At 40.9% G+C, this 243793-nt stretch overlaps 7 protein-coding genes and 1 long non-coding RNA gene across 11 annotated transcripts; 4 read left to right on the top strand and 4 right to left on the bottom strand.

The window, feature by feature from the left end:
• Nucleotides 1-22314: 22314 nt before the first annotated feature.
• On the top strand, nucleotides 22315-23151 carry LOC147339340 (E3 SUMO-protein ligase ZBED1-like). Its single transcript, XM_086261494.1, has one exon. It carries the CDS (start codon nucleotides 22315-22317, stop codon nucleotides 23149-23151), a length of 837 nt encoding a protein of 278 aa, XP_086117620.1.
• Nucleotides 23152-24965: 1814 nt separating this feature from the next.
• chrna7a (cholinergic receptor, nicotinic, alpha 7a (neuronal)) lies at nucleotides 24966-52578 on the bottom strand. Of its 2 annotated transcripts, none has more exons than XM_086292929.1 (10): nucleotides 52371-52578; nucleotides 49725-49864; nucleotides 49255-49299; nucleotides 44849-44958; nucleotides 41652-41731; nucleotides 33409-33576; nucleotides 33105-33299; nucleotides 28050-28136; nucleotides 27543-27652; nucleotides 24966-26104 (listed from the first exon to the last, which is right to left on the bottom strand). In XM_086292929.1, exons 1-10 carry the CDS (start codon nucleotides 52576-52578, stop codon nucleotides 25562-25564), a joined length of 1686 nt encoding a protein of 561 aa, XP_086149055.1. In that variant the 3' UTR covers nucleotides 24966-25561. The 2 variants fall into 2 exon arrangements, with proteins under 2 accessions (XP_086149055.1, XP_086149064.1); XM_086292938.1 differs by lacking the exon at nucleotides 52371-52578 and adding an exon at nucleotides 50405-50493.
• Nucleotides 52579-53427: 849 nt separating this feature from the next.
• Nucleotides 53428-55340, bottom strand: LOC147339338 (uncharacterized). 2 transcript variants are annotated; one of them, XR_015129126.1, is made up of 3 exons: nucleotides 55142-55340; nucleotides 53956-54076; nucleotides 53428-53823 (listed from the first exon to the last, which is right to left on the bottom strand). It is a non-coding gene; the product is annotated as an uncharacterized LOC147339338 (long non-coding RNA). The 2 variants fall into 2 exon arrangements; XR_015129128.1 differs by lacking the exon at nucleotides 55142-55340 and adding an exon at nucleotides 54219-54361.
• cln6a (CLN6 transmembrane ER protein a) lies at nucleotides 54919-66463 on the top strand. Its single transcript, XM_086292891.1, has 7 exons — nucleotides 54919-55149; nucleotides 57028-57148; nucleotides 57281-57379; nucleotides 58392-58580; nucleotides 62726-62781; nucleotides 64841-64963; nucleotides 65705-66463. Exons 1-7 carry the CDS (start codon nucleotides 55103-55105, stop codon nucleotides 65973-65975), a joined length of 906 nt encoding a protein of 301 aa, XP_086149017.1. The 5' UTR covers nucleotides 54919-55102; the 3' UTR covers nucleotides 65976-66463.
• A 1272-nt stretch (nucleotides 66464-67735) lies between these two features.
• On the top strand, nucleotides 67736-73489 carry calml4a (calmodulin-like 4a). The gene is made up of 5 exons (XM_086292903.1): nucleotides 67736-68755; nucleotides 68861-68891; nucleotides 69106-69246; nucleotides 69629-69817; nucleotides 71834-73489. The coding sequence occupies exons 1-5, from the start codon at nucleotides 68753-68755 to the stop codon at nucleotides 71929-71931; spliced, it is 462 nt and encodes a 153-aa protein (XP_086149029.1). The 5' UTR covers nucleotides 67736-68752; the 3' UTR covers nucleotides 71932-73489.
• On the bottom strand, nucleotides 72153-164138 carry adamts7 (a disintegrin-like and metallopeptidase (reprolysin type) with thrombospondin type 1 motif, 7). 2 transcript variants are annotated; one of them, XM_086292880.1, is made up of 24 exons: nucleotides 164079-164138; nucleotides 159905-160272; nucleotides 153057-153240; nucleotides 149953-150152; nucleotides 142730-142813; nucleotides 140266-140390; nucleotides 137345-137494; nucleotides 133905-134048; nucleotides 123850-123994; nucleotides 119722-119814; nucleotides 119046-119191; nucleotides 116660-116829; nucleotides 116428-116561; nucleotides 112496-112616; nucleotides 111887-112131; nucleotides 111413-111554; nucleotides 105960-106086; nucleotides 103881-104094; nucleotides 101159-102928; nucleotides 100718-100870; nucleotides 97933-98106; nucleotides 96839-96985; nucleotides 96056-96218; nucleotides 72153-78152 (listed from the first exon to the last, which is right to left on the bottom strand). In XM_086292880.1, the coding sequence occupies exons 2-24, from the start codon at nucleotides 160040-160042 to the stop codon at nucleotides 78010-78012; spliced, it is 5112 nt and encodes a 1703-aa protein (XP_086149006.1). In that variant the 5' UTR covers nucleotides 160043-160272; nucleotides 164079-164138; the 3' UTR covers nucleotides 72153-78009. The 2 variants fall into 2 exon arrangements, with proteins under 2 accessions (XP_086149006.1, XP_086148996.1); XM_086292870.1 differs by having other exon boundaries at nucleotides 163699-164109.
• Nucleotides 164139-165270: 1132 nt separating this feature from the next.
• Nucleotides 165271-166975, top strand: LOC147339334 (relaxin-3 receptor 1-like). Its single transcript, XM_086299344.1, has one exon. The coding sequence runs from the start codon at nucleotides 165304-165306 to the stop codon at nucleotides 166432-166434; it is 1131 nt and encodes a 376-aa protein (XP_086155470.1). The 5' UTR covers nucleotides 165271-165303; the 3' UTR covers nucleotides 166435-166975.
• A 15455-nt stretch (nucleotides 166976-182430) lies between these two features.
• On the bottom strand, nucleotides 182431-235003 carry itga11a (integrin, alpha 11a). The gene is made up of 30 exons (XM_086292856.1): nucleotides 234869-235003; nucleotides 228325-228439; nucleotides 214328-214440; nucleotides 213768-213859; nucleotides 213403-213517; nucleotides 213184-213311; nucleotides 212842-212990; nucleotides 212609-212753; nucleotides 211969-212134; nucleotides 211371-211441; nucleotides 208058-208202; nucleotides 207048-207196; nucleotides 205683-205826; nucleotides 199301-199504; nucleotides 198227-198357; nucleotides 197898-198064; nucleotides 195975-196114; nucleotides 195624-195734; nucleotides 195190-195275; nucleotides 194862-195072; nucleotides 194603-194701; nucleotides 190681-190757; nucleotides 190425-190508; nucleotides 190099-190189; nucleotides 189900-190013; nucleotides 188704-188787; nucleotides 188492-188602; nucleotides 188265-188360; nucleotides 187485-187598; nucleotides 182431-183744 (listed from the first exon to the last, which is right to left on the bottom strand). The coding sequence occupies exons 1-30, from the start codon at nucleotides 234915-234917 to the stop codon at nucleotides 183667-183669; spliced, it is 3579 nt and encodes a 1192-aa protein (XP_086148982.1). The 5' UTR covers nucleotides 234918-235003; the 3' UTR covers nucleotides 182431-183666.
• Nucleotides 235004-243793: the final 8790 nt, after the last annotated feature.

Genomic DNA, 243793 nt, shown 5'->3' with positions numbered 1-243793 from the left:
TTTCATTTTAAAATGCAGTGCAAAAAACTTCCTTTCACACTCCCTTGCTACCTACCAGAGTCCTCAAAGAGACAAAAGACTCTTCCTGTGGAGTTGTCTGCTTCCTCCAACTTCCCTACTAGACCCCCACCATTTGTCTTACTGTGTGAGTGTGAGACATGTTAAAATCCAGTGGCACCAAGGTATCATACAATAAAATAATGTGATTAATACATAAGTAAAAGAAATTCCTATACATGCCCCTTCCTGATTTCTTATGTTTTAACATGTTTGTTACACTTACATGTCTCCAATTTCAAATGTTAACACAGATGTTCAGAGTAAATACAGATTGTAGTTTTTTAAATGATGATTTCGTTTAGTTTGGGGAAACAGCTCTCCAACTTTACCTCATGTAGAAAAAGTCATTTCCTTCTAAACCTAATAAGTGGTTTTGTCATCTAGCAAGAACTGCAATCAAGCATTTGCAATAACTAATAAAAAAGCACTTGGGACAATTGTGTTGGTGACAGCTTTTGTTATAATATCAATAATATTTCTATGAATATGGGATACTGTTACATGTTTGCATAGACTTTTGTGAAATATGGAGACACTCCTGGCATTATATGAGCAAAGTGAGACTCATTTTTTAGGGTTGGTGGAGATGTGTGAAGATCCAAACAATCCCTGTCAGTGATGGAGAAGGTTTGATGAAAATATTTGGTAAAAAGTTCACCAGCATGAAGGAAATGAAGTTTCAAACTTCCCTTAGGAGGAGCCCAGCACGCCTGCTTAAAGAAAAGTAAGTGTGGCGATGTGGATGCTTGCAGCGACTGCTGTATAGAGGCCATCCTGCTACACATGAAACACATCAGAGTCATAATTGTTATTTTAGTCACGTGTTTGTTTATTATCCTTATTGTTTTATCTGGGACCGTTTGCAGACATCTCAGAGAGAGGAGACACCAGCATCTGAACAGAGACTCAAACCAGCAACCTGCAGCTCCCTGCTTGGCTGCTCCAGTTTTCTCCTCACTCATGTTGCCCACCAGTGATTTCTAGCTGCCCACCCACACAGCAGGCTAGAATATGCGCTGAGCCTCAGCACCCAATACTTGGACATGTTTTCTTTATTAAATAATGAACCAGACCCCAAAAGGTAAACAGCTGTTATTGCTAGGCAACGGGAGCAGCATTTGGTGATGCAGCACCTGACATTCCTGACCATGTGGGCGGAGCATGCATGGAATGGAATGTTTAGTAGAACTGTGCAACACAAGCACTTAGTTACAGCATTGTTCATTGTATCCAGACACAGCTAGAGACACATCTACAGCAGCATCTCTGTGCAGGACAAACGACAGTTGACGAAGAAAACATCAAAAACTTCACTTCACTCCTCTACAAAACGTTGGTTCCTTTGTTTAAAAGGCCAAAATGAATCAAGGGAGAACGAGAAGAGGATCGGCGAGTGCTTCACCTCACAATTCAGTACAGCTGATTAACCTGCAAGAAGAATTTGAAATGATACAGGCTGAAAATGTCAAATTAAAAGAAGAGGCAGAAAAATCAAGAGGAGAAGCTAAAAATTCAAAGTTTGAAACTGAGGTAGTATTGCAGGAATTACTGCATGTGGGTCTCAAAGTTAAAGGAGAGAAAATGGGAAAACAACAGGCAGAAAATGAGAATGAAAACATGAAGAAAGAACTGTTGGAAGCTCAAAAAGCATTGGAGGAAGAGAAAACCACAGCACAAGAAGCCAAAAATAAATATCTAACTGCAATGAAGGAGGCAGGAAATGTGATACAGGAATTACAGGAGGTGCAGGAAGCTTTTGAAGAGGGAAAAAGGAAAATGCAGTTGGCAACACAAGAAGCTGCAAATGTAATGGCTGAAGCTGAAAAACTAAGAAAGGAATTACTGCATGTAAAGCAACAACTTCAAGAGGAGAAAAAACGTAAACATGAGGCAGAAAATGAGATTGAAAATATGAAGAAAGAATTGTTGGAAGCTCAAAAAGTGTTGGAGAAAGAGAAAATTAAAATACAGGAAGCAAAGAAAGAAATGGAAGATACAAAGAGTTACACTCAAAACATGAAGAAGGAACTGATGAAAGTGCAAGAAGAACTTGCAGAAGAGAAAATTGAGGTGAAGGCATTCATGAAAGAAATGACTGGCTCTGTGGTGACCAAGAAAGACTGCAAAGACGCACTTAAAGAAATACAAAAGCACAAAAAGGAAGCTAAAGAGCTCCTCAAACACAAAGTGAAACTGGCCAAACAGCAGCTGAAAGAAAAATTTAAAGATGCCGAGGAGCAGCTCAACAAAACCTTAAAAGAACTGAAGGCAAAAGAAAAGCAAGCCGAGGACAGGAGGGGATTCTGGAGCAGACTGCTGAGAAAGAACTGACCCAGCAGCATCGCGTTTGAGGACATCAATAGTTTCTTCCTCCTCTCTCCACCTTTCTTTCACCCCATCCTTCTTCTTGGGACGTTTGTTTGTCTTTTAAAAACTAATCTAAATACATGTACTGAAATACACAAATAAAATTGCCATAACTTGACCTCATGTTGCCTGCTTCTTTTCTTGTGTCTGTGGATGTAAAACAGTAACACACTTTCTGCTCTGTGTGTCTTTAATTGTAAATAAATGCAATATGTTTTCATTTTAAAATGCAGTGCAAAAAACTTCCTTTCACACTCCCTTGCTACCTACCAGAGTCCTCAAAGAGACAAAAGACTCTTCCTGTGGAGTTGTCTGCTTCCTCCAACTTCCCTACTAGACCCCCACCATTTGTCTTACTGTGTGAGTGTGAGACATGTTAAAATCCAGTGGCACCAAGGTATCATACAATAAAATAATGTGATTAATACATAAGTAAAAGAAATTCCTATACATGCCCCTTCCTGATTTCTTATGTTTTAACATGTTTGTTACACTTACATGTCTCCAATTTCAAATGTTAACACAGATGTTCAGAGTAAATACAGATTGTAGTTTTTTAAATGATGATTTCGTTTAGTTTGGGGAAACAGCTCTCCAACTTTACCTCATGTAGAAAAAGTCATTTCCTTCTAAACCTAATAAGTGGTTTTGTCATCTAGCAAGAACTGCAATCAAGCATTTGCAATAACTAATAAAAAAACACTTGGGACAATTGTGTTGGTGACAGCTTTTGTTATAATATCAATAATATTTCTATGAATATGGGATACTGTTACATGTTTGCATAGACTTTTGTGAAATATGGAGACACTCCTGGCATTATATGAGCAAAGTGAGACTCATTTTTTAGGGTTGGTGGAGATGTGTGAAGATCCAAACAATCCCTGTCAGTGATGGAGAAGGTTTGATGAAAATATTTGGTAAAAAGTTCACCAGCATGAAGGAAATGAAGTTTCAAACTTCCCTTAGGAGGAGCCCAGCACGCCTGCTTAAAGAAAAGTAAGTGTGGCGATGTGGATGCTTGCAGCGACTGCTGTATAGAGGCCATCCTGCTACACATGAAACACATCAGAGTCATAATTGTTATTTTAGTCACGTGTTTGTTTATTATCCTTATTGTTTTATCTGGGACCGTTTGCAGACATCTCAGAGAGAGGAGACACCAGCATCTGAACAGAGACTCAAACCAGCAACCTGCAGCTCCCTGCTTGGCTGCTCCAGTTTTCTCCTCACTCATGTTGCCCACCAGTGATTTCTAGCTGCCCACCCACACAGCAGGCTAGAATATGCGCTGAGCCTCAGCACCCAATACTTGGACATGTTTTCTTTATTAAATAATGAACCAGACCCCAAAAGGTAAACAGCTGTTATTGCTAGGCAACGGGAGCAGCATTTGGTGATGCAACACCTGACATTCCTGACCATGTGGGCGGAGCATGCATGGAATGGAATGTTTAGTAGAACTGTGCAACACAAGCACTTAGTTCCAGCATTGTTCATTGTATCCAGACACAGCTAGAGACACATCTACAGCAGCATCTCTGTGCAGGACAAACGACAGTTGACGAAGAAAACATCAAAAACTTCACTTCACTCCTCTACAAAACGTTGGTTCCTTTGTTTAAAAGGCCAAAATGAATCAAGGGAGAACGAGAAGAGGATCGGCGAGTGCTTCACCTCACAATTCAGTACAGCTGATTAACCTGCAAGAAGAATTTGAAATGATACAGGCTGAAAATGTCAAATTAAAAGAAGAGGCAGAAAAATCAAGAGGAGAAGCTAAAAATTCAAAGTTTGAAACTGAGGTAGTATTGCAGGAATTACTGCATGTGGGTCTCAAAGTTAAAGGAGAGAAAATGGGAAAACAACAGGCAGAAAATGAGAATGAAAACATGAAGAAAGAACTGTTGGAAGCTCAAAAAGCATTGGAGGAAGAGAAAAGCACAGCACAAGAAGCCAAAAATAAATATCTAACTGCAATGAAGGAGGCAGGAAATGTGATTCAGGAATTACAGGAGGTGCAGGAAGCTTTTGAAGAGGGAAAAAGGAAAATGCAGTTGGCAACACAAGAAGCTGCAAATGTAATGGCTGAAGCTGAAAAACTAAGAAAGGAATTACTGCATGTAAAGCAACAACTTCAAGAGGAGAAAAAACGTAAACATGAGGCAGAAAATGAGATTGAAAATATGAAGAAAGAATTGTTGGAAGCTCAAAAAGTGTTGGAGGAAGAGAAAATTAAAATACAGGAAGCAAAGAAAGAAATGGAAGATACAAAGAGTTACACTCAAAACATGAAGAAGGAACTGATGAAAGTGCAAGAAGAACTTGCAGAAGAGAAAATTGAGGTGAAGGCATTCATGAAAGAAATGACTGGCTCTGTGGTGACCAAGAAAGACTGCAAAGACGCACTTAAAGAAATACAAAAGCACAAAAAGGAAGCTAAAGAGCTCCTCAAACACAAAGTGAAACTCGCCAAACAGCAGCTGAAAGAAAAATTTAAAGATGCCGAGGAGCAGCTCAACAAAACCTTAAAAGAACTGAAGGCAAAAGAAAAGCAAGCCGAGGACAGGAGGGGATTCTGGAGCAGACTGCTGAGAAAGAACTGATCCAGCAGCATCGAGTTTGAGGAGATCAATAGTTTCTTCCTCCTCTCTCCACCTTTCTTTCACCCCATCCTTCTTCTTGGGACGTTTGTTTGTCTTTTAAAAACTAATCTAAATACATGTACTGAAATACACAAATAAAATTGCCATAACTTGACCTCATGTTGCCTGCTTCTTTTCTTGTGTCTGTGGATGTAAAACAGTAACACACTTTCTGCTCTGTGTCTTTAATTGTAAATAAATGCAATATGTTTTCATTTTAAAATGCAGTGCAAAAAACTTCCTTTCACACTCCCTTGCTACCTACCAGAGTCCTCAAAGAGACAAAAGACTCTTCCTGTGGAGTTGTCTGCTTCCTCCAACTTCCCTACTACACCCCCACCATTTGTCTTACTGTGTGAGTGTGAGACATGTTAAAATCCAGTGGCACCAAGGTATCATACAATAAAATAATGTGATTAATACATAAGTAAAAGAAATTCCTATACATGCCCCTTCCTGATTTCTTATGTTTTAACATGTTTGTTACACTTACATGTCTCCAATTTCAAATGTTAACACAGATGTTCAGAGTAAATACAGATTGTAGTTTTTTAAATGATGATTTCGTTTAGTTTGGGGAAACAGCTCTCCAACTTTACCTCATGTAGAAAAAGTCATTTCCTTCTAAACCTAATAAGTGGTTTTGTCATCTAGCAAGAACTGCAATCAAGCATTTGCAATAACTAATAAAAAAGCACTTGGGACAATTGTGTTGGTGACAGCTTTTGTTATAATATCAATAATATTTCTATGAATATGGGATACTGTTACATGTTTGCATAGACTTTTGTGAAATATGGAGACACTCCTGGCATTATATGAGCAAAGTGAGACTCATTTTTTAGGGTTGGTGGAGATGTGTGAAGATCCAAACAATCCCTGTCAGTGATGGAGAAGGTTTGATGAAAATATTTGGTAAAAAGTTCACCAGCATGAAGGAAATGAAGTTTCAAACTTCCCTTAGGAGGAGCCCAGCACGCCTGCTTAAAGAAAAGTAAGTGTGGCGATGTGGATGCTTGCAGCGACTGCTGTATAGAGGCCATCCTGCTACACATGAAACACATCAGAGTCATAATTGTTATTTTAGTCACGTGTTTGTTTATTATCCTTATTGTTTTATCTGGGACCGTTTGCAGACATCTCAGAGAGAGGAGACATCAGCATCTGAACAGAGACTCAAACCAGCAACCTGCAGCTCCCTGCTTGGCTGCTCCAGTTTTCTCCTCACTCATGTTGCCCACCAGTGATTTCTAGCTGCCCACCCACACAGCAGGCTAGAATATGCGCTGAGCCTCAGCACCCAATACTTGGACATGTTTTCTTTATTAAATAATGAACCAGACCCCAAAAGGTAAACAGCTGTTATTGCTAGGCAACGGGAGCAGCATTTGGTGATGCAGCACCTGACATTCCTGACCATGTGGGCGGAGCATGCATGGAATGGAATGTTTAGTAGAACTGTGCAACACAAGCACTTAGTTACAGCATTGTTCATTGTATCCAGACACAGCTAGAGACACATCTACAGCAGCATCTCTGTGCAGGACAAACGACAGTTGACAAAGAAAACATCAAAAACTTCACTTCACTCCTCTACAAAACGTTGGTTCCTTTGTTTAAAAGGCCAAAATGAATCAAGGGAGAACGAGAAGAGGATCGGCGAGTGCTTCACCTCACAATTCAGTACAGCTGATTAACCTGCAAGAAGAATTTGAAATGATACAGGCTGAAAATGTCAAATTAAAAGAAGAGGCAGAAAAATCAAGAGGAGAAGCTAAAAATTCAAAGTTTGAAACTGAGGTAGTATTGCAGGAATTACTGCATGTGGGTCTCAAACTTAAAGGAGAGAAAATGGGAAAACAACAGGCAGAAAATGAGAATGAAAACATGAAGAAAGAACTGTTGGAAGCTCAAAAAGCATTGGAGGAAGAGAAAACCACAGCACAAGAAGCCAAAAATAAATATCTAACTGCAATGAAGGAGGCAGGAAATGTGATTCAGGAATTACAGGAGGTGCAGGAAGCTTTTGAAGAGGGAAAAAGGAAAATGCAGTTGACAACACAAGAAGCTGCAAATGTAATGGCTGAAGCTGAAAAACTAAGAAAGGAATTACTGCATGTAAAGCAACAACTTCAAGAGGAGAAAAAACGTAAACATGAGGCAGAAAATGAGATTGAAAATATGAAGAAAGAATTGTTGGAAGCTCAAAAAGTGTTGGAGAAAGAGAAAATTAAAATACAGGAAGCAAAGAAAGAAATGGAAGATACAAAGAGTTACACTCAAAACATGAAGAAGGAACTGATGAAAGTGCAAGAAGAACTTGCAGAAGAGAAAATTGAGGTGAAGGCATTCATGAAAGAAATGACCGGCTCTGTGGTGACCAAGAAAGACTGCAAAGACGCACTTAAAGAAATACAAAAGCACAAAAAGGAAGCTAAAGAGCTCCTCAAACACAAAGTGAAACTGGCCAAACAGCAGCTGAAAGAAAAATTTAAAGATGCCGAGGAGCAGCTCAACAAAACCTTAAAAGAACTGAAGGCAAAAGAAAAGCAAGCCGAGGACAGGAGGGGATTCTGGAGCAGACTGCTGAGAAAGAACTGATCCAGCAGCATCAAGTTTGAGGAGATCAATAGTTTCTTCCTCCTCTCTCCACCTTTCTTTCACCCCATCCTTCTTCTTGGGACGTTTGTTTGTCTTTTAAAAACTAATCTAAATACATGTACTGAAATACACAAATAAAATTGCCATAACTTGACCTCATGTTGCCTGCTTCTTTTCTTGTGTGTCTGTGGATGTAAAACAGTAACACACCTCCTGCTCTGTGTCTTTAATTGTAAATAAATGCAATATGTTTTCATTTTAAAAAGCAGTGCAAAAAACTTCTGCTCTAAATCTTTTTTTTAGCAAAAAGCTTTTTTTTGCCTGTTGTGGAAGTTTTCCATTCAAATAAAGCTGCAGACGAGCGGTGAGCGATAGCTAACATTCTTTAATCAAACACACAAAGAACAGACAACCAAGCTTGATGAAGTCCCTGCATGACTGCGGGACAGATGGTCAGCAGAGTCTCACTGAGCCTAGCATGGCTCTCAGTTAAATACCTTCTCCAGGAACAAAAGGCAGTACACAGCTGTTTCACACATTAAGGTTCACACTCCCTTGCTACCTACCAGAGTCCTCAAAGAGACAAAAGACTCGTCCTGTGGAGTTGTCTGCTTCCCCCAACTTCCTTACTAGACCCCCACCATTTGTCTTACTGTATGAGTGTGAGACATGTTAAAATCCAGTGGCATCAAGGTATCATACAATAAAATAATGTGATTAATACATAAGTAAAAGAAATTCCTATACAATCCCAGTCTTTGATTCTTAAATCAAAGAATCACATTAATACCAGAATTTCTTTCCTGACATTCTGTTTATCACATCAACATTATTGTACACTTAAAGGAGTTTCACACTGTGTATCCTCACTTCACTGTTCTCTCACCACCCTTTGTTCATCTTTAATCTTCCCCACAATTTAAGCTCTCACGTGCAAATGGCAACAAGAATGATACAGAGCACAGGCCTTCTCCAGAGTGTCAAAGTACTTTGCATGGCAAAGTGAAACAGCATTAGGTGGACATTCCCTTTCACGGTCATGGCTCCTGGTGTCTGTGCCATTTACAGAGTCATAATTCCAACGCTGATCTCCCTCTGTGCTGTCACCTTTGGAGCTTGGCACGCTCTCTTCATTCCTCAGTTTCTGTTCTAATGCCGCGGACGATTTAAGGCAGAGCATGTCGTACACCTTAGTTGTCTTCCTCAACGCCGAATCTCTATCACTTTATTTTAAGGTTTTGCTGTTCACAATCTCCTGAAAGCCCAGTGGTGCAGTCCACTGTCGTTTGTCAGTTGTCCTGGAGATGGTCCCTGCTTCTCACTGGTCCTCTTGAAGCCTTCTCTCCTGGTCATGGTCTGCATCTGCGCCTCAGTCAATCCTTCCATATCCCTCATGTCACGGTCTCTGCAATTTAAAAATGAAAGCTTCCCCGGACCAGTCCAGTCAGTCCCCATTTGTTATTTGCTGACAGTAGAACCTCTCGTGACGCAATAAGTTTCCACTGCCAGCAATGACGCCATTTCAAAAAAGAAAAATTTTTTAGACTGGATTACCTCGCTGAATCCTTTTTGACCGGGACTTGTTTTCTGATTGTCCCAAATAAGTGGCTTTCTCCTGAGCCCATTTTAATTTTGGAGAAGCTCACTTGCGATTGTTCAACATGTTGTGTAGCGCTTTCGATTCCGATCTTGCAGGCCTGCTTGAAAAAGAGAAAATTGCCAAACACAAAATCAAAGTGCATTGTTAAAATCAAAAAATATGAAGGCCTAGTTTTAGGGCTTGTCTAAGCGTACTCTCTTAGAATGATAGATCAAAACTAGCAGGTTCAAAGTGGTACCAAAAGAAAATGCATCAGCCAAGTAAATCCCCAAAACTTTCATCCACCAGTCACACACCTCGCACAACAGCAATATTCTATTAGATGATGAGTTTCTTCCCATGTACCCAGATGTGTGTCATGATAAGACCTCCCCCACACATCAGAAACAAGAAACTCAATAATCTATTAGTCTCCACTCATCTGACCCCCCTGCAGCATTCTGTTCACCCCTGCTATGATTCAATCATCCTTCCCCAAAAATAATACTAGTTCACTAGTCTATGTATCACTTCTTAACCTACTAAGTGAACCGGACAAGATGATGGTAACAGAAACGCATGCTTAAAATACTGTTTGATCTTCATGAGCTTCATTGTATGTGTGTTTGTGTTAGTAGGATTAATGCATTTTTCTGTTTGTGTAATTTTTGTGTACCTCTCCTCTTTGCAGTGGTCCAGACACTTTTCAATTCTCCACGTAAGGCAGTCGTTTTTTCTTCCCAGTTTCCTAAACCCAAATTTCATTTCCCACACTAAACCAGCCTTCCTCCATGTCCTCCCCGGCTCCTTCCACTGTGGTCTCATCTCATCTCCCCCCCTTGTCCAGTGAGAGTCAGTTGTCCTGTGTTTTCCACTGTCTCATCTTTCCATTTTCTCCAAAAGTGGGAAATGTCCAACTCAGGCAGTCTTTTCAAAGGTCCATTTACACACAGTGAAGTTGCAGCTCGTTGGAAATGCACATCTCCATCTATCCAGTCATGATGATGCCATTTTTCTCCTTGCTGTCGCTGTCTTGCACAGCTGCTGCTGCTGGACCTTTTCTTCACTGCTCAGGATACTGCTGTGAGCTCTTGAGATCCATCTCGTTGTTCTGGAACTGCATTTCTTGAGAGGGAGAGATTCTTGGAGCTTGTGTTCTCAGGGTGACAAACACATGGAAGTTAAGCTGTAAAATAATTCAGCCAAAACCTGGCTTGAGTGTTTCTAATGGTGTTAACCTATAATTTTCTTTTTTTTTTTTTTTTTTTTGGCCTGTCCCGTTTGGCTCTTTTGCCATCAGAATTGTTGTCTAAAGGCAAAGAAAGATGCCCAACGGATTTACTTTACCAAACTGACCATCCCAGCCTTGCCGTAATGGTCCATTTGATTCACCTTTTATTGTTTATTTTATTTTCACTTGCTGAATACGGGACAGACTTGACTGGGGGAAAGAAGGGGAGAAAGAAAGAGGGAAAGAGAAACAGCTGAGAAGAGGGACGGGGGAGAAGGGCAAAAGACAAAAACCAACAGAACGGGCAGAGAAAAAAAAATACATATATCAATCACCTGGGTCACCTGCTGAGAAAGAAAAAAGAAAGCAAGCAGAAGAGAACAAGAGTAATAGAATAAACAGCATCACAATGATATATGGGAATATGACAGTAAATACTAAATGTTAAACATTATTGTGCAGCACATAAGATCAACAGAACACAGTGTGCTTTGAGGTAGGAGCCAAAAAGGGTGTAGTTTGTGGGTGTGATCACCCGTGTGTACACCTGTGAGCATGGACGCGCTTGTTTTTTGTTTTTTAAAAGGTTCCTTCATGTAATAATCTGCTAGAGGGTGTGGGGGGGCCACAGCCCCGTCCTCCAGGGCATGAAGCAGGTATGGAGGAGATCAAAACTCCAGACATCCAGAGGCCCCCAGAACACAAGAGACCAAGGAAGACCAACAGAGGGGCAGCTGCGCCACTGTCCCGGAAAGAGCTGAGGAGAGTCCCAGATGAGGGCTCACTCAGCAGCCGCGGAGCAGAAGCCAGGGGGAGTTGCAGTGACGCGCCCGTGAGCTCCGCCGGCAGCCAGCTGCGCCTGAGTGACCGAGCCCCAGGCCGAGAGGCCGGGGGCACCCCACCTCCGAAGTGGCCCGAGCGAGCCCCAGGCTCCAGGCCCCGATAAGCGGCCGCCAAGGAGTGAGCCGGTGTGTACCTGGACGCCCATCCCCGGACACAAAGAACCACCAACGCACCGATGTCTGAGGGGGTCCACCACTGGCAGGGGAAGTGGTGGTAGGGGGAGATAGGCCTCCAAACCTTGGAGGGCCTGAGATGTCCCCAGAGAGGTGGCGCCTGACACCCAACCTGACATATAGACACAGACATACAGGCACACACAGATACAAACATCCATTCCCACCCTCATGCTCTCATATGCACTTACTCCACACTCAACCAACGTGGAGACAGACATAAAGAGACGCTGTACACACGATCACACTCCCCAAGCGTACTCTACAAACCGGGTCTAGGTGCCCCCGCCCCTGGAGGGGGGAACTGCACCCAGACCCAGGTGGTGTTTCCCTTTTCCCTGCGGTGGGGGGAGGCAGACCGCCCCGACTCCGCAGCAGCAGGAAGGCTCCACACTCCAGACCGCAGTCGGACGGCCAACTCCTCCTCCTAGTCCTAGCCCCCCTGCTCCAGCAGGTCGCAGAGAATGGGGGTGAGAGAAGACTCCAAACCTCCCTCCACCCGTGTTCTAAGGTGCATTTAAAACCCAGGAGGGCATGGAGCTACCTGCCAGAGAGCAGCAGGTAAGCGCATGGTCCCTCCTGCTAGCCCTCAATGTCTACGTGTATTTAAAATTGAGAGGTGGGCAACGATGCCAGGGGTGGGGTGTACACCCTGATGGTACTTTGGACTCCGTGTATCGTGCCCACCCCCAAGATCCTATATGTATGTGTAATGAGAGTGTGAGTAATGTGAATGTCTAAGTTGTGGGATAAAATTGAGGCAGAGGCAGCCAGAAGGGGACAGAGGGGGGGGGGGGGGTAGCCTCCTCTGCACCCTGGTGACATACCCCCACTCCAAGGCCCTGCATGTGTGGGTGGTTGTGGTGGAGCGGGAAGAGGGAGGCAGCTGGAGATGGGGAGGGAAGGAAGGGAGGGGCAAGTGACCCCTCCCTGGGGCCAGCTCCCCCGCTGACCCCAGTAGGCACCCCCATACTCCGCGACCCGCCAGGGAAAGGGGGCCCAGGCCCATCCAGACCGGGGCCCAGTGCAGCAGCGCCGCCCGGCCCCACAGAGCCCGGGACAGTCCACCCAACCCCACCACAGAGAAAACTGCACCCACCCCACCATCCACTCATCTTCCAGACTACATAAGACAATAAACACCCAGGCTGAGATCTTCCTCCACCTCTCCTGTATCTCCCCCTCCTGCAGAGGGAGCTCCTGAGGAGAGGAAAGCTCCTGCAAGATGTGACAATCTCCCCCACCAGTTGAAGAGCCCTATGATAAGAACCTATAATTTTCTTCCGACTGCTGCACGTGGAAAATTGATCCAGGTCTGCTCTTCACCTGCAAGTGACACACTGAGACATTTTGATCATTCTTCTCATTGCTTAAACAACACATCTCCCCTCTCATGTTCTGAACTCCCCTTTCTTAAAAACCCAGAGAGATTGTAGTTGCCCTACGTTGAAAAACACAAAACCCTCTTCCTATTTTATTGCTTATTTTTATCAACAATTCTGCTAATTTTGTGTGTGTGTGTCCACCCTAGGGGAGCTGGTGTACCACCTTCACCCGCTAGTTGGAAACAACTTTTACACACATTTCTACACTCCTCTCTTTTTTTCTTTTCTTGTTTTTGTTCCCAATTTTCAAGATTTTTAGCCCCATTTTCACTGTTTTTACACACACATCAACTTTTCCCACACAACCATTCTCTTTCATCTCACAACATACTTGCACTCACATTTCTTACTATACAGTCAAATATTGAGTTTTATCTCTGGCCGCTGGGTGAAACGTCCGCCGCTACTGGATCTAGATCCCATATTTACATTCAGAGCGTCCCCTGCAATGGCCTTCTTCCCTTCTCGGCAGAAAAGTGCTAAAATACCGTCACTCCGCACACTGTATTGTGCAGACGTGATTATCAACAGTGGACTCGAACCACCGTTCCCTGTGATGGACTGGTGTTTTTGCAATTACTTTCTGGCAGACAGATTGCTTTTCTTTGCACAACACCGGAACCGAACACAAGCCTGGGGGCTCAAACCCCAGGACTTTCCTCCCGGAGACTCAAACTCCGGAGCAGCAAGCACTTCTCGGCTCGGCCAGACAAAAAACTCCTCATGACTGTATACAAAGTTAGCTACAACTCACCCATCTGCAGGAGTCCCCTCAAAGTTGATGATCTCGGTGGTAACTGAAACACACGGTTCCGTGACTCTTCCATTTCCTTTGCTTCAACAGCTGGTAGGACAAAGGTACCTTTTCCCTCAGGGGTGATCAGCCCGTCCACGAAACCGTTGTTCAGTGACCACATGGACTATCATGTCGACAACGCCATTTTGTTGTGGAAGTTTTCCATTTAAATAAAGCCTGCAGACGAGCGGTGAGCGGTAGCTAACATTCTTTAATCAAACACACATAGAACAGACAACCAAGCTTGATGAAGTCCCTGCATGACCGCGGGACAGATGGTCAGCAGAGTCTCCCTGAGCCTAGCATGGCTCTCAGTTAAATACCTTCTCCAGGAACAAAAGGCAGTACACAGCTGTTTCACACCTTAACACTAGAATTACTGAGCCTTTTTTTCCCTGGTGCGAGTCCCTACTACTAGATTTACTAGCCCTGCGCAAATTTGTGTAAATTCCACTGGCACTGCGTTGTCTTTACAGTCCCTGGCACAACAGCTGCAGCAGCTTCAGCAGCCTGCGTCTGTGCTAATATTTTCTTGTCAGAATCAGAATCAGAATCAGAATGGGGTTTATTGCCAAATGTTGAGCAGGTTTACAACATTAGGAAATTGCTGCGGTGCTTCAGTGCAAACATGCTGTCATAAATAGCACTTAAATAGACATGGAAAAAAATAAAAGTAGGGATAAGAATTAAAAGTGCTACGTGGAAAGATATGTGCATGAGATATACATGAGATATATACATGAGAATAAGAATTAAGAGTGCTACGTTGAAAGATATATACATGAGTGCAGGTGGTGATCAGTGCCAAACATAGAATGATGCAGTGACACAGCGTAGGGTCATGTGTTAGTGGAGGGAACAGTCATACGGTTATTGTTCATGTGTCCAACAGCAGAGGGGAAGAAACTGTTCTTATGGCGAGAGGTTCTGGTGCGAATGGACCGGAGCCTCCTGCCTGAGGGGAGCAGGTCAAACAGACTGTGTCCAGGGTGAGAAGGGTCAGCTGAGATCCGAGCTGCACGCCGCAATGTCCTGGAGGTGTACAGGTCCTGCAAAGATGGGAGTCTGCAGCCAATCACCTTCTCAGCAGAGCGCACAACACGCTGCAGTCTCTGTTTGTCCCTGATAGTGGCTCCAGCGTACCACACGGTGATGGAGGAGGTGAGGATGGACTCGATGATTGCAGTGTAGAACTGCATCATCGTCCGTGTTGGCAGGTTGAATTTCTTCAGCTGCCTCAGGAAGTACATCCTCTGCTGGGCTTTCTTGATGACGGAGGTGATGGTGGGCTCCCACTTCAGGTCCTGGGTGATGGTGGTACCCAGGAAGCGGAATGAGTCCACAGAGGTGATGGGGGTGTCAGTCAGGATGATGGGGGGGGGAGTGGGGCTGTGTGCTTCCTGAAGTCCACAATAATCTCCACTGTCTTCTGGGCATTCAGCACCAGGTTGTTGTGGCTGCACCAGGACACCAGACGTTCAACCTCCCTCCTGTAGGCAGACTCGTCCCCGTCCGAGATGAGTCCAATAACGGTGGTGTCATCTGCAAACTTGATTAGCTTGACAGACTGGTGGGTGGAGGTGCAGCAGTTGGTGTACAGGGAGAAGAGCAGAGGAGAAAGAACACAGCCCTGAGGGGAGCCGGTGCTGATGGTCCGGGAGTCCGAGACATTCTTTCCCAGCCTCACATGCTGCTTCCTGTCCGTCAGGAAGTCAGTGATCCACCGGCAGATGGGATCAGGCACATTCATCTGGGAAAGCTTGTCTCGGAGATGGTCTGGAAGGATGGTGTTGAAGGCAGAGCTGAAGTCCACAAACAGGATCCTGGCGTAGGTTCCTGGGGAGTCCAGATGCTGCAGGATGAAGTGTAGGGCCATGTTGATGGCGTCGTCTACAGACCTGTTGGCTCTATATGCAAACTGCAGGGGGTCCAGGAGGGGGGCCGTGAGGGTCCTGAGATGGGAGAGAACTAGGCGCTCAAAAGACTTCATGACCACAGATGTCAGAGCCACGGGTCTGTAGTCATTTAGTCCAGTGATCCTAGGTTTCTTGGGGACAGGGATTATGGTGGAGGACTTGAAGCAGGCAGGCACATGACATGCCTACAGTGAGGAGTTGAAAATGCCAGAAAACACTGGGGCCAGCTCGTTTGCACAGTGTCTAAGGGTGGCAGGAGACACATCGTCTGGGCCGGGAGCTTTCCGAGCATTCAGGTTCTTAAACTGCTTCCTCACATCTGCTTCATGAATATGAAGAGTTGTGGTGGGAGGAGGTGGTGTGAAATCCTCTTTTGTGTGGGGTGAGGAGGGGGGTGTTGTAGGTGAACGGTTTGAAGGTGGTGATGGCTCTATGTAGGGGGGAGAGGTGGGGGAATTAGTGTCCAAAGTGTCTCTATTGTTGGGGCCGTTGGAGGTGTGAAGGCTGCCTGATGGCTCGTCAAAACGGCAGTAGAAGTCGTTAAGGGTGTTGGCTAAGAGCAAGTCATCAGTGGAGTGGGGGGTTTTAGGCTTGTAGTTTGTGATATTCCTAAAACCTTTCCACACAGAGGCCGAGTCATTCTCTGAGATCTGCTGCTGCATCTTCTCAGAGTGCTGATGTTTAGCAATGTCCACTTCTTTAGTGAACCTGTACTTGGCCTCTCTGTAGCAGTCCCTGTCTCCGCTTCTGAACGCCTTTCTCTTTTCCAGCCACAGCTTTTTGAGTTTAGGAGTAAACCAGGGTTTGTCATTGTTATAACTCACCCTGGTGCGTGATGGCACAATGCTGTCCTCACAGAAGTGGATATAGGAGGTGACAGTGTCCGTAAACTCGTCCAAGCTGTTAGAAGCAGCCTTCAATGTGTCCCAGTCTGTGGTCTCCAAACACGTGCGAAGCTCCTCCACAGCCTCGTTGCTCCACAGTTTTTTAGTCCTCACGACAGGTTTGGAGAGCTTCAGCCTCTGTCTGTACGCGGGGCTACATGAATCGGCAACGAAGTTCCTGAGCTAGAAGACTCAGAAACAATCTTCTTTTGCCTGTCCACCCTGTACATGCCTTGTACAAAATGTAGGCATTCACCGCCATTGATACATTGATGCCCACGCTGATAGAGGAGGATCAAACAGGCTTCATTGCTAACAGACAAACACACGGTAATATCAGAAGGGCCATTCATATTATTGACCAGATACTTAAAGGGAAAACTGGAACAGTTCTCATTGGGCTTGATGCGGAAAAGGCATACGATACGGTCAGGTGGGAATTTCTGTTTCATGTGTTGAAGAGATTTGGGCTATGTGACAGGTTTATTCAATGTATAAGAATGATTTATATGTCTCCAACAGCGAGGATCAAAGTTAATGGAAGCCTCTCAAATCGGATAACACTACAACGTGGCTGTAGGCAGGGCTGCCCGTTGAGCCCGCTGCTCTTTAACCTTTTCATTGAACCGTTGGCTCAATGCATCAGGGAAGAGACTTGATTGACGGGGGTTACAACGGGGAATGTGGAAAATAAAATTTGCTTGTATGCAGACGACGTGCTGGTAGCGCTAGGAAACCCGGAAGAGGGAATTCCTCTGCTTATGGAAATACTGGAAGAATATGGCAGACTGTCTGGTTATAGACTAAACATTCAAAAAACTCAAATCTTGACGTTCTTTTTTTAACCCCTCAAGACAATTGGTAGCAAGATATAGATTCGGATGGCATCAATCTCAAATGGAGTATTTGGGGATCCTGCTGACAAAAGACCTTGCATTGTTATATGAAGTTAATTATAATCGGGTGAACAAGAAGATATATGAAGATCTGGAGAGGTGGGGTCTGCTGCTCCTCGATCTGGGCAGCAGAGTTAGAGCAATAAAGATAAATATCCTCCCAAAGCTGCTATATTTGTTTGCAGCGCTTCCAGTGGAGGTTCCAGCAAAACAATTTAGGGAGTGGGATATGCATTGCTCAAGATTCATATGGGGAAATAAAAGGCCAAGAGTGAAATATGCAACAATGCAGCAGGCTGGTGAGCGGGGGGGGGGGGGCATGGCTCTACCGTGCTTTGAGGATTACTATCTGGCAGCCCAGATCAGACCTCTAGTGTGCTGGTGTAACTCTAAGTTTGAGGCAAAATGGAAGGACATTGAGCTTTCTTTGATGGATTTCCCAACACAGTCTGTTCTGGGGTCTCTTGAGAGTTTACCACAGGCATATCAGATGCAAAATTTATGTGTACCGTATTTTCACGACCATAAGGCGCACTTAAAAGTCTTAGATTTTCTTCAAAAAGTGCGGCGCGCCCTATAGCGCGGTGCGCCCTATGTGTTGTAAGGAGGACGTAGTAGAGAACACCATGAGAACGTTAAAGGGTGAAGTGTGGGCGTTGATCGTATATACCGGGACAATCGCACATACCTGTATAAAAGAACAGGTATGTGCATTATGCAGGACATCGTTGTTTTAACAACCCTGAAAATGGCAAAGAGACACGCTTACGAAGCACAGTTTAAACTGAAGGCCATCAGCTACGCGGAGGAACATGGAAATCGAGCAGCGGCGAGAGAATTTAAGATTAACGAATCGATGGTTCGCAAATGGAGGAAGCTGGAAAACAAGCTCCGGCAGGTCAAGAAAACGCAGCTGAGTTTCCGCGGACATAAGGCGAGGTGGCTCGAGTTGGAGGAAAGACTCGAGCGGTGGATCATCGAGCAAAGAGCGAGCGGGAGAAGCGTTTCGACGGTCACCATTCGGCTAAAAGCAGTTTCACTAGCTGAAGAGATGAACATTGAACATTTCCAAGGAGGTCCGTCTTGGTGCTTTCGTTTTATGAAACGGTGCCATTTTTCCATCCGGACCAGGACTACGGTAGCGCAGCAACTTCCAGCGGATTATAAGGAAAAGCTGGCCATCTTCCGCTCCTACTGCAGCAAACACATCGGCGACAAAAACATCCAGCCCAGCCACATCACAAACATGGACGAGGTCCCGCTCACTTTTGACATCCCGGTGAGTCACACTGTGGAGAAGAAGGGGACCAGCACGGTAGCGATACGCACAACGGGGCACGAAAAGTCTTCTTTTACTGTTGTGCTTGGCTGCCATGCTAATGGACAGAAACTGCCGCCTATGGTGATTTTTAAGCGAAAGACTTTGCCTAAAGAGAAGTTTCCAGCAGAAATCATCATTAAGGCAAATGAAAAGGGCTGGATGGATGAGGAAATGATGAAAGACTGGCTGAGGGAGGTGTATGTAAGGAGACCAGGTGGTTTTTTCCACACATCACCATCGCTGTTGATCTGTGACTCTATGCGTGCCCATCTCACAGCCGATGTGAAAAAACTTGTGAAGCAAATGAACTGTGAGCTTGCTGTCATTCCGGGAGGCCTGACAAAGGAACTCCAACCGCTGGACATCGGTGTGAACCGCCCGTTCAAAGTAAGGCTGCGAGCGGCCTGGGAGCGATGGATGACCGGTGGAGACCACAGTTTCGCTAAGAGTGGAAGGCAGCGCCGGGCGAGTTACGCCACAATTTGCCAATGGATTGTAGATGCTTGGGCTAACATGTCTGCTGGCACTGTTGTTCGAGCTTTCGCAAAAGCCGGCATCGTTTCCGAGGAGCCGCACGGCACGGAAAGTGACTCTGACGGTGAAGACAGTGAACCTGGCATGTTTGATGGAGATTTAGCGCAGCTGTTCAATTCAGACACAGAGGATGAGGACTTCGATGGGTTTGATTGATGATAAAAATGTGAGTACCAAACTTTGTTTTGCTCCTGCTTTATTTTTAAATACGCACACTTGTATGCTTGTGTGTTGTTGATGATGACGATTATTGGTAATAAAAATGTGAGTAAGGTACCGAATTCAGGTTTGCTCCCGCTTTATTTTTAAATACGCATACGGTACTTGTATGCGCCCTATGGTCCAGTGCGCCTTATGTGTGTGTTAAATACAGTAAGGGCACACATAACTGAGACTGCGCCTTTTAGCACAGTGCGCCTTATGGTCGTGAAAATACGGTAAGTTTTCCCTGAAAAAATGGGCAGATGTGATTAAAATTTTTGGTCTTAACAGGGAAATAGGGTTGCTGGGATGGCCAGCGTATCTCCCACGCTTCCTTCCAGCATTGTTAGACCATAAATTCAGGGAGTGGTCCAGGCATGGAATCACTGCGATCTGTCAGATAGTGAAGCATGGGGAGCTGATAAATTTTGAGGACGTGTCAGATTTACGAGATCGGCAGGGAAGATTTTTATCGTTACCTACAGGTTCGGAGCTTCTTCCAGAAGGAAATTAGAATGCTTGACGCAGATGCTAGTGGTGTGATCCAAATATTTATGGATGCTTATGGTGAGAACATAAGTGGTACTATAGGAAAAATGTACAGAAGTTTTAGAGCTATGAAAAAGACCTCAACAAGATATGTCAGTCATCGATGGGAAAAAGAAGCAGGTGTAACTATCTCAGAGGAAGACTGGTTGCGGATGTGGAAGAATGTGTTATCTACCACAAATTCTTTAACATGGCGAGATTTTGGATGGAAGAATTTAATTTGATTCTTCATCACACCAAAGCGGAAATCCAAAATAAGTGGTTCAGGCGCTTCATGCTGGAGGTGTTAGGATGCCTGGGTCGTTGACCCAGGGTTGACCCAGGGTTTTTGAGTTTATTATTATTCATCATATGGAACTAGAGCTGGGCGATATAACGATATGTATTGCGATATAACTTCTTCTCGATAGGAAAATACAACTATCGCGATAGACCTCATCTCTCTCTCTTCCTCTTTAAAAAAAAAAAAAGAAAAAAAAAAAAAAAGGAACAGCCAATCCAAATTAAGTAGCGCAGAGCCGAACCACGTCACGTGACTTGTTACGTACAGCACAAGTGCCAAGCCGCACGTGCGTATTTGTTTGCGAAGCAGCTAACCGCCGTGTCGACCGGGTAATGGAGAAAATGAGTGTACCAAGTAGAGAAAAATCAACCGAGAGCTTGGGTGACCACGTTACCGAAGAGAACACAGATGACGGTTCAAATGCCGAAGAGATTGTCGAAAAGAAGGGCCAGAAAAGTTCCGTAGTGTGGCGATATTTCGGCTATTTGACGTCTGACAAAAAACAGAGTAGCACGCACTGTAAGTCGTGCCGAAAGCATGTTCCCACCAAGTCTGGAAATACAACAAACCTTTTTCATCACCTGAAGCAGTGCCACCCACTAGAGCACGCTCAATCACTGACTGAAAGTGCTAATTTGTCATCGAAAACAACCAGGGGAATCCCTGCGAAGCAGCAACAGTCAATTGAGTCGGCTTTCTCCAGCGTCTTACCATATGACAAAAAAGCTAAGAGACATAGCGAACGAATGCCATAGCCTACTGTCTTGCTAAAGACATGCTACCAATAAACACGGTCAAAAATGAAGGATTCAAGCAGCTAATTAAGGTACTGGATCCTCGTTACCAACTCCCTGGACGTAAACATTTCTCTCATACAGCTCTTCCAAAGCTATATAGAGAGTGCCGTGAGGCTGTTGAGAAGGAGCTACAAACTGTATCGTTCTTCGCTACTACATCCGACATGTGGTCAAGTCGCACGTCAGAACCTTACCTTAGCCTTACTGCTCACTATATCGACCAAGACTGGAATCTGAAAAGCAAATGTCTTCAAACTGCCTACCTTCCCGACGACCACACGGGTGAAGTAATTGCATTAGGACTGTCAGAAGCGCTTGCATCCTGGGGACTGAGTGAAGACAAACAAGTCTGCATCACAACCGATAGTGGGACAAATATAGTGAAGGCCACATCCCTGAATAACTGGACCCGGCTGCAGTGCTTCGGACATCGACTTCACTCAGCTATCGGTAAGTTGGGAAGCAGAATAAAATTAAAAATGCCTCTTTTAATTGTGTTTTTGAGCCCATGTAAATATATTAAAAGCTAGAGATCTAAATCACTTCCATGGTTATTGTTAAAAAATAAACATCAGAAAGAATATTCTTCATGTCAGCCTATTTATTTGAGGTAATAGTTGCTGTTGGCATGCATAACAGGCAAATATTCAGTCACTCTTCAGTGTAAATCAAGTTGACAAAATGTGCCAAATAAAATTTAGAATTTTGGGGTTCTATCAGGATCCCAATTGGCTAATACAGAACCTCAGCTGTTTTTCCTATAAAGAACATTAAATTCTGATTCCACCAAATGGGGCAATTCAAGAAAAAAAGAACAAGTGATGAAAACGTCAAATATAACAATGATGTTGATAACACCAGCCTCTGTCACCTTTTTAAATATAAGGAAAAAAAATTGGTCAGTCTGTCAGCAAAATTTAAAAAAGTAAAAGTACAATAAAAAAAAAGTACAATCATAGCAAGTAAGTGGGTTTTCAGGGCAGTGGATTTTATTTGTGACTGAAAAAAAAAATCCAAAATCTTAAATTAATTTCTGAGGTTAATATGTGCTATTATTTACCTTTTTATCCACAGAAAAAGCCGGCAAAGACAAGAGGGTGGAGTGAGCTGTGGCCGTGTGTAAGAGAGTGGTGGCCGCCTTCAGTTTCTCTTGGAAGAAGAAAAGGGAATTGGCTGCTGCTCAGGAGGAGCTTCACCTACCCCAGCACAAGTTAGTGACAGAGTCGCCCACCAGGTGGGGCTCACACCAAAAAATGGTTAGGAGGGTTCTGGAGCAACATAAAGCTATCTCTCAGGTCCTCAGTGCAGATAAGAAGACCAGGCACTTGGTTCCCTCCTGGCAAGATTTAGATGTTCTGGAGTCTGTGCATGTGGCCCTGAACCCACTACTGGAATTCACAGATTCACTTTCTGGAGAGTGTTACGTGAGTGTGTCCTACCTCAAGCCGATGCTTCACCTTTTCAGAACACAGATTCTGAAACCATCTGAGGATGAAACACAACTTACAAAAGACCTTAAGATGACAGTCATGACATACCTTGATGAAAAGTACAATGACCAGATTACAAATGAACTGCTTGATGTTGCAACCCTGGTAGATCCGCGCTACAAAGTACAATACATTAATGCAGAACACGTTGATGCCATCAAAATGAGAGCAGTGTCTGAGATGTTGGGGCAAATTGAGCACCCGTCCACTTCAGCTGGAACGGAGGAAACAGAAGATGGTGGAGCTGCTGCAGTACTACCAACCCAGAAGAAACAGAGAAAGTCACTGGGCAGTTTCTTTAAGAAATCCCACCCCACCAGCACAGGGCTCACTGAGAAAGAGACAGTTGAAAAGGAGCTTGAAAAGTACTTGCTGGCATCTGATGCAGACAGTGAAATGGACCCACTTGAGTGGTGGAAAATCAACGACAGAAGCTTCCCAAGAGTTAGCTGCCTGGCAAAGCACTACCTGTGCATCCCCGCAACCAGTAGCCCCTCTGAGAGGGTATTTAGTACAGGGGGTAATATTGTGACTTGCCACAGGGCCGCTTTAAAGCCTGAAGCAGTGGATAGACTTGTCTTCCTGTCCCACAACCTGTAGGCTTTTGTCAGACTAAAGTTTTATTTATATATAATGTTCTGTTAGCATCTTTATTTTAAAACTGTTTGAAAAGCTAAGCTATACAACAAGGAGATTGAGAATTTCCTTTTAGTTCTCAGTTTATTTGATATTGACAAAAGTTAGTTAGTCAATTTTGTCTGTTCTTCTGTAAAACAAACTAAGATTTATTTTTAGAATTAATATTTTGTTTCTAAGTGGAATTGACAATTGAGTCTGTTTTGTTTGTTCTATTTTCAAACTTAAACGCTTTAGCGGCTGCCTTTTGTGTAGTTTGCAATATTTGCCTCTATTTATCTGAAACTGAAGTCTCATTTTCCTTAAGTACATCTGCCCCATTTAACTTATTATGGGAAATAAATATTTAAATCAAAACAAGCTGCTGATTATTTCACATTTTACTTGTGAGCAACGGCACATTTAAATCTTACAAATTTAGTTATTTGGCTTATATCGTGATATATCGTTATCGCCTGAAATGAAAAAAACACATCGTGATATGAAAAAATCTTATATCGCCCAGCTCTATATGGAACTGATTACCCTCTCACTGCGGCTACAGAAGGAGAAAGGAGAGAGACTTTGGGAACGATGGGATCGTTATACGTCAAGAGACTAGAAACTGATACCTCTGTGATGCAGAGGGACAGCTGCGAATTTGTTTGAATGGAACATGCACCTGTGTAATATGTAATATGTGTACGTAAAACAAGGCGTTGTGTATTTTGGAATATGTGATCATTTGTGAATGTGTTGGTTTCCCTTGCCCTCTTTAGTTCTGTATGTAAAATAAGATGAAAATCAATAAAGAGAAAGTGTTAAAAAAGAATTAAAAGTGTAGTTTTGTTGTTTTTTTTAAAAAAAACTCTGCCCATGCAAGCAACACGCTTTTAAATGTGGAGGCACTGTTTACCACTGTGTTGCATCACCTATTCTTTGATCAGTGTAAGTGTTTGGGAACTGAGGAGACCGATGCTAGATGGATGGATAGATGCATGTTTGTCATGGTACATTAAAAGAAATGGTACACTCCATCTCACATGTTAGATTAATAAAGCATAGTACAATCACTATTGCTATGCATCCAGTGTCCACTAATGTAACAACATTTTTTCCACTGAACTGATGGACATAAGGATGAAATCCGTGATTTAACAAGTGATGTGTGAAAGCTCAGTGGTATTAGGCAGAAACTGAAATTCTTTCTGGTGAAAATATGAGCATAATTACCACAAGGAGGTAATCATCTCACCTCTTTGTAATCACCTGTGACCAGCTGCTACTTAGGATGGAGGAATTCCTTCAGTCTTTGCCTCATTCATTGAATCAGTGAAGTCTAGCGTTTGCTTCCCGTTCTCTCTATTCACCAGCTTCTCCTTTGTGCAGAAACTCCAGTGTGGAAAACTGGGGAGATCTTTTGGAGAGAATCCTACTGAAAAAAGTGGACTCACCTGTTTCACCAGGCCTCGGACCTCACTGCAAGAAAACGTCTTCATTGAGAGTAGTGCATTTGAGTTTGTTGGCTGTGACGTGTGAAAAACGAATTCTGGGGTTTAAGATGACACGTACTATCCTACTGCTAGAACCTCTGTCTAGTTTTCAGAAGGTTAAACTCTTGCTTCATAAACAGCTCCACATTTGCTTTACGTGTTTGGTTTTTAAAAAAACACTGAAAAAGTGTAAAAAAGGACATTATTCCCGTTGTCCCATGTGAGCATCTGTCATTGACAAGGGATTGTTTTTGAATTGAATGAATTTATTTATGAATCTTCAAAGTGGACAAGAATCAACCCATTGAAAGTAACTGATAAAAAATGAAACATACAACATTTTGAACTATGAGAAATTCTTAGTGATCAAATCATACAAATATAAACAGTAAGTAAAACCAAGTAAGAAGACATTTAAATCAAAGCTTTTGGTTCTACTTATGATTGTAATACAATGTAATGTATGATATAGAAATGTGCTACATGAAATACATTTGAATAGAAGGTACAGTAGCCGTTATGTATATGGACCACATTACACATTACAGAAACATTATAATGCACAGTAATACACAGGTAACACAGCATAACTAATAACAGCATTCTTGCCAGGTTAGCAAATTGTATCATTGAAGCAATACTATGCAGTTTAGAGAATCATACAGTACAGGGTGTGAAGCCAGGCTGTGTGATAGAAAAGAGAAAAGCTAGTTTTCAATAATGTAATGTGATGCATATATTCAGCTGTTTATGTATCACATACATTCTACATTTAACTTTGGATTAAGTATGGGTAAGTGTATCCAAATGACTACCCCGTGTGTTTGAAAATGGTTACTTTGTGAGAACAGTGATTGGTGTAGGCTTTTATATTTGATGAATCATTTATTTCCTGGGAACAACTAAGTGAAAAAGTCTTTGGAAATTGCCTCTACAAAGTTGGGTGCTGACATGAGGATACCAATAGTGCAGAGGATAGTGAAGAGTGAGAAAGCCATGAGACAAAGCCTGTCGATAACGGAGGCGGCGAATTTCCACTCGTTGCACACAGACTCACCCTCGTCTTGGTCGCGGAACCTTTTCGCGATGTAGCGCACCTCATCCAGGATCTTGGCCATCTCTAATTCTAGGCTTCCAACTGGGGTGACCTGACCTGCTGGGATGAGCATCTCGTCCTCGCCTGCCCGTCCAACCAGGCGTCCGCAGAGGACCCCGGAGTCAGACGAGGTGGCAGCAGTGGAGCAGTGAATGCTCTCCAGGCCACGCACGCCGACATAGAGCATGTTGCCATTGGTGCATTGGGAGGCTGAGGTGCTCATGTTGAGGTCTATGCTGGTCAGGCTGCTCCGTCGAGGCTTGTTGTGACAGGCTGAACGCACTCGCTCCTCACCCGGACGCCTCATACGCAGGAACCAGGCACACCAATGCAGGAGGATCACACGGGTCTTTGAGATAAAACGGTGAATGAAAGAGTGGATTAAGGCTGCAATTCACTTTAAATCTGCCATTGAAGAAATAAGAATGAGTGCAGAATATCAGTCTCATTTGTATGGGTTAGACACAGTAATATTTACAGAGATGCTCGATGGCCCGGTGGCGCCAGTGTCCGGCAGCCTCACCTCTGTCAGTGCGCCCCAGGGCAGCTGTGGCTACAATGTAGCTGCCATCACCAGTGTGTGAATGGGTGGATTACTTGTTGTGTAAAGCGCTTTGGGGTCCTTAGGGACTAGTAAAGCGCTATACAAATAGCGCTTTGTCATATTAACTTTTCCCAAATTGACAAATCACAGTAAAAAGTGGACTGAGTACACACTCACTGGCCACTTTATTAGCCACACATTGCTAGTACTGGGTTGGACCCCCTTTTCATCTTCAAAACGTACATATCTAATGAACTGTGAGTATATAAAACATGCAGGTGTTCACTCCACTAATGTTGTTGCATTCTTTGGCTCCATACCTTTTCATTAGGTTATTACCAGTTGCTCCAAATAAATTGGGAAACTGAATGAAATGTAAATAAAACAGGATGATGCAACAATTTGGAAATCATCTAAACCCTATATGTATTTTGACAATAGTACAAAGATAACTTATCAAATGTTAAAAATGAAAAATTGTAGTTTCTTTTGAAAACTCTGCCCATACAAGCAACAAGTTTTTAAATGTGGATTCACTGTTTACCACCGTGTTGCATCACCTGTTCTTTGAAGCGCTTGAGAACTGAGGAGCCCATTAGTGCAGTTTTGAGAGCTAAATGTTTTCCTATTCTTGCTTCATATAAGATTCCAGCTGAACTCCTCTGGGCTTTATTTTTCACATTTTTCATTTCATAGTGCAGATAATGCAATATTTTCACCATGTGACAAATCCTGAGTGCAAGCAGGTTATTGTAGATTGCTGAATAAAGTCATCTGGATGGCAGCATATGTGGAATTTATATATTGTTCAGCACTAGCATGGCCTTTATAGATGATTACTGTGAATTTGTATCCAATTATGTTACTAATCTGTTTCTTAGTAACCTTAATTTTGAACTGTTAGAGATTATTCTGTTCCTCTTTCCCAGGTTTCTGAAATATCTTTCAAATTACATACATTACTTACACTACATACACTTATGTTATATTTGTTACATATATTATATTTGATATAGTTTTAGCCCTTATGAATTCGCATATATATGTTTAATCAGTGTCATATTTGCTATATCTAGCATTTGTTTTTCAATTCATTACTTAAAAATGTGCATTTTATTTAGGTTTGTCAACAGTTTGTTTTTAATGTATTCCATATTTTTGCGTGTGTCTATAATGAAACGACATAAATAATAATGCCAGTAAAATTCACGAAAAAGTTATTACTGTTTGAGAAAACACTCACCCATTTTGGCATCTTGCCTCCATCAGGGTCGTGGTGATGATATTGCAGGACCAGAACTGTAGCAATCACTGAGAGACCGACAATGACCATTGTAGTGGCAAAATATTCGGCTGCATAAAAAAGAAATGCAGGCGGCAATCAGAATGGATCAGAAAGAAGTACTGTGTAGTAAAAAACAATGAGAAAACTAGATGATAACATCAAGGTTATGCATACAAGAAGAAAGGCCGGGCCGATCATTAAGGACAGCAAATATGTCTTCATCCCTTGAGCATTACTGCTCACTTATGTGCCTGAAGAAGTGCTTTCATTCCACTGATTCAAACAGACTGACTCAGATCCCTAAACCAAAATGAAATCTAAATACTGGGTAGCTGCTTGAATTTGGCTACACTGTGATATAAGGAAATCCCTGATGAAAAATGACTACAGAAAATTTCACCCTTTGCTTCTCTCTGATAGTAGTTGACATCCATAGGAACTGCTTTTAACTTTGGCCTGGCTTACCTATTAAAGGCACAGAGTCTGAGGTGGCAGGCATAATCTCTGCAACTAGCAGCATAAAGACAGTCAGAGAGAGCAGGACCGTAATACCTGGGGAGGAAACCAAATCTCAGTTATCAGCTGACAACAAAACGTAGTTCAACAAAAGTATTCACACACGTATGTTTTTGATCTTTCAATCAGCTACAAATCACCATAAGCTGGATGTTATGTCACAAACAGACACAAAGACCCTCTAATATTATAGCAATAAATACTGTTGCAGACGTATTAAACATTAAAATGACTGTTTTATCGTTTTCAGGTGTTTGCAGTTGCTTTGTACCCAGATTTATTCTATTATTCACATTTTGTTCCTATTTCGCACAAAGCCATTCAATTTATTCCATGAATTTGTGCCACCTTATACTCTTTTAGTCTGCTAATTCTGCTTTGTTTTAAAGTTTATTCTACTCCACAGCAACTGGTTAATTCACAGTAGTCAAATGTGAAAAATTGAAACATATAATCTCTGTAAATCAAAATTCGGGAGTGATCAAACCTCACTGTGTCACAAGATGACCTGAAAAGGTAAAAGCAAGAGCAACACGTATCTTTAGCTATGGGGAGACAAATTTTCACTTCACCACTGGCTCTAATGACTAACTTCACAACTTCCCCCATGCATGCCCATGTGCGTTTGATACCTCTGAAAAACACTTTAAAAGCGGCTTGAGTTTGTCATAACTGCTACTTTAGTCCTTTCTTTGGATCAGGGAAGAATATTTAAATCTGAGAAGGACTGAGGAGAGTATTAATGTTCTTCAACATCTTCAAAAGTTATTTTTTGAATTTCTTAGATAGGGAAAAAGACCAGGCCAGTGACACAGGAATGAGGATCAAATAAGTAGCAGCCAGATGCCGTTAATGTACTTGATTAATCTATTGTTAACAAGTGTGAGCTCATCTATAAAACAGAGGTTTTGGTAGTTTGCTGGTCTGGAGCCTTCAGGTGTTTTAGGTATCTCAGGTGTGTTTGGTGTGGCTGTGGTTTAGCAGGTAGAGCGTGTCATCTACTAATTGGAAGGTTAGTGGTTTTTCCAGCCTGCACCCTTGGACGAGATACTGACCCCAAGCTGCTCTCTGATGCATCTGTCAACGTAGAAATATGTGTGAATGTTAGATAGAAAGCACTTACGTGGAAAACTGTATGAACGGGTGAATGAGCCAAGTTGTATAAAGTTGTGTTCAGGTAGGCTAAAAAAGCGCTGTATAAGAACCAGTCCATTTAACACAAACTTATGTGTGGACAGCCCAGCAAACTCATCCCAGGGTCAGACCATGCAGTACTCAGAGAAACTGCAAAAAACCAAGAGCTACATCACACACACTACAAGCCTCAGTTACTGTGTTAAATATGACAAATAGGAAAAGAATGAACAAGTATAGGTGGCTTGGAAGGATAACTAGGAGAAAGTCTCTTCTTTCTATATGGCAGCACAGCTTCAGGTTTCAAAGTTTCTGAACAAACTACAAGACTTCTGGAACAATGTCCTTTAAACAGATGACACCAAAGTGGAAACTGACCATAGTGCCATCTACGGTGAAAAACAAACACAGCATATTGACGCAAACACCTCATTTCAACTGTCAAGCACTGTGTTTTTTGCAGCCACAGGACCTGGGCACACTATCGACCATATATTCCTCTATGTACAAGTATTCTAGAGTCAAGCACAGTGATGTGAGGCCATCAGTTCAGCAGCCCAAACTGGGTCATGCAATGAATCGTGGGTTGTGCTCTCTTCTTTGCATAACTACATACACAATAATCTTTCTTAAAAATGTCATACTGTAGTTTAAATAGCATAATATCAAACAGTTAGCTATTCAAACATTCAAAAAATAACTAGTTTCATTTTATTTGGCTATTTTGTTGTTTTTCTTTAAATTTTCATCTTACCATTAAATGCACTATAATGTTCCTGTTGATCCATTTATAATATCACAAATCACACTTCTTATGGCAGCTCAATTTAACTGAAATTAAACCAGGTAATAAATGCTGGCATTAAAACACATTTCTCACTCTGTGTTCGCCATTCTTAAAAATGCTGACGTTGAGTTGGGTAACTAGATATACTGATTTCATTTACAGTGGTTTTTATGACATAGTCAGCACACACATAGATTGAGAAGAAGCTATGAGACATTGAAGTGATATAAATTTTTTCATACTATCATAGAAACTTATATCTTCACACACCCAATCCTCATTTCTCTTTCCTCTATAAGCTTTGAAAACATAAAAAGCAACATACAGATGAAAATGCACACAGTGAGCCCACACATTAGGCATCATTTGGTTAATGAAGGAATCCAGCTGCAACACAGGACTCTAATCATTTGAAAAAGGCAGAAACTACATAAATTAATAGCCTCTACTGAAACATGCAGTACACACACCTCAGATACTGTCTATATAAAGCATTTATAATGAATGAATGAAACACTCAGGCAACTCTGACAACTGCGATAAGATTAAAGGTTTTCAAAGGTCTTCTGACAATTCTGTTCGTCAATCTGTGGTTATAATTAGGTCACTTCATAAAGCCACGGAGCAATAGGATTGCTGGAAAGCCATTGGTTTTCATAAAACCACTGATTACCCAAGAGAATATGGGTAAGCAGTGGTTTTGAAGTTGTCTAAGATGGAGAAAAATTAAAGAATAATGAAAGAAGGTTTGACTGCGTGTCAAAACTACTTGGGCTGCAAATGATGTAACCTGGTTATGATCTCATTAATTCTTGGCCATTTTGCTTCATTTTTCATATCATAGTTATCACAAAGATCACAGTCACGTTAGCATAAGGTCGTTTACAAAATGATCAAACTTTCTGTAGCATGGGGGTTTAGGAACATTTGATTTTTTTTACAATAATTGTGACATTGAAGCTTCTTGGAAGGACTTGCAAAAGAACAAAATTGAAAATGTTTTAACAGAATTACCGTTGTAACCTGAGGATGGAACACATCATCGAGAAAAGTCAGTGTTCAGAAATAGGTTGGTGGATGTGCAGAAACAATACTGGGGTCACTCAGGACCTAAACAGAACACCTAAACTCTAAAGTCTAACTGAAAAAGATGCCACGGCAATTGAAGTATCAAAGGTGAAACAATGTCTGAAAGGTACACTCTAAGTAGCAGAGGTGCAGACATGCCTCTGAAACCCCAATTTAAATTGATAACGTCTTATGGTTCTGGCAACAAACGCATATTACAGACGGCTGCTTTAGAGTCACGCAGGATATAAATCTGGAATATTGCACCACAGCAAAATTAGCTGCCCAGATGAGCTCATCAGAAGAGAATGGATCTCGATTTCATCTTGAAAAAAAAAATGAAGCTAATGGAATTTTAGTTTAGTGTTCGGTGATACGACAGCTTAAAAATAATGTAGCGTATGGCTTGATTGGCACAAGGATTTCTGCACTAACAAAATGCATTCCAACTGAGAGTGATATCCCAAATCAATTCATATTAAAAAGGAGTCTATATCAGTAGCTTTGCTAGAGTTGTAATTTGAGTGGAATAACAACATTGGCAAGCTCACAATGACAATGCTGATACAGTGAGTTTAAACATATACAGGGTTTATTGTTCTCAATGTGAATTGATGCTCTGGGTTATTATTGTATTCGACTCTATTACAATTAAGGTTATGTCTTCAACTCATAGTAACTTTGCTTGGTAGCTCAGAAACTTAAAGTTTTAATTTTCTCAGCGTGGCGGAGAAAATATTTTATCTTTTCACTAATTGCAAAAGCACTACTGCAATTAGTGACATTCTGAAATGTGCAACTTGGAAGTTCCTGGTTTCTAAACTATCTGCATTTTTAATTCAGAGCCACATCTTTAGGTAGATTGTGTCTAAAAAAAGTAGAACCACATTTGGCGCTAGCTATGTGTTCACAGAGTGCGATTAAAGCTTTCAATATTGGTTAACAGACTTATCAGTATGGTTGTGATACTGAGGTGATATGCATTAACTTGCTACTTAAAGAACATATTGCAGACAAAGAGTTTTGGAGTAATTTTAAAATAATGGCATCACATTGTTTCCCCAACTTTATTATTTAATACTAACCTCACGATTGTCTTTAGCACATATAGCAGCTGAGAAAACAGTGGTAAGAAGTCAAGAAATGTCTTCGCTGTAAACTGTCCACTTAGTTAATATGTTGTTTTTCTGTGGTTGCTCTAAAATTCTGCCACCAGTGCTATCCTTCGGCCTCCTAGCAAATGCACCTTTGGTATAAATTTGAAAATCCTAGTTGACATCTTTCTGAGTTCCTGTGTTCAAAAGATTTTAAAAAACAACAACTTGACCTTCTATCTTGAGGTGAAGGTATAAGATTCAATGAGATTCAAACTCATCTGAGATTTTTAGTAGATGTACCATTTGTATCAATTTGAAAATCTCACATACCCTCATTCCTGAGTTATTGCATTGACAAAATACCCAAATAGCTTTTCAGGCTGAGGGGTGAAAAGCACAAGGAAATGGATCTGACTGTGTGTCAGGTATCCAACAATATAACCAAAAATGCATGGTGGTTTCAGTAATGTGAGCACAGTAAAGGGACTTTCACATAGTCTTTGTCGCTTGTGGTTTGTTGCTAGTGGACATTCCAGGCTCCGGTTACCTAGGTAACCCTGTAATGTAGGTAACTGTGGTAGTTGCTTAAATCACTCATCTGAGGGTTGAGAAAAGATGGGACACACCTTTTTCTACTATCAGAAATTTATTTTGCCTGGTGTTGCCTGAAGTAGCTGGATGTAATTCAATTTTTATGACCTCTGGTTGCCACGTACCTGCTAGTTTCTTAATATGTGGACTCCCATTAACGTATCATGGCCATCCATTGCTTGCTAACTTTTGATGGGTTTCCATCTATAATGCAGGTTCTTAACTTTGCAATTGAAGTCTTGAGATTACAGTTCTTACAAACTGGTGTTACAAAAAATTGCTGTCAAACTGAACTTTTTTTTTTTTTTTGAATGAAGCTGGTTTTACCCAGGGAGATTTTCTCTCCAGAGTCAGCAGGCAGGAGGAAGACAAGCAGGGCCAGAGTAGAGATCAGGACGCATGGGATGAGAAGATTGAGGCCATAGTAGAGCGTCCGTCTGCGCATCACCACGGTGAAGGTGACGTCAGGGTACGGTTCCTCACAACAGCCGTAGAAATGCTCATTCCTTTGTCCTGGAACCTCTGATTCAAAACAAGGCACACATTTACTGTGGTCCGACGGGTTACAGAAAGTTGGAGAGAAAGATTAGAGCAAAATATTTTCAATGATTTTACTGACAACCTTACTTACCAACAAGATCCCACTCTCCGTTGGCAATGTAATTGCTGATATCTGCATCCATCACCTTTAAGTCCAGAGACCAACCCCCGTATGTCCAGGAACCAAACTTCAGGTCACATCTTTGGACATCAAACGGGAACCAACGCACATCGATGTGGCAGGTGCTCTTGAAAATCCCTGTTGTGGTGAGAAACACTGAAAGATGCCGAAAGACTTGCTTTCATACATATTGTACTTCACCTGTAGATAGAAACGGACACATGAATATTCCAAGCTTAGTTAGAGAGCACACTCGATTACTCTGGTATATAGGAAGCAGAGAGAAAATGAAAAATGAAAAAGAGAGGCAGCAAAGAGTTTTACTCTGAGGAGATGTGAAGTCAAAGTGCCATCCATCTGAGAAAGAGTACAAAATCCAATATGACAATGCGATGAAAGTGGAGGGTGATTCTTCAGGACAGGCAGCCACCAAACTATTTTCATCCATATTTAAGAAATATAGAAGACACTGGCAGTAAACAATGCCTCTGCTAGCGGCATTAAGGTGGCAAACGTGAATATGAAATGAATATAGACAATACTGAAGAATGAGTCCGATTTACTGTAATGAACCTCAGTCACAAAGACAAATGTCTGGAAATTCAAATGATTTGTCCAATCTGCATACAGTTTTATCCACATAATGCAGTTGTGTTCAACTCAAGCATGAAATGATTATTTGGTACCAATAAGGCATCCAATGAGGAATCATTTGGAGAAAAGTTGAGAGGCAATTTTCTTGAGACAGAAGTAATCAATCCAGAATAAATCTAGTGATCAAGCTGTATTGATTAAAGATGCTAAGGGAAAGCCAGCCAGCACTTTTGCTGGGTAAGGAAAAAGGGGAAGAGCTTGGCAGGGAGAGCAGTAATCACCAGCTATGACAGGAAGGCACTCTGTTTCAGTGTGCTCCCTTGAATCCATGCTTATACTGCATATGTAGAGTGATCAGCCATGTCATTGAAACCACAGGTGATGTAAATAATTACACTATTATTTTTAGCCATTTTTTTTAGCCAGTTACACTGTGTCACTTCACATCATATTTTCCTTTGTCTAAAGAAAGCAACGAAAGCTTGTAGCTTGTGACTTTTTGGTGACTTCTTCCCCTGATGGGCATAGGGGCTGACCTCCACTCGTGGGTACAGAGGGACACCTTGTCATACTTTTGTTATTTAGGTTTTTATCTTTATTTGTGGTTCTCTTTTGATATTTATTGTGTGTAAATGGTTGTACAGTGCTATATAAAGAAACTTTACTTTCTTACTTACCCTATGATGGGTCAGCGATAACCTTTGCAATATTTAAGCAGTCGGTTTTAACTTTATGATTGGTAGGCGTGTGTGTGCATATGCACTGATGGTTTTAGAGAGAGATTTATATATATAAAAACATAAGGCCCGTGGGCAAGAATCAGCCCAGCAAAAACTCCAATCCGTCCCACAGTATGGCTTTGGAAAATGTGAAAGAGGACGTAAATTTCAACTTTTAAACTGCATTTTCACAAGTTCGACAGCTTTTCCTACGGATAAAGACCTCCCTCATGGACATTCATACTACACCAGAGCAATTAAATGAGACATTTCTTTCTTTTACAACAGCAGCATGTCTTTATCGTGTAGAAAAACTGAGACAAACTGGTGAAATTGCATTTTTTTTTCTTATGTTAAGATATCTCATTGAATTAGAATTAGAATTAGAATTAGAATTAGAATTCAACTTTATTGTCATTGCACATGCACAGGTACAGGGCAACGAAATGCAGTTTGCATCCATCCAGAAGTGCTTTAGTGATATAGATATATTACAATATATATTAGCAATAATATAGATATGTGAGTATATTACAGAAATGGGTCTATTATGGTATGTTATAATGTACACGGTATGAAGTATGTTGTGAATATTCTATAACTATAAGTATGTACAGGCTGTAGTGAGTACAAGCTATGTACAGGATATGAACAGGATATAAATATGAAAAACTATACAGAATATGAAATGAAATAAATAACTTTACAGAATCTGGGATATACAGCTATACAGAAATGGGAACTATGCAAGTTGTAAACAGTTGTAGGATTAAAGATTATCGAATGTACAGAATGATTATTTACACAGAGCTATACAGTAGTGCAGTTAAGATAAGTGAGGGTGTGGATAGTTTCTACAGAGGCTATATAAAGTGCTAGTGGTTGTGAGTGGTGGTTCAGTCCATGTTATTATTGTGTTTGAGGGTACAGTTGTCCATTGTGGGTGTGTGTATGTTCAGTCCATGAGTTTAACGTGGGTCAGATGTCAGGAGGCAGAGTTCAGGAGTCTGACAGCTGTGGGGAAGAAGCTGTTCCGGTACCTGGTGGTCTTAGTCCAGAGGCTCCTGTGGCGCCTCCCAGAGGGCAGGAGGGTGAAGAGTCCATGTGATGGGTGACTGGGGTCTTTGAGGATTTTCCCAGCCCTTTTCAGACACCGCTTCCTGTAGATGTCTTTTATGGCAGGAAGTGGTGCTCCGGCGATGCGCTGGGCAGTTTTCACGACCCTCTGCAACGCCTTCCGGTCCGAGGCAGAGCAGTTCCCGTACCAGACTGTTATACAGTTGGTCAGGATGCTCTCGATGGTGCAGCGATAGAAGTTCACCAGGATGTCTGAGGACAGGTGGTTCTTCCTCAGAGTCCTCAAGAAGAAGAGGCGCTGGTGAGCCTTCTTGACCAGCTTGGAGCAGTTGGTCGTCCAGGTGAGATCCTCGGAGATGTGGACTCCCAGGAACTTGAAGCTGCTCACACGCTCCACAGCCGTCCCCTTAATGTGGATGGGTGGATGTGGGTCAGCATTCCTCCTGTAGTCCACGATGAGCTCCTTGGTCTTCTCGGTGTTAAGCAGCAGGTTGTTTCTGTCGCACCACTCAGCCAGACGATCCACCTCCTCCCTGTAGGCGGCCTCATCGTTGTCACTGATGAGGCCAATCACCGTGGTGTCATCTGCAAACTTAATGATGGTGTTGGAACCATCAGCAGGTCTGCAGTCGTGGGTGAAGAGGGAGTAGAGGAAAGGGCTCATCACACAGCCTTGTGGTACACCGGTGTTCATTGTGATGGTAGATGAGCAGCGGTTATCCAGCCGGACATGTTGGGGGCGGTTGGTCAGGAAGTCCAGTAACCATTTGCAGATGAGGGAACTGATACCCAGGTCTGTCAGTTTCCTGATGAGTTGTGAGGGGTGGATTGTATTGAATGCTGAACTGAAGTCTATAAACAGCATTCTGGCATAGGTGTTGTTGTTGTCCAGGTGTGAGAGGACAGAGTGCATTGCGATGGAGACTGCATCCTCTGTGCTCCTGTTCCGGCGGTATGCGAATTGGTGGGGGTCCAGGGTGGGGGGGAGACAGGATTTGAAGTGTGCTAGGACCAGTCGCTCTAAGCACTTAGTGATGATGGGGGTGAGTGCTACTGGGCGGTAATCATTGAGGCAAGATGGGTTGGAGTTTTTGGGTATCGGGACGATGGAGGTGGATTTGAAGCAGGCCGGTACCACAGCGTGGGCCAAGGACAGATTGAATATGTCTGTGAGCACTCCTGCAAGCTCCCCAGAACACGCTCTGAGAACACGCCCGGGGATGCCATCAGGGCCTGCAGCCTTGTGGACATTGATCCTGCTCAGCACCGCTCCTACATCGGTGGGGGAGAGAGTCATAGGTTGGTGGTCTGGCGTCATGTCTGCTTTGGTTGTGGTTGTGGGGTTCCCTCGCTCATGTATATATCTTTCTACGTAGCACTCATAATTCTTATTCTCATGTATATATCTCATGTATATCTCTTTCTACATAGCACTTTAATTCTTATTGTTTGCACTGAAGCACCGCAGCAATTTCCTAATGTTGTAAACCTCAACATCTGGCAATAAACCCATTCTGATTCTGATTCTGATTCTGATTCAAAACGAGCATAAAAGTTGTTGAGCTCGTTGAGGAAGGAGACATCAGAGGATGCGGGGGAGGGTTTGGTGGTCCTGTAGTCTGTGATGGTCTGGAGTCCTTGCCACATGCGTCGGGGGTTGGAGTTGGAGAAGTGTTCTTCTACCTTCTTTTTGTAATGCTGTTTGGCTTTTTTGATGCCCTTCTTTAGATTAGCCCTGGCTGTACTGTAGGCGTGTGCATCTCCTGACCTAAAGGCAGTGTTGCGGGCCTTCAGGAGGAGACGAACATCCCGGTTCATCCAAGGCTTCTGGTTGGGGTACATGGTGATCCGTTTCTGGGTGGTGACACTGTCTGTGGTTTTGGAGATGTAATCCAGTACAGATGAGGCGTACTGGTCCAGGTCTGTGTGGGTGAACATATTCCAGTCTGTGTTTTTAAATCTGTCCTGGAGCACTGCGTCTGTCCCCTCTGGCCACACTTTAATTGTCCTCACAGCAGGTTTCACACGTTGGATGAGTGGTGAATACCGAGGTGTGAGGAACAGGGAGAGATGGTCCGATTGTCCAATGTGGGGGAGGGGTGTGGCTTTGTAGGCTCCAGCCAGGTTGGAATACACATGGTCTAAAGTCTTGTCTCCTCTGGTGTGGCAGGAGACATGTTGGTGGAATCTGGGGAGGACTGTCTTTAAGTTGGTATAAATATGTAGTTACATTTCTGTACATTGACAGGATGTCTGGGCCACATAAGATTAGTATGTGACCTGCAATGTAAATTGAGTTTAACATGCCTAATATATAGCATCAAAATGTGAATGGTGTCTCAGAACCAGGTGGATTTGGAAAAAAAAAAGTCATTCTGCTCTAAGAAAAACATTAGAAGATGACACTTTCTTTGCAAGAATGAGATGAAAAGAGTAATAACACAGTTAAACATGTGACCAGACTTGCTAAATGAAAAACCACATTTTTATGCTAGCCTAAGTCGAGAGCTCCTGGCTCATATTTCATACTTAGCAATACTAATCTTCTCATGTAACACGTCATAGAAAAGACAAAAAAAAAAAAAAGAAGAAGAAGAAGAAGCTAAAAACCTAACATATTAAAATACATCTGTGGGGCATTAAGTTCAGGAAATCAATTCAAAGCTGCAGCTTATGAGAGCTCATTAGCATCTGCTATCCCCAAGTCATAGTTTGTCATGTTACTGCACAATGGTAAGAATCTGCTCGGTATAATAATAATAATAATAATAATAATAACAGGTTTGTTTCAGTTCATAACCAACTAAAACCTCTTTTTGTAGAAAATAATTCAACTTAAAGTAATTTATGAATCAAAGACAGTCATCCACTCTCTCAGATTTTATTGTGAATACTGCAAAAATAATTTGAGTTCATTACAAAGCCAATATGAAAAAATAATGAGACTTCTTGTTCTTTATGTCAAATAATGATATACTATCATAATTATTATGTACAAGTATTCCAAAAGCCCTCCAGGGTTAAAATTTCATATATTTGCAAAGCCACACCAGACCCACATTTGTTCACTGCTCTGAATTATTAAAGTCGGGTACTTGTCGCTACAGAGAGAAGTGACGAGTACCTCTACAGTAATACTCATGGGGGTGTAGATGCACATTAATGGCAGCGAGTCGCTGTCCTCTGAGGACGAGTGTAAAGCAGATGTATTTTGATAATTAAAGAATAATGAAACATTTTCAAAGGTTTGGATTTTAGTCACACAAACAACAAATATAGCACGGGTATTTTCTTTTTTAGCATCATATAAAATGTCAGTTAATTTTTGCCATTACATGTAGGTTTTTAGTCACAAAAGACTCTTCAAGTCTTGAAATGTGATCGAGTGGTTATCTGCAGCCTCTAAACATTGGCCTGTTCTGTTCTGTAACTGTGTTTGACAAAAGGTTTTATTAGGACATCATTCTTACTACCTGTGTTTATACAGGGAGTGCAGAATTATTAGGCAAATGAGTATTTTGTCCACATCATCCTCTTCATGCATGTTGTCTTACTCCAAGCTGTATAGGCTCGAAAGCCTACTACCAATTAAGCATATTAGGTGATGTGCATCTCTGTAATGAGAAGGGGTGTGGTCTAATGACATCAACACCCTATATCAGGTGTGCATAATTATTAGGCAACGTCCTTTCCTTTGGCAAAATGGGTCAAAAGAAGGACTTGACAGGCTCAGAAAAGTCAAAAATAGTGAGATATCTTGCAGAGGGATGCAGCAGTCTCAAAATTGCAAAGCTTCTGAAGCGTGATCATTGAACAATCAAGCGTTTCATTCAAAATAGTCAACAGGGTCGCAAGAAGCGTGTGGAAAAACCAAGGCGCAAAATAACTGCCCATGAACTGAGAAAAGTCAAGCGTGCAGCTGCCAAGATGCCACTTGCCACCAGTTTGGCCATATTTCAGAGCTGCAACATCACTGGAGTGCCCAAAAGCACAAGGTGTGCAATACTCAGAGACATGGCCAAGGTAAGAAAGGCTGAAAGACGACCACCACTGAACAAGACACACAAGCTGAAACGTCAAGACTGGGCCAAGAAATATCTCAAGACTGATTTTTCTAAGGTTTTATGGACTGATGAAATGAGAGTGAGTCTTGATGGGCCCGTGGCTGGATTGGTAAAGGGCAGAGAGCTCCAGTCCAACTCAGACGCCAGCAAGGTGGAGGTGAAGTACTGGTTTGGGCTGGTATTATCAAAGATGAGCTTGTGGGGCCTTTTCGGGTTGAGGATGGAGTCAAGCTCAACTCCCAGTCCTACTGCCAGTTTCTGGAAGACACCTTCTTCAAGCAGTGGTACAGGAAGAAGTCTGCATCCTTCAAGAAAAACATGATTTTCATGCAGGACAATGCTCCATCACACGCGTCCAAGTACTCCACAGCGTGGCTGGCAAGAAAGGGTATAAAAGAAGAAAAACTAATGACATGGCCTCCTTGTTCACCTGATCTGAACCCCATTGAGAACCTGTGGTCCATCATCAAATGTGAGATTTACAAGGAGGGAAAACAGTACACCTCTCTGAACAGTGTCTGGAAGGCTGTGGTTGCTGCTGCACGCAATGTTGATGGTGAACAGATCAAAACACTGACAGAATCCATGGATGGCAGGCTTTTGAGTGTCCTTGCAAAGAAAGGTGGCTATATTGGTCGCTGATTTGTTTTTGTTTTGTTTTTGAATGTCAGAAATGTATATTTGTGAATGTGGAGATGTTATATTGGTTTCACTGGTAAAAATAAATAATTGAAATGGGTATATATTTGTTTTTTGTTAAGTTGTCTAATAATTATGCACAGTAATAGTCACCTGCACACACAGATATCCCCCTAAAATAGCTAAAACTAAAAACAAACTAAAAACTACTTCCAAAAACATTCAGCTTTGATATTAATGAGTTTTTTGGGTTCATTGAGAACATGGTTGTTGTTCAATAATAAAATTATTCCTCAGAAATACAACTTGCCTAATAATTCTGCACTCCCTGTATACAACACATTATGTGTGTTGCATTTATGTTTAAACTGCACCCACAGGAGGCTTATGTAACATGATGCATCATTCTAATACACACTTCACTGAAGACTCGCACAGGGAAATGTTTTTTTGTTTTTTTGGATGATATGTAGAGCCTATGGACCACTTTGTGCTTACTCTACTGCTGTATAGAAAGCATTACCCACACATGAGCCGGGACAGAGGTAAAACACTTGGACTGGATCTAGAGTAAGGTGTAACAATTAATGCTTTAACATACAGATGAATGGGTCAGAAGATTCAGGAGCCATGTATTTATTTTAAATGTACCCAGCTAATGTCTGCTCCTGACAGGACAGGCCACCTCTGTGGGTTGTTTCCACATATCATTTGTTATCGTTTTTGTTTTCATATTTCATACAGTAAGTGTTGCTGCTCCACATCGAAAGGAGCCAGCTGAGGTGGTTCGGGCATCTGACAAGGATGCCCCCTGGGCGCCTCCTGGGTGAGGTGTTCCAGGCATGTCCCACCGGGAGGAGGCCCCGGGGCAGACCCAGGACACGCTGGAGAGATTATATCTCTCGGCTGGCCTGGGAACGCCTTGGTGTTCCCCCAGATATGCTGGAGGAGGTGGCTGGGGAGAGGGAGGTCTGGGCCTCTTTGCTTAGGCTGCTGCCCCCGCGACCCGGTCTCGGATAAAGCGGATGAAGATGGATGGATGGATGGAAGTGTTGCTGCGAAGGTAAAAATGTCTTTTTCCCCAGTCAATATGTGTCAGTGACTAAGATATGGCTTTTACCTGGAGGTAGGTAGGAACAGGTGCCCGAGGAGTTGACCAAAATGTTGGTACGGAACGTAGCATCGAACCTTTCGTCCGCACTGTAGACAACATGGAACAATTCCAGCATTTAATGTTGAGTTATTTGCCACCAGTATTATTTCAGTGGAAGTTACCAAGCGAGAAGGGGCAGTTGTGGTAGGAATATATAAATAATTCTCTAAGTCATTATTTCTGCAGATACACAACAAACAAGGAGTCACATCTCATGCAAACCTTCCCAGGAGATGAGTATTTAGTTGTTACCCTGCTACCCACAATGCACTCCACCTAAATAAATTCCCAAAGGCTGGGGCACGGTTGAGCTAAAGTTGAATAAAGAAAATGACATTCATATGAAGTACAATGCTCTCTCTCTCTTATTAGCTGCCAGGGGAGTAAGGTACCTTTAATGTATTTTGTTCAGATGTTCTAGAGATTGATTAATGGTGATCGCTATAGCTTTATTTCATTTGGGACATATAATGAAATGCTCTTCCTACCATTTCTATACAATTTTATTAATTTGTCTAAATGATTTATTGCAAAGTGCTTTTCTAGCTTTTTACTTAAAGTGCACAGCTCCCCTATCCTTGAAGTGTAATATCCCAGCCGTGTAACCAACCTACCAATAAGATAAGAAGATAAAGTTAAAATCTTTTATTTGCCATTTGTACACATACACTGGGTGTGGGTACTCAGGAAATCTTGTGCAGAGCTTAGAGCCAGAGGGGAAAAAATAAAGATAAGAAAGAAAGAATATGTCAAATAATTTCAAGTATAAAACAGTAGTTTCTGTATTGCACTTACACTAAATGACTGTGGCACGGAAAAATATCACACGTTATTAAGATGTATATTGCACAGTAAAATGTGTATTGCACATAAGAATATATGTTACAGTGGATAAAGCCAAAATACACACAAATACTAACTAACTAACTAACTAACTAACTAAAAAATATATTTGTGTGTATTTTAGTTAGCCTTTATTTTGTTTTTGACCTCAGAATGACTGTGACAGCGAAAACTTCAAAAATGGCATTGGACTGCATTTTTATAACAGATGTATTTAAGCTGAGTTTCTCATTGCAAAGAAAAGGGATATAGTTTAATAGCAAAGCCCATCACCTGATCTCAACCCAGCACAGCATGCCTTTCAGTTACTTAAGACAACACTGACATCAGACAGACCCACAACAGCCGGTGGCTGCAGTAAAAATCAGGCAGAGCCTGTCAAGGGAAGGAAATATCAAGTGCTGATGTCTATGTGTTCTGGACTTTAATGACTGTAGAGGATTTTCATCCAGGTATTTAAAACCATCCTGAATTTAAAATGATGTCAGTTTGCCCAATTAATTTTGAGTTTCTGAAAATGGCCATTCATTTAAAAAGCTATAACTCCTAAACAGTTAATGAGACACTCTGTTTTCCTCAATTCAATCGCGTATCATTCGATTTAAAATCAACTGTGTTGGTATACAGAGTTACAATTACAAAAACAAAAAACAGAAAAGGACAATGACCGAGCTGCATGTATCTTTAAATTCTCTGCTTGTCTGTCTCAGCAAGACAGTCATAATAATGCCTGTGGCAGCACGGGGTCTGATGCTTTCCAGAGCTCATGAGCAGAAGCCTGAACACAGTATCTTTTCACATGTTGCCACTTGAATACAGTTATTCTATTCAGGCACTCCCACTCTCTTTGGGAGCTATGTCATAGTAAATAAAACAGTCAGTAGTATACGCTCATTTTACATTCTTATGTGTCCTTGTTTAATAAAATGTCTAAATGTTTGATGGGATATTTGTGCTGGTTGCGCCCAATCAGTTGTAGCCATCTCACTCTGCAGCTGGAAATCTGATGGCGCCAGGGTTACATTTTTAACAGCATACACACACATAGTGAACGTTTAGGTCAAAAAACAGATGACAGCCTGCCAAATACAGCAATGTTCGAACTGTAATTTGGGAGACAACAACATATATAAAGTTGGAGGCTATAATTAAATATACTTGTACTTAATGTCATGGTCCTGGGTCAGTGACCCAGCGTTTGAGTTTATTGTTATTATTTTCTAGTTCACTCTGATTTTGTATTCTGTTAAACAGTCTGGGAACTTCCTGTTTTACTTTGTAGATCCATGTGTGACTTCATTGTGTTCAACTTATGTCTCCCTGTCTCGTCATGTCAATTAGGTTCAGCTGTGCGTCCCTGCTGTGAGTCATTTCCTGATTACTTTGTATAGTGTTTGTCTGCCTGCTCGTCTGCATTTGATGGTGTTTTGTTCATCACTCTGCATCTCTTGTCATGTTTTCAGGGTTGTCTTTAGTTTTCCCAGTGTAGGTTTTGGTAGCTTTTCGTTCCTCATTCCCTGTTTTGCCACTTTGGTCACTTAAATAAACGCTCACTCGCATCATAACCTTTGCCTGCATTTTGGATCCTTTTCTACACAAACACCACACCGTGACACTTAATACCATAAAAATAGGAGGTGTTAAAAATATTACTAGCTATTTATGTTTAATTTAGTAACAAGTTTAAATTTCAAGTTTACTCACAGAACATCCAATAATTACAAAATTTTACAGGTAACTATATTAACATTTTGTTCATACCAAAGATATGCTAAAGATTATACAGTATTCATTGGATTTTGTATCTCCTGTACATCACATCCTTCAAAACGAATATAGTAGAGGATGAGGCACAACAGTTTTCTTTATTCGCCATTTTTAAACCACAAGATATTGTTTACAATATTTGGTCTTTAGTGTATCACAGACAGCGTGACTGCAAACAACCTTGTTTAACCTCTGGAGCACCAAAATCTAAAAATGCATCACATCCCTCTGAGATCCCTGTGCGTTATGTAGAAGAAAATGCATGCACACTAATACTTACTTAGGCTTCTTGGGGAATCTATATTGTAACCAGAAACCCCTTTTAACCATACACGGTAATCTTCCACTAACCTGACGTGCACATCCAGAGAAATGTAACTACTCTTCAGGTCGATGGAGTCTGTAGAGACTGAATTTCATGGAAGCGTACGGGTTAAAAGTAGCTTCCCTCTATGTTGTAAGTTATGATGTAGATTTGCTGCAGAGGTCTAAATCAGGCACAAATCTAACACCATGTACAACTACAGTTTACAACCCAGCAGATCAGTGCCTACCTGTTATACAGCAGAATGTCTGGTTTCCAAATGAGATGGTCAGGAAATCTCACATTGGACACACCTGGATAATCCAATGGATTCCACTGGAGGTAATAGTCAGTCCAGTACTGCAAAATGCAAACACATTTGACACCTTGACTTTCACATTCCACTTACTTATTTTTAATACATTTAAAGGCCTATGGGCTTATTAAGCCTTTTTAGAGGCTCGGGGATTTAACACGGTTTCCTCGTAGCAGTGACAGTTACTATAAAAGCCAAAATAAATGTATGTGACAACATCACAGAGTGACATGGAACAAGAATGAGACTTGATTTCTGTCTGGAAGGTTTTCTGTTCAGAAAAAATGCTGCTAAGCGCATTTGAAATGTCGACATAATTGGAAAACTCAGAGGATGATTACAGTTCCAGCTTGTAGCTGTTGAGACATTTCAACCCAAAATGTCAGAAGATTATTATATTTCAGTTATAATAAGCACAAGTACTGTTTAAAGGGCTCTTAATACCTGCTTTCTGTGATATCAGACCTGGCCTGAGATTTAACGTGGTTATGGTGATGGTGATGGTGCCTTGGCCAGGCTAAAAATATGAGTTTACAGTTGTGTTGGTCTTTACTGCAATGTCTATTATATGTGACTACAGAGGCTGAAAGACTCCAGGATTATGCAGAAGGTGATGCTGTATATGGGTGAGGCAGGCTGTTAAACATTTAAACTAAACTTTGGTACTTAGTGGATACTTGGTTTACACACTGTAGGAGATACAGTGTCTATTCATTTATAGACAGTATATATGTAAATATCAGAATGTATAATTAAAATGGATAAATATGATGAGCTAAATAGCTTAGTAATTAATAAGCATTTGATTCCTTTTACTCCATTTCTAACTGAAAATTGTCAATATTTTTCATCTTGTGAATATGATGGCTTTCATTTATTTCATGTTAATTTTTTTCAAAGGTGCTTCAACAAGCATTTAGCATTTTTATAATATATTTTTAGTTTTTTAAGAAATTTAGACCATTTTTTTTTTATAGATTTTTTAATAAATTTGTGAGAATTTTAAGCTTTCTTCCACTTGTCATTATGAGGTATGGTGTGTAGAATTGTGAGGTGAAAAATGAATCTGATCCATTTTGGAAAAAGGCTGTAACATGAAAACATGTGGAACAAGTGAAGCGGCGTGCATAGTAATGTTAGAAGTTTATGCCTTTGCTTTATCATTCATATGCATCTGGCTCTTATCTGTGCACACGTGGTTTTACATCTTTAGTTTATTTGATTGTCTGCCTGGAACTGCAGGAACAGCAGGAACTGCAAAACAAAACCGAGTCTGTACTAAATCTGACCCTAACTAAGTGGAACTAAGCGGTCAAATTAATTAATGTTCATTCCCTTTTCAGATAAAACATATTTTGCACTAGAAAAATGCGCCTGAATTTTGGAATATCCTTTCCTTTAATGGCAGCATATAGTTTAAGTAGTATGAATTCCAGATGTTTCTGAAAAATCTGATAATCTAAAGCCAAACTGTGGGTTACACAGCCCTGGGTTCAAATGTAACGGGACAAAACAATATAAGGCACAAGAATGACTTTTGTATTACAGATTATTTTCTTAAAACACACTGTGAAGTGTGGAGTAAGTGCATATGAGAGCATGAGGGTGGGAATGGATGTTTGTATATGTGTGTGCCTGTATGTCTGTGTCTATATGTCAGGTTGGGTGTCAGGCGCCACCTCTCTGGGGACATCTCAGGCCCTCCAAGGTTTGGAGGCCTATCTCCACCCACCACCACTTCCCCTGCCAGTGGCGGACTCCCTCAGGTGTCGGTGCGTTGGTGGTTCTTTGTGTCTGGGGATGGGCGTCCAGGTACACACCGGCTCACTCCTTGGCGGCCGCTTATCGGGGCCTGGAGCCTGGGGCTCGCTCGGACCACTTCGGAGGTGGGGTGCCCCCGGCCTCTTGGCCTGGGGCTCGGTCACTCTGGCACAGCTGGCTGCCGGCGGAGCTCACGGGCACATCACTGCAACCCCCCCTGGCTTCTGCTCCGCGGCTGCTGAGTGAGCCCTCATCTGGGACTCTCCTCAGCTCTTTCCGGGACAGTGGCGCGGCTGCCCCTCTGTTGGTCTTCCTTGGTCTCTTGTGTTCTGGGGGCCTCTGGATGTCTGGAGTTTTGATCTCCTCCATACCTGCTTCATGCCCTGGAGGACGGGGCTGTGGCCCCCCCACACCCTCTAGCAGATCATCACATGAAGGAACCTTTTAAAAAAACAAGCGCGTCCATGCTCACAGGTGTACACACGGGTGATCACACCCACAAACTACACCCTTTTTGGCTCCTACCTCAAAGCACACTGTGTTCTGTTGATCTTATGTGCTGCACAATAATGTTTAATATTTAGTATTTACTGTCATATTCCCATATATCATTGTGATGTTGTTTATTCTATTACTCTTGTTCTCTTCTGCTTGTTTTCTTTTTTCTTTCTCAACAGGTGACCCAGGTGATTGATATATGCATTTTTTTTCTTTTTTTTCTCTGCCCGTTCTGTTGGTTTTTGTTTTTTGCCCTTCTCCCCCGTCCCTCTTCTCAGCGGTTTCTCCGTCCTTCTTTCTTTCTCCCCTTCTTTCCTCCAGTCAAGTCTGTCCCGTATTCAGCAAGTGAAAATAAAATAAACAATAAAAGGTGAATCAAATGGACCATTATGGGAAGGCTGGGATGGTCAATTTGGTAAAGTAAATCCGTTGGGCATCTTTCTTTGCCTTTAGACAATAATTCTGATGCAAAAGAGCCAAACGGGACAGGCAAAAAAAAAAAACACACTGTGAATGGCATCTATCCCTGAGGATAAATGAAGGTACTGATTACACATAATGTTTAAAATGAAGCTCCAGAATTTCTTTTAAAATATAAATATGAATAGAAAGGTGAATATTTCACTGAATACAAAACTCCAACTCCAGGTCCACAGCCGTGGTGATATGTATGAACACATACTGTAAAGACACTTCTCTTGATTACATGGCTTTCATAAGGAGTTTTCTAATCCAATCTATAATTCACTTTTAATTAACTCAAAGTGCCATGTTCAAGTTCCCAGTATAATGAACCATAAAGGTCAGTTAATGATAAAGGCAAAGGAAAACAAACTGAGGAAGGATATAATTGCCTGTGCATCTCACATGGTGATTTTGGAAAATGGCATTTCCACAGCCAGGGAACCCTCTTTAATTTGCATCACTGTTTAACAAGAAACTTTCCACCTACTTTTTAATCTTTACAACAAGTCTTTCATTCATTTAACATCTACAAAACTTGCTGATCTATTATTTCATTTGAAAAATAACTGGCCTTAAAATGACCAGACGTAACTCTACTCTCCGTTTTGTGCTTTATTAGTATGTGTAAACGACTATGCAAATTTGTCCATGTCTCATGCCAACTTCTGCCTGCAGGCTTAAATGCAGCCCTGTGTCTTAAGACAGCTGGTATTACATGAAACACAGCACTGCACAAGAGTATGAGGGCATAATCGTGCTTAATAATCAAAATACTTGTGTATCGAAGAGGTCATCCAGTTTGTTGGGCATTGTAAGATTTATAGTACAATTACCCAGTGGCACTGATGGAGGGCACTAGATAGGTCGATCACATTTAATGTTTCAACATGTAATCTTAAAGAATCCTTCTCAGTATTTCAAAGTCGTATATGTAGCAATGTATACATCTTGTATGCATCTTTATGGCATTTTCCTTTTTTCCCCTTTTACTTTTCTCAAAACCTACGCAAGTAAAATAATCCAACAGATGCTGGATTGATGCTAAAACAAAGTACACTGTGGATGCTGTCGGCGCGATCATGTGCCGAAGAGCTAAAATGAATTTTGCAGGGAGCAGAAGGAGAGAGAGTGAACAAAACTCCCGCTGCGATGCCCCAGAATGATTTAAAACAGACCAAACAGCCTTGGTTCAGCCTTAGTAGAGCTGCTGACGATGCAGCAACAGGGATCTATTGTCACTGTATGGACAAGCTGTAATAAAGCATCTGCGTTAATACACTTCATCTCACTGCATGAAGGACAAAGTGCTGTACTGCCCATGAGGAAGACGAATAGAAAGTCTGGGTAGCACTATGCGTGAGTTACACAATTCATTTCATCACATGCTCACAATATGATAAATCTCTTTGTGGTACATGTTTGCATAAACTAAATACCAGATTAAATGCCAAAAGTAAAGGTACAATGTAACACTTAGGGTGAAAATGGTCTTAGAGTTAACTGAGAGGATTTATATAAAACAGATGGCTCTATGATTAAAATGCATGATGTGTGTAAGTGCGGCCGTAAAGCTTCGCAACTCAGCTTTTCTGTGACTTTACATAAATTATACTTACCAGCTGTAGCCAAATGTTGGTTGTTAAAACCTGGTTCTTCTCATCCTGTTAGAAAAACAGAATTATTCATGTTTGTAATTAAGTACATTTATTTTACTTTTTTCTTTTTGATTTTTTTTAAATGAAGTGTATGCTTCATAAATGGGAAATCACACTACTAGAAATGTACAGATCCACAGAGGCGTCAGTTTTTAAACCTTTTATAATGCCTCACTCACACTAGAGAAAACAATGTTTGTAGACTGTGGCAAAATCAAAACTGCTGCATCAGTATGCACTAAACTTGGGAGCTTGCTGTTTTTGGAATAGTGGCTTCAATGATGGGGATCAGGTCTGTCATCTTTAAATATATGAAAATTGCTTACATAACCATGCATGACTTATCACTTTACTGGCATGTACAGTATATGTAGTAGACTACTATGTAGTATGTATAAACAGCTGTGTTTAATGGGCAATCATTTACGCACCACATCCATTATTTGCATGAGGGTGAGGCCGAAGGAAACAATGAGACTCTGAGAGTCATTCTGGACTGGTCTCACTAGTGGGTTGTATCCATTCATCAGGTCACTGTACAGTCTGCGCTGGTTTGGCCCTTGATGAGAAACTACAGAAAAAAAGAGAAACAGGTAACCAGGACTCCAACGAACAATTAATAAGTAAAATAAATTATAATTATAAGCAAGAAAGACATTGTTAGTCACATCAAATCATTCCTTAACTTCCAGCAGCCATATTGCAAAACAATTCACTATGCAGTATTTTACATCGTAGAATATGAAGTGTGAACAGTTATTTTTTTAGATGTTACTAAAACCTGAGTAAAAACAGTGATATTTCTAATATGCTGAAGTTCAGACAGCGACGCTAATTTATATCAAACATCAAGTACACACTTCTTTGCGTATTGTGCAAACTGAAATAAGGATCCCGTGCAATGTGAAATGCACAAAAGTCATGTTCATTTATTAAACATTATAAACTCTAATGTGGCTGACAAAAAAGAAGTAAATAAATAAAAACATGACCTACAGCCTGTCTGTAGCTTTCTTTTCTACTTTACACACTGAGTTGCCTCCACCCTACACACACGCGCACACAACTGTAATGAGAAAGAGCCCCACCAAGTAACACTGCTACACTGTACCTTCACATGCAAGAAGAAGAAGAACGTCTGCACTGATCTACGGGACAATCCATCCAACAGCTGTTGACATCTTCTAGTCTGGACTGGTGTGACAAGACTGACACACAACCACTGCCCTTAGATACGCAATGCTGCCGTGGCTCAAATGATCAATAAAACAATTTATTTGAAGTGAAGTTTACATATATTTGTGGATGAGACTGAGACAGCTAATTGAATTTAACTCAGCCTCTCCACTCTCCTGCAGCCTTTTACATCTTCCCCTTTTGCAGCCACTCACTACTACTCCACTTCTGTTCTGGGTCAGTCTCACTGCGTGGTGCTGATCCACCTCCTGCTTCATTCAAGTTGTAAATCTCGCACTTTAGAATAATTTTGCAATTGATTTAATGCATCTAAAGTTGGTGTTGGAGTTATCAACATTACCTGGGGTGGTGAAACAAATGCAGCCCAGACATGGCAATCTTTCAAATGCCATATTTGGACATGATTCATCTCCCAATCTCAAATCAGACCCGTCCCTCATTTTAACACACTCTTAGTTCCTCTCCTGAGTTATGGAGCGTTTTTGGCAGCATTTCTTCACTTCACTAATGGCCCAGTTTTCCTAAACCTCCTATGAGAAGCACATTATCCTGATGGATTGGCACAGAGCATACTGTCTATCTGCATATCCCTATTCCTCTGTTCTCTGTTGCATCCACTTCTTTCATTAAAAAAAAGGTTAGCTGAAAGCTTGTCTTTGTCCATATCCCAAGTGGATATCCCCCCACTCCTGATCTCACCGTAATCAAATTTCAATGCAAGGTGACATTAATGTGTTGTATTGTCCACATACTGTTATACACCCCAGTACCATGCTGTCCGAAAAACCACAGTGGGTCCACGAGAAATGAGCTTGGAGCCATAAAAGGGAGAAGGAAAGTCTCTCAACCTCTTAATCAAATTTATCAGCCTTAGTAATATCAAAGGGCTGGACAGGGCCTATAAGTACTCCACACATGCCCTGACATTTATATGTGCATGCACCGTATGCACACACACCAACAACACTTGCTTCGCTCTCAAAGAAACCTTCATTAACCCCTGCCTGTAAAGTGCAGACCAAAGAGCCCCAGTCAGTGATTATTATTAAATGAATTGCCTCAATTAAAATATTCAGACTCAGATCAGATTTGAGTAAAACCGATGAGAAGCAGTATTCAATTAAAATAAAACATAAAGCATTGAAGATTTTGCACGGTTTGCTTATTAGAAGGACCAGAGCCAGGATGGCAATATCTTGTGAAAGAAAAAAGACTGTTATTCTGTTTTGTTTTTTTAAACATAGAAGCATCTGTCCAGTCACTGTTTGCCCCAATCTCTTTATCACTCATAAACCACAATATTAGAAATGCCGTGATCTTGCAGCTCTTTTTATTCATTTTGCATAATATTTTTTCTAGTTACATCACGAGAAACCACACAGTTCAACAGCAAAAGAAAGTTCAGAGCTGACAGACAAATCAGCCACACGTAACATGTAGTATAAGACATTATAACATGTTTGTTCTCTGCAAGCTGCATATCGGACCTTACTTTAGTATAGTAATATTACGTCATAGCTTCTGAACCCATGAAAAACACACTTAATATCAAATACTAATAATGATGACTATAACTACAGTCACACCGAATCATTTGCACACACACGCACGCACACACACACGCACACGCACACACACACATACACAACACTTTCATATGATTGCTAAGGCATCTAGACCAAAAGTGTCTGAAACTCAGTGTTTGGCACAACAGGTCTGCAATCTCAGCTAGCAAGGTTGAACGCACATTAACACGTCTCGTTCAATAACACACACACAAAAATTCTATTACTCCTAATCATTTAAACAATAATTGTTATTTTTAACATGCATGGCGCGCGATAGAGTTAATTAGCCAAATGAAATGCATGCAGACATACCTTTCACTGTGCAGGCGGTGACTGCAATAGAAAGCAGAAAATTTACTAAGTCCATGTTGAAACGCGTGAGGAGTGAAAACAGAAAGACTCTTCTGGATGCAGGAACGGGAGCGATAACACTGTGGGGCGGTGTGAGTGTGAGATGAGAGGGAATTCTGCCAATAAATAACTCCTCCTCCCAATGAAGAGCCGCTGTTTGGCAGCCCATTAATGATTTAAGCTGAAGGATCAAAACTTTCTGCCCACAGTAGAATTTTTTATCCTTACCTTTAACATATTTTGTGGTACTCTGTCGTTTTTACAAGTGAACATTTTTGACTTTCAACACTGTTGACTGGATCTCCGTGTCCCCTTTCTGTTTTTTTGCGCATTGTAAACTACACAAATGACTAAATAGGCTACACTAAATCTATTGAGTTTATATAATTTATATTTCGTTTAAATATATTGTGGTTTTATATCAACCCACACTACCTCTTGCGTAACCTTTTCAGTCAAAAGCACGAGGACGCGTCTGCGTAACTAGAGGCCATCTACTGGTCTGTAAAAACCACTACAATTATATTGCAGTTGTGGGATGGAGTCTGTTTAATTATCAGTTTAATGTTGCAAACACTGTACAGATTGTTTTTAATTTACCCCTATTTTAAATTCCTACACACAGAATGTGTTTAACATATCATTAAGACACACCAAGTAACTCATGCTGCTTTAGGATAGAAACTCTAACAGGGGTGGGCAATGAATTGTCCCAAGGGGCCAAATGAGTAACTGGGAGTTTTGTGAAGGGCCAAAACAATAAGCTGAGTTCTTCTCAATATAGATTTGACCTCTTTACAAGGTTATGGATATGGGCCTCCACAATCCTGGTTTCTCATGTGGCTCCTTGGAAAAATGTATTACCAACCTACCTCTCATTTATTTTAAAATTTCAGATGAGTAATAAAAATAATATAAAACAAAGACCCCCCCCCCCCCCCCCACACACACACACACACACACACACACACACACACACATCCACATTAGAGACAATTACAAAACCATTACTGGGCTACAAAAAGCAGCAACAGCCTCTTTGCCTCTCCTAGACTTGAGAGTCTTGAACTGTCCTAACTGTATAGGAATCACACATAAGCAATAAGATACGAAACATTAAAAGTCAGCACAGATTTCAGTCTGTAAAGCAACAGAAAACCAGATTGTCCTGATGCAACTGCAGTAAAAGCAATATTGAAATAAAGAGTTACACAGTAGGTCAAGTGTTCACATAGAAATTATTCACTGGAGAGAATACAGAAGACCTGATGTTGTCTTCACAATCACTAAGACACTCTGCTGCATTAAGACTTGCCTTGAGCATTAGGAATGGTGTTATGACATTGTAGGCCATGTGGAAATAGTCTCCAGCACTGGGCTTGTTCAGTGGAAACCACTCCAGAGGAAGAATGATCTGAAACATATGTAAGAAAATACTGGTTTCCACTGAAATTGAAAATATTGATGTAACCATCCATTTGCCTTTTTTTCCTTCATTAGATTTAAACCACAAGAGGTACGAAGAAATTGCACTGAGCCTTCCTACCATAACAATGGGCCTTCCAAAGTCTAATATCCAGTTCTGCACAGTGAGACACAGCCACAGGTCAAAGTGGAAGCGCTGCTTTTTCTTCTGTGGCACATTTTCCTTTGAAACACCAGGAGCGCTGTAAACATACAGTAAGTCATTGTAATAGAGCAAGCATTACCAAAGCAAAGGGCAACACAGCTGCCGAGCACTTAACAGACATACATACATATATATATATATATATATATATATATATATATATATATACACATACATACAATTCAGGGTTGAAGTGGAGCAGCAGGAAATCTCAGCTGACACTGGGTGAGAGGTAGGGTAAACAATGGGTAGGTCACTAACAAAGGACCAACAATCCCACCTCGCATTCACACCCGTTAACCTAACATGTATGTCTTTAAACTGTGTTTTCCTGGTTTTTAACCCCTTTAGTATGGAGGACCACGAGAGCCCTCCATATAATCCAGCTGCTAATTCAAATGTTAATCCCTGAGCTAATCTGTGAGCGAACAGGAAAGGGAAATGGATTTTGAAATGAGGAGTGGAATCGCCATTTTAAAATGCATTTTGAAAATCAGTTAAATTGGAATTCGAAAATGGTTTTTGAAATGAAGTTTTTTTTTTAATATTTTGAAAATCAGTTTTTTAATGAGGAATTCAAAAATGAATTTACAAATGCGGAATGTATTATACAATTCATTATTTAAGCACAGAATTCTGTATTTCGATGTGCGTGGCTCCTGAATCCTTACATTCATTATAACAACTTTGAACTTGATGACTAAAAAACGTCCTTATAAGTTCACTTATTTGCTTATTTATTTATTCAGGCTTCGAAGATTGTATTTTATAGTTTTTAATCTGTAAGACTGAAGTTGGTAATTGAGCTGCCTAGCCTACAAATCACAACTCGGGGTGAAGTGTGCCCTCTCCACTTCTAGTGTCTTTGCTGCAGTTTGATTGGTGGATTCTCCTGATGGGCGGAAACAAGGCGACAGCCCGGAAGCGACAGCGCTCGTGACCATTAACTGTACACAAAATGTTTAGGGTAGTTGAATCCCGCTAGCTTTCCACACCTGTGACCACGGAGCTGTATGAGTAGGTAAAGTAAACGAGACCATCGGCTGCCTACACGGAAACAACGATGCAGACTGTACGAAAGCGTCAAGGCAAGGATTTACACCTGAAGAGGTTTGTACTCTAAACATGAAGATGTCGCTGCTGTTATCGTCGCCTTGCTGAAGGGCAGTCGGTTCATAAACACAGAAAGCGTAAAGCTTAAAGAAACGAACGTCTGTAAAACCCGGAGAATAAATGTTTTCTACAGTACAGGATCTGCTTATCTCTTCTTCTCCTGCATGTATCCAGGAACAGATGCTGGAGGCTGGACTGCGCGCCAAGTGAATGATTGGACGTACAAATGAAAACGGAGGCGCGCATGCTCCGTTTGATAGCGCCAGTTAGGCGTTATTTCAAGCCAAATGTTGTAGAAACAAAATCCTGGCTTCTTGCGGGGAAGCCTGTTGTTGTATTTACCTCGCTCTTGTCTTCAGGCTTTCTGATGACATGACAGGAACACCAGCTAACTCTGGAAAATCTCACACTGGCTGTGTAGCTGATCTGGATGTAACTAGTCTGTTTTCAGTCTTCAGACATCTGGCCAGCAAACACAATCATGTAAAAAGAAGACAAAATAGATCAGGTCAAGCAAAAGCAAAAAATCAAAAGGGGCTATAGGAAAAGAACACGTGGAACTACAGCATTTGAGACCTTAAGTCATATAAAGCCTGACTTGTGTCTTTACAGGTCTAGACCAGTGTTGTCAAATGTCACAGGCCATAATCGGCTCTGCAAAGACTCCACTGTGGCCTACTGGATCCTTTGGAAAATGGGAAGGAGGGCATAAATTCTTGGACTATTAAATGCATAAGTTTTGAATGTTTTCCTATTAATAAAGCCCTCCCACATGGGCATCTTTACTACACCAAAGTAATTACAACTTTTACAATTGGTCCACAAAAACTGGGCAGTTTTTGTGACTCACTTACTCCTGTGAAATTTTATAATCACAGGGCAACGAGCTACCTCAATTCCTTTTGTAATTTCACACATTTAGTTGTTACAATTTAAGCTCAAAGAGTCAAGCTGAAAGATCTCTTTCATATATTACAGCAGCATTTCTTTATCATGTGGAAAAACTGACATGTACCATTGAAATTGCCTTTCCTTTTCTTATATTAATTAAAGCTCAGGGATGAAATGTTCAACTGAACTTCTTTTTCATTGACAGAAAGGGGGAGTGTCACTAGTCCAGCCCACTTAAGATCAAAGTGGGCTATATATATTCCATAATATATAATGAGTTTGAAATTCCTGGTCTAGACACATAGGTTAGACTGACACAGCTTTAAGCTGAATCAGCAGTGGTTGCTACTAGCAGCAGTATGTTGAACTGAAACCAACAAGTGGCTGCAAAAGTTTCCCAGCAGCTGAGTTTTGCAAAAAAATTTGTGTGGCTTCATTAATTTTTGCAGCTTCATGATCAATATGTCTGGATGGCAAGAAAAAGGATTTCAGGCAGATGCAGATGGTCACAGCACTCTTTGCAGTAAATACTGGTTTTGCTGGTGTTACAAGGGAGCCTGTAATCCTTGAGGAAGGCTGAAAGCCCATGGGGGATTTATCTGCACTCATCTTCCTGCTTTCCCAGTGCATATGTTGAACTATAGGGACTGTGCTCAACATGCTACAGGAAATTGCACAGCTGCACACAATAAACAGCAGGTTGGATAGTTCAGCAGTTTCACAGCTGCTGCATAATTATTACTCTGAAATCAAAGAGTGGAGGATGCAAGGGGGGTGAAAAGAGAATAAACTTGTGTTTTAAAATAACATTTTAAAATACTGTAGTTTTACCATCAATATAAAATACTCGAATTCAAGTAAGGAAACCACGTGCTCTTAACCTGAAATAAATGCAGTAACATGTCTGTTAAGGGCTCGGCAGCTGTGTTGCCCTTTGCTTTGGTAATGCTTGCTCTATTACAATGACTTACTGTATGTTTACAGCGCTCCTGGTGTTTCAAAGGAAAATGTGCCACAGAAGAAAAAGCAGCGCTTCCACTTTGACCTGTGGCTGTGTCTCACTGTGCAGAACTGGATATTAGACTTTGGAAGGCCCATTGTTATGGTAGGAAGGCTCAGTGCAATTTCTTCGTACCTCTTGTGGTTTAAATCTAATGAAGGAAAAAAAGGCAAATGGATGGTTACATCAATATTTTCAATTTCAGTGGAAACCAGTATTTTCTTACATATGTTTCAGATCATTCTTCCTCTGGAGTGGTTTCCACTGAACAAGCCCAGTGCTGGAGACTATTTCCACATGGCCTACAATGTCATAACACCATTCCTAATGCTCAAGGCAAGTCTTAATGCAGCAGAGTGTCTTAGTGATTGTGAAGACAACATCAGGTCTTCTGTATTCTCTCCAGTGAATAATTTCTATGTGAACACTTGACCTACTGTGTAACTCTTTATTTCAATATTGCTTTTACTGCAGTTGCATCAGGACAATCTGGTTTTCTGTTGCTTTACAGACTGAAATCTGTGCTGACTTTTAATGTTTCGTATCTTATTGCTTATGTGTGATTCCTATACAGTTAGGACAGTTCAAGACTCTCAAGTCTAGGAGAGGCAAAGATTTCAGCATTCCAGATCTTGTCATTCCTTTTCTGCTCTGCATGTTGTGACTGCTGGCCATGTTTTGATTTTTGATAGTTTAGTTTTCACCAATAAAAATCTAATTTTGGGCAGGCCCTAGTTAGAAAAACCTTCCAGGGATTACTGAGCTTGTTTAATACCTGCTTTAAGAGACTGTAACTCAACATGGCAACATTATATCCAACATCATTTTGGGTTAATTTTTTTTTCTCAGTTTCAGGAATCAGAATTGCATCAGTTAAAATGTTGTGTAATAATTTTGTGTTATGATTTTTCAGGTGCATTTTGAGGCAGACTATTTAGGTTCTTGCAAACCAACATAAAAACCCATAATTCAACGCCTGACTGGCAAAGAGACAGTGTTACTTCTAGTCAGTGTAATGACGCAAGTTGCATGCTTTTGTTAGAGGATGTAGGTCATCCGTGTGGTTGTGTTATGAAACAAGCTATTTGCCCCGTAATATCCATTACCTTTAAGGCAGATCTATATTTAAGAGACAGGAAGAACTAGGCAGGTGCAGCTGAATAGATAAAAACACAAACACACCTAGATAAAGTCAAAAACATATTCAAGAAAAGAAAAACGGCACATGTAGGCTGTGTGAAAAAAAGTCTCAGAGATAACGCACAGGCGCTGTGGTTGAAGCCAGTTCTTAAAGGTGTCCCCAGAATAACTCTTTTAAGGTATACATGTTTGTTTCTGCTCCATTCAGCTGATTGAGCGCAGTCCGAGAGTGCTGTCTCGCACAGCCGTGTACCTCTGCATCATCACGTTCGTCATGGGAGCCAGCATCCACCTGGTGGGAGACTCCATCAACCACCGGCTCATCCTGAGTGGCTATCAGCTGCACCTATCAGTGAGGGAGAACCCCATCATCAAAGACCTTAAACCAGCTTCACTGGTAAGATGGCAAACAGCTAAGATCCATGGTGGGCTTAGTGGGAATACTGGAATACATGGAGAAGGTTGTCAAAGTGTGTCGTTGTATGTTATTTATGTAAGTGGGACAACTTCATGCATGCTGCTCGTACAAAAAATATTGTTTGTCTTCAGCAGTTTAAAAAAGCTGTTCTTTTTGAACTGAGAGCACACCGCAGAAACACGCGTCACCGCAGCTATTTAGATGCAGCAGACTTTATCCTGCTGTGTGGGAGTGGAGCTTATTTTTCTCTCTGCTCCTTCGTCGTCATCATCACATCTTTTATTGTCACATCGACCAGAAGCAGAACATCGTACCTTTGATAGTGTGGTGTTTGTCAACGCTTATATACTGTGGGTTAATGTAGCAGCACAACAGCAGTCATGTTAAGATTTTATACCCTGGCTTTATTTGTTCCATGTCCCTATTGCTGGAACGGTTCGCAGCCGAGTGTGAAGCAGCGGGAATGAGGATCAGCACCTCCAAATCTGAGGCCATGGTTCTCAGCCGGAAAAGGGTGGAGTGCCCACTCCGGGTCGGGGATGAGTTCCTGCCCCAAGTGGAGGAGTTCAAGTATCTCGGGGTCTTGTTCGCGAGTGATGGGAGAAGGGAGCCGGAGATCGACAGACGGATTGGGGCTGCAGCTGCAGTAATGCGGACGCTGCACCGGTCCGTCGTGGTGAAGAGGGAGCTGAGTGTAAAAGCAAAGCTCTCAATTTACCGGTCGGTCTACGTCCCTACCCTCACCTATGGCCACGAGCTGTGGGTAGTGACCGAAAGAACGAGATCGTGGATACAAGCGGCAGAAATGAGCTTCCTCCGAAGGGTGGCTGGCCTCTCCCTTAGAGATAGGGTGAGAAGTTCGGCCATCCGGGAGGGGCTCAGAGTAGAGCAGCTGCTGCTCCACATCGAAAGGAGCCAGCTGAGGTGGTTCGGGCATCTGACAAGGATGCCCCCTGGGCGCCTCCTGGGTGAGGTGTTCCAGGCATGTCCCACCAGGAGGAGGCCCCGGGGCAGACCCAGGACACGCTGGAGAGATTATATCTCTCGGCTGGCCTGGGAACGCCTTGGTATTCCCCCGGATAAGCTGGAGGAGGTGGCTGGGGAGAGGGAGGTCTGGGCCTCTTTGCTTAGGCTGCTGCCCCCGCGACCCGGCCCCGGACAAAGCGGATGAGGATGGATGGATGGATGGCTTTATTTGTTCCTGATTTATTTCTCTGCTGATTCCAGGGGAAGAAATCACTACGGATCTTATTTATTACAAAACCAAGATTCATATGTAGTTGTTCAAACATCTGATTGATGCACAACTTCTTACCCCACAGTTAGACCAACAGAGAGTCAAAGAAGGTTTTTAAAAACATTTTTTTACACTGGTTCATGTGAATTTCATTGTGAGGTTTAAACCCATTTACTGCCTACAGAAATGTACGTTTGCTCTCATCTTTCAGCGTAGTACTTTGAGGTGTCGACTGATGTTCCAGATCTCTACTTTTATATGTTTTTTTTTCAATTTTTATTATACTCCTTTATTTATCCAAGTAAAAGTGTCATTAAGATTTAAATCTCATTTCCAAGAGGGACCTGGCATCGTGGCAGCAAAAGTTACAAAACATGACAACATAGCAACAATTCGTACAAACATGGGAAAAATACGCAATAGCAGATCATTAAGAGCCACATTTAAAACAGTCACACTGACTAAAAGAGTTATTCTCTCCCTTCTTGAAATGCACTTAAACTCCTTTACGGCAACCATTTCTGACAATCAGTTGTATGATGTTGTGAGAACGAAGGCTGTATTAGTTGCAGTTTAAACACATGTAAACACACAGATAGGAGGAAACGAGCCAAGGAGAGATTTATAGTTAAAAACCAACCAATGGGAAAGTCTGTGGATATACTGTACAGAGATGGCCATTTAACAGCAGCATACAGAGAACAGTGATGTACACAATTTCCACAGCCAACAATAAAACATGGTAGATAGTATCTAATCTCTTTAGGTACTGGACGGGTGCATTCATAAAAAGCAGATCGCCGTAATCCAATAAAGGAAAAAAAAAGTGCATAAATTTAAATGTTTTCTCACTTTGAGAGAGAAACAAGATTGATTTCTAAAAAGGTAACTTTGTCCAAGTTTAGTTTCAACTTAGACACAAGCGTTTGAATGTGAGTTTTAAATGACAAATTCTGATCTATAATGATACCTAGATACTTGTAAGATTTGACCATTTTAATTGCAGTCCTTTGAATGGTTTAATCTTAGGAAATGCAGACAACAACTCTTTGCCATTTGATAGAGCTGGGCGATAGAACGATAACGATATGTATCGCGATATAACTTTTACTCGATAGAGAAATTAAGCTATCGCGATAGACCTCGCCGCTCTTGTCCTCTTAAAAAAAAAAAAAAAAAAAAAAAAGGTCAGCCGATCCAAATTCAGTAGCGCAGAGCCGAACCAATCACAGCCGCAGCGTCACGTCGCGTGACTTGTTACGTACAGCACAAGTGCCAAGCCGCACGTGTGTTTGTTTGGGAAGCAGCCAGCGGGTAATGGAGCCAGCGCATAATGGAGGAAATGAGTGTGCCGACTAGAAAAATCAACCGAGCGTGACCGAAGAGAAAACCGATGATGGTTCCAATGCCGGAGAAATTGTCGAACGGAAGAGCCATAGAAGTTCCGTAGTGTGAAGGTATTTCGGCTATTTCAAGTCTGACAAAAAACAGAGTAGCGCCCACTGTAAATTGTGCCGAAAGCAAGTCTGGAAATACAATAAACTGGTGCATGCGTCACACTGTGCGCCACGTTATTGTTTCGGTGAAATGAATTTCTACAATACTGTTACTGTTAATTCTACTCTCTGCAGTGTTTAAATGCTTACATATACACACAGTTACTGTCCGTCCACACATACGACTCTGTTCTGCTTCTATGCCGCAGCTTTGTTTACTTTTTCCCACCGAGGCTTCTAGACTTCTGATTGGCCAACATTTCTGCACGGTTAGGAATCTAGCGCCACCTGCTGCTTTGGCATGTTCATAGCAGCGTTTTCCTTCATTTCTGCCTTTATGTGTGGACGGGATTATTTTTTAAAACGAAAACAGAAAATCTCAGTTTTCAAAAACACCCGTGTACGTGTGGACGTAGCCTCAGTCTCTGACTGGAAGCGCTAATTCGTCATTCGGCTTTTGTCAGACTAAAGTAACTGTTAAAACTGTTTGAAAAGCTAAGCTATACAACAAGGAGAGATTGAGAATTTCCTTTTAGTTCTCAGTTTATTTGATATTGACAAAAGTTAGTCAGTTTTGTCTGTTCTTCTGTAAAACAAACTAAGATTTATTTTTAGATTTAATACTTTATTTCTAAGTGGAATTGACAATTTAGTCTGTTTCATTTGTTCTATTTTGAAACTTAAACGCTTTAGCGGCTGCCTTTTGTGTAGTTTGCAATATTTGCCTTTATTTAGCTGAAAAAGTCTCATGTTCCTTAAGTACATCTACCCTGTTGAACTTATTATGGGAAATAAATATTTAAAAAGAAGCTGCTGATTATTTCACATTTTACTTGTGAGCAACGGCACATTTAAATCTTACAAATATAGTTATTTGGCTTATATCGTGATAGATATCGTTATCGCCTGAAATGAAAAAAACATATCGTGATATGAAAAAATCTCATATCGCCCAGCTCTACCATTTGAGAATAACATTAACTTGGATTTCTCTAGATTTCATGTCTGTAATTGGCAACTGTAATCAGCAGCTTTTGTGTGTGTGTGAGGCTTCATCAAATGCTTAAAGTCCTCGGGTCAACAGCTTTCAACAACTCATCATCTCATGAAATGTGATTTTACACATTCGGAAAAACATCAATTGCGTGAAATCTTTTCTTCAGTAAGTTATAACATTTTTAATATACAGTCACTTCAGGTAAAGCCAGTGTCTTTTTATATTTTTATATTATTTAATGTTGTTCACAGCTGTTTTTTTTTAATCTTGTTTTGCTCTCTGTGAGTTCTGTAATAAAGTTGAAGTTACACACCAAAACACTAGGTGGCACTGTAGCATAAGGTTGTGTGTCTGGGAACGTTTTAATGAATTTAATTTGGTCCTTCTCCCTCAGATTGACTCCTTTGAGCTGCTGTATTATTATGACGAACACCTGGGACATTTAATGTGGTATGTTTACAATAATTATGTTGCATGTACAGAAATGGATCGCTATGAACCACAATTTCCCCTGGTGGGGCGCGGGGTTATCATGGATGTGTTTTGAAAAAACATACAAAGGCAAGTAAAGTAATCAGAGCAGAGATTTTGAGGAAATCTGTACACAGTTAGCATTAAGCTTTAATGTGTGACCAGTTTTTGTCTCTAATGAATCCTAATGAAAATGAATCCTATTACGTGCAGGAAAACGGAGAATTTTTCCAGATCACTTGGTTTTATCTTAAAATGAAGAAGAGTTATAGCTCTCCTGCTATTTCTTATTATTGCACAGACTTTTAGTTTTATGGGTTTGTTTATGTTTTATTCCCCTCATAATGTTCCAGCATTGCATTTTCACTGCTGAGGTAAAGGAATTACAGTTTTCAGTGGACGAGTCTGCTGTTCGCTCAGTAATGCAGATATGGGTGTGGTTTGAGTATTGCAGTTCTGGAAAGAAGATAGAGGGTGAGTAGGGAGATTGCTAATATGTTGAATCAGGATGAACTGTACTGTAGTTGTCTTTTTATCCCCTTGCTCTCCGGTGCTGCCAAAGAACTCATATGAAATTAGATGAGTGAGTTGAGACAGTGTTTAAGCTTCCTCTGCTCAGGCGTTACATAAGCAGCCTCATGAAGGGTTGAACTGCTTTGTGACAGATGACAGGGCACGAGGGAAGGTGCAGCTGTGAAGTGTTCAGCGCCTTGGCCCCAAAACCAACAGGTTACTTTTATACACATTCTTTTATTTATGTTTTAATATCAGAATCAGAATACTTTATTGATCCCTGGGGGAAATTATTTTTTGTTACAGTGCTCCATTTTAAACCAACATTAAGACAAGACAGACAATACGCTAACTAAGAATAGTACAATATATACATATATATACATACATACATACATAAGTCACTTATAAATAAATATTTGGAAAAGAAACATGTGTAGTTGTAGCAGCAAACAGTGTGTTAAGTGGATGCGTTGTACAGGGAGATGGCCACAGGCAGGAATGATTTCCTGTGTCGTTCAGTGGTGCTTTTCGGTAATCTCAGTCTCTCACTGAACGAGCTCCTGTGACTGACCAGCATGTCATGGAGTGGGTGGGAGGTGTTATCCAACATTGTCTTTATGAAGAACATAATCTTTTAAACATGAAAATATAAATGAGTACACAAACCTGGATATGTGCACTTTCGTACACATATCCAGGATCCTTTGAATTCTAAGTTGCAAGCATAAATTGTAGTACTGATGTGATTTGTGATACACTAATAGTAGTACGCAAAAATCGGTGTAGTTGTTAAGGAAGCAGGAATATGAGCAGAGACTATGTTAAACTCATATAATCACTTGCTGTTCTCGCCAAATTAGTTTGACAAATATAATGAAAAGCCGTTAATGGAGCAAATAAGTGGACCTGATGGGAAAATAATGTTCCTTTTAAATCTTTGGGCTCATCCAAATGGAGATAATCATTTTACAGGAGATGAAACATATTTACAGTCGGACTAAATTTACACAAATAAGAACCATCAATAATAATTACAAACTCTGGGTGGTATGAAAGACTCTAGCTTGAGACCAGCTGACAGTTTAATAGATTTCAGAGGTGTTATTAACTGACCATGTACAGCACATCCCTGTAATATTTACTCTGAAAATAAAATGCAGTTTATTTAATTACATTCTTGATCAGCGATTAGATTCATTTATTTTTACAACTGTTCTGCTAAATTGCCACTTTCATTTTAATTCACTGCTTAAAAATGTACTAATAATTTTTGCAGATGTTAAGTTAAACAAATGACCTCATTATTGTTATCATGTCTAAACATTTAATAACAAAAAGAGAAAGAAATGGGGGTTTTTTTCTCCTTCTGCTTTTGTGGTTTGTTAAATACTGTTTACTTTTTTTAGGGTTTCATTGAGCCGAGCTCAATAATATTTTTCATTGCCTGTTTATAAAGATGTACTTGAACATAATGTTCATCCTGTGCAGAGGATAAGGGTTTGCTTCTTTTTTTTTCCGCCAGGTATATTCCTTTCTTTATCATTCTGTTCATCTACTTCACCGGTTGCTTCTCCAGTGGTGAAGAACAGAAAAAGGTTCCTCTTGCTGGTTGGCTGTTGCTGGGACCAAGCGCTCTCTACTATTGGTCAGTCTATCCTTTAGACACACTACATAGATTACCAGACACACAAACTCACCATGAATACATTCAGTTGTTATTAAAGTGATGAAAACTGTGAAGGACATCTGAAGTCTAATCATGGGCTTTAGAGAAGAAATGCTTAACACTAATTGGGATGATTACAAATAACTTTCATAATCTAAACTAACTGAGATAAAGAAAAGAGTAGACGGACAGCAGTAACGCTCACATTTAAAGTAAAGCCAGGGAAACATTCAGTACTACAAGTGAAGTTAATAGCTTATGAACAGTCCCTCCAATTATTCTGCACTCCAAACTGTTTTAATTTTTTTAGAATGACCTTTAGTATTCTGAACTCCAGTATTTTCTAACCTGTTTCTAAAATCAATTTCTTTCTGTCTAAAAAGTCTGACAAAAATGAACATGCGACTAAACCAGATAAACAAACATCTAACAATTGTCCAAATTGAATTTTACACACAAAGAAAGATATAGACGTGCTTGAGAGCAGCTTTGACGATCCTCTGAAACCTGTGCCATTTTGGAAAAGCAATTACTTTTCTTATCTGACATCTAAACGGTAATATAGTTAGTAATGTGAATAGGATTGTTGCAATATATAGCAGTATTGATGTTTCCATAAAGATTGCAGTTTCCTTATAATAATATTTTGTTGGACATTTAGTATTTGGTTCTCCCTGATGTTCTGACTTCTCCTGTCTCTTTTTTTAAAATTTCTTCTAGGTACTTGGTCACTGAAGGACAAATCACTGAACTTTTCCTCCTCACCTTCGTTGCTATGGTTGCTATGGTGATATTCCAACATCATAAAGGACTTGGCCCCGACAGTAACGGTCTGTTCCTGTTCTATAGTTTCGGTGTTACCGTGTTCCTTGTGGCTCTGTGGGTGGCCTATCTGTGGAATGACCCAGTGCTACGCAACAAGTACCCCGGGCTCATTTATGTGCCGGAGCCCTGGTCCTACTACACTTTGCATATAAAGAAGAGCCACTGAAAGGGTTCACCAGTGTTGTACGTTTTTATAAGTGAAAGAAACTGCTCTCTTTTCTTTCTTTTTAAAAAATACATTTTCTCACATTTTGTGTGGCAGAGACATTAGCTGTGCTTAACTATGGCACTTAATAAAACTCATTGATGTGCACTGGTTTTCACTGTTAAACTCAAGGATATTCTGCCTCCTGTCCCAGTACTGAGCAGGGAATTTGCCTCCTTTGTAGATTTTTATATTGATGTCTCTTTTTTAATGCTTGAATCTTGTGGCATGAGAAATCATAAAAGAGACCAGCACTGCACACTGTCATGCATCATGTTATCAGTATTAGGGTAGATTTTGCAATTCTCATGTCATACATGTTTAATTTACTAATGCAAATTGGGAATAAATCTGTTCATCATTTTTAAAATATTTTGGCCAAATGGGAATGTGTTAAAATTAAAGATATAAATACTGGACTGGGATTTAGCCAATAAAGACAAAGTGAGCCCCTATGGTCCTTTATTTACCTCTCAATTACCATTACACATGTTCTGTTTTACTTAGAAACCAATCACTGCCTCACGACTGCAACCAGTCATTCAAATATAACTTGTGAATGTGTTGCATTTAAAAATCTATTGCACAGGACCCTAAGATCAGGCACAAATTCAAGCCTCGCTGTTAATTCAAATGAATTAAGTGCCACTTAAACACCTGTGGAGCATTGACATTTTGGGAATGTTTGGCAATGAATTATTTTTAAAGAATTCAATTAATCTGACATATGACGGTGCCACGAAGCAACCTGAATGGAAAAAGAGAAAGCTGACCTTGCATAGCCTCAAAGAATCCAGTCTATTAACAGCTGAATGCTGTAATATTGATCTTTAACACCCCTGAAGAAACAGGTGCTATGGTTACACATGGTCCTCTCTTGACTGTCGGAAAAGATAAAAAGAAGTAGTTACAGTATATAAGTATATTACTTTATCTTAAAATATGCATATTTATAGAAATTTAGTTGCATGGCAAACAAAAAACCCCTTAATAATAGTTGTTTTTTTAAAATGTGGAAAGTATTCACTCATCTGCCTTCAAATTTGAATTTCAGTGACATCCCATTTTTAATCCATAGGGTTTGAATATGATGTTGGCCCACCCTTTGCAGCTATTACAGCTTCAACTCTTCTGGAAAGGCTTTCCACAAAGTTCAGGAGTGTTAATGGGACTTTTTGAACAATCTTAAAGAAGTGTATTTGTGAGGTCAGATACTGAGAAGCCTTGGCTAATTTACCCCTATTGGGTTGAGGCCATGGCTCTGTGCAGGCCAAAGTTATCCACTTATCCATGTCTTTGTGGACGCTGGTGCACAGTCATGTTGGAACAGGAAGGTGCCATCCCCAAACTGTTCCTACGTAATTGAGAGCATGAAATTGTCTATGATGGTGATGTAAGGCTTGAATGCAGCTGTTCAGCCATGGAAGCCCATGAAGCTCTCTACACACTGTTCATGAACTAATCTAAAGGCTACATGAAGTCTGGAGGTCTGTCGTGATCGACTGCACACTAAGTGCCTAAGCATCTGTTGACCTCACTCTCCTCGTGGAGTTGCTGTTGTTTCCAGTCGCTTCCTCTTTTTATAATACCACTAACAGTGACTGTGGAATATTCAGTATAGAGGAAATTTCATGAGTGGACTTGTTGCACAGGAGGTATCATGTCACGGTACCATGCTGGAAGCTCCTGAGAGCGACCCATTCTTTCACAAATGTGTGTAGAAACAGTCTGCATGCATAGTTACTTGATTTTATACACGTGTGGCTGTGGCAGTGATTGAAACACCTGAATTCAATGATTTGGATGGGTGAGTGAATACTTTTGGCGGTATACAATACAACTTTATTTGTTTATTTATACAGCAATAAAAGGGAATATAAGAACAAAGTTACTAAGAACAGATATAGCTAAAAGATGAAGTACATAAATAAGAAATTGAACCAAATATAAAATAGGGACACTAACTACAGTAGATGGAAAAGCTATGTTGAATAAATGAGTTTTTAAACAGGATTTAAAAGATAAAACGGAGTCTGACGCACGCAACAAAACATCAACTATTCTCTTGTTGATGTTTTGTTTCACTTCAGAACTAAAGCATTAAATATAAACCTCAAGCTGAAGTATATTTAATCCCCTGCTGAATTTCTATGTTTGCTCACTTAGAAAAAAAAGTCTCTAATTTTTACGGTAGTTTGATCTTAATGGAGCGAAACAGAATATCAGCACAAATCCAGAAAAAATACATAAATGTATACATTTATTTGCATCATTACAGGTGGGTTTAGATGTCTGCAAATATTTGTTCCTGCACAGTTTGTTATTGCAAAATTTGGATTCTAATATGATTTGTATAGCACTGCTCCATGGTGAATGGGATTTTTTAAATGTGCATTTTAAATTAAAAAACAAAACAAAAAACATCATACTATCACTTAGATATTTATCTGAAGTTATCTGGGAGTTTTAAATCTTGCTTTTAACTTGATGTTAGACAACGTTTGTATGATGTGTCACTGTGGTAACATATGGTAGTTGTCTAGTAGTAAGCGGTCCCTTTTATGGGAGGGGTGGTAAGAGGAAGGACAATGCAGCGCTGTGGATCCGATATCTGTGTTTCCACAGCAACAGATATTAAATTACGACGGGTGTTGGACTTTAAACAGAGGTGGAGGGACAGGTGACGCAGGCTTCAGTAAACTGTCTTCTTCCTGAACAGAAACGCAGCAGTCTCAGACATGGTAAGAAATTCCATTTTCCATTGAGCCTTTTTGTGTATTTTCTTACACAACAGACCATTTTTCTGTATTTACCTAACAAGTAAATACACTATTGTCACCTTGCAGGCTAAATTCCTCTCACAAGCTCAGATCAATGGTAAGATTCATCTACAGGTGCATGTTGTCAATCACTGTTTCACTCTGTTACTGATGTTTGAAATTATTTATTTGTACAAAACAACCAAACTCTCTTCTTTTTTAGTCTAATTAATTCCTGTTTACCGAAGATTTACTGTGAAAGCTCCTCACTAATTACAACAAGGGGGGAAAAAAAGTACTGTCATTCAAAAACTTTGTTTTCCCCACTGCAGAGTACAAAGAGTGCTTCTCATTGTATGACAAGAATCAAAACGGCAAGATAAATAACAATGACCTGATCACAGTTATGCGCTGCCTGGGTACAAGCCCCACACCTGGTGAAATCAGGAGACATCTACAAGTCCACAAAATTGGTAAACTATAACATGCAGTAAATCAAAGTCTTTTTGTCTTTGAATAACAGCTTGTTGTGGGTGTAGCATAAGGGACAAGTCTGAGAGGTGACGTTTAAATGACAGTAATTTCAAATTGCACTGACAGTCTTTACTACTACCGTTGAAGCATAAACTGGTGTTTGTGCTTTAAAATTCGTGGTTTTGTACATTTTTCTTACAGCCTTCTTAATGTGTGCTACATACAGTATAACACTATATATCCTTAAGAAATGCAGGGAAAAGACAGCAAATAAAAATAACAAAGGGCCTAAAGAAGTACAAGAGCAAAGGGCATTTTCTTTTTAAACTTACATTAATCATCAAGTCAAGGTTAAATAAAATGTACCACCTGATTTCACAGAAAAGTCTGCTGAGGTGGAGTTCTCTACGTTCCTGTCAATAATGCACAGACAGATGCAACAGGAGGATCCCAAAGTGGAAATCCTGGAGGCCTTGAAGATGACGGACAAGCAGAAGAAGGGATACATCGAGGCATCTGAGCTGCGGGCCAAGCTCACCATGTTAGGAGAGAAACTCACAAACAAAGAAGGTAGAGCAAGTGAGGTTTCTAATTAATGAGATGTTACGTTTTTACCGGCCTACAGCTGAGCCTTTTTACTGATACCTCACAACAATACTGCCAATATTAGATGATTACGTAGTGTTTCATAATCCAAAGTGAGTCTTAAGGTCTCTAATAAATATCTTGAGGACGTTTTGATCTGAGCTCAAATAGCTGAGCTTGTAGGGCATTGCACGACAGGAAGGACACCACTATGGTCTGTCTCTCCACAAAGTTTGTGAAATTCATTTTGGTAGTTTTAATCCTGCTCACAGGAAGATGCAAAGAGATGCACCTCTCACCTTTGCAGAGAAATAACCAATAAACCATTTCCATATTTCTATAAGTACAAAGAACTTATTCTTTGCTTCAGTATCGAACATCGAAACACCAATAAACCACCATTTATCTGAATACTTTATGACTGCAGTAAATATCAAATGTTGAATCAGGAGAAAAAAATGAATTTATAATGAACTCTGAACCTGATAGTTTTCCACAGTTGATTTCTTTAATGATACACGTGTTCTGCATCTTGACACAGTAACTGATCCACCCCTCAAAAAGTGACTAATCGCAGGAAGTTTGTCTTTAGAGCTGAGCTCAGAATCTCGTAGGTAATTACAATAGTTTCTCTCCTGGTATTTACTCCGTGGCTCCTAAAGGCCACTCCCTCCTTCCTGTCAGGAAATGCATTTGCTGTTGTGTTGCATGCTGATTAAGCGACAATTCGTTTTCCCATCAGAGAGATATTGTGTGAAATATTTCACTAACACTACCCGACAGAATATTATGAATACTAGTAAAGCCCTAGCAATAGCAATGTCAACAAAGACATATGTTGAGGACTATTTATAAGCTTTGTTCTCTGAAGGGGTTACAGCACAGAGGTGTGTAACATCATCTGTGACCTCTATAGAATTTTTTTTTCAACCTTGAAATCATAGCTGAAGTCAAACCCTGGCAGATGTCTGACCGTACAGGTCAATCCAACAGGGGGCACAAGTTTTGTGACACCAGGGGGACGGACTGGGCGACACCACCTTTGTACTGAACTTGTTCCCCTGACAAGCTGCTGAATAGTTGATCCTCAGGCTTTGTTTTAATTTCCACAAAAAGCTAAAATCTGTGACTGATTGGCATATGATGCAGCTTAAGTGATTTAGCGTCACAACTTTTTGTATCGCCTAATTAAATCACAGACAATGTCTTACTTAGTAAGAAGGCTTTTTATTTTTGCCTGCACCCAAGCACCGGAGTCCCTTGCACTTCCTGTCATTTAAGGACACTGTGAATTCTCTTGTTGATGTTTTGTTTCACTTCAGATGTAAAGCGTTAAATATGAACCTCAAGCTGAGAGTTTTAATGGAAGGACTCCTGCTGGGATTCGGATATCTGGTTAAACCTCCAGGGTGGATTTTTAAGTTTTTCAAAGCCACCTCATTCACACAGTGACGGGTCTCAGAGCAACATAAGCTGTATTTCAAAGTCTGTGGATGGGTTCTGTGTACATTAAGCTGTTTATAGTTAAATGAAGCTCAAAAGGCTTCTCAGTGGGGAGACATTTATCAAGTTTTTGGATTCCCGAACTGCTGAAGAAGATAGTAATGCCAATTTCCTAAAAGAAGAGACAACAGACAACCATTTTGAGTATTCAGGACATTTTCAAGACATGAAAAAGTACTGGAATGAAAATCTTTAACTACACTTTTGTAGTTAAGTCAACAAGGGTCCATGGTGTATGATATGAAGAGACATAAACCCTTAGGAAACTAGTATGAGTACAGCTCACAGATAAATACTGGAAGGGAATATTTGTGACTGAAATATAATGTGTTGTGTTGCAAAATATTATTTTCAGTCAATATTGTTTTTCTTTATTTCATCCCTGTTAAATATCTCACAATAGCAACAGCAATAACACCAATTATAACCATAATTTATGGTGCGATTTGGCTGCTTATCCACTTATGCTCTTATGTTTTCTCCATCTTCCTCGTGTAGTGGACGACCTCTTCAGAGAGGCACACATCAAGTCAAATGGGATCGTCAAATACGAAGAGTTCACAGCGATGCTGACGCTGCCACCTGTTGATTACTGATTTTTAAAAAAAGAAAACAACTACGTCAAACGTCAGGACAACAAGCTACGTTGGAAAACTGACTCTGAATATCAAGAAGGTGACATCATAGTCACATTTTGCACATGAAGTTCGGTTGTATTAAATTTGCCTGTTGGTACAGCAAAAGTTTTTCACAATGATTATTTCTTGAATATTTTATGATTAATACACAATACTTTAATTTCTTTCCATAACTCTCCTTTGTAACTGAACACTACACAGTACGTGTTAGCATGTGACCCTGGTGTAAAGCCATTAGATCCTCAGCGCCATAGCTGACCACGCTTCACCCAATTAAATCCTATCCCTTGGGTGTTAATATTGACTAGTGAGTATGTACCAATCTCATCTTTTATGAGAGTTTCAAGTGTTCACACGTTGTTGTTCAACAAGCTTGTATGTAAAAGTTGTGGAATATGAAAGAAAATAAACTGTAATTCCTGCTGGTATTTAGAAACTCTGACAGCTCCAATTTCTCTGTCCTCTCAAATCTTACATGCATAAATAACTGTCTCACATTTGACATTTATTAAAATTCTATTTAAATAAGTGACATCTCATATTTATATTTCCTTTTATTAAGGGCTACAGCCATAAAATCTTTGTGTTTCACACGTTTTAATTAGTAGCGTTTAGCACAGTGTAGCACTATGCATACTTAATGACAAAACACTCACAGACTAATTCAATGAATGCCATTTTCTCCACATTTATTGTATGGGCTAAACTTTAATGGTTCATTAAAGTTAATTATACCACGGTGTAAGTGCTGTGAAAAGATGCTACTTAACAATCTGATTGCTTCAGTGTGAACGTGTTTAATGACTACTACACATGTGGCATTATGTCCATTCAACATAAGTGGTTGATCTTATGATTGGAAACCAACAATTTCATTAAATGTACAGAGATGAATCTTTAAAAATAAAACAAAGTACAGGAATAAATCACTAACAAACTAAAAATAAAATAAAAAACAATAAAAAACAACTATGCAACTAAACGTGGCAGGTATGTAAAGTTCTTTACTCATCTAAATTGTCTGTAAATATAAAGGTTGTACATGTCGAAGTACTGGCTTGTTTTTGCCTTCAAAAATAAGAAGAACTACTAATGAGAATAAATGAGCAAAGGTGTGAAAAACAGAACATTTTATCTTAGTGGTAACAGCAAGGCTGATATCAAACATATATTAGTAAAGTCTGAGTTTCATGCAAGTGTAACCTGAGTTCACCTGTGCCTTCCCTGTTATGACATATCAAAATGTTGTAAAAATACTATGTCTGCTCCAAGATAAACAACTACCATTAGCATGCCCAAATACTACCTAAAGTAGGCCAGGCATAATATCCATTACTTTGAGTTGCGATATAAATAACCCTGGTCTCTAGGCCTAATGTTTCAGTGGTGTTAATTGGCCCCAAATGCTTTTATGTCAGTGCTTAGTGGTTTTGTCCCATCCTTTACTGGAATCAGACAGATTAGAGTCCTCATCCATTAGCCTGTTGTTTGGTAAAAAATGAAACATGCTCCCTTCTACACACATCAATAACCACCTGGCAGGTTTACCATCTAGGCTTCATTCGTCATGGTTATATCTTAAATTTATCTTAAATGTCACAGTCCTTGGCTCTTTGTCATGATCCAGGCAAAGACTTTTCCCTATACAAAGTTAGGAGAAAAATCATTACATGTGTAATCCAGCAGCATGCTTCAGAGGTATTTCAATGGCCTATTTCAATGGCCTTTGCAGTTACCAAAATTTGGTAACTGCAAAAGTAATTTACGAGTTCTTTCATTTCCCAAGAAGCTGCTGCTTTGAACCACAAGTGAGTCCAGCATTAATCTCGTTGATAGTCGCACAAAACACCAAAACGTTTACATGTTTACTTGATATCAAGTTGGTAAATCTGCCACTGCATACATGTTAATGCTACAGTACTGTGCAAACTTCTCAAGCAACGCCTCATTTCTTTATATTTTGTTAGGAAAATAGGACGTAGGTGCAGCAAACACATGGAAATACAGTATATAAGGCAAAGCCAGTCTGTACCTGTACTCTTGTACAATTAATACATTTTATATTTGGTATGAGCACCTTTATTCTTCAACTGAACTCTTAGGCAAGCTTCCTTCTCATTTCTTTAAGTAGTCTTCTAAGAATAGTTCTCCAGGCTTCTTGAAGGACATTCAAATCTCTTCCTTTTTTGTTCCATTCTGTCAAAAATCATCCCTCACTACACTAAAACTACACTACAAGAAAGTTTAGGTGTTTGGAAGCAAATTTTAAAAGGATGAGGGGTAGATCGAGACATTTGCACAGTGGTGTGCAATAACATTAAAAATGTGTCAAACAGAGCAACAAGCAACTAAAAAGCCAGGGGTACACAATAATCCTCTGTAATTGTAAAGTCATCATACATTCTGATGATGTATGAATCTTTGATAATAACAAATATATAAAAACTTGGCATTCACTGGACAGAATTTTAGGTATTACAATTCTTTTCAGCTACACTACATACATATGTAATTTGGTCTTTTTATTGTGATTTTTGACAAAAGGATATAGATATGTGGTGATTTTTCCCCTTTACTCCTTATCATCACTTGTTTAATAGCTTTACAGAAGCTTGCTTATTCGTTTTTAATCATTAGATATGTAAGACCATATATGACGGCACTGAACTGAGAAATCTGAGTTACTTTCCAGTTTCTGAAGAAAGTTTTTAATGAATATGTAATTATCATGAATTCTCATAACAGAACATGGCAATAATTAAACACCTAGAAAAGTATAAAATACCACATATTACTGATTCTTCCACTAATTTACCCTTCTGAATCTATTGTATTATGATGTGCTATGTTATCTTAATTTCCCTCCATTCGACCATTATTTTAATCAAGAGTTATTGTTGACATCAAATGATCCAGTACTCAAGAAGTTAAGGCACTGGGCCTGCCAATACCTGACACAATGTTTTTTTTTGGCTATGTGGCCTCAAGCACCAGGTATTGACTGCAGCTTTTCCTTTTGAAATTTACATTTTACTTTGTAACTTTAAAGTCACAAAGTAAAAGTTTGCTTAAACTGTCCCTCGAAGCGATTACAGTATAATAATCACAGCATAAAACCTAAGCTTCACATCTCTGCTCGCTTGTCAAAATTTGGAAGAGTATTTGCTATCTTGGAACCAAAGGTGACCCTATTTGAACAGTAGGAACACTATGTTTGCAGGTAAAGCTAGCTAGCTCGATTAGCGTAGTGTATCCATAGATTGGATAACATATAAACAAAATTCTTTGATTTAGTTTAATAAACTGCAGCAGAGACTTCATGTGGGCAAGTTGCTAATTAAATAAAGCCATGCACCGCCATCTGATTATTTATTTTCCACAAAATTTTCACAATAAAGGCTCGATATCCTTTTGAGACTTTCCAAAATAAAAAAGGAAATAAATACAAATTGCGCTTGCAAATTCTGTCAGTGCAGCAACTGTTTCTCTGTGCTGACAGAGGGAGAGCATTTTTTGGTAAAGGTCATTATAAATAGAATTTCAGAGACTAGCTTTAACTTTTTATTGAAATCATTTTTCATGTTCGCATGTGTAAACATTACTGGGTTGCACACATCTCCTAGCCACAACACAGCCACATTCAACATGTCTAAATCCAGAAGTAGCTCCTTCAGTCTTTTCTGGACAACACTGATCAGTTATGAACGGCTGATCTGAATAAACTGGCAGATGTGTCGAGTTCCTCTGTTATCAGGGTCATGTCTGTGGGCTTTTTATCAAAGGCAGCAACTGCTATAATGAATGGTTTATTGCTTATAAGGAGAGCATTTAATGTTACCAGTCTTTGACATTTTTTTAATCTTGATTTTAAGTGCTTTTCAAAGGTGTTTAGACACATTCTGTTTTCAGTAAACTCTCTTAATCAACTAAATTCATCATGCTTCAGAAGAGAAGTGCCAAAAACACAAGCACAGGTCTTTGGTAAGCCATCTTTTTTCATGACCTTCAGGATTTTCCCACCTATTTGTCTTCTTCCTATCCACAGAAAAACTGAAGGCTAATATGCATTCTCTTGTTTCCATTTAACTGAAAACCACAATCAAATGCAGATTTTGTGATGTAACCAAAACTACCAGTTGCAAGATAAATGCAGAGAGTGGGGGCGTGGTCACTAAACAACGGTGGCCTTCATAAGTCATGATAAATGTTAAAGGTGTAGGATTTGAAAAGAATGAAAATATTTCTGAATTTTTAACAGCCTGCATTGGTAGGAGAGCACATTTATAGCATGTCTAAACCTGAGAGCCAAAACACCCACAAAAAATTAGAAATATAGCTGGTTAAAATAAACTGAAATCACACTTTAAGGGACAGGGCTCTGCAAACAGTCAGTTATTTGTTACTTAGAAAATATGCACCACTTATTTTTTCTTTATGACATCTGTACCACTTCATGCTGTATGTAAAACCACAGTGAGAGCTATATCCTGTCGGTTCTAACGTGTACAGTCTCCGTTGCTGTCCAAAAAATTAAAGCACTGTACCAGCCATAAAGATACAATAAATGAGTGGTTTGTCTATCCGGTTGTTCAGTCTGACGTCACTAGCCGTGTCTGGGTCTAAACTCCGCTGCAGGTCCATATATCAAACGATCACCATGGCATTACTGAGAGTTGAAAAACTGTCTAAAGTCTTTCATCTGTAATAAAATGATCAGCGTTCTGCTGTACCAGGTGTAACAATTGAGTTTAACATCCAGGCATCCATGAAAACGGAATTTATGACATTTAACGGAGTTAGAGGGGGCGATCGTGGCTCAAGAGTTGGGAGTTCGCCTTGTAATCGGAAGGTTGCCGGTTCGAGCCCCAGCTTGGACAGCCTTGGTCGTTGTGTCCTTGGGCAAGACACTTCACCCGTTGCCTACTGGTAGTGGTCAGAGGGCCCGGTGGCGCCAGTGTCCGGCAGCCTCGCCTCTGTCAGTGCGCCCCAGGGTGGCTGTGGCTACAATGTAGCTTGCCATCACCAGTGTGTGAATGTGTGTGTGAATGGGTGGATGACTGGATATGTAAAGCGCTTTGGGGTCCTTAGGGACTAGTAAAAGCGCTATATAAATACAGGCCATTTACCATTTACCATTTAGAAGTTAGCAGGGAGTTAGCTCGCTAGCTTCTATCTAAATACAATATAGCATGTCCTGACTGCGGGGTTTTGGAAACAAATTAAAACGTACAGCTCTGTTATCACTTCCAACATAAATGAAGACAGAAAACTAAACAGCAGTGACGTTTGTAGGGTTACTGAAGTTTGGCTAGCTGGTATATAATGATGTGCTACGTGACCGCTAGCGACACAGCTATGTTAGCATAATATAAACAAGTTAACTTTTTTTCCACTCGATAAAAGTTAACGTGAGTGTTCTCGGTGGTCAGGAACAAATGTAATCGCATGGCAGGATGCTGTAAAAGGACCAAACTTCAGCCAGGAGAACAACTGAGATAATCCATCCACAATACGAGGTTAGTCATTCATATACTGCTGCATGGGCTGGGCTGTAGTTACATCCTAAGGTTTTAAAAACTGAGCTTAAATAAATGATTAGTGGTAATAAAAGCCGAGGGAGGTCAACAGTGATCACTGACTGTTTTAGGAGCTTTTTGAGATCAAATAGAAGAAAATACATAACATTAAACATGTTAACAACACAAAAGCCATATTAAACGCAGACTACTTTAGACCCGGAAGTAGGATTCGTCGCGTCATCACTGAACAACCGGATATCTAAAAATGCATCATACTGCTGGCTACATTGATTGGATACTCCCATGTCTAATGTAACAAAGAAATGTGCAGCAAACAAATATTTACAATCTCGCTACTTTGCTTGTTCAATTTCATCAGCACAAACATGCAGAGTCCAGGTGTGTGTAAGATTCATAACCAGTCCGTAGTTCAGAAAAAGGGCTCAGATTGTTGACTTTTAATGATGATTAGATTACATCACTCAGTGGTACAATCAGTGTGCTTGTGAGCTGCACCTTAGCTGCGAGGCCTGCTGAAGTGGGAGTGCTGGCTGCAGGATTTACAGCACTGTGCTTGTACGTTGGGGAGGTGGCAACGGCCGAGCCATCGAAGTGTCTGACAGAAACGAAATGTCAGCCGATCGTGGAGACAGACTGTTCCTGTGTAGGTGAGAAGCAAACAGAGGTCACACACGCAAAGGTTAAATACAGACCTCATTCGGGACACACAAAGTCACATTTACTGACAATTCAACAAGCTGATATATAAGTAAGCAAGACCCCCTGAAATGACACAGAGTGGATACAAAAGGGGATTAATAAAAGGAATCAGTAATTTTAATTTGTTCTTAAGTACAGGAGAAATAGTTTAACCTCGATTCTGAACTCAGAAGTATAAAACAAATGTGGAGATGAAATCAACTAGCGGCGTCGTGTGATCTCGTAAATGCCTGCTTTTAAGCATCAAAAGCACAATAAGTGTATTAAGGCAACTCTTAACACTAACGTGGGACTTCAAGTAAAAACACAGCTTTATGTCTACTTAGGAAAATTAACTTTTTTTCAGCTCCAGATGTAATTATTGCCTAGCATTAGTCCGTGCTTTCGTAAGCATATTTCTAATATATTTAAAGACTGGGATCACATTTTCCACAAAACAATCGGACTTTGAGGTGTCTGAGATGTAAGCTGATAAATCCTGAAAGAATGTTAAAAAAAAACATCAGTGTTGTCAATCCAAACTAATGGTCTTTTTATGCTGGAGAAATAGTTGATCAGCGGTACTCATGTGCCCCTTTATTAACACTAATTCTAGTGCTCAGTGTTGCTGTTGCATTGTCTTCATTTGTTTTAGACAAATTAAGAGTTTCCTGTGACTGTGCTAAAGTACTTCTTGCACCAGACCCTTAGATATTCTAGACCCAGTGCATATTGTCAGAAATTCTTATTTCATCCACCAGCAATGGTAAATGGTAAATGGCCTGTATTTATATAGCGCTTTACTAGTCCCTAAGGACCCCAAAGCACTTTACATATCCAGTCATCCACCCATTCACACACACATTCACACAAGGCACCCTTGTACCATTTCCTACATTTTGTTTCTGTCTACTCTCTATATCTATATCCTGTCCAAAAAAGGCTAAAAATGCCCCCAAAATAAAAGACTGGGATTGTTTGTGACTGAATGTGGTTAAGTTGGCAATTATATCCCATTTGCTATGTGATAAAACAGCAGTTAGCTTTGATAGAGAAACTTTCTAAATCTGCTTCCATCTACATATACAGAAATTCATCACACAAAATCCCTCCGCAGTGATGTAGCTGCTGGAGGATGGCAGGTAAATGCGCCTCTGTTTAATGACACTTTCATATAGAAATCTAGCCTGAACACAACGCTAACTAATGCCCCTATCGAGATGCAGACTGACTCAGATTGATTGCAACATTTTGACAATCTGTCTGTGTTTATAAATTAGAAGTTGAGCTCCATTTCATGTGATGACATCTGACGACTTTGTATAAGCAGGAAAAAAAATAAAGATGGATCTCACACAATGGAGCTGTATTAAGCACAGAGTTAGCATGGAAAGGAAGAACATTGACCAAAAAAAGGAATGTGTTTACCTACTTTAGCCTGTGAAGAAAGCTTTAAAGTGATAAATGGACCGGCATTTGCATAACAGATTTCTACTGCTAGTGTGCACTGAAAGCACTTTTATAATGCAAGTTACACTTGATTGTTGTGCGCACACGGTCATACCAGTGGATGCATGGGTAACATTTTTTAAGAGCATCTGAGGAGCTGGGTTTTTTCTGCCTACCCTCCTTTTTTAAACACCCACCACTGCTGAAAAAATATTAAGGAAGAGAGGGACGAAAAAAGAAAAGCAGAAAGAAAACAGCCCACACACCGCTGCTGAAATCTCCGTTTTGGTGGTTAATATCAACATTTTGGAGCAACAAAGGCAACTATTAATGGCTTAAACAGACAAAAATATTTCAGTGCTGTAGATCCTCCGCCTTTGAGCCCATCCCCTCAATCGAGATGACTACAGAGGGAAAGCAGATGTTAAAGGCAAATGTGAAAGGGGGGAAAATGGTGTTAGATAAAAATCACCATTGCTTACTCAATATATTTTTATATATCAAGGTGGCCTATCAAGATAAAAATGTTACTTTTTCTTAACAACACACTGTACTAGTCTGTACTCTAAATATGGTTATACTATTTAAACATTTTCTCTGCATAATATAAACCTAAACCCACCGCTCGAGGTTTTCAAAACTCCTCTATGTAGAATTTGCAATGTCACTCAGTTCAGTTCACAGCTGCCTCTCAGTGCACAGTATTTCCTGTTTACTGCGCCTCTCTTTCTATTCCTCTTTCTGTAAAGAATAATAAACAACAAAAGAGAAGAGTGGGACTATGGGACTCTTCAGTTATATGTATTTTTTCACGGTCTGTGAATGCAGGCTTTGGTTGGATGACAGTCTGCAGTGGATGTGTCTCTGCATCTGTGAGCTACTATCTATAAACTGTACAGACATAGATATTCTAGAAATATATTTATATTATAAAGCTAGTGACAAATAAAAAGATAAAAATGAAAATAAATAGAACTAAAACATTTCACATATAATAAATAAATGGAATAAAAGTTGGTATTTTTTTTATTATTATCACTTTATTAAACAGTGAAAGTTAACAACAGTTTTGCATAATGTAGCAAAAGCAACGTTCTGAATCTGTTGGACTTTAAATGACAAACTTTCTTTCACCACTGACAAACAGCTATTTGTTTAAATTAGTTTGGGGTAATTATGTTTTTGACACTTATGGGAGAATTAGAGCCAAGCTGGGAAAAAAGATTATCTTTTAATTTTCATTTGCATATTAATTTCAGTTCTCAGTTTTCATTTATTTAGGGCTTTTTCTGTGCACTTTGTCAAGGACTCACTCTTGTTTAGCTCTGAAAGAGATGCCTGCCAAAAACAACATTATGTGACAAGTGAAAGTGAACCAGAACACTAGTTATGCCTTCAATATTCATTCAATAGTCATTTTCTACAGTACTAGTGCAGTTGCAGTTACACTGAGATTGTGTGTGGATATTTTACATTCTCGCGGCCGCCTGACCTCCCACATCTTCTCATTACCAAACACCCGCTGAGTCTGAAGTAAATCTGATGAACGAGCGATTACAGTTCTCTCTGTAACACCACCGATGATGTCGATGTCACAGCACAAGAGATTTTGATGACGATGCCTGATTGCATTGGGCTCCCAGGAACATAAAAAATAGTTTTTATTCAAATGCCATAAAGTTTGAAACACATGAGGGAACCGTTGTCCTACATTGTGATTTCAAATTGAAGACTTTTTTTCCTCTCACGTCAAATGAAGAAACGGAAAATGTTTCTGCTTGGTCTGTGGAGTTCAACGGCAGCTGGAGAATCGTTTCATGTTTTTGTGGCCTCCAAACTCCTCCACTGGTGAATGATATACCATTTCAGTAAAGTATGCATGCTCTCTGAGGGGCATGTGGGCTGCTAGTTTGCAGATGAAATTGAGGAGCGGACCCCACTCCCACGCCCTGCCCCATATATGGCACTTATCTATTATGTACTCCAAGTTTCGGTATTTGGATTTTAATTTTCAGTAAAATATGACAGATATTATGAAACCAAGACAGATACTTTTGCATGCAAAAAGTTATATGAAAACTTCATTAGTATCCTGCATTAACTCTGTGCTTTGGGAAAGTTTGTCTGCAGACAGACGCTTAGACTGTATGTAGGTCATGCATCTGCTTGACCTCCCACTATTCTCCCTGTGGCCTTTCCCAGACAACATGCACAGACCGCAGAACTTATGTCACAATGTTGCTGTGCTGGCCTACAAAATCCCTCTGCCCTGCCCTGAAGATACAACAAACAGCAAACAGCACATGTCTACTGAAGCAACAGTCCAGCATTACTTCAAAATGAACTCGAGACTGACAGATCCCCATCCAAAGACCAGCACCCTCTTATTTACCTAACATTATAATTGTTGCTGCCGTCATAGGCAACTCTCGCATTTAAGTTCATTTTATTAGATAGTTAAGGTTAAAACAATAAGTAGGTGAAATAATAAATAAATAGTAATTCATGTTTTGTTGATTAGATTTATATGTTTAAATGTGTTATTTGTGCTAACTGTGCAATTAGGATGGAACCTTTTCTATAGTTCCGTCTGTTGTTGCAAAGAGGGCTTTTTTTTGGCTGTCACACTCAGCAAGCTAATTAAGAGAAGAGCCGCGAGGTTTGCACGTCTACAGAAAGTTATAAGAGAGTGCTTTTTTGGAACTCCCCACGATGTAAAGATGAAAGTTTATTCCCTTTGAGTGAGGCCAATGAGATAAATGTTTTATTTTGTTTATTATCGTTGTATGTAAATACGCGAGTGTTGCGTGATATTCCAGTGCAATTACCGCAGTTTGAGGTGTAATGTGTACTTTATTGATCATTTTGTTGGAATGTCTCATCAGATATAACACTTAAGGACTTTATTAAGAATATTCATTTAAGTTTGTATTTCTTTTAGTTCTGATGGCATTCTATCAGCTGTGGTGGACATCATTACATGTTGAGGCATGTCGCAGAATCCTCCTGTCCAAAATAAATGTCAGGTTAAACGCAAAGAACAAGTTGAGCTTTAATAAGACTCGAGGGGAGTAACAATAATAGCTAATCTCTCTGAAAGAAGTGGTGTGCCATTTAAACAGACAAACAAAACCACAAGAAATATAACCTGCAGGCTGTCAATACTTAATGAAAACAAAGCGGCAATTAATGTTTATGCTTACAAAAAGTAAATGAAAGAAAAATCTCCAGGTTTAAGTGTAAATTATGATCCTACTTCAGGCTACACTCATACCTTGAAGTAGGCCTTATATCTTGGGTTGCTTTGAAGTTGTGATCGTGCAAAGCACAAATGCAATTCACTTATGACAACATGACAATAAATAAATAAATAAAGTCAAGATGAGAGAAGTGTCTTAAAAAATTGGCAAAACTGTGTCACTGACTCCGTGCTAGATCTAGATTTCACAGAAAAATATCTATTTCTAGCACATCATCAATCTGCTGCCACTTTTATCAACAAGAGCACAGTGAACCCTGAGAGGCTGACAGAAGAATGTTTGAAATTAAAATGTAAATAAGCTGTTTAATAACCAGCAGATTACCCGTAAAAGTACACTATAGATGGCATATATGGAACTTAAATAAATAAATAAATGGGGAAAAAAAGTACATGTGTAAGTTTTTGATGCATCACATACAGGTTTCTAATGTTCTGCTTACAGGTAACGTTCATTTTAATGCTATACTGTGGAGGTAAACACAGACAACACGAGAGCTCTCGATAAACACTGCTCGTTTATTACTCATCACCACAGAACTGAACACTTTCCCTCCAAAACACAGCAACAACACTTCCTGAGAACTGGGTGTGAGTGGAGCCCTCCAGTGGTCCACCACACATGCCCCCCCCGAACACCCAGTAGGGTCATCCCCTAGTCCAGAACCCTTGCTTTAATTAAACGTCCAGAACGGCTGAACCGGGGAGGTGGAGAGCTGGCGGAGGGGAAACGAGGGCCAGGCTGGCACGGGCGGTTAGGAAAAACTGAAGGTAGCTCGGGCCCCGCCAGGTGGGGGGCGCTCCCAGAGGAAGAAGCAGGGTTGTCCAGTCCAGTGGAAGGCGGGCGGCCACGGCGGGGGGCCTGAGCCGGCACCACCTGGTCATCCAGAAGCACATGTGCTGGTTTAAGTCTGTCAATAGAAACAGCCTCCTGCCGACCCCCAAAATCCAAAAGGAAATGCTTCCGGCCCGGTTGAATAACCCAAAAGGGGCCGTCATACAGTGGACGCAGCGGAGGCCTATGAGCGTCATGCCTGACAAAAACAAACTGCGAAGAGTCCAACGACCTCGGAACAAAGGTGTCAGGCACACAATGGTGCACTGGGCCAGGAAGAGAAAACGAGTCTCTTGGGGGACGGAGAGATAGCACGGAGGGAGCGAAGCACGGGGGTGGGCTCTCAGGCAAGAATTCCCCGGGGACCCGGAGGGGCTGACCAAGGACAAGTTCAGCCGGGGAAACCCCAAGGTCTTCTTTAACCGCGCAGCGCAACCCCAGTAAAACCCATGGAAGGCGGTCAACCCAGTTGCCATCTGTGAGAGAAGCGCGGAACGCGGCCTTAAGCGACCGGTGGAAACGTTCGCACATCCCGTTGGCCTGCGGGTGGTACGCAGTGGTGCGGTGGACCTTGACCCCCAGGCCGTCAGCCATGGCAGACCAAAGCTCGGAAACAAACTGGGGGCCCCTGTCTGAGGTAATGTCGGCGGGGGGACCGAAACGCGAAACCCACGTTGACAAAAATGCCCTGGCCACTGCTGCTGCTGTAGTGGACGCCAGAGGCACTGCCTCAGGCCAGCGGGTTGTGCGGTCCACTACAGTCAAAAGGTGTGTGAAACCTTGTGACTGCGGCAGAGGACCAACCAGATCCACATGCACATGATCAAAACGCCTCCCTGGAACGCAGAAGGATTCGAGGGGCGCCTGTGTGTGCCTATGGATCTTAGCGCGTTGGCATGGGATGCACGCGGCTGCCCAGTCTTTCACCGATTTACGAAGGCCTGGCCAAACGAACCTAGAGCTGACCAGCTTGACCGAGGCCCGGACGCCTGGATGAGAGAGGGCGTGTACGGAGTCGAAAACGCGACGACGCCACGAAAGGGGAACTACAGGGCGTGGACGGCTGGTGGAAACATCGCAAAGCAGGCTAGGCCCGCCGTTCCACAAGGGTCTGTCCTCCAGTACAAGGCCCGTTTGCGCAGACCGAAGGGCAAGGACGTCCGGGTCGGCCTGTTGGTCAGCGGCCATAGCCTCAAAGTCTATGCCAACATAAACAGGAGAAACCAGCACGCGGGATAGACAGTCAGCCACGCAGTTGGACTTACCAGCCACGTGCTGAATGTCCGTTGTGAACTCGGAAATGGCTGCCAACTGGCGCTGCTGGCGCCTGCTCCACGGATCAGAGACCTTGGACATCGCGAATGTCAAAGGTTTATGATCGACGTACGCGGCGAAGCTCCGACCCTCGAGAAAAAAACGAAAATGCCGTGTGGCGAGGTGTAGGGCCAGCAACTCCCTGTCAAAAACGCTATATTTGCGCTCACTGTCTCTAAGCGTGCGACTAAAAAAAGCGAGCGGTTGCCAGACACCGGAGACCCGCTGTTCTAACACTGCGCCCACTGCCACGTCCGACGCGTCGGAGGTCAACGCAATCTCCGCCGACGGAAACGGGTGGGCCAGCAGGGCGGCGTTTGCCAGCGCGGTCTTGGCCCCAGAAAATGCCTGGATGCGTTCAGGGAGCCAATCAATCGGGTCCTTAGCTGTTTTACCCTTCAAGGCAGCATAGAGAGGCTGCAGCAGGTGCGCAGCTCTGGGGAGAAAGCGGTTGTAGAAATTGACCATCCCCAAGAACTCCTGCAGCGCTTTAACGGACGCAGGACACGGAAAAGCCGAAACAGCCCGGACCTTGTCTGGCAACGGAACCACACCGTCAGCGGAAATGCGGTGGCCCAAGAAATCCAGAACCGGCAAGCCGAACTGGCACTTGGAGGGGTTGACGATCAGGCCGTGTGCCGCCAAGCGCTGGAAAACCTGATGCAGATGGGACGCATGCTGACTCTCAGAGCAGCTGGCCACCAATATATCGTCAAGGTACACGAAGACGAAAGGCAGCCCGCGCAAAACGGAGTCCATCAACCGCTGAAAAGTCTGGGCGGCGCCTTTCAGGCCGAACGGCATGCGCAAAAATTCAAACAGGCCGAAAGGGGTAATAACGGCAGTTTTGGGGACGTCTTCGGCGCGCACGGGAACCTGGTGATACCCCCGCACCAAGTCAATTTTAGAAAAAATCGAGGTGCCGGCGAGGTGGGCGGAAAAATCCTGGATGTGGGGAATGGGGTAACGGTCATTCTCCGTGACATTATTCAAACGGCGAAAATCCCCACACGGCCGCCACCGACCGTCTGACTTGGGCACCATGTGTAGCGGAGAAGCCCAGGCACTATTCGAGCGCTGCACTATGCCGAGGCGCTCCATTGCGGCAAACTCTTCCCGAGCGACGGAGAGTTTCGCGGGGTCGAGGCGGCGCGCGCGTGCGAACACCGGGGGACCGACCGTCGGAATATAATGTTCAACCCCGTGCTTCGTTGCCGTGTTCGAGAAATTAGGAACAGTCAGTGAAGGGAACTCCAAGAGCAAACGCTGAAAAACATTCCCTGAAGTCACTAAATTAGCCCGATTCAGGGGCTCGATGGCGCGAGTGAAACAGGGCATTGAAGAAAAAGACAGTGCATCGATTAAGCGTCTGTTAGCGACATCGACCAGCAGTCCGTGGGCACAAAGAAAATCAGCGCCCAAAATAGGTACAGAGCTAGCGGCAACAACAAAGGTCCATTGGAAATCCCGACCATGAAAACAAACAGTCACGAACCTTTCCCCGAACGTTGCGATGGGAGAGCCATTAGCCGCAATAAGCTGCGGTCCGCAGCCTGCTGCTAAACTGTCGGCTCCGGACGGGGGAAGGAGGCTCTTCTGGGAGCCAGAGTCGACCAGGAAACGTCTCCCAGAGCGCAAGTCTTCTATGAAGAGCAGTTTTTCTTTGTCGCGGCCGCTACAGCGCGTTGGCGGGGTCCATGTCCCAGGGTCGAAAAAGCGCAAGGCGGCAGGCAGCGGCGCGCTCCGGCGCCAAAACGCTGATGGTAGAAACAGAGGTCCCGTCCGTGGTGTCGCTGTGCCGCGATCTTTGCCGTCAGCGAAGGATCGGGTACGTCGTGGCAGGTCAGCGGGGAAGTGGAAGGCGCCGCCGGCGAGGCTGGAACTAGGTCGTGATCGTGGAAAGTGCGGGTAGCCAGGAGAATACGATCCGCGTCCTCAGCCAGGGAGCAATAATCCTTCGTGCCCAGAAGCGGAGAGTTAGCGAGGCCGGCTCTCACGGCCGCCGGCAGCTGTCGGAGGAAGATGTGGGCGAAGAGGAATCCCCCGTCATCCGGTCCGAGAAGGGATAGCATGTGCTCCATCAGTTCGAGAGCCGTACCGCCACCCAGGCCTGAGAGGGAGAGGAGCTTCTCGGCTCGCTCTGCGTCGGTGAGGGCATAGCGCCGAAGAAGCAGCTCCTTAAGGGCGGCGTACTTCCCTCGGGTGGGTGGGTCCCGGAGGAGAGTCAATGCACGACGGGTGGCTAGCGGGTCGAGAGAAGCCACCACATGGTGATATTTCGTGTCGTCAGCCGAGATGCCACGAAGGGCGAACTGAGCCTCCACATGCATGAACCACGACGGGGGATCGTGAAGCCAAAAGTCCGGCAGCTCGAGCGCCACAGCAAACGTAGCTGCAGCCGGAGGCAGAGAGCTGGCGGCTGCTGATGCATCCAGAGCGGAGTCGGCGCCACCATCGGACTGCAGCATGTTCGAGTCAGGGGTCACCAATGTGGAGGTAAACACAGACGACACGAGAGCTCTCGATAAACACTGCTCGTTTATTACTCATCACCACAGAACTGAACACTTTCCCTCCAAAACACAGCAACAACACTTCCTGAGAACTGGGTGTGAGTGGAGCCCTCCAGTGGTCCACCACAATACGTCTGTTTTGTGAGGGCATATCCTCGAGGATTTTTTAAGCTACTTCTGACAGTACTTGATGAGCTCATACAATCTGGTTGACCTCACCAAAATTAGACTTGAGATGTATAGCGAGTTCAGTAACAAAAACCTGACATATTCAATAAAAGAAAAAAACAGTAAAAAAAGTAAAATTTGATTATTGACGTCCAAGGAAAACATCCATATTAATTCTGCAGTCAGAGTTCATGATCAGGACTTCAGAGCCTCTGCTGTGGTTAAGGTTGTGTGTGTGTGTGTGTGGGGGGGGGGGGGGGGGGGGGGGGGTGTACGGTAGACTGAGCTCTTAAAAAGAGCATAATTAACAAATCCAAAGGGAGAAAATGCCACGCTGATTTTGTCCCAACGAATGCATCCCTGCTTCTAAAACACGTGTAATGTCCATGTGAAGGATGACCTCGCATCAATTTCATCTCATCTTGGTGAGAAGCACCCACTGCTTCCTAGTAGGATATTAATGACACACAGCCTCGGTAAATTGTCTGGCATACAGGACTCAAAATATATCTTGGTTTCACGCAGCTCCACACATGTTTTTACACGTTTTTATGCCACAGCACAGCGCATTCACAGTGAAAGTCAAAGGGGTTTTTTTCTTCTTCATCTTCCACTCCACGTCTCATCGGATTTTAATTAGAGAAGCTTTTGGAAATCATGAACTGAAATCAATCATGAAAAAAAAAAGGGTTTGATTTTTTGGTTTGATTAGACCGTCTGTTAAAATATCACAGTGATAAATTGACATGAATCCAGATTTCGTAAAATTTCAGATGGCTTGTTGTCTAATTCATATCTGAAAAGGTTCCCGCGCTTCCCCATCACTGACCACGCGAACGCACACCACACCTTTGAATTTGTGGCTGGAATTTAATGATCGTAAATCTTATCTTAAGAGATAAAATATATAGATCACTGAAACGCGTCTCCTCCATCGCTTTACATTTCTGTCACGCCTGGTCCCCTGTTAGCAAGAAATGTTTATGATCTATGTCCAGTTTATATTTGTGATCACTCTCGCTTTGCTGCAGCGACTGAATGGCACTGAATTAATACCCGTCTCTAAGCTCTGATGTGGAGTGATACTTCAAGTGATTAGACAGGAGAACTGCTTTATGTCACAAGAAATGGGCTCATTTGAACAGATGCAAAAACAGTGGTGCAAGGTCAGACTTAAATCCATTAAAATCTATTATACTGCACACTCCGAATATTTTTTTTGTTCATCATCTTCAGTATTTCCTTCAATATCATCTGTTTAAAAAGGTCATGACTGAAGCTTTGCTGCTTTTATGTTTCCTTGGTGATCCTAATCATTGTTTACAATAACATCCTTTAATGTCATATTTAAAAAAATATCATAAGTCAACATTTAAAGTGTAGTATCATTAGGTTTTCTCCACTTCATGTTAGCTAGCACACAATGAGTCACTGGTTTTAGTTTGATATGCTATAATTACACCCTGATAACGACTGTGTTTAGTCTGTTCCTTCCCATTCCATGCAAGGCCACCTGGGTTGGCTGGAAGACTGTTTACTGTCTCAGCTGAACTCTGGACACGTACACACATACATATACACTGATATGCACACACTCATCCCCACTACCTTTCCAAACGCCTTCGATGCTTATTCCCTTCCGATGCTGCATCCTTTACCCACCCCTGTTGCTTGTCATGTGTTTCTTTGGTGTATTAAGAGTTTTTTCATGTGCTTTGTGCAGAGGTGTTTTTTTCTGTTCTCAAACTGATCTCCCTGCTGGAGCTCAGTCTGGGGGGAGTTATTTTTTTCTCCTTATCTTTCCTCGTGTGGTGCATTTTCCATTGTTGTACCTCTCTGACCTGTCTTCCCCATGTGATGTTTTGTGTAATGTATGTATGGTCGGAGGGTAAGATGGCGCCGCCATTGCGTGCAATAGGTCGGCAGCCTTATGAAATTTCCCCTTGTGGGACTAATAAAGGTATATCAATCAATCATGTGCGCTAGGAGCTGAGATGTTCCTGCTCTGTACTCCAACACCCTGACAGGGCATTAATCAGCTCAAACAGGCTTTATTGACAACAGGGAGGAAAAAATAACCTTTGCCACCATCTGATTACCTTATTCCAATGAAAATCCACAAACACATTATTGACTGTAACTGAGGGTGAAACACAAAGCTAACATGGCCAAATATTTGCTGCCACGTTACACAAGCCTCAAATATTTATCATTACACTTTTACTCCTCTGTGCTCTCAAAATGTCAGCAAAGATGGCATTCAGACTCCAACAGGCTGCCCTCTGAAGAACACTGTGATTTCATTTCTGATATATACAGCAGAAATGCCAAAGAACTGCTGTGGCCCAGATCAAAACAACTGAAAGTAAACGTGCAACGGGTGATTGTTTAATGACAGAAGACACGCATGTAAACAGGAGATGTAGTAGTGATGGACAGTCTTTGGAGGTTAGTGCCTTTTATAAAAGCGTGTTCTACACTAAACACCTTCAGCGCTACTGTTATAGCATAACCAGGTGTGAGTGGGCATGCTTCACCTCACAGGTACACACTGAATAGTTGGGAGTGAGAGAACCACTTATGTTATAAAACGGCTGCTATACCTCACTCTGTGTAGGTGACCTTCGTCTACAATCACCTACAGTAATGAGAGGCTATTGTAGAGCCAGAATGTACTTAATAAAAAAGATCGAAAGTGAAAACTTTGATCCAACAAGAATGAGTAAAAAAAAAAAAAAGATGATGCACAGCCAGCAATTCTCCAGTTTTGAATGGAAGCTTTGAATGTAAATATCTCCTTCTTGGCTTCGTTTGAAAAGGAAGTTTCAGTTCATCTTGTGCGTGCCCGGTTAACAAAGAAGGCCTTTCAGGCTAACGTACTCAGTCTTTCCACTTATTTTGTGATGTGGCACCATTAAAGAAACGCTGATAGATCCTCTGTTGCAACGGTTTTTTGTAGATTTGCTTCGATATCACCTTGTATATCGAATGTAGCATCATGTAGCATCATGATGCTAACGGAGTCGTGGCTAACATCGCTAACTCCGGACACAAGCGTGACACTACCGGGATTCCAGCTGCTGCGAGCGGACAGGACCAGAGACAGCGGTAAGAGGAAAGGAGGGGGACTGGCAGTTTTTGTGAACGACAGATGGTGTAACCCTGGGCACATCACTGTAAAAGAGCAACTCTGCAGCAGAGACATTGAGCTGTTAGCCGTTAGCATGCGTCCGTACTACCTGCCCCGGGAGTTCTCGCATGTTATCGCGATAACAGCGTATGTCCCCCCCTCGGCCAACGCGGATGCAGCCTGTGACTCTCTCCACTCTGTGGTCAGCAGACTGCAAACACAATCACCGAGAGCCCTTCTCATAATATCAGGGGACTTCAATCATGCCTCACTGGACTCCACACTGCCCACCTTCACCCAGTATAGAAGAAGAAGAAGAAAGAAGAAAGTGTGTACATTATTGTACTTTATTGAGCCCCGTGGGGAAATTGCTGACCTGTGCCTGCCTGTGACCTGCCTGTGACCTGCCCAACCAGAGTCAATAAAACACTGGACTTACTGTATGCCAATGCAGAAGAGGCATACAGTTCATCACCTCTCCCTCCCCTGGGCAGATCTGATCACAACCTGGTGCACCTTGTCCCTGTGTATGAGCCCTTAGTGCGCAGGGAGCCACCAGCCACCCGCACAGTACAGAGATGGTCAGAGGAGAGCGAGGAGGCTCTTAAGGATTGTTTTGAGTCGACTGTGTGGGAGGTGATTTGTGATGACCACGGTGAGGACATCGACAGCCTTACTACATGCATTACTGACTATATAAACTTCTGTGTGGATAACACTGTACCTACCAGGACTGTACGGTGTTTCTCCAACAACAAACCTTGGATTACCCCAGAAATTAAAACCGTCCTCAAGCAGAAGAGGAGGGCCTTCAAATCCAGAGACAAAGAGGAGTTGAAAAGGGTGCAGAGAGAGCTGAGGGGACTGATAAGGAATGGGAAGGAGAGCTACAGGCAGAAGATGGAGAACCAGCTTCAACAAAACAACGTTGGTGAAGTCTGGAGAGGCCTCAGAACCATCTCGGGCCACAAACAGCAGAACTCTCTGCCTGGGAGGGATGTGAAATGGGCAAATGAACTGAATCATTTCTTCAACAGATTTGACTCAGCCATGAGGCAGTCTGCAACATCGGCTGCAGACTCACCCACCCCCACTGCTGCTGTTCCACCTCAGACACTTCACACCTCCTCTATTCACCCTGCTCACTCCCCCCCACCCCCAACAACAGCATCCAATACACACTCAACACAAGGCTCCAGCCTGTCTCTCTCAACCACCCAGGTTAGGAGGGAACTGAGGAGGATTAATGGCAAGAAGGCAGCGGGTCCAGATGGCATCAGCTCGAGGGTCGTCAGGTCCTGCGCGGACCAACTGTGTGGGGTGATGGAGCACCTCTTCAACCTGAGCCTGAGGTTGGGAAGAGTCCCACAGCTCTGGAAAACCTCCTGTGTTGTACCAGTGCCAAAGACTTCACGCCCCAAGGACCTCAACAGCTACAGGCCGGTGGCTCTGACATCCCACCTGATGAAGACCCTGGAGCGGTTGGTCCTGGCTCAGCTTCGGCGCCTAATAAGCTCATCACTGGACCCACTTCAGTTTGCCTACCAGCCTGGCATTGGAGCGGATGATGCCGTCATTCACCTCCTACATCGTTCCCTCGCTCACCTGGAGACCGCTGGAAGCACTGTGAGAATCATGTTCTTTGATTTCTCCAGTGCCTTCAACACCATTCTTCCCTTGGTTCTAAAGGACAAGCTGGTGAACTCTGGAGTGGACCATCACCTCACTACCTGGATCCTGGACTTGAGGTAGTCCAGGATCCAGGTAGTGAGGTGATGGTCCACTCCAGTGAGGAGTGAGGTGAGGTGACCGACCACAGTATGTGAGGACTCAGGGCTGTGTGTCGGACAGGGTCGTCTGCAGTACGGGGGCCCCACAGTGTAGAATAGCATCTACACTGCAGACTTCTCCCACAATTCCACCCAGTGCTTCCTGCAGAAGTTCTCTGATGACTCTGCAATAGTCGGCCTCATCACTGATGGGGACGACAAGGAGTACAGAGGACTGACTCAAGACTTTGTGGACTGGTGCCAGCTGAACTACCTCCAGATCAACGCCAGTAAAACCAAGGAACTGGTGGTAGACTTCCGCAGGCACAAGCATTCTCCACTGCAACCACTGAACATCCAAGGTATGGACATTGAGTCTGTGGACAGCTACAGGTACCTTGGTGTTCATCTGAACAACAGACTGGACTGGACTCATAACTCAGACGCCCTCTACAGGAAAGGGCAGAGCAGGCTGTACCTGCTGCGGAGACTCAGGTCGTTTGGAGTGGAGGGCCCACTCCTGAAGAAATTCTATGACTCTGTTGTGGCTTCTGCTATCTTTTATGGCGTGGTCTGCTGGGGCGGCAGCATCTCTGCTGGGGACAGGAAGAGACTGAACAGGGTGATCCGAAGGGCCAGCTCTGTTCTAGGATGCCCTCTGGACCCAGTGGAGGTGGTGAGTGACAGGAGAACGGCGGCTAAGCTGTCATCCCTGTTGGACAACATCTCCCACCCCATGCAGCAGACTGTGACAGCACTGAGCAGCTCCTTCAGTGGGAGACTGCGGCACCCACGGTGTGGGACGGAGAGATTTCGCAGGTCTTTCCTCCCCACTGCTGTCAGACTCCACAACAAAGACTTTAACTGATCAAGCACACACATCCATACATATGCAATAATACTAAGTGCAATAATCCTTTCTGTCATCGTTGTATTTTTACTCAGTTGTATATAGTATTTGTATTTGTATTCTATTTTTATCTTATTGTATATTTATTTTATTTTATTCTACTGTGTATAGTATTTTATTTTATTCTATTCTGTACAGTTGTGTACTGTATTTATTCTTGTTGTATTCTAGTTTTTGCCTCATAACTTTTGCACTGTCCACTTCCTGCTGTGACAAAACAAATTTCCCACGTGTGGGACTAATAAAGGTTATCTTATCTTATCTTATATTATTTTGTACTATAAATAACAATTGTAATTGAATTTTATTATTATTTTCATCACTATTTTGATGGCACAATACAGGTGGGAAATTGAGCCAGCTATCTAGCCACGCAAGGCTCAACTGCGAGAAACAGACATCACATAAAACTAAGTCACCCACATCACTGGGTTTGTTTTCTTTTAACCCCTTATGCATTTTGTTCCGCCTTAATGTCACTGGAGATTATGTCGGAATTACAATCTTAACTCATGCTGAAGCTCCACGTAATTGCCATTTTAACCAGTACCCTCACACCCAGAAGAAGAAGCAGTGGTGGATGCTAGATTTGAATTTCATGTAAATTACACATTATTTCTGTCTGATCACGTGTTGCATATGAGTTTGTTCTGTCACAATACATGACGCAGACCTACATTTTGCCATTTGGCGTGCAACTACTGTAAAAAAGCTGATTGGTTCGGCTGGAACAAGAGAATCGTTGCTTTGGAGCGCTTTTAAAAAAAATCATAATATGACATTTTGAGTAATTTAACATGTTTAGAACCAATTATTTGCTATCAAACACAAAAGGAAACACACCAAAAAACAACCCACATCTGCTTCTTAATCAGTTTCCTCTACTTATTTAAAATATCAGATTAGCTCGGGACTGGAGCCGATCACACAAAGATATTTAATGGCTGCAGGACATTGGCAGTGTGTTTTGATCATTCTTAGTTAATATTTCTTTTGTTCATCATCTTCAGTATTTCCTTCAATATCATCTGTTTAAAAAGGTCATGACTGAAGCTTTGTTGCTTTTATGTTTCCTTAGTGATCCTAATCATTGTTTACAATAACATCCTTTAATGTCATATTTAAAAAAATATCATAAGTCAACATTTAAAGTGTAGTATCATTAGGTTTTCTCCACTTCATGTTAGCTAGCACACAATGAGTCACTGGTTTTAGTTTGATATGCTGTAATCACGTGCACTACTCAATAAACCAGTACTATGCTAATAAAAAAAAGGAGCTGAGATTTGATGTTCCTGCTCTGTACTCCAGCACCCTGACAGGGCATTAATCAGCTCAAACAGGCTTAAAATTGAATTAACACTGACATATAATATTTAGGGAAGGTTTAAAAAAAAATCCTGTCTTAGTGAGAACAACTACACTTGCTGGCAGCAGCAAAATATAAATCTGTTAATCCTCACAATCTTTTTAATTTAATCTTTTTAATTGAACCGTCTGCAACAGGCGCGCAACAGTCTTTAAGTGCTCTTTGTAATCATTGATTATCACAATAATTCTGTTAGTGTGTTACATAAATAGAGGATTAGCTGGATAATCATTATAATAAACATAAACACACATTATGCAACACTTAATTCCAAAATAGTTGGGGCACCGTGTAAAATGTAAATGGCAACAAATGGATGATTTGGAAACCTCCTGAGAGCAAATTTTAATCACAATCGAAAACATGGTTAAAGTGAGACATTTTACTATTTCATACATAATTTCAGCTCATTTTGAATTTGGCAGTAATATATCCCAACAGGGTTCACTGTGGCATCCATAAATGCAGGTTAAACCTTTATTGTGCAGACAAGCAGCCAAAGGTGAACACAATCCAGAAATGCTGTCGTCTTCTCTAGAAAACCATTCTGTCATTAGTTATTTTTATGTTTTTACACTTTTTTAAATTCTGAAAACATGGATGGAAAGAGACCATCTGGCTTGTTCTCAGGCAACAGTCCCTATGACATTTGCAGTTTACAAAAGGGCCATCAGTGCTAAAAGGTATATAACGGCTTTAGAGGAAAATATCCTCCATAATGTCTTTTTCCAGGGAAGGCTGTGTGCGTTTAAGCTTGACAAAGCTAAACAAAAGTGCCTGCTGCAGCTATCGTGGCACGGCTTGGCAGCAGAAGACTCCAGATTCGGAGCATCATGATACAAATAATACGACAAAGAAGACACGGGACTGTTTAGCAGCAAGAATCCTCTATCAAACAAGAGTGGACCAACATTCATCTCCAAAACTCCAGCAGCTGGTCTCCACAGCTCCCAGATGTTTACCGACTGAGGGGAGATGCTTAAAATGGCACATCTTCTTAATTTAAACACTGACTGTTTTATATGTTGTACTGTGGACAACATATAAGATTCGGCTTTTATTTACATTTTTTACAGCGTCCCAACTTTTGTGGAATTGGGGAAATATTTAACCAAATAACCATATTTTTTCCTTTCGAACGTACTCACCAGGCTGTACGCTCTCACACTCTTGCGTGTTACACTTTCGGGTGCTCTCAGGCGGTGGCTCGTGGTGACATTGAGCTTGATCAACTTCTCCATCTGTCTCAGCCCTGGTGTCAACACATTTAATAAGTCGATGCTGCACTCCAACTCCGCAAGAAGTTGAACACTGCAAGAAGAGAGGGAAACAATTTTAATGTGTTTTAAAGGCAAGTAAAACAACGTTTATCTTGTACAATAATATCAGTGTTCCCCAAACTCTTCTCCGAGTTTATGATTGACAATTAAGGGCCACATTTCAACTGACACCAGTTAGACTATTACAAGACGTGCAGAACTGCTTCAGCTGTCAGTTAGGAGGATAGTATATTTTTGACATTCTCAATCTAAAAGGTGAATCTGAGAGGCTACACTGCCTCAGCGCTCCTGATTGGCCCCGATTGACTGATTCTGACCTTACTGATTCTCCCTAAACTCTACTCAAACACTTGTGCTCATGTGGGTGTCTCATGAAATTGGCAATACACCGTGAATAGTCTGCAATGAACTCTTTTATAGGATTGCAATTTTTGTTTAAGGATTTCTACTTCAGGAAAAAAAACAAAAAAACGCTGTATGAAATGAAGTATGAAATATCCATGATAGCAGGATGGACATCAAATTATTTTGTAGCCTTCTATGCAAGGTAATCATGATCCTTTCGTACCTCAAGCAATAATGCTTCATCAACGACAGGGATGTTCTCGTGATTTTGGTTTTTAAATGCAATCAACAATGCCTTCGTAGTACCTGTCCCCATGATCCGGTAAGCCACTGAGCACAAGGATGGCTATTACATGACTGGATGGTGCTGGGCTCGTGGTCTCTGTCGCATTGATCCTCCTCTGGACAGGTGACGATACGCTGCTGCTGACCTCCTCCGCACACCTCAGAGCACTGAACAACCCAGAGCACAACAGCAAACACATGGAGGCTGTAAATCTCAGTGTTTAGGTTGACTGATTGATTCTGTGGATTTCAGACATTAAACAAATCCAAGGGGATGTTGAAAAATCCACAAAACACAGCACCGAATTTTAAAAAAGAACAGTAATCCCCCCCATCAAAAACACAGAGTACAACAAAAATAATTTGATGGCTTAAGTAAAAATTGAAAATAGATTCCATAAATACGCCACAGCCTGACACCTATAAGGCTCTTTGGTTTTCAGCATCTAGATGTGTAACCACAGCCTTTCATAGCATTGTTAAAAGAAAATAAAACATCACGGCTGTGTTACTGGCACAACACACCTACATCAAATCATGACAGCCATGTGGACGCACCTCTATTATCTGTCAACTATATTGAGGAGCATGGCCATATTATACAAGTAATAGAAGCTCTGCTCTTATACTTTGAAGTGTAAAGCCTTACAGCCTTGACTGAGATGACTGCAAAGCTTAGACGCAAGAAGAAATTTAAATTCAACAAGGAGTTACTACAGATGACATTTAATGCCCTTTTTTCCCTCTAAACTTTCCAAGAAGCTAATTTTTTAAAATTGATTTGATAAAAATTTAATTGTGGAGGCTTCTTCGACATTGATAAGCCATTAACTGTGACCATTTTTGTTACGTAAAGATTATCAGGTAAACCACTTAAAAGAACAAAGTCTTTGTCTTTAACCCTGCAGCCAAAGTCATATTCTTGAGTGCAGGCAATTATAGACAAACACAGTGTGTCTACCAGCTGACTCTTTCAGATTTTTTCTTTTTTCCACTACAATGATAAAATCTAATGTTGCATTGCCTTCAATTTTATTGAATTGAGAAATTTTATCTGTGTATACAGAACTGCTTTTCATCACAAAGTCACTAACCCTTTGTTTTATATTACTGACCTGACCCCAGGAGGAGGTGTACCATTCAAGACATGGCTGAAGGTTACAGGGCATCGTTGTTTGGGGCCTGGAGGACATGGCTCGGCAGTGGAAAGGTCGAAGGGGTCTTTGGTCCCTCAGGTCAAAGCACTGAACCTCCCGCAGTTTAATGCCGCCTTCACAATTCTTGGAGCACTGTGAAAACACATGGCCCAACAATTAGAGACAGAGTAGTCTTCTGGCACATGCGAATTTGACCACGTGTTTTTTGTACCAGCAGACTTGCTGCAGTTTCTCTACATTTAAAGGCCTTTAAGCCAAACTGTTGTCTTTCCCACTTTTTGTTCATCTTTTTTCTGTTGTGCCTGAAAGAGCACATGCCAGTAAGCAGTAACTATGTGTTGTGTTGAGCTTACCAGTAATAGTTTTGTGTAACAGTTGAGAAACGGCTGCAATTTCAGCGTGTTAGCCCATTTTCAATGTAATGTTAGCCTTGAGCTAACTGCTAGATACCTGGGGCAAATATTCAGTAAAGTTTTCGGGATATGTTTTGTGTTTAGGTGAGATGTGCATGAAGTTTAATGACTCAGTGTTTGATATTGTAAAAGCAAGTCAATGACATCATAAATATAACGTGTTGTTTTTTTCTTTCTGTATCACAGTGCTTCTGACAGTAAACACTTAAAACGTACCAGCTGACTCCTGGATGCGGACTTGTTGTTAGAAATAAGCTTCACACCTTAGTGAAGGCAGAAAAGGCACAACTTCACTTACTTCCAAGGTCTGCAAAGAGCAGAAAGTCTAAAGAGGATGAATCATCAGCAACACTTTCAGTATAAAGGGCAGCTTTATTGTCTTGCTCTTTATTAGCTTGTAGCCTTCATTAGGGTAACCCATGAATATAAAGAAGCTTATTTGCAATGTGATTTTAATGTGTTTTTTCCACCCCAGAAAGCTGGTATCTAGTCAGGTTAGTCAATGGATGGCTTTAAAAATGGATTACCAGCAATTCTTGTTGCCTTTAATTTAGTATAACTTAAACCAGATGATCAGAAGTGTATTAATCCATGAAATCTTTAAACAAGCACAACTTTCTTCTCATTGCCCAACCTGTCCAAAAAGGTACAACTTTAACCTATCACTCTCAGTTTTACACAGAGAGCTGGAAACAAGAAGATTTAACACAAACAAAATGATGGTTTTCTTCTGCCTTTTGTACCATTTCCATATGGTGCTCGTTTTCTTACCCAAATCTGCGTTTACAGAACTACACAACTCGATTTCTTCCGTTGTATGGAACAGGTCCATTGCAAAAATATTTTCACATCACTCGTTTCTCTAGTGCTGGTTTAGCTTATTGGGTTGGACAGACGACCCATAAGTATACATGCATTGGTCTTTCTTCTGTCTTCTCTCTTCTACCCCATTACAACAGAGTCAAACTGTCTCTGTATGTATTATTGTAGGGTCTACCTTACAATATAAAGTGCCTTGAGGCGACTGTTGTTGTGATTTGGCGAAATATAAATACAATTGAATTGAATTGAATTGAATTGGGCACAGAAACAATGGTCTAGCTCTTTTTTAAGAAATCTTTTTGTAAAATGAACACTCGTGTTTACTTGAGGCAGATTTATTTATGAATTGTTTTTTTTATAAATATTTTATAAATTAGCAGTTTTCTTAGTAAGCATTTCAGGCTCCAATATCTAACAGCCAGTAATGATATAGATGAAAAACTTGGTTTACTTCTATGAAAAGGTAATATGTCTAAAGTCTGCACTAAGATTGAGAGTATGAATCCATCCTCATGGGGAAAAACAAAGGTGCCATGGCAACAGGATCTAACACTGACCTCCCCGGGGAATGTTTTCATATTTCTCTTTGCATTAAACAAAGTCCGATTCAGTTTAAATTGGTACATCATTTGCACTGGTCAACGGTGAAACTTGTAAAAAAACATATCCTAATGTTACCCCAGCATGTTTACATTGCCACGAAGCTCCAGCTACTGTAGCTCATATGTTTTGGGACTTTGGAATTTTTGAAGATTTTCTTTCAAAGCCCTGTCATTTTTGTGCAGAAAAAAATAACACTGTACATACATCTTCATTTTCAAGGTCTCTTTTTTTAGAGCTCATGGTTCCTGCAGCACAACCAAAAACAATCGCTTTTGCATCTTTATTGGCCTGAAAACATTTTCTCTCTGACAAACCTCCATCTTTCAACATGTGGATGAAAGAAACGCTTTCTGTGACTTTTCATGGAATGTGTAAAAAAAGAAAAGGCGGCAAATCACAATGCAATGATGTTTATTCCTTCCATAAATGTATACTAGCTTTATCTTATTCATATCCACCTCCATGTATTATATCAAAGCTGTTTTCTTTTTCTTTCCATCGTGTATCTGTAATCCCAGGGGGTGGGGAACATTGCATCGGTTTGTTTGTTTGTTATTGAAAAACTATAAAATACGACTGCAAAAAAATAAGTCTACAGCCACGTCAGAGTCTGCATGAGGCTGAGTAAACACGACACTGAGCTCAATGCAAACAAAACATCAAAATGCCAACATGCCCACATGCCCACTAGAATATCAGACACAAAGCTTTGACTTGCAAATCCAGTCGGAGATATTCAGAGTTCAGTCTAGACCAAAGTCGTAGACAAATCACCGTTGCCTAAAATCCTGCCGTAATAAAAAATAGTAAATAGAAAAGTCCACCGTATTACAGTTTTATTTATTTAACTTTTGATTTGTATATGATATATACATATATATGATATATAAAACAAGTAGTCTCACCTTACTCCATTCCCCAATTTTCCATGTAGAGCATGGGCGCAGGTAACACCTCTGGGCAGGTGCGGGCCTCTTTGCGGGATCACAGTCCGACTGTGATCCAGTACTGCAAGTCAAAGTTCTCCAGATAGCACCGAGTCCACAGGTGGTGGAGCACTGCTCGTAAACATAATAACTCATATTAGAATCATTTTGTGCTGCACAATTTGAGGCTGGATGCACAAAGAAAACCAGCACGCACAAGAAAAGCTTGTGGATAAGAACACATTTGAAATTTAGAGATGTTTTCGGTATTAAAGCAGTTTATTATGTACGTTGACGCTTGCTGTGTTAACCCTAGCTCAAATCCTGTCCCTAAAGAATGAAGATAATGCTTTTATTTTGTGTTTTTTATTTGCCTGGAAAATAAAAGCAGGTGTAATGTGTAAATTATTTCATACGTACAGCACTCCAGTTGCCAGCAATCCAGTAGGCAGCTGCAGTGTTTTGTGTGTGGACGTAAGTTTGGACAGATGTTAGGACAGCTGGAACGGTTGGCAAAAAGGCCACAGCAGGTGTGGGCGACTCCGAGTCTTGTGCTGATGTTGTGCTGTGTTGAGGAGTGGCTCCTGAGTTTGTTGAAACCTGGTATGAAGAGCCAGGATCACTGTTAATGCCGCTCCTCACCACGGGTGGAAAGGCTATTTCGTTGTAGTCATAATTCACTACATCAAACAACGGAGCTTGAGATGTGGGATACGTTCCAGTTGTTTTAGTGAACTCTGGCTTTGACGGAATCGGTTTCATCATATGCGTTGGGAAATCAGCTGGAGAAAACTGAGTAGGAGGTATGATTGCTGTTCCAGTTAATGATGTGGAGGCCTCTTGGTTACCTGAGATGAGCAAAGAGGAAACAGGGGGAGGAATGGATTTCTCAGAGGCAGGAAGTGAGGTTGTGCTGAGGTCTCTGTCGGTATCCCGTGAATAATTCTCGGTAGTGGCATATAATGTATCAAAATTAGTCTGATCCGTGTTGACATCATCCATTGTGAAGGCATTTGAAAATAATGTTGACCCACTGGCTTGAGGTATTTCTGCAGTATTTTCATCCAGAGGAAATTCAGTCTTAATCTGAATTGTAGTTTCTGATGTGGGGGGACCTGAAGGTTCTGGACTCTCGACATTATCTTGGTCTGCAGAGATATAGTCATAATTATCATATTCCTTTGTTTCCTGAGCCCCTTCAACAGTAGAGTCAGGAGTATTGATAGCTGTTTGTTGTCTCGGAGTAGAAACAGTCTGCTTTGGAGTCATAGTGACATCCTCAGTGTGATTTTCCTCCTCACTGAAGCTGTCATAGTTATTTTCAGCCTCCTCTGCATATTGCCCCCATTTCACATCCTGTAAAGGCTGCTTTGTAGTGGAACCCAGACTAGGCACTGCACTAATGTTTTCAGGCAGCCACAGAATGCCATGCTTCTCTGCCGCTGGTTTTGATTGCTGAGTTGTAGACAGTAGTGGAGAGTGAGTGGTCGACACAGGCAGAAGAAAATCCTCAGAAAGATAGTCATCCAAGTTTTCAGAATTTGTTTGCAAAACCTCTTTTGCCGCTGCATTTTTACTGTCCTTTGTTACGTTCACTTTTGTGTTCTGAGGATTTTCTGTTTCCAAAGTGTAGGCAGTGGGCTTTGGAACGGCTGAAGTAGCTGTGGGAGTGGCTGCAATTTCTATGTGAGCATCTTCTTTTACACTGTGGGTTGGCTCGACCTCCTGCGAAACACTCAAACCGTGACTGACTGAAATGTTTCCATTGCTCTCAAAGTCATCTGACAAGTCTTCATGGAAGTTGATAAAGTTATAGTCATAGTAAAAATCATCCACCGGGACATAGTTGTCCTGAGAGTGATCAGTATTTTCAATGTTGTTGTGGTAGTGGAAATCTCCCTCAACGATGTCATTAAGGTCGTTATGAACTCTTGGCTGCTCTCTGGTGGTGCTGTACTTGGCAGGAGGTTTGACTTCGGGTATGGGGTTTATTTCATTAAGCACTTCTTTGCTGGACCAGCCACTTCCAGACCAATCGAAACCTCCAAAATTATCGACAATCTGTGGACATTCCTGGATGTAGCAGGTACTAACAGCTAAAGGTTTCTTTTGGGGGTCACAATCAACCCCTGTGTTTCTAGAGCAGGTAACATTACGGTGACGTACTCCACTTCCACAAGACAGTGAACACTGTAAGAGGGGGAAAAAAAAGAAAAGACCAAAGCATTATTAAGCCATGCAACAGCTCTGTAGATTTACAATGTGCTTAAAAAACATAACAAAGACTATAAAATGTGTAAAGCTCTGTTGGAAAACAATATGATGATGTCTTCCATAGCGCTGGTACCCGCATCAAGCTCAGGTTTAAGAGCTGTTCCAGGACAGCTGGGCAGCACAGGACTTCAGGACCTTAGGACTGATGAGATCAGGGGTCTAGACTTAGTGTAGATGATCCAGCTGTCACCTCACCAGTCATGACAGCCATGTGTCTAGGCAGGTTAATCTGAGAGGAGGATGGACAGCAGGGAGTTCTGAAATGGAGGTAGCTGAGGAAGGCTAAGGAGGTGTTAAGATTGGTGCTGTGTGGGGAAGGGCATCAGCCATACCTTCACTTAATGCTATATCTTTCTCAACTAGTCCTTGTCACAAACAGGCTGAGCAGTTAAGACTGAAGGAGATGACTATCTAAACCATACATTTATGGTCATCCTTCAAACAGCTGTGGAGAAACAATTTGGTCTGGACAAAAGATTTTCATATATCCATTCAAAAAGGCCTGGCAAAAAAAAAAGTACAGAGAAATGCTGAGAATAGGGAGAGGTCAGGGTATAAATGCTCACATTTAAACACCCTTAAATCTGGCTTCTTGCCTTATTCCACACTGTGTCTATGTGTAATAGAGTCAGAGAATAGTTACACAAAAGACATTTAAGCAACCAGCAGTGTCTTAAATGATCAGTAACACTAAATGTGTAAAACAACTGAAAAAGCTTGAGATGTGAAAATTTTCTGTGTGAATGAATGCTTTCAAAATAGAAAAAACTAGAAAACTTTCTCCACGATTAGTAAATAATTCATTTTCCCCAAATGTGAAGGTTGCTGTCTGGTTACACCTGAACCTCAGATTCTGACCCACACTCACCTTTGACCAGCTGCCAGTGGTCCAGTCTGCTGGGCAGGGGATGTGTGTGTTGCAGGAGGATAGTGACTCAGGTTTGGGGATGTGTTCACAGTTACTGGGCTCCAGGGCTTTCTGCTCCTCCGCACTTAATGCTTGAATGCAAAGAACTGTCCTCTTAGTTTGGCCTGAGCTCCCACAGCTCGCTGAGCATTTCTGCCACTCCCCAACCCACCATCTACACAACAAGACACAAAGATTACACTGATTTCAAATGCAATGCTATGCTTTGTGTAGAATAAGAGTGTATTTAATGACTGTGACAATAAAGATGAGTCTTGGTGGTTTTAGATGGCTGTACGTATGTACGTACGTACATACATATTTTTTTTAATTATCATGCAGCAATGTAGTGAGCATTCATTGTATTTTTTTTTTCTTTTTCTTTTTCAAAGTTATGTTTGACATTTAGTTTCAAGCAAAAAAAGGCTATGCATACATAACAGTATTTTTACCCTTTATATTGCTGATTTTTTTACAGTGAGAATGTATTCATCCATCCATTATGAATATAAACCTCGCTGCCTGTATTTGATGTGTGTCTGTTGTAATTGACTTTTATAGATTACCATCGACACTGGAAATAAATATTCTCTAAAAAAAACTGTTATAGAGTTTCTACATGCAAAATCTTTACTGGCATGTTTTACATCTAACAGAGAAATAAAGAAGATATTTTTCACTCACTTTTTAACAAAGCATGGCAACAGCAGGGAGCTCTGCATATTTGATTTGTGTAGATTTATTTTATTTTATTTGTTTTACATCGGACCTTTTTCCTTATGCAACTCCAAAGTTTCCTCACAGAAAACTAAAAGTGGCAAACTTTGTCTTTGTAAAAAAATCTAAACATTACTAAATATAGAAAAAAATCATCTCCACATGAATATGTCTGTGAAGGTTCTCTGTCATCCAGGTCATTGTAGTCTAAGGAGCTTGGAAAGAAGGCGTCTGGTCCTTGAAGTTGGTTCACCTCTCATCCGAAGAAGCTTCTTGGATTAGAGGTGAAATGTCTTTAAGGACGCCTTCTTTTCAAGCTCCTTAGACTCTCCACATGAACTGAAACAAACAAACAAATAAATAAATGATTAATTATTTCTGCAAAAAATTTTTTTGTTATTCATAATTCAAGCAGCACGGTGGCACGGTGGTTAGCACTGTTGCCGCACAGCAAGAAGGTCCTGAGTTCAATTCCTCCATCAGGCCGGGGTCTTTCTGTGTGGAGTTTGCATGTTCTCCCCGTGTTTGCGTGGGTTCTCTCCGGGTACTCCGGCTTCCTCCCACCGTCCAAAGACATGCAGCTTGTGGGGATAGGTTAATTGATTAATCTAAATTGTCACTAGGTGTGAATGTGCGAGTGAATGGTTGTCTGTCCCTATGTGTTAGCCCTGCGACAGACTGGCGACCTGTCCAGGGTGTACCCCGCCTTTCGCCCTATGACAGCTGGGATAGGCTCCAGCGCCCCCCGCAACCTTGAAAAGGATAAGCGGAAGCGAATGGATGGATGGATCATAATTCAAGCACTGTCTTTTGAACATCAACTGTAACATCCCACAAAAGCGTAAACAATGGCACTCCTGCAGCCTCCATAGAGAAGGGTTGATCCACTGGCCAAACATCCTTTTCCAAGAAGACACTGGGCTCTTAAAACAAAATGATAGGCTGTACTTTGGTGGTGTAAAATGCATGGAAGTAAAAATGCCTGCTGGCTATTTCACTTCTCTTGTCTTGTCCAATTAAAAAAAAGTCAAAAGGTAATTTTTTTGAAAAAAGAAAATACATAAAAAACAATTTGTCTTCAAAGGCTTGAAAAAGTAAATTAAAATAAATGTCAAACTGCAATTTTTGAGTTAATTAAAAACTGTTACAACATGGAAATTTATTCTGTAGAATAATATTAAACTTGCTGTAACTTTAGGTTTGGCAGCTTTGATTGTTTGATGATTGTAGAGCACGCAGAATTTTTTGTGTGTGCGAGGGTTAAAGTACCAACACTGCACGTGTCCTTTTGTAAAACTGGGAGACAAAAAACCCCCAACTCACATGGCTGGACAAGGATCCTTATTACAGCTGGTTTGGTTGTGGTCAAGTCGGGTTAAGTGGTCACAGAAGTGCTCCTCAACTATCCCAGTTGTCTTTTCCACACAGTGGATAATCTGCCTCTGAACACCTGAAATACAGAAGAGAGAAACTTTCTGTGACATCTAGTACACAACTTATAAATGATTATAAGAAACAAAACAAAAAGTGTCAACATATTTATCCGTTACACATTTTAAAAACTGAATCCGATACCAAGGGCTGTAAAAAGATGTTAACAGACTAAACTAAAGGATTACATTTACAACATAATTAAAAATATGGGTGGAAGTGGAAAAACAGAGCTGCCCATTTTAATGTACATTTTATTTGCAAACCCGTTCCATAGCTTTCACAACAAAAGTAATTTTGAACCATTTAACATTAAGAAAAAAGACTGCTACACTGGCACGTTTGTGTTTTGATTCATTCACTTCATTGTGAAATGGTGTATGCTGAGATAAATGCTGCGAGCAATGTAAATGAGCCAAAAAACGAAGACGAAGAAGAAAAAAACGTATGAAACACATTTTGAATCTTTGCTTTAAATCCATTTTTCAGAACATCACTTTAAACCCTAACATAGTCAAAGCCTATTCCAGTTGATTTTAGTTCATGGAGGGGTTGGTAATACGTTTACCAAACACGAATTTACTACAGTATCACACAATTAGTCTTAAAATCCACAAAAAAACCCAGTATTTACAACACTGTCATGTTAAGCCACCATGTTGCAACTGACTGAAGGCGACTGAGGCCAGACTGGTGGCTGAAAGCCAGCACTGCTGGCAAGCCTGACTGGACAGAGGTACCAAGATGAGGTTCTCCAAGCTGTAGCTGTGCCACTCTTGTGGCTGCACACTGTCCTGTGGCTATTTCAGCAGGACAATGCCTCCTGTCAGAGTAGCGCCAGCCTTTCAGGATGACTCATATCCAAAACCTTCCTTGGTCAGCATTCAGTCCCGTTGTTCCTCCTATTGAAAATACCTGGGGACACGCTGGCTCGAGGTGTTCATGAGAAGCATCACAGTCAATAAACCATTTTGCAGATAAACCAAGAATCTGCATTTTTGTGACTAATATATAAATATTTGATCTAAATCCATATGCCTGTGGTTAGGCAGTTAAGAGCTATCGTTCTATTTCAAACATATGGACAACCAATAACAGATTTATAAACAAACACACTAGTAAAAGTAATTTAATGGCAATGATTAAAACAAGGTAAATAAAAATAGTGACTCAAGATGAGTTAAGAAGAAAGGAAAAAAGAACTGTGAAAAAAATTTAAAAAACATTTTAATGATGATAGGTTTCCTTTATTTAAGCGATATATAGAAAATTTTAAAGCCATTTTTTAAAAGTCTCTGTAGGCAGTGTTTGAAATATGTGCATGTTTAAACGTGAAAGGATTCTGATTAAATATTAAACGTTTGAACAGTCCTGTTGAATTTTAACAGTATGCTGAGTACCAACTGCTCCAGTTCCAGTGATACCTTTGCTTTTACGTACATGTAAAAAATATAACGAAAAATCGACCAAATTCTCAAAGCTTCTCGAAGCCCGTGTCACGTAGCTCTTCTCATCCAATATTTTACAAATTTGTTGGTTGTTAATTTTAGCCACCTGACGCTAAATGGTTTACACCACAAGAAAAGATATCAACAGAATCGTGGTGTGCATTTACGGATGGTGAGTCTTTATGGTTTCAAAAAGCACTGCACTAACTGTACCTAATAGGCTGACAACAGGTTTATCTCATGTGATAACGCTCTCCATCATTCCTCTCACTCTCCTGAGGGGACTTTCATCCTGTCGAAGCAGAAGACAACCCTCAGTTCACAGCGCCCTCTGCTCTGATCCTGCTGAGGGCCACAATGCACATTTGATAGCTAATTTACACCTTCAAAGATACATCTTAAGGGTCATGACAGCTATGTGAGATTGGAAGCTGCACAGAGAAAAAAAGAAGAAAAGAAATGATATGGGGGGAAAATACAGAGAAACACCCCATATTGATGACATGATGTTTGTGGATAAATTTAAACACTACTTGGACAAATAATGTTGTCTTATCATGAATTCTTGGTACACCGAGAAGCTTATGAATGTGGGTAAAACAGGGACACCCAGGGAAGATAAAGAATCTCCAGCTAGATATACCATTGTACTGTCTTGTTATCGTGTACTAACTAACGAATACTAAAGCAGATGAGGTTATTGTATTAGCTCTTCTGTACTTCTGCTGCTGCTGCCCTTATGGCATTTTCAGAATTAAGCCTTTCACTTCCAAATCTCTGAATCCCACCAAGTCTAGACAGCCCACTCAGTAAAATGATTTCCATCAACATATGCAGATGTTTCAGCTTTGGTGATCAGGATGAAGAAACTGAGTGGCATCCAAATATCTCTGATGGAAAATGAATCATGGTTTAAAGCCAGGAGCGATCTGAACTCTGGGAAGAAATGGTCAACAAACACAAGGAAAACATGGAAGCGCCACATTAAGAAGAGCGCTGTTATATTGTGAGGCTCAGACTTTTTTCCTGCATAGCGGCGATATTTATCACTGAGTCACCATGCTATAAAAAATTGTCCTCTTTGAAAAAACAAAACAAAAAGACTAAACAATAAAGCATTATCAATGCTTTAGTAAAGGAACACAATTTGGTTTGTGTGCAGTTTTTACTTGAAGCGAGGCTCAATAGGAATTTCCTCGCTGGTGGTTGTAAAGTGATATTTATGAAAGGATCAACAAAGGCAGTAATGAAAGACACTCGGTGAAGCTTGTTATTGTTACAAGTATTGGCATGATTAAATTCATCCAAGGCCATCACTCTTGAAAATGCATTTGAAAGCAAAGTCAAATCTTATTTTTCATTTGTCTCCGAGAACAGGACAACAGTTTCACTGATTTAGTTTCACTATCATTGAAAAGGCTCTGACTGATCTTCAAGCTCAAAACAACACCCCTATTTGGGAGGTTAATACAGATTTCCAGGTTATACAGATAAATGATGTCTAATAAAATAAAAGCCTGAAAAAAGAAGAGGAAAGAAATATCTAAACACTGAGACTACTTGGCAAAATTGGACAAGCTTTAGGGGTTGCAGAAGCTTGTTGTTATACCCATTTGGCAGTTTAAAATGGATTTGAACTTTGAACACCATTCAATTACGTATTTTCATTTCCTTTTATCTTATTGAAAAAGAAGACATACACTGGTGCTTTCCAGAAACAGAAGTCAGAAGGGATAGAGTCATTTTTATCCATATTTAAAACAACATTTAAAGAGCTATATGACAAATAAAGAGTTACATAAATGAGGAATGAAGTAAACCACATGAAAATACCAAAGATGCAATCCTGAAAACACACAAAGAAGTAAACACAGAAACTCTACACCTGGTATCGAAAAAATCTCCCAGCTTTAATCTTTATGTTACAATCTAACACTAACCAATCTGAACTTCAATCTTGTTACCAGATCATCCAAAACCAGAGGCAGACTGGTGCTAACTATGTAGTGACTTTAAAACAACAACAACAAAATTACACAAAAAAAAGTAACGACAGAAAACCTTTCATGCCCACATTCGCACAGGTGCAGTCTGGAATCAGCAATAAACCTAAACCCAACTAGCTGGATGTCTGTGGACTGTGGGAGGAAACCCGATTACGCAGAGAGAACCCACACAGACACGAAGAGTCCACACAGAAAGGTCTCAGCCAAATGGTGGATTCAAACACAGGACCTGACTGCTGTGAGGTAATATTGCCAACAACCATGCCACCATGGTGACATACAACTGACAAGTGACATTTGGGGTTTAAATGTTATGGTATACAGCAGCGGTCCCCAACCCCTGGGCCACAGACCGTCCGTGAGTCGTTCGGTACCGGGCCACGAGAGTTGAGGTTCAGATGTGAAATTTATGGTTTTCATGGTTTTTATCGTTAGCTCGGATTCCCTGGGTCTTTTCCCGTGTTGTAGTTTTGTGTCTTATTTTGAAGGAAATATTTACGTGTTACCACAGCGACCAGAAAGTATTAAGGGGCAGAGAGGAGGACGTTACTCTCAATGTTGTTGGCGCATTTCAGGAGGACACTGCTGATAAAGTTACACAATTACACAGCGAATTCCTGTTTATTATTATATTTGCAGCATACCACAGTTTTTGTCTTGGTTGTATCATTTTATTTTGGTGTATTTATCCGCATCACCTTAAAGGCCGGTCCGTGAAAATATTGTCTGACATTAAAACGGTTCGTCGCGCAAAAAAGTTTGGGGACCGCTGCTATACAGCATCCAACTGGGCACTAAAACTCCTAAAGCCCCACCGACTCCCTCAGTGTTTTCTTGGATACATAAAAATACAGCTTCAGTGCTACGACAAGCTTTAAAAGTTGAGAAAATCAATGTCAAATCTAAAAGAACCACGCGGTCAAGGTGTCCGCGAGTATATGTAAAAGGGATGAAAGGACTTGTCAGAAAGGCATTTCTTTCTTCTTTATGAAACTCCCCACACATTGGGAAATGCATAAATCCTGAGTGGGGTTACACAAGGCTGACAAAAAAAGGTCTCCACCTCCACCATAACCTTCTGTATGTCTCATCTTTGTAACCTGCAAAATGAGTTTGATTCATTACGCGACAATTTGACAACCTTGTGACACTCAACTGAAAAATGAGGCCATTACAGTACAAAAGGAAGATGAGCAGATGTGAGAAGAAATTAAGAAGGCGAAATCAACTGCAGGGCAAGGCTCTGGGAGGGGGTCCATCCATCAGGGCCACACGGGAGAGTGGAAAGCGATAAGAAGCAAAAGAGAAAACAGGACGGCACAGCGAGGGCAACAAATAGCAAACAATTGATCATACTGGCCTCTTTAATCTTAACAAGATTTTTGTATTTGAAATGTGTGAAGCAACAGCATAAATGCTTCTTCATCATTCTTCATTCTTTTGTTGTTTCTCAGAAACTATTGACTGTCTTGTGACAAATTAAAGTCACCTCATGTTTGACCCCTATAGTGAGCGGATGTAGCTCTGGTTCGCTGGCTAGAGCAGAATATCTGTAAATCAATACAAAACTGTTCTGAACAACCACTTTTATCCTGTGAAGAAACACTTCTTGTGTTGATGGGAACAGCCTCGTCCAGGATAACAATGTCTCCATGAGAGCTCACTCATGGGTTTAATGACTCTGAAGATGAATATAAATCATCGATTTCACTGGTCTTCACATCATTAAACGCCTATGGGAGATTTTGAACAGTACGCTCCACCTTCATCATCAAAACGGTCTCTATTCCTCCACATGCAAAAATAGTGGCATGTGGCACATTTTACGCCATAATCTCTCTCACTCCCCGTACGTTTGCCCACTTATGTATAGCAAAGCTGTTTCTCTTACCTGTTCCGCAAGTAACGCTGCATTCAGTCCACGAACCGTATTTCCAGTAGAAAACTGACAGCGGGGTGTTGTTCTTTTCGGAGACATTTTGACTGATGGTGTACTCGTACCTCACTCCTGGATTGGCCTCCTGAAAGAGAAGCTGTAACACACGAGAGGAGAAATAAGAAACGTTTCATGGCAACAGAAAGTGAGGTGCAAGGTAGAATCGAAAATAGTTATGCTGAGTGGTGAAATTTTACTTCCCTCACCATCTCTTATTTGCACAGCTATAGACTATTTCCAGTGTCAACAAAAATTATTATAGTTACTACATTTGCTTATTTGGAGCAGAACTGTATGCAGTTTAAAGACTTGAAAGTAATCAAAATGCAAAGGACTTTGTTTCCCAGCCTTTTCATATGGGAATAAACAGAGTCTTTCTCTATGACTTAGAAAGGGATAATGCATTTAAAACCGTGGGTTTACTCATACCTGAATCCACAGAAGCTCTGTAGTGGGCCCTGGAGATGTCAGGTTTTCAAGCTGTCCGGTCCTCTCATAGGTGAATACTGTTCCAGCAGCCTTGTATTCTCCATTCCACTGGATCGTCCAGCCACCATTCAGGAAATACTTGCTGGGATTGTCACTTCGGAGTGCCAAGAAATTTCCAGCTGCTCCCAACTCCTCAATGTGAATGTCCCAGGCTCCCTCTGGGATCAGTCCAATGTCTACATAGCCTAAAAAGACGTGAAATTTTAGTGAAAGAACAATCTTTGTGAAATAGAAATACAAGTATTCTGATACGCGGTGTTTTAAACGATGTATCCACAAAAAAGACATTCAAAAATGTTACAACTGTAAAAAACATACTATTTTGGGAGGTTATAATCTGTTTTTTCTCCCACAGCAAAGACTTTGTGGAATAATATGTTAAGACAACAACAAATAAATCCTGAACTCTGAAACAGAAACAGCTCGACTCAGTTTACCCATCATCCCTTTTGATTTCTTACATCTGTTCTTTGTACACATCTTTGTGATATGTCAAAATAACTTTTGTGAGTAGGGTTAATGTAAAAAACAGAAAAGAAAACAACATACCCAGCCCTTCACTCTCTTCAAATGTTTTCCTCACAGTTGTACAGGTGGAGCCGTTACCATTGCACACTCCACAGCGATCCTCTACAGCAGTGGAATCTATCACGTAATCACAGCCTATATTCTGTTAGAAACATGCCACAAAAATGATCAGTATCACGATAACGGACATTATGTAGCAAATGTGACTTGGTGACCCTTTGAACTGTGGTAGTTCCTGTTACATCGCTTTCTAAAAGCCAGAAAAACAGCAGAGGCTGTCTCATGTACCTTTGACTTGTTTGGAGTGGGCAGATGATGCAAATGAAGCTCAAAGTAATCCTTAATATTATAGTGTAGTATTTATTTATTTACTTTTTAGGTTGGGTTTGCTGGATACTGTACTCTGGCATGGTGCAAATGAAGGCACAACATGTAATCCAGATAAACAAAAGGCAGCAGTTGAGCTGCATCAGGTGGTTCTCTTACTTAAGTCCATGTAAACAAAGTTTGACTTTGGTAAAAGAGCAAACACAATAGCAAGAAAACATGGCTATTTTTAAGCATGCATTATGCAGAATTGCATCTATATAATATATTAAATAATATATCCATTAATGTTTAATTACATCACTATCTTGCTACCTAACTTATGGATTTAGCTGCCAAATCAATAAACTAATTTTAACTGTGCATTTCAATAGTTTTCTTAATTATGCACGTGCAATGGCAGAAGGCTATTCAATTCTATTTTATTCTATTCTAAAGTTAAAGCTAGGCAAAATAGCAAATAAATAGATATTCATAGCACAATAATACTACTGAAAGAGTTGAAAGCAACAGAAAACTGAGTACCTCAAAGTTGCATTTATATACAATACTTGAAAAAAGGTATGTACTTATTTTTTAATTAATTAATTTGACCAAACTTAGGATGGGAACATGCTTCCCGTGGTGTTCCTAGTGTTACGGCCCTAGCAGGGCCTCTCTCTCTCCTGAGGGTGCCTGTGTGGGCGTGTCCCACTACCTCCTACCTGAGATGCCACCTTTCCCTCCGGCGCAGCTGACTCCCATCAGCAATTAAGGGTATTTAAGCCCAGAGCAGGGTGAGCTCTGGGCCAGAGTGCCATTTGTGTGGGTACAGCTAGTGAGCTGAGTGCTTTTGCGGTGTTTCCAGCTGGTGAGCTGTGTTTTGTGGTTGTCAGCTAGTGAGCTGCATTTTCCTTTTGACATTTTGCATTACTGACCAATGCCTGAGTTTTGTTTGTGTTACTTTTATGGTGATAGCGGCTTGTCCGTCTCTTTTAGTTGAATTACTTCAATAAAACTGTTTTATTTAACTGTTTCGCCTCCTTGACTCCTTTTTCTGACCCGGTCACTTTTGTTACTTCCCCCTCCCCGCCTAGACCCCCCAGGGGAACGTAACAAGTGGGGGCTCGTCCGGGATATTTGAAAAGGGAGTTCTGTGTTGGATTTGGTTTTCTTTTTGATTATCTCGCTTTGGCACCTTTTAGAGATTAATAACTTCCCAGTTAAGGTAGGTGAGTGCCCAGCTGAGCTTTTTAAGTTCCTCCTTCGGGCACTCTTTTGTTATTTTGCCTTTGTTGTTTTTGGAGTAATCCTGGGTGGGGATTAATTCTCTGTCGGGGGTAGGCAATTCAGGGCTCCGGTCGCTGAAGTTCTGCCTTTAAAGTTGCCTCGAGCCCAGCACGCTCCGGAAGATAGACAGGGCAAGGTTTTGGAACTGGGTAAGTTGTTTTGTTAACGTGTGTGTGGCGGGAGGTAAGTTGGTCAGCTAAAGTAAGTTGTGTAGTGGTCTGTTAATTGTCTTACTTAGGTTGTGTTTTTCTAACTCTTCACCATCCCCAAAATGGTTGACACAGCTGCTAGTGTACAGGTGTCTAGAGGCTCGTTTGTGAGCAATAACATTCACCTGGTTCCAGACTTCTGTGAATCCAGTGTTCACAGCTTTTTCAGTGTGTTCGAACGCCTGGCAACTGCACTGCAGTGGCCTCAAGATGTGTGGGGGGTGATGTTGCTGTGTCGGTTGACAGGTAAGGCTCAAGAAGCGTGTTCTGGTCTGTCTAGGCAGGACTGCCTGGTTTATGGAAAGATCAAAAGTGCCGTCCTCCAAGCCTATGAACTGGTACCTGAGGCCTATAGGCAGCATTTTCTAGGGTTGGAGTTGGCGCAGGGACAGTCCTATCTTGACTTCGCCAGGGAGAAGGCGAGGCTCTTTGATAGGTGGTGTGCGGCAAGCCAGGTTAATGATGTGGGGTCCATACGTGAGCTTATGCTGGTGGAGGATTTTAAAAACTCTGTTCCTAAGTCTGTGGCCCTTTATTTAAGTGAACAGAGGGTTACAACTCTACAGCAAGCTGCCACCCTGGCAGATGAGTTTAAGCTGATTCATACAGCAAGTGCGGTAGGACAGGGTATCCCTCTGCACTATAGCGCAGCCTGGACAGGTAAAAGTGGGCCAGCTAAGAAGGAAAATGCAGTTATGGTGTTAAGATCTAGGCCCAAACTGTGTTTTTTCTGTCACAAGCCTGGCCATGTGGTTGCCAATTGTGTCAAACTGGTACTCAAACAGAAAGCCCACTCAACACAAAAGGGGCCTGTTTTGAGAAAGGTCAGTCGTGGCTCTCAAACTGACAAGCTTGCCAGGCCTACGGAAAGGCTAAACCTGGAGCACAATTGCTCGGTAGCACCCCGTAATCGGTGTACGAGGCCAACTAACCCTGAGCTGCCGCTGGTTGATCCTTTCTCCGGTTCATGTTCAAAACCACCCTTCAGATCTGCACCCCTTGCTAACATAAATTTGACAAACCATGGGTTTGCATTTATGGGAGGGGGTGTTACGGCCCTAGCAGGGCCTCTCTCTCTCTCCTGAGGGTGCCTGTGTGGGCGTGTCCCACTACCTCCTACCTGAGATGCCACCTTTCCCTCCGGCGCAGCTGACTCCCATCAGCAATTAAGGGTATTTAAGCCCAGAGCAGGGTGAGCTCTGGGCCAGAGTGCCATTTGTGTGGGTACAGCTAGTGAGCTGAGTGTTTTTGCGGTGTTTCCAGCTGGTGAGCTGTGTTTCCCTCTTGTTGTCCATTTTCCTGATTGCTCCCTCTAGGTATTTAAACCCTGTGTTTCAGTGTGTCATGGTCGCGATCTCCCCCCGTGTTGTAAATAAATAGTTTGTTGTAAATAGTTGTGAATGGGTTTGTCAATACTTTCGTTATGGGATACTTTCGTTTTGGGATTTTGGTGGAGAGCCTTAGTGGGGGTTTTTTTCTGTGGGGTTTTTTTTTCTTTATTTTTACTTTTTTCGTGTTGCACTCCGGTTGCCTAGGCCGGGGTGTAACATATGGGGGCAAGTATTATGTGAATAATACTTGCTTTTTATGTTACGGAGAATTAATTTTTTTGAATCAAAAACCACAAATGGGTCATCTTCGACAAAGAGAGTGTGGGTGTGTGACAAAAATGTCACAAAATGTCATGAAGTCAGAGACTGCTGTCCACTCGGTACCCAAATAGTGTCTGTTTCAATGACTGGCATTTTAGCCCAGGGCGATAGGCAAGAACAGGCTGCTATCTTAAGATAACAGCCTCCAGATTTGTTTCCCCGTCTTTCCTTCTTTCTTTTTCTATTTTTTTTTTAATCAGCATGCTTATTGTGACCCAGAATGTCAAATGTACAAAATTCGCCAGCAGAGAAAACAAGACGAGCACCAACTCAGTTTACTGCATGAGCGACAAAGCACAAACGCAACAGAAGAAAAAAGATTCCCATCAATCAATACAAAGTTTTTTTTCAGTCAAAAGAAGAAACACCTTCAAACCTGAGGACTATAACTATATATATATATAGATATATATATATAGATATATAGAGAGATATAGATATAGAGAGATATAGATATAGAGAGATATAGAGAGAATGCCTTGTATTGCTTTAATACCTTACAAATGCTGTTGATGCATATATCTCGCTTTTTGTTGCCTTCATAACAAGGCGTCCCATCAATGACAGCATCGCGCATCTTCTCAGAAAAGTTTTCATTCAGTGGACGGCAGTGCAGCTCACAGGGGTTCACTGTTTTCAGAGAGAGAAGCGGTAACAAAGTGTTGGCGTGAAAATGGAAATTTAAAAAACAGAAGCAACAGCGGCTGACTCAAATTTAATCCGCTCACCCGTGTTGATGACTGCCTCCCACTTGTAGAACTTGCCCTTGTATGGCTGACTGTTGAAGTGACTACACTGGATGTCCCTGAACGTGGGCAGGTGATGAAGACAAGGTGTGGTGTTACAGATCTTGTATCTCTGTCGCTCTCCCAGACAATACTTCCCTCTGTACCTAGGACTACAGAACAGGGAACAATGTTATTTGAATGCTTTTGTACTTTTTTTTTTTTTTTGAACAAGCATAGGAAGCATTTGTCTCTGAAGCACAGAACCAGTAGACAAGCAGCGGGTAAATTTAGACATTACAAAGGCCTATTAGAATAGGCCACATAAACATGTGAATAACAATTATGGGTTCGCGGCATAAAAAGTTTATACTTTTATCTAATCACCCTAAGATCGTTCACCTGTCCAATTTTATGAAACAAGCAGTCAAATGTACAGAATATACTTTTTCAAGCTGCACTTATTTGCATTTTCACTGCCAGGCTTTAGCAGAGCTTCAAATATGTTTCTCAGTTTTGGTGAATAGCAAAAACATTGCATGTTTAAATCTTTGCAATGAAACTACTGTAAGAACTGGGGTTCTGCAGTTAATTACGTTTATCGTCTATCGGAATATTACATGACATCATCCTTTGCTGACATTACAACATTTGCTGACATCCTGTTGACATATTCCAGTTATTGGATTTTCAATTCCACAATTACATATTCAATTATATATTTAAAAGAAATTACGCAGCTTAACCCAGATCACCTATAGAGCATGAAACTGATCTGCTGCACATAAAGAGCTTTTAGATCAGCTATAAATGCAAAACTACAGGGCGGGCCATTTATATGGATACACCGTAATAACATGGGAATGGTTGGTGATATTAAAGTCCTGCTTGTGGCACATATGTATGTGGGGGGGCAAACTCCTCAAGATGGGTGGTGACCATGGTGGCCATTTAGAAGTCGGCCATCTTGGATACAACTTTTGTTTTTCCAATAGGAAGAGGGCCATGTGACACATCAAACTTATTGTTAATGTCACAAGAAAAACAATGGTGTGCTTGGTTTCAACGTAACTTTACAATAAATACACATATTATAAGAATTTTATATAAAACAGTTGCCTGCATATGAATTTTGATAATTATATTTTATTTGAGTTCAAAAATATTTTTTACTTTTACAAAGAAAAAAACAAAATCGCTCCACCATGTATTTTTCCTACTTATACAGAACTAGTCTTTGCTCGTCTTATGTGTAGGGTTGAAAAGTCACATGCCTTCACCTTCAGTTTCACTCTGCCTCACTGCCCAAACCCATCTCAGGTCAAATAAGAGCTCAAAGCCTTAACATCAAGACTTTTCTACATTTCGGTATCGAACCGGATCCTTAAATCACTTCACAGAGTTCAGAAGTTGTGTTTACTCTGCAGAGTCACACACAGATCTGCCTGTACGAGCTCATCCTCACCAGAATGCGATCCAGGTTTACTGCAGCTACGCAAGGTTACCTACAGGATCTATGTGTGCACTTAGCCATATGGCAACAGTATAACTTCAGTAATTAGTTACAGCTGTTAAGTATTACTGACACAGAGATCTGACTGATGAGGATCATTGTTGTAAATGTACGCAATGTACAAACAACCGCTACAGAGTTACACAGCAGGTGTCCACACACTGAGTCCTAACATTTAATGCCATTAACATGAAAATATCCTTTTGATGTTAATACAACTAATTAAAGTAATTTTTTCTTGTTTATTTTTTTTTGTTCAAAGTCAGCATTTGGAACAAGGATTATTGTTTTATTACTGTGTAGCATAACCAGATATAATGCATGACCTCAATTAATCTAAAGTAACTACTACCCTAATAATAAAGGCATGCATATATATCCAGTATGATGTATTGTTTGGATTCTTTTGTTCCAAATTAATCCACAGAAGGCTACAGGAGAATGAAAGTGTATGAATTATTGCTGCTACTTTCATTATTTACACATCAATCAAATTACACTGTGGTGTTTTTTTGTTATTATTTTATTTTTTGCTCAGAATCGGTTCGCCTCTTCATTTTACTCATTACTGTCTGAAAGTGTGTCTTCTTGGTAAAAACAAGCAGCACTCTGTTTTACAGGACTCTACTAATAAAAACATGATGTAATTTTTTTAAATAGTATTTTTTTGGGCATTTTTGCTTTTGTTGGCAGGAAAAATCAAAGAAAGAATAGGAGGAAGACGTGCAGGCAAGAGCTGTGTTATAGCCGTGCGGCATATAAACACCTACAGCTTACTTTAAATTTAATCAAAGGATCAGTGTTTGTGTTCTTTTCTTCTACCAAAAAGGAAAATATCAGGACTGCATGCACTAAATAAATATCTAGGAGTCTTACACTGGGTTATCACACTCTCTTTCAGCGCTCTGGACACCAACACCACAGGTCCTCGAACAGGCTGACCACGGGCTCCAGGACGCCCAGCCGCCATTTATAATCTCAGGGTAATATCCAACTGCAACGCACTGCCCACCAAAGCACCACTAATGACAAAGGACACAAAAGTTTCATCATTAAATACATGAGCACAAAAGAAAGAGTTCCATTGTTTTGTTCTGGTAAGATCATAAGACAGTTTGAACTCAACATTTTCAGTTTTCTCTTGTGTATTTTGTCTTCTAAGTAATGCGGATGATGGAAAAGTGGGAGTACTCTTGCTCCATTGATTTAGTGTTATTTACTACATTGAATATGACACAAGATGTGTCAGTAAAAAAATTCACGCGTATAGCTTTTACACTCCTTTCTTTGAGGAATAGAAATTTAAACAACTATTTGCAGGAATGGGCGTTGACTTTCTAAGGATGCTTCACCAATCAGACTGTCCTGTTTCCATATGTTGACTCCAATATTCTCAGTCAAACAAAGATACAAATCAATACTGCAAACAGAAAAGACTACCCAGATACAAAACTCTTCTTCCTAGATATAAAAAACTGATAGTTGTCAACACCAATATAAGCAATCTCATCACGATCATCTTCCTGTCTCGGTCATGAGAGGAAAAACTCACTTTGTCCTCCCCACAACTTGTTCCATCCACAGCCCCATCCAGCTTTGAGTGGCAGGTTGTTCCCACAGTGCACCACAGAGTGCTGCATACATTCTGGAAGAGCAAATAAAGATTAATATCTCACACCCACAGCACTTTTTTTTTTGCTTGCTTTTCATATATTTTTAGAGTACATCACACAAGTAAATACTGTATAAAAATAGTGGACAGGCATAACTATTGCATTTTACTGAAAATGTTGCATGTAAGAATGTTGATTAATTTTCATATTGCCTTGCAGATAATGCGTGTTTGATGCTCTTCTATGAGTAACTGGAGTTGCTAGCATCTTATCTTATATGCCAAATATCCATATTTTTAACTGTAGTTCAAAATAATATTATTAATAACGATAGATGACGCCTACAGCCACTCATAAAGCTTAATGTTTGCTCTTGCTCTGAGTGATAAGATGTGTCCTCTCTTCAGACACGGCAGATCAGATGAGGATTACCGGCTGCAGCTATCCAGCAGGGATGCCTGATATCGACTTCTTCTAGAAATGCACCACAGTGCCTTATATGAACGGATTTCTATTCTTTCACTCTGTCATCCATTATGCATCATATACTTCTGAATGAATTTACAATACCATTACTGAGAGTTAACCTGATGTCCATGTCCTGACTTTGTCTTAAAAAAAACCAAAAAACTAAATTATAATTGACTTATTAAAATATGTTTGTTTGCCTGGTCCAAAAACTAAGAACTCTTAATCAGGTGGCTCGGCCAAGCAATCCTCAGAACTCCAATGTTGATCAGATATAAAAATCAATGAGCCTTAGAAATATCTGGCTGATCAACCCTGATTTCAGCTAAGCTGAACATCCCCTATAGCGACAGCATCATATTTCCTGTACAAACATGTTCAGCTTCACAGCCAGCCTCTGACAAGTGAGTGTGTTCCCCAGAATTGTTAACTCTTCTGTAATGCTGGTCATGCTGTATGCTCTGACAGTGTGAAAGGAACTCTGACCTGCATTTGCACAAATAATCAATCCAACGACCTACAGAGGTGGAAATTTATAGCTGATAACACACCAAAAGGTCAAAAATATCTAGGAGGTCCCCGACTGATTGGTCCAACTGTCTTGACCCTTTCCCCTTTGCATCTCTTGACATTTGTGATGAATATGTGGACAACACGATTATGATGTAGACATTTCTGAGATTTCAGCTTCTGAAACACTCAGGTTCTTACCTGGTTAAGTCACAGTTAAAACCAAGGAAAGACTAACAAAGGCATGCATAATTAATTCTCAACACAGAGATAAACTTCTAAGGGAAATGGAAAAGTGACAGCGACTGATAATCCCTTAATGGATGAAATTTGAAAGACTTGCGCTTTCAAAAATACAACCTGGATTAGAATCCTGGACTTCGCCACGTTTAGCTTTCAGCATGCAATGTCATACAAAAAGCGCAGAGAGTCAATACAAAAACCCCCCCAGCAACCTCTCAAATTATTCAATCTGTCTGAATCGAGCAATATATGTAATGTATATGTATGTATATGTCTTTATCTCAAAGCAATTGAGACTTCCTTGAGAATGACCCGAACTACTTTGAAAGGTCTAAAAACCCAAAACCTCAAATGTGTGATGCCAGAACAGGTTTGATTTGCACCGCACAACTAAAACATTTTTTAAGGAAACATTTAACTCAAAATCAAGTACAAGTGACAAATATTGTGCATTTTTGTGTGTGTTGATATCGTATAATAAACAAGTATGAATTTAATATTTAAAAACACAGACCATTTCATGCGTTACGTGGCCCCAGATTCCTCTAAATATACCATTTTATAAACAGCAGTCATTCCATGAAAAGTCTGTCAGTGTTAACATTAATGCATGTGATTACAAGAAAACTCAGGGCACTCCAAGAGCTATGTAAACAAGCTGTAAAAAAAGAAAAGGGATTTGTTGAATTTTCATAACAGTAGGCTGTAGGTGTTGTAAATCTCTAGGCCTCCCACAGTCGTTTTTCCAGTCAGGATGGCGCTTGTAAAATCCACACACTTTACTGCTCTTGCATTGTTCGTATAAAGAAAATGCATGTGTGTGGTCCTCATCTGTCCAGTCTTTTCAAGAACCTGTTGCTTGAGGCTGTATAGGATTTATTTATATGTGTTCCCAGACATAAAGAACAGCAGCCCTGCTAAACTTTGAAGGACTCAAATAATACATCACATTTATTTTGCACAAAAAAATCTCCCCATGAAGAGCTGTTTTTTTCTTCCTCTTTGTCAAAAAAGGTGGGAGGGAAACAATGCCAAGTGAGTGCCGGACACACAAATGCCCAAAGGAGCAAGACTTCCCTGCTGGCTGGATCATTTGCTGCATGTCATTCCACTATTGTGTCTTCATGTGTTCCCTGACTAAATAAAAGCATAAATGTATTATTTTCCTTACCAAAGTTAGATAAATTGGCTTTACCGGTGTTAATGAAATAGAAAAATATAGCACTTGCTGTGGTTCTAAATTAAAGGTTAAAAAAACAGAAGCAAAGTACAAAAAGCTCAAGCCATTGATTTTCAGTCCTTTATAATTAGCACACCTCAGCCTCGTCTCCCAGTTTCCCCTCCTTATGAATGGCTTCTTGACAGCCTCCCTTCCACTGAGACCATTTCTGGTGAGGCTTCAGTGAACAGTAGATGGATAAATTCAAGAGCCAGATGCATTTCTCAGGTCTATATAAATAGACTATATAAATAAAATTGAATTGAATTGAATTGAGGTCCTGTGTCAGGTCTTTTGTGAATTTGTTCCCATGTCTCAAGAACAAGACTACATTGTTCATCTACTGTAGATATTTTTTTAGGCCTTCCACTTTATTTTTTCTCCTCCAATAGTCCAGTTTCCTCAAATCCTTTTAAAGACCCACTGGACATCATGCAGTGATATACCAAGTTCTCTGTTAGGTTGTCTGTTATGCACAGACAACACTGGTTCAGCCTTTGTATACTTGAATGATTCATTGGTCAGTGTTAAATAACTTAAGAAGCAAGGAAACCAAAACAAAAGGTCAGGTCAGGTACAAACAGAAGAAGGACTCACCTTGTCTATGCACTATCAGCGACACACTATGTTAGATTCAGTCTTCTCTTCTTTTTGTAGCAACACACTACTTTCCTGCAGTACAATACTGTTCAACTGATGCTCACGAGGGTATGGTACCACGGTGTGCTGCCACACTGCCTTTATGCAGACAGAGGGGTTTGTAAGTAATCCAGAAAAGTTGGAGTGCCTGTAGGAATTAGTAGCGCCAGTTTTCAAGGCTTGATCAGCCTCCATTGCTGCAGAACAGATTTAAATTGTTAACATATTTTGCGTTCCCTGAAAAAGGCCTTTTTGTATGATTCAGAAATGTAAATTATTTTGAAGTTTTGGAGCTTTGAAGCTATTCATTGGACTTGAACGACTTGATTTGCAATAAATAACTGGAAAAATTGAGGTGTTCTAAAACTTTTGACCGGTAGTGTATGTATGTGTACACAACGTAAATGTCGTGGACACAAAATTAAAGCAGCCACATGGAAGAACTCAATAAATATTAAACTGACTGATACCACAGTTATTTTAAAATGGCTGTTTAGTCCATTTAGATTAGTTCTTTAGGCTATTTTTTCGCCTTGTGTGTTATTAAAAGGTTATAACTGTAAGCAACACATTGTTATTTCATTGCACTCAGGGGAATGAGGTTAAAGAAACGCAGAAATTGGTGCAGAGCAGATAATGTTTTCCTTATATGTTCTCTTAGTTTAATTCAAGCCGACAGACAGTTCTGAGGAATGGCCAAAGATATTGCCAAAGTCAGTTTATGTGGGGTAATATTTTAAATCACACTATTGTGGTTTAATGTCCTTAAAATTTGTCAGAAATAAGACAGTAAAACCAAGGAAAAAGATGGATGTATAGTGCATAGAAAAGAAACTCATGTCAAGAAAGAACAGAAGATCTAAAAGCTCTTACTGAATCAGGGAACAGTCGTTAAGGTTTTGGGGTTGATCAAAAACATCATAAGAACATTTTTAAGGATTACGGGACAAAGACTATCATTTAATTGTGTAATTTTAGAGAATCTTACATCCATGTCATCACAGAGCAGGGATCCTGATCCATACTGGAGCCGACACTGATGGACAGCACTGTACAGAACGCCGGGAAGCACCGTAGATAGAGACAACCTATCCTTCACCGGGGCATCATCGAGGCACCAGCCCCAGCCACGGCTGTGAGGGAGGAGGAAGGTAGAAGTTAGAGAAAAGAACGAAATGATCGCAGTTTATAAAAATGTCAGCGGCTGTGGAGTATAGTACAACTTTTCTGATTTCTTTATATAGGTGACTGAAGCAAATGTACAATAACAAAGGCTACATTGGTTATTACTAAACCCTGAGGGTTTCATTTATTGATTGTTTTTAGGAAACAACATGCCGAACGTACAAATTTTGACAGGTTATAGCTTTAAAAACTTAATGTGGGAGTAACACTAGCCCTTGCACAACTCAGTGGCTATACAAATACCTACAAACGACAACTTAGATGAGGGCACTGTAATTAAAAGGCGGAAACGTTTCAGAAAACCACAGTTGATACACAGCTACAAAGCCCATCTGAATATAATAATCAACTGCAGGCATATATTCTCTGCATGACATTTCATTCAAAAGAGCATTTCTCTTTCCCACTCCATCCACAGCTTGACAATCAACGTGCGAGTGTTTAATTATGTGATTACAGCAGTCAAGTATAATTATAGACTCCAACAGAAAAATTATTTACAGGCATCACAGTGTCAAGTGGAAGATGAGGAGAAAGATAAGTGATTTGGTTTACTTCGTCCTGTATTTTGTTTTTAGTAACACAAGAATTTCGAGCCCCATGAAGGTAATGCAAAGAAGGATGCTCAGAGTAAGGTCATCTTCCTCTACTACTCCTTGTTACGTCTAGGGCCAGGCCATAACATGAGCGAGGCACTCGCTTCCCCCCCAAGACCCAAGCAGTCACACGAAACAAATCCGTTAGATATGAGGTGATTTATTTACAATGTGAATAAAGAGAACCAAAACGGGAGTGTCAACACTTCAGGGTGAGCCAAGGCCAAAACAATAAACAAAACAAACCTACACAAATCCCGCACCCCTGACCTTACCAAAACAAAGTCAAAAATAAAGACAGAGTCTGACCTCCTTAACTAACTCAAAACAGGAGAAAACGGGTGATCAAAAGAAACGGCAGCTCACCCCTACCCACTCCACTTCCACAACTTTCAAGCGTATACTGCAGCCAGCGGCTACCACAGGACTACTGCTGGGTGATGAGGAGAAACGCGAGGACCTCTCCCGCTGTAGCACTCCAGACTCCTTTTAATGGGCGGGTCCTCCAGCTGGATCCAATCACGCCGGGGCAGTATATCCACGCACCAATCGGAACAGGGCCCTGGCACAGCTAAATTAACATAGAAAAAAAACACAACACCTGCACAAACAAACACATGGACATACAAGTTCGTAACACCCCCTTCCATAAGAATTAAACAATCCTCCTATTGTTTAATTCCTGAACTACAAAATTGCTCTCGACAGGGCGTCCGTGATGACATTTTCTGTCCCTTTCTTATGCTTGATCTGCAGGTTGAAGTCTTGCAAAAGAAGGGACCAACGCATAAGTCTCTGATTTGAGTTTTGCATCTGGGAGAGAAATACCAATGGGTTATGGTCAGTGAACACTTGAACAGGGATAGAGCTGGATCCGATATACACCTCGAAATGCTGTAGGGCTAACAACAAGGCAAGGGCTTCCTTTTCAATAGTACTGTAGTTCATCTGATGTTTGTTGAATTTTTTTGAGAAGTAACAAATTGGGCGATCCACGCCGCAATGGTCCTCCTGCATAAGGACAGCTCCTGCACCAGCCGCACTAGCGTCAACCTCGAGCTTGAAAGGGGACATGAAATTTGGTGCCGTAAGAACAGGGGAACTGCACAGTAATGCTTTCGCAGACTCGAAAGCAGTCTGACAAACAGGCGTCCACACAAAAGGCTTCACCGGACTGATCAAATCGGTGAGAGGAACGACAACAGTGGCAAAGTTCTTACAAAAACCTCTGTAATAACCACACATTCCTAGAAATCGGCGCAGCGCCCTTCTCGTTTGTGGGACTGGAAACTCAACGATCGCCTGTATTTTCGCGGTCACCGGCAGTATCTGTCCCTGACCCACCTGTTTTCCCAGATATGTGATGGTGGCTCTGCCAAATTCACATTTGGCTAGGTTTAGTGTAAGCGAGGCTTTCTGAAAACGGCTGAAAACGAGGGAGAGTGTTTGTAAGTGGTCAGACCAGGTGGATGAGAAAATGACAACATCATCCAAGTAGGCATCGCAGTTATTCACGCCCGCCAGTACTTTGGCCATAAGGCGCTGGAAAGTAGCGGGTGCATTACGCAACCCAAACGGCATAACCGTGTACTGGAGAAAATGATCTGGCGTGACAAAAGCAGATATTTCAGAGGCTCTGGGAGTTAAAGGTACTTGCCAGTAACCTTTTAACAGATCAAGTTTGGTTACAAAAGATGCCGATCCCACTCTATCAATACAATCCTCCATTCTAGGAAGAGGAAATGAATCAGGTTTGGTAACAGCGTTAACTTTTCTGTAATCATTACAAAACCGAGGAGTGTTGTCAGGTTTTGGTACTAGCACACACGGCGAACTCCATGCGCTGGCACTCGGAAAGGCTAAACCGTGTTCTAAGAGATAGTCAACTTCCTTCTGCATTATCGCTCTTTTCACTGGGTTCACTCGATAAGCATGCTGCTTAATCGGTTTATGTCCTTCCACGTCAATGTCGTGGCACAGGACAGCAGTTTGACGAGGATGGTCAGAAAAGAGTGATAAATTATCCTCTATCAGATCAGTGATGTCAGCTCGAGTGGGTTCAGACAAGTGGAATAAATATGTTTCTATATCGTTTAAGATCTCCGAATTTTTCAATCGGCCGCTACCCAGCGCTTCACTTTTCTGGAGTAGCCCGTCATCAGAGGGTTCATAAGGAGAAACAACACTAGCGGCGCACACTGGAGACGGCGCACCCGAAGGACTCCTCGAGTGATACGATTTTAACATATTAATATGACAAACCCTAGACTTTCTCCGGCGGTCTGGGGTCTGGATCACATAATTGTTGTCACTGAGTTTCTGTTCCACCACATATGGGCCAGCGAACTGAGCTAATAAACTGGACCCTACCACAGGCAGCAACACCAACACTTTCTCTCCCGGCTGAAAACTTCTACGAACAGCCTTTTTGTCATAACGAGCTTTCATTTTTGCCTGCGTATGTGACAGATTTTCTCGAGCTAACTGACATGCAAGGTGAAGGTTTTCCCGAAGTCCGCTAACATAATCCAGAACATTATGCTGGGTTTCAGAAGTTTCTGATAACCACTTCTCCTTCAGAAGGCGGAGGGGACCGCGGACCACGTGTCCAAACACCAGATCCATCGGACTGAATCCCAAGGATTCCTGAGTGGTTTCTCTGACGGCAAACAACAATAACGGCAGACCCTCATCCCATTCTCTATCCGACTCTGCGCAGAACTTGCGCAGCATAGCTTTGAGGGTTTGATGGAATCTCTCCAGAGCACCTTGACTTTCTGGGTGGTATGGACTGGATTTTACATGTTTTAGGTGCAACTCCTCCACAACCTGTGCAAACACTTTTGAAGTAAAATTCGTTCCTTGGTCTGTTTGAATAACCTTTGGAAGCCCGAAAGTAGAGAAAAACTTAAGTAGTGCTTTTATCACCGGTTTTGCTTTCAGCGTGCGTAGTGGAATTGCCTCCGGGAACCTTGTTGCTGAACACATTATTGTTAGTATGTATTGGTGTCCGGATTTAGTTTTTGGCAGGGGACCCACACAATCCAATATTACTTTTTCAAACAGCTCACCTATTACTGGAATAGGATGTAACGGAGCAGGTGGGATGGGTCTGTTAGGTTTCCCCGCCATCTGACATGTGCTACAGGTACGGCAATATGCCACCACATCAGCTTTCAACCCTGGCCAAAAGAAGTTGCGCAACACCCGATGATAAGTTTTGTTCACCCCAAGATGTCCAGCCATGCTGGCATCATGCGCTAAGCTAAGCACCTGCCCTCGATGTGGCTTCGGCACCACCACCTGCGTAGCACCAGGCAAACCACACCGGTCAGAGGACCACCTCCTCATAAGAACTCCATCTTGCACAAAATAAGAAGTGGGAGATTCACTTCCTGCACTCTTAGCTGCAGATAGAAAACAGGGAGCCAGTGATGAGTCATTCTGCTGAGCAGTTATCAATGCATCCCTATTCAATTTCTCATCCAGCTCTGGCATCAGTTTTGTTACATCATTTCCGCTTCCTATTCTGCCACTCTCACGGCTGGGAGATTTTCTTTCGTCTAGCGTCGCCATAAACGTGTCAGCAACATCCACAACATCATCAAATTTGCGCGATTGCGCACGAGTAATAGCACAAACAGGAAACACACTTGATAAAGGGGCGGCAACATCAGTGACAGAAGAAATAGGCGTTTCCACCACTTCAGGCGGTGGAAAAACTGTTCCCCCAGCCAAGTCATTTCCTAGAATAAATGAAACCCCTTTAATAGGCAACTGGGAACTCACCGCAACTTTAACATGCCCCGTTTTCACGGGCGAATGCAAATGTACTTTGTGTAACGGCGCCCGAAGAACGCTCATCTTAATTCCCCAAACCAACACATCTGAATCACAAGCAGTTTTATCTGACAATGGCAGTACACTATCCAACATAAACAACTGATGCGCACCTGTGTCCCGAAGAATAGTAACAGGCACTTTATCCCTCTCTTCTCCCGTCACAGAAACAAAGCCTTTCGTGATGAATGGTTTAAAACGTGGCTCTATTTCCACATCCGCATGGTGCAAATCACGGGTGAGAGTGGAATGCGATTTAGGCAAAGGGACAACTTTGATGAGACCTACGCCCGCTGGATTTTTAGAGCCTTTGCGCTGCTCTTTCCTCCGGAGCACAGGACAGACAGCGATCAGGTGTCCGGGTTCGCGACAATAAAAACAGTCGCGATTAACACCATCCTCCTGTCTATCTTTCAGTCCTATCTTTGGTGACTTTATTTTCCTTTCCTGTCCCACCCTGATATTCTGTGAGACAGCGGCTGAAAATATAGTTTTGTGGGTGAGAGTAAACTCATCAGCCATCACTGCCGCTTTAGCAAGTGAGGTCACCTTTTGCTCATTCAGATAAATGACTACTTGGTCCGGCAAACATTTTTTGAATTCCTCTAACAAAAGAAGCTCTTTCAGCCCCTCGAGATCCTTTACTTTACTGGCCTGCAACCATCGTTCAAACAAGCGACTCTTTTCACGGGCAAACTCCACAAATGTCTGATTGGCGGTTTTTTCACACTTCCTAAATCTTTGACGGTAGGCTTCTGGGACGAGCTCATATGCCTGCAACACAGTCTTCTTCATGATGTCATAATCCAGGCTATCTTCAATTGATAAACTGGTACACACCTCCTGGGCTTTGCCAACCAGTTTGCATTGCAACAGCAGCGGCCAAAATTCCTTCGGCCAGCTTAACGCGGCCGCTATACGCTCAAAAGCGTTAAAATAGGAATCCACTTCGGCCTCATGAAACGGGGGAACCAGTTTAACGTGCTTAGTGATGTCAAAACCTGTTGGGACAGCGGTGGACGTACCAGGATGACTAGAGGCAGATGTGGAGGGCTTTCGCTCCAGCTCCAAAGCTCTGACACGGAGGTGCATTGCTTGTACCTCAAGCTCTTTAGCACGGGTTTCCACCTCCCTTATACGGAGGGTCAAACAGAGATCTTCCGTAGACCGCCCCGCCAGGGGTTCCCCGGCCGTACCAGACCCAGCTGCTTCAATCTTTGCCCCAGCAGTATCAGAGTCCGCCTCGGCTGCATCAGTGTCCGCCTCGGCTGCATCAGAGTCCGCCTCGGCTGGTAGCACGTTAACAGGCCCTTTGGCATCCGGCCCCGGCTCAGCCTCCGGAGCCACCTTCACACCCCCGCCATCAGGCTGCTCTACAGCTGCCTTCGGGGCAGGAAGGATGCCTCGCTCCACCAGCTCTGCACACAAAGCGTCCCTAACCTCCGCTTTGCGGGCACCATAGGACACTTGAATATCATAACAACTAGCAATAATAAGCAAATCCGCTTTCCTGCACTTCACTATTTTATCCCATGAAGGCGAAGTAACAAAATCATCCAAAGAAAACTCCATAATTCCACACACCTACCACCCCCACACCCAAGAAAACCGCCAACAGACCAAACACACGCGAAAACCCACAGAAAAAGGCAGAGGACGAGCCCCCAATTCATGTTACGACCCGTCTAGGGCCAGGCCATAACATGAGCGAGGCACACTTTAATGGGCGGGTCCTCCAGCTGGATCCAATCACGCCGGGGCAGTATATCCACGCACCAATCGGAACAGGGCCCTGGCACAGCTAAATTAACATAGAAAAAAAACACAACACCTGCACAAACAAACACATGGACATACAAGTTCGTAACACTCCTCTACTAGTAAGTTTTACACTTACTAGTTTTCTACTAGTTACTAGCAGATCTACTCAATCGTCTCACACTGGTTTCCAACGAGCAGAATGAGAGGTTCACATCATATATGTCCAGCCAACAAATCTTGCATCATTTTAGGAAACTCTACTTATCCTAACCAATCACTAAAATATATAGAGCTTGAACACTTGGCAACACTTGGCCTATGTTAGCCTGGCGATGGCGCTAAATAGCTAATTGATAGTGCTCCTGTCAAGCTTGTTGGACCACGTGTTTTTCAGCTAAAAACCCCTCTATATCATGACAATAGCAGACAAATCCATCAAAATCCTGGTTTAAGAGTGTCGGCCAAGGAAAAAAGTTGTTTGATGTACGGATGAATCACTTTGATTCTTTGGATCTGTCGATTTAATTGACCAGGACTTTGATCTCTGCGAAGATAAAGTTGTGATGATGTTAAGTAATGTGAGCTTTAGCTACATCTATGGTCAAGCTGCTAAATAACTGCATTTAAAACTGCATTTCCCAACATTCATATACTGACACTCGAAAACCAAAAATAACAGTTCTGCTTTAGTGAACCCAAAAGAGTTGTCCTGCATTGGTCTTTAATGCTTTAATCAAAATGGTAATAAGCATGTGAACTGGCTAATGAGATTAAATGGTAAATGACTGGTACTTATACTTTTCTACTCCAACTGAGCACTCAAAGCACTCAAGAGAGTCAAACAATCTCATGTATGTGCAGTAGCAGAAAAAAAGAAAAGAAAAAACATATACACAATAGAAAGATGAAAAGTGGCCTCTGTCACATTACAACAAGTAGTTTCATTCAGTCTTTGATGTCTCCAGAGTTGCTGTCTTTACCAACCAGTCAGGTTGCAGCTTACATCAAAGTCTGTCCAGATTCATAATAAATTTAGCTGTTTTCACACATGCACTTCAGGCTTGAACTTTTTCAGACGTAACCCTGCTTAACTGCACATGAGAACATGAATGAGTTTTAAGTAACTTGGTTCCTGCGTGCTCTGCTCAGGTACCACCCCCCATAAAAATGCAGTTCAAGTCCTGTAAATCTGTGAAAGGGCAACACCTGGACCTAGTTGTGGAAAAATACTCTTTGTACATTACAAGTCAGCGCTTGCAATTTGACAGAGGTCACTTGTTTTTTGCCCAGTATGAGTAGAAAAGTGCTACAGAGGCAGCACCCCATTTACCATTTAATCACAGTTTTAGTGACACATGCTTATTATCTTTTTAAATTAAAGCTTTACAAACAAGTGAAGGATGACAGTTTTGGTTATTTACTTTTGTTATTTTTGATTTTCAAGTGTGTTTCCAGGCTGCATTATTTAAAAGCATAACTAGATACATGCAGCTAAAAATCATGTTACAAAGCTCACATTACTTAACACAGGGCCATCATAACTTTATCTTGATGAAGACTCTTATTTTAGTGCTAATAAAACACCAGCTCTTTCACCATCTAGAACTTTTAAGAATTCATAATTGAAAACAATGTAATTGTCAACAATCCAGTGTCCTTTATATATATATATATATATATATATATATGTATATATGTATATATGTATATATGTATATATGTATATGTATATATGTATATATATATATATATATATATATATATATATATATATATATGTATATATATACATATGTATATGTATGTATATATATGTATATATATGTATATATATATGTATATATATGTATATATATGTATATATATATATATATATATATATATATATATATATATATATATATATATATATATATATATATATATATATATATATATATATATATATATATATATATATCCATCCAGCCATACACTGTTATGTGTGAGCTATCTTAGGGCTTCTTTCAGCAGTCTGGACATTTAAGCGAGGCTCTGTTTAGTAGCCCATCTATGTGATTATATCAGTCGTTAGCTCAGTGTGACCTTTCACTTTCTACATGAAATGACACCTACAGATCAGACCTCTGAAGCAGTGCGAGCTATGGAGGCCTGCTGGGACAAATGAAGCTATATATACAATAGAGGCTTTGTCTTTCAGTCAGCGGCAGAGACGTGGCAGAGAAAAATGGGGTGAGATGGGTAGAGTTAAGTGAATAAAATGGAAAGAAAAATAAAACCTCACGTTAACCATGATTTAATGCATTGTGGCTTTGAGCACAATGCTAAAATATATGCTAACACACTATAGTCAAAATATTGCAAAATACATATAGGCGAGTTTGTTTTGATTAAAACACATACTGACTGAACTAACTGGAAGTGCTGGTTTTAAGTGGTTTTAGACTTTTTTTCCCCACTTTAAACTATCTGTCATAAACAGACACACAAATAAACACATAACTCATATAAACACACAAACCACTGGCTTTTGTGCCGCAAACTCCCACAAGTGTAAATATCACCGTGAACTCCCACAGTGGAGTCAAGAAGACGATACTGTCAAGTAGCTGAACACCCACTAAATGAATTCCAGATGCTCGGAGCAAAGAAACTGGGGCAGTTATGGTGAAATATTTCAGACGTTCAGCACATGTGCTGCTGAAGCAAGAATCAAGTCTTTGATGGTAGCAGCTGTCTGTACAGCTGAGAGACACTGGCAGACTGTAGTGTAAAAGTAGCCAGATGGTGGAACGTATGATGGGGTATACAGCCATATACTGAAAGTTACACTATTGAGTATACATTGTTTTTATCAAATACTATTATCAATAATTTAATAATATTGAGTATAAGTTAATATTGGCAAGACAAGCCCAAAAACTGCACAGTTCAACAGGAACATTGCAAAACTGATATCAGTACATGATGTAAAAAGCTCACTAAAGACTGTCACAGACAGAAATGTCTGTTTCAAAATCCATTTAAACAAAGCGTTGATTCAAGAAAAAGAAGTACTCTATTTAGGCTTTTACTCAACTTCATCACATATGAATTACTGACTGTCCAGTGAGCTTTAAATGAAGTTAGAAGTCACAGTTACTAGTCCTGGGTCACTATTTGACTATCAGATGTAGAAGAGAGGTGGGTTAGAGGGCCTTTTTTTAATGTCAGTCACTAAAGTAAGTGGGCGGCATTAACTGTGCTGCTGAACTTAAGGGGTTTAACAATGAGGTGGCCATTGCCCTTCAATAGAAATAATTTTCTAAGATAACATTGCCACAGTAATAAAAGCATTCAGCAGTGAAGAACAGCCTCTCTTCTGTACTAATGTGAAAAGCCATTATTACCCAAAGGGCTCTAATGTTAAAGGTCATTTGAAACAGTGTTATGTAACTTATTTTCAGTGTTTTTAAATTCAGTGTATCTTGGTCAGGAAGTTTTATTATGTAGTGATGGTTTAGTTTTGTGATCTGCTAATGGTTCTAGATGTTGGTGACAGATGACAGCAAACAGGGAAACTGCAGGGAAATCCAAGAATGTTTAGGGCACGTGAATCCTCAAGCCTATATACATGTATGTTACACAGCAGCACAGTCATACAGAACAAACAGGCACTCACTCTAGGAAGCGGGTGATGTATTGGCGACTGCAGCGTGACCACCTGGGCAAAGAGGTGCCGTACAGGAGCTGTGGAGACATGACGAAAGGTCGTTTCCCAACGGGTTCACAGTCATTACCGCTGCCATCATGCTGAATCCCAAAACTGTGATAAAAAGGATTCACAAAAAAAGGGAAAAAAGTGAGGGGGCACAGCATGTAACATGTATATCAAGGCAAAGCGCCGCATGTGTAGTATAACAAAGAATTATGAGCACTCGACATGTTTAAAATACATCAAAACAGGCAGAACTTGTGTTTTTTTATTCATGTAACCTTTGTTTATCCAGGTAGTCCCACTGAGACTTAATGTCTCATTTACAAGAGACACAGAGTTTCTTTCTTCTTGCAGAGAGCATGACTACACAAACATTACTTATGTGAATATGATGAGGAAAAGGCCATTCACCCCTTCTTTTTAGCCTGAATTTCTTTTTCTCTTCATCTGGAGCTCTAGGATCTATTTTCTTAGATACTACCATTGCACCCTGAGAGAGAAAGTGAAAAGCAATAGATTTAAAATTATAGGGCGCTGCCAAATACAGAAAAGTTTACGAGCGCTTAGTACTTTTCAAGGTTGAGAATAGTAATGCCAATGAAAACTTCAGCGATGACTGGCTGCAAGTTTTTCAACATCTGATGGATGTCGATTAAGAAAAATCCGCTTCTTTCAAGTACAGCAAATGCATTTCATCATCATTTTCTAGGAATTAATTTTTAAAGGAAATTGGGGTTTTAACATGTAACTTCTTTTAACATGTGACGAGTTCCAAGAACAAGTTTGGATTTTAATTTTGAATTGAAAAATCTGCGCTTTGCTTATCGATGAATGAGCATGAAGAAAACCTTAGACAAACTAATCTGACTTCATTAAATCATTAAAATCATAAATGAAGCTTAATCAAACAATTACATGTATGATCATGTGTATTTCAGTATTATAGTTGTTCTTCGTTTCAACAAAGCATAGCAGCATTAATTTTCTCAATTTTAGCCAGAGACCCTGTAAAAAAGAAAAGGCTTTCTGTTATACTCTAGTAGACATATTCCATCTACAGAATAGCTGTTTTCCAGGGTAATAATACAACTTTACAATACAACAGCTTTTTTTAGATGATTCGCAGCACCATGTTTATACAATATAGTAGCAGGAGACAGTGATGTAGGATTTTCATGGTAACTGGAAGAAATACAGTACACTTGCACCATGTGTATCCTTATCAGTAATATAAAAAAGACCCTCAATAAAGTGGCAAAAAACCAAACAATCAGACCAATCACATAATATAAAACACAGGCAATAACACAAATATATACAATATTTTCTTTTTACCCTTTTAAGCAGTCTAATTGTACCATTGTGGTTTTGAATGAAGAAAATAACTTTCATAGCCTTTCATGCTCTGAATTAATTTTGTCGTCATAATAAGAACACCCTTGTGTTCACAATAGGCTCCCTTCAGCCTAAGACCTGTTCAATCCTTCAAGAAAATAACCTCGACATATATTCAAGGGTAAAACCAAACAAACCATATATATAAATTGTGAAAAATAGGGTCTGTTCAGCACATTTTCAAGGACAAAGTTCCTAAGCTGACTTAATAAAAGTAGTACAAGTACACACTTGTAGTATAGGTTGATCTGAGTACAGTAATTAAGACATAAATTAAGCTATCAACCACTCACTCTTTCAAGTCACAGGAGTCAAGTTGAATTAGCTTGAAGAGGGTGTGATTTATGATTGTATAGATGCAGTCAAGGTGACAATAAGACTATAATGAAAGACTCGACTCCTTCGCGTGTCTCTTGTTTGCTTTGCTCAACAGCAGTCCGTCCGATCTACCTCAGACCTGATGTGTGTGTGTTGACGTAGATCCGAGAACATGCAGGACTGAGTTGTTTGGTTGTGTTCATCCTTTATTCATCTCAAAGAATAATAAAATACATTTTTAAAATACATTTTACGTTATCTATAACCAAGCTGGTCCTCGGGTTCACTTTGGAGATTTTGCTATATCATTTACCTGCAATGCACACACACACACACACACACACACACACACACACACACACACACACACACACACACACACACACACACACACACACACTTTTTTGGTGTGTATGCTCATAGCAGTCGCCTTTTCAAAACAGCAAGGTTTTGTGTAGTTGTGTGTAGATGGAGTCCAAGCGACAATAAGAGCATAATGAGAGACTCAGCTCTTGCGTGTGTGTGTGTGTGTGTGTGCACCTGTTGTTTACTTTTCTGAACAACAGCTCATCCGATTCACCGCAGATTTGATGTGTGTTTGCATAAGCTGCTCTTTATTAAACTGGACTTATTGGCCTTACAAATTCACACGAGCACTGGCTCGTTCTTTCTTCTGGGCACATTAACGAGACTTTTCCCTCTTTTCTGCTTTACAACTAAATGTGGGCAGCCTGAATCAGCTGCGAATTTAATAACACGTTGTATTTATGCGGCGACAACTGACTTCAAGCACTCGCTCTTACTTTAAGCCAATAACAGCCAGTTCTGAGCAGACACACTTTGAATGAGTGTTGCACTAGCCGAATACAAATAGCAGTCTGTCCTTGAGGATTATGCGGCTGTAGCAGCAAGGTAACTTTTTTTAATTTTTTTTATTTTATGTTAATGTTTAAACAGTTTGGTTAATTGACCAATAAACAAACAGAGGGCAAAAATCAAATGAAATTAAAATAAGTTCAAATTGAGCAGAAAGCACTAATGTTCTCAGCAAACTGGTTGCTTTGGAATATCAATTATTTTGTCTTCCAAGGTTGTTTCATCCTGTTAAAATTAATACCTGACGAGGGCAACTTTGGTGAGTTTTATAGAGAGAGCAGAGTGGTCTAATTACATACATAATTAAACACTTAGATACACAATTTTCAAATATCATTTGTTTCAGAAAACAGGAAATGTGTTAACACCCTGACTTGAGATCACTTTAGAGTGTTGCTTTTATTTCATGTGTTAATCTATTATTTAGCGTCTTGTGTCGTACTGTTTTTCTTTATTGCTCGGTCTATTGTTATTAGACCAGCAGTTAAAAGAAGAAAGGGTGATATTTAAGAAGATCTTAGTAAAGTACAGTTGTAATGTGTAATGTTGTAATGAAAAAAATGTATTGATGTTTTTTTTACATATCCAGTGTTATAATGGATTTATTTTAGAATATGAAAAGTCGACTCCAGGATCAAGCTTCATGTTTTATAAAGAGGCTGATGAACAAGACACTAACAGAGCGTTTGTGCTGACGAACATGACTTTGGCTCGCTGGTGAAACTCGGGGCCTGAATGTTTGCACTGACTGACCTTCCAAAGACTAGAATGCCACAATGGTTGTGTTTGTATGTGTGCATGCACCAAAACCTTACTTGTGTCCTAGCTCGTGTGCTACAGTGAAAGCCAGTGGGAGGCCCGTGTCCTCGCTAATGCTGCAACTGCGATGCGGCTGACACATTCCTGCCACATGCGACAGACCCAGGGTTTCACAAGGTGTGTTGACGGATGCGCAGATGTCCTTTCTGTGGAAAGAAGACGACAGACTGTTGGTCACATATCAGAAGAAGGGGGTGAAGCAATGATTAAAAAATAATAATAATGATCTTTTTATGACTGGAAGCATTCATTCATTTGAGACGTGAATGAATGAATAAAACGCATAACTGGATTTTACATATGCATTACTTTCTACTCAGATCTTACATTTAAAAATATTTAACATATGCAGATAACAGCTCAAATTGCAAATCCAGCTTTTTAAAGCCAGAAGAGTGTTTTAACATTTTTGCTATCACGCTTCCTCCCCTTACAGTGACTTTGTGCTGTGTAGACACAGGTGGAGCATATGAGCTGCTGCTGCTCACACTACTACTTTACTTAGACAAGGTTCATTAGCTAAACAAGGTAGAAAAAGAGAGCAGATCATCTAGGGAACAAGAGGAGGACAGAGGAAATAGAAAAGATATCTGAGTGGTGGGATCATGAAAAGCACAAATGTTTGCCTTCCTTAAGAATGGCTTCTTGAGAGGCACCATTTCTGATGAGGCTTCAGTGAACAGTAGATGGATCAATGTGAAAAGCCAGGTGCATCTCTCGGGTCCTGTGCCAGGTATTTGATTCATTTTTCCCCTGTTTGTTCAGAACATGACTCTCAGATGCTGCTCTCCCGCTCTAGATAGTCTTTTTAGGCCTGGCATTAGGGCTGGGCGATATGACCCAAAATTCATATCTCGATATTTTTTAGCTGGATGGCGATATAAGATATATATCTCGATTTTTTTTTTAAAGCCATAAGTTAATAACAAAAAGAGAGTTCTTAGTCACACTGTGTCCCAGATGTCACACGGGCACTTTTATTTACATACAGCGTAGATGTATATGAAGAAATTACTCAAAAATAAATTATCAGCATTTATTAAATAATCATGGTCCATAAATAAAAGAAAATGTTGTTTTTGTGCATAACAAAAAGCTCACAATTGTGCAGTCAAAATGTAAACTAATAGACGCTGAGCGTAATAACAAAGAGACAGATTTCACAGCTGCACCACGTCTCTGAACAAGTGCCATTTGTGGTCCTTATACACACACAGTACGTATCACTCCGCGAGGCTCCTCCCCGGTAGCCGTAATCCTCCGACATCAAGCCGTGCAGCTCCGTAGCTTAGCAAAGTCATATTAAAACATTTTTGACAGATTGCTGAGCGCTGTGTACCACATAAAATCGGTTCGCGGTCAGTAAGCACAACCAGAATTCATACATAAGGCGCACTGTCGAGTTTTGAGAAAATGAAAGGATTTTAGGCCGTGCAGCCCCTCCGGGCTGCATGTCGTTAGCGCGGTTAGCTCGTTAGCGCGGTTAGCTCGCTAACACGTTGACGCCGTCCAGCCCCACGCACGGGGCCATCCGCGGTAACTCGCTAACGGAGATTTTCCGCTTTCATCTTGTCATTGCCTGCAGGTGAAGCTATGGGGGAGGCGGAGTTGTGTTCAGTGAAGGAGAGGCGAGGCAGAGTAACGTTGCGTAGAGACAAAAGTGGACGAAAGAGAGGCAAACCTGCGGCTCCACAAGTATAATTATAACGTAACATAGACATATCGATATAAACGATATTGCCACATCTTATATCTCGTATGAAAATATATCGATATTTTTTAAAAAACTCGATATATCGCCCAGCCCTACCTGGCATGTCTTCTTTAATCTTCCACTTTTGTCCAGTTTCCTACATTTTTTAAGGACACACTGCACATTATACAGAAATATGCCAAGTTTTTGGGTAACAGCTCTTCAGGAATCACCTTGATGTCGCAAAGATACTGTTTTATGTCTGTCAAACAGTGTTTTTTTCTTTTGGCATATTTCATAGATTTCGAGTAAAGAAATTGGAACAAACAATTTGTTTTTTGGCAGGTTGTTATTAAATTAGTGCCTAAAGATACAATTTAAAATTGGCTCTTTGCTAAGTTGTGTGAACACAACACTGGTTCATCCCTTGAGTTAAGTGCGTCACAGGTCATTATCAAGCGGCTTAACTAACAAAAAACATTCCTCTGGAATTGGTTAGGTACTGCTTCAAGGCAAACTACCAAAAAATGTGTGGGCACAGTACTTTTGTATCAGTGTCTTTTCCAAAAAGTCAAACTATTACTTCTGAACTGTGACAGTAGAGAAAGGTCGTGCAAACAAAATCTCAGTCATATCACAGACGTTTCAATCTTGGTTGAATGTTATTAACATTGAATTCTAAAGGGAACTAAATAATTTTAGTTTTAATAACAAAATCAGGCATTAGTTGGCCTTTTGTCATTGTCTTGAGAAAAAAAACATGATCTGATTTCAAGCTGCACAGCCCATAAACTGCAGGGCTGAGTAAAAGCAGTTCTCCCCGGCTACTTTTCATGTAAAAGCTGAGGCTGCGTCTTCTTGTTCCATTACGCCTTGCAATATCACAAATTGATGCCCTGTTGAATAATGCAGAAATGACTGTGGTACTCTGGTTCATTTTTGATATTCACCTTGCATTAGCTGTAAGGGTCGCCATAGACACTCGCTTTGCAAAACTGCAAGTATATAAATTTAGCAATATCCTAATCAGTGAGCCATAGGTTTAGTCACCATTGTGTGATCCCACGTTGCCACAGGGCTTAACAGACTAATTTAAACAGGAAACTTTATGATTGCCACTTGCACATCAATATTAACATTACACGCATAGCTGGGCTTTGGGCTCAAACAGTAAAAAGATAAATGTACTACGAAGGAAAGCAGTGATTCGGGTGTATATAGTACCTGGTGAGCAGAACAGCGACATCGTGGTGGAGCGGGTGCTCGTCCCCTTTCATGTTGAGTTTCTTTTGCCACTTACAGAAGCTGTTTAAGCTGTTGTCAGCGTGGTGTGTAATCTTCAAGTCATCCTATCAGCGACATGTCACAATCAGATGAAGAGAAGAAAACATAACAGCAGACAAATCAATCATTAGCAGCTAATGTATGGGCTCAAAATGTGGTCATAAATATTTTGTACTTGTAAAAAAGATTTGTATGTGTAAAAAAGATTTGTGTGTGCGTAAAAAAGATTTGTATGTGTAAAAAGAATTTGTGTGTGCGTAAAAAAGATTTGTATGTGTAAAAAGAATTTGTGTGTGCGTAAAAAAGATTTGTATGTGTAAAAAAGATTTGTGTGTGCGTAAAAAAGATTTGTGTGTGCGTAAAAAAGATTTGTGTGTGTGTAAAAAAGATTTGTGTGTGCGTAAAAAAGATTTGTGTGTGCGTAAAAAAGATTTGTATGTGTAAAAAAGATTTGTATGTGTAAAAAAGATTTGTATGTGTAAAAAGGATTTGTGTGTGTAAAAAGAATTTGTGTGTGCGTAAAAAAGATTTGTGTGTGTGTAAAAAAGATTTGTGTGTGCGTAAAAAAGATTTGTATGTGTAAAAAAGATTTGTGTGTGGACTTAGAAAAAAAACCCCTGCAAGTTACAAGTACGGATTTTTGACCCTATTTTTCTTCCCTTCATCTGATTGGTCAATGTCACATCAATCACAAATGTAACAATCCAATCAGAGAACAGATGGGTTTGGCTGTCGAGGGGCGCTTTTTTTGAACTGCAGGTCTTTGAAGGGAATAAATGCCCTTTTACATGCCAACCCAGCCTTTTCCTTCATCACCACGAAGGAAAACAGTCTGTGGTTGTCCGAGTTTGGTGATTTTTGTGTCACAGGTCTACGTGTTTAATACAGGGACTTCCACAGCCTTTTCAACAGCGCTGCGGACCGCGGGGTGGGGGCGGGCAGTGTTTTGGAAATGACAGTCTTCATTACAAAGCTTTCTTCGTTATGAATTAGCATACATGTTTTTATTGAACATTTGAAGAACTAGCAAAAAAAAACTCTTGTAGAGGACATAAAGTCAGAGATAGAAAAGACAAGGAGCAGGTGCATCTAGTACAGGTAGAGCTGCTGCAAAAACCCACAGAGCCCAGCAGCCAGCGTAACAAATTCTGGATCCTTTGCTTTTAGTTAGCATTAGCAGCGTATCCTGCATCCGATGTGAAAGGACTTTTATGCTGCGCACTGTGACTCACAGCAATGGTCCTGGGTCAGCCCTGACTTTGTGTTAAATTAATCCTAAAGTAATAATGTTATTTCTAACCACTGATATACCACAACTTTATCCTTTCAACAGCTACTGAAAGTTAGGGGACCTAGCTGCTATCGGATATTTATATAGCGATCCTCCAGCTTCAAACGGTATCACCCTTCAAGGACCTGCAGTTCAAAACAGCGCCCCTCCGACAGCCTAACCCATCTGTTCTCTGATTGGATTGTTACATTTGTGATTGACATGACATTGACCAATCAGATGAAGGGAAGAAAAATAGGGTCAAAAATCCGTACTTGTAACTTGCAGGGTTTTTTTTTCTAAGTCCACACACAAATCTTTTTTACGCACACACAAATCTTTTTTTACGCACACACAAATCTTTTTTACACATACAAATCTTTTTTACGCACACACAAATTCTTTTTACACATACAAATCTTTTTTACGCACACACAAATTCTTTTTACACACACAAATCTTTTTTACACATACAAATCTTTTTTACGCACACACAAATCTTTTTTACAAGTACAAAATATTTATGACCACATTTTGAGCCCATACTAATGCACTCTAAGTACACAAAATTGCCCAGAATAAGTGCACAGCACAGAGATAAATATGGCTATAAACTGAAATGGAAAACCAAATTGCACCATGACTTTCACATTCGATGAACATAAGGTGATAGCGTCCTTGTCAGTGTTGTATATCTCGGCTATTACTAAGAGTGAGTTTTGTAATTCTAACAGCTGTCAGCAAAACATTTCTGTACATTTTACTGCTTACAATCGGTTTGTACATACAGTACAGCAATCAGAATGACTAAGAAAACCCATTTTCATTTATTTATTGCATAGTTACAAATTGCAAGTATTGACTGCACCCAAGAACCTAAAAGCAAGTAATGTTTCGTAGTTTTCAGTCATTCTGAATGGGATTTCATTCATTAAATGGAAAGAAACCCAGAGAGTAGGTAAAACAGGTCATTCTGACCCACACTTGAAAAAAATAAGAAAACAAAACTGGTAAAACTAACTTTCAGGACACCAAACTATTGAAGAATTTCTGTGGTCAGGAATTTTGGATTTGACTCTTTATATGGAAACTAATAAAACCACCCTTCATTAAAATACAGAAATCTGTTTTTACCTCGTCCTTCTCCAGCAGGATGAGTCGAACAACCACGATGTTGATTGCATTCCCAATACTGGCGTCTCTGTAGAGACCTGCAACCTGGAAGAAAACTTCTTTTAACACTATATTAAAATCAGGGCAGTGGCTAGAAAAATAAACTTGACTGCTGGATTTTCATTTATTAAACACATTTATGCTCAAACTGTACACCCTAGCTAAAGTATCAGCCTAGACCTTTTCAGTTAATAATTTGCAGTTTTCAATTCTTCATTTTCAACATGAATTATCATTTGCATTTTACAAATATTTATTTTTTTTAGAAACCTTTTTCCCCAGCCTTTCATTTTTCTTCTATGCGTGAGTCATGATCTGAATTTTCAAAGAGAGTCTGTGAGCGGGGACCTGTACAGCTTTTTAATACTTTTAACCTCTTAACATCAAAGCTTTCAAATCTATTTATTACAGCTAGTCTCTTTAACTATCAAAAGCCTAAGTACCCTGGTATTTAAAAAGAAATAATTATAGCCTGTAATTATGCACATTTAAAGCAAAACACGTCAGTAGTGGTATGCACACAAACAGCAACACAACATCTGACGTAATTTTTCACCTTTGGGTTTCTGGTTTGCACTCAGGGAATATGGAGGATGTAAAAAAGTATTACCCTAAACTCTTCTATTTTTTTCAAATATGGTTCCCTTGAGCACTTTGTCACAAGGTTATTTATGTCTAAAGTAAGATAAGATAAGATAAGATAGAACTTTATTAATCCCTCGGGTGGGTTCCTCTGGGAAATTCGATTTCCAAAAAAGCACAGCACCGACAGAAGTTACAGAGTTATACACACACACATATATATAAATACAGAGACAATATAAATAAAATATACGAAGGGGATAAATAGAATAAATAGGAATAAAAATAAAAATACAAGTGAATTGCACATTTCAAGTATTGAGTCTATTGCACCGTTGACTATTTACAAAAGTATTGCACAAGGTATTGTACAGTGAGGTGAAGAGGCACTACAGCTTAGTTGTTCCCTCCTTTGTCCTCCTGTTTCCCCTCCCTCTCCCCTCCAGAGAGGAGTTAAACAGTCTGATGGCGTGTGGGACAAAGGAGTTTTTAAGTCTGTTAGTTCTTGTCTTTGGGAGAAGCAACCTGTCACTGAACAGACTCTGAACAGACTCTGTGCCAAAATTTAAAGAGTTAGTCAGTAGCTTTAACAGTGGCACAGTCACCATGCAGCAAAAAGGCTCTGGGTTGGGGTAAATAAAGTGCTTTTAGTGCAAAAATAAAGAGCTGGATGAATGCATTAGTCAGTGTTCTTGTGGCCAAAAGATCTCTGAGTGCAAGTAGAAAAGCTGTATATAAATGGTAGCCTGTTTTCTATTCCCACAAGGAAATCCTTTACAAAGGGCAGAAAGCAGCATGAGGTTAATTACTACAGAACAGGGAAGGATCAATTGATTCGTGAAATCTGAAGTGAGAAGCGTGAAAGGAAATCACCTCAGATCTTTGTTGGTCAGTTGATTTGAGAAACCAGAAATGAGAAGCATGAAAGAAAAACCTGAGAGGTGGAAGGAACTCGCTGGGATATAAAACTCTAAGCATCATTATCAACAGAGACTGATAGAGCAGCAGGTTTCAATGCATTTTTTGGGGAAGAGCATGAAAAGCTGCTTACAACAGGTTGGGATCGTGGCTCAAGAGTTGGGAGTTCGCCTTGTAATCGGAAGGTTGCCGGTTCGAGCCCCGGTTTGGACAGTCTCGGTCGTTGTGTCCTTGGGCAAGACACTTCACCCGTTGCCTACTGGTGGTGGTCAGAGGGCCTGGTGGCGCCAGTGTCCGGCAGCCTCGCTTCTGTCAGTGTGCCCCAGGGTGGCTGTGGCTATAATGTAGCTCGCCATCACCAGTGTGTGAATGGGTGGATGAATGGATATGTAAAGCGCTTTGGGGTCCTTAGGGACTAGTAAAGCCCTATATAAATACAGGCCATTTACCATTATTGCTTTAGCATTAAAAAGAAAGTGTGCTTCAGACAGTATGCTTTTCGGGACGTAATACAAGTCTGGAACTGGGGTGTCTGAATTTGACCATTTGTTTCCTAACTTAGCACCAGGTTAGTTTTGCAGAGGTGAAGCAGGAATTCAACTCTTCCCTCTATATTGCCTTATTTTCTTCCTCACATACAGCACCATGAATGCCTCTGAGAGGAGACCATTGAAACACACACTCGTGGTTTGTACAAAAATCACATTCTGCCCCGTTTACAAAAAGGTCAACCTTTCTCCTGCCTTTGACTACCTCTCTTCTGAACAGCTATAAACAAGCATTCTGTAACTATGATTGTTTATTGGATGCGGTTCGTTCCACTGCTACACTGATCCAGGCTGCGAAAGTCATTGTAATTCAGATGGAAGTTCATTTTAAAGGACGGTTTTCTAGCAGTTTTACAGATAGACCTCGAAATACAGTGGGGCAAAAAAGTATTTAGTCAGCCACCGATTGTGCAAGTTCCCCCACCTAAAATGATGACAGAGGTCAGTAATTTGCACCAGAGGTACACTTCAACTGTGAGAGACAGAATGTGAAAAAAAAATCCATGAATCCACATGGTAGGATTTGTAAAGAATTTATTCGTAAATCAGGGTGGAAAATAAGTATTTGGTCAATAACAAAAATACAACTCAATACTTTGTAACATAACCTTTGTTGGCAATAACAGAGGTCAAACGTTTACTATAGGTCTTTACCAGCTTTGCACACACAGTAGCTGGTATTTTGGCCCATTCCTCCATGCAGATCTTCTCGAGAGCAGTGATGTTTTGGGGCTGTCGCCGAGCAACACGGACTTTCAACTCCCGCCACAGATTTCCTATGGGGTTGAGGTCTGGAGACTGGCTAGGCCACTCCAGGACTTTCAAATGCTTCTTACGGAGCCACTCCTTTGTTGCCCGGGCGGTGTGTTTTGGATCATTGTCATGTTGGAAGACCCAGCCTCGTTTCATCTTCAAAGTTCTCACTGATGGAAGGAGGTTTTGGCTCAAAATCTCACGATACATGGCCCCATTCATTCTGTCCTTAACACGGATCAGTCGTCCTGTCCCCTTGGCAGAAAAACAGCCCCATAGCATGATGTTTCCACCCCCATGCTTCACAGTAGGTATGGTGTTCTTGGCATGCAACTCAGTATTCTTCTTCCTCCAAACACAACGAGTTGAGTTTATACCAAAAAGTTCTACTTTGGTTTCATCTGACCACATGACATTGTCCCAATCCTCTGCTGTATCATCCATGTGCTCTCTGGCAAACTTCAGACGGGCCTGGACATGCACTGGCTTCAGCAGCGGAACACGTCTGGCACTGCGGGATTTGATTCCCTGCCGTTGTAGTGTGTTACTGATGGTGACCTTTGTTACTTTGGTCCCAGCTCTCTGCAGGTCATTCACCAGGTCCCCCCGTGTGGTTCTGGGATCTTTGCTCACCGTTCTCATGATCATTTTGACCCCACGGGATGAGATCTTGCGTGGAGCCCCAGATCGAGGGAGATTATCAGTGGTCTTGTATGTCTTCCATTTTCTGATGATTGCTCCCACAGTTGATTTTTTCACACCAAGCTGCTTGCCTATTGTAGATTCACTCTTCCCAGTCTGGTGCAGGTCTACAATACTTTTCCTGGTGTCCTTCGAGAGCTCTTTGGTCTTGGCCATGGCGGAGTTTGGAGTCTGACTGTTTGAGGCTGTGGACAGGTGTCTTTTATACAGATGATGAGTTCAAACAGGTGCCATTCATACAGGTAACGAGTGGGGGACAGAAAAGCTTCTTACAGAAGACGTTACAGGTCTGTGAGAGCCAGAGATTTTCCTTGTTTGAGGTGACCAAATACTTATTTTCCACCCTGATTTACGAATAAATTCTTTACAAATCCTACCATGTGGATTCATGGATTTTTTTTTCACATTCTGTCTCTCACAGTTGAAGTGTACCTCTGGTGCAAATTACTGACCTCTGTCATCATTTTAAGTGGAGGAACTTGCACAATCGGTGGCTGACTAAATACTTTTTTGCCCCACTGTATGCTGTTGATTATGGGAAGCATTTACGTTTGAGCAAACATAGTTAAAAGGGGGAAAAAAAATTAATTGAAACCTCATTTTATAATGTACTTTATTTTATACTTTTACCCCAGTTTAAATCCATTGGCGTGTTTTTTCGTACATGAATTGTGTATTCATGGTTCATACTATGTTGAAGAAAGGGCATACGTCACTGGACATATCCCCTCATTTTCTTGCTGCTGGACAAAATCCCTACAAACTAAACCTTCTGTACAAATCATAAAACTGAGGCACTTCAGACAGAACAACTCCGGCACCGATAAAAGACTTCATTCATCAAAAATTATTTTTATAACCTCACTGTTGTGTCATTCAAAGATGTTTTCAGAGCATATAACAAACAACAGCAGCATTTTTGTTAAACAACCTTATCATCATTTCATATCATCTTTATCCACTTTTTCATACTCTGTGACTTGTGAGTACAAACAAAGCTGTGGCTTTTTAAAGCTCATGTATTTTTCTCCACAACAATGTGCTGTTGTTGTAACACGTTTCCCCTCGGCCCACAGAGTGCTGTGCTAATGTTTCGCTCGACTGTTAGCTCAAAGTGATACGAGGGTGTCATCCTTGTGAATACACAATGATTTTCCATTCGATTGGCTGCGCTGTGGGTTATGAATTTTTTCATAAATCCTTACTCTGTGTGCACAGAAAACAGCAGAAGACAGAAAACATGAGCCTCTTGCATGGTTGACGATTTCAAGACATCGCTGGTGAGGAGACAATAGAGCAACTGGCGAATGAGGAAGATGATGACATTGTTTGAACGGTTTGTTTCCCTTGAAGCTCTGCAAGCTTGTTTGGGCGTTTAAAGTTCAAAGCTATGTAAGCTGCTATGTAACACTGTAAAGAAATTTAAAAAAGAACCGCAGGAGGATGTGGAGAATAATAGCTGCTTCCTCCTTGTATTGCTGTGTGCTAGGTCAGTATATCTGTGTCCTTTTCTGTCAGTGAATTGCATTTCCTGATATTATGTCCTCTGATAGAACTTTCAGGTGCTGCGGTCTGAGTCAACATGGCACTAATTTGGAAAACTCCCTCATGCGCTACTCAGTAATAGTGAAGTCACTTTACTAGATCCATGAATACGATATAGTAATAACATTGATTGCAGAGTTGTGGCGTGACATGGTTGGAAAAAAGGAGAGAAAGAAAAAGTCTTTTTTATCATGATGCTTTAAAGAAAATCTGAAAATTTTCAATCAAAATGCACCAGATATTCATCCTTCAACTCTACATTAAAATAAATTCTAAAACTATTCCTCTGTGTGCTAGTATTAGTTTAAATCTATCAAAACATTTGTCCAATAGTGCCTCCACAGTGTAGTTCTCCACATTCCCTGGAGACACAAATCCCCTTACGAGTGATACGTACTGTGCTTCAACGTAATATTACTGTACTGTGTAATATTATAAGGACCACAAATGGCACCTGTTAAGAGACGTGGTTACGAAGCGGATTTCAAACTTAAGGCTGTCAGTCACGCAGTAGAACTTGGGAACAGAGCAGCTGCGAAATCTGTCTTTGTTATTATGCTCAGCGTCTTTTTAGTTTACATTTTGACTGCACGATTCAGCCAAAGAATATCGAGATATGAATTTTGGGTGATATCGCCCAGTCCTAGTATTTGGTAACTTATCACTGGAACTCTCCATAGAAGGTCCAAAAAGATGTAAACACAAGTGAAGAAGACTGAGAAACCAAAATAAATGTATTAGAGTGAGAAATCTTTTGTACCACATCGTTGATTTGGCCTTAAAAAGGAGTGAATGTGTCAACCAGCTCAGCAACACCAAAAGACCTGAAAGACCACGTGATCGAACACTTCAGTCTCTGATTAAGAAAATCCCTTCACAACGTCTAGCCAAGGCAGGAACACTCTCAAAGAGAAAGGCGTATCATTAGGAAAGCCTACAATCAATGGAACCAGTGAAACAGAGTCAATAGTGTTTATTGATAACGTGACTGCTGAAGGAAGAAGCAGGATGAATTATTTAGAGGCAAGAGTTTCTTTTTTTAGATTCAGCCAAATATAATGAGGTGTTGCTTTACAGTGGAAATGGATAATGACATAGAAGTAAACTGCCAAAGATGCCCAAGTGTCAGGGACTGTCTGTGACCCAGATTTTGAGTTTATTTTTGTATTTGTGATTGAAAGGATGTTAAGTTCTAGTATTATTATCAGTTTGCCTTGAGTTTTAAGTCTAGTTTAGGTTCATCTATGTCTCCTTAGTTATGAGTCTTTTCTCAGTGTTTTACTTTCAGTTACGCCTGTGTGTTTGTCTCTGCGTGTTCTATGTTCTAATTGTCCGGCTGGTGTTTTCATGTCTACATCTGTTCATGTTTTATTTTGAAAAGTCTGGTGTGTCCATGTTTAACGTGTTTAGTTTTTCTTCCCCTGTGGCGTCATTATGTTTATTCCGGTCAGCTGTTTCCCCATGTGTTTCCACTTGCCCTGATCACCTCCTGTGTGTATTTAGTCTGTGTGTTTTCATTCAGTCTTTGTTAGGTCGTCTGTTTTCCTTCCCTCCACATCACATCAAGTTCCATGTACTTCATGATTCTGCTCAGGTCGTGTTCACGTTTCATGTTCTTGTTTCTTCATCATAGTTTCTTGCACATTCCTGGTCAGAATCATGTTCACGTCTGTGTTCATAGTTACCACAGTTTAGTTTTTAGTTTAGTTTTCAACCCTGCTGTTCGCCTTTTGCTTTATTTTTGTAGTCATGTCTAACTCGCCATAATAAATGCCTCGCTTTTTGTTTAAACCCAGTTTGGTTTCCTTCCGTGTCCGCGGTTGGATCCTCCTTCTCACTCCCACCAAGAGCTTCTCAAGGCAAGTGAATGGTCTATTATCCAATAGCCAAGTCAGTCACCTGATCTCAGCCCAGTGAAGCATGCTTTTTAAAGACCCTCAGACAAGCAGCAGCTGAAGGCTGTTGCAGGAAGGGGCTGGCAGAGCATCTCAAAGGAGGAAACGCAGCATTTGCACAAGCACATTAAGCTACTACTTCATCTAAAGTCTGTATATAAAGACACAGGCTGGCAGTCATCGCTTCATTGTTGATGCCTATACCTGTAGCGTAATAGTATTATTAATATCGAATACTTACAATATTCATGACAGCAAGTATGTAGCTTTCCACAGCTTTGCTCCCATGATAGTCCACCATTTTGGGGTCAGCCACCACCAGCGTTTCCACCCATTTCTCTTTGCTGACAGAGCGTTGACGAATTCTTCTCCTCCTTCTCTGCTGCCTGCGCTCCCAACGCTCCCGCTGTCTCTCAATGTCTTTAAAGCTTTGATGATAATCTGCAGAAGGGAAATATAAATAGATATTAAAATCTTTCACACTGACACACAACAACAAAGACTAACTGTGACTTTACCTTGTCACATGTAGTACACAGTGCTGTTAAACAAATCTTTGCCCTTGGTCATCCTCTTCAGCAATCTCTAGCTGATCTTTCTGAGTATTTTCTGATCGTGTCTTTATTGGATTAGACAAAAACACATATAATAGATATACACATGCATACTAGGAAAATGCTTAGCACTTGGGCAGGAACCTCCAAGCACATACAGACATACGGATGACAAACACAGCATACAAATGAACACAAGTGAAGCGAGCTCAGAGAAAAGGTCACGTGTTGTTTGTTTGCACAATAAAGGCCACTCTGTTTGTCAGCTGCAAAAAAGTCAATGTTTCATCCTCCTTATTATATTGTTAAAAACTTTAACATTTACATACTCTGGGACAGGAAGCACAGTGGGCACACCAACAGCAGACACACATATATTACTGTTGCTATGACGAAGCCGAAATATCAGCTTCAGAAATGAATGAGAATTACCGGATACACCTCAGTTCACAGACCACTCAGACTCAGATCATTCTGTAGTGTTATTTATCAATCAGTTTAAACTGACATGGATGCAACGGTTAGCATTTTGTGCTGCGAAAGCCAAAAAAAAAAGTCTCAGTCAGGCTGATCTAAGGGTGCAGTGAAGCCTGGAGTATGTAAAATGTAATGTAGCAGTTTACGCATTAGCCAATTCAATTCAGTTTTATTTATAAAGCACCAAATCATGACAACAGTCATCTCAAGGTACTTATAAATAAAGATAAAGACCCTACAACAATACAGAGAAAACCTCAACAATCGGATGACCGGCTATGAGCAAGCGCTCCCCCCCTCCCTGTGACTGGTAGGGGGTGAGGGCAGGGGGACAGAACAAAAGACATGTTATGGAAGAGCGCCAGAGATTAATAACAGCTAGTGATTAAATGCAAAGTGGTGTATAATCACATTTTGAGTGAGAAAAGGTGAGTGATGGTGCTGTCCCCAACGACATCTAGATGAGTTGGATAGAGATGAGTCTGCTGTCAGATGCTGTACGAAGATCATGACATCAAGGAAGACCCAACAAGTGAAAGACTCTTAGTCCTGATTTCAAGAGGACACAAATCCTTTGTTTGCATCAAAAAGAGCATCAAACATCAAAATGCTGCCAAATAGGGAACAATCTGCTGTAAGTAAGCAGCTGAAAATAGCTTGAGCAGTTGTTCTCAAACCATTTCTTCCATTTCCTGCTTCAGAAGCTAAAAAAGTCTTCAATTCAAAACATGACCCTATCATGGTTATATGTATATAAATGTACATATAACCGTCATAAGGTAAGAACGAAACTAAGCTGAAGGTTTAGTGAAATAATAAGGCATTTCCTCCTACATAAATCATCTTCATTCAACTTACTCTCAGTTCATATTTGTGGTTCACACACCCTCCCAGTTTATGAACCACAGCCACACAGAAAGAAAAATCTCTAGGATTGGCTGACATATAGCGATACAGTGATTAAGTGCACAATTTAAACACAGGCCTAGAGGGGACGCGCTTAATGATTTGAAAATTCTGATATTACAGAAACTGCTTAAATCAACGTTCAGACCTTATCAGTCTGTTCAGCAAGCTGAAAAGAAATAACAATATAAATGCTAAATGTGTATTTAATCAATTAAAACCATACACAAGCTTCTTTGTCCTTGAAAATGCATCTGTGCTATCATTCTTTAGAAATCAAAACAAGTAATTTACTTTGCAATTTGGAAGATGCAATGAAGTTCATGTATTTCAGTGCAAGTAATAAGCTAATAATACATCTTTCCAAATACAAAAAACTGAGCTTGATTGGTGTTTAAAGTAGTGTTTAAAGTAATACTTAGGCACAACTATAACTCTGCCCTGATATTTTGTTGTTGGTGTTGTTAAGCTGATTCTGAAAGCAAACCCTCAAATCCTCTGGGACATCTATTTTTTTTCCAGGGCCAATTAATTCAACTCAGAATTTTAAGCAGCTGGTTTACGAACGTCTGCATTTCAGTGGCTTTATTCTTCTAACATCTGCAGATTATTACCAGGAGACAAATGAAAGACAAGAGATTATTTATAATCATCTTTCTCATCATTCAGTGCTTAGTAGCTAATGAGTTATCAGTATTTTGACTTTTAAATTAAGCATTTTCATTGAACAAGTAAAGAGATTTAAGGCCTTAAGATATGTAAATATAGTACTTATCTCCACTGCTGTTACAAAAAAACAAAAACTTGCACATCACCATGACCTTAATCACACTGGGAGCTGTTGGTATTTTGCGGCTTCTGTATTTGCAAGAAAAAAATAATGTACTGACGCAATATGAGGGCTTACATTTTAGCCACAAATGTTGTCTTTACAGTACAAACATTGATCATTTAGTTTTCAAACTGCCTCCTCTTGCTGCACGCCACACACAGCGACCTACTCGAATGGGGGAGACATGATAAGATGATGGAGGTCAGCTGCATGGGTCAGGCTCCCCTGGCACCACACTCTGAACCCACTGCTCCTCGCCTTCCCTGCAGCTGAGCCACAACCCACACCCTGTCACACTCATTTTTAAGATATTAACAGATATTAGCTTTGCCTTAACTACAGAAAAAAATCTTTCGGTAATGCATCCGTTTACGTGTTTCCATGAATGCTCAATCATTCAGGGAAGGAAGCACCGGAAAGTTAATGGTGTTCATCTGGATCCAGATGAAAACAATCAACTTTCTGGTGCATCTGTTTGTACTACAAATCGTTAGTTTGACATCCTGTTTAAAAAAAAAAAGTATAATTTCTATGCTGTGCTTTCTTTGCTAATGTAAGTAAATGTGCACGATTTACCTTTGATTCCACAGGTACCGTTGAAAGGTCGTTTCCCTGAGATGGGCTGTATGACTGGGCTCCAGGAGGGAGGAGACACATGCCGTTTGTAGATGGCATGGGCCTGTGGTGCTGATGTTTCATCACTTGATGTCTCCAGAGGCTGAATAAAGAACTCTTCATCAGATAACTTGAAGAGTCCCGTCTAAAGAAACAAAGAGCTGTAAGTCAGTTCTTCAAATCTCTTTAAACTATTTTAACTGTTGCCAAAGAGCGAACTGCTGAAATATTGAGAAACAAAACATTGCTCTTGATTTGCTCTTCTGTCGTCAAAGATACAGTATGTAATGGGTAGGCAAGACATCACACAACTGCATACAACATTGATTAGTAAGTTAATCCAAGTTTTTGACAAGAAAATTGATCAGAAGCATTTTTATATATTATGCTCTGCAATAAGGCGTTTTCTCTCACGGTGCCATATTTAATGATCTTACTTTAATGAACTTACATCACCTTACACCATAAACAACTGAAGATGTCCGCTTTTGAGTATTTTGATTGGAGATTTGCAAAAAAGTGGAGACACTGTGTTTGCAAAGTATTTAAAATCTACATGTAGCCAGCAACATCTTTTAAAAAACACCAAAACGTTGCAACAACAGGATTTCTTTTTACCATGCCAGGTGTTTGGAAACTGAGATCAGCTGCTCTAGTTCTCTAGAAATTGAATTGTTCTTTTTCTTGTTCCAGCTACTCCAAACCTTCTTTGTCTATTTTTCCCCCATTTCATAACGTATCAAATGTTTGCAGTGGGAACAAAATCTGGGCTGCAGGTTGGCCAAGCAGCACTCTTTAACTATGCAGTCTGTTACTTTATGTGCTGCAAGTGTTCAATCCAAGTCCCTAATTTTTATGGTAGTAAAATGATGCATTTGCATTTTTAAAGGCAAACTGGCCCCAGAGTGTACTCCACCTCTGACCCACAGCTGAGAGGCTCCAGCCTGGCACAACCCTGAACTGAACAAGCAGTTAAGAAAATACAACCTGAATAAACGCGCTAAGTAGTACTTTCTAAAACTGTTTTTAATTTTTTTTTAATATTTAATATTATTAAATACAAATATTATTATTAATATATATAAACATTACATACAGTATTGAAGACTAGTGAATAAAAATGCACAAGCACATGAAAACACTTCGAGTAAGCTCCCACTGAAACAGCAAAAACAGCCCCAAGTCATAATTTTTCTGTCGTACGACTGAGCCGGGGAAAAGATCAAATGTCTTTTAAGCAACTGCATAGTAAATCAGGCAGGCAGGCACTAGGCCAAAACCAAATTCCCCTAGGCCCCCCGTTGACCATCGCTGTCTTATATTTCATTCTTATCCACCCTCTGCTCCAGTTAATCCCTTTTTCATCTTACACAGTGTCCAAGTGAAGCTCAGGCAGGAGGGCTGGCCGTTATATCCGAAGCCCACACACTAAAAGCTGAGCAGCAAAAATAGTTTTCATCTCATCTCCAAAAAAATACAATATCAAAGATATGCTGGCTTTAAAGGTTGGCTGTTGGTTGGTGCTGACATTTCCCAAAATCCTGCATCATTCCAATTTAGAGTCAAGTGTACTGACTGAGGTAACAGGTTGAGTAAATAACACAGAACCTTCAAATGTAATATTTGAAATGTAAAATAAGCCATTAAACACATCAGTTAATCTAACATGTTCTTGTTTTAATCTGTCTTAGTAAATGCAATCACAGCTCACTGGATAACAATTTCAGTGCTCACTGGACCAATGCAGTAAATCAGGGGTGAAATGAAATCCAGTCATTAAAGTATGTTTCTATTGTAACCGAGTTTCCTTTTCAAATACCTGCATACCATTTAAGCTGTTTTAGCCTGACCACAGTGGAGGTGCGTATGGAAGCTGATCTACAACTTCGGCCCAGCTCCTTTTCTTTCTCTCTGACTCAGTTGGTGTTATTTGTCTTGTGTACTATGTTAAGTGTGGGAGGCTCTTTCTCCAGTTTGAAGGAAATGCACGGAGGCAAGAACAATAGTCATGCCGGGAAATATATTGTGGTTGGAATAATCTTTTGTGATTTCGTATTTGGGAGGAAACTTACACACATAGTTAACATATAAATATGTAATATATTTCAGTAAGAAAGGGAGGCTTGTTGATCTGAAGTTTTGAGTCATTTGGGAAGTGTTGCAGTCTGTCAACATGATAGAGTCACAACCACAGGAAGAAACCGTCCTGAAACTACAGGTTTCTGGCTGTGATCTAAAACATGAGGACTTATGGGACTCCTTTGCAAGATGCTCTTTTGTGCAGCACTTCAGCTTTGAAAGTGAAGAATAATCTGCAGACAGTCAAAGAAGATGACGCACGTAAAATCGACTCTATCAACGTTAAAGATGTGTAAATGAATTTTCTATCAAAGTTTCTTCATATGTAATATCAGTCAGCTTTGAAAAACGAAAAAAGGATCACATTGGAAACATGTTTTACTTTCATCAATATACTTGGTTCTTATAAAGCAAACTAATAAGTGCCTTCAATATTCAAAATACTCTTAATCTCATCACTGTCTGTGTTTTACCAAAAGCAGACAGGCTGAGCTCTGGCAAGTGAACCAAGCTGAGGTGCTGGCAGAAGTTTACTTGCTGCTTTGCACCACAATAATTAGTTACCTGCATAGACTGTGTGCTAAAGATCAGTACTTTGAACCTGCATTCTTTCTTGTGAGTGCCAGCAGTGAGCAGCTCCTCATGTTGTGAAAAAGAAGTCCAGTTGTATAAAAGTCTGAGAAAACCCCAGTAAACACTTTCCTAATTAAATTATGGCTTCGGCTGTCGGCCTAAAGTTTCACTCATTACATGGATGCAAAACAGGGCATACTTTAGGGCAGGCCAACCTTATAAATGTCAAGTCGCTATCGTGCGAGTGTGGAGTGTCGCTCCAATTTTTTCACTCAGAATCACCAGATGTGACATCTGGTTTCAAACAGGATTTCACAAACTAATGTGTGACGTCACTTTGGCTGTGTCAGTCTTTTATATATGGTCTGTGGTTGTCTGCAAACACTTTTTTACTTTGTTTTATGTTTAGATCAACATGCTGAAGTGTTGAAAAAGACACAGTTATGTATGTGAGTTACCCAAGAAATAAAACTTTCATTTTTATTATTTAATTAGTTTCTTTATCTACAGGGAACCATCGGGAAATAAAAGTGTTTGAATATATACCATCATACTCTTTTGCTTTTCTCAAAGAAAGTTAATTTCACTGGTACATTTAAGGGCATTTCAAGTCAGCTGTACAATTTCTGGACTAAAATGCAATCAAGAAGTCTTTCAAGAACCAGCGGAAGGATGATCGTAATCCAGCTGATCGTGTGTTTTACTTGATGTAAATCAGACAGGCAAATAACCCAAATCGTGCAAGGAGCCGGCAGAGCGCTGGCAAAACACCAGCAATGTGGATACCATATGTCTGCTGATGTGTTTCTGACTTAAAAAAACAAATGTCAGTAAAGAGTCTACCACTAATTATTAAATAAAATAATTTATTTAGTTTTTTTTCTACATTAATTAAATGTTACTATACCACATACCTAAGAGTTTTTGACTGATACTAGTGCTGCAAAGCACTGCATTGTAAAATATGCAGTCCCGCCAGTAAATAAAGATGTGGAGGAAGATTAGAAGCAAGAAAACATGATTGCTTTTTAAGAGGAACCTGTCTTCTGGGAGGAAAATTTTTCTCATTTTATTGTAATTCAGCCCTGAGCTGAACAACTTCAGCTACACAGGAGACACACACACACACACACACACACACAATCATCTGAACAATAAGACAGCATTTGTGGCTTTTACTATCACACAAATTCTTGTTGTGTCATGTTCAGCAAGAGAACATAATGAACTTCATCCATGTGACCATAGAAGGCATCTCTATCATCCATCCATCCATTCGCTTCCGCTTCTCCTGGGATCTCTATCAATTACACTTTAATATTTAAACCAGAGTGAGTTTACATATGCGTGGGAATTCTGCTAAATAGGTAGATACTCATTGACTACTTCATTAGGTGCACCTATTCGACTACTTGTTAATGCCTTTAGGCATGCAGACATGGTCAGGACAGCCTGTTAGGCATCGGAACCATAAAAAAAGGCCCTTTAAGTCAGCGGTCTCCAACCTTTTTTGCGCCACGGACCGGTTTATGCCCGACAATATTTTCACGGACCGGCCTTTAAGGTGTCACGGATAAATACAACAAAATAAATCTAGTACCGGTACCGAAAAAAGAAGATTTATTCATAACACACGTGAAAAGACCCAGGAAAACCGAGAGAAAATAACGCTGAAAACCGATAAAAACCTTGAAAACCATACATTTCACACCTGAGCCTCAACTTTCGCGGCCCGGTACCAAACGACTCACGGACCGGTACCGGTCCGAGGCCCGGGGGTTGGGGACCGCTGTTTTATGTGACTTTGAACATGATAACTGGTGTCAGACAGGCTCGTCTGAGAAACTGAGAAAAGTCTGTCAGCATTACAAGAGAGTAACGCTTCGCTTTTGAGATCTGACTTTTGTTTCAAAAGTTGCACTGCAGTTTACACACTCACTTAGGCACAGGGCTAAACAGCTTCTAGCTAATCTCTGAAAAAAGTGCTCTCTTTCTAAAACTACAAATCAAAATGAAGAACAGCTTGGAGCATATTATAATAAACGTGAAATAGTGATCTATGTTGTGATTATTTATTATTGTGATCGATGTGAATAATATCTCCATTTGGAAATTTCAGACAGAGAAAAGAGAGGTGGTGAGTAAGTATCTTTTGAAAGCCCTGGTCCAGATCTAATTTGGAGAAATACGACTGCAGCATTGTGATAATGCAGTGTCAAGGATCTAAGTGGTCTGAATGCAAATCATGCCCACCGTATCCACTTGTGGTCTAAATAATCTCTCTTTTATGAGCGCACATCTGTTACAGACAGACACAGTGGAGAGCATAAATCACTGGCCTAATTTTGAACAAACTCAGATAGAGCAGGACTGCAGGATTGCTCCGTGATTTTAAAAAATGCACTCATGAGAGTGACACTTCTGGGACAAAAATGGAAGTTCAATATACATTTAGTACAAAATATAAAGGCGGGCTCCATTACTCGCAATACTCAAGTTTAAACCCTGCTATAAAAGGAAGTGCATCAGGCACAATTTTCCGTCTGATGGAATACGCTTCCACGAGAACGTCTGCAAATCAGGGAAATGCTGCATCCTTATTATGTGTGCAATGCAAATCTCTAAAAAATGTTACAACCAATATATACATCTATATATTTTATATATGGCTGAGTCTCTTTATATCCACTCGTTGTGTATAAATGTGGAGCTGTGGTTTCAAAGTGTCTTCTAGGCTTCTAAGCACAATTAGCTTTCAAGTCTGAAGGTCCTCCTTTTTAATGCTCTGCCAGGCTTTCACTGCAGCGGCTTTCAGCTGCTGTTTATTTGTGGGGCTTTCTGTGCAAAGTTTAGTCTTCAACAAGTGAAATGCAAATTTAGTTGGCTTAAGATCAGGTGGCTGGCTTGGCCATTCAAGAATATTCCACTTGCTTTAATAAACAGCTGGTTTGCTTTGGCTGTATGTTTTCGGTCACTGTCCATCTGTATTATGAAACGCCGCCCAAACAATTTAACTGCATTTAGCTGGATTTGAGTGGACACCTCAGAATTCATTCGACTGCTTCTGTCCTGTGTCACATCATCAATAAACACAAGTGTCCGCGTGCCACAGGCAGCCATGCACGCCTAAGCCATCACACTGCCTCTACTATGTTTAACAGATGCCATCATTATGGTACAGGTTGATCTTGGCTTCATCTGCCCAAACAATATTTTTTCCAGAACTGTGCTGGCTTTTGTAGGTGTTATTTATTTATTTATTTATCTATCAATCAAAGTCCAATCTAGCCTTTCTATTCTTGAGGCTTATGAGTGGTTTGCACCTAGCATTGAACCCTCTGTATTTACTTTCATGTAGTCTTCTCTTTATGGTAGACTTTAATAATGCCTACTTCCTGGAGAGACTCCCTCACTTGGCTGGCTGTTGTGAAGGGGTTTCTCTTCACCATGGAAATGATTCTGCAATCATCCACCGCTGTTTTCTGCCGTGCACGTCCAGGTCTTTTTGCATTGCTGAGTTCACCAGTGCTTTCTTTCTCAGTATGTACCGAACTGTAGATTTTGGATGGCTTGTTTCACCTGCACGGAGAGCTTCTTTGACCACATGTTGTCCATTCAAAGCAAAATCTCCCAAATTTAAGCACCACACCTCAAATCAGTGCCAGGCCTTTTATCTACTTAACTGATAATAACATAGCTAAGGAATTGCCCACACCTGCCCATAAAATAACATTTGAGACAATTGTCCAATTACTTTTGGTCACCTTTAAAAGAGAGTGGCACATCTTAAGGAGCTAAAACCTTTAAACCCTGCATCCAATTTGAATACGAATGCCCTCAAATTAAAACTGAGAGTCTACACATTATGTCCATTTCCATTATATAACTATAATAGGAATGTGCTTCATAAACAGGTTAAAAACAAAACAAAACTTGTGTCACTGTCAAAATATATATGGACTGAACTTTTCTGGAAAAAAAAGAAAAAAGAAAATCACACCAGGGCATGTTGCTGTTTAAATGACCCTTAAGTGAAGATGAAATTTCACAGTTTTGAAAATAACTTCTTGTTGCACCCAGCTCTGATGACAGCTGCCTGGTCACCTCGCCTGCTTATGCTTTTCAAACAATTTTAAATAGTTCGCTTATCCACTCACCAGGCCATCACAAGTACTTATAGCTGCGCTCCCTTTCACAATGGCATCATCCCACACTTCGCCCAAGAAATGACAGTGGGAGGATCCAGCAGGTTTGATCTGTGCCCCCTTCAGGCCACCAAACCTCCTCTCAGTCATGAAGCCTGGAGCCAGCAGGTGAGGATTCAGAGTGAGGTTGAAGTGCAAGTTGTGGCCGCCGTGCCAAAACTGGTAGAAGATGCGATCTAGTCCTGCTGGTTCCACTGAGGCTTCCCTGCGCTGTAAACGGCGAGCATGGTGAGACAGGAAATTGGACAGGAAGTGACCCTTGGCATCCAGTCTCGTAGGGTGAACCACCTCGTACAAAGGGAAGTCATCCTGAAATCTTTCTGTAAAAGCGGTGATGGGAAGAAGACTCGTTATTAAATCGCAGGAAACTGGATTGAAATTAAATAATCATGTGGCTGCAAAGCTGTAAACAAAACCGGGGAAACTCTAAACACACACATATGTGCTAATCTGTCACTTTATCTTTGAATATAACTGACATATATGCAGCACTTCTTAAAAATATATTCTTTGACGCTTCACTCTCATGTTTAATAGTTTGCATTGTTGCTGGAAGACTGAGTTTCACAAACCATCATTTGCTCTGACCTGGAATAGCTTTGTCCAATGCACGGAGAACAGTGTGACAAAAAATATAAGGACTGCGCCTCAAGAAGCAGGATGAGCAGTTTTTCCATCTTATTTCTATCCATACAATTTCATTGTACCTAGCTAAATCTTGCTAAACAGTGTTTATTTCTTTTAGTTTGCAATACTCAGTAATCACTGTACGTTTAGTATCCACTGACAGTACACCCCCCACAGCTGCTATGCTTATCACCACATACAGTCACATGAAAAAGGGGTTTTTCACAGGACTCCATGCAGTCCAGTGAAAAACTAAGTACACCACATGATTCAGTAGCTTCTTTAAAACATTGCTTCAGTTTATTAAGGTTTGCAGGCATTTATTGTGTTGAGGTCTGGACTTCACCACTTTAATTTTCTTTTCTTTTTCAGCTATTCTGTTTTAGATTTGCTTCTGTGCTTTGGATAGTTATCCTGCTTCACGACGTAATTTGTGACATGCTTTAGCTGTTGCTCTCACTCTAAAATACTCAGAGGAGCTCATGGTTAACTCTATCAATGCAAGATGGCCACGACTTGTGGTTACACAACAGGCCCAAAACATCACCCCTTCACTACCGTGCTTCACAGTTGGTATGAAGTATTCATGCTGATATGCTGAGCTTAGTTTTCGCCAAGTGTGCCGCTGTGCGTTAGGTCCAAATCTCCACTTTATCTCGTTTGTCCAAACAACATCGTTCCAGAAGTCTTGTGCCATGTGATGATGCACCTTTGCAGACCTAAGATGTGCTGTCTCTCGTCTCCTTGCAACCCTTTCAAAGACCTCATACTCGTTTTGTCTGTTTCTCACTGAACTGTCATAAACGTGAACATTTAACACACTAATGGAGGCCTGTACAATCTGAGATGTGGCGCCTGCAAGGTCTGATTTTTGTGTGACTTTGTCAGGATGTCCACTCCTGGAGAGAATTTAGCAAACTGCTAAAAATTTTGCTTTTATAGAGGTATTCATGTTTGCTGATGATCAATTAATCAACTTCATTTGATTAGCATAGCTTGGCTGCTACTTGCCCTCTTAAATCCTATAGAAGCAGCACTACTTAGTTATTCACAGAGTGCACAGAGTCCCCTGAAACCTTCTTTCTCACGCGACGTGTGTTAAAATGCATGAGAAGCGTTTAAAAAGTTGAATATTTAAATGATTTTAATGGTATATTTGCACTAAAGCTAAGTCGTAAATCAATTACAACTTTTTTTCCAGTGATAAGAATTTTAATGATAACAACACTGTGAAATATTGATGTTTTTATCCATGTGATGGACACTGTACACATTAAATAATAATTATTACCACTGTCAAAAATAAAATAAAATCACAGCTACTATCTGTTTCACATTCTTTCACTTATTCTGTGCACTCAAAGTACAAGGGTGCAAACCCTCACACTATCATCATTGGCTTTATCTCATTCAAGGGAAATGAAGGAGTGATTATACACAGCCTTGCTGACTCGAGCTCTTACCCTGTCTGCACTGCACAGGATTATCTGCACAAATATTTTCAAGCATACAGCACTTATAGATGATTTGGACAAATATTTGAAATGTCTGACTGAATGAGGAGTTTTCACCTTTCTATTGGCACTTTAATACCGTACCATTATTTTATCGACTTCTCACTTTACCACATGCCTGAGTATTCCAGCCATGCACTTCTTTGATTCGCACTTTTGCTTTTATTTATGAACTTCTGACCATCAACAAATGCCAAATAGTCTTGAATTGATTTGAATTAGTGTAAAGACATGGCTGCCTAAAGCAATGGGCTTGACTGGTTTTCATTTATGTGTATTACTGATGGCAAGAGATTGCTGGAGAAAAAAAAACTTTCTTAAAAAATATCTTATCTTCTACTTAAGGTCAAAAGAAAATATAAATATCTTCTTGTAGCCTTAACGATGCACAACAAAGGCATGGAAGGCATTCTTCATGAAAGCAGTGACTGCATATCCATTCCTACCTTTGTTAGGGAAGCAAAAAGATTTTTAGATTTTCTTGTGACCTTAAGAAGATATTCTTTAAGCAATTGAAACAAATATTTTCTGCAGCTCTTCACAAAGGTCTTTCTCATCTAGAATGAGCAAACTAGCAAATTACTCTCCTGAGGAATTGGACTGTGGATTCGTGGTGATCAGAAACCATCACATTCATCAGAAATAAGGTTTTTTTCATTGGAGTGATTGTGATAAATCTAGGGATCCTTAAGAGTCTTCTCAGATTTGCTAAGACAAATGAACAACACTGATCAGGTTCAGTTAATTTACTTTTTATTCTTTAGTCTTACAAGTAGGTAAGAATAAAAAATGTCTTTAAACATTTTGTCAAGCGGAAGCCCTTTGCTTATCAAAGTGCTTTTCTACTTTGGGAAACAGTTTCAGGCAGACATCGATATTCCTGTGCAAACATCTAACACCTGAAACATCACTATCTGACAGGTCCCTCCCTCAGTGAGTCATCCTTGCCTAGAATGCCAAACAGTAGCTAGCACACAGTTGATTTGTACAGGATGAGACAGAGTGCACCCACACTTCTTGATCTGTTTGTTTGCCTAATCTCTGGAGAACCCGGGAAGTCTGAGTGGATGAAAGTGCATGAGGTGAAGGCAGGGGGTGCTTCCTACCAGACATGAGGGGTTTAATCCTCTGATGTGATGATATGCACTGGAACAGCCAATACACTTTCTGTTGAAACTGGGTGTATTAAGAGAATAACAATAATGCATCCTGTCTATTCCCCTAAGTGAAACTCTGTTTCCTGCCCTTGACTACTGAAGTCAGAGGTCAGTGTCAGTCACACAGCAGCAACACTGCACTGGGATTCTGCGTTTTGATGAAGGGCACTACAACAAGGGCGGACCGGGCTTCAGCCTCTGATGATTCATTCAGAAACAGCTCTCTCTACCGCACTTGGTTATAAAAGTTTGAGCATAATTGCTATGGCTGTCCCCAAACGTTGTAAGCAAAAGTTCCAGCTGGCTTCTCATCAGGGAGGAGTGTGGCTGGATTCACTCACAGAGCAAATGCGCACAACAAAAGCAGGCAGTGTACGAGAGCGTTGTGGCATTCCATGTGTTTGAATCTGAAAATGTTTAAAATACTTTAGTTTTCAGGCTCACTAACCTGGTTCATGTGATAATCCCAATCCCAAAGTTTTGCAGTTTTCCAGGACCACCAGGACCGCGAAGAAGAAGTGAATGGAAGACGCTCTTTGTCCGAAAGCGTGAAGCCCGCAGTGCAAACGGGTCATTTTGTCAGGACGGTAACTTATATTTTCGAAACATTTAACGCCTTTCTGACACCGCGTCGACTGTCAATTCAAATAGTTCAAATCCATCTGTGCTGGGTGCGTTTCTCGCTTTGTTGCGCCCGTGCACTTACGCTGTGACAGCAACAACAAACTTCTTCACTTCAGGCCTGAGCATTGTCTGCCTCCGCGGGGGGGCTTTTGCTGCATCTTTTTGTGTGTGTTTTGTTTTATGTCGGTGTAAATGTTTGCTTACAAGTTGCTGGTCCCCCTGTCCTCCATCAGCCTCCTCCCGACAGCCAGTGACAGCTTAAAACTTTGCTGTGAAAACTTTCGCAGAGCCACCCCCACAGATGGGTGGACTTAAGACAATGGGCTCAAGAGAGAGCTGGAGGGCTTAAAGGGGAATGCTACTCCAAGAATTGGAGGCTGGCTTGACACAAGTAAGATCGGATACAGAGATGCAGTCCAATTGGAAGTTCCTTGGGGTGATTCGGGTTCTCAGTGGGTCAGATGAGGACCAGACTGTTGCGTTCACTTGGAGTAAGACAAATGACTACGCATCGGGGGTCGCGCTCTGTACGTTTTGACCGGAGGTTCAAAGCATAAAAAAACAAGTGTTTCCCAGTGGGAACTGTGAGAAAAGCCCGAGTAAAGTCTTAAAAAACAAAACAGCGACTGACATCATCGAGTTCGGGAGATTCCTGATTTTAAAACACATCTGGAAAACCCAGATCTATATCAGTTATATCCCCAAATGTTTTACCACCTTAAGCTAAGCTGGAACAATTAAGAATTATGCCTATTTGGAGGTGGAACACGGCGTAACCAAACTCTATGTTCGACCGTTATTATCCCTCTCCAAAGTAAGCGCGCCCTCTAGTGGAAGAAAAATGTCCCACTATTGCTTGAGCTTACGAAAGTTCTACATGCTGGCCATCATTTTTGACCTATAGTATTCATTTAATATTACTTATAATGAAAGCATTTAAGAAGTACGTTGACATTCCTAAAGGCACGCTCATCTTGGTTTATTGTGTTTGCAAAGTGCGTGAACAGAAATCAACAGGTGTACCGGGTGAGAGAGGCAGGAAGAGGTCTACATCTTGATTGATGTATTCGTTTGAATTGTCTGGATTAAAAGTAACTTTCATCATTTATTTTCTTTTCCTATTTTGTGCATTTACGCACGATTCCTGTGACAAATACAATCCTTCATGGCGGATAAACTATAACAAGAAATTTAACCTGTTCTTCCTTAAAAGCTGCCGGGACCGTAATCCTTTCTGTCACGTCTCACTCGACCAATCGTGGCTCAGCAGAGGAGCGACACACCTGTATAAAAGCAGGTTTCTGGCCAGCTGTTATTCAGAAGGGTGTTATGACTACGAATTTGCATCTAATCTAAGATGAAAGGCTAAGGCTTTTTTCATGGCGTGCCTCGTAGAAGAAAATGTTGTGAGTCAAGCTTTATAAATTTAATGATGGAGGAAATGTTTAACCACAGCGGAGCGCTCAACCGAAGTTCAGTGCTCGAAGACATCGACGTGAGCGCGGATGGCACCCCCATTCTGAGGATACTCATATCGGTTGTGTACTCTGTAGTTTGCGCAGTGGGTTTAGTGGGCAACCTCCTCGTCTTTTTTCTAATGAGGTTACGACAAGGTCGAAAGAGGTCCACTATTAATGTTTTCATTATCAACTTGGCAGTGACGGACTTCCAGTTTGTTCTCACTCTGCCCTTCTGGGCTGTGGACACCGCGCTGGACTTCAGCTGGCCGTTCGGAGACGCCATGTGCAAGATCGTCCTTTCGGTCACCGTGATGAACATGTACGCCAGCGTGTTTTTCCTCACCGCCATGAGCGTGACCCGCTACCTGGCCGTCGCCTCGGCTCTAAAGAAAAAAGCGCACAGAAGGTCACGGTGTGTGAAGTGGGTGTGCGCGGTGCTGTGGGTGGCGGCGACAGTTGCCACAGCTCCAACAGCTGTCTTCTCCACTGTGACTGTGGTGGCTGGCGAAAAACTCTGTCTCCTCAAGTTTCCCGAAGGACACGACTGGCTCGCCCTCTATCACATCCAGAAAATCTTGATCGCTTTCATTATCCCCATGCTCATTGTCTCCGTTAACTACCTGATGCTGCTGCGCTTCGTCAGACAGAGGAGCATGGACAGCAGCAACCCTAAACGGAGATCCAGAGTCACCAAATCTGTCGCTATAGTAGTTTTGTCTTTCTTCTGCTGCTGGATGCCAAATCATGCCATCACCTTCTGGGGCGTGTTGGTCAAATTTAACGCAGCAAACTGGGACACGTCGTATTACATGGTACACACCTACGTGTTCCCGGTCACCGTGTGCTTGGCGCACGCAAACAGCTGCTTAAACCCGGTGCTTTACTGCCTGATGAGGCCGGAGATCAGGAAGATGCTGAGAGGATTGTTTTGGAAAGCCTCCACTCCGTCATCCACGAAAGGTTGCGCCACGCGCTCCATGACACAGGCAGAAACCCAGGGAGCTACGCCTCTCCAGATTATAGACAATGCGGAGTACACGCTGTCCATCATAGACCGTAAGGGTTTATCAGCCTCTAAAGTCCTCCCGTATACTCGTTAACTGTAGCCTCGTGATAAACAAGACGACGCTTTGTGGTCCACCTGTAGATGTCTTCATTACGCGTGCGTAAAACGCTTTCGCATCGGTCCCAGTCTAAGTGTTTGGATGGGTTGCATCGCAGATTCACACCGTGTGCGCTTTTTTTTTTTGCACCGCGACGCAGAAAGGCGCAGAGTGTTGTTTGTTTCACTGTGACAACTAAACTTTGAATTTCTCCCAGTTTTGCTGTCCAGCTCCCATTTCTCCTTGTCGTGATTGTTAAAGACAAACAAGAAATAACCGTGACGAGAGGGAGACACGGGACAGCAGAGAGAACGTCCTCGAGTGGAAATCCAGCTGGGGACATTAGGATGGGGGTCTGGGGGATTTTGATTGTATTTTTAATTTTCAGTGGTTTTGCTCGTGTTTGCTACCATGATTTAATTTAAAAAGTGCCATGTTCATCAGTCCTGAGGCACCTCTTAAAGGACTGACGTGTACTGTATAGTGAGCCTGCAGTCTGTGAAAATAAAATAAACCATGTTCTAAAAGTGTATGCGCAGAGGAGAGTCTATTATTTGTTTTCTCACTTAAACTGACATCAACTAAAACTGTGTTTTAACACTGAATTTTTCTTTCAGTCAGCAAAAAGTGTGTAACCAGTTTGCTGTCCTGTGCTTACGTTTTTCTAAAAGGTGGATTCTTTTCTTTTATCGTCCCAATAATAAATGAATTGATCCTTTGCCTTCAATTCGATTCAATCAGGAAACGGCTACAATAAAATAAAGAAGTCATGTTAAATGCATTATATAGTGTCAGCACCTCCAAGACGCTTTTCATCACATTCAGTCCTTTCTGTTGTAAATGTTGAATTCCTATCCTGGCACATGTCAAAAAACAAAAAACCCTGGGCTCTCACAGGTAGCTCAGGAGGAGAAGCTGACAATGGCTGCAGAGGTTCCAGCAGTCGCTTTGGCAGCCGTAGTGACGCAGATCTTCGTCAGACGATTCAGCTCACAAAATGCAAAATGAATTCATACAGTCCAAAATCACAAACGGGGGGGGGGGGTTAGATTCTAAGTGCCATCTTCTTTACCAGGACAGCAATATTTATTGAAGCGCTGATATAACAATGAATTATTGGGAGGAAACATTTCAGCAAACTGACGCGTGCTCATTTGCATTTGGGATTTGAGCAAACTGTTCAAACTAAGCATGCATTTTGCAGTTTTCCTTTGATGATTCCTGCAATAAAGGTTTATTTTTGCTTTGTTGTGGTCACAGGCAAAAAGGAAGAAACCCCAATTAATACATTTTGCACTTGACTGAATAAAAACGAGCACCTATTTCCCCCTTTTCACAAAAAACAAGTTGCTTAATTTTTGTGAAAATGCTCAGACTTTAATATTTCATGTCTACTAATCCACATTTGCAATGGGATGTGGTAATATATGTTAATGTAACCGCACTTATATTGTATGGTAATATATTCTGCTGCTTGCCTTGGGCTGTGTTTGTGTGGCTGTTTTCTTTTAGCTACCTCTGTCTTTTTTTTTTCTTTATCAAATATTGCGGCTTTTCCTCTTCGGGGGTCAATATGCTTTCACGGCAACACTCTTGATGTCAGATTGTGCCCATGTGTCCGCTGGTTGAATCCAATCTGTTATCACAAAATACCTAATATGATGTAAACACTCTAAAGTTAATTTAGTTAGTTATGTTTTTAAGTCGATATGAAGCATTTGAAATGATTCTTCTTTGTTTATAGATTCAAATTTATTTTGATTTATTGACAGCACCTAAGCCTGGCAGAAACCTGTAGAATTTAAATTGCTCTGACCAGCAGGTGGCTATGTAGTCAGTGCTGTTTAATAAAATGCAAATTTCTTACTTTATTCTATTCATTTCAGTTATTGGTTGGCCTGCTGTTTTTTTTTAAATTGATATTTTGTGTAATTTACTGACTGCTAGTACTGGCTTCGATCCCCTTTTGCCTTCAGAACTGCTTTAATTCTCCGTGGCACAGCTTTAACATTCCTCAGAGATTTTGGTTCATATTGACATGGTAGCATCACACAGTTACTGCACATTTGCAAACCCATGATGTGAATTTCTCATCATGGCTTAATGTGTTATCCTGCTGAAAGCAGCCATCAGAACATGGTTACAAAGCATGCCAGAAGAGCGCAATCCCGGGAAAAGCAAAGATACTGCGTGGAATCCTCAAGATCCCAGGAGGACTGATTGCATATAAGGAAATATGGAATCCGATAAGTCACACACTTTAATGAATGTAGAACACAGAGTTAGTCAGAGTACTGCTTTAGGCTGATAAAAGAAATAGGTCATTATTTTTGGGAGATATTTCTGTCTTCTTCATTTTCTGGCAAAGATGAGAAGAGTAAATATGAAGCTAGCAGCAGGTTATCTTTGAATGAAAAATATAGTTGTTGGGCTCCCTTTAACCCCCAGTATATGTGACTTTCAGTATTTCCCCTGACGCACAGAAGCATAACCAGGTCTTCTGAGCATAACCGGACATTGAATATCTGACTGTTAAATGCAGGCCCATCTACCTACCTAGGGAGTTCACCGTTGTCATAATAACAGCTGTTTACATACCACCAGATGCTAATGCTAACTCTGCGATCGCACTCCTGCATACAAACATCAATAATAAACAGAGCACTTACCCTGACGCTGTACATATCGTAGCAGGGGACTTCAATCACGCAGACTTAAAAAGAGCAATCCCCAAATTCCACCAGCACGTCAAGTGTGCCACTAGGGGTGACAAGATTCTGGACAAAGTTTATTCCAACATCAAAATGGGCTACAGGGCCAGACCTTTGCCACATCTGGGTCAGTCTGACCACTTGTCACTGTTTCTAATCCCTGCATATGCCCCCCTCAAGAAAACTGCTCTTACCATCACAAAGAATATTACCATATGGCCAGAGGGTGCCCTCAGCAGCTGCAGGACTGTTTTGACAGGACTAACTGGGATATCTTTGAACATCAGGACTTGGAAATGTTCACAGACGGTGTCCTCTGCTATATAAAACACTGCATAGACACTGTTACAGCAGTCAAACGGATCCGGGCTTATCCCAACCAAAAGCCCTGGATGACCCGGGAGGTCAGGCAGCTGCTGAAGGAGAGGAACATTGCGTTCAGGTCTGGCAACAGGGATTACTACACCACAGCCCGATCCAACCTGAAGAGAGGCATCAGAGAGGCAAAGGGGGACTATAGGAGGAGGATCGAGGACCATTTGAAGAGTAATACCAGCCGGCAGGTGTGGCAAGGCATCCAGCACCTAACCAACTATAAGATCAATCTCGGAGCTGCGGACGGTGACCTGGAGCTGGCAGAGGAGCTGAATATCTTCTTTGCCCGCTTTGAGACCAGGGTACCGGAGGTATTGGAGCCACAGCAGCAACACGCCACCCATAGCAGCACCACCCTCACCCTGGAAGAGCACGAGGTGAGGCGCATGCTGCAGGCTGTTAACCCGAGGAAGGCGGCGGGTCCTGATGGTGTGCCAGGTCGAATATTGAGGGATTGTGCAGGACAGCTGGCTGGGATCTTCACCAGGATTTTCAACAAATCCCTCGCACAGGCGACTGTCCCACTCTGCCTGAAGTCCTCCACCATAGTCCCCTTGCCTAAGAAGCCCCACATCACCGGCCTGAATGACTACAGACCGGTGGCACTCACCCCAGTGGTAATGAAATGCTTTGAGAAGCTGGTCCGCAGACACATCACAGCAGCCCTGCCCCGCAGCCTGGATCCACACCAGTTTGCCTACAGAGCAAACCGATCCACGGAAGACGCTGTAGCCACAGCACTCCATGCTGCATTAACTCACCTGGAAGAGCATGGTAGCTATGTGCGGATGCTCTTCGTGGATTACTGCTCAGCTTTTAACACCATCCTTCCACACAAACTGGTGGCCAAGCTACAAGACCTGGGGCTTCCATACAGCACCTGCATGTGGATCAATAGCTTCCTCTCGGGCCGTAGACAGAGAGTCAGAGTTGGCCATCACACATCCTCAGCCCTGAGTCTCAGCACTGGCTCACCCCAGGGCTGTGTGCTCAGTCCACTGCTCTACTCTCTCTACACACACGACTGCACTCCTCGCCACCACAGCAACATCTTTGTGAAATTTGCAGATGACACCACAGTGGTGGGGCTCATTTCCAAGGGAGACGAGTCTACGTACAGAGACGAGGTGGAGCAGCTGACGTCATGGTGTAAGGCCAATAACCTCCTCCTCAACACTTCAAAAACCAAAGAACTCATAATAGACTTCAGAAGGAAAAAGGCAGAGATCCAACCACTATTCATAAATGGGGACTGTGTAGAAAGGGTGGCAAGCTTCCGCTTCCTGGGAGTCAATATAGAGGAGAACCTTTCCTGGAGTGTGAACACCTCCGAGCTGCTGAAAAAGGCCCAACAGAGACTGTACTTCCTGAGAATTCTCAGGAGGAATAACATCACACAGAGACTGCTGGTGTCCTTCTACAGAGCCACCATTGAGAGTGTTCTAACTTACTGCATATGCATCTGGTACACTAGCTGCACAGGGGCTCAGAGGAAAGCACTCCAAGGGATCATTAACACCGCCCAAAAGATCACTGGCTGCCCTCTCCCCACACTGGAAGTTCTACACAACGCCCACTGTTTTAAAAAGGCCCAAAACATCATAAAAGACACCTCACATCCTGGCCACTCCCTGTTCGAACTGTTGCCCTCAGGCAGACGGTACAGGGCAGTCAGAGCAAGGACTAATAGACTCAAACACAGCTGTTATCCAACTGCAATAACACATCTGAATACTACAAAAAAAGGTCCATCACGCCACTCTTGTGTTAATCTATGCACGGTCTGAAGCATGTGTGTGGGAATGTATGTGAATGTTTTACTGTTATATCTTATTAGTATTTTAAGTATTCTATCTATTTTATTTATTGAATTTTATTGTTTTATTTATATTTTGATATTGCTAGGGATGATGCAATGATCGGGGACCATTCTTAATTTCGTTGTTCTCATGACAATGACAATAAAGTTTCTGATTCTGATTCTGATTCTGATGATTAATCAACTTCGAGCAAAAGAATTCAGCCAGGCTGGTCAGGGGTCTCTGATGTGAATATTTACCTAACCAAACTTCAATTGTGTTTTCTCACTGTTAGTCAGAGAAACAGCGAAATATATTCACATGGGCTTTAGGACCTGTCCTACTTGATATTATGCATTAGTGATGAACATTTAAAGGAACTGGACTGAATCAAGCAGGAATACAGTAAACATGGGCTGCTGGAGTTTGTGTGCGTCTGGTAAAATTGAGGTTATGCTACTGTCTTTAGTTAATAGTGTGGTCCTCCAATTTAAGAGCATGATTCGTTGTTTTCACTTGTGGATGTTATAATGATCCCTTTTTCTTGAATACTCGAGTTGTCCCTGTCCAGTGTTAAAACTGAATTTTGTGTCATAAGCAGTGTTGGTCAAGTTACTTGAAAAAAGTAATCAGTAACTAATTACCGATTACTTCCCCAAAAAAGTAATCCCGTTACTTTACTGATTACTTATTTTCAAAAGTAATTAATTACTTAGTTACTTAGTTACTTTTTAAAAACACAATTTACAACCTGAAGAGGTGATAAAGCGATAGATCTTTCAGCCCAATTCTACTTTGTCTACATAATCCATCATACAAAATGTAATCAAATGGAAAAGTCCGTTTTTAAAACTTGTTTTATTAGTTTTAACCTTTTAACTTTATGCATCAAGCAAAAATTTAATTATATGCAACATTCTCTGACTGGAAGAAATTTGTTTAATATTTAAACCTATTTTCTGCACATTCCAGCACATAAAATATTTTTTTTGTGTTTACACTCACTCTTTCAAATAGATGCAAGTAAAACACAGCAGAAAATAAATAACATCAAAGACTAGCGGTCCTGTTGCTCTATTTTCACCTGTAAAGCAGGAGTAGCGTAGGCGGAGGCTTGCCCTGGTGCAGGTGTGCCAAGGCGGTCAGTTGAAGAATCCACGAGTTTCTCAGCGCACTTGGAAGTTTAGGGTTTTTTTTCGCTGTAAAGAGAAGTTTTCTTCCCACGCACAACGGACGCTAATGTTTTTGTCACTTTTTATGGAATTAAACTCAAAATAAGGTCAGTACTTCCACGCTTTAAACGCTGCACGCTCATACTCTCTCCTGCATTCCATATATTATCCATTGTTGATCTGCGCACAGCTGTTGTCATGAACGTAGCACTTGCTTACATCACTGTCATGAGACATTCTGGCAAAAAAAATCACGGTTTTAGTAACGCAGTAACGCAGCGTTCCTACGGGAAAGTAACGGTAATCTAATTACCGTTTTTGCAATAGTAATCCCATACTTTACTCGTTACCTGAAAAAAGTAATCAGATTACAGTAAAGCGTTACAAGTAATGCGTTACTGCCCATCTCTGGTCACAAGTTATTTCCTTTGGGTTTGGGTATGCACTGCATAAGTGCAATTTCTTGAGGAGTAATCCCCCAGTTTTAGTCATAACAGTCCTCTAATTCTATTCTCTCAAATTGCTCTTTATTCCTGAATTCATCACGAGTACTGTACTGCTCAAAAGTCATGATTCACCCCAGATTTCTTTATATTTTGGGAGAATGGGAGCTGGTGCAGTCGTCTATTAAAATGTGCAAACACCAAAACAGAGATTGTACAGTTCTTTTTTTGATCATTTTATTTTAAATTTCCAAAATATAACACAGAAACAACCCCCCCCCCCAAAAAAGTCTCATTTCTCAAGTCACCAACTCCAAGTGTTATAACATCGGACCATAGCTCCTTAACAATATCACTAAATCTTTCACTTCCAAAACAGGTTTTCGCTTGGCGACTTAACGCTAACCTTCTTAAGGATGACATTTTTGTTAAGAATATAACCTGTAAATTGAAGAATTACATAGAACTAAATGATAATGGTGAGGTATCCGATTCAACTTTATGGGAAGCACCGAAGACTGTTTTGAGGGGCGAAATAATCTCTCATACTTCAGCTCTTAAAAAAGAAAGAGAGAAACGTCTATCGGAAATCAATAGTGTTCTTGGCCTGGAAAGAACATATCAAGTTTCTAAATCTCCTGTGGATTATAAAGAGATAGTGAAATTAAAATATGAATATAATGATATAATGAGTGGCCTAGTCAGTAATTTACTTTGGAAACTGCGACAAAAGCATTTCCAGTTTGGGGATAAACCTGGTATGTTGTTATCACGACAGTTGAAGGGTGTTCAAGCTACAAGAGCAACTCGCCTCAGAACGTTTCTTTAAGTAGTCTTCAGGAATCTCCAGGCTTCATGAAGGATATTCAAAGCTCTTCTTTAGATGTTGGCTGCCTTTTGTTCTGTTCTCTGTCAAGATGATCCCACACCGCTTAAGTATTGTTAAGGTCCGGGCTCTCGAGAGGCGAGACTTTTTTTCCCCTGTTCCTTTCTTAATAATGGCTTTTTGACAGCCGTCTACTGTCCGCTGAGACCATGAGGCCTCAGTGAAGAGTAGATGGATCACATAGCATTAAATCCAAAGCAGGAACACTTTTAACTAACCCAATTGATATAAACCGTCGCTTTAGTGAGGTCTATAGTGAGTTATATTCTCTTAAGCATAATGTGTTACAATTAGAGATGGACCGATCCGATATTACGTATCGGTATCGGTCCGATACTGACCTAAATTACTGGATCGGATATCGGAGAAAAATAAAAAATGTAATCCGATCCATTAAATATCACAAAAGCACCTCACAAAACTTGCAACACGCCGTAACTCGCCTCAGAACGTTAGCACTCGGAGCAGTATGCATCACGTGATAGAGCGGCTGTGGCATGCGGGACCTGTCGGTGGTCTGGATAGCATGTGGAGCTTCGCTAGCAACCCGGCATTGTTGTTTGCTTTTGGCCCACTTTGCACCAGAAAGAGGAAACCAGCGGCTGAACAACAGCAGCACGTTTAAGCTTGATAAGCTGTTGTTAGAATTTATTTAATATTACTTTCTACACCAGGATCTTTTTCTACGTAGCTGACAGCTGGTAACTGTGCAGGGGCGGATCTAGCAAAGTTTAGCCAGGGGGGCCGATAGGGCATTAACAGGGAAAAGGGGGCACAAAGACATACTTTTCTTTCTTATTCTCATTTAAAATGTCTAGCTTTTAATAAATAATTATCTGACACCCAAAGTTTTAATTTGATGCAAAATGAATAGAAGTCCATTACTGTATATAGCAGTGGTTCTTAACCTGGGTTCGATCGAACCCTAGGGGTTCGGTGAGTCGGTCTCAGGGGTTCAGCAGAGCCTCCACCGTGACATGCACGGCTCATTTTGTGCACCAATAAAAAGCATATCTATGTCTTGAATTTGAAAAAAATCATATTTTATTTTTCACTAAAGAGGGGTTCAGTGAATGCGCATATGAAACTGGTGGGGTTCGGTACCTCCAACAAGGTTAAGAACCACTGGTATATAGTAACTATTAAGTCTAATATATATACCCTAGTAAGCTATAGTACTTTTTCCTTTGGGAAGGTACCATCTGTGCAGTCTGCAATTTTGTTGAAGAAAGATGTTGAATCTATTTAATATTTTAATATATTGAAAAATAATTTATTTCTGTGCATTTTTTTTCACACTGCATCAAATTAAGGTTGTTTACGTCGATTAAGCATCATGAAGTGGTTCCCTATTTTTTATTTATTTATTTTTGTTGTTGCTAGGAGTTGGAACCCTATTAGTTAGGTTGCTTAATATTTACTTAGTGTAAATATTAAGCAACCTAACTCTTTAAAATACCAGAATAGGGAGGATGGTGTAGGTTTAAGTTTATTAGATTGATCAGTATTGCTGAACTATGAAATGTTTTTTTTTTTTGCATACAGGTATAACAGAATAGCTTTAGTGTAGTTGTTGTTTTAAACTTGAGTATGAACCTATACAAAATGCAGCAAGATATTTAAAAAAACAGTTTTGTTGATTAAAACATTATATCGGATTCATATCGGTATTGGCAGATATCCAAATTTATGATATCGGTATCGGTATCGGACATAAAAAAGTGGTATCGTGCCTAGGGCTGCCACAAACGATTATTTTGATAGTCGACTAGTCACTGATTATTTTTGCGATTAGTCGACTAATCAGATCATCATCCATTGGACGTACAGCTTATTGCACCAGCAGCATCTGGTCTTATATAACTATCAGTGGCGTGTCTAGAAAATTTTTGTTGGGGGGGCCAGGTAGGGGCACAGATTTGGAGAAGGGTGGCAGATGTAATTGGCAGATAATGTTTAAAAAAAAAATTCTACCAACCCTTAACCATAATTCAATAATCCTATAAACCTAATAACCAAATGCACTTTTAACTCTTATTAGAATGAGATTTTAACCATTACGGTGCAAAGTTTTTAGATACTGCGTTGATAAAGTACAAGAGATACAATCAGTGCTTTGTCAGTGTTTACTCAGCATTCAAGGACAGCAATATTTGCATAGTATTTTTACTGACATATAGTGCACATATGTTTTGGGCAAAAACATTTTTGAAAATTAAAATACGAACATTTGTAACAAACAATTGACAAATTAGCCAATGCCAATGCAAAACTTTATCTGCCTGTTAAAAAAAGAAGATAATCTTCTCACAAAAAAAAGTGGGGAAACAACTGAAAAGACTAACATTTGAATAAAACCTGAAAGCAAGTAAATACTTTCTATGCTGCCTTATCGTAAACTTTGGTAATATTGATAAAGAACAACACTGGCTGATGATAAAACACAGTCAGCTGGCATGGTGACACTGCCAGTATTAACCTGCAGGGCTGGACTGGGACAAAAAAAATTGGGCATTTTTACTACAGACCGACCCACCAGGTAGTAAAGCCATAAAGACTTTGACTGAAAACAAACCCTGTTGTGACAGTGATGTACAGTCTTGTTGGTATATGTATGATTTCTATACATTTTACGTCAGATAAAAACTTTGGTTGTAAGATTTAGATAATTATTTAATAAAAACTAGGTATTTTAAATGAGAATAAGAAAGAAAAGTATTTCTTTGTGCCCACCTTTCCCTGTTAATGCCCTACCTGGCCCCCTGGCAAAACTTTGCTAGACCCGCCCCTGCACAGTTACCAGCTGTCAGCTACATAAAAAAGGATCCTGGTGTTATTTGTCTCTCAGAAACAGTTCATAACTTCCCTTCAACTCATTCATGTCACCTAAAAGGTAAACCTGTTTCTCCATCACCTGTTCAGCTCTGATGGTTCAGTAAGGACATCTCCTGGTTTCATCTTCATGTTTCCCTCTCACCACATATCTAAACAGACATCATGACCAGCAGCTTTACAGCTGTGGCTCCAGCAAACATCAGCTGATACTAGAAATTAATATTAAATACATTCTAACAACAGCTGATCAAGCTTAAACGTGCTGCTGTTGTTTAGCGCAATATCTGCTGGTTTCCTCTTTCTGGCGCAAAGTGGGCGATAAACAAGAGAGAAAAGCCGATCAGCTGATCATTGATCAGTTTCATGATTGAAGTAGCAACAGGAGAGGGAGGGGGAGAGAATGAGAGAAGAAGAGGCAGCTGTGCAGCATAAAGACAGAATAAATCCAGCTTTGTGTCTTTTTTCCATTCTAGCTAAAGTCCGGGACAAACTGCGTCTCTTCTCAGCTCAATACGAAACGCGTAATATTTTCTCTGAATGAGGGACCATTCCATTTTTTTAAGGAGCCGTTGGCAACTCTACTAACCTTATGAATAAAATAAAGTTCACTATCAGTAACATCATAGCACCCACCCAGCTGTATAAAAACTCCGTCAAACTGGCTAGAACGCAGTACGAGTTATTGCAACTGACAGTAAAAAGTCAGCAACATGAAAATAAACTCCACCTAAACTTGGTTTATATCTGACCCAGATAGACTGCAGGTCATAACTTCTTACCTGAAGTTCAGTTCACCTGACACTCGGACTGGCGGCTGCTTCGGGTCTCTCCTCCTGCCTCCCCTTCCCTCATCCACCTGTTGCCTCTGTGGAAGCCCCGTCATAGCCACCACCAAACAACGGAGTTATTTCTACACATCGACCTGCATCTGGCCAATCCACCACCTCTCATTGTTCATGCCATTACAAAAAAAATAAAAAATAAGTCACTGGGGATATGCCCGCTATGCCCGATGGCCAGTCCAGCTATGTTAACCTGCAACCAAATCTGCAGCTCCATACAGCAATGTTACGACTTAGATTACATCTTATAACTCATAACTCTTATGTTAGCTGCCCTCAGTAGCATACTGTCTGAAATATTCCACAGCTGCAATAATTCTTTAAGTGTTATTTTTTTCCTTGGTATTCTAATTTCACCGAAGTTTACTAAACTCAACAAACTTGATATTACTTACCGGGACATTTATTCTGTCCTCATTTTCTTTCACCGAAAAATTGTTTCCTGCAGTGCCATCTTTCGTGCTTGGCTCTCCTACCTTTGCTAACGTGATGCACATAGCGCAGAAGCGATGCTGCATTCACTTACACTCGGATATCTGAGCGTCACCGTGAAAACATAATCGGACATTTGATATTTGATTGAATTTTATTGTTTTGCCTTTGGGGTGGCACCTGGGGTGGCCAGTCTGGTTTGGGGGGTGGCCTGTGCCCCCCCAGGCCACCCCGCTGGACACGCCATTGATAACTATCATTAGCTTACAGCTTGAAGTGTTTGTGCTAACTAAAAATAAAGACAAGATGGTAGTTTATTAATTTTTAATGAAATTTGCAGATTGTTTCGGTGAAGTTTAATAAACTCCTTGCTTTCTAAAATATAACAGGACACCGGAGTATATTCTCCAGCGTCTCACACTTCTGATAATCAGCTGTCTGCTTGACAGTTTTAGCTGTGCAAAAACTATAACTTTAATCTCAGCCAAACCGATTTACTCAGGAACAAATAAAATACTAAAGAAAGCCAAACAATAACATTTTTAAGTTATCTAAGTGACTTATATATCATGTTTAACCTGAGTAGCGAAAGACGGCGGTGGGTTTGAAAACGATTTGCCGGGAGTCCGGTGTTCTCACGGCTCTAGTTAGCCTTGCCCCCGCCTAGCTAACGAGCTAGTGGGTAACAGACGTCTCCGAAAACGTCGGAGCGCTTTTGAAAATATGTGGTGTCTTGATAAACTGAGCAGATATTTGAGGTTTACACAGCTACATTCTCGCCTGAAAATATGTTAAACGTTTATTTTGTGACCCAGAAAGAATAATAAGAGTAAAGTTAAAACTAACTAGCTGCCGCCATTGTTGACAACTGCGCTGGGCTGCGCTATGAATTCTGGGACACAGCTTCTTCTTCTTCGGGGTTTAACGGCAGCTGGCATCCTTGTACATGCAGTGCTGCCATCTTCTGTTTCAGTCCGTTATTACACTCTTAAATCCTACTACTCATTCCTGTGTCCTTTGTGATCTTACAAAGCTTCAAACGATGCGTCGACTATTAAATTAGTCGTCGACGATTTTAATAGTCGACATAATCGTGACTAGTCGACTAATCGTGGCAGCCCTAATCGTGCCATCTCTAGTTACAATCTGATCTTAATGGCTTCTTCGACTCTCTCCCATTGCCTAAATTGAAGAACTCATCCCGGGATTATCTTGATTCCGAGTTTACTCTTCAGGAGGTTATCCAGGCTATGCAATCATTCCCTAATGGCAAAACGGCGGGACCTGATGGTTTCTGTCCAGAGTTCTATAAGACATTTTGCGACATTCTTGCACCACTTGTGCTTAAGATGCTGCGCAACACAAAAGAAGAAGGAAAATTGCCTTAAAACTTTATGTCAAGCCAATATTACTCTCATTTTGTAAAAGGGAAAAGATAAGACTGACCCTACTAATTTTAGGCAGATAGCACTTCAAAATTTTGATCGTAAGATAGTTACAAAAATCCTGGCTACTAGATTGAACAAACATTTGGCATCCATTATTCATCCTGATCAGACGGGGTTTATCCCTGGTAGACTTTCCTTTTTTAATGTTAGACGATTACTCAATACCATCTATTCTGAGAAAAAAAATTCTAAGGGAGCCTCTGTTTTGGCCTTGGATGCACATAAAGCTTTTGACCAGGTCGAGTGGCCTTGCATGTTTGAGTGACTGCACAGATTTGGGTTTGGTGAATCTTTCATTTCTTGGGTGAAATTGATTTACACAGAACCAATGTGCTCTGTTTTGACAAATAACAACCAATCTGCCCCATTCCTTCTGCAGCGCTCGGTGCAGCAGGGCTGTCCACTATCCCCAGCCCCATCGTTTTGGAGCCTCTTGCTGTGGCTATAAGAGTGCATCCAGACACCAAGGGGCTCCAGGTTGGAGGTGTTGAATCACTAATTAGCTTGTATGCTGATGATGTAATACTGTACTTGCTAATGTTATTTACTAAGCTTGGAAAATTAGACACTTATAAAGGTCTGGGTTTTGTATTAAAACAAACCATCAGAATCTTGAATCAGATTAGAAGACTTTTTTTTTCTCAAAAGACTCTTTTCTGACTGTCTGGAACCCCTTTTTGGAACACTTCGCAAAAGCCAGACTGGGCTAAACTAGATTTGTAAACTTTCATTCATTTCAGGTTTTTGTGTATGTGTATGTATGTATATATATGTAGATGGGTATGTATATGTATGTGTGTATATATATATATATTATGGAGATTGTACAGTTCTAAAAATTTTGAAAATCAATATTTGGCATCTTCACCTTTATTCTTCAATACAGCCTGAAGTATTTTCTTTAAGTAGTCTTCAGGAATCTCCAGGCTTCATGAAGGATATTCAAAGCTCTTCTTTAGATGTTGGCTGCCTTTTGTTCTGTTCTCTGTCAAGATGATCCCACACCGCTTAAGTATTGTTGAGGTCCGGGCTCTGGAGAGGCGAGACTTTTTTTCCCCTGTTCCTTTCTTAATGATGGCTTTTTGACAGCCGTCTACTGTCCGCTGAGACCACGAGGCCTCAGTGAAGAGTAGATGGATCAATTGAGAGTCAAATGTCTCTCTCAGGCCCTGTGTCGGGTCTTTGCTGCATTTTTTTTAAATTCTTACTGTCAGATACTCTTCACCTGTGGTAGATATTGTTTAGGCCTGTCACTTCTTCTTTTCACCTCCACTTGTCCAGTTTCCTCAATATATAGGGACACGCTGCACAACATGCTGAGATATTCCAGGTTTTGAGCTAATAGTTCTTTGGAAATCACCTTGTTGATGCAAAAATAAAAATGATGGGTTATCTTTGGCATGTTTCTGCTGATTCAGCTAAAGAAACAGGAACAAATGATGTTTTTGTGACAGGCTGCTAGTAACAAAGTGCATAAAGATACAATTTTAAAATGGGTTCACATAACAGAGAGTTGTCTGCTATGTGTAGACACAACACTGGGTGTGTTGGCTGCATTTTTAATGCTTGAATGATTCACCATTCAGCATCACAAATAAAAACTCTGAAAGCCTTTCAAAAAACTATTGCTTAAGAGCACTTAAAAAAAAGAATGAAAGTCTGACTCATTGAAGGTAAAATATAAAGAAGCAAGGGGCGACTAAAGACTTTTGCACAGTACTGATGAACTTAATGAACTTGTCTTTCTTATTAATCTATAACCGTTACATCTTATTCATAGTGATGGGTTAAAATATTGTCCATTGCTACTTTAGGTAACAGAAGTAAAAATATGTACACACACACACACACACACACACACACACACACACACACACACACACACACACACACACACACACACACACACACACTTAGTATGCACATTCAGTAATGCACATACAGTCTTATATTGTACATATATTTATTCATATAACTTATTTACCCATTCTTATAATTTGCTTGTTCTTATGTTATTGTATTTTTGCACAACTCTGTTGCTTGTGAAGCTCGCACACAAGAATTTCACTGGCATGTACTGTACCAGTGTACCTGCACATGTGATGTGACAATAAAAGTGATTTGATTTGAGCTGGTAAAGGCTTTCCTTGCTTTCCTTGTGTCAGGATCATATTCCTTCCACTGTGATGCTCAGAAAAAAGATTTAATGTCTATTGATGCCCTGCCATCTACTTCCTGGCTTTTGCCCTTTGACAACTGTGATAGACTCCAGTGCTCCCGCAGCACTGAATCGGATGAACAGAAGAAAATGAACAGATGGATGTCTATTTACTTTTTTCTCTCTGTTATTCGTCAATCCCAAAGACAAGAACTAACAGACTTAAAAACTCCTTTGTCCCACACGCCATCAGACTGTTTAACTCCTCTCTGGAGGGGAAACAGGAGGACAAAGGAGGGGGGAACAACTAAGCTGTAGTGCCTCTTCACCTCACTGTGCAATACCTTTTGTGCAATACTTTTGTAAATAGTCAACAGTGCAATAGACCTCAATACTTGAAATGTGCAATTCACTTGTATTATTATTTTTTTATTCCTATTTATTCTATTTATCCCCTTGGTATATTTTATTTATATTGTCTCTGTATTTATATATATGTGTGTGTGTGTGTGAATATATATATATATATATATATATATATATATATATATATATATATATATATATATATATATATATATATATATATACATATACATATACATATACATATACATATACATATATATATATATATATATATATACATATATATATATATATATATATAATATTCTGTAACTCTGTAACTTCTGTCGGTGCTGTGCTTTTTTGGAAATCGAATTTCCCAGAGGAACCCACCCGAGGGATTAATAAAGTTCTATCTAATCTAATCTAATCCCAGCTTCTGTTCTTCCTTTCTGTATGTGAAGAATTGGAATCTCAAAAATGGTGACTCATGCTTGTTGAGGCCTGTTTCTATGCAGCTGAAAGCGCTCGGATACTTGTGAAAAAGACACTCATAGACCTATATCGTTTTATTTGTAGGCATATTACAGGTCTTCACACTTCTTCAAAGAGAAAAAAACTCCAGACATTGTGCAATCACTGGACTCATGTTTACGGCTTCTGATTATCATTTACTTACATTTCTGTTAAGAATTGCTTCAAATGTAAAAAAAAATAAAATAAAAAAATCCCATTAATATTATAAGCACACCCTTTGCTCTGATGCAGTGCATGTTAAAAGGCACGCAGCTGTCTCGTATTGTAACAGGTTCAGTGAAACAAAGCCGACGTACTGAACTGAGAAAAAATAATGCCATGAACCACGCTGAAAACTGTCAGAAAACCATTATAGTACTGAAAGGATATAAAAAAAGCTAACTGACTATTTACAAAATTCAAGTTAATTTTATACAAAGTAAAAAGTGCATCAAATGTTTTAAAAATCACCCTGCATGATTCCCAGGATGTTAATCTTAAAATGAACGAACTCTTAAAGAGATGATGCATTTAGAGGATTCTTCTCCAAAGATTAAGAAAAGTCTCTAAAAGTTAAACATCACGAATCTTCTTCGTTCTCTGGTGACTTTAGTTCAGTTTTCTGTCGTCATAAATTATTATGCAAATTGACTGAATACATGGCAGATAAAAATTTCTTAAACTTGGAATTTTTAATATACAGTATAAGAGCTTTACATTTTGTTGTAGCTTTTGGGTGGGAAAACACCCTTGAGGTTTTTTTTTTCATGTACTTTACCATAGGAGTTAAATAAATAGCCTACACATCAGGAAAAGACAAAAGAATGACTGGCTAACATTTGCCTCAAATGCAAATAGTGGCCTGAAAATCTTGAAACAGATCGACTGAAAGTGGCTCTATTCTTCTGTAGAAAACGGACAGAAAAACCACCAGAGCTCCGGCCAGAAACCGACGCAATTAGAGCTCCAAGATCTCTGAAGAGATGACATCCAGGCCAGTGGAAGACATAGACAAAGAAGGCCCTAATGTCGCAACAGTGCAGGAATGCTAAGTGAGTGTGACAGTGCTGATTGTTGGGGGTCAGGGGTTGTGGCGCAGGAAAGATCCAGTGCACTGAAAAAGCCTTTCTTCAGCAATAATGATCGTGTGGAGCTGTGTACGCGGTGCCACTGCAGCGGTGGGAGCAGGTGGGGTGAGGCGGATTGGTCCCTGAGTGTCGGGTCCCCTGTGGAAAGGGTGTCTGCTGGGGGCCCTCAGCCTGCGTTATCGCTCTTCTGCCACTTTGCCGTTGACCTCCTGCTCATCCTCTTCTTTTCTCTTTTGCCTTTGGAAAAATCCAAGCTGGGTGGGAGAGCAGAGATAAGTTAGATAAGAAGTAATGCTGCAAACACAAATGTGCTACAAATATTGCGGGCACTGTGCAGCACACAGATTGCATCACTTCCTTGTGACTGCAAATGTAAAATTTATGCAAACTTAAGAAAAAGCTAAGAAGTTTCAGAGTGTGCGGCTGTGCTTGCAGATCTGTGAGGCCACAATTTTAATGCTGACATACTGACGTAGTCACCATGTAAAATGCTGACTATGTTCCTAATCTCAAAATAGCATGTTACCCATGTGGCACCAAACTGTAGATGTAAAGTCAGTAGACGAGGTTATTAGTCATCACCCCCTAAGGATAAAAGTAAGTAAAATTTTATTTATTGACCAGCTTTCAAGAAAAATATCATAAAGTGATTCACAACAAGAATGTAGAGAGCTCTGGAGTCTGTGGACCACAAAAACTCTGTTTCCTTTAGTTCTCAGTCTTGCATAAAACCAGCAGGTTGTGATCATGTGACCTCAGGAACGCAGAATATATGGACACAAAACTTCACTATTGAGATGATGAGATGAGATGAGATGAGATAGCCTTTATTTGTCAGTTGCAGGTCTTTTGCCCACAACCGAGATGACAGACCTTGCCGACCGTACATACAATACACAAACATCACATTGGGTGGTGGTGTATGGTGCTTGCCCATGCAGAGCTCTAAAGGTCAACATCAGAATCTTAAAGTGACATTAATGGGGATCCAGTGCAACCGAATTACCAACCGTGTGACACATGAGCACTTGGTAGACTTTAGTCAGAAGCCTCGCAGCAGCATTCTGAACAACCTGCAGACGTTCCAAAGGAGGTTTTGTTAAGACAAGTGAACAAGGTGAATGCGATAATCCAGACGTGAAGGTCCCAATAACAATTTCCAATTCAAAGTGTGACACGATGGAACTCAACTTGGAAATATTTCTTAAGTGACAACAGCAAGAGCGAAACGGTGATTAAACGCGAGCATCCAAAGTGAAGGCTGAGTCACAAGTTACACTTTCAAAGTAGAAAATGTAGCAAAGGTACCTGGGGTTTCCATTACCGTAGGCACAAATCTGTCAGGGGCACAAACTTCTGTTTTCTCTTCGTTAAATTGGAGAAAAATGTCAGCCATCCAAGTTTTAATAGATTCTAGATGCAAGATGTGCAGGTTAGAAACATCTCGGGGCTTAAAAGATATATGACTGAAAATCGTCTGCACGGCAATGATAAGAAATGTCCTTAAAAGTGCTGAAAACGTGCTGAAGAAGGAGCAGATACAACAGAAACAGTACAGGCCCACCAGTGTGCTACACAGTAAGCAAGAGAAGTGGAAGATGAACTCAGCCTGTCAATCTCAACGCGATGATCAACAGTATTAAAGCCAAAGATCAAGTCAAGTCCAGAAGATTATCCTGTGTCACTTCACATCAAGATGTCTCTGGAGACTCCCAGAAGAGCTGTTTGTGTGGAATGAGCTCTGGAAAAGCCAGAATGGAAATGATCAAGGCTGCTGTATTTGTCCAAGACAGCTGTAAGCTGCTTAGGCACAGCCTTTTCTAAAATCTTAGCAATAAATGTGAATTTTGAGATTCATTTGTTAAAACAGGCACAGCAGGTGGTGCAGGAATACCAATTTCACTAATACAGTGTTGAATACCATCACAGGATTACCTCTGCTCTTTGAAACCAGGTTTGAAAAATCAGCAGCCCTCGCATCTCTCCCCGAAGTGTTAAAAGACACTGAAAGATCCTTTAAATGAAGGAGATGAATGCGTAGATGACTTGATCTCCACAAGTGCTCATTTTTTTCAACAAGAACGCTTTAATGCCGTCATTTATCCAAGGAGAAGAGTTTCAGGAGCTAATCTCAGTCAAACAGGACAGACTTATCTAAAATAGAAAGACAGTTATGGTTAAAATGATTCAGTGAGAGCTCAACATTGTTATAAGTGGATGTAAATAAATTAGAGGCAGAAAATTTATCAGCAGCTAAGATGCTGGAGCTAACCAAATATAGAGGCACATGAAAGTTAAAGAGAGTATGGGGATGATCAGAAATAAAAATATCCTCGGAATAAATCCAAAGTAAAAACAAGGTCCAGTCTGTATCCCTCGGGGTATGTTTGAGGTCAGGAATATACTGGGGAAGATTAAAACCACAATGCTGATAAATCCAGTCAATGTCTGTGTGTGTGTGTGTGTACTGGAATCCCCAGCTAGCCTGCCCAAATATCATGACAGTTCATCAGATCCTTTAGATATCTGCTCATGGTGACTATCACTAAATATCATTTAGCTTTTTAACATCTAGTGGATCATATTTAATACATGTGATTTTGTGATTTTTTTAAATTTCTGCATCATCAGTGGCATTTTTCTTCCCCCTGAAAAACCTAAATAAATAACACACAATCCATTTTTACACTTTAATATGATACAGAAACATGAGGCAGATGCTTCGGTTCAAACTGACTGACCCTTTTCCCCATAAAACAATACATCAGGAGATCTTGTGTAAAAGATGACTATTTAATTATATTAATATAAGCACTGACGCTGGTGCTAGATTGATGATTTTCTTGTGTGTAGAAATACCACAAAATTAAAATAAGGACGTGCTTTTAAACAGTTTTGTAATATATGATGGGAGACTAGCAGCTTCTTGTAAATGTAAGCATTTCAGCCAGTAAACCCCCTCCCCCAATCACACACATACACACGTTGGGTATTCATATGTTGTGGGGACATCTAACTGGCATTATGTTTTCTCTAGCCTCTTACCCTAACCAAGAAAAATGGATCCCTAACCCTTACCGTCATTTTGAGTCTCAAAATATGCCTTCAAACTTGAGGGGACCAGGATTTTTGGTCCCCACAAAGATATGAATACACGCTCACACACACATACACGCAAAACAAAAAGCGCAGCTCCACATATTCAGACAGATTCTTCATTTCTGTCAATGCATCCTGTGTTGAGCATAAATATGAGGCTGCCTTTATTGCTGGCTTGACCTTTACTTGACAGTAAAGGATCCAGGTAATGGATATAAAACAGCCGCTTCATTATTTCTACAGGAATATGAAATAAATAGAAAACATGCAGACAAGAGTCAAGAAATGGAAGAATCTGGCATTTTACACAGTTTTGGTACATAACTATGGCATTTCTGTCAGACTCTTATTTAAAGACAATATCTTATTCTCAGCCACATGATGGCAGTCTAAACCTACACTACAATAACCATCTGACCATAGCTCACATTTACAGATGAGGTAGTAGAAAAATGAGCTGACTGCAGGTTTCGACCAACCTTGTAAACAGTCATGGCAATTTGCATATTAATGAAGAAACTGACAGCTCATTGTTCGCCAGTGGTGCTAGTTTCAGTTATTGTGCACATGTACTGTTTATAAGGTTGGGGAAACTGAAGAAGTCACATGGATAAGTGACAAAATATTTCTCCCACTTAAAACGTTACATCCAGATGAACAGTATCAACTGTTTGTGGGGCTTTGTGCTTTAAGGAAACATTTTAACCCCAGAGGGTGTGGTTTTTTTTTCCAGGATGGGAAAACCATTATCCTCATGAAAATGCTGGGAATCACATGCTACAGCTCCCCCCAAATTGTCACTCGTCAGTGACTAAAAGTGGGTATTTAGATAAATACCTCTAATAACTCAATGGCTGTTAGTCAGCTAACTAAAAAACTGCACGACGTAACTTACTTTCCATAGAGCGAGGCTGAGCAGGGCTAACAATAAGAGTCCTCCCAGCGTGCTTCCAACGATAATCCAAGTAGGAATTCTGTAATCTCCCTCCTTCCTGATCTCTAGTATTATCTGTTGGACATGACAACACATAAAATTTGTTTTCTCTTAAGCACACAGGCTGAATTGTACACACAGGCAGTGATAAATGGTATTTTTGGCTTAAATATATAGCTTTAAATAAATATGATTTTTGCAGAATAGCATAACGACAATTCATGAATTTTGATAAAAAAGCGTTTTCACAGACCGATCAAGTACATCCATTCACCTTTTACTTCCACAAATACAGTCTCTTTAAAAAAAAAACAAGATAATAGAGTCTGACAGTTTTAATGACCAATAGATGGCAGCACAGATTAGTGTTTGAGTCCTGACTCATACATGTTGTGCCGCTGGTCCTTTCGGTCCCTAAGCACCACACAGCCATGAGTGCTCCAATACTAACATTTACAGTGTGATTATTCCCTGTTTCAGTTCTGTGCTCATGAGCGCAGCTGAAGCAGAAACTTTGTTTTCTTTTCATTTTTTAATAAAAAGAGGTGCTTGATGGAAAATTTGTTTTTTTCTTCTTCTTAGTTTTCCATGAATGGTAACATCACATACGAGACACTATTTGAATACTTAAAGTCCACTGAAATAAATTTTAACAGCTGATCTCGAGAACCGGGCACATGGTAAGAATAAAATCCAGACGAGGACAGAAGCAATTTAGAGCACTGGTTGTTGCCGACTCACATGTCTGACAGGCCTCTCTTCATGTAAAAACATGGGGCTGGAGGAGGGGAGCTCCACTGATGCACTGGTCACCAATTCCAGGATTTTAAACTTCAGCTGGAGAGGAAATCAAAACAAGCAGGCGCATTTAACGAACAGATGACACAGCTACAAGCACTGCAGAGCCAAAGTTTTGTAAAAAGTGATAAATAATAATTCATGCAGCCATTGATGAGGTTTAAGCTCACCGCGTGTAAAGTATCTATTCTAAGTGCTCCAGTGATTCTAAAGGCAGCGTCTCTGTAGTAAGCCACATTGACTGTGCATTGAATTGGAAGAGTTAGTGTGTTGGATCGGTTCTGTGGGAAGAAGCAGATCGAAAAAAAAAAAAAGTTAAGAAAATAAGTTGAGAATTAAACTTTTATCTGGGAAAGAATTTGATAGGTTTTATTGACTTTACCAAGCTGGAGAAGCGTGACAGGTCTTCAGGTGATGCCCTGCTCTGTGCCACATGCTGAGGTGGTAAACAGTGCGTACCATCTCTCTGAGGTGCGACATGGGGGTAAGAAATTCCTCTTAGTGCAGTAAAATGTTATGTTTCCAGAAAAGCAGTGAAATAATATGCTGATAAGCTGGAGCTTATTAGATCATGTTACTAAAAAGAATGATTATTGTTCAGCAATTAATGTAAAGTAAATGTAATGCACTGATAATATGTGATTAGGTTTGGACGCTGTGTAGCTGAGGTTAGTCTGTCGAGCTGACTCTGTCCTTCTTCTTTTGGCTGCTCCCTTTAGGGGAGTCCACAGCTTCATCTCACCCTGTCCCCACATCCTCCTCTGTCACACCAACAATCTGCATGTCCTCCTTCGCTACATCATTTAATCTTCTCTCTGGTCTTCCTCTTTTCTTCCTGCCTGGCAGCTCCATCTTCATCATCCTTTGTCCAACATATCCACCCTCCCTCATCTGTATATGTCCCAACCCTCTCAGCCTTGCCTCTATTACTTTATCCCCAAATGGCTCAACCTGAGCTGCCCCTCTCATTCCCAATTAAAAACATCAGAGGCTGAACCTCCAGACTCGAACATGTTAAGAGTTTCAGCATGCTGACCTTGTCCAAAATTTTAAGAAGACCTGTGAATCTGTATTATTCCAGAAAAACTTTCCAGAAATGATGAACTTCAATAGTAGAACAGGTCTGCTCAGGTCAAACCAAACAATCTTTCCCCTAAACAGTAGCAATACCACCACTGCTCTTCTGTTGTTATTTACCGCTGATATTTATGTGAGTTTTAGCAGAACAATCGCAAGTACCAACTGACGATACAGGGTAAATGCAAAAAAGTAAAAAAGCAGCATAGGTGGAAAGGAAACTGACTGAAACCCAAGTGGCAGCTCGTCAGCTCCAAAGTGCCAAAATCTCACTGATTACATTATGTCAAAGCTTAGAGTAACAAATGATTTAGTCCTAGCCACTCTAACAATTACGCTGCTAATTGTCTGCAAGGCATCTTTTATGCAGCGTGTTAATATTAGCCACTGTAAGCGTCTGTTATCACACCATGGAGTGCTATAATATAAAAAAATCTGCCACATGTCCCTCATGTTCTGTTTTTGTATTAACTGATAGACAGTTTGAAGCTCTGCACACACCTGGTTAATATGGAAGTCGGATATCTGAAGGAGCTGGTTGCCGTTTTTTGTCATTTCTGGGATCTCGATGTTTAGCTGCAAATCCTTTACCGGAAAGTATCCAAGATTCTGGATCTAAGGCACAACAGGGGGAATCGTGTAAACTATTTCCAAGCTGTACTTTGAATTAAGCTCATGGTGGTGATAGAACTGGTCTCACTTGGAAGGTGAAGTTGAAAGGAGGACCGATGATGCCTGGCTCCTCCAGTGACAGCTCTGGTTTGATTTCATATCGAGTCGGATTAGAATCCCTGTCAAAGCAAATAAAGAAAAAAGTAAATAAATAAACAAGCAAACAATTAACATAAAGTTCCCATTCCGGCTGCACAACTAGCGACTAATTTCCCCCACAGTTACATTCAGTATCTTCCAGATTATGCCAACACAGTTTGTTGTAGCCCACTGCACTTCTAAATTCCTCGCTTGTATTGTTTGGTAAAAAACAAAACAACAACAACAACACCCACCCCCCGAAAGCTGACTAACCTGGTGAAGAGAAGGTCTGCCTCGTACTTCAGCGAGTAATAGATATCATTGAAATTATCGGCTTTGCTATTTTCTTCACCGTCACTGTTGAAAAGACAAAAATATTCCACAAATAGAAGTGATGATCTTACAGCGAGACGCTTATCCTTGTATTATTTTTTAAATATCTTTGTTGATCATTAAAACACAGAACATTTGTCTACATGCAAAGCAAAAAGTAATTGGGATGCCAATAGATATAAAGTGATGTCCATACCTGCTGGCCTCCAGGATAACCCGGAGATGGTCAAGGAAGGTAGTGCGACTGAATTCGAACTCCAGGCGAAATGTTACCTACAAAGAAGAGGAAGTAAAGATTAGAAGCACACACTACCCATTTATTGCTTTTCCTAAATTATATTTCATCTTGCTTTAACAAAACTCTAAAGTACTCCAGATGCTATGCTATATAGCATTCCTAGAATAAAGGACACAAAAGAAGTCAAGTCCGCAATAACCTACTATAATTCCTGGGCTTTGACCCCAGGCAGCTGCTTGCACAGTTGTTGCTGCTTAAAGAGAGCCTGGGAATTTCCCCTCAGTTGAAGACTATGTCCACTACATACACACACATTCACTCACTCAAAACTTCCAGTGGAAGCCAGATTCAGGGCAAAATAAAAGCAGAGCAGTAAAAAGGAGACAGCCAGAAAGAGGAATGGGTATGTATCAAAATTGGAACCCAAGTCTGCAAAGGAGGCTTGATTGGCAGAAGAATGCCGATCTAGGAGAGCAGCGTTTAGCTGAGCATTGTTTACAGTCCTCCATGGTGTAATGAAATCATGAAGGATCCAGTCTGACCAGACTGGAATGCATAACGAGGTTTCCTCCTTCCCTCTTCCATATAGATAGACTCATTCTCAAAGCAACCACAGATTTAGCACAAATATAATGATCTCGTTGCGTATCATCTTGTCCCAGATGTGGAAAATGATCCCGGTCCTCCTTTGTTAGTCCTATCGCATATCCTGGTGAAGAATGGTTAACCTTGACTTCAGCCCACTGTTTCTTGAGAAGGATGGCTGGATGAAACACAAACATAGGAATCCAGACACGCGCACACGTGCACACACACATGCACACACACAGTTGTTCTGGGTTTTGAGGGCGTGATTGTCCATGGTTGGAGAATGTTCGTGCATCTGCATAGCTGAACACAGAAATTCAAACAGTGCATGTTTCTCCTCTTCCTCCTCTGTGTTTCTTCAGCCTGTCCGCCTCCTTAGGCCACATTCGTTGTCAGTCGTCAAACCGCTAGTAACTAGAACCCTTCTCTCTGCATACACCCACAAAACCTAAAAACACATTTGCTTCCACGATCACGTGCAAAAGGAATCGATTTTTAGACGTTTTGTCGCTGTTGGTTGTAAAGTTTACTGAACAAACTTGTTTTACACGGGTCAGAATCACCTGGTAAGATCCAAACAAGCGTGATAACTGGCTAATTTAAAAAGCTTGCACTGAAGTTCCCACTTTCCTTCAGCTCTACGGTGGTTTAGGCTGGCTTGGCAGTGGCACTGGTGTACAATCAGCCTTGTTTAACTCTGTGCCACATTCTTAAAAGGCTCTCGACCAGAGCACATCAGTTTTGTGGCTCTGGATGCTGTTTAGGGTCAATGAGTGGGTATGAATCATTCAGTGAGCTCTAAAGGGTGACCAGGTCTGCTCGGTTCAGTTGCTTGGGAGCATTACATAGAAATTTGGGTTTACTTGTTGCCCAGGAGATCACCATTGTTTGCGATAATCACATGGTTAGGACATTTCATGAACTCTTTCAGTCACCTTCAGTCCTTCATTCCTGCATTATTAGTCAGCAGACTTTGTTTCAGTATAGAAAGCTGAAAGATTATTGTTCAGATGTCAATGAAAAACACATTTAAAAAAGGGATAACAGCTTTTAATTGCACTTACTGATGTACGACCGGTGTCATCCCTATCAAAGTCAACACAAACATCACCCTCCTAAAAATAAAAAGTAATGCCTTGCTGTAAAATACCCCGGAAAGTGCACAGCCTCATAAATATTGTTGACTTTATAAGCCTGTGGAAAAGCTTGGTACAGCAGAAATGAATGTGAGAATCACTAACAGATGAGGAAGGAGAAATGCATCTCGGTGTCTTTCGTTCAGTCTCACCTGAATAATGCTGAGAGAAGAGCAAGTCTTATCTGTTGTGTTTACCCCGTTGCTAAGATGCATCTTCCTAATGCAATAACAATTAAATGTGATGTTTTTATAGTGAAAAGAAGAAGAGGGGTCCAGACTGGCTGATTTGTTTGTCTATATTTGGGACAGCTACTTTAACCTTTAAGACACGAGTAGCTGTTCCAACACGAGACACGAGAAGTCACTGTCATCATGAGTGACGACAACGGATAAGCTATGAATGGTGTCCTAGAATCTCCATATTGCACTTTCTTTCCATAACACTGGTATGATTTCCTCCAAATGACAATGCACCCTCTTTCTTACATTGTGGAATTTCATTCTTTACATATAAAAATACAACATGATGTCAAAGTAGTCCAGGTACTTTGATCCAGGTACTATCCCTGCTGCTTTGCTTTTCAGTTGGATTCGGTGGGTGGATAATCATGTAGGTAAACAAGCACATTTAAGATGAGAATCTCCCGTTCCAGCACATCCCAAAGGTGCTGTGGAGGCCACTTAAGTGCAGTGAACTTGCTGATACAAAGGATAGATTCATGTTTTCAAGTTGTTTCGACCAAATTCTGAGTCAACCATCTGAATGTTGCAGCAGAAAAAAGACCAGGCAATATTTTCCCAATCTCCTACTGCCCAGTTTTGTTGAGCCTGTGTGAGTTGTGGCATCCACTTGGTGTTCTTAGCTGACAGGGGTGGCGCGCAGCGTGTGGTCTTCTGCTGTTCGTCTGTTCAAGGTGTTGTGCATGCAGAGATGCTCTTCTCCATACATCGATTATAACAAGTGGTTGTTTGAGTTTCTGTAGTGTTTATACAAGCCTTTGTCCTCTGACCTCTGTCATCAACATGGATTTTCACCCTGAGAACTGCTGCTGGCTGACACATATTTTCTCTTTTTCTCTGTAAACCCTAGAGATGGCTGTGTGGGAAAATCCCATTAGATCAGCAGTTTCTGAAGTACTCAGGACCAGCCCCCCTAACAACATCAGACATGTCACATTCAAAGTCCATGCCAACAGTTGTGTTAATGTTTCAGGCTTGTGGCATTCATCAGAGCACTGATGAATATATGCAATATGATATGATGAAGGGTACAGGGCTGAAACATTAGCATGTTAAGTTGGTGTATTTGATATTTGTTAACTGAGCTGCTGCCACTTTACAGGTTGCTCACATATTTGCATTAACGAGCAGTGGAACAGGTGTGCCCAATAAAGTTGCAGCACGTGTTCGTGGTCCCCAATGCACTTCGTGCTCGCATTATACATGAACAATGACGCATTCAGGTTTAATACGGGACAGGTCTGGGGAACTATGTTTATTATTACATATAAATGTGCTTTCTGAGGATGATATTGTTCTCGTAAACATGTTTTGGCAGAGTTAAAAGCCTGGATGAAACATACTAAAACAGCAGTTGGCTGAAAACTCTGGAGAAGAGCAAAACAGGCAGAACATACAGAGCCAACATCTGGCATCTCCACCCCTTCTCTTCTAAGCAAATACAACCCGATGAGCACAGGCAGAGATACTGAAAGAAAATTAATGCTGATTTCTGTTTTGACATAGGGGTTTGAGTTCTCTCAGATTTCTAAATCCTGAAATCAGAACCCAGACGAGGAGCAAGACTTTAGTTTCTTCTTGAATGATGAATTACTTTATACTGGTGTTTCGCATCAATTTTCTCCAGTGGCACCAACTAATCTTATTTGGGAATCGGTACAAAAACTGGCATACGGATGAATTTCACTGGGCTGCATCAGCTTTATGCTTTTCCAGACACCTCTTCAAAAACACCTAAAACATTATAGTGTAATAAAGTTACAGCTTTTCAACCTGAGATGTTTTTTAGTTAACTCTCCGATGGAAATGAATCCAATTTATCCTTTTGCTGCCAATGACAATAAGCCTTATCTTATCTTATTAAAAAATCACAACGACACATATGAATTACGTGAAGAAACATGGTTAACTCACCTGTGTTTTGGCCCTCATGAAGGGTGCGCTGACATTGCAGAGCTTCTCGTTCCTCAGTTTGTCCTGACTGTAGCACTCTATTTTGATGTCCGAGTTGTCCTGAATGAAAAATGTCACTGTTAGTCATAAATGTAGAATTTATTTCGCCTTACCTGATGGTTAAACCTCGGACTCTTTGGAGTAACATAGACCTTTTAGGCTATTTGAGAACATCTGTCCTGATAAACCACATGAAGAGTTTAAGGTCATGATAACACACCTTGACAATGAGGCTAGAAAAGTGCAGATTGGGTGTGTAGGTGATGTTGAGGCGAGCGTTGTATGCGTTCTCTCCTTTGTTCTCCAGCCGAACATCCACCACCATCCTCCGCCTGGTTGCCTCTAGCACCCTGAGAGATCCCTCCATCTCCCCTTCACTTTGACGGCGACAGAAAGCACCACGAGACTGTACGGACTGTGCACAGAACTGTCTGGGAAGCAGCGAGGAAGGAAGCTATCGCATTATTTATTTACTCGTTGCGAGTGTGCAAATAAAATTTGTCCCACTGTGCGACTGTAGGCATGGTGATGAATATGCGTATACCTACTTTGGAGTCATCAGGTCATTCATGCTCTGCAGCGCCAGGTCAGGGATGCAGCGATCGTCTTCGTCACAGCCGTTCCAAAAGGGCAGCTTACCAAAGAGACAAGATCTTTTTACATCAAAGGAACTACTGCTGCTTCATATTTCACCCAGATGATGATTGATTTTCCTTGTTTTCTGTTGTATTCTCTTTCTCAGGAGGCTCATATTAATCATGGCCAAATTATCTAAATATTGAGGTCAGTATATGTGTTAAACATCTACTGCTCAAACTACTTGGTGGGAGATATTTTTCTTTACAGGCATACAGCTCTGAAAAGCCTCATCCACCTGCTGTCCAAACCTCTTTGAACTATGCATTATGCAAAGCTAATAGCTATGTAGCTGTGTAGCTGAGCAGCATGTTGAAATATAGGACATTGCCAGATTGTCTCTTACCTCAGTCTTCACCACAGTAGGCCAGCTGTCATCTAGAACTGGTGCGTTTTCTGGATCTTGTAGTGCCACTTGTACAGTGAACACTATGGGTCTGGCGTAGTCTGTTGTTTCCTAATGTAAAAATGTTATTTTCAGAAATTAACCAGCAGATTTTCTGTATTATGACACTTTGTCTGTGACACTCAAATATCTGTTTTTCTTTAAACAAGTCTATAGATGTATGTTTTAGATTTTAGCCAGTGACTAATAGCCATAGTGATATTTTCTGAGCAATTCTGCCAGAACTGTTTTGATTATGAAATGATTTGTAAGAAGAAAAGCAACCAAAATAACATTAAAACTGAATCTCACCATGACGTAAAAGTAGATGTGTTCGCAGGTCTCTTCTCCCGGAAGGAGGGTCAAGTTTTGAGGCTGCATCTTATTCGGGTTATCCAACATCGCCCGAGGATTGTAACGTTTCTCCGCGATAGAGACATTGTACTTGATCCCTAGTGGGTTGTAGGAAGAATTAAGATATTACATTTCAATATGAAACCGTGAAAAATCCTGTTTGTGTTTTTAAGACCGACACGCTTCTGTTCTTACTTATGTTAGTAAGTTATGTTAGTACAGAGTAATTGATAAATGGCAGCAAAAGGAGATGGTAAATGACATCATTGTAGCACTGCAATGCAATATCAGCTTGGCTCCTAACATACGCTACATGTGTGACCAACACATATAAGAATCCAAACCCTTTGGCCTCAGTACTGACTCATTTCCAAACCGCATTGTTTCAGAGGCTTTCATGGCATGAGGAAAAATCTACCAAGGCTAAACTCATGCATGTGTTATGTTTGAGGTCAGCTAGAGAAGCTGACAGAGCTGCAGAGATCTTAATATGTTACGCAAAAAAGATCCGTGCAGATAACGGATATGACATTTGGAACTTTTTCTGTCCCTTTCACCACATCGCAATTACCAGTAAAAGTTTTTCCTCTTTAGATGAGGAGAACTGCAAGTTCCAAAGCAATTTTTCATCCTCAGTCTTTAACTTGTACTTTTCCACTCTGAAAAAGTGTTGAGATACATAGCAACGCAGTACGCAGTAAGTCAGCCTGTCTGTTTAAAGAGCTCGCTATAAGACACTCTAAATAGATATTTGCATAAAAATGAATGGCTGAAAAAAAGAACCATTTTATGCAACAGACCACAGAGATTTCACAAACAGCAGCACATCTGCCATCCATTACTACCCAGACACGACAATGAAAGGAAAATTAAATGAACGTGTTCCACTGTATGCAACCATGAAGGGTAAGTTACCTCCCTCTGTTCCTCCTCTCCTCTGTTTTGGCACATATGATAGATATGATAAAGATGCCACGGGGTCAAGAGGTTAACTCAGAACATGCTCCACTACACCTCTCCTTCCTCCGCCACTGAGCCCTGCTTCACTGTGAAACTGGACCCCGTCATGATAGCTATTAAAACAAACTGCGAGCTGAAAAAAACGCTGCACTTAAATGCATGTGGGTTGCTTTTGGTGGCACAGCACATTTTTGCAGACTTGAGTTATCTGGGACCTTTCACCACCATCAAACAAATCTCTCTATTTTGAGGAAGCCGAATGCAGCCGAGCAGAGATAAACTTCCAGATGCATTCCTAACAGTGCTCGCGCACGAAAAGGAACATTTGATAGCGCCACAGTGGCTCAGACACGGTGGTTTTTTTGAAGGCAGCAACATTAGCTTTGGCAGAGAAACAACAGTGAGATCAGAACCTCTTATGCTAGAAAAGAAACATTTTACTTTGGCACCATTAAAAGTAAAAGGAGTCGTCAGAGTTTTTATGGGCAGCCATATGCTGAAAAGTGCATTGAAGCAAGGACATGAAAGATATATAAATATATGCATACATGAATTGCCTTTTTTCACTTGAAACCAGTTATATTTCATCTTGTCTTGAACAAATATCCACATTGCTGAACTATTAAGTAACTATGGGTCCAAAATATACATGAATACTGTTCAAATACATCAGAAAAAATGATTTGATAATGACGTGATAATATCCAGAGCCACTAACGTATACGTCTTTTTTGTCTCAAAATCTAAAACTGAGCGCTCTACTGTGAAACAAGTTTGTGTTTTTGTCTTTCATAAATCTTTTTTGTAACCTGTCAGTATTCTCGGCTGGGTAATAAGTAGTTTTATTCACCTTGCCAAGTGCCAATCTTGTCATGTGGAAGAACTAGAGAACTTTGCAGTGGATTATTTTTGCTGGCTTACCAATTTCCTGTGTGGGAGAAATGGCTGTCCTAGCTGTGATGTTGAAACATACAATGGCTGACATGCAGGTCACGTCTTTGCCACCTCTCTGGCAGTCTTTCACAAAGATGTTGATCTTACTGGGCTCAAACCTCACAGTGGTATAAATACGAACAACGCTCTGGGACCTGTGAGGGCATAGAGGGCGTGACAGATGACAGACTTTTAAAAATTGCAGTTAAAATGCAAAACCAAGGATCATGAAAATCTTTCAATTAATTGCCAAAATAAATTTATAGGAATAACTACAATGTCTATTTTATTTATTTATTTATTTTTAAAATACTGACCAAAGTAGAACAGCAGCACCGAGGGAACCTACAGCCAGGTCCACTAAACCATCATCGTTCATGTCCATTACGCCATGGATGCTACGGCCAAAGTACTGCAGGCCAGGAGCCAAATCTGCAGCTGCTATTCTCTAAAACAAACACAGACGGTTCACAGTGACAACAATCAATGCTTACAATAATCTGCTTAAAATTCAGTGCACTCATATATACGATTTTGCAAATGAAAACAAACTTTTTGCAAAGCTCCAGTGTTTGAGGGGTTGGGTTTTTATTAGAGTGAATATTTCCTGCAAATATTGTCTTTGTTACCTACAAAACAAACAGTCCTCTTCCATGGAGTCTTCTATGTTACTGCCATTTTTTCTACAGCATCTCTAAACAGACAAACCAAACACTGACTCTAAAAACAGGCTTTTACCTGTTTTCTAATGGAAAGTTGATATCACTTGATTTCAGTTGGGAACCATACTGCTATACACCAATAAATTTTACAAACTGGTCCTTTAATAGCATAGGAGTATAGGAGTATTTAATAAATACAGAAATTACAGAAGGGTCACTCATAATAATTAGCTTACAGTACATGCTGTAAGTTTCACCTACTAAGATAAAGTAGATTTTAACCCATCTGTCTATCCATCCATCCTCATTCACTTAATTCAGGGTTGCTGGGGGGAGTTTGAGCCTAGCCCAGCTGTCATACGCCAGGTAGAACCTGCCAGTCTGTCACTGGGCTAACACAGAGACAGACTACCAACCCCACATTTTTGTACCGTGTGGAGAACTCACACAGACACAGGGAGAACATGCAAACATACTGTGCCACCATGTCTTTCAGCTTTTAACCCACCTCTTAAACTTGCTTTTAATCTATCATTTAATCCAAGTTTTACAGTTTTACAACTTGTTGCATATTTGCACAGTCAGTGCATTCATCTAAGCTGTTATGAGTAGGAAGAATCAAGACTTTCACAGGTTTTCGCCACAGTGAAATATACATAAATCCACGGCTGCCCAGCTTTGGGAAGGTTTACATGTATGTGCTACAGTGTAATGCACCACACCACCTACCTGTTTATATTTGCGTAGTATTCTGTTTTGTTGGCTAAAGAAAATATAAATGGCTCCTTTATGCTCATCTTCCAATGGAGCTCCCACCACCAAGTCATTGAACCCATCACCATTCAGATCAGGGACAGGAGCGAGGGAAGAGCCAAAGCGAGCGTTTTGGACACCGTTGTGAATTTCCAACGATCCTTCAAGGAAGAAACGATTCTGAGGGGGAGGAAAAAAATGACAGTTGTAATTTTTACTCCTAATACAGTGGTCTTGTTTCTGTCTTGGTTCCCACACATAAATATCTAGAGGCTACTGTCCCATGGGGGAGAATTTTAACAGTTTGTTTTTATTCACACAAACATTCGTGACTATCCACTTTGTTACTGGTGTTGATAAATAGACATTAGCATTAGTGGGGATTCCCATAGTGGGGGATCTGGCTGCTCATCCCCCCCAAAAATCAACTACAATAAACAGAGTTAGTGAAATAAAACACTGTTAACCACAGCAAGAGATCAGAATGCTTTTCATTCCTTTCCAAAGCTGGATTCTCCCCCTAGACACCAGCCCATGTATTAGCAACTGGAGTAAATGACTGATCATGAGAAGTCTGGATTATTTTAGAGTTATTTGGATATTTTCGAGCCTCGCTTTTGTTACGTTTACTCACATTCATTAAAGGAATTCTTTCAAAGTCATATTGGCTTGTTGCATTGGTTTGTTTTGACTGTCTTCATGACCTCTTCTTTGCTCAGTTTATCACAAACTCTGAGTGGGCCAGAGACAGCAGACAACTGCTGCACTTGAATAATAATCTTTAAAGCTGACCTTTGTATGAGAAATAATTTGGCTGAGGTTTGTATGTGTCATTCCAACTTACTCACACTGTAGCACAACTAACAGCACTATAGTTTAAAGCAGTGTTTCCCAACCACTGTCCCACGGGATATAGGTGTGCCGTGAGAAACGATCACGTGTGCCATTGATGCTTGTCTGGTCCCAGTCAATTAGTACTCTAAGCGACCTGCGTGAGTAATGGGCAGAACAATTACATTCTCTACCACTAGAAGGCAGTAAAACTACCTGCTCTAATTAAACGGGTTGCCAACTGCCAGTAAAACAGAAGAAGACCAAGAATACATCACATAACAGTCATCCTCTGAGTGAGAAAATGCAGCGGGTAATAGCAAGAGATAAATATTTGAAAAGAAAAATTAGTTAGTATGACCTGGGTCCTGGAGAAAATTCCGACCTAGATGAAGACAATAGCATGAGTAGTGGTCAGAAGAAAGCAAAAAAGGTATACTGGGGACAAACCGAGCATATTCCGCTATACCTGGTGCTCGGGGAAAAATGTATCAATATGCTTTTTGTGACAGTTTTGTTTGGTGGTGTGTCGTGTGATTTTTCAAATGCGAAATATGTGCTGTGGCTCCAAAAGGTTGGGAAGCATAGGTTTAAAGCAATGATGGTTTAAAGGGTTAACGGGGTTGACAGAATGGCTGATAATTTCGATAATTCAACCAAAACATAATCATGACCAGAGATGGGCAGTAACGCGTTACTTACGAGTAAAGTAAGGGATTACTATTGCAAAAACTGTAATTAGATTACCGTTACTTTCCCGTAGGAACGCTGCGTTACTGCGTTACTAAAACCGTGATTTTTTTTGCGAGAATGTCTCATGACAGTGACGTAAGCGAGTGCGACGTTCGTGACAACAGCTGTGCGCAGATCAACAGTGGATCATATGAGTGCGGGAGAGAGTATGAGCGTGCAGCCTTTAAAACGTGGAAGTACTGACCCTACTTTGAGTTTGATTCCATAAAAAGTGACAAAAACATTAGCATCCGTTGTGCGTGGGAAGAAAACTTCTTTTTACAGCGAAAAAAACCCCCTAAACTTCCAAGCAAGCACGCTATGACGTAATGGGAAACTCACAGAGAAACTCGCGGATTCTTCCACTGACCGCTGCGGCACACCTGCACCAGGGTAAACCTCCACTCCTGCTTTACAGGTGAAAATAGAGCAACAGGACCGCTAGTCTTTGATGTTATTTATTTTCTGCTGTGTTTTACTTGCATCTATTTGAAAGAGTGAGTGTAAACACAAACACACAAAAAATATTTTATTTTATGTGCTGGAATGTGCAGAAAATAAGTTTAAATGTTAAACAAATTTCTTCCAGTCAGAGAATGTTGCATATAATAAAATTTTTGCTTGATGCATAAAGTTAAAAGGTTAAAACTAATAAAACAAGATTTAAAAAGAGACGTTTCCATTTGATTACATTTTGATTACATTGGATACTTGTATATGGGCGAAGGCACCAACAATGCTGGACAATGCCATGTTTCTCTGCGCTAAACTAGCCTTCCTGCTGTCCAGACCTGTCGGCAACAGAAAACATTTGGTGCAATTTAGCTCTCATGGTTCCTAAATGCCTTTGACTGTTATTAAAACTAAATTTCTGAAATCATTGGAGCAAAATATTGTTATTTATATTCATAAATAGCATACGTAGATATAAATTATATCTACGTATGCAAAGAGTTCCAGTCTTTTTGTAAATGAAGAGCTTACTGTGTCAAAAAGCCATTTTTACAAATAGCATGCAAAAAGTCCCAGTGTACCATATGTTCCATTTAACAGAATAATAAATGCCTTCAGGCTCAGCACATTTCTCCATTAAAAGGACAGATCTGCTCGTTAAATCATCCGCAGTTCATTTATTTAGGCATCTCATAATAAGAGCAAGGACGTTTTTTTGTTCTCTGCCCTCGGTCCAGCTGCGTTTGTTGTTTCAATTACACCAAAACATCTTTAGTTAACCAATCATGTCGTGCTCTAAACAGAAAAAGAAACAATATTTTCTTCTAATCAAACAGAAGATAAGGCTTGGCAACGCTTCAGTGTTTTCTGCATAAGCCTTTAATTCTTCCTGTTTGAACTGAAATATCTTAAACATCTGGCAAAAGAGAGAAAACATGGAGGAATTTCACCTTCGGGCAGTAAAAGAACTAAAGACTGTCATATAACTTTAGTATATTTATTCTGACGCTCTATTCTTAGTAAGTGTTGAGTCAGATGGACGATAGTCACATCTATGAAAGCAACCACCCGACTGGAACATTTTTCAAAGAGGCAATCTGACAGAATGGAGCCAAATAATGGAGTCGATCAGTAGTCATGCATATCATTGCTCCACTTGGCATCCCTGATCATAACATAATTCAGGGCTGGCAGACGAAACATGATATCACTTGTTTTTCAGTTGAATAAACGTGAAAGGAGTTGATTTAGGATGGTAGTTTTAACTTCTCGGCTACCTGATGTGAGCATGTGTGACACAGAAGGAGATTGATAGAGAAACAGGGAAAAATACAGTCAGCAGTGTTTAAATGTGAAACACATGGCTCAACCAGAAGGCCGTGAAGGGTCATAACCAGTCTGTACTGGCTTAGGAGCAAGTTTAAAAAAAAAAGCAACCATTTTTCATCGGCTGCCAGATTTTAGGTAACTTTGGTTAGATTTGGACAGAGTTTTCTTTACTATTTATTTCTGTAATATGGGGAACTTTACATCATTTTCATCATCCCATCTGCATCAGGCAAACATTTCTTATAAGTGAAGTCATACTAGTCTATTCGTTTAGATGATACTCGGGATAGTGTTTTAAAATACAGGGAGAGAACTGCATGAGACAAAATCATTGCCAAAAATTACACACAAAATAAAAATAAATATATAACAAAGGAGAAATTTTGAAATTTCGCATTCGTTTGTGTTTTTATTTTGTTTTCATTTTGTGATTTGAAATAAATTTCAGTTTGTTTCCAGAGTCCGTTTAGTTTAAGTTTAGCTTCTATTAGTTTCAGTCTTGTCTTTATTTATTATTATTGTATGGAGGATATATGTCTAACATCAGAACAGCTACTACAATACACAGGGGCGATCGTGGCTCAAGAGTTGGGAGTTCGCCTTGTAATCGGAAGGTTGCCGGTTCGAGCCCCGGCTTGGACAGTCTCGGTCGTTGTGTCCTTGGGCAAGACACTTCACCCGTTGCCTACTGGTGGTGGTCAGAGGGCCCGGTGGCACCAGTGTCCGGCAGCCTCGCCTCTGTCAGTGCGCCCCAGGGTGGCTGTGGCTACAATGTAGCTGCCATCACCAGTGTGTGAATGGGTGGATGACTGGATATGTAAAGCGCTTTGGGGTCCTTAGGGACTAGTAAAGCGCTATATAAATACAGGCCATTTACCATCCAACCGATACATCACTTTTGTATTAAGCCTACTGTAGCCTCCAAATTACCAGATAGGGGATAGAAGTGGTAACGATAGTGGTTAGAAATTATACTAAATGTCATGGTCCTGACTCTGTGGACTCAGTGGTTTTTTATTATTATTATTATTATTATTATTATTATTATTATTATTATTATTATTATTATTATCATCATCATCTTGGTTCTAGCTTATTCTGATTATGTATTCTGTCAGTGTTTCCGGTTTTACTTTGAAGGTCTGTGTCTCTCGTCTGCTTATGTCAGTTAAGATCCGCGAGTGTATTGTGTGTTTGCCTGTGCTCGTTGTCGGTCCGTCGGCATTTCTTGGTGTTTGGCATCTCTCTGCTCATCATCCCGTGTTATTATGGTTTTAGGTTTGTTCATTAGTTCTCCCAGTTTAGGTTTTTGGGTAGCTCCTCGTTCATTATTTCCTGTTTTTGCCACTTTGCCACCATTGTCAATAAACGCTCACTCGCATCACAGCCTTTGCCAGCATTATGGGTCCTTCCTCCACAAACACCACACGGCTTGCCCCGCAAACTGTGACACTAAAAGAGCACAGAGTGACCTCAAAGTGAAAAGAGACTCCACAGAGCTGAAGAAGATTGAGCGCTTTAATTCTGCACACTTCATTTACAAGAGGCGTACCATTAAAAACAAAAGAAACCTGACCACTGTTGTTGTAAAGGCTCACCTTTCAGCACACTCACTTCACCAGATGCACCTTGTCTCTTTTCCTCACCTTTGATTGGGTGTGCTGCTTGCCCTTAATTGCACTCACCTGTCACCTGTTATATAAGGACTGCACTCACCTACAGCTCACTCTTTCACTCCCACATGGGGCAGCAGCTGAGGTGAGTTTCTGTTTGAGTCTCCTGAGTTCATGCATTATTTTGAGTTACTTAAATCACACTTTATTTCCTTTCAGAGATCGCAGTCCATGTGTGTCTTTCCTTTATACGCGTTATTCAAATAAAACGAGAAACCTGTAAGTGATTGATGACTGTTCATTCTCATCCTGACCGGATGAGCCATGATGGTAACAATCTCCAACCTCCTCTGAACCTTCCTCCAAAACAACTGTGGTGCTCTCAATCAAAATATTAATTATCAAGTAATTAAAGCTTCTTTCAGCTTCTCCTGTACTCACAAGCAAATAATTTACATACTTTATTTGGCAGATTTTCACACCAGATGTCATTCTTAATGAAACATTTCCTTCTTACCACTGATTTGTGTCTCCTCTCAGTTGCTAACCGTGTATCTTTCATGTGTGAGCCACCACATTGGAGCTTCTATATGAAGCAAAGTTAGAATAAAAGAATATGCTGGTCATCCTTTAAAAAAAAATAATTTTGGTGTCTACTAAGTGGCCAGCACTAACCTTTCTAAAATAATACATTCCTGGTTGCTGAGGATTGGTCTCTGGACAATTAAAAATGCATTAGTGCAGAATCACATTTTTGACTATAAATATCAACTATATGAGCCCAGCTGCATTTTTTTTTTTTTTTAAACCAAGGAATTCCAACTTAAGAAATTTTCCAGGACGATATGACTGGGCAGCATCCTGGAGCGACACCTGAATCAACCACATTATTAATTATCCAGAACATGTGGCATTTCTATCCTGGTGAAGAGAGACTTTTTTTTTAACATGTGATTTCTGTTTGTTTAGATTTTAAGCTGCCACCTGTGATGTGGTTTGGGGGTGCACTGGATATTTAAATACCCCTTCTATGCCTGTTCAATGGATTTGAGACAGCTGAAGACATTCATTATTCCAATGAGCATGACAGACCTGGAACACCGGGAAATTTCCTTCTATTAAAGAAAAGTTCTCGCCTCCAAATGGTTTGCTGGAAATGGGTTCAGAGGAGAGAGAATACTTTCCTCCTGAGTTCATGCTGCACATCAAATAAAGTCGGCACACTGGCATGGCAGGCTGTCATTTGATCTGCGCATTTAATCTGGACAAGATCATGTGTCAAATGTTGACAGTGGTGCTGGAAACCAGCAGAGTGTAACTGGGAAATCTGGGGATTGAACATGTGTCGACCCAGTTCTGTGCAGTCGTTGGCTAACGCTCGCGTGCATTTATATACCTACCAGCTCTGTGACTCTGTAGATGTAGACCTTTCCTTTCTCCAAGCCTGCGCTGAAGAACATCGGTGCTGACACCAGAAGGTTATCAGTTATGCCGTCTCCGTCGATATCCACAGGTGCAATCTCACTGCCATAATAGGAGCCAATCTGAAAGAAACATTAGTGCGTGCAGTGTGAAGATCTGTATGATTTATCAGTTTAAAAGCATTCAACCAGATGATGACATTGCCTGCATTTAGTTTGTTAATTAAATCCAATCACCAATGACACAATATACAAAATAAAATACTCTTAAGTTGTGGTTTTTGCACCACATGATGTTTGGGTTTGAAGAGTTGCTCATGAGCTCGAGTGGCTTTTGAACTTCAATATTGTCAGCAAATGGCAGCTTGCTAGTGGTCAAAAGTCCTGACACTTTTGTAGAAGCTCAGACTGTGGGAGCTTTCCAGAGGGAGCGTAGATCAGTCACCGAAGTAGATAAAACATCATTAGAAACATCTGCCTTGTAAATTTTTATTTTTTTGTTCAAGACTTCTCAGCTCAAGAACATTTTCTAAAAAGAAACATCTGCTATTTTGGATGAGCTGCTGCTGACAAGGTACAATGTAAGCTGCTGCAAGATCACTTCAGGCTTGCAGTCTGTGAACCGCTGCCAGTTCTGAGTGTAGTGGTCATTAACACACGGAGCCACATCCCCTTGAAATGATGACCGTCTTAAAACGTACTGTGACTCAGACGGATTAAATTCATAGCACATGATCTGTAATCCAGTCGAAGTCGTAAAGTTAAAAATGATATAACAACAATGACACCAAGTGAAGCACAAAATCATAAAAAACAATGAAACAGTAATGGAGATTATATACAGCCTTTTCTGAAAGGGTACTGCATGTCATGATCGTTTTCCCATTCATTTGATCAGATTTTATAGATTATTGAAAATCCAATGGTTTTGAAAGCTAAATTTGCAGGATATACTGGGTAACAAAATGTCTTTAACAGAGACAAAACAGTCCATCCCTTTGATCTGAGATAGAGTCCTGCACTGCCAGATGTGATCCTGATTTTTATACAGTGCTATACACATACACCACCGCTAGAGTTTATTAATATACACCCACTTTTGTGTTTTATCTATGAGTTTGATGTTTGAGTGGGTATCATTTAGGAATGGGTGGCATCAAAGGATGACGTCCTGTTCTAAAACCTTAACCAGTTAGTCTGCATATGTAAGGCAAACTGTGGTTGCTATAGCCTCAATGACTGTTATACTTCCAAGACCAATATTAGGATTGCATCATTGCATCAACTGGCATACAGCTGCTTAAGTATGAATCAGTCGGTTTTTGGCTGTGGATGCTTCTGTACCTGCTGGCCTTTGAGGGAGTGGAGGATGGTGAGGTTGCCTGAGTTCTTGAGTGTGAATATGATCACTTTGCCGGTGTGGTTAAATCGCGGAGCACCCGCTACGAGCAGACGACCATTTCTGGCTGACACCACAGACGTCACAGTGTACCCTGTTTATGTAAAAGAAAAAAGACATGACGTATAAAAATGCAAACACCACTCACAGACTAAAAGCTACCAGAGTATGCAGCTTATACGTATCTTTTTGTAACTATCCGTTCTGTATGGCTCTTTAAAAGTCTTTTTTTAAGTGATCTTTATGTAAATTTAAAGTATAAGGAACAGTGGAAAACTTTATGTTCAATCTTACAGCAGTGATTTGCATGAGTCAGGGAAAATGACGATAGTGATGCAATTTGAGGACTTAAATCTCAGTAAGCTGGATTCAGTAAAAGCTGGTGTTCTGGTTTCTCAGGTTTCTCCGATTTCATCTTCTATTTCATTTTGTCTTTCCCCACTAAAAATTCCAATTGCTCGCTGTATACTTTTCCACCTTCATCTCCCATCTTCATACCTCTCTTTCCCCCAGCTTTAACTTTCTCCCTGTCTGTCCAGAATTCTCCTTCCACCTCATATTACGATTCAGACTAGAATGCCTTCTATTGGCGGCCTGCTGGATAAGCTCAGAGACAAAACCACTGATGGCAAAAGCAGAGGCCTGTGGTCATGGAGTGGAGATGGAGCTGGATATGGTGAAAAGCACTGGAGAAATGGGTACACTTAATAGAGATGGTTTGCAGCTAAAACAACTGGTACTATTCCACAGCAGTCATACATCTCAGCACCAGCAAAAACAAAAAAAAGGTTGGAGCAGAAACTAAACACCGATAAGAGAAAATTGCTCAAAGGTTCTTTGATCTAAAAATAACATTTTTCTTTCCTGGATTTCTTTTATCTTTTCAATCATTTCTGTAAAACGTGTCCAGATTTTTCCACTTTTTAAAACTCCCTTAGGCTGTTGCAGTACTTACCCAAGTAGGCACCGTGGTTTTTGAGCTCTTCGGGAAACTCCTGAGCGTAGGACAACTTAGGAGGGACCACCTTCCCCTGTCGTGTTTCCTTCAATACAGCTCCGTTCCAATCATAAGCCCCAACAGCACCCACCAGAGTCCCATCCTGTATGTGACGTTAAGTAGTTAATAAATGGATGTGCATGCATGTACTTCATTCACACAGCAGAGCAACAGAGAAAATCCTTCTTGTGCTGCACATGTTGCATATAGATGCAGCACAGTAATTTCTGTGTGACGATGATTGTGAGGACACAGTCATGGAACATAAAGGTTTCCAATCAGCATTATGTGGCAGAGTCTGAGTGTTTGGCTCACCTTAGCTAGATTAATGACCGTTCGACTCACTTATGGTGAAATTTAATCTGGTGATAACTCTGAGGGGAGTTATGAACTTTTTGTACTACTTAAAACAATACCAGGAAACTCTAATTAGGATATACAGTACCTCTGGCTCCCTCCAGCAGGTCATGGGATAACATTCATGCAGATATCAGGATAACAGTGGAAAACTTTCAACCTCACAAGCTCTTGCACATTTACCAAATGAGTTACCATACTGAAGGTATTATGGTCTGTGGGATTTGTGGTGTTTGTTTTTGGACTTTACTGCTATTAAGCGGTTTGACTTTTTCATGGTTATTCTTACGCTCTTAGGTTCGTTTCATTGTTTCCGAGTCGAGTTTGTGATTCTTGTTTTTATTCCTGGTGCGCTATCAGACACTGAACTTTTGGTTCCCATATTTTCTATCTTCTAGTAATGATTCTTGGTTTTGGCTTGTGTAAATTCTTAAAATCATTAAGCAGTAGTTCCTCTAGTGTTTCTGTTTGTGTCTTGCTCTGTGTGTCTTTTTTCTCTGACTTATTGTTAAGGTCTGTGTCTGTCCCATGGATAATTTTTTATCCTTTTACTTTGAAGGTCATGTTTCTGTTGTTGTTCCTGTCTGTCCTCCCCCGACTTCACTGAATGGTTTCACTTGTGTCTCATTCCTCACCTGTTTGCCATACCTGGTCAATTTTCAGTGTATTTGATGTCCTGTCCTCCCTTTATTCTTTATCATATCACCTGCATGTCAACAGTCAGGTACTCCTCATTTAGCCTGCTTCATTTTTGATTGCTGTTTGTTGGGATTTGTGAACTCTGCTTTTACTCTTCCTGCTGTGAGTCTGCATTTTTCTCCCCTTGTGATGTGAAACCTAACAGAATGTCTCTATTTAAGCAACAGCTTCAGACAATTTAGACACTAATCTTTATCAGCTCGACCCTCTTTGTCGGTAAACATTTTTATTAAACGTTCAAAATAAAAATGGATTTTCTTTCTTATATTAAATGTACACAAGTTTTTCCAGAGCCCCTGTTAATTCTTTTTCATTTTTTGGGCTCTCTGGTATTGCCCCTGTGGATTCTTTTGCCCGCTGAGCAACTATAACAAGCCTTTCAGGGAACACAAGTTTATCCTAACCTCATATTTCCTGTTATCCCTGAACTTCAGAGCTAAGTAGTAATATAAAATAAATGAAAGCACGCATAGAAACCAATCAGATCTCTGCTAAATATGGTATTTGTAAGTTAACATTCAATGAAGGAAACAAAGCTGTAAGTAGAAATCAGCTGTAGCCATGAGGAGGGACTGAGGGGCGATTTTCTGTATTTCGTAGTTCACCATACTTTGTATCAGCGACACTGAAATTATAGGGTTCCTTGGTTCAGTCGGCCCATTTTTTTTTCTCTCGCTGTACAGAATATGCCGACAGCACACTTTCCAGTATTTGAGCATGAGTTGGAAGGTTTTCTATTCCTTCCTAAAAAACGGAATTGTGTGCTTACCGCGCTTGCACTACGTCACTCTGTAACAGCAACGTTATGCCAGTGTGGTTATGTGTTTTGGTCAAAACGGTCTCCATGGCATATAAATGAAAGTCCAAAACAATTCAACCTCATAATCCAGTGACCTATTTCTACTGCAGATTCATTTTTGGACATAAAGTATGCCTTGCTTTTATTTTGAGATTGCAACCCTGTACTCTTGTACTCAAGATAGTCAGAGCTGCACAAACACACAGCTTTGTACTGGGGATGTACATTTTATCCCAGCTAAAAAACAAGTAATGGATATTCTGAAAAGTATTAAACACCAGAAACAGTTTTTGTGCAGATATGATTTTTTCTGTTTTAATATTAACTTTTATTTAACCAGCAAGTAAAACTCATCAGTTTAAGTATCCGTCAGCACAAACCTAGACCCGTCTTTTTTAGAGGGGCGAAACCGGAGCTCCTTTAGGAATCCTTTGCTAGCATAGGGAGAGTATTCAAACCACACAGAAGCACCCTGTGTGGGTTTGAACTCAGGAGCCTCTTGCTGTTAGGCAACAGTGCTAACCACTGAGCTCGAGCGCTGCTCAGAACAGAAAAAAGGCACACTGAGAAACTGCTCTATAAGAAGTTGCATGGGACGGCTAAAAAATATGTGACATACAGTAAGAACCCTTCCTAGCTGGTACTAGTTCAGCAAAACCATCGGGGACCTTAAAGCAGTTTTTCTCCTTTAAAGCACGGACATTCTTTCCAATGTTATCCTGCTCTCAGCACTCTGAATGGCGATGTCAAGCATCTTTGGAATCCAGCCTTGTGGACGAAATTTCCAGCTACCCCTGCCACCCAGCTGCAAAGGCTGCATATATTTATTTTTCAACATATATATGTGTGTGACATATTTATTTCTCCCTTGATAATCCTGCTGTTAAGGCGAACTGGAAAAAAAATCAAAGCAGTTGCATCAGCCAATGTCTCTAATGAGCCAGAAAGCAAGGAATGAAAATCGATGAATTGGTACTGTATGAACAGCAGCTGGAGGAGACTGACTTATCGTCCTCCTCCAGCTGTGTGTAAATCCAGCACACCTGCGTCTATCTGCTCTAAGATACAATCAATGTCTATAGTGAGTAAAAGCGAAAAAACCTGAGCCAGTCTACACCACAACTGTCTCACTTTTGTCTCAGCGTTTCAATAATATGCTTCCTTAGGGAGCGAGGGCTGTCTTCACTGCATAGCTGAAGTGGAAAAAGGGCCTGTTTCTCTTGTCAGTGGCTTCTAAATCAGGGTGACCTAAACCTCCAGGGCCACACATCACCTCAGCACCTCAGGAGGGACTGGAAAGTAATAAATGACAGGTTTTGGGAAGGAGTTATGATGGACCTGAATTTGAGACGATGTGTGTTGTCCTACGCAGTGACAGATGGTGCGAGACTAGGAGGTAGCAGAAGTTAGACTTACCTCAAGGCTGTGAGCGGAAAATCCAGCCTGAGACATCTGGAGGCCAAACGCCGTCCCATTCTTACTGGTTCCTGTGTAAACAAGTCAGTTTTTAGAGTTTTGAACCACTGCAGCGGCACAGACGTTTTCGGAAAGGTGAAGGAACTGGATACTTTTGTAGCATGACCACTAGGAGTGTAACAAATTATTGCTTTCAGTTTAATTTAAGACTTTAATATGAGATGTTTACAAGATGATGCCCGTTAAAAGGGGAAAGATGATGTTATCAAAAAGCGCTTTTTAACAATATGTATTTAATTTAAAGTTACACAACAGAGGAACAACGTTTTTGTGCATATTGCTATTTGTGTAGTTTCTTTTTAACAAAAGGACATTTCTGCCCAGAGACCAATACATTTATTAAACTCTGCTATAGACAAGATTATTGTTTGTTATTTATTAGTTTATATTAATCATTTATTGTTTATTATTATTGTTCTTTCATTATTATTTCTGAATTTTGCCACGTAAACTTAATCGTACCCACAGTGTTGTGAGTGCATCCCTAAAAGCCTCACTTTAACCATGAAATTTTGGTAAAGTAAAAGTCTTGTAAAACCTTCCAAACTGAAGATTCGCTCTCCGAGTGCGTCCACAATATCCTTCAGCGCTGACTCGTCTGTCACATTAAAGAAGTGTTTGTCATCTGGATCGCTGGCAATGTACTTGATTTCATTGAGGAAGGCCTCAGGGTTGATTCCTCTGCGGTTGTAGTAGCCAAGAACCTAAAAGGATCAGATTAAACAGTCTGTCACTAAATGCATGAAGCCAGGACCAGCATAACAAATCTCCCATCCTTTAATTGCCCTGAACCGAGCTGATATTCGCACTCATTGAGCAGGTTTCTGATAACCAACTCCAGTTGACTTTCAGCCAAATGACTCAAAGGGTTTAGACACTGAATGGAAATATGTGTGCCCTATCTCCACAGGAGTAATGGCAAAAACTAAAAACCACTGCGGCTTTGAAGAGATCATTCACGCCTTCGTGTGTGTTTGGAGCTCTTGGAGGACTCTGAGTGTTTTGGCTCCATTTGTAACTTTTGAGAGAGCTGCTATAATTGAACCCCATGAAGTCACCTCATTAATGTTTATGGTGTTTCATTGCTCCACAGGGAATTTACTGCCCTTCAGAAAACCAAGTTCAACCTCAACTGTAAGCCATGTAATCCAGTTCAATAACTGATCTAGCAGACTCACAGCGATGGCATAACGGGTGATCCCGTCCTTCTCACTGTCCTCAATGGCTTGCTGGAGATCAGCACTGTCATGTGACTCTCCGTCAGTTATCACAATCATCACCTTCTTGGCTCCACGTCGTCCTCCGTGTTTGAAAGCTTGGGAGCTGTAAACATGTTTACTATGTTTAGTAAAATGCAGTACAGAACGGAGGATTACTGAAGTGTTCGTTTGGACTAACGGAGTTACTGTACCGTGCTGTGTTGATGCCAAGAGCTGTGTTGGTCTCCTCACCACCCCGCTGGTCGATACTGCGTGCCCTTTTCACTACTTCCTCTACTGATTTGTAGTCACTGAGTTTGAATTCATGGACAACCTTCTCACCATACTGCACAACTCCAACCTACACAAAGAAATGCAATGACAGTGATCTATAGCAACAAAAACATCGTCTTCATATTAATGAAACATAATTCTGAGGACACAAAAACACGGAACAACATAAAATACATTAAAGACTATGAACGAAGAGCAAAATGTAGATCTGTTTAACATACGTTCTCTTAGTATTTTTTTTGGTTTGTTTTTGTACAAACCTGTATTTGACCGGGCCCAATGTAGAACTTCTGAAGAATGTTGATGAGAAAAGCCTGCACTTCATACCAGGGATAGATGGAGTTTGAGCCATCGAGAACAATCACTATGTCCATGTAGGTTTCGCACCCTGGAAGGATAAGGTACAAGCTCCCAGATAAGGATCTAATCCTTTGCAGAGACTTAAAACCATCAATGAATCTCATCATTTAAAAACGTACTCTGAAAGGCAGGGGCGATTGTTCTGGAGAACTTGAAGCTTGCATTGACTCTGGAGCATATGCCAGTGCTGTAGTACGAGCTTCCACACTCATACGACCATAATGGTCCACAGGCCTGAAAGAAAGCATTGATACAAGCAAGATTATTGACCTCAGCATAATACAAAAAGCAAGGTTCATGCCAAGAACAGCAGCATTAAAACCATGTAATCAAAAGACAATCTTGTGGGAAGTTTTTCTTTTCCCCCTTATTTGGACAACTGCAATCTTATGTGTTCTTACACGCTCAAAAAGTTCTGCAGCAGCAGGCCATTACTGTTTGTTATATTTCATAAAACATAACTAATTTTTAAAGGGGCTCTCACCACAAAGCTGTTGTCTTTAGGGTTAGATGTAAGCGTCATTCCCAGTCTCATCTTGTCCTTTCGCTCTGATACGTTTGTCAGAGATATCCTTCCTTGAGGGAAAATAAATTTCACTGAGATCTATGATGGACTGTTTCAAACACACATAAAGAAATACGCTATCCACAATCTGGAACTTTGGTTTGTGTCAGCAACATCTACATCCTCAGATCTAAATGTTTACTTCATGAAACTTCTTGTGAGTACCTAACAAGCACAACATGTGCAACCCGTATGAAGAGGCATGTGGTAACATTTTGCGGCAAATCACACAAGTGGAAATGCACATAAACTGTTTAAAAAAATAATAAAATGTGGAATGCATGGTATGGTACCCACATTTCTGTCTGACACATGTCATCATGATGTTTACTGACACATGAGGTGAAAAGCAAGCAGGAACCGCGGTAAACAGCTTTACAAAGCATGCATTCATTTTGCATTTATGATGGTCCCTGTCAATGTTTGGACTCTTTTCGTGATGCTCTTGTAAAAATGAAGAGGTGTTTTTAATACTGCACCTAAATTGAGCTTGGCGCAACCGTTGCCGTTGGTTCGTTTGCTCAGTGAGCATTTATAAACATCCCCCGTCTGGTAAGCACCGTTCATTTCATACGGGGCACCCACTAATAACCTGAAAAACAAAAAACAGAATCCAAAAGTTAGTCACTTAAACGTTTAACAGCAACAACATCAAACTTTCTTATTTTTGCCCAGTAAGCAACTTTCTGAGGGAATATGATGGTGACTGTTAACATCAAAGAGGAACAAAAAAAACACATGGGCTGACCTAAAATGCTTAATCATTCTTTTTTCCATGGAAGTCACTACGTGTAATCTAATCCAGCACTGCCCCGTCTCATAATCATTAACAGTTCCACGCAGTCACACCTAGAAGCTGGCCAGTACAACCAGTCACTGCTTATAAGCAATATCTTTACAACAGAGACATCAGAGGTGCAGGTTCAGTAACGATAGGAGGAAATGATCTTATTTGCATTTAAGAATCTGATCAAAACACTCAAGTTGCTGCAGGACATAGCATCAAATTCAACAGCAAGGCTAGAAGCCATTCATATTCAGACGTTATCGTAGTTTTTAGCATCGCTTTTTCTACGTGCTGCAACGGCTCACTGTGTGACAATCAAAACTACCGACGCAACAGCAAAGGAAACAAAACCCTTGCTTATGCTTTATAACATGTAAGACAACTTTTGAAGAGTGGAGACGTGAACATTATTCTTATTGCAGGAAAAGACCATGGTGGTAAAGTGCAAACTGCAGCCAGGGCAGAAACAACTGCATTACACTCAGTGACGTTAATTTAGTTTGTTGGGGCACTAGGGGACCCCTCCAATTCATCACCACTACAGTATGATATAAACAACTGACAAAAATTAAAAAAAAAAAGTGCACTTTACTTAAAAGTTAGATTATTCAAGACTCTCTCTCACATAGTGAAGGCTAGAGTAGCAGCAACTGGAGAGAGTGGACTAAGGTTAGACCCTTGGGTGGGCTAGTTTCTCTTATTGTGACTGAAAGCTGCTGGAGTCTAGAGTTTGTCACTTTTCGGGGAACCCTTGCTGAGCAAATGCTCCAAAGAGTAAGCTGCCTTGCAAGCTATGCCTCTGATTATGCAGCTAGCACAATATCAGCTACTTGGGCGGTCGTGGCTCAAAGAGTTGGCAGTTCACTTGTAACCAGAAGGTTGCCGGTTCGAGCCCCGGCTCGGACAGTCTCGGTCGTTGTGTCCTTGGGCAAGACACTTCACCTACCGCCTACTGGTGAAGGCCAGAGGGGCCGATGGCGCGATATGGCAGCCTCGCTTCTGTCAGTCTGCCCCAGGGCAGCTGTGGCTACAACTGTAGTTTGCCTCCACCAGTGTGTGAATGTGAGAGTGAATGAATAGAGAAACTTAAATAATGTTTTCCAAGAAGGAAGCCAGAAAAGGCTGTATCCACAGAGCTGAATACATTTTTTTAAAGTAAACCTCAGGCTGAACTAACAGGGCTACTTGTTTCTCCTGAGAAACTCATGACAGCTTGGGTAATACAAAAAAGACAGAAGTTTGGACAATAAAGGTGACCGCGCAAATATTTAATACTCCTGCTAAGTGTCTTTGGATTTGGAGACTTGCTGAAGTCTGAACGTCTTAATGTTAATGTGTTAACGCTAAGGTCTAATCACTGCTACAGTAATGGTTTCACTGGGACGTCCGAGAGGAATAACTGACTTATTTGAGAGCTGTCACATTACTAAACAGAATTTAGATGTCCTCAAAGAACAGTGCTGAGTGCCAAAGATTCTTTTCACATGACGAATGTTTGTGAGGAGTCACTCCTGTACTTGATTTCACAGTAGGTTTCCTGTGTGGGGTCAGTGAGGTCTAATAAAAGTCACTAAAAAGTTTTAGACGACTTCATTTGATGGAGAATATAAGTTATCTGGTGATTTTTCTTCAGGGCTGATGGAGGGCGTAAAGATCTCAAGGAGGACCATAAATCAAAGGAGTTTCCAACAAGTCCTCCAAGGTAAACAACAATATCAGTTTCTTGTTCCTACCTTTATATGTGACCCATTTGCTGAAGCCCCCCCCCTCATATAGCAGAGCTATAAGAAAGAGCAAAACAATCCACAAACGGAGGGTGGAGGTGTCGTGGAGGCATATTCCCGCTGATTTCCAGCCAGGAAACTGGCACGAGATTTCCATTTTGGACCATTTCTTTTTCATTGTTAGTTTTTACATTATTTCTGAACCAAAGTTTGTTTGACTGGCTTTGTTTTCAATTTAACTTAACATTTGGTAAGTTTTATCCATCAAGGCTTGCTGTTTATAGCTACGATAATATATACTACTGTGCAAAAGTTTTGAGCCACATCTCATTTCCCACACACTGCACACCATGTCTTTTAGCTAATAGTTCACCTTTCTGGTATCTTTGGCGGAGGAAAGACCTGCGAAATCTCTCCGTCCCACACCGTGGGTGCCGCAGTCTCCCACTGAAGGAGCTGCTCAGTGCTGTCACAGTCTGCTGCATGGGGTGGGAGACGTTGTCCATCAGGGATGACAGCTTAGCCGCCATTCTCCTGTCACTCACCACCTCCACTGGGTCCAGAGGGCATCCTAGAACAGAGCTGGCCCTTCGGATCACCCTGTTCAGTCTCTTCCTGTCCCCAGCAGAGATGCTACCGCCCCAGCAGACCACACCATAAAAGATAGCAGAAGCCACCACAGAGTCATAGAAGGTCTTCAGGAGTGGGCCCTCCACCCCAAACGACCTGAGTCTCCGCAGCAGGTACAGCCTGCTCTGCCCTTTCCTGTAGAGGGCGTCTGAGTTATGAGTCCAGTCCAGTCTGTTGTTCAGATGAACACCAAGGTACCTGTAGCTGTCCACAGCCTCAATGTCCATACCCTGGATGTTCAGTGGTTGCAGTGGAGAATGCTTGTGCCTGCGGAAGTCTACCACCAGCTCCTTGGTTTTACTGGCGTTGATCTGGAGGTAGTTCAGCTGGCACCAGTCCACAAAGTCTTGAGTCAGTCCTCTGTACTCCTTGTCGTCCCCATCAGTGATGAGGCCGACTATTGCAGAGTCATCAGAGAACTTCTGCAGGAAGCACTGGGTGGAATTGTGGGAGAAGTCTGCAGTGTAGATGGTGAAGAGGAACGGAGCCAGAACCGTTCCCTGTGGGGCCCCCGTACTGCAGACGACCCTGTCCGACACACAGCCCTGAGTCCTCACATACTGTGGTCGGTCGGTGAGGTAGTCCAAAATCCAGGTAGTGAGGTGATGGTCCACTCCAGAGTTCTCCAGCTTGTCCTTCAGAACCGAGGGAAGAATAGTGTTGAAGGCACTGGAGAAATCAAAGAACATGATTCTCACAGTGCTTCCAGCAGTCTCCAGGTGAGCGAGGGAACGATGTAGGAGGTGAATGACGGCATCATCCGCGCCAATGCCAGGCTGGTAGGCAAACTGAAGTGGGTCCAGTGATGAGCTTGTTAGGCGCCGAAGCTGAGCCAGGACCAACCGCTCCAGGGTCTTCATCAGGTGGGATGTCAGAGCCACCGGCCTGTAGCTGTTGAGGTCCTTGGGGCGTGAAGTCTTTGGCACTGGTACAACACAGGAGGTTTTCCAGAGCTGTGGGACTCTTCCCAACCTCAGGCTCAGGTTGAAGAGGTGCTCCATCACCCCACACAGTTGGTCCGCGCAGGACCTGACGACCCTCGAGCTGATGCCATCTGGGCCCGCTGCCTTCTTGCCATTAATCCTCCTCAGTTCCCTCCTAACCTGGGTGGTTGAGAGAGACAGGCTGGAGCCTTGTGTTGAGTGTGTATTGGATGCTGTTGTTGGGGGTGGGGAGGAGTGAGCAGGGTGAATAGAGGAGGTGTGAAGTGTCTGAGGTGTCAGAGGTGGAACAGCAGCAGTGGGGGTGGGTGAGTCTGCAGCCGATGTTGTAGACTGTCTCATGGTTGAATCAAATCTGTTGAAGAAATGATTCAGTTCATTTGCCCACCTCACATCCCTCCCAGGCAGAGAGTTCTGCTGTTTGTGGCCTGAGATGGTTCTGAGGCCTCTCCAGACTTCACCAACGTTGTTTTGCTGAAGCTGGTTCTCCATCTTCTGCCTGTAGCTGTCCTTCCCATTCCTTATCAGTCCCCTCAACTCTCTCTGCACCCTTTTCAACTCCTCTTTGTCTTTGGATTTGAAGGCCCTCCACTGTGACATAAATACAGTGGTCCCTCGCTTTAACGCGGTTCACCTTTCGCGGCCTCGCTGTTTTGAGGATTTTTTTTGGGTGCAATTTTGCATCCTTTTTTTTGTACAGCGCATTGTGTTCTGCGTCCTGATTGATTGACAATGGTCTACAGCCAATCTCGTGTCTCCTGTACAGTACAGAATGCGTTCAGCTTGTCAAATTTACATAAATCTTTGATCGCTAGCAGTGTGACTGTGACGTGCTGTACTGTATTTTTGTAAGTTTTCTCCCCAACAAACAACAATGTCAACAAAACGTTTTGCACCATCAAAGGCAACCACGGGTGTCTTTGGTTTCATTCTATATTTCTGGACTTATTTTTCTACGAAGGTTTGAACTTTGAGAGTCGGTCTGAGCAAAGTGTATAAAGTGTGTAGTGAGGGGTTTTACAGCCTGAAAACATCTATAATAAGTTAACTACTTCACGGATTTCACCTGTCGATAAATGAGGGACCACTGTATTCAATCCTCTGTTATTATAAAACACCCTCTGCCGAATGTAAAATATCTGGTATCTGAGATAATGATGTAAAAGAAAATCACCCCCCTCCCTTGTTTTGAGGAGGGGGGTGATTCAAATGAAAACAAACAACAAAAAAACGTGTCAGCTCGACAACATTTTTTATTAATGATCTCTTAGAGTCAAGCATTGGGGTGTTTTAGGTTTTCAGTATCTCTAACTGTCATGATTGTGTTAGATTTAATGGCACATCATTTCTACATAATTTAACCTCAGACTGCCATTAGCTCAATCTTTAATTTTCACATGCAGAGCAGAGTCACTATGTACAGCATTAAACCTGCAAAAAACCTGAACAGCACCAGTCAGAAGCAAAATTTCACAATACATACACTGCCATGATAACACTGGAGTTTACACGAGACAGTTTTATTTAAACTCCACAAATAAATCAAACCTAAAGTACTGAATTAAAAAAAACCCTCAGCATTAGTGGCAAATACCTACAGTTTTACTGTTACTCAGATTTCCTGAGCTCAACTAATTCGGGCATTAAAAGGCAGGTTGTATCCTAAAATACTCACATTCCTGGAAAGGCTTCGGAAAATTCTCTAAGTCTGCGACAAAATTAAACAACATTTCAGTCCAAGTGAAAATAACAGGCAAAGCAGCTGGCAAAAAACAGCTTTGGTGCCCCAAAGGAAAGATACCGTACACCACTTTATAGCAAAAACAGAGCAGGATCAACCTCCTGCATGGACCTTTAGGCCAAAATCTCACAATTAAACGAGGACGGATCTTTAGCTTAAGTACTTTGAGGTTAGGCTCATGATTGTCAGACTTTCTACCTTGTTCCAGTACTTGACATTACATGATGTCCATGATTTCAGTGGGAATCAAAGGCTTGCACTACTAGGCACGTCATTAATAACAACATTGTAACACTTTGACTGCACATTTACCATCTCAATCAGCAATCACAGCAAGAAGGTCCTGGGTTCGAATCTACTGCCTGGCTCGTCTCTGTGGAGTTTGTTTTATACTTCCTGTGTCTGCGAGGTTTCTCTCCAGCTTCCCCCCACAGTCCATAGAAATGCATGGGTTATATTAATAGGTGATTTTAAAATAGCCATAGCCTTTTATCCCATAGCAGCTAGGTTAGGCTCCAGCAACACCTGCCATCCTGAACTGGATAAAAGGAAGGAAATGGATGGATGGGTGGCATGTGTCTGATATCCCCATGTTGGTGTTGTTCCTACATCATCATAATAAAGTTGATCTAAGATCAACATTGCAACTGAACAATCACATTGTCATGATGTTATAGCTTTGCAATGTGGAGGAAAAAGAAAAAAAAGTGAAATCCTGCAAGTATTCCTACATAATCTGTTATAAAATATATAAAAAGTACCCAATGTTTGTCCTTTGGAGAAATGAAAAGTAATGGTTACATTTTTTGTGTTTTTCCTTTTTATTCGTATTTGTTCACCTGGGAAGCTAGCTCCCAATTAACACAATTCTTCTGTATTAACTTAATGGACTGTATTGACAACAAAGTTCCCAAGCTGAACCGGACTTTGTGGTGGGAATGTTTGATTGTGAGCTTTAGTTGGGAAAGTTCTTCTTGGGCAGCTGTAGATTCACTGTAGCCACATTGTACAATCAGGGCACAATCACTAAAAACTTAGCACCAGCTGTGATTTGACATTTTACAGCAGCAACTGCAGACAAGAGGAAATGTTGTTGTAACAGTCCATCACTGCACATCAAAGAGGACATCATATGGGATCAAGCTTCGGTGTTATTGCTCCTGAAGCCAACTTTAAAAGTCTCACAGACTCTGGAAGTCATTTTACCACAGGGGCTCCAGCAGTGCTCATATTTTCATAGCTATTAATATCACGATTATTACTTCGGATATTGCTATCCCTTGGCCAGTGGAGACACAGCAGCTTAAGTTCAGGTCAGGATACATCTACCTTGATGAAAAGGGACCATTGTTGCCTTTGACTTGGATGCCTGCCTTAGGACCTCCTGAATTTCACCAGAAGCTGTTCAAATAATCATGTTCAGGAGCTCATTATGGTCAAACGCTAGCTTTGGTTCATCATCACAGCAAGAATGCTAATGACGATGAAAGAAAGTATTTGACCCAAAATGAACACATGGAGCTTTTCTACCATGGTTACCAATGAATACAGGATTTGGGGGTTTGAGGAAGTGCCATCCCCAAGCCCAGCCTGTCATTAATGTGGTCATTTTTTTCATATTTGGAAGGCGGAGATGTATTTGCTGTGAAACCACATCCATGCCCCAAACATGAGTGTGCTACTCCAGTGTCACGCTTGCTCATCACATTCTGTCCATTGGTATTAACAGGATATGTTTCCTTTTGTTAGTGCTGCCTCATTAATTGAGGGGATTGTTATGGTCACATAATTATTTTTCCAAGACATTTATTTCCCATATCTGCTCTGCCTGGGAGCATTGAGTTGACGGTAGCAGTAATCAGAGGATTATGAGACATTAACAAGCTCTTAATAGTTTTTTTTTTTACTTACTGTCCTCAAGTACGGAGAGGGAGTGAACATCCACATCCACCTTTTTCCACCAGAATGGATTATCTCAACAGTTACTGAATGGATTAGACTGGATGACATTTGGCTCAGATATTTATGGACTCCACCAAACTTTGCTGACTTTTGTGAGGACTTGTCTTAGCATAACCAGCAGGTCCAAATTTTCAGTTGTTCAATAAGCTATTGTTATATTTACTTGGCACTATTGTGGTTTGGGGATTCAGATGATCAAATGGTGACCACAGTTATACATGTTTGTTTTACAGGCATTTATCATTCCCTGACAATGTAAAGGCAAAAAAACTCAAAACATATAACTGAATCTAAATATCTGAAAACTACAAATTTGTCTGCAGACACTATGGTTCCCAGATGATGAATCGTAATGGATTTGGTGGTAACTTTTCCTCTGGAAACATGTGGTTGACATTTGTGAAAACTGAACATTTAAATTTTGCCCTCACGATCAAATGCAATTTTTTTTTTCTGAGCCTTTCACTCTGTAGCGCCATGATAAAAATATCCAACTTCTCCAATAGCTTAATTTTCAACTAAACACCTTGGTGTTAATGGACTATAAGTAGGGAGCAATATGCTATTTCTGTTCTTTATTTTGGGTGTTTTTGTTCCTAGTCACATAACAGATACATTCTGCAATACTATATACAGAAATTAAGTTTGATAACACATATATAACAACTATAGACAGTAAAAAATATCTGTGTTTCTTCTGGTTCAGAAAAATTAAGCTAATGTGGAAGTGCCTTAAACTGGATTCTATCTGAAGGCCACCAGATTGCAAAAGTTGTGACTTCAAAAAGACTTCCAGTCCTACAGATGTCTACAGGAAAACAGCTTTAGGACTCAACCTTTTATAAACACTTTCCTGCTGAGTCTATAGGCTCAGTCACTCATTCTGGGTCATGCTGAAGTTTAATTCTACTTAAACTATAAGAAACCGATCAACTAAATTTGGCACATAGCTTCATCTTCATCTTCACCCTGAAGGTCTTTATCTATCACATATCATGACATCATCATGCAGCCTAGCAACAAAATATCATGTTAAAATGACCTCTTATTAACATTTTTGAATCTACAACACCTTAAGAAAGCATCACAACAACAACATCTAATTGATTTTTGAATTATCATATATATATATATAATTATTATTGCTGCATTATGCGTTGCATATTATGACGCAATAAGATTGCCTGGCGACTACGTACCAATTGGCTTAAATCACCTGTTTTTAACCTTTATGCACCTGAAATATTTTTTTGACTTCATGACAATACCATCTCGTTTAGGATTACATGCCTAGCAATCACCTAGCAACAGCTAAAATGACCCATCTACTGCCACTATTTTTATTTTCTTTATTTGTACTTTTCATGTGGCTAAATCCATCAGTTGCCAACAGGTAAAAAGCCAAAGAATATCATAGCATGGACCTTTAACAGTTGTAATAACATAGTGTTCTTTTAGTGCCTGAATCAAAAGTAGGTACACTGAATTCTCTTTTATAACCTTTTTTTTGGTGCAGTTCTGCACAACAAGTGAAATAAAAGAAGCACTACTTAAAGCAGAGGTGAAAGCCCTCACAGACACTCTGTAGTTATGTTTCTAACTGAGCTGAGGAGTAGATGTCAGGTCTCAAAAGAGAAGACCTGATATAACTACAGTAAAATAAACAGCAGAACAGACAGTGGGGGGCCTCTGCAGTGTATGGCACAAGTATGCAGGTTAGTGCATCCCATCAGATTCAAAGACTTAAGCTCTTTGCCAACTGGAGGTAATGTGGCCTCATTTCAATAACCCAATGAGTGCCTGCTGTGGCAGGGTGTTTAAATCACCCCGTTGAGCAGACATGTGGAGAAATGGTGCATGCCCTTTCCTCCGTAGCTCCATCAGCAGTAATGCACAGACCTCAATAAATGTTGTTGGGCAAAATAATGTCCTTTACAGTAAACACTTGGCAAATAAAACAACCTTAAAACTCAAGAGGACTTTTCGCAACTTTTGCACATTTTAATAACTCCAATGGTTAAAGCCTCTTAAATACTGGAGATTATTTTTGAAACCAGCCTTCATTTTGATCTTGACCATAGACGACACGTTTCGTGGCTTTATTTTCTATGGTTATGACAAAATCTGTTGGCAAAATCTGTCTACAGACAGACAGAGAGGCCTGCCAAAGTTCTTAAAAGTGCCTTTGTAACAGTTCCCAACTAGCTGTCATTCCAACTGCAGTTTTGCCAAAGCCATTTGGGAACAAGGTAATATTAGTGGACACTAAGGGCAAACACTCATGTCTGAAAGAATAACACATAGGATGTGGTTAAAGCGACATAATTCACAAGACTGTTGACCAGGAGAGTGCTGTTTGAATCCTGTGTCACTTTTGAACTTCTTTTCATTGCTTTGTTGTTGTTTGCTGTTTCACTTCTTTATCCTTTTCAACTTTCTTTGGTTTTCCTTTTTACTCACTGCTTAGTTGAGTCATTGGATCCAAAGGATTTAGAAAAGACAGTACAAATTTACCCTTTCACAACATTAAATGACACTGAATGGTAGCTACCAAATTAAGATTTTGCTAACAAAGCCTTGACCAAAGTAATGTAAGTAATGCATGTCTTTTGGCCTGTCTCCCTCAGCCCTAATCAGTCACACCAGATGGCCGCCCAGCTGTGAGCCTGGTTCTGCTGGAGGTTTGTTCCTGTTAAACGGGAGTTTTTCATTCCCACTGTCACCAGCTGCCTGCCTGTTTACAGTGATTTGTGATTGTTGAGCCTTTCTCTGTATTATTGTTGGGTCATTACCTTACAATATAAAGTACCCTGAGATGAGGGTTGTTGTGATTTTGCACAAACAGAAGGGAACTGAATGACATGCACACAAAGACTCACAAGCTGAAGAAAATACCAGCTTTGCTATCAGCTGTGATAATAACCTACCTAAATGCAAAGAACCAGCAGATATCTTTGTCTACTATTCTATTTTGGTTCTCAAGTACAGCCTTTTAAATACAGCTGCATTCTTGCCTAACTTCAGGTTTTGGTCATAAAAGGCTTTTTTTTCCCACAGAGTCACTTTCCAGCTGTGATCCTGTTCCTATCCAAACATTCACAGCTGAGGGAATGAGAATTCAGTCAAGTCTGGAAAAGTTAACTGTGCTATAGATTGGCGCACAAGCTCACGGGCCCTGTCAGTAAGTGTAAAAAGTCTAGTTCTCCTGGAAGCCTAGTTGACATGAAATCAGTTGAAGGGAAACTGGAAGCCTAAAAAGCATAAATGATCTGGAACAATCCATTGCAATTTACAGAATGTGTGTAGTTTATTTAATTGACTTATTTAAATGTTAAATGTTAAACCACATGTGTAAATATACTAAATAAAAGCAGTTTCACATGATTTCAGGTCCATGCAATCAGCAGTTCATTCTGAACATTATACATACATGGAACCCAGAGATAAGGAAAACGGCATCAGTGACAATATACTGTAGTAGATATGACAAGGATTTAGTCAAATTTATTCAGTGGAGGTAAACTCCAGAAATCACCCTACAGATGTGCAGCAACTGCATAGAGGAACTAGGAACTCATGTATGCAAGTCAGTGTGGATAAAATGATAACGTAATCTAAACTTGTTTTAATGATCTGTAGCTCTCATTAAAGTGGTATTTTTACATTGGCCACAGCTCATGCGACATTCCTGCATCCAGCTGAGAGCTGTCAGACTATGTACTGTGCACACACTCCCACATGCACATACAAATATACACAGACAGTCTTGCATAAGTGCACAGCTGTTTGATCACACACCAACTCTTGCTGCTCTGACTAAACAGTCTTTTAAAACCGAAATTCAACAGGATGCGTAAGATGTCTGGTGAACAGACAGACGAGTCATAACTGAGTAAAACACTGGAACACTTACTGCTGCAGGCCACAGCATTTTCAGCCAGACAGTAGACTGAGTAGCCAATACACAGAAACAGTATTGTTACAGTAACCAAATCACTGAAAAGACATCTACCGAAACCTGCACACTTTTCACCAATTTCTATTCATCATATGCGTTATATTAGATGCACAAACACCTAACAGTGACAAAATACCAATCCCCTCAACTCTATTTTGCTGTATGTGGTTTACACACTGTTTGCACCTCGTTCTCAGACATTTACAGACAGGTCTGTTGACCTTTATTCCACAAGTGTCAATCTCATCAGATCTTTTCATTTCTGGTAGACGTGATCAACTGGCATGGTTGCTAAACAAGTTGGGTTTTCACCGTAATATCTTTAGTAAGTTGCAGGTCACAGCGTTTTTTAGACAGACAGTAGCCAATACACAGACACAGTATTGTTACAGTAACTTCACTAAATCCCTGAGAAGGCATCTATAGAAATCTGCACACTTCACCAAATTAGGAGTGGTATTTAGTGTCTACTACTACTACTGCGACTACTGCTAATAATAATAATAATGATGAGCAGATCCATTGATTGGACACATACAGTCCAAAGCTCTCTGTTAGCTTCTAGCTTTGCTGAGTTGCTGAGTCGTGATTTTATCAAGAAGCAGAAGATGGTAGTTTTGTTTCCACCTGGAATATTGTAAAACAGCTTTATATGAACCATGCATGCACAAGACTAAAGGCTTCACATGCCGGACTGCCATAGAAGACGTGCAGTAGAGGATGAAAAAAGTACAAAAAAAAAAAGTACACCATTGTATCACCATTAAGTAAAAACACAGGTATTTAAATTCAGTTCTGCTCTTTGATTGAGCTAACTGGAAACAATTTCCTAATGCGTTGTACTGCAACAGTAGTGAGATTAGGTTTTGATTAACCCAGTAACTTACTGGTGCCCACACTTTGGAAGAGCAGGACATGACCTACTAGTCTGCTGTTTTGCCATTTAAGCCTTGTGGCCGACTGCTGTACTACAACAAGGCAAAATGAATGAATGACTGAACGAGTAGGTGAATGCTGAGCATCCCACACACACACACACAGAAAAAAGGAAAAACAGCGTCAAGATCGCAAAGCAGTCATTTTATGTGTGTGATGCTGCTCCAATGTAAAGTATATGTGGGGCAAAGATTTTTTGACTAGACAGAACCAGCAGGAGGGAAAAGAGACCATGACACTATAAATAATCATCTTTCAAATAAATAACAGGATTTGAAAGTCTAAACACGACCCTCAAAACCTGAAAATGAACTAAATGTCTGCACTTAGAATGGGTTTATATGCTTTAATAATTGGGGTATATTCAATAATGGGGTATATTTAGAGAGCACATTTTCAGAAACACTTTAGAGAAAGGCTGCAGTGAAGATACGTCATGTAAGAAAAGCATGAACTCCAAAACATCAGTGTATTCTGTGGGAGAGAATACGTCCATTTGGTGTGGTCACAAAAGCATAATAAGGGAATTAATTATAAGAATTATAACGTATAATGTTAAACATGTAAAGCTCTATAGGTCAACATAAAAAAATGCGGTCTCACTATTACAATGTTGCAGTTTCTGCTGTCATCATTTAAACAACTGCAGGAGGTTACTGTCAGAAAACTGAAAGGGAGGTCATGGAAAGCCCATCCATCCATCCATCCATTCGCTTCCGCTTATCCTTTTCAGGGTCGCGGGGGGCGCTGGAGCCTATCCCAGCTGTCATAGGGCGAAAGGCGGGGTACACCCTGGACAGGTCGCCAGTCTGTCGCAGGGCTAACACATAGGGACAGACAACCGTTCACACTCACATTCACTCGCACATTCACACCTAGTGGCAATTAGGATTATCCAATTAACCTATCCCCACAAGGTCATGGAAAGCATTTCATAAAATTCGTCACACTCGTTATTTTCTGGTGAAGGACTCTGGAAGCAACTGAAGTCAAGTTTTCTTTTTAAAAAGGACATATAATTATATATCTACATAAACAGAACTAATGGTTGTTGCACACACACATACACAGAAGCAAAACCTGAACATGGCACGGTGCCAGCACAGTGCTGGCTAAAAGATATTTTGGAAATGCCAGAAACTAATTCTGGCCACCACGTGGTGCCAGTTGGCCTAGTGCGCATCAGGAGTTTGTGCTATGAGGTAATATGATGAATGTGAGGTATTTGGTTCAGAGCTACAGCTTGATTTGCAAGCACAAATTACTGGGAGGAAACCACCACAAGAGAGGTGCAGTAGATCACTAGCTTACACAGGGAAAAAATAGAGACATCCCAACATCTTTGCCAAGTCAGCTGTCTCTCAGCTCCACATCTTGTCAGCAAGTATTTTACAGTCATTATTTCCTTGAACTCTTAATCTTAGCAACTGATCACTAAGGTGAAGTTTGACAGTTTTATACCAGGCTAAAAATATGCATTACAGTAGGAGATACTGATATTTTAAATAAAATAAAGGCAGTAAAAATTCTGCAATGCAATAAAAGTAGCCATTGCACCAGCAGAAACCATCATAATGTCAATATATGAGATTTCCACTTGATGAAGATGTATATCACACACAAATAAAGCCAGGCCTCCTGTCACATGGACTAAACTTGACTCGCTATCACTCACCAACAGCTTGATTTGAAAGATATAATATTTGCCAAGCTACAAAACATCAGTAAAGAGAATTTAACATGAAAAAGCTGTAATATTTTGCAAAGACGCCGTGCGTAAATAACATGAGTCCTTACCATTTTTCTCCTCCAGCAGCCACATGTTGCTGAACAGTGTATCCAAACTGTGCTTGTTTAGGGCCTTTAATGATCCTGTATTTCTTTGTGTCGATGTTAAAGCAGTCGTGGAACCCTTTGGAAAAGAAAATACAAGTCTTGTCAGCAGCGATATAAGCAGGACTTTAAATACCATCTCCAATGGAATTAGTTGAATCCAAATAGAACATCTAGATTGTATGGTAAATGTTTGTGCTGAACCTCAGCATCTGGCCTGAATACAACAAAGTGCGGCAAAGTCCTCCTTACTCATCCTCAAAATAATCCCAAGTCTCCTGCTCCAGCCTAAACACAGACTTCCCTCCTAACGAAACAAATATTATTCAGATAAACTGAGCTGTCTCTCATGTTTGACTGACACTTTTCCATTAGACATCTGCAGACCCGGAGGAGTTTTGGTTAAACGTGTGTCAACATGGCCACCAACATAGCACATTTTTTTACTTCCATGGGGCATACTTGACAGACATTGTTTACTTAATACCAGTATGTCAGTCTAAGGTGAAGTAGAAGAAGACAAAATGAAGAGAAGCAATTGAAATTGATATTATAATTAATAGCCGGTGAAATATACTCGGATGCAATCTGAGGGCAGGAAGAATACATGTGCACTCGAGTTTTTCTCACATTTTAGGCATCTTATAAAAACGTCTTCTGCAAAAGCAGATTTTGCATGTCACTAACTTAACCCATTATATTTTATTAATGCTGACAGTAAGATTTGGCCTTCAAATTTCCATGAAAGAGGAGGATCTTTGTGGAGGTGACGAAACGTTACTTCTGGCAACAAAGAAGGGAAAAAACGTAACTGTAATGCAGCTCTGCTTTCCTCTCAATTCATCTCCCTCGCTTCATCCGTCTTCTGCATAATTTGCTGCCGAGCTCTTTTCCGCTAACTGCTATACTTTATACTGAAGAGACCCTGCTCAGTTTTTTTCGCTCGATTAATATTTCAGCTACTGTAAGTTCAGGACTCACATTTACCTTTGCACTACATGTTACTGATATCCTCAATCCAAAACTACACCGAGTCACGTTTTAGGGAAAAACCATCGCCTAAAGAGAAGGACATAGGAGGGAAATTGAATCACGCTTGGGGCTTAATGAGACACAGAGGTTTCCTTAAAATTAAAGTGTTTTCTCACAGCTGGAGCTGCAACACTGAGCTGAGAGCTCAGAAGTCTCATCTTTTAACCACCGCAGACCTCTGTACTTCTTACTTTGTGGCTCTTGTCCTCACACTGTAGGGTTTATTAAGTCTCTCACACTCAAGCAAAAAACCACCACTCACAGTTCATTCCCCATGAATGAGACTCTGGGGTCACATTGAGTCAAGTGAGACGTTTTTTTCTTTGTCTGGGAAATCTTTGATAAATTCAAGTGAAGGAATGTGCAACAAAGCTGGACACATGTTCAATTAAAGTTACTCAATAAGAAACTACAGTTCAAAATTCAAGACAGCTGACTCACAGAGAAAGAGAGGGAGAGAAAACTTGCTGCTGCTGTAACTTAACACTATTTTTAATCTGATGTTGCCATAATGAAAACCTTTCAACATTTGACTGTCAAATGTTTGCACTCTAATTACATTAACTGGTGATTCTAAATTGCCCAAAGGTGTAAATGTGAGCTTGAATGGTTGCCTGCCTTGTTTGTGTTAGCCCTGTAGTGATCTGGTGACCTGTCCTGGGTGTACTTTCACCCTGTGCCAGCTGGGATAGGCTCCAGCACCCCAGCCAATCCTGAAGTGGATAAATGGTTGAGAAAATAGGTCCATGGAATCTTTTCTCTTCACTTGCATCAATGTATCTGTTTATGTGGATGTCCAGCAGCTGATCACATGGTCTAACATCGTGTACATTTCTTTGATACACCTCTCAACAAGTGTTCACTGTTCATCACTTTCAAAAAGTAAACTCTGAGATCTTCTTGGGATGTTAGATGGACCTGTTGGGTATTCACGTGTTCAAATTCTTTTTTTTCTTTTTTTTTTAAAGTATCAAGGTGTTGGTTTGGAAGCAAAATACAAAATTTTGTGGTCACCCAGAGCCTCAGCGCAGCTGTGGCAAGTGTGGCAGGAGTCTGTTTGCTGATTCATAAAGCTGTTTTATTGGCTTACGGACCATTTTAATGAGTGAACTCTTTTATTAAAGCAAATTAGGGAAAACTTTACGTTAGAAACCACTTTGAAGACATCAATTTAAGTGGTCAATATTCTGCCACTGCTCCAAATTTAAAAAGGATAAAGAATAGCATCACAAGTATTGTCAGAATGGTTAAATAACAACTGAATTGCTTGTAATTTATAAAGATGTTCTATATTATAAAAATATTGCATTTTTCTTAAATCATAAATACTGCAGAATTACCACTTTAACATTGCTTAACACAGCAGAACAGATTTTAGTTCTGCTGGTGCTTTGACATGTAGAGGAGAGGCTGGATGTTGAGTCCGAAGACAAATGGCCCCTCTACAGAAATGTGAATTTGTCTGCATTTCTTAGATAGTGAATATTTGGACATGTTAATAGGTTGTCTAAACACACATGAAACTAAATATTTGCTTTCCCGGTTCCCTATCAAGCATCTGTAAACTGTGGCCAAAACTGACAGTTTGGGGACTGCAGGCAGTTTAAAAAAAATAAACATAAAAAAATAAATAAACTGAGACCACACTTCTACCACAGCTACGCTTGGATTCCCAGCTACACAATGAATAAGTCATTCACATATTTTTTTCAGTCAAGTGACCTCAAGTATCTCATAATGTGATTGGCATCACCGTAGACTGTTTGTTCTGCTTCATGAAAAGTTCTCTTAAAGTGAAAGGCCGTCTCTGCCACGCAAACTCTTCAAGTAAATATTGACACATGTGCCACATTGCTCATTTCCTGTGGCACGAATGGTGCACACGACCAGCTCTTCTTTCACCCTATCCCATAACGTCCCCTTAAAGTTTCTATATAGCTACAAACATATTCAGCAAACAAGGTTGAAAATAAGTCACTGGGATGGAGCCGTGTGGAAATAAATCAGAAGGTGCTGCATCATTTTATAGTTATTTTTGCTTTTTGTTTGGGGGGGGGGGGCTAATTATAAAATAGAACAGAATATTTTCTGTTCTGATATCTGATATCTGGTGAATAAGCAATGCAAGCAATTATTCTCCTTATCTCGGCTGAAGATGAAGCAAGGAATATTACAGCTAATAATCTCACAGTCCTTGTAATAATAATAATAATAATAATAAACTTTATTTATAAAGCACACTTAAAAACCAAGGGTATGCCAAGGTGCTTAACAAGTAAAATAGAGTATAGGAGGAGGATAATAGAAATAGGACCAAAGCAAGTACTAAATATGCAAGCAGATAACTGTCACTAATACATAGGAAAGCAACAGGTACAGAGCAAACAAGAATTTAAATGAGCATAAAAGTGCATGATATAAAATCATAAAAGAAATATTAACTAGAGGGAAAGGCAAGATTGAATAAGTGGGTTTTTAATCGTGATTTGAACAGTGCAATGGAATCAGATGCGCGGAGGTCGAGAGGAAGGGTGTTCCACAGTACCGGGGCAGCCAGAGCAAACGCACGGTCACCCCGAGACTTCAGTCGAGATCTGGGTTGGGTCAGAAGTAGTTGAGTGGCAGATCTGAGTGTTCTAGCAGGAGTATGTGGTTTGAGAAGTTCACTAAGATAACTTGGCGCTAATTTATTAATAGTTTTGAAAGTAAGAAGTAATATTTTAAATTGAATACGGTACTTTATGGGCAGCCAATGCAGGCTAGCTACGACAGGGGTAATATGGCAAAATTTCCTGGTACCAGTTAAAAGGCGGGCTGCTGCATTTTGGACTGTTTGCAGTCTAAGAAGAAGAGAAGAGGGAAGACCATAGTACAAGGAGTTACAATAATCCAACCTGGAGGTCACAAAAGCGTGAATAAGCTTCTCCAGGTCCTCATGCGGAATATAATGCCTAGCCTTAGAGATAAGGCGCAGTTGGTGGAAGCTAGATCTCACTACAGCACACACTTGCTTATCGAGTTTGAGCGAGCTATCCAGCAGTACACCCAAGTTACTGACATAGTCACAAGAAAAACTAGCAAAGGAACCCAGGGCAGCACAGAACAGAGAGAGAAGTGTCAGGGTAAAAAGCATGAGAACTGAGATCATCCAGTTTCCATTTAAAGACACTAAAGTAGCAAAGCAATTTAATATTCTCAGTAATATTAGCAGCTTTTAACGTAAGGTCAGAGTCTTCCTGGGTTTCCTGTGTACCGGTTTCTTTGCCCAGATAAATAAACCTCAGGCCGGTGGCTGCCGGTGTGACTCACATTAGTCTGCTGCTGCTTTTGGCCCAACACCAAGCCGCTGGAGCTCCACCGCAGACCCGCTGATATAGAGCAGCAGTTTGGATGAATTGTGCAAACTGCTGGCTTGGACACATCCTCATATCACACACACACACACGCATGATACAGCACTGTGACGTCTCCTCTTCTTCGCTGATTTTTAAAAAAATCTATCCTGACAATCAATTCTGATGTGTGTGTGTGTGTGTATGTGGAAACAGCATCCGACTGGTGTTACATGACCAGGAGCGATATCTTTGGCATGGGTCTTTGTATAAAAGTAAATATCAGAAGAAACAGGATGCAATGACTTTCCATTGATCCATTCTGGATTTCCAGTGATCCAATGGTTTCTCTGGAAAGATACACTTCATGGTACTTCACAGTTGACAATGTACTTTCAAAGATTTTGGCGCCTTATTTCACTGTTATCTATGCCAAAGCAAATACTGTGGGAGGCATGGGGTGTGTAAAACCAGATGCTCCAAGCACACAGGAGCCAACTGGGCACTGCTAGGCTGTTAACCTTCTGAGTTGGTAAAAGGCTCAACAGGGATTCAGACTAAATCTCTGTAGCTGAAGGTGGAGCATAAATTGCTATCGGTCAGTATAGCATTAACTAACTGTAACTAAAACATGAGCAGCTTTTAAATACAGATATAATGGATTGAAATGGCTTTTCATTGATAAGTAGGTATCAGCCTGCAGGAATTATAGGTCTTGTCCACTGATAACAAAGGAGGAACTTAAGTAAAATGAAAATCTGTGGAGGGCAATTGAAACAAATTATTTAGCCATTAATTATAGGCAAGATGTGTCTTCAAACCATTAAACCCTGTTACAGTTTCTTGGATGTGGACACACTGAAATGAGGTCATTTTTTCACACAAATACACAGAAAGAAAAATAAACAGTTCATACTGTATATTCTGCTGGCAGAGTGAATCTAAGGGACATGTTTACACCCTTTATACATATATAGAAGTTTCATATTCATCAAATCCAAACCAAATAGACGTATTTAAAGTTATCTTCTTTCAAAAGTCATGTCAGGCCACACACAGTAATCCACAGCCTCTTGCTTGCTTTCCAAAACATCTCCCGCTACATCACATCTTCTGCCGCAGACTCCAGCTACAAGGTCAATGTCTCTATTACTGTGGCATCAATCCAGAGGTTTGCTCCAGTGAATTCCAAAACTGATACAAATATTTACAATAGACATTTCCTTTTCTCCAATCTTCAGTTTCACATTATTTACCAAACTTGTAAATTAAAGACCAGTTTGTTTCCTCTTCCAAATAGTTTGAAAAGAAGTGAATAATGCCTTTCTGTTGAGGAAAAAACAGGCAAAACATAATGTACAGCCACAGTGACAAGTTGCCCAGAATTTTATGGAAATGTGGCTGCATTGTGACTATACTGAGCTCAAAACGTAACCATACAGAAATCTCCAGCCCTGCATCGGTTACTGAAGCTTCTACAGGCCATTTAAAGGATGCGGTTGATTTAATTAGCTTTACTAAACATTGGGACTGTATATTACTTTAGACGATAATCATAATAAAGGTCTGGCTTTGAAAAGTACATGCATTTGATGCATGTCATCCTGTTTCTTTCACCCTGTCTGGATGTGGTGCTGCTAAAGTGATTACACTGGTAATTGACCACATTTCTGGCTGAGCACCACTAGTTCTCCAGTCTCTGTAAAGTTGACACTGAAAAGATGGCACGAGTTTTAAGAACATGCCTGCTTCCAGTGTGACACAGAGCTTCTTTGTGGACCTTTAAGAGACAGCGTATCTTTCAGTAAAGCAAATGACCTTTGCCTTGCAGTTTCTTGATACTCATGTGCACAAATAGCCTTTCATCCACTGAAGATACTCAAATCTCGCTGCTTTAGTACAAAGCACACAGATTTGCAAATACAATATCATAATACTAACAAAATAAGTCATCTAATGTAGTAAAAAGAGAAAACCTCTTTATTTTAGAAATGTTTCCTGCTGCTCAATTGGGACACAGTACGATTAAATAAGCATCGTATTTCTATTATTTTAAAGCTACATGAGGAAAAGCGGTTAGATCCACACATTAGTCTGATAGAAGCACACATATATAGTTACAACAATAAACTACTTTCACTCACCCAGCTGCTGGCTGTAGATCCAAAGCAGGAGAAAGCTGTAGTACTCCATATGGTCTGCGGTGCAAGCGTGCCTCAATGTGATGGTGTACGAGTGATGACTGCTGTGAGGGTGTAAGTGGTGGGCTGAGGCACGCACGGTTAAAGATCCCACTCTGATTGACTCGGAGTTAAAGTGCTGCCTATATCTTGGGGAAGTAGGAGGGGACTGTCGAAGAAGAAGGAGGTACACAAACAGCAGGGCAGGGATTCTCCGTCTCTCACAAACTCATTCAGCTCTGTTTGGCCTGACAAACGCTTTTGAAATGATTTAACTTGAGTTTTCAGTAGAGGACTTTTGAATGTGGGTTTTTATCATAGCATACATTTGGAGATTTGAGGTGTTAAGGTGAAAAGGAGATACACACATCTAGTTTCCGAACATATATTAAAAAAAACAATAACCGGTCATATTTTTAGAGTTAACTTGATTTCCAAAAGATTCTTTGGAAATAGCGTAAATCAGCAGCAGCAGCACCTTTCCTTTTCTCAATACAAGACTAAATGCGCTTCTTTCAGACTCGACAGCACAAATGCTATCATCATGGCACAACCACAAACTGACAGGTATATTAACAGTGGCAAGTAATTGCGGGGTTGGTATGTTACCTCATGTGCTCTCACTTGAACCATGTTCAAATGCAGAATGTAGACTGATCTAATTTTTGCAGTAAGGCAGATTTTGTGTACATTAGCTTTCATGAAATCACTCTGTGGTCACCTGGTAGATTTCCATGTCGAGCCCCGAAGAGTTTATGTTTCCACACAGCTAAACTGTATTCTAAATAAAGGGAACATAGTTTCTGCCAGGTCCAAACTGTTTTATGGCATTTTACAAATGTAAGCTCATCAATATGCGGTAAATTTGTTATATATATTCTTCATTTCCTTCTGGTGCTTTACTGGCAACCCATCCTAAATAAAGTGGAACAGTGCACATGACCCTGGTGACCCAGAAAATAGAGGAGAGATTTTATTATAACCCAAACCCAAAGATTTTATTTTCTTAAACATATCTAAGTAGTGTTGCTAGCAAACTTTCCCAAGTGTTACCTTTTGAGGCTCCTGGATTGACAAGGTGGAAACTTTCCAACTCCTAGCCATGAGCTTGTAGTCAAAGCACAGTCAGTTCAGATTGCGAGCAATTAGGCAATAAAGTTGCTGCTACAGACACATTTTACTTGTTAAAATAAATCTGATCCAGCAAGAGGTTTCTTCAGTGCTCAAAACACCTCATTTAGCGGGTGTCCAGGAGGCTTTCTAGACAGGTGCCCAGAAACCCAAAAGGAGCCAGCTCTACTCTGAGCTGTTTGTGGGACCAGATGTCCTTTGGAGGAAGCTCATATTTGCTCCTTATATCCACAGTGTAATTTTTCCTCTCACTAAATGCAGCTAGCAAGCTGCAATTTGTTCAGAACGCTGCTGCAAAGCTTTTGACCAAGTCCTCCAAGTACTCCCATGTCACACCCCTGCTGATTCAGCTGCACTGGCTCCCTATTAAACTCAGAATCGACTAAAAACTCATCTTTTGCTTTTGGTTGATTTTTATTTTATGTTTTAGCTTCTTTGAAGCACTTTGTGATTTTTATCCTGGAAGGTGCTATATAAAGAAAATGTTACTTTTTTTAATAGCAGCTATAGATCAGGTTAGGAACTTGGATCAACAACTAATTTTGGGCTAGGCTCTCTTTTACTACCATTAACAAGCTGATTGTCTCCCGCTTCAATTCTTGCCCTACTAGTGAACAATATCCTGTGGTGCATTAGATAAAAGGTTAGCAGACCATCTGGTCTTAATGCTGTTGGAGCTGTGGTCCATGGTTACTGCTTTTGGCCTCACCACCAACAACTTGAAGGCGACCAAGTTGGCCACTGTGTGTGGGTACAAAGAATAAAAATGTTTCACTTCATTGCATAAAGTTAACTAACACGTGTTAGAATTTACACTTACAGAATAACAGTTTTACCAAGAGTAACATATAAATAAAAAAAAGTAAAATAAAACTCTTAGCAAAGGCAACAGCTGTTCTGCATATCTTTCCAGCACAACGCATGCACTATCTTCAAAAGTCAAATGGTCCATGCGAGACTGTGAAATCCTGGACAAACTCACCATGGAATTAATCCAAGCTGACTTGTTTATATTTCTAGATTCGACACGTATCCTGTGAGCTGCTGTCTATTTAAAAATCTGGGAAACGCACATCTATGATTCTAACAGACACCTCCTCTTAGTTTGCAATCACAGTCCCTTTCCTTTTCAACACAGAGCAGCCACAGTTCACACAAATCAAGCCAGCGAGTTGCACTCAAAACCGCTTTAACCAAAGCTTTAAAAAATAAAAAAGAATCAAGACTTGCTTTCATTAAGGGTGCTTAAAAGCTCATTGGACTTATTCCTCCTTCATCACTTCTTTTCAGTAGGCTGCTGGCTGCCTTGCTTCTTTGAAGTCAGGAAATTAAGCCCTTGCCTACTGTGGCACTGCCTGTGTGGATGTGTGTCCGCATAGCATTGCTGATATACATCTTAAAATTACACCAAGACTAGGTGAGTGAAGGTAAGTGATATTCCATGGTCCACATAGTCCACATGTCTGGATTTGATGGTGTGGACTTTCACTCAAACCTACACTGACATGCGATTGTGCTTCCTGCTGGGATTGTACTGTTTTAAAGGACAAACGGGTTACAGCAGCTTACGTTGTGAGCATGCAGTAAATTCTTCATGCAGACTACCAAAATAAAAGTACAAATTCCTCCTCCATCATAGAAATGATTTTCCATATTGGTGGTAAAATTAAAATTGTACAGAGGTTTGGCAGTCAATGTAACATAAAAAAAGCTAAACATAAAAAGTTTCATAACATGAATTGTTTTATTCAGTATCGTGGGTAAAACTCACAGCTCAAGAATCTCCCACTGTCAGCTTGTAAGACAAATGATAGAGAGAGGAACCTGCAATTATTGGTGCTCTGAATGGAGGCTGTGTGCCAGTGGCGTTTAAGGACTTGGACTTATTTTGTCAGTGTTTCAAGTCCAGGGGGTTGCGAGCATGTTTTACTGCTTACCAAAGCTGCCATGAGGATTTTTAACTCCCTGTCTGTAGGGGAGTGTTAGGGTTAGGAGGAGCAGATGTGAACTTAACAGAGTGTGAAAAATTAGGTTTGAAAATCCTATTCTTTTTACCATATATGCCACACAGAGTCCTGCTGTGAAGTGCAGCCTGAAATCAATATTGAACAGAAGCTGCACTTACCTCAGCTTTTCAGGGCACCCCACCACAACTGCAAGAAATTACCTCAATCACCCCTGGATTATCTGCTTGTGTGTGATATATGGCTGGCTCCTCAGGCTATAATGGAACAAGTCCTATGGGACCAGACTTAAAGAGCCAACCATTCTCAAGGTTCAGGTTGGGTGCATGCCTCGTGCGGATACCCAGCATGTATCACCTATCATAATGTTGTCAAATTCGAGACCTCCAAGGTTGGCTTCTGGGGCCTTCTTTCAACTGATTCTGTCTGTGACGTCAGCGGTTCAGTTAAGTATTAGTTCAGCGGCCAAGGTCAGAGTTGATTGAGAGAGATTTTTCTTTATGACTGTTCCCACAAACATCTTCAAATATGATTTCTGTTTTTTTTTTTCATTACTGACCAGAAAAACGCCGGAGAGGGATTTTTGACAGATTTGGACATTACAGTTTTGACTGGCAGCACTTTAAAGCCGCATTAACAGATGTTTGACCACAGGGTGGCAGAAACAACACCCAATCAAGTCAGTTAAAGTCAACATAATCTTCCCAGCATCTTAACTTACAATAGGTGTCATCACCCATAGTAAGTTCAACAACCCAACAACTTAAAGACCCAGTGAGTCTTATTGTGAAAACAAAAACACAAAAACTAGTGCTGTCAGCGTTAATCTGGTTGGAGCTGCACAGTGTCAGCGCGGTTAGGTCAGTAATGCGTTAGCGTCATCCAGCCCCACTGACAGGGCGATCCGCGCTAACTCGCTAAGGGAGATTTGCTGCGTTAATGCGGTTATGGCGTTACCGTCATTTTAACCAGATTAACGCTGACAGCACTAAAAAAAAAACATATCTAACTCCTTGGCTTCTTTTTTGTTTCTGTCTCTCTGTCTCAGCGGATGGATTTTCCAAAGTACATGAGATCTGATGGAAGAAGACAATGCAAGTGAGTGTTTAAGTGAATCAAAAAAACGAAACATGTTCAGATTCTCAGATTTGGGCGTGAACTTCGGCCCACTAGCGACAGCGGAAGTTCTTTATGTTGTTCTCAGAAGCTGTTGAGGCCTGAGGCATTTCTTGGAAATCACTCTTGAAACAATCACCTGTATGTACTGAGAGTTACTGTCCACAGGGATGTTACTTTCCATAAATCATGGCCAAGTAAGTCAGGAGCAAGATAAAACAATGAATGCAATACAACCCACACTCAAACTCCTCTAAGGACCTTTTTTTAAACATGTTGCTGCTCCAGCAGCTGGTTTTCGGGCCAGATCATCGGCTACAGGGACAGCAGGGAGAGATCACTGCACAGATCCAGCGAGTAGCCCTGGATAAACCATTAACCTGGAAAAATGTTTCGGAAGAGCCACTCTGCCAAATAATATGTGGTGTAGCATACAGGAACCAAACAAGACTCAACACTTTTCACACGTAATTATTTACTTTTAATTAAATGAAGAATAGATTCAACATGTGTACATTAAAGGCAATTTGAAGGTATTTACACTTGTTTATTTTTCACCCTGAATAAATGGCAGTAAAGCGTTATATTGAAACATTTTTTAACAAATGCATCCTATTTTCATTCAAACAAATTATTAATCATTTTAATATTCATTTTCTATTGAAGCCATTAAATGTGGATCTGTAGCTTTTTTGTATTGATCTGTTAAACATTAAATGATGTTGCAGAGTTGTGGTCAAAGGGAAAAGCTGCTATAGAAACAAGACATTCAGTTTCTGGATATCCAATCTAGTAATGACTGAATAAAGGAGGTCTCTGTTTCAACAGACCCCATAGAAAAAACCCTGGATTAACGGAGATGTTCGCGCGGCACGGAGCACCGCCTTTGCCTCCGCGAACACATCGGACTACAAACACGCACATTACCAACTCCGGAAGACGATCAAAGCAGCCAAACGTGAGTACAGGGACAGGGTGGAGCAACAGTTTGACAACCCTCGGAGTATGTGGCAGGGACTAAACACGATCACAGACTTTAGAGGGAAAACCAGCACACCGCAGACCACGGCCTCTCTGTGTGAGGATCTAAACGTATTCTACGCTAGATTCGACACAGCGAACACCATGAGACCGGACAGTGTGCGCACCGCGGATGATGTCAGTGCGCACACTGTGTCTGAGGAGGATGTGCGGAGGTGCTTCAGGAAGGTGAACGCACGCAAAGCTACTGGTCCGGACGGGATTCCCGGCCGCGTCCTCAAGTCATGCGCGGCTCAGCTGGCTGGAGTGTTCACGCACATCTTCAACCTTTCCCTCTCTCTGTCTGTAGTCCCAGCCTGCTTCAAAATGGCCACCATCGTCCCTGTACCCAAATCCTCCACCATCTCCTCATTGAACGACTGGCGACCTGTAGCCCTGACCCCCATCGTAAGCAAATGCTTCGAGAAGCTGGTCAGGGACTTCATCTGCTCTGCACTACCCGACTCACTGGACCCTCTACAGTTCGCATACCGCCACAACAGGTCCACTGATGATGCCATAGCCCTGACACTACATACTGCCCTGTCACACCTGGAGAAGAGAGACACGTATGTGAGGATGCTGTTTGTAGATCACAGCTCAGCATTCAATACCATCGTTCCCTCGAAGCTGGACAGGAAACTGCAGGATCTAGGACTGAGCAGCTCCCTCTGCAGCTGGATCCTTAGCTTCCTGTCTGACAGACGCCAGGTGGTCAGACTGGGCAGCATCACCTCATCCCCCATCACACTGAACACTGGTGCTCCACAGGGGTGTGTACTGAGCCCTCTCCTGTACTCACTCTACACCTACGACTGCACAGCCACCAACAACTCCAACATCATTGTGAAGTTTGCGGACGACACTACAGTGGTGGGTCTTATCACCAACAGTGATGAGACGGCTTACAGGGAGGAGGTCAGCGCCCTGACCCACTGGTGTCAAGACAACCATCTCACCCTCAACGTCGCAAAGACAAAGGAGTTGATAGTGGACCTCCGGAGGTGCAGAGAAGTACACACCCCCATCACCATCAGCGGCGCTGCTGTGGAGAGAGTGAGCAGCTTCCGGTTCCTTGGTGTACACCTGGCTGAGGATCTTACGTGGTCAGTACACACAAACAAAACAGTGAAGAAGGCGCAGCAGCGCCTCTTCTTTCTCAGGAGACTGAAAAGATTCGGCATGAGCCCCCGCATCCTCAGGACCTTCTATCACTGTGCCATTGAGAGCATCCTCACTGGATGCATCACCACCTGGTATGGCAACAGCACCGCCTACAACTGCAAAGCTCTCCAGCGAGTAGTGCGGTGCTCTGAACGGATAATTGGAGGTGAGCTTCCCTCCCTCCAAGACATCTACAGGAAGCGCTGCCTGAGGAAAGCGGGGAGGATCATCAAGGACTCCAGTCACCCCAGCCATAAACTGTTCAGACTGCTTCCATCAGGAAGGAGGTTCTGCAGCATCCGGTCCCGTACCAGCAGACTGAGAGACAGCTTTTTCCATCAGGCCATCAGACTGCTGAACACGTCATAGACACCTCAGCTTCACTACTGGAACTTCAACATTATGCACTCCATACTGTACAGTAACGCCACTGTTTTGCACATGTCTCAACTCTGTATATTTTTATATATTTTATTTATTGTTTACTCTATTTAATTTGTAAAATATGTGTACACACACACACACACACACACACACACACACGTAGAAAAATATTTAGTATACACATCCAGAAATGCATATACTATTATATATTGTACATATATTTATTAGTTTCAGATGTAGCCATTCTTGTATTTTGCTTGTTTACATTATTGTATTTTGCACAACTCTGTTGCTTGTGAAGCTCGCACACAAGAATTTCACTCACATGTGCTGTACCAATGTACCTGCACATGTGATGTGACAATAAAAGTGATTTGATTTGATTTGATAAAAAACACAAATCTGTGCGTCCTGCAGAGCTTAAATATTTTCAGCACTAACGCTGATGCTCAATATAAGATTGCTGTACTGCAAACTATAGGTAATTCAAGTCACTTGGTACTTTTCACAACATTAAAATGGAGATGTTAATTAAAATAACCTAAAGTCTATATCTTTACATTTTTAAATGGTGTCATATTGACACAGACACTTTTCAGACAAAAGACAACATCTTACTGTCATTTTCTTATTTGCCAAATTTTGATAAACCTTCATCAAAATGTTTGATAATGGATGTGAAATTCTAAATTTTATTACCAACAATTTCAACTGTAAAGCATTCAACTCAATGCATGACGTATGTGTTCGATTTCTCGTTATGCTCAGGAAGTGTGATCAGGTCAAATGTTAGCAACCTGCTTCAAAACAGATTTGAGGCTATATTGTCCAAAGTGTCTTGAAACCTGTGGCTTAAGATGATTTGTAGGAAAATGATGTGTGTACTTCACATTTAACCAAGGCCATACTGTGGTGTGAGTAAATATACATTGCAAGGATCTATCTTATGCACATGCATGCTGTGTGTGTGTGCATGTGTGCGCACGTGTGTGTGTGCATGTATGTGTTAAAATGTAAAAATATTTACTTTTTTTGCTCCACATATGTGCTGTGGATGTTTTCTAGAGATGACATTTAGAATAAACAGTTTATCCTGGATGTAAACTGGTTTAAGATGTAGGCTTTCAAAAACCATCTTCCCAAAGCTCAGTACTGGGAAAGATATAATGAATCCCACATATCATTATGTGCACTGTGGCATCTTTGAGAACGGCAACTCAGAAACACAGATTTGCATGCTGAGTTTCTGTCAGTTTGGGGGTAGCTTAACTGGGCTCGCACCTGACTAAATGTTTTGTACTGGCATTGTTCATTTTTGTTGCCTAATCACTCCTGTCACGTCTCTCAAGATGTGTTAAACTGAACGAAAGCTGTCATCATGTGCAAGAGCCTTGCACAAACAGACAGGCACAATTCCTAGCTTTTGTCAATGTCTCCAATCAGACCCAAGTCTTGATGAACGTCAAATCTCAAAAAGTTAATAACTATGCGCTAACCGTGTACTTCATGGAGCATTTGTTTCCTCACTCACTGCTATTCAATTGGAGAATTTTTCAAGCTTGAGTTCGCTAGACCTCGATATTAGGCTGTTTTTATATAAACTTACCAGATACTTTGTTAGGTACATGTGGTCCATGGAAATATTTCATCAGTCAATCACATATCAGAAATTCACAACCTGCTGAAGTTTAAACTGAGTTAAACTTTGAGTTAATAGGGAGGCAACAGTGACTCAAATAACAAATTAATAATAGCCTAGGTATGCAGATGAGCTTCTCTGAACGCACAACACATTCATAGTTCATATTGGCTTATCAATGCTGCATAACAGAAGATTGGAAAAACATTACCTAGTTTGAGGAGTCTTGACTTATACTATGGCATTTGGGTGGTAGGGTCAGAATTTGGTGTAAACATCTGAATCCATGGATCCGTCCTGCGTTGTATCCTGGTGGTGTAATGGCGCGGGGGATATTTTCTTGGCACACTTTGGGCTCACAGTCGACCTGAGTATTGTTGCTGGCCATCTCCGTCCCTTGTACCCATCTTCTGACGGTTGCTTCCAGCAGGTTAATGCACCATGTCACAAAACTCAGATGATCTCAAAATG

Source organism: Aulonocara sp. 'chitande type north' Nkhata Bay, linkage group LG1 (genome assembly GCF_057382095.1).
Source record: "Aulonocara sp. 'chitande type north' Nkhata Bay isolate Kocher_YH1m ecotype deep benthic linkage group LG1, A_spYH_male_GT1.1, whole genome shotgun sequence".
In the NCBI taxonomy this organism is placed as follows: domain Eukaryota; kingdom Metazoa; phylum Chordata; class Actinopteri; order Cichliformes; family Cichlidae; genus Aulonocara; species Aulonocara sp. 'chitande type north' Nkhata Bay.
The sequence above is the reverse complement of the archived record's forward strand: the minus strand, read 5'-3'. Positions and strand labels throughout refer to the sequence as shown.

Excerpts from the sequence above, each read along its gene's own strand:
- LOC147339340 (XM_086261494.1), top strand. The coding sequence starts at position 22,315 with ATGGTTAGGAGGGTTCTGGAGCAACATAAAGCTATCTCTCAGGTCCTC.
- chrna7a (XM_086292929.1), bottom strand. The coding sequence starts at position 52,578 with ATGGGCTGCCAAACAGCGGCTCTTCATTGGGAGGAGGAGTTATTTATT. Across the intron at positions 33,577-41,651 it reads CTGTTCCTACCTACCTCCAG|GGATTTTCAAGAGCACCTGC; the intron begins GTAAAAGCCATA and ends TCACCACAACAG. Across the intron at positions 26,105-27,542 it reads GAGGCAAGATGCCAAAATGG|ACCCGTGTGATCCTCCTGCA; the intron begins GTGAGTGTTTTC and ends TTTATCTCAAAG.
- cln6a (XM_086292891.1), top strand. The coding sequence starts at position 55,103 with ATGCAGACTGTACGAAAGCGTCAAGGCAAGGATTTACACCTGAAGAG. Across the intron at positions 55,150-57,027 it reads AAGGATTTACACCTGAAGAG|CGCTCCTGGTGTTTCAAAGG; the intron begins GTTTGTACTCTA and ends GTATGTTTACAG. Across the intron at positions 57,380-58,391 it reads CACCATTCCTAATGCTCAAG|CTGATTGAGCGCAGTCCGAG; the intron begins GCAAGTCTTAAT and ends TGCTCCATTCAG.
- calml4a (XM_086292903.1), top strand. Across the intron at positions 69,247-69,628 it reads TCTACAAGTCCACAAAATTG|AAAAGTCTGCTGAGGTGGAG; the intron begins GTAAACTATAAC and ends CTGATTTCACAG. Across the intron at positions 69,818-71,833 it reads GAAACTCACAAACAAAGAAG|TGGACGACCTCTTCAGAGAG; the intron begins GTAGAGCAAGTG and ends TTCCTCGTGTAG.
- adamts7 (XM_086292870.1), bottom strand. The coding sequence starts at position 163,825 with ATGACCCGTTTGCACTGCGGGCTTCACGCTTTCGGACAAAGAGCGTCT. Across the intron at positions 150,153-153,056 it reads CGGTACCTGTGGAATCAAAG|ATTATCATCAAAGCTTTAAA; the intron begins GTAAATCGTGCA and ends TCCCTTCTGCAG. Across the intron at positions 119,192-119,721 it reads CAAGTTGTGGGGAGGACAAA|TGGTGCTTTGGTGGGCAGTG; the intron begins GTGAGTTTTTCC and ends CTTTGTCATTAG.
- LOC147339334 (XM_086299344.1), top strand. The coding sequence starts at position 165,304 with ATGATGGAGGAAATGTTTAACCACAGCGGAGCGCTCAACCGAAGTTCA.
- itga11a (XM_086292856.1), bottom strand. The coding sequence starts at position 234,917 with ATGGAGTACTACAGCTTTCTCCTGCTTTGGATCTACAGCCAGCAGCTG. Across the intron at positions 212,135-212,608 it reads TCACCCGTTATGCCATCGCT|GTTCTTGGCTACTACAACCG; the intron begins GTGAGTCTGCTA and ends TGATCCTTTTAG. Across the intron at positions 183,745-187,484 it reads TCAGCCTCGCTCTATGGAAA|CTTGGATTTTTCCAAAGGCA; the intron begins GTAAGTTACGTC and ends TCTCCCACCCAG.